This window comes from Dermacentor albipictus, chromosome 3 (assembly GCF_038994185.2).
Source record: "Dermacentor albipictus isolate Rhodes 1998 colony chromosome 3, USDA_Dalb.pri_finalv2, whole genome shotgun sequence".
Lineage (NCBI taxonomy): Eukaryota > Metazoa > Arthropoda > Arachnida > Ixodida > Ixodidae > Dermacentor > Dermacentor albipictus.
In genome coordinates, this window is record NC_091823.1 from 158571674 (window position 1) to 158823850 (window position 252177).

A 252177-nucleotide genomic window follows, 5' to 3' on the forward strand; every position below is an offset into this window, starting at 1 on the left:
ATTATATTAGGTTATAGCGGCTATGTACAGCTGGCGTCTGCGTTTCCTTCGGGTCTTGTAGCGTCCCCTTGTTGTGCTCGATGGTGGGTGGCTGGCATGGCTGCCGAAATTAAATAAACATGTATGGATTTATCATCCTTCCCCCGTCTGTCTGATCGGCCTCTTAACAAAAGAGGACGCACCGAAGAAAAGTTGCTATTTTCTTGTCAACCTAAGCAAACGTTCCCACGATTTCACGTTATTCATAGTGAAAATCCTGAAAAGACAGTTAGAATGATATCGCCGTTCACGGTTGCGAAATGTCTCACTGACTCAGTTGGCCCAGGCTACAAAGTCACAAAAATGGCTAGCGGTGACCTCCTGCTTGAGGTCCGTGATAAACAACAGCATGACAAGCTCCCAAATCTGGTCTCCTTCGGTAATGTAAACGTAACAGTGACTCCACATCGATCCATGAATACAAGCAAAGGAGTGATTTCCGACGACGACCTGTTGTATCTTAGCGAGGAAGAACTTCTAGAAGGTTGGAAGGAACAGAACGTCACCACAGTAAAGAGAATTATAATCAAACGGGAAAACAAAGAAATTCCAACTAAACATCTGATCGTTACCTTTGCGTCCAGTGTGCTGCCGGAAACATTAGAAACAGGCTATACTAAAGTTCGAGTCCGACCATACATCCCAAACCCTCGGAGATGTTTCAAGTGCCAGAGGTATGGCCACGGCTCACAAAGTTGCCGGGGCCGACAAACTTGCGCAAAGTGCGGTGTCCAGGATCACCTTTCAGATAATTGTAATGGCGCACTCCACTGTCCCAACTGTGGCGGCGGACATGCAGCTTTCTCTAGGGCTTGCCCTACATGGCAGAAAGAAAAAGAAATAATTACCCTCAAAGTAAAAGAGAACATTTCCTTCCAGGAAGCGCGAAAGCGCATTTCCTTTCTTCATACCGCAGGGTATGCTGCTGCGGCGCGTAAGGGGGCAACGCCGCAACAGACTCCGGCTTTGGCCCGGACCACAAAGAATGTGGCCGCGGCAGAGCCACCAGCCCCCCAGGCGACAGCAGCCGGCTCTGCTGCGCCATCTCTGAAGGAGGGTCCATCGACCTCTGGGTTGGTGGCCTCCAAGGCCCTGCTTTTCGAGGCAAGGCCTAAGGTGAAAACACCCCGCTTGTGTGAGCGGAAGTCCAGCGGCTCCCAAGAGTCGATGGACACAACCCCGAGCCAGAAGGCGCATCCAGCGCCTCGGGAGCGGCGCGAGTCTCGCGACCGCTCCAAAAAAGACAAAACCCGTACCATAATCATGGGGCCTGAAACGGCTCCGTGAGTCATTTCTCTTACTTGACTCCTCTTGACACACAGCACATAAACACAAACAATATGGATACACAAATATTACACTGGAACGTGAGAGGTCTGATCCACAACCTCGATGATATAAAAGAACTCTTACACAAATACAATCCAAAGGTGCTGTGTGTTCAGGAAACACATCTTAAACCTACTCAAACAAACTTTCTTAGGCAATACGCTATTTTCCGGAAGGACCGAGATGATGCTGTTGCATCGTCCGGCGGCGTGTCAATAGTAGTAGACAGAGGCGTTGCTTGTCGGCAACTGCAACTCCGAACTCCCCTTGAGGCAGTTGCTATCCAAGCAGTACTATTCAATAAACTAGTTACTATCACGTCCGTATACATCCCCCCAAGTTATCAACTCTCTAGCACAACATTTCAAAGCTTTATTGATGAGCTGCCTCACCCTTACATAGTCGTCGGCGATCTAAACGCGCATAGCCCACTTTGGGGCGACTCTCGCTGTGATGCGAGAGGACGGCTTATAGAAAACATCCTATTCACTTCAAGTTCCTGCTTGCTTAACAAGAAAAAGCCAACATTTTACAGCTCTACACACAAAACATTTTCTTCGATAGATCTAAGCATAGCGTCTAGTACACTTGTGCCATATCTGGAGTGGGATGTCATTAATAACCCTTATGGAAGTGATCACTTCCCCATCGTTCTATACCTTAAAAAACAAAGTGAGTGTCATGCACATCTTCCTCGATGGAAAGTTGACTCAGCCGACTGGAGAAAGTTTCGCGAAATAACACAGCTGCCATGGAATGATATCTCTGAACTTAGCTTAGACGACGCAGTAGCATACATAACCGCGTTTATTATTGAGGCTGCATCAGTATGCATTCCCCAAACAAATGGGTCGCCCTCGAAACGACGTATTCCATGGTGGAATGAGGAGTGTAGGGAAGCCAGGAAAAAGCAAAACAAGGCTTGGAACCTCCTCCGTAACTCCCCAACCACAGAGAATCTGATTAATTTCAAGGCGATCAAGTCGCAAGGTAGAAGAACGCGCCGCCGCGCTAAACGCGAAAGTTGGAAAAACTACATAAGCAGCATCAATTCATACACAGACGAACGAAAAGCCTGGAACAGGGTGAACAAAATAAAAGGCCGCGAAACTCATCCCTTACCTTTATTAAATACACAAGGAGACACTCTTGAGGATCAGGCAAATTGTCTAGGTTCACATTTTGAGCACATTTCCAGTACATATCATTACACAGATACATTTCTAAAATACCAGCGACTGGCAGAACAGAAGAATTTCGGTCGGAACAGCTCATCCAATGAAGTATACAATCGTCCATTTGGAATGGCTGAGTTCCAGGCCTCACTGAACTGTTGGAACAAGTCCGCCCCAGGAAGTGACAGAATAATGTATGAGATGATCAGACACCTACACCCTGAAACACAAGAAACACTACTGTCACTCTTCAATTCTATGTTCTCCGCAGGCTACATTCCGTTTGCCTGGAAAGAAGCAATCGTAATCCCCATTCTCAAAGAGGGCAAGGACCCTTCTTCACCCAACAGTTATAGACCTATAGCTCTCACTAGTTGTCTATGCAAATTATTTGAGAAGATGATTAACCGTCGCCTCATCCATTTTCTTGAAAGCCACAATATAATTGATCCCTTACAGTGCGGTTTATGGGAGGGTAGATCCACAACAGATCACCTTGTTCGCATCGAGACAATTATCCGTGATGCCTTTGTCCATAAACAGTTTTTTCTGTCAGTATTTTTAGATATGGAAAAGGCATACGATACAACCTGGAGCTTTGGAATCCTCCGTGACCTGTATGAAATGGGAGTTCGAGGCAACTTGTTGAACGTGATTCAGAGTTACCTCTCCAATCGCACGTTCCGTGTTAGATTGGGTAACGTTCTGTCTCGCCCATTTATACAAGCGGCCGGTGTTCCACAAGGTGGTGTGCTGAGCTGCACTCTTTTTATTGTCAAAATGAACTCGATCCAGACTGTCATACCACGTACTATGTTTTATTCTGTATATGTGGATGACATCCAGATAGGTTTCAAATCATGCAATCTAAGTATGTGCGAGCGACAAGTACAGCTTTGCATAAATAAACTGTCTAAGTGGGCTGACGAAAATGGTTTTAAGCTAAACCCTCAAAAAAGTACGTGCGTTCTGTTCTCCAACAAGAGAGGCATACTGGTGGACCCCGCAATAGATCTGAATGGAGAACGGCTATGTGTGAGCCATGAACATAAATTTCTAGGTATCCTTTTAGACAGCAAGCTAACTTTTGTACCACACCTAAAGTATCTTAAGGCAAAGTGCCTCAAGGCTATGAATCTGCTGAAGCTGTTGTCACGTACATCTTGAGGAAGCGACAGGAGATGCCTTTTAAAGATGTACAAAAGTCTAATATTAACACGGCTTGACTACGGAGCAATAGTCTATAATTCTGCTGGATCTAGCGCTCTGAAAATGCTAGATCCTATTCACCACTTAGGCATCCGCCTTGCAACAGGCGCCTTTAGGACAAGCCCTGTGCAAAGCCTCTACGTCGAATCGAACGAATGGTCATTGCACTACGAAAGGACATACTTAACTTTCTCCTACGCCCTGAAAGTTAACTCAGATGTTAAACATCCTTGTCATTCTGCTATATGCGACTTGTCCACTGCTAGGCTATTTCATAACCGCCCAGCCACTAGGCCTCCTCTGTCCCTCCGGTTGGAAGCACTCTCAGACAAAACAAGGGTTCCTCTTTTAGAGAATGTCTTAATGGCCCCCACTCGGCTTCCACCGCCTTGGGAGTGGGAAACTATCAAATGCGACATCTCTTTCTTAGAAATATCGAAAAAAGCACCTGAAGCTCACATACAATCATATTTTCTTGAACTTAAAGAAAAGTATTCCTCTGACGAATATTACACAGATGCTTCGAAGTCTCCTGCTGGTGTTGCTTACGCAGCTCTCGGACCCTCATTTTCAACCTCTGGGCCACTAAACCCGCACACCAGTATCTTCACGGCAGAAGCATACGCTATACTTTCAGCTATTCAACACATAAGGCGTAGAAATGTCGCAAAGGCTGTCGTCTTTACAGACTCATTAAGTGTCGTGAGAGCGCTAACTACCTTACGAAAGCATAAGAATCCCGTTCTGAATGAGCTGTATAGCTTGCTGTGCTCCGCATATAAGTGCAACCAAGTGATTATACTATGCTGGGTACCTTGCCATAAAGGTATAAAAGGGAACGTAGCTGCTGACGAAAACGCTACGTCAGTGAGTTTTAGCGATACAGATGGAAATATCCCCATTCCTATCACAGACCTAAAGCCCTTTCTGCGCCGTAAATTAAGAAATCATTGGCAAGCAGAGTGGGATACACAAACATTGAATAAGTTACATGTTATAAAACCAAGATTGCAGAATTGGATAAGTGACAAAACAGCACGGTACAAAGAAGTACTTCTTTGCCGATTAAGAATAGGACACACTTACAGTACTCACTCCTACCTCTTGACTGGCGGGGATCGTCCTACTTGTAGTAGGTGTGGCGATAGCCTGACAGTCCTCCATGTTCTTATCCAGTGCCCTGCAATAGAAACAGAGAGGAAAAAGTATTTCCCTTCTGCATATCGGGAAAATATACCACTTCACCCTGCATTTTTTCTTAGTGAGGAACCGTTTTTTAAACTGCAAACAGTTTTAGATTTTTTAGCTGAAACCAACATTCTGAAAATAATTTGGCCAGGAAATTTTAACACGTGATTACCAGCCCTTGCATTCGAGGGCCGTCTTGATGATTTAATGTAACTGTTGTCTCGTTTTCGTATGTTTTTTATCAAAGCACAACTGCCATCGTTCACGTCCATAATTAATCAGTGTCATTATTTTACTAGCTATATATCGACGTCATCTACAGCGAAAGTTTTTAGGCCCTTATACAGCCATGTCACACCTACCATAATAAATTCACTGTCCACCCCATTCAGAATAAATCCTTTAAATTACCATTTGTCATGGCGCTCTTTGGCCATAACTGGCCCTTGCGCCATTAAAAACCACATATCATCATCATCTTTCAGCTGATGGCATCCGGTGGAGCATCGTACGGCAACGACTGCTGCTTACCTGGTGCCGCAGCTTTGAATGAGTGCAGAAGAAGCCCGGAACGAGCATTTATATAGAGCAAAATAAACATTTCATCATTTCAGAAGACGTCTTTCGTTTTCTTTATGAAATTGCACCTGACAGATTCGGTACAGTCTTGTAAAGGTCAATCGCAATCATTTCTACTTAATAACGAAACGATTCCACGCCAAGGCCACGCGAGGTTCAGCAGAAGCGAAAAAAAAAATGAATGCCGTGCCGAGCAGCGGAGCCAGCGCGGCGGGTACCAACTGGTGTTCGAAACGCGCGCGCCCAAAACCGAAACCGGAAGAAGTCAACAACATCCGCTTGGGGTGCTACAGTCAATTCGGCCGCTGGGCTCTATGGGAGTGTCCGCTCTTGTTGAAATGTCTTTCTCTATGATTTCACTTCTGTTCTGGTTCTTACATTTCAAAGGGAGAAAATAAAAAATAAAAATGAAGCTAAAGTATTGCAGTTTACGGCGGGTCTTGTCGCACAGATCGCCGAAACCACAAGTGCTGTCGGCGAGAACAGCGCGTGATGCAGTTTGCACCGTCATCGCCCGCGCCGCGCGGGTGAATCTACCTTGCGATGACGGTGCAAACTGCACCACGCGCTGTTCTCGCCAACAGCACTTGTAGTTTCGGCGATCTATGCGACAAGACTCACCGTAAACTGCAATATTTTACCTTCATTTTTTTTCTCCCTTTGAAATGTAAGAACCAGAACAGAGGTGAAATTATCTCACTAGAGGGGGATCGCGCAGTGCGGCCAAACCGGATGTGCGCGCCTGTCAATGGTGATGACTGGACGGCGCACACTATATCTTCACTCATGCTTGGGCCACGCGCTGCGCTGTTCAACTTTCATTTGATGCCGATAGTACATGCGCCTTCTGATGTCCTTGGGTCTGAGCGCTCACCTGTTGTCTTTAAGCACCCGGAACAACTTTGCTGGGCTTTTTTGAGGTATTTGTGCACCACTGCACGATGCACGAGCGGTACGAGTCGTGAAACGGGTGAACCATCGCGGAGCACAAGCACACAGCTACCGAGGACCATGAAACTGACGGAACAACCCACGCCGGTCAACGTACAGCAGCGCACGCTTCGCGATAACAGCAGATAACGAAGCATGAAACGTCATGCAGCGGCCTGAGCTGGCGCCGGGCCGGCGGGGCCGCACGGCGTGCGCGCGGGGAGAGTCGAAGGTGAGGGAGTTGCGAGGGAGTAACGAGGGAGTGCGACTGGAGAGGATGTGGGGGGAAGGGCTCGGCCACCTGGATCGGCGCGCGTGCGCGCGTCGATCTACGTGGCCATGCAACGGAAACAGATATCCGGGTTCGCCCAATACAGAGATGGCGCCAATTACCTCTGCCACCGAAGCCGGGGAGTTCCCCCCCCCCCCTGGTATTGCTGCGGAGCGCGCGCGTCCGAGCAACCCCGTTGCGCGCAGCGCGGCGTGGTTTCGTGGGAAATGTAAACAGGAGCGGAGAGCTGGCCATAAGAGAGGAGAGCTGGCCCGATATGATAGTGGAGCAACGTCGTGAGCAACGCCAACTTCCGGCTTCCCTTAGCTTCGCAAAGAATGGCGTCAGGGCCCCTCCGCAGTTTCCTTCCTCCATGATCTCGGCTATTAATGAGCCGAGTTGAAAAAATTTTGCGCCAGAACGCTCCCTAGAGGACACGCAACAACTTCCGGCGTATAGCCAAAATTTGCTATCGGGCCTAGTGGGGGACCCTTTAAACAATAAACAAAAGAACGGGTCATTCTTTATGGGCCTGTAGCCGCTAAAGCAGCATCTACCTAACCTCCCTCCCACCCGGATGGAGGCGCGTGGTACGGAGGTTCGATGGATGCCGCTAACATAACCTCCGCTCCCTTTGCAGGGAGCGCTCCGTGTCGGGCTTTGTGGTAAACTTGATGAAATGAGCGCTACGAAGACGCGAACGAAAGAACACATGTACGACAGACATGTGTTCTTTCGTCCGCGTCTTCGTAGCGCTCATTTCATCAAGTATGCATAACCAACTCACCCACATCAAGCTTCTGCTACTTTATGGTCAAGCACACGAAAAACGAACACGTGCCGCATAAGTCAAAGAGGAAATTATATGCAGGGTTGTGCTGCCGTTGTGAGCGTGGGGATGAATGCGGAATAGTAGCGGTGGCAGAGCGATCCCAGGTGGCACATACTGTGAAGATCACTTTCCGATATATACCACACCCTCGAAAACAGTAGGTACGCCACTGCTCTGCAAGCAGCTGGTGGACAAGGCCAGACCCCCATTTTTAGGTCTTTAAGCGACTTTCTGTACTCTAGTGATCATGGTCGGAACGCCAGGCGCCATATTCACGGGTTTTGAAAAGTGGTGGGGGGGGGGGCAAATGGCCTGCTCCACCCAGTTCTTAAAGTGTGCGAAAACGACCGATACTGTTTTTGCCGCCATCGTTGCACTCCGATTGTCACGTGTATTGCTGTGCGCAAGTTCGCCCAATAAAGCATTAGGTTCGTGCAGTGGTGTAGCTAGGTCGTCTGGCACCCGGGGCCCATAGGTCTACTGTCATCACGCCCCCCCCCCCTCATGTAGTCGAGGAAGACGAGGATATCGACAATTTCCGGGTTTCAGCACCAGTACAGCCGTCTTGGATACCGCGCACGTTCCCCGGGTCCCCCTCTCCTTCGCTTTCTTTCCCAGAGATCGCGAATGCAGCAAATATACACGCCGTTTTTCCTGCTCCAAATAACACGGCGTGCTGCACTGATAACGTGTGATAAGCCTATGTGCACATCTGTCAGACTGTAAGGCTTGGCAGCCAATACAAATGCCGCATCGTGGAAAATATGACTCACGTACAAGTAACAAAAATATCTTTATAATATATAAAGTTTTAATTACCAGTTGTAGCGACAATAGTGCATTTGAAAAATTGAAGCCCGACATTCATATCTTGCCCAGCAACAACTTCACAAAAATCGTCGTAGGTACTATGGCACGCAGTATTTTGTCTGTGGGCAGTGTTAAGAACGGCCAGCTGCAGTGCAAGTCCTGCCAACCAGTTGCGACCGCGGGCGTCATCTTTTCCTGGAGCGCCGCCGCCAGCCTCTAACCACAGCGTGACTAAGTCGACTTTGTGTCGGGAACAATATGCGCGTCCTCCACTCTCCGTCGCTTCAGCTAGGATGCGTTTGACGAAGCAGGCTTTGTGCTGAAACCGCCACCATTACGCTCTAGCCTCGTCGCCGTTGTGACTGAATGAGTTCGGTGGGCCAGCTATTGTTACCGAAGCCACCAACGCAGACCTGATCTGCTATGGGTGGGGGAGTTGCCGCGGGAACGTCGTCGGAGACCTGTTCCCACGCGCCGACCAAGACGCAAGACAATGGCTGGACAACGATGTGTGTGTGTGTGTGTGTGTGTGTGTGTGTGTGTGTGTGTGTGTGTGTGTGTGTGTGTGTGTGTGTGTGTGTGTGTGTGTGTGTGTGTGTGTGTGTGTGTGTGTGTGTGTGTGTGTGTGTGTGTGTGTGTGTGTGTGTGTGTGTGTGTGTGTGTGTGTGTGTGTGTGTGTGTTTAAACCGTCCCGCGGAGAGGCGGCGTGTTTACGATGACTGGACGAACGTTTCCGCCACCTTGGAATTGGGGGAGGACCGAGTGTTTATAAACGGCTGTTGTGCGGATGCTTGATACATTTTCTTAAGCAGTCATGTTAGACTAAGACACTCTCTCAAGCAGTCGTGTTAGAATGACGTACTTTCTCTCGCAGTCATGCTAGACTGATGAATTGCATGTAAATACTGTAAATAAACCCTTATTCCTCATTCTGGATGAGAAGCAGTCCTTCCCTTCATCAGCGTCCTCAGCGTGGTTAAGTTGGACGGCGGCATGGGCCAGCTACCTTCTAATTCATGCCGGACTCCAACCTTGACAACGGATCACGAGCGATAGGATTGAGTCCCCAATCCTAACAGCAGCCCTGAACGAAAACGAAAATTAAATTGTTTTTCAGTGACGCTGATCTCCCCACCCTATTAGAAAACGTTACCTGCCTCCCGGCTGCGCGGGCGTCAATGCTATGACAATTACGAGTTCTCTTCATTCTGATCATTAAAGCCTTTATTTTTCATTTGCTGCTATACGGACAAACGTGATTATCCGAGCTGCGGCACCATCGGAAGATTGGGAACAGAACAGAGCACGCTTCGCGTCGATTCTTGGCGTCACCATAAAAAAAAAAAGAAAAGGCCGCGATGAAGCCCGTGCCAGCGAAAGTTTGCACTACAGTTGGTTTGCACTCGCAATGGAGAGGATTAAGAGATCAACGTCACTGGTCCACTATTTCATATTTCTTTCGCTGCTGCCATATACTGGGCGCAGCCCGCAGTTCCGAAGTACTGTAGGTTGCAGCACCCAAAACGATTTTGTTTAAGAAGCTTTTGTTGAGTTAATAATATGACTTTGAGTCCTGAATTCTTTAATTGAAGTGCTTCCTCTATAAGTACTAATTACGGGATTATTAAGGATATGCTTATTACTTATCTGCCATATTTTTCGCGCTACCGAGTTCCTAGTAGTCACAAGAAGACAACTTCATAGAATCTCGATCGGGGAATATCTTTACAAAATTCACCTTTTCGATAAATAAAATTCTGTGCAGCTGATACAAACACTGTACTTGTGACATGAAGTCACACAACAACAGTTTTCTGAAACTTTCGAAGGTAAGAAGGAAAGCGTGAAACATAACGGCAGCCTTCGCAGCGGCTTCTCGGAGCGAGCAGGAGAGGGGAAAAGCGAGCCGGACATCGCGGCGGGCCCGCGACTACAGCCTGTCGAGTCATACGCCGCCAAACTCTTCGGCCGAACAGAGTCTGAAGACGATCCAGAAAATCCCATTCGCGACTTTTGATGGCCCCACTTATGCAACGTCGCTCTCAACGAACGCTTTGCCGTAAACGCGAGCGCCGAGCGCGCTGGTTGAACGCCATCTTGCCGCTGTCTTTGTTCGTCTTCGCTGCGCGTTCTGAACGGAAGAGTGACCCAAGAGCCCCAACGACTCACAACGCCTCACTGTATGTTTAGCGACTCCTGCTCCCAGCATGAATGCACAGCAGGAGCGCACCCCACATGAAACGTTCCGCTAACGAGAGTAGTTTAGCGACCATTTCGCGAATTAAATTTTTCAGCCCGCAAATTCGTGCAATTATTTCGTGGGGTGTTGATAGAACTGCAGCCGACAATTCTGCGGCGCAGCGCAGCCCATCGGGTGCATGAGCTCGGGCTACAGGATACCGGAACATTCTTTGCAATTTGCGCCCAGTCAAGCCGGCGGAAAGAGGGGTGTCTTCAGGCGTATATGACACCCCCCCCCCCCTCCACTGGCCCCTTGCACCCGGGGCCCACGGCCCCCCGGCACCCCCTGTTGCTGCGCCACTGTGTCGTGAATGACAATTTTGCTTCTATCTGGTTCTTCACCGCCACTGCAGCGCGACAATATCTATTGGCATTCGTTTTAGAGTAAACCCAGAGTGCTAGGGACAATTAACGATGCTATAATTGCCGTGCTCTAGTACTTGTGGTCTCATTCCATGATTATGGAGTGGACAGCAGTTCATGAAACGTGACGTTCGAGCAAAAAAAAAAGAAAAAAATCTGAAACAAACAAACGTCCATGCTCTGTTAAAGCGGTGCAGAAGAGTGAAAAAGGTTAAATAAAAGCACGATGCAGGGTAACAGGTGTCACACTTGTAGCCAAAAAAGTGCGAAAGGCAAAAAAGGAAAAGTATTCTTAAAGATCACGGAAAAGTATTCTTAAAGACCATCATGGGTGTCGCATTAGCTGGAACGCATCTTTCATAATAGGATAACTGCCGTTAATACCTATTGGTGGTGGACACACACCCGGGAAGTCGTCGTAGTCGGGGTTCATCACGCCGAACACCTCTTCTTCGAAATCTTGGTCAAGTGCCACCAAAGTGCACGTGGAATCATATCATCACCAGAACTTAATATTAGAAGTTGGATCACATGACATGACTTCAGTAGAGTGGGGTGTTTTTTAAATGAACAATCACGTACATTTCTCAGTGTCTACATCGAGCATTTTATGTTTACGCAAACCATGATATGCCACCCACGCAGTGTTCGTTGCGTCGAAACGGTAAAAAAAAAGAAAAGCGAAAAGAAAAGGAAAAAAATACATTATAGGCGCCTCCCCGAACGGTTGGCAAAATAAAGGAAAAACCCACCAAAAGAATCTGATGAAAACGGATCATTTGTTGAAGACAACTGAAAATTCGAAATTCAACTGTATATGTGACAAAAGGCGGCCTTGCGTAAGCAAGATAGAGCAAAGAATCCACATAACACCCAATTGCTCAAGAAAACGTTGCAACGTTTTATACAAGCGTTGCAGTTGGGAAACTGCCTGCAGCCTTAGCGCTGTAATGCATCAATGAGGGTATAATTGGAACACCGCCTGCACAGTGGGAAAACTCCGATTATTCCCGACTGGGGGTGGGCACACACCGGGGAAGTCGTCGTACTCGGGGTTCATCACGCCGAACACCTCTTCTTCGTATTCCGAGTCCAGTGCCTGCACATTGTAGTACACGTCCTCTCCATCATTGTAAGCGATGGCATCCTCGCCTTTGCAGGCAAAATGATAATTTGGACGAAAATTCCCACTGTCGGCAAAAATGGTGGTCTGGTTCCACGAGGAGTCGAGGATGTCGCACACTTCTGGCAGCGACAGGATGCCCGCCATCTTGGTGAGTGGTCCCGGGGGCCCATATCCGAGTGGATCGATGTCGTACGGCTTGCTGCTGCTTCCGTTCTCGCACTTAGCCGGGTCGATCTTGTACGTTAGTGCCACAAATGGATACAAGTGGCAAAAGGCGGGGCGGTCTGTTTGGTTAAGCTTTTGCGAGTAGACTCTGAATTCCCGAACGGTGTACGTCGTCGCCTTTTGGTTCTTGAGGTTACGCGGGTACTCGTGGTAAAACACGATGGTGTGGTAAGCGCGCCTGTGCGCCAGCTTGCTCGTGTTGTACGATGCCCGTCCGTAGGAACCGTATGGAAAGACAAAGCCGAACGTGCGGTTATTGTGCCGCAAGAAAACATCGTTGGTGTCATTGTAAAGCTCTGCCAGACTGCGGTTAAGCGAGTCGGGCGCGTTGTTCCACCACATGCGGATGGCGTCGTAGTTGTTGGCTTTCATCCAGGCGAGCGCGTTGTTTTGGAACGTGGCCTTCTCGTTGTTGGCGTTGTTCAGCAGCCTGAGAAACACCGAGTCCGGGCCGCGAACAGCGAGCCACACCTTAAGGAAAGGGTTTTCCGCCTTGAAGTTGGCCATGCGGCGCACGGCGTCCCTCGGCGGAAGGTCCACGTCCGGCAGCTCAGGTTGCAGCTGCATGTTGTGGTCGAGAGTGTAGCAGCAGTACATGGCGTAGTGGCAGAACATGTACGGGAAGTACGCGATTCCGTACGTGCGACGGTGACTGCGAAAGCCCTGCTTGTCCGCCCAGAAGGGACACAGGTACTTGTGCAGATGGGTCCAGACTGGTAGCGCATAGTCTTGGCTGTAGTGCCAGCTGTCCTCTGTCGTTGTGCTTGGCGTTGGCTTGGTCGTTGTAGGAGTAGTAGTGTACGGACCTGTCGTGCTCCCGCTCGACGCCGTGGCAGAATACGGCGTCGCCGGTGGCGACGATTTTCCGCTGCTGCCGTTCAGATTGGGGTATTTAAAGACGGCTGGTTCGGTCATGCCAGTTCCTTCACTCTCTTCAGAAGCACTGCTGAAGATTCCGTTTATTGACAGCAGCAGCAGTATAAGTAGAATAAGGAGGAAGCAGCACAGTGCCACAATGATGGTAGGGTGGTTGTCATCCTCACTCTGGTTCGCGTCTGTGCTCACCTCGGACAAGGGGCTCACCTCGGACCAGGGGCTCACCTCCGACCAGGGGCTCACCTCGGACCAGGGGCTCACCTCGTACCAGGTGCTCACCTCACTCATCTCGCCCGCCTCCATAGCTACAGTGTTGCCGACACGAATCAAGAGCTAAACGGCCTCTAGAAGTGGCTGCCCGAGGCGCGCCAAGGAGAACCTGACCTGATCGTCCGGGGGCACTTGCAGATTGGTAGCTTCTAGCGAAGCGAAAGAGCGCAATCCACTACGGCGGGTATGCGCGTAGTCGGGCGCTCGCAAGGGGGCAAGAGCGCGGTAGAACAGTTGCATTTTCAAGGAAGGATGGTAACTAAGTATGACGATACTTTGTACAATACTTTGTATCTTGCTTACGCACTGCCGCCATTTGTCACATATACAGTTGAATTTCGAATTTTCAATTGTCTTCAACAAATGATCCGTTTTCATCAGATTGTTTTGGTGGGTTTTTCCTTTATTTTGCCAACCGTTCCGGGAGGCGCCTATAATATATTTTTTTCCTTTTCTTTTCGCTTTTCTTTTTTTTCGTGGTTTTTTCATATCATGGTTTGCGTAAACATAAAATGCTCGATGTAGGCACTGAGAAATGTACGTGATTTTTTATTTAAATAACACCCCACTCTGCTGAAGTCATGTCATGTGACCCAACTTCTAATATTAAGTTCTGATTGTGATATGAATCCACGTGCACTTTGGTGGCACTTGACCAAAATTTCGAAGAAGAGGTGTTCGGCGTGATGAACCCCGACTACGACGACTTCCCGGGTGTGTGTCCACCACCAATAGGTATTAACGGCAGTTATCCTATTATGAAAGATGCGTTCCAGCTAATGCGACACCCATGATGGTCTTTAAGAATACTTTGCCGTGATCTTTAAGAATACTTTTCCTTTTTTGCCTTTCGCACTTTTTTGGCTACAAGTGTGACACCTGTTACACTGCATCGAGCTTTTATTTATCCTTTTTCACTCTTCTGCACCGCTTTAACACAGCATGGGCGTTTGTTTGTTTCAGATTTTTTTCCTTTTTTTTTTGCTCGGACGTCACGTTTCATGAACTGCTGTCCACTCCATAATCATGGAATGAGACCACAAGTACTAGAGCACGGCAATTATAGCATCGTTAATTGTCCCTAGCACTCTGGGTTTACTCTAAAACGAATGCCAATAGATATTGTCGCGCTGCAGTGGCGGTGAAGAACCAGACAGAAGCAAAATCGTCATTCACGAACCTAATGCTTTATTGTGCGAACTTGCGCACAGAAATACAAGTGACAATCGGAGTGCAACGATGGCGGCAAAAACAGCATCGGTCGTTGAAATCTCATCTACTGGTATAACGCGCCAAATATTATAGCGCCAGCATTGGTAGTGTCAAAGCAGAAAAATCAATGTGTGTGTGAGAGAGAGAACTACGTGAAGCCTGTCTGCGGTGTGTGAAGTCGGTCACCTTTTTGGAGAGGTGATAGAGGAGCTTACAAGAGCGTACCAATGGGAGAGGTTAGGAGATCATGGGGCGGTCGAGAAGGCACTGAGAACTGGGAAGGAGAAAGAGTGCAGCACACCTGCGTATTCACTCTAAGAAACGTTTACACCCTTTGGAGTGCCCCTTCTGCCACACAGCGTTAATCGTCATCTGCCTTGATGCGTTTCCTTTCTTTAGCTCCGCGAGCCCGGTACTTTCCAGTAACGAACGGCATGCGCGTTGTCAGCATGATAGCATTCCCGACAGGAAAGCAGCGGGCGTGGCATTTTAAAGAAAGGAAACGCATCAAGGCAGATGACGATTATCGTTGTGTGGCAGAAGCGGCACTCCAAAGGGTGTAAACCTTTCTATAGAGTGTGGGCGCTCGAAAGAGGAAACGTCACAGCTAGGTATCTCTCCCTCCTTCCAGCTCTCTTTCCTACTCGAGAAAGGGAGAGGGCGGCGGTGCTGCAGCGCCATCGCCTTGTACTTTCGAGGCACCCTAGTCACGCAACACTTACGTAAACTTAGAGAAGGGAAACGGTACCTTCACCAGTGCAACGTAAATAAGAGCAGCGGCGGCGTTGTGAACTAAAGGATACGACCGAGAGAAGGCGCTGGCAAAATCAAAACTAGTATCATCATCATTACGTTGTCGCGCAGAGAGTGTACCGCGGGTCTCCTTGCTGTCTTTCCGGGAATCTTGGGGTCTCCTTGACGCGGGGGGCAAACCTTTGTACACAAATAACCGCGACGGCGCCGCGGGCAGTGCTGGCGCGCGGCCGCCGCCACCGCCGCGCCTGACGTCACACGTGCACATGTCGCGTCGTCTTCCCACGCTCGGCTGTCAAAAGCTGATTAGTTATGGTCAGAGTGCTTTTGTGTACAGAGTGTTGACGCGACCATTTTTTGGGCCCCTTGAACTCTGACGCTTATTGGATGATGTCGGCTTGCCTGATTGGTCGGAGTAACGAAATAACCCATTGGTGGAGAAAAGTGTCTCTTGTATGCTGTGTAAACTTATTTAAGGAATAGTTCGAGTAGTTTTTGAGTGTGAGCAAGTAGACAGCAGCAGACGGCGCAACTTCACCACGGGAGACCAGGCCGGTCAGGCAGGCCGACGACGACGGGTATGACATCGTTCAGTTTGTAGATTTTTGCACAGCTTAAACTTACGGCAGATGCCAAGTGAATCAACCTAGTTGTTCAAATGCTACTCTCGTCGTCGTACATGCGGTTTTGGACTTGCCCCTACCAGAGCTCATCCCCATTCATCTTCGTCTCCCGGGTGAACTGATGCGTCTGATATCTAAAGGCTGCGTCACTTCGCTACAACGTAGTGAGCAATATGGCCGCTGCGGTAGCCGCTGGTGGGGCTGGTCGCGCTGCTCGCTCGCTGCTCTTGGGCGTTCTGTTACCGCTTTCGGTGCGGTAATCATGTATACGTTACTCTAACATGACCACAGATGTCTGACCACATCACCATGACCACAGATGTCACCAGATGACCGAGAGGCATAGGCGTATCTACAGGGGGAGGGGGGGGGCGGCTACGTGCCCCCCCCCACACACTTTCAGGACTGGGCGGGAGCAGGCCATTTGTCCCCCCCCCCCACCAATTTTGAAAGCCGGGAATACGGCGCCTGTAGATCCGACCAAGACCACTAGAGTCTACAGAAAGTCGCTCAAAGCCCCAATAATGGGGGTCTGGCCTCTCCACCAGCTGCACGCGGAGCAGTGGGGTAAGAACTGTTTTTCGAGGGGGTGAGTGGCAAGTCATCTCTCTCTCTCTCTTTCTCTCTGTATGTATATATATATATATATACTGTGGGGATCGCACGCGCATCCCGATATCTCCGGAGCGGCCGCGCGGTTATCACGCGATAATCACGTGCTCGCTCGCGGAGGGTAGCGGGGAGAGGGCACCTTCGCCGCTCCCGCTGCTCTTCGCACCTGGCCGCGACGCTGCAGCCAAGGCACCCCGTTCCCTCCTTTCCCTTTCTTGGAACCGGGAAGACTCCCTCTCCGCCGCTCGGGGCGAAGCGCTGTTCCCCCGATGGACCGTTGTCTTTCGGCTGACGAGCTTGCGACTGGCCGCATCTCAATTCAGCCGCTGAGACCGCCGCACGCCGTCCCCCTGTTGCGCCTGGCCTTAGCGAGCGACTCACCGCCCCAGGGCCCGAGCGCGGATCCACTTTGGGTGAGCTGAACTCTTATCAGCCTCTTTTGTGGTTCCCACATTGTGCGGTTTGTTTCAGCCCAGACGTGCGGAATGCTCCGCCGCTGTGGTTTTGTTTTGTGTTGTATTTGTATGTGTTGTGGCTGTTGTTGTCTGTTGGAATATTTGTACTCTAAGGCGAATAAACACCTTAGGTCGAGACTCACCCTGTCCCCCCTGGCCTGAACCCGCCGTGGTCGCAACTTACTGCGAACCGCGGGTTAGGGGTCACAGCTCTGACTGCTAGGGCTGATGCGAAAGTGCTAGCGAGCGACTGCCGCTCCATCGGCGCTGTGCGATCCAGAGAAGGGTCAGGTGCGCACGCGCAAGCCTGAGTAATAACCCTATATTTGGCGCCCAACGTGGGGCCAGAGGTGTGACAGGTTGAGTCTGTTTGTGTGAGTGACTGCCACTACACGAACGAACCATGGCAGCATACGGGGCTGACTTACAGCCGTTGTATACGCTGTCGCAGGTTGCTACCAACAGGCAACAATTCGAAGCAGCGGTAACTGCTACCGCTCAGTCATGCCCTGCGGCGAACATTAGCCCTGGGAACTTGATAAGCTTCGAAGAGGGTAGCGCTACACACGAGGCGCTCTCTCCGGCAGGATGTACCCTTGAAGGCACATTACGCCGAACCCTTCGCCAGAGCTTGCGGAGAGCATGGAGCCACTGCGGCACACTTGCTCAACGCGTTCTGCTCCTGTGCCAGGCATTACTGGCCAGAGCGAGCCTCAACAGGCACTGTTGCACGATGCGATGTGCTTGATTGAGAGGTTGCTGTTGCTGGTTACTGACCGCTGCCAACCCCTACATCTGGTTGGCAGCGGTGAGATCGCCTGCGAATGCATCAGCTGGTGGCAGCGCTACGGATCAACCTTCGTCGAGAGAGATCCTAAGGAACCGGGAAGAGCGAAGAAGAGAGAGCCTTCGTCGAAAGAGGTCCGAAGAAACTGGGAGTAGCGAAGAAGAGCGAGCCTTCGACCCAGGGAGTCCGGAGGAACCGGGAACAGCGGACAAATGAACCGGATGGCAGGGTGCTGCAACTGTAAGTGAGCGCGTGGTTTTTTCCTTTTGATTCGCCAGACTCAAATGCTGTGTGTTCATTTTGATAGTTCTGAGAATCGGGAGTTTGTTGCATTTTGTGTTTGCACAAATTAAGGAAAACAGTTCTAGCCACCTGTCGGGGCAGCTGCCATGGATCTTAGAAGGTTGGCGTGGTTAGACTTGTTGGTGTGCGACGATTTGGGAGTTGAGGCGGACGAACGGATGGAAACGCCAGCTATCATAAAGGCGATTAACGATAGTGGCAATGATGGCAAAAGCATTGAGCTTGCTTGGGAGGTGATACAGGAGCCACGGGAGCGTGAGTGTCGTGAACGTTTGCGGGAGCGTCGTGAACTTAGGAGTGAGCGTAGCGTCAAGAACGCGAGAATGAACGGAAGCATGAGCTTCAAGAACTTGCTCTTAGGTGTGAGCGTCACGAACGTGAGAATGAACGCGAACGTGAGCGTGAGCAAAAGTATGAGAGAGAGAAGGCAGCACTGATCAAAGAGATACAGTATTGTGATCAGTTATTGGCACAGAGACAACGGCTGTCTGAGAATTCTGCAGGTAGTACAGAGCGAAAGAATGAGGAAGCATCTAGCAGATTTTCGCCAAAAGCCGACATAAAGAGTAGTGCCTGTGAGATTGGCTGCAGATTCATAGGAAAAGGGAAAGGCTAGCTGCTAACGATGCCTTAGTGGCAACAGAGGCCGTTAAAGGCCGCAGTGAGAGCGACGAGGTGCTGTGCCAACAGATGACTGTGGAGACAGCTAGGCCAGCTGCGAACAAATGGGCACAGTTACCGCGCGTGTGCGTCGCTGGTAAGGTTAGCGAGGTTGCTAGCGAAGAAAAGGGTACTGCTGACCCGACAGAAGCGAGCACCCATGCAGCGCCAGATCTGCGTGCAGAAGCGAAGTGCGAGCTGAGCGATGCAGTTGAGGGTAATTCTCAGGATTTCGAGCTGCGTAGCTCAAGAGAATACAATATCTAGATATCTAGAATATCTAGATGGCCTAGATAGGGATGATTCAGTTGTTAATCATTCGGACTGTGCGCGTGAGACAGCGATCGATACCGACGGGCTGTGTGCCGATGCACAGCGTGAGCTGGGCAATGCAGTAGAGGGCAGTTCACTAGAGTGCGAGTTGTCTAACTCGAATAAAGCCTGCTGCATTGTGCCAGAGTCGGTTGGGCTGTCCGCCAGTCGAGGCAAAGTGAGAGTAGATTGAAATGTAAATCACTCAGACTGTGCGGGTAAGAGACCGATCCGGGCCGACGAAATGTGTACCGGCCAGCACGAGGCACGAGGCGACATGAAAACGAGTGCAAAGAGAAAGCGCCGTAAAAAGAAGCGCGGTAAAGACCGAAAGTCGGTAACTAATGTAGCACCGCCAAAGATGGCGAGAACCCCAAATGGGCAGGGCGCGAGGAGAAGAAAGGTGCGGTCGTCACTGACGCATCCTAAACGTTCGAGCCACAGGTGAAAGGGGGACCGCGAAGCATGTTCTGCACGGACGCGGACAAAGGGCACGGGGCAGTTAATCTCCTCGTCGTTCCGCAGTTCTTTTCACAGCTCAGCGTGCCGTTCGAAGAAACGCAAGGTGGCAGGACGAGACCAGGTGGGGAGTAGCGACGCGGTCGATCAAGTTGGTGAGGAAAGCGGGGCGCCAGGGCGCAAATTGGCAGGAGACCGTAACGTCTTGGGGGAGCTGATAGTGAATCAGCCCTTTTGTTGTTTCTCGGCAGCCAGAGTAGCTTTGAAACCGCGACCACCTCGGGTTCGACTCAAAGTATGAGTCAGACGTAAGCGTTTGGAAAGGGAGGCCAAGAGCCCTTCCGTAGAAATGGAGTGTTTTGTTTTGAGCATCGGAAAGTTTTCGCGAATTGAGACTGGGATTTCTTTCAATGTGTAAGGTTTGAGCTTTGTGTTTTCGTTTGAGAAGCTCCGAGATTTGAAAGATGAGGTTTGTGTAAACATGTAGTCTCGCGAGTGTTGGTTAATGAGTAAATAGGCTTTCTTTTTTTGTGTGTGAGTAACCTGAAGGTCAAGGTTATCGTTGAGAGGCCTATCGTAACGCGCGTGTGTGTTATTTTAACCTTCTTTCTTTTTAAGTGTTTTTGAATTTTGTGAGGTTAAGCGCGTAGTTTTCAGTGAGTGCATGATTTGCACTGGGAAGCGTTCTTAGTTCCATTAGCGCATGTCCTGTGTGGACGGAAGGAAGCAGATTTATGAATGGGTTGCTCGTGTGTGTTGAGGGCAGCCGTATTCTGACTTCTCTGATAAGTATGCGTGGAACGAGTTATTAGAAGACGCATTATTTTAAGAGTTCTGCGGTGTGTGTAAATCCCGCAAGTTTAATTGTTCGTTTATGTCACGTGTCCTGTAGGACTTTCAGGGAAGAAACGTGAGTAAGCGTAAATGAAAAGTTTGCCTACGACACAAGTACGCGTTCTGTTTAGTGACCACAAGGATAGTGCGCTTGTGATTACGTACTTGTGAGGTTGACCAGATTGTTCAGTGGCACCAATACGTGAGATAAGCACGCCACTGCGGTAGGGTTGGAAACATGCTGTTCGTGTAATAAAGCCACTTAGGGTATGTTCGGCTGTTTTCATTTGTTGTTTGCAACGTCAACGACCCTTTTGTTTTGCAGCAGCAATAGTACTCTGGTCTTGTCGGCATTCGGGGAGAAATGGATAGCGGTTTGGAAAGGTGGTTGGAACTGTTTAGTCAAAATTGGGGAAATAAAAGATCAGGGTTCATTTTGACTCAGTAATAGCCTGGCGAGTCAGGGGCGAAGAGCCTGCGCTTGCACGTGGTGCAGCGCTGTGTTGTTTTGTTTGTTTGACGTCTGTTCTCCAGGGCCCAGGATCCCGCAGTTCGTCATTCGAGGCTCGACCCCAGTACCCTGCAGCTTCTATCAGCGTTCCTCATGGCCAGCGAATTGAGTTCACCGGCCATTCAGAACAACCGGGGCGAGGACGAGCTGTTAGATATGGAGCTGTTTCCTGCGCCTACTTCGAGTTCCCCCGGACTACATCGAATCGCAGCACATTCCAGAGGAGCGCACGAGCCAACAAGTTTGTAAGCCGCCGGTAGCTATTCTCTGCTTGACTCTTCCAGAAAGCTAGGGGATAGCACGGCATTGTTGGAAGTAAAGTGGGTGCCAAACCAAGACGGCGGTAATGCGCCGTGACAGCCGGACGGCTGTGACGTACCGAGAAGGCCTGGCAGCGTCGCACCGGTAGCCTTTGAAGAAGGCATTTGCTACCGCTGCGGGGCCGTAGCACCGGGAGCAGGTGGGCCCTCGGACAATGGAGCATGAGCAACCCCCCCCCTTCTCCTCCTTTGAAGAAGCGCATTACAAGTCTGCGAGGCAAGACCGCAGAGAGCCGCCGGGTGTGACAACGCGATACGGGCGCCAACCATTGGCTGAAAATGGCGTCATCTGAGCGGACTCTCCCATTGTTTGAACATGACGCGACTTCCAGTCCTCGAAGGGTTTAAAAGAAGCATTCCAGAGAGACCAGAGCATTCCCGGATTCACCTCTCTCGAACTTCTTGCCGCGGGCCGCAGCGTCCGAGTTGCTGCCGGCCCGTAATGACTGTACGACTGTTACTTGACTCTCACCTCTCTGTGTATAATGTAAAATAAATACTCGCAAGTTTTGTTTTTCATCCCGGAGTCCGTCCCCAACCCCTACAACAGGCAGGAAAAGAAGGCGCATTTGCAGCAGGATGAAGTAACCAGTAAATGGGAAATATACCGAGCGAAAACTCTAGGCTTCAAATACGGGTGCAAGCAAAGATAAAAGGTGAAAGTGAACGTTGGTTGTCAGAAATACGTGAAAAAAAAAGAAGGCCGCACCTAGAATAGTTTGGAACCACATAAAATTATTAGGCAGGAAGTCAACAATACAACATGTCCTAGACAAACATGGAAACAAGCTGAAAGGGGAAGCGGCATTAAATTACGTCCGAAAAATAATAGCCGCATCTTTCCAAAGCTATGAAGAGGTTGCACTTGAAAATAGAAAGAGCGCATGAAAGAGAACCAGATGGAAAAGGAGCTGGTGCTGACATTCTTCAACTGGAAGGAAGCCGAAAATTCCTAAACGACGAAGTTCCCGTTAGGCTGATTAATGAACCAGGACCAAAAAGCAAACAAGCTCTGTTGAAAGCAATAGAAAAAAGTCTAAATGATAGACGAATACCCGACAGTTGGAAACAAACTAGTATGAATTTAAGTTACAAAGGCAAGGGTAGAAGATACAATTCACTCGTATAGACCGTTTATTTATTTATTTATTTATTTATTTATTTATTTATTTATTTATTTATTTATTTATTCAGTTACCTCACAGGATCCCGAAGGAGTATCGCGTGAGGGGAGGATACAGGGAATTAGCGAAAAGAAAGGACTACTAAGAAATTATACATTGTTAGCGAGTAAACATGAAAGAACAAATATCTAACAATATAGATAACGCAATAAATGAAACAATACGACTGTGTTAAGTAGCAAAAGAAAAATGGAGTGCCAAGAAATTATACAAATGGTAGCGGGCGAAGATGAAAGAACAAGTCTCTAACAATCTTAACGTAATACCAAACAAACATTCAAACAAAACAAACACAAGAACTATACAGCTTCGCTTAAAGTATTTACTTAGGTGCGCAGTATGGTTTAGTTGTGATGAATTATGGAAACGATATGCATAAGCGTGCTTTGAAAGATACAGGGTCAAGAATGTCCACTATGTCGTTTGGTAGGTCATTGCAATGCTGAATGACACGCGGTAACGCGGAAGAACTGAAAGCATTGGTTCGTCCAAAGAAACGCTGGAAGCTGAGATGATTATGCAGGCGCCGAGATGTACGAGATGGACGAGTGAGCGGCAGAGTGGACGGGCGCGTGCTCTGGACTATTTTGTGAAATAGACAAAGCAGTGACATGGTTCTTCGTGAATCAAAATATGAGAGGGATAAAGATGACCTATTTCTAGTCACGCTAGAGTCGCGTTGATAATCTCTGGCAATGAAGCGGGCGGCACGGTTTTGGACTGACTCGAGAGTCGCCATTAGGTAAGCTTGATGAAGTGACCAGATAGGGGCTGCGAATTCCAGTTGTGACCTTACGAATGTCTAATAGGCGATTTGTCTGGTTAGGGCAGGAGCATCGCGAATGTTACGTTCAAGATAACCGAGCGGACGTGAGGCTTTGGCAGTTATTTTTTCGATGTGCGCCGACCATGACAGGTTGGGTGTAAGCAGAATGCCGAGCTACTTGTATGAATTGGTGAGTGTGACGTGGTTCTTATCCAGTGAGTAATCGAAAGCGGAAAATGTCTTTTTGCGGGTGAATGTTATTAGTTTGCATTTATCAGTGTTTAGGGTCATTTCCCAAGAAGAGCACCAGTTAGTGATACGGTCAAGATCTCGTTGGAGAGCGACGTGATCGAAAGGTGAGCAGGTTTGACGATAGATCACACAGACATCTGCAGGCAAGCGAATGGATGACGTTATTTCGGATGGCAGGTCGTTAATATAGATAAGAAAAGTAATGGTCTTTATAGGCTTCCTTGTGGTACACCAGATGTTACATCGCTGATACTGGAAATAAGGTTATCGACGACGGTGATTTGCTTACGGAATGACAAGAAATTTCTTATCCAAGATTGTTAGGGAATCTAGGTTTAAGCATGAAAGTTTAGCTATGAGACCTCAATGAGCAACGCAGTCGAAAGCCTTAGCGAAGTCTATGGAAACTGTCTGTGGGCCCGTATCCATAATTAAAAAATATCCGTTGTCAGTTCGAATGGTTGCGTTTCACATAATAGCCCTTTTCTAAAACCATGCTGATGTTTAAAGAAGAACTTGCTAGTTTCCAAGTGATTTGCTACGTTTTAAAAGATTATGTGTTCTATTAACTTACCGGGAACGTAGTGCTATTGGGCGGTAATTGTTAACAGCGCTTTTATCACCAAACTTTAAAAAAGAGATAACTTTACAGACCGTCCAGTCATACGGAACTTCCCCTGTTGAGAGGGAGTGTTGAAACAAGCAAGAAAGGACTGTGCTAGAGGGTACTGCTGTATATCTTAGGATTTTTGAGTTTATAGCGTCCATGCAGGAAGAAGTTGACATCTTGAGGTTGTTGATCAGCTCAGCAACACCAGTGGTTAGTATATTGATGGGGGCCATGTATTGATAATCGAGTTCTGTGGGTGTTGGTATTTTCGAATGGTCCCCCTTTGTAAATACGGCCGTAAAGTAATTGTTACAGATAGATGCTGAAAGCTTTCGTGCAGTCGGCAAGCCAGAAGTATCAAGTATTTGGGAAATTTCGGAATCTTTAACGGGAGAGATCGTTCTCCAAAATTGTTTGGGGTTGTTTTGAAGCAGTGATTGCAGGTCGCAAGAGAAAAACTTTTGCTTAGCTTGACGCAGGGCATTCCAGTAGGCTACATCACAAGACATGTTTGCTCCAAGATACAGGCATGTCCACACCGCAGTCCTGTAAAGACGCTGCTTTTTTGTATTTTTTTAGAGTACGAAGAGCTTTACTGAACCATGGTTTCGATGAGTTAACGCGAAATGAAACCTTTGGTGTATGCGCATGTGCTAATTCCATTAACCTTTCTTTGTACAGCCATCCATTCTCGTTCACTGTCCGCTCATAAAAAGTTGCTAAGGATGACGACGCGAAGTTTTCCAAACTATTGTTAATAGCGCTGACGTTTGCTCTTTCGTAATCAAATATTTCTTTCGTGTTCAGGTGACGTGAGCATGAAGGTATATGAACTGTGAAGTGTAATAACCGGTGGTCACTGAACCCATCCACAAAAGTGATAGTGGTAACCGCCTCGGGCGCGGACGATGGAACAAGATCCAAAATGTTATTGATACTAGTTGGTTTGCCTGTTAATTGCACAAGTGAAAAATCAAGTGTTAGTTGAACGAACTCTCAAGATGCACGTGATTGGTCTCGCAAGTTTTGCCAGACAATGTCTGGAAAGTTAAAGTCACCAAGAAGAAAAATGTCAGCTTTCTTATATCTGGGTGCAATAGAGGTAATGTTTTCATGTAATTCGGAAATGAAATTGTAGGAGCTATCGGGTGGTCTGTAGCATACACCATACATTGCATTCGATTGGGGAAATAATACGCAGAGCCACAGAATTTCGAGACTCGAAGGAATCGGCACAAGAAATGACGTGATATGTTTTATGCGAAGCATACTAGCCGCACAACCACTCTCTTCCTTTCTGCGCCGCGCACGGCCACGTAGCTACCACTGAGGGTATGAGCCATTGTTCATTGCTGCGCGTCTCATATGTAGGTCTATTCTCTTTTAAGTTTGCTATGTTTGTTATTAAGTTGCTTCTATTATGCGAAGCATACTAGCCGCACAACGACGCGGCCGCGTAGCTACCATATGACGTCATAACAGCTGCAAAAGCGGAGGCTCAACTCGTGCGCTCCCTTGCGGCCGCGTAGCTACATAGCCGGGTCTCAGCTCGTGGGCTCGCCTGCATGAGTTGTTTCTTCGTCTAGCCGAACCAAATATAGCCAGGCAACAGCAGTTCACCAGGCTAAACAGCGGTTCAACAACTAAAATAAAGGCTAGTATGCTTCACATCCTGCGCTTAACCTTAGCTAAGCCACAGCCATTTTTGTTATGGCGAGCAATACCCCACAACCTCTTCTGTCGTCCGTATCTCTGCGATAGATAAGGTCAACATTAGAATCGGGTAGCACTTCGCCATCCGTAATTTCAGAGCTGAGCCAAGTTTCCGTAAGTGCCAGTATGTCGCATCCACAGTCATCTAAGTATGACGAAATTTCATCGCGCTTCTTGGCTTCACGGTGCTCTAGGCCCTACCGGGCGCACCGCATTCACTTGGCGTTAGCGGCCCGCTCGTCTTCGTCCATTTCGGCCCGCCGTCGCCGCACGTGTTCCCGTTGTTGCTGCCGCCGACGATCGAGACGGGCACGCTGTCCTTCGTCCGTGAGGAAAGAGCTACTCGATGGGCCCGACAGCCATTAGCGCTTCTGTTCTCTTCTTCGGAGCGAACGATACGCGTCCTGCCCATAGCGCGGCTAAAGTGCAGCTGATAACGTCGCTAGGGAAGTGTCTGCGTCACGAGAGAATCACGTACGGGAGAACAACACAGGGCAAGCGCCAACTTCATCTATCTTTATTCACTGGAAAATCGGCAGATATAAGGAAAATCACAGACTTCCGCTCAAGGACATCCACAATTCATCACCTGGCGAACTGTTCAACATAAGACATTTCGCTTCTAAAGACGGTCACAAAAGTACCGCTAACACAGTTGTTGTTCCGCTCTTCTTTATATGGAATGCTTCCAAAACTTCACGTGCCTTTGTATTTCTGCTTGTGCCAAGAATCTTTATCTCTCGGAACCGTGCTTCACACTTCTTGCAGTGGAGGCATTGTTTTCGTGGCGAATGTTCTGCCGCCCGGTCAGACACAGTGCAAGTTGCGCAATGTTGCGAAAGATGAGCACCTCCTTCTTCTTTCGGTGACCGCACATGTTCAGCTGCGCGGTCACCGCGTGGGTCTGTATGTACGTAGGATGGCCCACGACGTGAAAAAGGTGGCAAACAGACGTGGCGTTCCAGCCGTGTTTTCCATTACTCGGAAACAAGCACAGCTCTGCGCCGGCGTCGCGAGCGAGGGTACGAGGAGCAAAAAGCATGGCAAGCAGTTTGTAGACTGCTGCAACGGTGTGGTATATGGAATACCATTGACCTGCGGGAAAACCGATGTGGCCCAAACGGGTGGATGCGTGAATGACCGCGCAGCTGAACATATGCGGTCGCTGAAAGAAGGAGGCGCGCAGCTTTCGCCACATCGCACAACGCCAACAATGCATGAAGGAGACTGAGGCCATCGACGGGATTTCTCCGAGGTTGTGACAAGAGGAGGAGGCCAAGGTCGTGAAGTGCCTGCACATGTAAGCCGAGAGTAGAGAAGGGAGTCAGAATTCCCGTTCAAGGTCCCTACCGAAAAAACACCTCCTCGGAACACGGGCGATGCAAGCCGTGTCTACCACCGTAGGTATTGTCAGGATTAGCGCTTGCCGCAAGATCTGCCCCGAACACTTATTCTTGCGGCGCACTGTGCAATCACCGCGACAACGCCATAAAGGACTGCCACCTCAAACTGCCAGCCGACGATATTAGACGCCGTCTCCCTGGCAAGGACTGCTTTTTTTTTTTAATATGGCAGAGAGGAACACGTCGAACGAAAGTGCCGCAACGCTGTGGGACTCAAGTGCGAACACTGCTCGAGACATCGCGTTTCAGCACTTTTCTCCATGTCGAAACGAAACGGCGGTAGCCCGTCTCCCGAGAACAGTTACACACAAGTCAAGCATCAGACTACGAAAAGTGACAATGCATGAAACACAAGTGCTCCGTACCATCAATGCGACGTGGACACCTGTACTGGTGCAGACGGCATCAGTGCAGTAACTCCGCGTTTGTGCAATTGGTGCTTCAGGTCGGCAGCCAGAGAACGTTCATTCGATGCGACCTGTCAACAACGTTCGGCCTGCCATCCCTCGGGGCACAAGACCTCTCTCTGCCGACACTTGGCGCTTCTAAGTATTCCCGCCTCTACAGTTGTCCAAGCTTCTGGTTCAACCTCCCCAGTCCTTTTCACTCCCGCGACATCCAGTTAGAAGAGTTGGAGTTGCCTGAAGTCTGCCCCACGAATAATCTAGCGATCGGGCAAGATCTCTTCGCACCCTTGCGTGAAGGCAAGGTGCTTGTCATGTGAGCACTAAGCACTGATCGACCGAGATCGACAATCCGTGTTCTGATTGTCCGACTACTATTGGCGTTTCGTGACTGGAAGGACAGAACGCCTAAGCAGCGACCTCCATGGCTCGCTGAAGAGAACCGAAGAGAACGCCATGTTAATTAGTCACAGCGGTTCTATCAATTAAGGAATAAACGTCCTTGCTATAAGTAAACTGCACCCGACTGACGTCAGTCTCTGTATTCAATACTTTCGGTGTTGTGCGCGTGATTCGAAGTGACGTCAAAATTGATCATAATTCACTACCCTGGCATTACCTGCACGTCACGTTGAAGCATTTATGGTTTCATTCCGTGATGATCTGACAGACCATTAAAACATAAGAAGTCACAAACAGAAATATGGCTCTCAGCAGTCTTTCAAGTCATATTTGCACATAAGTAATCCAGTTCATCGTTGAAGCCACTCGCTTTCGCTACACATTTTAGCCCTAACGCTACAAAATCTTATTTGAGATATTTCTGCATCATAAACGAGAAGAAATCATGACGCAATTAATCGTCGGTAACGGTATGATCGTATGTTTGATAATTAAGCAAATTTGCCAACAGGCATTAAACGTTGTCCTAATTTTATAGTACTATGTCTATTGTACTATGTCTATGTAGTGACCGCGGATCCGGATCATGAGACTGAAATGTACAGAATAATAAGAATGGGCTGGGGTGCGTATGGCAGGCGTTCTAAGATCATGTACAGTAGGTTGGCATTATCCCTGAGGAGAAAGGTGTATCACAGCTACGTCTTACCAGTACTCACTTACGGGGCAGATACCTGGAGGCTTACAAAAAGGGTTTTACTTAAATTGAGCATGACGCGACGAGCTATGGAAAGAAGAATGATAGGTGTAACGTTAGGGGATAAGAAAAGAGCAAATTGGGTGAGGGAATAAACACGAGTTAATGAAATCCTAGTTGAAATCAAGAAAAAGAAATGGGCATGGCCAGCACATGTAATGAAGAGGGAAGATAACCGATGGTCATTAAGGGTTATGGACGGGATTCCAAGGGAAGGGAATCCTAGCATGGGCGGGAGAAAGTTAGGCGGGCGGATGAGATTAAGAAGTTTGCAAAGACAACATGGCCACAATTAGTACATGACCAGGGTAGTTGGAGAAGTATGGGAGAGGCCTTTGCCCTGCAGTGGCGTAACCAGGCTGATGATGATGATGATGATGATGATGATGATGATGATGATGTCTAAGACAACGCGCTCTTCTTGAACAGCAAGCCTTTACGGCATTTATACGCGGTGTGCATGCCACACGTTACGACAAAAAACTGTTTTCTACTTCAGATTTGCACAAGGTATCGTCATCCTTACTTACCATCCTTACTTGAATATGCAACTGTTCTACCGCGCCCTTGCCCCTTGCGAGCGCCCGACTACGCGAATACCCGCCGTTCCACCCGGTGTCGACGGCAGCAGAAGAGCAGAGCAGAGCAGGAAGAGCACATCGGCACAAGGCTAGGTCGTTCAGAGAAAGCAGCGGCAGCCCCGGTGTGCCCAAGCTGGAACTTACTTGATGGTTTGGCTGAGTTTTGGGTGGATTTGACCTAGTTATCTTCCTTATCTTATTTTTGTAGGACTTTTCCGTGATTGAAACAACACTGATGTCTAAAAACTCTCCTGGGCAAGGGCCCAGCCCTTGGTCAGCCTCCCTTTCCCCTGATGATTTGCCTTTGCAATCTTTCTTCCGCAGCAGTGTTAGCAGCATCCCTGTCGCGCTGGTGCCCTCGAACGGTGGATTCATCCGACTGAACAACCCACAAGCTGTTCAGGCCGAGCTCCAGGCCATGACGCGTCATTTCTAGATGATAAGCGATGTCCGACAATTTGGAAGAGGTGCGAGAGTCTGTAGGTCATCAGATTCGACCTGTGTCGCAGACCTCCTAAAGTGTAAGACTTTCACATCTGTCCCGGTGAGTGCGTTTATTCCTCCTCATCTAGCATGCACTAAAGGCATTGTCCGGGGCGTAGACTCTCGATTGAGCCCAACTGAGACTCTGGAGAAACTGTCTGATGCTGGCGTCATAGCTGTATACCGGTGTAACCGACTGGTAAATGGAGAAAAAGTTGCCACAGAATCAGTCATTGCTACGTTTGCTGGCATGTCCTGCCCTTCTGAACTGAAAGTGTGGCCACTTATTTTTAGAGTGGAACCTCTCGCTTCCCGTCCACTTCAGTGTCGGAACTGTTGGCGTTTTGGCCATAGTGCAGGAGGCTGCAAATCAAATGGACGCTGTCGCGCCTGTAGTGCCGATCATTCTCCCAATGAGTGCAAAGCTGCAGCCGAAACTTGCTGCCTATGTGGAGGAAACCATGCGGCTGACTATGCAAACTGCTCGGCTAGAACTAACGAAATACAGGTACTCGAAGTAATTGACAGGTGACGATGTTCGCGGCGAGAAGCTATTGCAGTCGTCAAGGAAAGAGCCTTTCGATACGCTGGCGTCACTGCGAGGCAATCTACTTTACAGGAAGACAACTTGTCGAAACTCATTGAATCGGCCGTAGAAAAAGCAATGACGAAGGCTATGCAACATATTGTCACAAGTGTTACCGACTGTCTTTCCCAAGTGTTTACTGCGCAGATGACACAGCTATTGCAAACAGCTGCAACACCAATCAGCAAATAGATTGCTTGTGCTGCAGAACAGGTAGCCAGTTCAGTCCTAGTGCCGAGTGCCACATCGGACCCAACATTTCTAGAATCCGATCCTTGTTCTTCGCGTCAGTCAGACTCGCAGGTCGACATGGAAACAGGTCATGATACCAGGCCGCAAAAACGAACTGGGTCTCCAGTAACTGCTTCTTGTCCATATACCAAAAACAAAAAGGGTAATCCAATTTCTCATTCTGGCATCCAAGAAAGTTCATTGCGATGGTAGTCGCTGAAGTAACTATATCAATTAGATCATCACCATAGCTTCTTTAAAAGTGCTACAGTGGAACTGTCGTTCCCTGTTTTCTGCTTCAACAGACTTACATTGCTTAACAACTCATCTTAATCCTGACGTCATAATCTTACAAGAAACCTGGCTTAATCCTGAGAAAAATTTTCATTTTAAAGATTTTCGATCTTTTCGACTAGATCGCCTTTCACAAGGAGGTGGCTTAATGATTTTGTTGTCATCTAAATTCTGTCATAAGGCGAAAATAGCTTTCAAGTTAATGTCTCTGGAATCTGAAATTTTGGCAGTGCACCTTAGCATCCCAGGCTACCGTATATTTTCTATTATAAATGCTTATTTCCCTACGGGCGCACACAGTACATACCAATTGGATAGTGCGCTTACCAGCTGCAAAAATGAAGTCATTCTTACTGGTGACTTCAACTCGCATCACGTTTCTTGGGGTTACAAAACAGATTCAGGTGGGACACGTCTGTGGAACTGGACCATAGATAAAAACCTTTCATGCCTTAATATCAGTGGACCTACATTCGTCCGCGGACAATCTCGCTCAGTGTTAGATTTGACGTTTTCTAGCACAAGTGTCACTGTGACATCTTGGACAACGATTGATTTCTGTACAAACAGTGATCATCTCCCGGTATACTTTGAAGTTGCATGCCCTTTAATATCAGTTGAACGACGAGGCAGAATCTTTGTGAATTGAAAAAAATTTAAAGACTGCTTGCGGTCCACCATTGCGTCACTAAGTAATACTAATGACGAAGAAATTGGCTTGAATATTTGTTCAGCATTGCAGACGTCCCGACAAAAGTCTGAATTTGTAATTGAGACAGCTAAGCGTTCCTCATCTAGTCCCTGGTAGAACAGCGAGTGCACACGAGTTTATAGAAGAAGGAAAGCTGCTTCGAAAAAACTTCTACATAATCAGAGCCCACAAAATTGGAAAGATTATCAATTTATTTCGGCAACCTTCAAACGTACTATTAAACATGCAAAAGATGAGTACGATAAAAACCATTTTGATTATGTATCTAAATCCAAAAACAAACGTGCTTTATTTAATTACCTTCGTTTTAGAAACAAACTCCCAATGAGCATTAATGTAGACTCAATCGTCTATACCTCACAGGAAATGCAGGAGTCCTTAGAACTACTGGCTAAAGGACTGGAGAGTCGGTTCCCAACGCGCCTCCAAACTTCTGCTTTTTCTCCTGCATTCTCGGGCTACAAGGAGATATCCTATTCGGAAGTAGCAAAGGTTATGCTACAATTGCCAACTACAGCGCCTGGCCCGGACGGCATAACAAATGCAATGTTAAAGATTTTCTTTCAAGAAGCTCCACGTGAGCTTCTGAAGTTGCTAAACTACTCTGTTAGTAACGCATGGATTCCACAAGATTGGAAGATCGCCAAAATTATTCCGTTACTTAAAAAACAAGGGGCAGGGTATACTATCGACAACATCAGACCAATTGCGTTGACATCAAACATAGTGAAACTTATTGAAAGAGTGCTTCTCGGACATATATTAGAGTTTATTGACGACAATCGATTGTTGAGTCCGTGTCAAATTGAATTTCGATCTGGCTATTCAATATGGCATGCGCATGTAGACCTTGAAAGTCGCATTAACATCGCCAGACAGAAAAAACAATATGCGGCTCTAGTTACCTTAGATATATGTAAAGCCTATGACAGCATTGAACATACAATTTTAATGAATCGGTTACAGAGCCATTGCTTTCCAGGCTATTCATGGTTGCATGAATTTTTAAAAGACAGGGAGTTCTATTGCTTTCGAAGCGGCTATTCTTCCAGTAAATATAAGCAAACAAGAGCTGTGCCTCAGGGATCGGTACTTTCACCAGTATTATTTATTATTTTACTGAGCGGAATCCCCGTTCAACCAGCTGTCAGTAGATACGTTTATGCTGATGACATTGCCTTTTTTGGTATGGCTAGCGACATATACTCTCTTTACGAAATACTGCAGTCGTATCTCAGGGAACTGGAAGGTTGGCTGGATAGCTTACACTTAAACCTGAATGCTAATAAGTGTGCTATCCTTGTTTTTCCTGTTAAAGACCCAGTATACATATCGCTTAACTATCATCTCGAACATATCCCACAAGTAGAGTCACTAAAATACCTTGGCGTTATTTACAACGGAAATCTTAACTGGCGGCCGCATATTGAATATATTGCGACAAAAGGAGCTCGTTCAATGGGCATTTTGCGCAAGTTGAGCAACCGGAGAACAGGTATGCGAAGAAAATCCCTCCTGATGGTATATAAGATGTATGTTCGTCTGGTGTTTGAATTTGGATGCGTTCTATTCTCCGGTGTTCCAGCATACAAGCTTCGGCCGCTAGTTTTGTTGGAACGAGAGGCGCTACGTCTGTGCTTAGGCCTCCCAAAATACGTTTCGAATGCCGCATTATACCTGGAGGCAAGAATCCCACCCATAATATGCCGATTTCGCCTTCTGACAGTTCAGACTTTCCTAAGGCTATATGAATCCCCATTAAACCGCCTTCGAATTATTTTCCTCTCTGATCCAGAATTATTTTTTCCTATTCATTGGCCCAGGTTTCATAGACCGCAGATTATATTTGTGCAAACATTACTTGAACCGCTAAATGTGCAAATTCGCGAGGTGCTTCATGATAATACGCATTCAAATTACCCAGAGATCAGGTTCGATGACATTTTCCCAAACCTCGAGAAACTACTCCCTTACGGCATCTTAAACGCCATGTTGCAAGACCACCTAAGCAGCCTAGAAACAAACGTTATCATTGCAACAGATGCCTCACAGTGCGAGGAAAAAGCCGGCATTGGAATATTTTGTCCTGCACTCGACTGGTCTTTTTCTTTAAGGTTGCCTGATTTTGTGCCTATTTTTCTGGCCGAGTTGTTAGCAGTAATCCTAGCTTTACGTAAATTAGACCCAATTATTACAACGGCTGCCATTCTGACTGACTCCCTTTCAGTATGCTATTACCTTACCGCAACTAATGAGTCACTCATGCTAAAACTATTCCACTTACTAGTTCCAGCCCATGTGCAATGTGTTCATTTGATTTGGGTGCCAGGGCATAAAGGTTTGTTTTTTAATGAAACTGCTGATTCACTGGCAAATGCATCATTATCCGGTCCTGTTCTTCCTATTCTACCAGTGACAGCACAGATCACGGCGGCAAGATTTCGGATGCGATCAATAAGACTAGCTTTATCAAACCCACATTTGACTGCTTCTCCAGAGTATAGACCAGAACACGCTAGTCTCGCACCCAGACTAACCGAACGCATACTCTCGCACCCGGGTTGCCCGGTCGACCGGCGCCATTTTGTACTGGGCTGCCAAAGTGTATTCGCCGGCGACCAGTAGACATGGCAAGCGCCAGCTCTAGGGCTCCAAAGTGCGGAAATGTGCCCGTTCACACGGATCCAAAGTAGAAGAAGTCATCTGGGCATCATTGCGTCGTGTTTGGATGCCAAAACAACCAGCGGAAAAGGAGCAGGTCGCTTAGCGCTGTTTGCGAAGAGCACAACACACGTAGGGAATCGTGCCGGTGCGGTGTTTTCAGCCTGCGCCGATTTCCATCCGCAACGAAGAATGCCAAGCTGCGCCACCGGTGGATAGCTGCAGTGAATAGGAAGAACTACCACCCCAGTGAAAATGCACGAGTGAGTATTCGATCTGTGTATATTTTGGTGCCACGTTCATCTTTGCGCCCTACGAACGTAATACGTGTAACACGCAGGTTTGCTCCGAGCACTTTCTGGGCAACAAGCCTACAGAGCAGAATCCCGCGCCGGTGCTTCGCATTGGCTATAACAAAAAGGCAAGCCTTTTCGTGTTTTTATTCAGGCAGAGCTCCCGACGGTTAAGCGGAACAGTTGAGTTTGCGGTTAGCGATGCTTGCAGCTGGTGCACGGAATGACCATTAAGCGTGAACGACAAGTTGTAGGCCTTGCTGGTGAGCGTTATTGCTAATGAAAGTAAACTGAAGTCTGCTCGTCACGTAGCATGCGTCCACAAAAACGTAAACGACGACTATTCGTCGCCGAAGGTGTTCTTGCAGCGCACCTACCTTTACGAGCTGGTGTTGCAGGTGTCATTCGTAACGAATTCATTTGAACCTCCTGAGCTTTAAACTGCGTGCGGGCTGTTATGCGGAGCAAAGCGCAAAATATTTCCGTTCATATGGCGAGGAAAATAAGGTGCTTAATTATTCTTGTATTTTGTAACAAAATTTTGATCGTTCTCACTAGTTTTTTTTTTTACTGTTTTCTTTTCTAAGGGAGCGCCAACAATCCGATGGCCTCGCACAAGCGAAACAGGTCTGGTACCAGGTAGCTGCAGTTGGTGGGGCTAATTTCTTGGAATGCAGGTACGGTTGTTGTCTTGTACCAAAGGGGTCCTGATGATGCAGCTTTAAGTAGGGATGGTAATTTTACGTGCCCTGTCATGGTTTGTGCAACTGTACAACACCTGCATCTGTCATGCTCGCCCTGTTATACGGGCTCTGAATGCACATGTAGTTGAACATTATAACTACTGTAGTACCTCATTTTCCAATGAGTGCAGGTTTAGCATCATATGCTGCTTGTTCGAGTGCTGTAGGCTTTTGTTCTGAATGTTGTATACTTAAGTGGTTGCAGGATACAATTGGCCTGGTGTATTTTCTATTTCATTTTGAGAGGACTTTATATCTTCGCAACAGTGATGGCATGGGAAAGAACTACAGCCCTTCTTACTATAACATCTATTTTGTTTTCAATGTGCAGGCGTCTGCTAACCAGGCAGTCAAACGACCTCGCCAGTTGGTTGCCAAACGCGGCCAACCCAGTAGAGACCATGACAAACAAGACCAAACTGAAAGTGCAGATGACAGTGTTCTGCGTGCTTTCATAATATATTGCACGAACACAGTGCTGTAAATTCCTTCACAGGTTACGTGCCAAAAAGCTCACACGTATTCTAGCATATAGCGCGCGGTTTGTACAAACGTAATAGCGTACCTACCCGATGTATTCGCTTCTGCAGTCTGCACAGCATGCAGTGTGGCCATTGCGGACTTGCATGAGGTCTTGAAGTTTGATTGAATCCAGACAGCGAAAATGACAGGTTAGAAAAAACGCGAAACACGCCTTCCGCCCAGCTAAAAAGCCCAAGTTTCGCTTTCGCGCCGGGTCGCATCTCCCAGCGTGGCAGCCCAGGCCTGCTATTTCGCGGCGCTTAGGATAGATGGCGCGACCGGCGCTCATCAATATGGCGGCGCCCTTTGAATTCACGGTGTTCTGGTGTATAAGCACCTGGCATTTCCTTGGCACAGCGAATCCTGTGACACAAAGATGCTTGAGGTATGCCTCACCAAATTACGCTGCCGCATACCCTCGCTGAATTTCTATTTACACAGGTCGGGTTTGGTTCCCTCCCCCCTCTGCTCTTTTTGTAATGAGGAAGAGACGATACACCACTTTCTTCTATCTTGTCGCCGCTTTACTGCGGTTAGAAAAAGTGGTTGGAAATACCTTTTCGAAGAATTGGCCTGGACTTGACAGAACCTGGAATTCTTTCGTTCGGAGCGTCCACTTTGGGATTCAGCCTCAGGGATGCATGCTTCGCTGTCCGAACATTTCTTACGGAATCTAAACGAATGCCCTGCTAAATTCTTTTCTTTTTATTTTTACTTTTAAACTAATTATTACTCATTCAATATGACCTTCCTGATATTATTTAACAGGTAATTCTGCGCTATTCAATGCTATTTCAATAGCTATTAGGAAACTTATGCTCCATAATAATTTCGACTAATTCACCCATTTCTTGGCCAATCCCCCATCGTGGGTAGGCGCCACACGCATCACAGGCTACAACAACAACAACAGCCCGCCGTAGTGGATTGCGCTCTTTCGCTTCGCTAGAAGCTACCAGATTAATCTGCAAGTGCCCCCAGTCGATAACGTCAGGTTCTCCTTGACGCGCTTCGGGCAGCCACTTCTCGTGGCCGTTTAGCTCTTGATTCGTGTCGGCAACACTGTAGCTATGGAGGCGAGCCAGAGGAGTGAGGTGAGCACCTGGTCCGAGGTGAGCCCCTTGTCCGAGGTGAGCACAGACGCGAACCAGAGTGAGGATGACGACCGCCCTATCATCATTGTGGCACTGTGCTGCTTCCTCCTTATTCTACTTATCCTGCTGCTGCTGTCAATAAACGGAATCTTCAGCAGTGCTTTTGAAGAGAGTGAAGGAACTGGCAAGACCGAACCAGCCGTCTACGTGAATCAGCGCGGCGGTGGCGGCGGAAAATCGTCGCCACCGGCGACGCCGAGTCCTGCCACGGCGACGAGCGGGAGCACGACCAGTCCGCAGACCACTACTCCGGCAACGACCAAGCCAACGCCAACCACAACGACAGAGGACAGCTGGCTCTACAGCCAGGACTATACGCTACCAATCTGGACCCATCTGCACAAGTACCTGTGTCCCTTCTGGGCGGACAAACAGGGCTTTCGCAGTCACCGTCGCACGTACGGAATCGCCTTCTTCCCGTACATGTTCTGCCACTACGCCATGTACTGCTGCTACACTCTCGACGACAACATGCAGCTGCAACCGGAGCTACCTGACGTGGACCTTCCGCCGAGGGACGCCGTGCGCCGCATGGCCAACTTCAAGGCGGAAAACCCTCACCTGCAGGTGTGGCTCGTTGTTCGCGGCCCGGACTCGGCGTTTCTCAGGCTGCTGAACAACGCCAACAACGAAAAGGCCACGTTCCAAAACAACGCGCTCGCCTGGATGAAAGCAAACAACTACGACGCCATCCGCATGTGGTGGAACAACGCGCCCGACTCGCTTAACCACAGTCTGGCAGAGCTCTACAATGACACCAACGATGTTTTCTTGCGGCACAATAACCGCACGTTTGCTTTGTTTTTCCATACGGTTCCTACGAACGGGCATCGTACAACACGAGCAAGCTGGCGCACAGGCGCGCTTACCACACCATCGTGTTTTACCACGAGTACCCGCGTAACCTCAAGAACCAAAAGGCGACGACGTACACCGTTCGGGAATTCAGAGTCTACTCGCAAAAGCTTAACCAAACAGACCGCCCCGCCTTTTGCCACTTGTATCCATTTGTGGCACTAACGTACAAGATCGACCCGGCTAAGTGCGAGAACGGAAGCAGCAGCAAGCCGTACGACATCGATCCACTCGGATATGGGCCCCCGGGACCACTCACCAAGATGGCGGGCATCCTGTCGCTGCCAGAAGTGTGCGACATCCTCGACTCCTCGTGGAACCAGACCACCATTTTTGCCGACAGTGGGAATTTTCGTCCAAATTATCATTTTGCCTGCAAAGGCGAGGATGCCATCGCTTACAATGATGGAGAGGACGTGTACTACAATGTGCAGGCACTGGACTCGGAATACGAAGAAGAGGTGTTCGGCGTGATGAACCCCGAGTACGACGACTTCCCCGGTGTGTGCCCACCCCCAGTCGGGAATAATCGGAGTTTTCCCACTGTGCAGGCGGTGTTCCAATTATACCCTCATTGATGCATTACAGCGCTAAGGCTGCAGGCAGTTTCCCAACTGCAACGCTTGTATAAAACGTTGCAACGTTTTCTTGAGCAATTGGGTGTTATGTGGATTCTTTGCTCTATCTTGCTTACGCAAGGCCGCCTTTTGTCACATATACAGTTGAATTTCGAATTTTCAGTTGTCTTCAACAAATGATCCGTTTTCATCAGATTCTTTTGGTGGGTTTTTCCTTTATTTTGCCAACCGTTCGGGGAGGCGCCTATAATGTATTTTTTTTCCTTTTCTTTTCGCTTTTCTTTTTTTTACCGTTTCGACGCAACGAACACTGCGTGGGTGGCATATTGTCACGTGGTGGTGACGTTAAGAACACAGTAGCAAGACTGTGATAGACAAAACTAACTTGTATTGGGCGAACCTGTGCCCACAAAACAGGCTACACTTATAGCACAACGATAGCGGCGAACACGGTCGGCGATCGTCGAAAATCTGATCAGCGGGTCAAGCGCGTCTGCTTTTATAGATCAGTCGTCGAATGTTCCAGATTAACTGATGGGACCCGCGTGTCTTCCACAAAGTTCTACACCATTCGTGTCACGCGATGAAATCTGATAACACAAGGTTCGGCGACAACAGACACGCGGATAGAAGCGTCGATAACTTTCCAGAAACGTCGGATACATGCAGGCGCGTCCCTCGCTCTGCGATTACAGTTGTTAAGCGGCGAAACGTGGTTGCGCGATAAAGATAAGTACACGTGTCATTACCCCCCTCTTAAAAAGCATCGACCCGATGCTGCAAACAAACGAAAGTAACAAAGAAAAGCACTCGTAGCAAAGAAAACAACAAACTAAGGAAGTTCATCAGCGTCCGTAAAATGGTTTAAGGCGCACCACGTGGACCACTTCAGATCGTGCGCGGCGCCGCTGTGAGTGCGAAATGCCGTCTGGCACGACCTCATAGTCTAGTGCGCCAATACGTCGGATGACCTTGTAGGGTCCGAAATAGCGTCGCAGCAGCTTCTCACTGAGTCCTCGCCGGCGTATCGGGGTCCATACCCAAACACGGTCGCCGGGCTGGTACTCGACGAAGCGTCTTCGGAGGTTGTAATGTCGGCTGTCGGTACGCTGCTGGGTCTTGATCCGTAGGCGGGCGAGCTGTCGGGCTTCTTCGGCGCGCTGGAGATAGCTAGCGACGTCAACATTCTCTTCGTCAGTGATGTGGGGCAGCATGGCGTCGAGCGTCGTCGTCGGGTTCCTGCCGTAAACCAGCTTAAACGGCGTGATCTGTGTTGTTTCTTGCACCGCCGTGTTGTAAGCAAATGTTACGTACGGCAGGACGGCATCCCAGGTCTTGTGTTCGACGTCGACGTACATCGCTAGCATGTCGGCGAGGGTCTTATTCAGCCGCTCCGTAAGGCCATTCGTCTGCGGGTGGTAGGCCGTGGTCCTCCTGTGCCTTGTCTGACTGTATTTCAGAATGGCTTGGGTGAGCTCCGCTGTAAAGGCCGTTCCTCTGTCGGTGATGAGGACTTCTGGGGCGCCATGTCGAAGCAGGATGTTTTCGACAAAAAATTTCGCCACTTCGGCTGCGCTTCCTTTTGGCAGTGCTTTAGTTTCAGCGAAGCGGGTGAGGTAGTCTGTCGCCACGACGATCCACTTATTTCCGGTTGTTGACGTCGGAAAGGGTCCCAGCAAGTCCATCCCTATCTGCTGGAATGGTCGGCAAGGAGGGTCGATTGGCTGTAGTAATCCGGCTGGCCTTGTCGGCGGTGTCTTACGTCGCTGACAGTCTCGGCATGTTCTGACATAACGGGCGACGTCGGCGGTCAGGCGCGGCCAATAATACTTTTCTTGTATCCTCGATAGTGTCCGGGAAAATCCGAGGTGTCCAGCGGTCGGATCGTCATGTAGGGCATGCAATACTTCTGGACGAAGTCCTGACGGGACAACAAGAAGGTAACTGGCGCGGACTGGCGAGAAGTTCTTCTTCACGAGTAGACTGTCTTGAAGCGTGAAGGAAGATAATCCGCGCTTAAATGCCCTGGGGACAACGTCGGTGTGCCCTTCCAAATAATCGACGAGGCCTTTAAGTTCCGGGTCCGCTCGTTGTTGTTCGGCGAAGTCTTCCGCGCTTATTATTCCAAGGAAGGCGTCGTCATCCTCGTCATCTAGCGGCGGCGGGTCAATGGGGGCGCGGGATAGGCAATCGGCGTCTGAGTGTTTTCGTCCGGACTTGTATGTTACGGTGATGTCGTATTCTTGTAGTCTGAGGCTCCACCGTGCCAGCCGTCCTGAGGGATCCTTTATACTTGCTAGCCAACACAAAGCGTGATGGTCACTGACGACTTTGAATGGCCTGCCATAAAGATAAGGGCGAAATTTAGCTGTAGCCCAAACGATGGCGAGGCATTCCTTTTCCGTCGTAGAATAGTTGCCTTCCGCTTTTGACAGTGACCGGCTAGCGTAAGATATCACCTGTTCAACTCCGTTTTTCTTCTGGACTAGAACGGCACCGAGGCCTAGGCTACTGGCGTCAGTATGGATTTCTGTATCGGCGTACTCGTCGAAGTGCGCAAGTACCGGCGGCGACTGCATCCGTCGTTTGAGTTCTTCAAATGCGTCGGCCTGCGGCGTTTCCCACTTGAACGCGACATCACATTTGGTTAGACGTGTCAACGGCTCGGCGATGCGTGAAAAGTCCTTGACAAAGCGCCTGTAGTAGGCACACATGCCAAGGAATCTACGCACTGCCTTCTTGTCGGTGGGCTGCGGGAACTTTGCGATGGCAGCTGTTTTCTGCGGGTCGGGGCGTACTCCGGTTTTACTGATGACGTGGCCTAGGAACAGAAGCTCGTCGTAAGCGAAGCGGCATTTTTCTGGCTTCAGAGTGAGCCCTGCTGACTTGATGGCGTCTAGTACTGTCGCAAGCCGCCTCAGGTGATCGTCGAAATTTCCGGCGAAGACGACGACGTCATCCAAGTAAACGAGACAGGTCTGCCACTTCAATCCTGCTAACACGGTGTCCATGACGCGCTGGAACGTTGCAGGCGCCGAGCACAGTCCGAATGGCATAACCTTGAACTCGTAGAGGCCGTCTGGGGTGATGAAGGCCGTCTTTTCGCGATCTCTTTCGTCGACTTCTATTTGCCAATACCCAGACTTGAGGTCCATCGATGAGAAGTATTTAGCATTGCAGAGCCGATCCAATGCGTCGTCTATCCGTGGAAGGGGGTATACGTCCTTCTTCGTGATCTTGTTCAGACGACGATAATCGACGCAGAAACGTAGGGTTCCATCCTTTTTCTTCACCAGGACAACAGGGGATGCCCACGGGCTTTTCGACGGCTGGATGATGTCGTCGCGCAGCATTTCGTCGACTTGTTCTCTTATAGCTTCGCGTTCTCGCGGCGAAACTCGGTAAGGGCTTTGGCGGAGTGGTCGAGCGTACTCCTCGGTGATTATGCGATGCTTGGCGACTGGTGTTTGTCGAATCCTCGATGTCGTCGAAAAGCAGTCTTTGTATCGTCGGAGCAGACTTCTGAGCTGCTGTTGCTTAATCACTGGGAGACTTGGATTAATGTCGTAGTCTGGTTCGGGAACCGTGGTCGTCGGGGTAGATGTGGCGGAATCCGAGAGGACAAACGCATTACTGGTTTCCACAATTTCCTCGATGTACGCGATCGTCGTGCCCTTGTTGATGTGCTTGAACTCCGGGCTGAAGTTTGTCAGCAACACTTCAGTTTTCCCTCCATGCAGTCGAGCGATCCCTCTTGCGACGCAAATTTCACGGTCTAGCAGGAGGCGTTGGTCGCCTTCGATGACACCTTCTACGTCAGCGGGTATTTCGGTGCCGACCGAAATAACAATGCTGGAGCGGGGCGGGATGCTCACTTGGTCTTCGAGCACACTCAAGGCGTGGTGACTACGAGGGCTCTCCGGCGGTATCGCTTTATCTTCCGACAGCGTTATTGACTTCGACTTCAGGTCGATGACTGCGCCGTATTGGTTCAGGAAGTCCATACCGAGAATGACGTCTCGAGAACACTGTTGGAGGATAACGAAGTTGGCAGGGTAAGTCCGGTCATGAATGGTTATCCTTGCCGTGCAGATTCCAGTCGGCGTAATCAGGTGTCCTCCAGCGGTGCGAATTTGAGGGCCTTCCCATGCAGTCTTAACCTTCTTCAACTGGGCGGCGATGTGTCCACTCATGACGGAGTAATCAGCCCCTGTGTCCACTAAGGCGGTAACAGCGTGGCCGTCGAGAAGCACGTCGAGGTCGGTGGTTCTTTGTCTGGCGTTACAGTTAGGTCTCGGCGTCGGATCACGGCTGCGTCGTGTTGAACTGAAGCTGGAACGTCGCGTCGTCAAGCCGTCTTTCGTCGGTGCAGTCTTGGCTTCCTGACTTCGTCGGAACGGCGGCGTCTCGTCATTAGGTCGTCGAGATGGTTTCTTCGTCGCATTCGTCGGCGGCGGAGGATCTTCGTCAGTTCGACGAACAGCAACCGCACCTCCATCGGTTGCTGCTTTTAGTTTTCCGGATATGGGCTCGCAGAGCGGCCCCGGGCTGGGCCGGTGTATGGTCGGCGCTGCGGCGACAGGTAGCGGCCTGGTGACGGCGAACGGGACGGCCGTCGAGGGCTCCACTGAGTAGCGGCGAGGTAATCGGCGATGTCACGTGGGCGCTCGCCAAGCTGTGGACACGGCGCGTTGACGGCGAAACCTCGCAGTCCCATCTCCCGGTACGGACATCGTCGGTAGACGTGACCCGCTTCTCCGCAGTGGTAGCAGAGCGGGCGGTGGTCAGGAGCACGCCAGATGTCCGTCTTCCTCGCGTAGGTGCGCTGGGGGACGGGTGGTCGTGCTGGCGGCGGCGGCGGCGGACGACGAAACTGCCGCGTGACAGGGCCCTGGCGCGGTCGCGGAGGGGGTCCTTGACAGCGTGCGACGGCGGCGTAGGTCATCGCTTGCGGCTCACGCTGCGGCGATTCAGGGGCTACTCCAAGTTGCTGTTGGAGTTCCTCACGCACGGCGTCGGCAATCGAAGCCACTTGAGGCTGTGATGATGGCAACAGCTTTTGTAGCTCCTCCCGCACGACAGCTCGGATAGTCTCGCGTAGGTCGTCGGCCGCCAGTGACTGAACTCCGGCGTAGTTTGTCGAGGTCGTGCGGCGGTCGAATTGCCGGTTTCGCATCTCGAGTGTCTTCTCGATGCTGGTGGCCTCGAGAAGAAACTCGTCGACGGTCTTCGGTGGGCTTCGTACCATTCCGGCAAAAAGTTCCTCCTTCACACCACGCATCAGCAGGCGGACTTTCTTCTCCTCAGGCATTTCAGGGTCGGCGTGGCGGAAGAGACGCCTCATTTCTTCCGTGTAGATCGCAGTCGTCTCATTAGGTAGCTGCACCCGGGTTTCCACTAGCGCTTGGGCTCGTTCTCGGCGTACGACGCTTGCGAATGTCTGCAGGAAGCCGCTTCGGAAAAGTTCCCAGGTCGTTAGGGTGGCTTCTCGGTTCTCGAACCACGTCCTGGCCGCGTCTTCCAATGCGAAGAAGACATATCGCAGTTTGTCGTCGCTGTTCCAGTTGTTAAACGTAGCGACTCTCTCGTAGGTCTCAAGCCAGCCTTCCGGGTCCTCGAAAGTTGAACCACGGAACGTCGGAGGCTCCCTGGGCTGCTGTAGCACGATGGGCGATGCCGGGGCTGCCATTGGGGTGGACTTGGTGGCGATCTTTCTGGTCGTCTCAGGCAAAAGTCCGTGGTCCGGGGCAGTTGTTGAAGACGGCGGCTTGCTCGATGGTCCGGGACTGCGTTGGTGTTGTCTTTGCGTTCCGGGCTTGGATCACGGCTTGTCGGGGGCGTCCGGTACATGGACCAAAAGCACCTCCACCAGATGTCACGTGGTGGTGACGTTAAGAACACAGTAGCAAGACTGTGATAGACAAAACTAACTTGTATTGGGCGAACCTGTGCCCACAAAACAGGCTACACTTATAGCACAACGATAGCGGCGAACACGGTCGGCGATCGTCGAAAATCTGATCAGCGGGTCAAGCGCGTCTGCTTTTATAGATCAGTCGTCGAATGTTCCAGATTAACTGATGGGACCCGCGTGTCTTCCACAAAGTTCTACACCATTCGTGTCACGCGATGAAATCTGATAACACAAGGTTCGGCGACAACAGACACGCGGATAGAAGCGTCGATAACTTTCCAGAAACGTCGGATACATGCAGGCGCGTCCCTCGCTCTGCGATTACAGTTGTTAAGCGGCGAAACGTGGTTGCGCGATAAAGATAAGTACACGTGTCAATATCATGGTTTGCGTAAACATAAAATGCTCGATGTAGACACTGAGAAATGTACGTGATTGTTTATTTAAATAACACCCCACTCTGCTGAAGTCATGTCATGTGATCCAACTTCTAATATTAAGTTCTGGTGATGATATGATTCCACGTGCACTTTGGTGGCACTTGACCAAGATTTCGAAGAAGAGGTGTTCGGCGTGATGAACCCCGAGTACGACGACTTCCCGGGTGTGTGTCCACCACCAATAGGTATTAACGGCAGTTATCCTATTATTATGAAAGATGCGTTCCAGCTGATGCGACATCCATGATGCTCTTTAAAAACCTTTTCCGTGATCTTTAAGAATACTTTTCCTTTTTTGCCTTTCGCACTTTTTTGGCTACAAGTGTGACACCTGTGACACTGCATCGTGCTTTTATTTATCCTTTTTCACTCTTCTGCACCGCTTTAACAGAGCATGGACGTTTGTTTCAGTTTTTTTTCTTGTTTTTTGCTCGGACGTCACTTTCCATGAACTGCTGTGCCCTCAATAATCATCGAATGAAAGCACAAGTACTAGAGCACGGTAATTAACTATAGCACCGTTAATTGTCCCTATCACTCTGGGTTTACTCTAAAACGAATGCCAATAGATATTGTCCCGCTGTAGTGGCGGTGAAGAACCAGACAGAAGCAAAATCGTCATTCACGAACCTAATGCTTGATTGGGCGAACTTGCGCACAGAAATACACGTGACAATCGGAGTGCAACGATGGCGGCAAAAACAGCATCGGTCGTCGAAATCTCATCTACGGGTATAACGCGCCAATTATTATAGCGCCAGCATTGGGAGTGTCAAAGCAGAACAATCAATGTGTGTGTGAGAGAGAGAACTACGTGAAGCCTGTCTGCGGTGTGTGAAGTCGGTCACCTTTTTGGAGAGGTGATAGAGGAGCTTACAAGAGCGTACCAATGGGAGAGGTTAGGAGATCATGGGGCGGTCGAGAAGGCACTCAGAACAGGGAAGGAGAAAGAGTGCAGCACACCTGCGTATGCACTCTAAGAAAAGTTTACACCCTTTGCAGTGCCCCTTCTGCCACACAACGATAATCGTCATCTGCCTTTAACCCTGCGAGCCCGGCACTTTCCAGTATCGAACGGCATGCGCGTTATCAGCATGATAGCATTCCCAACAGGAAAGTAGCGGGCGCAGCGTTTTCAAGAAAAGAAACGCATCAAGGCAGATGACGATTATCTTTGTGTGGCAGAAGGGGCACTCCAAAGGGTGTAAACCTTTCTATAGAGTGTGGGTGCTCGAAAGAGGAAAAGTCACAGCTCTGTATCTCTCCCTCCTTCCAGCTCTCTTTCCTACTCGAGTAAGGGAGAGGGCGGCGGTGCTGCAGCGCCATCGCCTCTACTTTCGAGGCATCCTAGTCACGCAACACTTACATAAAACCTAGAGAAGGGAAACGGTACCTTCACCAGTGCAAGGGAAATAAGAGTAGCGGCGGCGTTGGGAACTCAAGTATACGACCGAGAGAATGCGTGGGCAAAATCAAAGCTAATATCATCATCATTAGGCAGTGAGGAATATGGCCGCTGCGGTAGCGGCTGGTGGGGCTGGTCGCGCTGCTCGCTCGCTGGTCTTGGGCGTTCTGTTACCGCTGTCGGTGCGGTAATCATATATACGTTACTCTAACATCACTACAGATGTCTTTATTATATCGCCAGGTGACCGAGAGGCATAGGCGCATCTACAGGGCGGCAGGGTGTGGGGGAGCAGGCCATTTGCCACCCCCCCACCACTTTTCAAAAGTCGTGAATATGGCGCCTGGAGTTCCGACCATGATCACTAGAGTACAGAAAGTCGCTTAAAGCCCTAATAATGGGGGTCTGGCCTTGTCCACCAGCTGCTTGCAGAGCAGTGGCGTACCTACTGTTTTTCGAGGGAGTGGTATATATCGGAAAGTGATCTTCACAGTATGTGCCACCTGGGATCGCTCTGCCACCGCTACTATTCCGCATTTATCCCCACGCTCACAACGGCAGCACAACCCTACATATAATTTCCTCTTTGACTTATGCGGCACGTGTTAGTTTTTCGTGTGCTTTACCACAAAGCCCGACACGGAGCGCTCCTTGCAAAGGGAGCGGAGGTTATGTTAGCGGCATCTACCTAACCTCCGTACCACGCGCCTCCATCCGGGTGGGAGGGAGGTTAGGTAGATGCTGCTTTAGCGGCTACAGGCCCATAAAGAATGACCCGTTCTTTTGTTTATTGTGTTAAAGGGTCCCCCACCAGGCCCGATAGCAAATTTTGGCTATACGCTGGAAGTTGTTACGTGTCCTCTAGGGAGCGTTCAGGCGCAAAATTTTTTCAAATCGGCTCATTAATAGCCGAGATCATGGAGGAAGGAAACTGCGGAGGGGCCCTGACGCCATTCTTTGCGAAGCTAAGGGAAGCCGGAAGTTGGCGTTGCTCACGACATTGCTCCACTATCATATCGGGCCAGCTCTCCTCTCTTATGGCCAGCTCTCCGCTCCTGTTTACATTTCCCACGAAACCACGCCGCGCTGCGCGCAACGGGGTTGCTCGGACGCGCGCGCTCCACAGCAATACCAGTGGGCGGAAACTCAAAAATTGGCCCAAAAATTGGCCCAAAATACAAAAATTGGCCCGAGCATCTGCTTCTACGCAATGCACGGTTGCTTGACTACCACGTGATGACGCTCTGCCAATAGAAGCGCTAGCGACGTCATAAACCGACGCGCAACTCTGCTACCTGTGGTAGCATATACAGTAACTCTAGGTGGCAGAGGTAATTGGCACCATCTCTGTATTGGGCGAACCCGAAAATCTGTTTCCGTTGCATGGCCTCGTAGATCGACGCGCGCACGCGCGCCGATCCAGGTGGCCGAGCCCTTCCCTCTCCATCCTCTCCAATCGCACTCCCTCGTTACTCCCTCGCAACTCCCTCACCTTCGACTGTCTCCGCGCGCACGCCGTGCGGCCGCGCCGGCCCGGCGGCAGCTCAGCCCGCCGCATGACGTTTCATGCTTCGTTATCTGCTGTTATCGCGAAGCGTGCGCTGCTGTGCGTTGACCGGCGTGGGTTGTTTCGTCAGTTTCGTGGTCCTCGGTACCTGTGTGCTTGTGCTCCGCGATGGTTCACCCGTTTCACGACTCGTACCGCTCGTGCATCGTGCAGTGGTGCACAAATACCTGAAAAACAAGCCCAGCAAAGTTGTTCCGGGTGCTTAAAGACAACAGGTGAGCGCTCAGACCCAAGGACATCAGAAGGCGCATGTACAGGCTCGTCCACTGGTGAACACGGCTGACTGTGGCCCTGTGGCCGCGTTGGCCGCGCTCCGCGGGGCGCCATTGCGTCCGGCGCGGCGGCGCATCGAAGCGAAGCGGCGCAGGCGCACACGGACCTCGAGGAGGAGCTTCGCGTCGTCTGCTGGATGGATGTTATGAGCGTCCCCTTTGGTGCGTGGCGGTGGGTTGCGCCACCAAGCTCTTGCTACTATACTGCCTAATATTCTACCTAGGTTAAACAATGAAAAAAGGCACATAAAAAACACTATGAACTACCGCGCCCAAATTTTCTTATCCCCTATTGCGAAATGTGCTTTTGTACGTCTCCGTCTTTTGTCGTTTCCCTACTTTTCTTCCACCAATCCTCCAGTCGCCTCTTACTAATGTCTATTGCGGACATGTTTGCTTTACCACTGCTGCCTCTGAACCCAAAGGCTTCAAGGAGGCCAGTGGTGCCTAAATCGACCGCTGGGTAGACGTCTTCACATTCTAATAAGACATGCTCCGTAGTTTCCCTAGCTTTACCACAGCAAGCACATGCTTCTTCTTCCTTCTTATATCTCGCTTTATAGGTACGTGTTCTAAGGCATCCTGATCTCGCTTCGAAAAGTAATGAGCTTCCCTTTGAGTTATCATAAATGGTTCCTTTCCTGATTTCGTTTTTTTCCTCCTAAGTAGTTACTCATGGCAGGTTTCTTTTCCATTGCCGCCACCCATGAGATTAATTCAGCTTCTCTGACTTTCCGCTTGACCTTTGTTGTTGTGTTGTCCACCCTACAGGCCGCATACTTGCTGGTAAGCTTCCTAGTTCTTTTCCTCCACTGTGAATCAATGTTTTTCCTGTACAGATACCTGAACACTCTCCCAGCCCATTTACTTTCTTCCATATTCCTAGCCGTTCTTCATATTCAATTTTACTGCGAGCTTCCCTCACTTCAAAACTAGTCCAGCCCATATCACCCTGCACAGCTTCATTTGTAGTCTTCCCGTGAGCGCCCAATGCGAGACGACCCACTGACCGTTGGTTCCCGTCGAGTCCTGATTGTACCCCTGATTTATAGCAAACAACTGCATTTCCAAAAGCAAGTCCTGGAACCATTACACCTTTCCACATACCTCGGAGGACCTCGTACCTATTGTATCCCCATAGCGCTCTGTGCTTCATTATGGCTGCATTTCTCTTCCCCTTTACTGTTATGGTTTTTTCCTGTGTTTCCATATATCCATTGCCTTCGTTTATCCATATACCAAGGCATTTATATTCTGTTACCCGAGGTATTTCTTGGCCCTGTATCTCCACTGTTCACTCTGTTCACTGTTTTCATTGAATACCATAACACCTGATTTTCTAACACTAATCTTCAAACCTAAATCGTTGCCTTCCTGTCCACAGATATTAGCCAGACGTTGCAAATCACTTTGCTTGTTAGCTAGCAACACAATGTCGTCCGCATAAAATAAACCTGGGAGCTGCTGCTCTATTACTGTACCCGCCTGTTTGTATGAGAGATTAAACCCGATATTACTTCCTTCTAGCGCCCTCTCCATCCTCACCATGTACATCATAAACAACAGTGGGGATAAAGGGCACCCCTGCCTCAGCCCTTGTTGATATTAACTTTCTCCTCGTTCCTCGATCCCTTCCCATTCAGCGCAAACGGTATTTTCTAGGTAAATCTCTCTCAAAAGCTGTATACAATCGTTACCTAAGCCTTCCCCTTCCAGGATATCCCACAACATGTTGTCACGAAATGTTGTTACAGGAGCCTACGTTGTCGTAGGCTCCTGTAATGTCTAAAAAGGCCACATACAACGGCCTTCTTTCTGCTTTTGATATTTCAATACACTGAGTAAGAACAAACAAGTTGTCATCCAAACGCCTACCTATTCTGAAGCCATTCTGAAGCTCTCCCAAAATGCCATTATTCTCTGTCCATGTTTGAAGCTTTAATTTGATTGCCTGCATTGCTAGCCTGAATATTACCGATGTAATGGTCAACGGTCCATACGAGTGAATTCTGTCTTTCTCCCCCTTTCCTTTATAAATCAAATTCATTCTACTTTGTCGCCAACTGTCTGGTATTCGTCTATCTTTTAAAGTTCTTTCCACTGCTTTCACCAGAGGTTCCTTACTTTTTGGTCCTAGTTCATTTATCAGCCTAATGGGAACCTCGTCTAGCGCTGTGGCTGTACGCTTAGGAATTTTCCTTTCCGCTTTCTTCCAGTTTAAATTTGTTAGCACCAGCTGCTTTTCCCCTTGGGTCTCTTTCATGCTCTTTTTTTCAACAAGTATAACCTCGTCATTGCCTTGGAAAGATTCGGCTGTTGCTTTTCGGATGTAGTTTATTGCCGCTTCTCCTTCGAGTCTGTTTTCATCTTCGTCTAGGATATGTTGTTGTATTGTTGTTGACTTCCTGACTAATAATTTTATGTGGTTCCATAATATTCTAGGTGCGGCCTTCTGTTTCTCACGTATTTCTGACAACCAACGTTCACTTTCACCTTTTAACTTTGCTTGCACCAATATTTGAACCATATACTTTTTCTACCGGTATATTTCCCATTTACTAGTTACTTCATCCTGTGGCAACTGCGCCTTCTTTGCCTGCCTGTGCTCTCGAGATGCTTTCTGTCGTTCGGCAATCGCTTCTCGTATCTCCTTGTTCCACCAGCTTTTCGGATTCTTTTTTCCTTTCCAACGAACATGTTGGTTCTCTTTCCGTATTTCTATCTTTATTACACTTATAAGCTCACCACATTCCCACTCTTTACTTGGCCATTTGCCAAGTTCTTCCTCAACTCTAGCGACTATATTTGCTATTTGTTCAGTGTTCAAATTTGGACTGGCCATTTTGCTCTCCTTGCTCACTTTCCCAACTACATATCCCATTTTCAATATGATGCGTTTATGGTCACTCCCTATGCTGTTAAGCCCTTCCTCATCGATGACCATTTCTCTCAACTTATCATGAATTCCTTCTGTCATCAGGCAGTAATCAATGGTCGATTGCCGGTTTCCCACTTCCCACGTGATCTGTCCTTCACACTTAGGCGCTGTATTCACGATCACAATGTTATTTTGCCCACAAAGGTCCAGCATTGACTTCCCGTCATTGTCGGTATAGCCATCTAAATCCTGTATGTGGGCATTCATGTCACCTAATAGGACAATTTCAGCACCACTCCCGAATCCCTTAATATCAGCGCTTATGCATTCCACTAACTCTTTATTCTTCTCCGTGCAATTTTTTTCCGGTCCACAAATACGTAACGACCAGCCAAGTTTCTTTCCCACTCATTGTACCTGATAACCAAAGATGCTCTTGACATTATGAATTTACTCTTTTCCATTTGGCTCCCTGATGGATGAGCATTCCGACTTCCCCTCCCTTTCTTTCCGACCTAGTTCTGTTGCACCCTTCCGAAACATAATTGTCAATACCTGGTGGCTCTTCTGAGTCTCTAAGGTGCGTATCTGTAACCGCATACACCCCTATTTGTTCTTTGTGTAACTGCTCCACAATCTCTGCCCACTTTTCCTTTCTTCTGCCGCCCTGCATGTTTATGTAACCTATTGCATGGCGAGCACTTTTTCTTGTTTTCCTCCTTTTTCTATTATCGACGGCGATGCTCATCTGATGTTCGCCTAGGGGACCTTCTTCATTACTATCTACTCTGACCTCCTGAGCGCCCGCGGGCCCCTAAAAAAGCAACAGCGCGACCACCAAGTCGCCAGCCCACTTCTCGTGCTAACCTGTAATTGAAGTGGATCCCGTCTCGTTTAAAACCACCGCAACTTCTCACTTCCCTGTTTACTTCGACAACCTCGAAGCCTTTCTCTCGGCTCATTTTCCATATTGCCTCATTAGCAGCCACGGCGGCTCTTTCTACGTGGCTCGGCCTCCGAAACGAGGCGCGTGGCACGCCGCTGCCTGCGAACGCTCATCATCCGCCTATGTTTCTTTTTTTTTTTTTCACGGCACGACGGCGTGTGCACCCTGCCCTAGCAGAGTAGCCGCGAAACGTATTGGAAGGGCCGTGCGCGCGGTCTAATCTCGGAGGCAAGTCCCCTGTAAAAAAAAAAAATGATAATAAAGGGGAAGCGCATGGACGTGCAACATGCTGCAAACACTTGTGCTTTCTACCGCGTTGAAACTCCGCCGGTAGCCTATATACATTGGTGCGGTGCCGATAAGATGCATAATGTACGACTGCAACTCCACGTTTAAAGCAGAAAGCGGCCAGGGCTTCGTCTGGACTGTGCCGTGAACGCCGCCTTCATTTCTGCTATTCCAGCTCACTTCCGTGGCCCTCTGCCTCTGCGATCCTTCACAGCTGACTTATGGGCACAACTCACACTCAGTAGCTCGTCCATTGGTGCCCTAACTGCCACTCCCACAAGGCAGGGAAGTATGTAGTGGCCGATGCTGGGCGGTGGCTCAATATGAAGACGAAGAAGTACGGTGGTGCAGAATGAGCATCGCAAAGATGCAGTAAAACTCATTCAACGCCTATTCTCCATTCTGGTCGTAGCCAAGTCCTCGCCCCGGCATAGCTACAGAGCTGTCCCATCATCGGGGACAAGCATACCAGACCGCTCTGAATGGCATCACACGACGACCAAGTAGCACCACAAGAAAGAAAAATTAACATTTTGCTTGCCTTCGCTAAGGAGGCAGGCATCCTTCCCTTTATCTGATTTCCCCCTCTCCCTTCTAGGCCGCAAGCGCTCACTTCAAACTAGAGGTGTCAATAACAACCACCTTAGGCAAAGCATGCTGCACACCTTGTTTCACTATTAGACTTGTGGGCAGCATCACAATTCCATCCCCCTAACTGTTAAACATTTTTTGCCATTGCCATAAGTGACACATACTTCTGATTAATTGTATGTTAAACAGGCAAGGAGTTTACACAAATTTGTACTATTCAAATGAACCTACTGCGAAATGCTGCCTCTCCGCAAAATTGTGCACAAACATGCCAGCAGTTTAGCCAGAAATGTTGTATACACCTAGCACTCCTACATTTGCTATTAAAGAACAGTTACTCGCATCTTTGTGCATTTTGCTCATAGTATGTATATTATTAAAAAGGTGTAAAGTTGAGCTTGTTGGTACTGATTCAGGGCAGAAAAACAGTGTGAGAATAACAGGACTGCACTTGTCCGGTCTTTTCTTTCTTTTCTCATTATTCTTACACTGTGTTTTCTGTATCTATACCATTTAAATATAGTTAAGGACACTGCACAGGGCAATAATTTTTCTTGTTAACAGTTTTAATTATGAATGGCATTTGTACAAGACAGTGAAATTGTATGATGAGGATGAACATGTTGCACATATTGTGAGACATTCCAATTTAGCAATCATCCCTAGAAACTAGTGATGGCCCAGCAACCGTAAATAGACAAAAAGGAGATCTAAATATGATTAAAATCACTGTGCTTTCAGTGAAGGAACACACTGCAACTGAGATTTCCTCATTATGAAATTGTCATGGTTTAGCAAAGTACTCCCCATCACAACCATAATCAATGACATGCTTAGATGGGTTGCTACATCCGATAGTATAATCAGTACCTGAGGGCTTCCTGCCATATAACGTAGAGGTACATCCTCGAGGATCATCCATAGGGTAAGCTCGGGCTCCCATTTATTTGACGCTTCTGATACAAAGATGCCAGTGCTTTCCTGGCTTTGTCGTCTGTTTTAATGCTGCCATGTGACTGTGTGAAGTCGTCCATATGGTGCTGCACTGACTGAATACTCCTTGGTAAGCACCTTAGTTCATTGTTCTAAAACCTTGCAACAGCTGGAATTCATGCTACGAGTTTAACCTGCATAAGGGCCTATGATCGATGGAAATACGCAGTGGCTCGTCATTTTAGGGCAGCCCTTGTAAACCGTTGTTGAGCAGGAACATTTAGGTTGCCCTCCTTTCAGTTTTCAGAAAACACTACTTATACTCGCCCACAAGTTTATGCAGCAATGAAGGGAAAGCTACCGAGGCAAAGCATGCACAAGAGAGCGTGCTCTTGAAAAGAGTCCCACATTTACATCCGAGTTAGTTTAAGCTGAAGAGAAAATATATACAGCTCATTAACAACAGCAAAATAAGACAAGATACACCACCGAATGCTGAAGTTAATTTTGCGTCTTTTCTCTTCCACATATGGACAATTGCAAAACCGTCGCATACGAGAGCTGCATAGATTCCCAGCGTCTGTTTCTAGAAAACAAAAATGCTGCCAGACTACGTGCCGCGGGAACACATGTGCAGAAGCTCCGCCCCCATAGATTTCCCTTCATTGCCACAGAGAGTTGTACATCAGTACAGTAACCATTTTCAAATGCGATGCATAGGAATGTGTGCAGCATGCTGAAGAAATGCACTCATTGCTCTATGTCATAATGGGGAACTTGTACGATTCCATAGTTGCATTAAGTTTTCCACTAATACGAAGCTCAGCCCACACTTGCAAACTACATCACAAACAGCATTGTACATGGCAGCACTTTCGCAGAGCAAAATAATAGCTTGCAGCATGCCAAGTGGCTCACAACTATGCCCACTGTTTACACAAGAGGCAACAATTCAGCTTCGAGACATGCCAATAAGTTGCAGACATTTCTCCTCAAATGTGCACTCATTATCATGCATTATCATCTACCTCACCCATCACCATTATTTTCCCTTCCTATTGAGAGGCAGCTGGTGCTCGGAAACTTGTCATCACAAGTACCTGAATGAACCTGATCAGCTGTGAAGACGCTGCTGTAACTACTGCTGTGCCCTGTGAAAGCAACCTGGTTGTCCGTCTCTTCTTTGATAATTACATTCACATAGCCGCCGTTCCCTTCAAAACTCTATTGAATGACTACCTCTTGACTGACAGCATTAATGGTAGGAGCAGCCTCTGAATAAGCCAACCTGATTTCCTGCTTCTTTAATAAATTAGAACTGCATAGCCGATGGTCCCTGCAAAACCATCTCAATTGGTTGCCTCTTTGCCATAAGGGTTAGTATCCCATACATCCTCTAACAAATCGTGGTTTAATGTCACTACATTCACAATTGTGTTTGCATAATCAGTGTTCTCTACCAAACCATCTTGAATGGCTGCTTCCTCACTAAAAGCCCTCATGTCCAGTGCATCCTCCGAGAAACCAGCCTGGTTGACTTTCATAACTGCGTTTGCATTGCTGGTGTTCTCTGTGAAACCATCTTGAATAGTTGACTCTTCACTAAAATCATGTCTGGAGCATCCTTTGAGAAATCAACTTGGCTGCCTACCTCTTCTTTGATGATTATGTTTGCATAGTCAGTGTTCCCTGCAAGACCATCTTGGCTGGTTACTTCTTTACTAAAAGCATCGACGTCCATTAGATCCTTTGAGAAACCAACCTGGCTGCCCGCCTTTTCAAAAGCAATGACATTTCTGGCATCCCCCCAACATCCAGCCTTATCTTGTGTATCTTCTTTGACAACAATGCTACTAAAGCTGGTGCTCACTACAAAATCAACCAGATGATGTGTCTCTTCTGTGACAATATTATCAGCTCTTCCGAAGTCTTCTGCAAAGTCGGCTTGATTACCTGCCTCTTCTTTGACACTGATGTTTGAAAAAATTCTGTTCTCTCCACAGCAATTACGTGTCTCTTGCGTGACAGTGTTGTTGGAATCACTTAAATATTCTGCAAAATTAACACACTCATCGCTTACTTTTTTGAAAATGCTGCTGGCATCATTGCTGCAGCTTGCGAAATCAACCTCTTCTTTGATCAAGATGCTACAGCATTTGGTGCTTTTCACAGCATCAGCCAGATAGTTTGCATCTTCCTCAAGGATCCTTTTAGCACTACTGGTGTTTGCTGCAGACACACCTTCACTATCTGACTTTTCTGCAGCAACACTCCTCTTCCGCACCACTGATGGCACTGGCTCATGGCACAGAGCTTCCAGCCTCACTCGTTTGGCTCTGTTATTGTTACTGCAAGGCGAAACATTGTGAGACATACGTTTCTTTTCTGCACCGCAATTACGTGCCTCTTGCGTGACAATCTTGTCGGCACCGCTGACATTTTCTGCAAAATTCTGAGAAGGAGCAGGAAAAATGCAGGGCACAGCATCTGGAAGCAATGCAGGTTTCTTTAGATGACCTAAAAGCACTTCACCTCCGAGCTCGCCAAAAAACTTATTACGTACCATCATGTGGCTTGCAAAATGTTTTTCGCACACGTAATCTCTTGATGTCAGCGGCCGCTGCGTTCCGGGAATTGCCTCAGCCCACTCTTGAAAGCGCCGTGGATCTCTCGGCACGCTGAAGATTGTTACTTTTTCTTTGCAATACCTATAGTTGTAGCTACTATTGCAGTTGGGAACAAAACACACGCGCATCTTGAGAAGCACAAGTGATGAGTCTGGCACGTCGAGTGCGAGTGTTGTTAGAGGTGAGGTTTCAGGTTACAACGGCACGCCGTGGTCAAGTCATCGCGGACATAGCAACACTTCCTTTCTCAAAGCTTCAACAACGGCCAGATGCTGCATTGAAGTTGCACTCTGCGTACCTACACTTCACCGAGACACGCCAGGACGGCAGCAAAAGATTACAACACCTTCGGATTCGCACAGAACTAGTGTCGAAATGGGTTGTTTCCTGGCGGGTTCGCTTCTGAGGCTCACGGACGCGGCACGGCTTGATTAATGACGCACACAAGTACCTGCATCACGGCTTAGTAGCCAGTCACACTGGTGAATACGTTCGCTGGAAATGGAACGAATCTGCGATTCCCACCGTTTGGTACGCTAACGGAAGCTTAAATCTGCACGGTCGGCGTCGCATATCCGGGCAGCACAGTTGTCGCTCGCTGTCGTGAGATCAAAACTGCGCCAAAATCTTGTTTGCTGCCTGCAACTTGCGCTCCTGAAATCCCCGCTGACGCAACCTAACGCCGTCGAAGCTCAAGAGCACGGGCACGACTTCCGCAGCGTCCTCGATACGAAATCCTCGCTCATCGTGCGCGAGCGCGAGTGTGGTCATGTGTGGTGGCGGCAGCATAGACATAGAGGCAGACTAGATGGCAGCAGCCCACCGGTGAGCGCTGTGGGGCCAAATCCAGTTGCTGCGTTATTTGCAAAATGGTAATGTTTGTTCGGTAACTACTTGGTACAGTCACAGAATAAAGAAACAACTGTACAGTACCAATGCATTGACAGTACAGACCAGCAAGGGGGAATGCGCTATTTCCAGCTCACCTATCATCATCGACAGCATGCATTTTATTCATGATTTTATCGTTATTATTTTTGCGCGGGCTTTATGATTGCGTCACTATTGTGCTTCGCAGCTGGGCCGGTATTTTGTAGCGATGCCTTTTCCGATTCTATGCTTTTTCACGCTTTTCGCGCTTGGCCAGTGGTCAGAGCGACGGTCTGCCCGCGTTATCAACGGGATCGGACGGCCGTGTGTAGTGGATGATAATTAAGAATAGCATAGAATAAGCCAAAAGGCATCGCTACAAAATAGCGGCCCTGGCTGTAGCGTTCGCGAGCAGTGGCGCATCCAGAGTCCTTTTTCTTTTTTTTTCTTCTTCGGGGCAGCGGCATGCACATGGCCGAGGCAGGGAGGGTGAGGGGGGGGGGGGGGAAGGGTGCTGCGCAGGCTGCATGCTAGCACTGCTAACACCGAAATTTCGAAGCGGGCACGTCCCCCGCCCCCTTTGGCTACGCGTCACTTTTCCCAGCCGTTTTTTGTCAAGCTATAACCTAGATGCCATAACTGCCGTGCATGAAATTACGCGGTTTATTGATTATGGTCAGGCAAGCAACCACACAGCTCATTTTGTTTTATTTCCCCGGTAAGGTATATTACATAATAACGTGATGAGTATGAAGCAAAGTACAATGACTATAATGTGAATGGCTGAAATACAATCATGGATATAAATAAATATTATTAATATAATAATAATATTAGTAATATTAAATTCTTATAAATTATAATATAGTAATCGTAGTATTGTTAAACCTTAATATTGTTATTGAATAATAATATTAACGTATAGTCCAGTGTCTGCAAAGTTCCCTATAATATAATTAAAAACATGATATAACCATTTTTTTACATAGTATGCTCAACACAAAGCAAGCCAGTCGGTTCTAATAACGAACCTCGACTGGAAGCTCCCTGGAACTTCTAAAATATTACTTTAAAATTATAGCAGAAAGGTCAGCTGGTGCAGTTAAGTTCATGCATATGTGCAGCAGATGAATGTGTTCAGCCGGTATTTCTCTTACGCTGTGCCGCGATTAGAGCTGATCGCGATCAGCTCGAATCCAAATGACCAGCGACAAAGGGCCCAAAGCGTGCACATCAGTGCGTGACAGGAGCACTAGACTGATCCCGCAGGGCCCCTCTCCACACAGTCCTAATACATCGATCAACCTAACCTCCAATTTATCCAATGCTATATTTCCTCCGCCCCCTTCTCCTCTGGAAGTCAACAAATATTCACAAACTATACACAAGTCCTTTGCGGCTGTCAGTAATGAAAAAAGGAAATGGATATGATTTGCATCTTTCACTTTTGAGACACTTAGTGGTATTCCTGTCCGTTTATTCTGTTAGTGCTCATGTCAAGTTGGTAAGCTGCATTTCACTAGGATACGAGTTTATACAGTTATACTAGAGTCATATGAATAGCAAAATTTCTTAATTGAATACGAATATTTTGAAAAATTATCTTTGAATATTAAAAATATTTGAAAATTAGTCAAGAAGGAACAGGCCAACTTAGATGCAGTAAGGGTAAAACATACGAGTTCGGGCTGGTGCTCACAAACAAATATGCAGCTTTAGAACAGAAAGATGAAGATAACATAGAAGTAATGAGTGAACCTGTAACTAGGCTGACTTCGGAAGCAGCAATTGAAGTTGGAGGTAAGGTACCAAGGCAATTAGTAGGTAAGCTCTCCCAAATGACAAACGACCTAATAAAGAGACAACAAAGCATGAATGTGTCTAGCTCAAGAGATCAGATAGAATGCACTGAACTGTCAAAGCTAATCAACAAGAACAAAGTTAGGGATACTCAAAATTATAATGTGAAAAAATTTTACTAAGCAGTAAAATATGGTCACAGCATGAAATCAGTGAGAAGAAAATTTGCCATAGGACAAGGCAAGATGTATGCAGTGAAAGATAAGCAGGGTGATGTCATCAGCAATTTGAATGACATAGTAAAAGCAGCAGAAGAATTCCGTGCTGGCCTGTGCAGTACCCACAGCATCCACGCTACCTTCATTGGAAGTATTGATGAACAGGATACAGAAGCTCCTTATACAACTAGCAATGAAGTTAGAATGACCTTGCGAGACGTATCCCAGAGAAAAGCAGGAGGAGAAGATAGAATAACAGTTGATTTAATCAAAGATAAAAGATATATTATGCTTGAAAAGCTTGCAGCCCATTATAAGCAATGCCTCATGACTTCAAGTGTACCAGTGAGCGGGAAGAATGCCAACATTATACTAATCCATAAGAAAGGAGACGTTAAAGAATTGAAGAATTATAGGCCCGTTAACTTGCTTTCAGGGCAACGCTGGACTTTAGTCAACCAAGGGAACAGGCAGGTTTCAGGAAGGGATACTCTACAATGGATCACATCCATGTCATCAATCAGGTAATCGAGAAATCTGCAGAGTACAATCAGCCTCTGTATATGAATTTCATACATTACAAAAAGGCATTTGATTCAGTAGAGATACCAGCAGTCATAGAGGCATTATGTAATCAAGGATTACAGACTGCTTACGTAAATATCCTCGAAAATATCTACAGAGATTACACAGCTACCTTAATTCTCCACAATAAAAGTGAAGATACCTATAAAGAAAGGGGTTATGCAAGGAAAGACACTCTCTCGAATGCTATTCACTGCATGCTTGGAAGAAATATTCAAGCTATCAAACTGGGAAGGCTTAGGAGTAAGGATCGACGGCGAATACCTCAGCAACCTTTGGTTTGCCGATGACGTTCTTCTATTCAGCAACACTGCAGATGAGTTACAACAAATGATTGAGGACCTCAACAAAGAGAGTGTAAGACTGGGGTTGACGACTAATACGCAGAAGACAAAAATAATTATCAATAGCCTGGCAAGAAAACAAGAATTCACAATCGCCGGTCAGCCTCTAGAGCCTGTACAGGAGTATGTTTATCTAGGTCAATTACTCACAGGCGACCCTGAACATGAGAAGGAAATTTACAGAAGAATAAGAATGGGTTGGAATGCATATGGTAGGCATTACGACATCCTGACTGGGAGCTTACCACTGTCATTTAAAAGTGTAAAATCATTGCATCCTACCAGTCCTAACATATGGGACAGTAACTTGAGGTCAACAAATAAACTCGAGAACAAGTTAAGGACCGTGCAAAGAGTGATGGAATGAACAATGCTAGTCGTAACATTAAGAGATAGAAAGAGTGTGATGTGGATCAGAGAGCAAAGGGTGATAGCCAATATTCTAGTTGACACTAGGAGAAGAAAATGGAGCTGGGCAGGCCACGTAATGCGTAGTGTAGATAACTGGTGGACCACTAGAGTTACAGAATGGGTGCCAAGGGAAGGTAATTAAGCCAGTTGAGGACGGCAGAAAATTAGGTGGGGAGATGAAATTGGGAAATTTACAGGAGTAAGTTGGAATCAGCTAGCGCAAGACACGGGTAATTGGAGATCGCTGGGAGAGGCCTTCGACCTGCAGTGGAAATAAAGATAGGCTGATGATGCTGATGATGATGATAGTTTAATATTGTATAAGTACCAAATATTTTCTTATTTCTAAATAAAATGAAATACTAATTTTGAGTGAGTGTGATTGATGAAAAAGGCTTCTTTACATTATTTGATGCAGGCATGTACACAACTGGACTCCTAGTCCTAACCTGCACAGAGGGTTAGTACACCATAAAGAGCTACCACTATAGTTATCTTGTGCACCATGATACACAATGACATTATATGACGAATAAAAAAATTTGGAGGTCACTTAAGCTTCGCCTTTAAGTGTGGAACATGACAGCATTCAAAGATCCCTGGCTGCTTAATTCTCACGCTTCCTAGTTACTGCAGCTTATGTAAGTGTAATGTTCATCGGGAAATGCTGGTGACGAATGCTATGCACGAAGGCAAGCTTTCCGGTAGAAACGCAGCCTCTTGCAAGGGCCGCAGATGCGCGGAGGCGAGCACTATCTGGATGTTGTTGCAAGGAACTGCGTGCGCCGCTCTATGAATGATAGAAGCATTGGAACATGGGTTTGTGTCCGAGTTTCCGCGTAACAGCAGTGTTTTTGTTTCGTGTTAAAACTTTCCAGCATTCGCACACCCCTAAATTGTACATGATGGTGCATTAGTCCTTTCTTCACAACTATATGACAGCATCTATCATCAAAACAACATGGCACTCGAAAAATCGAATACACCAGTCCTTGCAAAAAAAAAAGGGGGGGGGGGGGGGGTAGCCCGCAACATTTTTGGGGGCTACTGCAAAAGCACTAGAGGAAACACATTGGGGATCCAGATGGGGGGTGGGGGGGGGGGGGCGCTACACTGTGAAACTACTACGATTCACTTTTGTTTCCTAATGTAGTTTCCCAAAAGTAGTTTCCCATTGTGCTGGGCCCATGCTTCTTCTTGCGAGGCGTATTTTCACAGTCGACCATGTGGCTTCGCAGGCACTGCTGAGGTAGATGCTCCTGGATCCATTTTGCAACATGCAATGGAGACAAGCCAACGTGCGCGTCCTTTCATATACAAGCAGTGAGCTCTCTCCCGTGACATCACAAACCGCCAGGCGCGCCGCGCCAACTAGGCACTCCTTCGTAGCTCACCAATAACAACTGCTGGTGGAGGTAACGCTCCTGGCACTCGCTGCAAGTCTTCCTCAGGGTGGCGTGGGTTCAAATCTGCCAATGGGCAAGCGCATTCCATATCTTCTTTTCAAATCTTAGTTTATCACACCCTCCATACATTATGACCTTTTTTCTATGCTCTACACTGATCTCATACATGCTGTACTTACATTTTAGCATTCCTACCCTTAAACGTACCACTCCCGCTGGACACTGGCGAAATGCCCACTGAGCCAAGCAGTGCTTTGTGGCACTTCAGGCAGATATGGATGGTTTATGCTGCGCTTGGACATTTTTTGTTTGGGGCCTCTTACCTGCTTTAACTATGTTTCAGCTACAGGGTGTTTGCTCTGCAGTTCAGGAAATTCTTATGGAGTCCAATCAAATGCACTATTGCATCATTTTCTTTTTTTTCTGTGCTCTTCAATTATTTATTTTTCCTACAATTATTGCTTTCATTTTAACATTTAATCACACCTTTCAACTGCATATACTATATAGCAGTCTCAAAAGCTTCTTTGTGGTTGAAACTTGTAATTATCCACCTATTTCACAGCCCATAGCGGGCACGAACTACGATTTGGATGGGCAACAATGACGACTCCTGGAATGATGTTCAAAACACATTCGTGTGGCACAGCATGCAAAACAACTATTGCTAGGTACAAGGAACAGTGCCCTGGCAGCTACAAAGCGTCTCTTGCTTGTAGGAAATTCATAAGGCTATATATATATATCCAGAACATGATGCCAATGGTGAGAAGTCACCTTGGGCGATTCCAATTAAAAATGAATACAATAGGGAAGCTTCAGAAGTCCTCTCACTTAGTTGTCGCTTATCAATGTTCTAATTTATTCGTTTATGGCTGCGACATTAATCTTGGGTCCTAGTACTGACCTCAATTTTGCCTGTTCTGTTCGCTCTCACTTACCTCCCAATATGCAGCCTCCTCTTCGCAACCTGTTTTTGCCTCTTCCAAGCAACTTGTGCTTGGCCAACATCTCTAAGCGGCTTGGCTAGCATTTCCGGCATACCATTAAAGCGTGTATCTCTCTCGTCCGTTTTCCTGGACAGTCAGGAATCCTCCTTAACAAGTCTGCCAATTCTCATAGCATCACTGCCCTTGGAGCTGTTCTAAACACGTCTTTAATGCGATCACCATTCCTGGGATATTTCACCCACTTTCCGGTATGTACCTACGTCTGAATTTAGCCATTTCCTCTTCGCGTCAACTTGAGTCACTGGGTATGTATTCAATGGACCTCTTTCCCGCCAGCTTCGCTAGCTGGGTAATTGCCACTGCGTATGTGCTGCTGTTTATATTAATCATGCCATAAAAATCTTGCCAATTACACACCCATAATAAGATATAGATTGCTGATCTCATCACCATCACCAACCATCTTTCCTTTATTGCGACAAAGCCTCTATGAACACTCGAGGCTTGTTCACACTGTTGCCGCCGCTGTGCCAAGCCAGGTGTGACGGTGCACATGTAGTCCGACCATCAAGCATTGGAGCTCACACAATTCGTTGTAGGTGCCAGGGTGAGCCAGGCGGAGGCGAGCCGATAAGCTGATGCCTCGACGTACACCCAATGTCGGAGGTGACACGATTTGCAGAGTGTTGGAGTTGCGGAACAGGGACATGGTAAAGGTGAGTGGAAGACAGCACATTTACTTTAGGAGGAACCCATGCACTCCCTACCGTACCAGCTTTGCGACTATGGTCACTGAGCAAGCTCAGTATCTGTGTGTCCTTGGATGTGCGACACCAAGCTTATTTGCACAGTTAGTGAACGTTTACTCAAACTTGCACTCCTCATAAAACTACGAGCATTTCTTCAAGGAATATTCTCTAAACCTTGTGTTGCTGTCAGCGCTCCGAGCTTCACGAAACACTACATTTTTCATTTCTCCCTTTAACATAACTGCAAGTCATCTAAGGATTTGCGAATGGGCCATAGGAATTGATTTTATAACAGTTATACCTTGAACCAATAAAACAAATTCACCTCAATAAGTTCTATAAGGCCAGTGCGTCGCACTCCTTGCACACAATGACTTAACTGTCATTTTATGCCTGTACTTATTACAGTTATTGGTTTTATAATTCTGGGAGGTATCGCATCACATCCTGCATGGCCATCAGCTTCATCGGTATGTGCCATGGATTTTAGGCACAATGACAACAGAAAATTCTGGTCACGTACATCCGAACTGGGTGACAACTAGTGGAATACAGTGAAACCTTGCTACTGCAAACACCACATTAATGAACTTTCTTAACCAACATTTCAGAAACCCCTGCCGACTTCTTATAGTTTCAATGTAATGTATTTCAGGACTACGAACTTGAGAATACGAAGCTTTTCCAAATAATGCTCATTATTCAGTTTCCTTGTCATGTTAATGCCTCAGTACTATGAACTAATATTGCAAAATCTGGGGATTCTTAGATTACCGTGTGTCCTTCATGGCAGCCCAAAAAGAAGAAAAAAAATGTCAGGGAGGGGGGGGGGGGTTGTACAAGTTTCCTGGACAAGTAGCAATACTTGCAGAATGCAAGTATTGCTACTTGCAGAATGCAAGTAGCAATACTTGCATTCTGCAAGTATTGCAGTAGACTACACTACTGATACGTAGTGTAGTCTACGATTCAGTCAAGTACCAGAAATGAGAAGCTCTTCGACGACACGAAGGCCTGGTGGGGAGCAAGAGTGCCCCCAAGTTTTGTGCATGCGCTCGTCCCATCTTTATCTGTGTGTGGAATTTTTAGCGTTGATTCCCTCTCAGCACTTATGGTTAACACAACCCAGAATGAGGTAGAGGCGTACCACGAGTGGGGCCACAATGTTCTGTGCATGCGAGAGGGGATCGCTCCCATGGACACCCCCAATTTAGGACACCCCCCCCCCTTTAGTACTGCCACCAACCCTCACCTTGTTTTCACTTTTAAGCTCTCCCTTTCATCCTCGCTAGTGTTTCGGAGCCCACCTCCTGAAACTTTCTGTTCCGTGGGAAAGTGGGAAAAGGGGGGGGGTCCGAAAATTTGGGGGAGGGTTTAAACCCACAAATCCCTCCACCTGGATGCGCCAATAATGGCAAGTGAAAAGCTTGCATTCTTTCTGGGTTTTCAAACAGCCATCAATGCCAAAGGTGCTTCAGCAATACATGTGACCACCAAAGACTTCAGGAAAATGAACTTTATGCAGGGTGCCTTCTGGAAACAACTTTGACTTTTGTGTCTCAAATGACTCATAGCATGTGAGCAGAAGGCAAGACAAAAGAGCCAGAAACACTTCTGAAAAAAAAAAAAGGCATTTTATTACAAAGCAAAGATTGATTTGTAAATCTCACTCAGACGAGCATGTGGGTGGTATGTATGCTTCGAGCAGACAGAATTACAAAGTGAATGAGTGGCACAGCGTACTTCCCGTTTCATACTTAGCAGGCAATGCTGCTGAAGCTACGCATGCAGTGCATGTCAATGAAATCTCGCTCTGCACAGTTTTATAGTGCAGATGTTATTGGTCTGCTGACCCTTCCTATGGAAAAATTACTTCATATTAGAATTTGTCGACATGAGGTTACATCAAATCGCATATTATTTGTGCATGTTTGTGCTTCCAGAATGCAACATACTATGTTTTGGGCGTTCATGTCATCAGTGCGCTGTGGCCGCTCGTCACATAAACGTATCGCTCCACTCATCTGGTGGTAAATACGTTCACATTTGTGAAAGCCTTCCACATAATACTTAGGCCTATTTCTTTACACAAACGTCAGTCTTGATACGACATTGGATGACACAACATACACCTACATATTGGGCGCACTACTTTTAGGTAGACCAAGCATATAAGTCTCTTTAGCATTCACAACATTGCCTGCTACATATGAAAGGGAGTACAGTAGATCACCAGGCTTTGCAAGAGGAGAAAAAAATGGAGTGGGAAAGGAAGGAGAGAAAGAATACAGTCAATAGAAAGAAAGAAAATAAGAACATTGTAAACGGTATTTAACAGAAATGACACAGTGGTCCTGTTGGTGGTGGTAATATATTGCACAAGAAATTAGTGAACTAAGCACTTCAGTCAATGCAGCAAATGGTCCTCTCAAAATGAAAAAAAAAAGAAGAAAGGAAGGAACTAAAAAAGAAAGAACAGAAAAGCTGAACAGACAGAAGTAAACGAGCAGTCCCTTCAATTAGCAGATACCATGGAACCTTCCTTGTTCAAGCACAGTTCAAGGGTGACCACTGCATGTGAGCTGAAAGGCACATCTGCTGGAAGTGTGTTCGAGTGAATAAGGAACTGTACGTCTTCTTCGCCGAGTCATTCACCAGGGAGGCACAGTGCAGAAGCATCAAACACACTCAAAGCCAGTACTGAGCACACCAAACAACAAAAGTGCAAAGCAGAAGGCAACACATGAAAGCACCGCAAAAGCCTTAAGCATGTGCTTCTTCGCTGTCACCTCTTCCAGTTCAACAAGAAATACTCTTCCAGTTCAGTTGTTCAAGAGCTTATTTAAAGACAATAATGGTAGAAATACGAGGTACTTTGGTGCAACCACTTTCCTTTTGTCTGCCTTTGTTCACTTTGCGATGTGTGCGGCAGTTGTTTGTCACGGCGGATTTTCGTGCTAAGATGCAAGTAGTGCAATGTCTTGCTTGTACGCAGTATTTTTTTGCCAAATTTTGTAAGGCACTGCAATGCAAAGTGGTCGAAGGCAGTAACCCTTGTTCAAGATACTCCCTCATTATATTCCTCACAAATGTGCTTGGCTTGATGGCTTCCAGAGGTGCTGTACTACATCAGACCATATACCCTTTCAATGTTGACCACCAATTACATATAATGATCCCACATTGCAAGCAGATGAGCAGGCATTACACCAGGGCAAGCATCAGACACTAAAGTAAGAATGTGTCAAGAACAGTCAAGCTCAAAACCAGCCTCACTGATCACCACTCTAAAAACACCTGCCTTGCCTATGCTCACGCAGAACACATATGCGGGTGATTCATTTGCAAGAGCTTCGTCTGCTCTGTTTGTGGCTTCATTTCCTTTGCAGCTTACGAACATGCCCCAACTTCCATATTCGCTGGCTTCTATCTAACCAGACATTGGGAAGAGTTACTTTAAAGAAAAAGAAAAAATTACTAGTGCAGCTCCTGCCACCGTTGTCCAGCCTTTTTAAATTTGACAGTACAGTTTTGCTGCAATTAAGAGGCATTCATATAATTTCAAACCCAGATTTATAATGTGGATGCTACAAGCCAGAAAGCCTGAGCACTTTCTAGCTACGATTTGGGTTTCACGATCACACAGTGGTACAGTTCACTGGGAATTTCCCGCACAGAGGCAGAACACATGTCCCTTGCTTTTGAAATGTATTGAATGCACAAACAGCAATTCTTCACGGTACATTGAAAGTGCTGAACAGCTGAAAGGGACAGCTTTTGCAGTCAGTTCTAAAGGTCCAATTGAAGAGATGTTCCGATGTGAGAAGGCAGGATGAAAAGAAAGAACAAAAGATAAAAGAGCTTGAGAGTAATGGACAGAGAGAGAGAAAAAAAAAAGAAACATTAATTAAGGGGGCAGAGATTAGCTCCTCTTGGCTTTCGGACTGGCAAGGTGGCGAGAACGAAGCTCCTTCTTAGCGTTCTGGTCCACCTCGGGAAGCTCGTTAACGTCCTCGTCCGCAGCTCGCTTGGTGGCTGCAAAACAATGCAAGCACGAATGAGACCGGCATAAAAAGACTTCCGCCAAATTAATGACCTTTTTTCCTCAGCTATGAAACACATGTCGCATCGCAATGTGTCTGATCTGCATAATATATACTCGGTGAATAAAACTAGCATACCAGTCTGACGATATGCTGAGCTGCCACGCGAGTACAGGAAGGCTTGTTACATGCACGTCAGACAGGCAAATGGAGTGTCACATTGAGCAAGTCCACTTCCCCGTTAGCGACACTTGCAGGCTGCCACACAAAGGTTCAGCGACACTCGCTGCAGAATGCTATTGCTGGCAAGAGCGTTAGTTTAACTTACTTCGCCGCATTGAAGTGTGTAGCCTCGATAGCAGTGCTTCAAAAACTAAAAAAATTTCAATGCATTGTCAGGGCTAATTCTGAAACCAATCTACCTCCCGCCCCTAATTTCAAATGTCATGTGTCTCTGTGCCAACATGCAATGAACACTGTCGAAACTTCACCACTTTCAGGACTTCACTTCAAAATGCACATTGTGTCACTTGGGCATTGAGAGCAATGCCTGTCGCGTTGTGGCTCATGATGATCGTTCATGTTGTTACCTAAGGTAACAAGTATATAACATGTCGGCTGATTTATCCATTGACACTCCCATCAATTAAAAATTACACTTTCTTTTCCCATGAAGTAGCACGCTGCCAAAATGACACTCACTCAGAAGTGACTAAATGTGCCCATCTGACTGGGGCGTTGGGCAGCTGGAGGCACTTTGCGAGTACGAATATTGTGGCATTGACAGTCATGCCCTGAGCAAAAGTTGCCCCTCAAACACATACAGACCAACAGCCACCTTTTCTGGGTGCAAGGTGCTTCTCCACACACCTTTCTGAATGAGCTGTGTGAAGAGAAAACTGCTACATTGTAAACATGCTTGCAGTATGCTGAGTGTTCCAAGCTAACACTAAGGGTCAGCTCAATTCCATTCCTCCTTGGTGTCTTCCTCATGCTCTTGGACATCGTCATTTACCTCCTGGTATCAACAGTGCAAAACATAGATGGAACGGGGACATGAGACGAGAAGCCGACACTACGAGCGCTGACTTTCAACGTTTCAACACGTTTTCACAACACAACAAAACATTGTTGAAAGTCGGGGTTCGTGCTTTCATCTTCTCATCTCGTGTCCCCATCTACGTATTGCGCTGTTAACACCAGGATGGAAAACCAACAAGCCCAAGCTGCTATTCTAGCGAAAGCAATTTACCTCATGTCATTAGCCACCTCAACTCTTACACCCCAGGCATCCTAGCTAGCAATACAACTTCCTTATTCTTCAAGTGTGCAGCATGTCCACCATGCACCGCTTGCAAATGTCACAACGGGCTTCACAATTCTGGGCTTCCCCGCATCCAATACACTCAAGCATTGCACACAAGATAGTGTGCTCTTATGTGCTAGTTGCACGTTGAAAATAATACTGGCCTTTCATACTACACCACAACCTCAAGAATTTTTTCAAACAGGGCTGACTCAGAATTAACCAAACACCGTTGGAAGTAAAACTACAGTGCACTTGACGAGTTCGCACAAGGCCACTGCATTGAACGCACTTGCAAGTACTGCCTCAAGGTCACTACAGAAAATGGGACGTATGCAGTGACAAGCATGGGCATGCAGTCCACAGATCGGGCTGATACAGTTTAACAGCACCTGTCATGTGCAGTAAACACTATCACACTGGACATAGTCAGTACTAGCAATGTTCACTAGCACTCATCTTCTGTGATTCCAAACAATGAACCATCAGCTGTACCCTTTAAATGTCCCCTCTCCCCCACCCACCCCCAGAAAGAGTTGTTTTCAAGCAATGACTTTTAAATATTCAAGGCCTTTCAAGCACTTTAAATTGTTACATTGAAGTAAATCTACATACCTATGCAGATAGTATAGTGCTCGTGAGGCGCTTATGCCAAAATATATGTTTCCCTATTAAGATGTGAACTACCTGTCCTATAAAAGTGATGATAAAAAGTTTCCAAACGGTTCAGCTTCAACACTGAATATCACAGCTTCAGCACTGAATATCAGCAAGAATGCTCACTATGACATTGAGCCACTCCTCCAAAGTTAACGGCCTTATTGACAGCCAAGTATTCCAAAGCAAGACACAGGTTGAAAGCTCTGGAATAAATTTGACCAGCTGTGGTTCACTGACGTCCACTAAACTCTTGATCTACAACTGCACGCTTATCTGAGCACAATGAACACAAAGGGGTGGGGGGGGGGGAAAGCAGACTGGGCAACCAGGCCTGCTGCACAAAGTCTATGCAGGAATGATTATGCCACACAAAGAACGTGGCCCAGGGGATTCAGTGGTCGGAGGACACAGTACCGATATCGTCTGCCAAAAGTTGCAAGCATGTCAGCTTTGAAGGGGTGAATAAATGGCATTCTACGACGTTCATATGACCTCTTTCCTTCTTTTACTTCCTGCATAGAGGGCCAATATTCATATGGCACTGAAAGCAAGCCACACTGCATTGAGAAGTACGATGCAAAATTCACTAAATCACAACGACTGTCTATGAGAACCATACAAAAAAAGGGGATGTCCCATTTCCACAGCTTTCTCGCTCCTGTCTATGTCTGGGTTGATGAGGTTCTGTTGAGTAGTCAGTTATTCAGTATTGTAATGAGCCACAAACTATAAGCGCATCACATTGTAACAAACATGGTCAAAAAGTCAGTGGTGCTTCCCAGAGATTTTACAAATACGCTGTGTTGTTTTGTGAAAAATACATTGTGTTTTTCTGGTATTTATTGTTACCACTCCCCTCTGCAACACCCTGTAGGCCGTGAAGGTATTCAAATAAATAAATAAACTTCTGGCTTTATTTTTGCATATAGCTAGGTGCTGAAGAGCACAAAGTGCAGTACTCGTGCGAGGCCTGAACACAAAGCGGCTAGTGGAGGAGCTAATAAGTTTAATAATGACGTTGGTCATCCCACGACCAGATGCATTCACCCACAATAACCAGAGCCACATGCATCAAAGCCTATAGTACAAGTGCGCCCAGTGGGCTGCCACCGCAAGCCTGCCCCGTGAAACTGGCCACCCGGTCAGAGTTAGTAGCAGCAGAGCAGATGACGAATTAGGGTGCACTAGTACAAAGAAAAGTGCCAGACACGAGAGACGAGACGAGACCAGAGTTTTGCTGTGCAGACGAAAAACCATGTAGCTTACCTCCGTAACATCAACTGCGTTTCGAGAATTCTAGACAATTTGGACAATTGTTCTGTAACGAAACCAAAGAAAGATAATGCAATTGACATGTAATAGAAGCAGCCAATTTGCCCAAACCTGCTGTGTAAATTGAGCAGCAGCATTAGACATACTGACAGTTGGGATGGTTGCAGTAAAAGAAAACATACTTATTGCACTGCCTAGTTCAGATGATGCATTTGAGCCAAAAATGTGCCAATGATTATTCCGGGCTCAATGTGCAAACTCATGCACTCTCTATACAATTCTAGAAGAAAGATGAAATAAAGAAATGAAAACCTGCATTGTTCCTTCCCTTGCATAGAGATTGTGGCAAGCGAATGTGCAAAAGCAAAAGTTGCCGGAACTGTATGTGCTGATGCAAACACCATTAAAATGTGACCTAGTTAAGTGAAGAAGAAACAGAACGCATGCATGCATTCGCACAGTAAACATAAACTTGCCATTGCTTTGCTGCGCAACCTGCATGTGCCTCAGCCATTCAAAATCTTTCTACATGCCTTGTCTTGATTCGCACTGCTGGTTGCAATTAACAAGCACAGTCTCAGCAGCAGCAAGTAGTGCTCATCATTCCATGCTTCCATAAAGAAAGGACAGCCTCAATTACTGCCACAGTAAAATCTTAATTCAACCTTAATTAATTCTGACAAATTTGACTTACACTGTAGTCCTGGCAAGAATATGGGTTAATTAATGGCATCAAACTGTAGTTAATTCTGACATATTTGGCCGCGCACTAACCAATTTGGGTTACAAGGCTCTTGAGTGCCAAGTGCTGCAAGGAAGCAAAGTGACCACCAGTGTCCAAACAAATCGAAGCTACACTGGCACTATAATCATCAGCAGGAATCGTCCGGCAATGGTAGGGACATTTCTCAGTTCTTATATTGGTCCTCATCCCACCACTAGGGGGCTTTCTGAAAAGCTGCTATCTTGATACACGGGCTACGATAAGTTACTGACGTCACACACGAAACCGAACACAAGTCCCGCTAGGTCTTTTGAACTGTTGTCCCGTGATGTTGGCCCCATTTCGTGGCTCAAGGTTTACTACCTTTCCTCTGATGCAGATAGACGGCGCCTCTGCCACCGGGGGGGACTGTGTTACATGACACTTATTAAGACTGGATGAAGACGACGATATGCTTTATGTTTATGTGGACTGGCTTCCATCTTGGCCAGTGTTTGTGACACTCGTAAATATACTGCGTAAATAGTTTCTATTTCCATGTAACAATTGCTGCCGGGCACAAGCTGTTTACTTATCCTGCGACGACACTGCATTGGCCGGGTGCATCTTTAACTGCATTGTCACCATCCCTGATCACATTGACGGCAAGCATTGATTTATCTGCAACGATTGCAGCGCGTCTTTTTTTTTTCCTTTTTTGTTTTTTGTGATTCAGTGCAAGTCAAGTGCATCAAACCTGCTGGATACACCACTACAGACGATCTGTTGTCAACCAGGTCACTGGGCAAAAAATATTCGGGTTGTACGTGCTGATAAGTCTGACAAGTCCGATGAAGATAGCTATTGCGCTGTTACCACGCTGCAAAGGAAGATGTGAGGCAGTTTCCACTGACAGTGCTTATCACTCCCTAGATAAAAACAATGTCGCCTTCTGCACCGAGTTTTCACAAAATAGAAATGAACGTCACAGATTTCTTCAGTGAATAAAGGCACGGTGATTTGCTTATCATTTCCTTGAGATACTCGATAAATCGAGGTTTGGTTAATTAAGATATCTTCTTCCAGTCCAGTGAAACGCGAATGAACAAGGTTTGACTGTATTTGCAAGCAGCAGAATGTGGTGCCACAAAGATGCAATCGTGCTGCTATCAGCCTTAGAACAGAGAAGAAAGACATACGTCGTGTCACATATGGCAAATTGAGTCTAAAGCATAAACATTATTCAATATGTTCCTACCCCACCTTACTTTCAAGTCTCCCGACAAATATGATATTTTAACCACATCCCGCTATCACTCCATAAAAATAAATTTCATCAAGAGCTTTTTGACACACTGCCAAACATCATAGAATTCTTCTACAAGCAACACCCTGCACTGTAGAAATTGAAGACTGCTATATTACTATCGGTGAGAGTTGCCAATCTTTGCCACTTTGTGGACTGTCTAAAAAAAAAAATGAAACTTCGATGGATGCTATTGTCGAAATCGGCTGTCCTCCAATGCCTTTTGCATTTCCCTAAATCAAATGGCTGGCCTGTCTGCCCAATGATAAGGGGGGGGGGGTCTCTTTTTTCTTTTTTTGTAGTGACAGCAGCAGTGAAGGCTTAGAAAATTGTGCGCAGCTGCATGATTTTGCGCTCCAACAGCTGTGCTGCTTTAACGATGCCTCCAACTTTGACACATTCCCTGTAGTGTGTATGGCTCCGATTTTCATGTCCCAGTAATATCCATACCTGTCAAGTTCCAGACATCCTCAATTGACAAACAGTTAAAGTGGGAGGGTATAATAACAGCAGAAGCAAGCAAAAACAAATTAAGAAAGCAACAAGCAATGACATTCTTCAATTGAACGACTTGATTGTTTTTAGCACTCAATTTTATTAATTTTTAGATGATTTTTTGTGATTAGCACTTTTTTAATATGAGCGCGAAGGCTTATAAATTTGCAATGCAATGGTTGTCAAACAAGAGCTGTGGAAAGACTCAGGTGAGTATTTGACTGACACCAATTCGTATTTCCATATAGTGGCCTATTACTATACACAGGGAAGCGCATTCCTCAAATAATTTTTGTAAAGGATGCAATTAACTAAAGAAATGCCTTAGCATCATTTGAATTTTAGGAGATTGAAGTGAAATGTGCTACTGAGCAAAAAAAAAAAAAAACAATGATGGGGAGGATGCGCACATGACACAAGTGCGATCTTCACACAAATGACAAGACATGGCCTACAAAAAAAGGAAATATAGAAAACACTATGCGGCATCTTAATATGAAGGTTCTTGCATTTCTGAAGCATCAGCTGGCGCTACATCATGGAACACCTTCGCTGGGTGGAAAGAGACTGTGGCAGCTCCTTCGCATCGAACAAGTTCGCATGCGCTGTGGTCTCTTTCGCCATCAAGCACACAACTACAGATAGGTGAACCACTTGCGGAGCAGTGGGCCCTTCAAGCAGGTCAACCGTATGCACATGGATATTGGGGTGTCATATGTCAACTTGTTGCACGCTAACTGGAACTGCTTTGTAGTCAATGCCATTCTCACTATAAACACTGCCACACAAGAGACGACGTGGATGACACCTTTCTCACTTGTCCACAGGCGTGCACCATTTTTATCCTTTCATTCTTCTCTCGAGCTGTTGGAGTACCGTGCCACGGACACTTCAGAAATGATCGCATGCTGCAGGCTCGAAACCCGGCAATGCTTAAAAGTGTCCGTACCCGGAACCAGCCAATACGAGGCAGTGAAGGTACATCGAGACCTTGCTACCAACCAAAAGACTTCGTCTGCAAACAGTTCGCTCCGCTAGTCTGGCTACAAGGCTATTCCCTCAATTTCGTAGATGTTACCAGGTTGTGCAGTGCCTAGGCCTGGTCACGGACTGCCTAGAAAGCCTAAAAGAGCCTGGACAGATGGAAAATCGTCAAGTCTTTCCAGAACGTGTCTCTGACCTCCAACACTACATCTTTTGCACTAGGTTTTTACGACATCGTCAGACCTAGGTGGATGCGCTGTTAGGCTTCTGGGATTGAATGAGCCACCTTGAAACTCATGTGGGGAAACATCAATGTTCGTGCACACTTGCTGCTCTACCATTCATGCTATTTCCAGTACCTGCCAACCACCCTCCCTCTCCCTTCTGAGTGGTAACAATGGCTCCAGTCTTTGCATGGGATGATGTAGCCTGGTGATTAAACACTCAGTTATTTGTTCACGGCATCCTCGATGCTCTCAATCACAGCAGCGCATTGTTAGGTGCCAATCTGCATTTTTTTTTTGCACCTTCTCGTCACAGACACTTACTGACACAAGGCTCGGTCAGCCCAACACAAACATGACGATATCCCCTTCAGCCACCGTGCACACTTTTATGTATGCAACTCGCTTTTGCCCTTTCTGTTGCGGAGACAAGGAAAGACACTAAACGACAGGTAAGTTGAAACCACTGTACACTGTGCAAGGCCCGATTTTCCTTCAGCGTGGAGACTATTGCTGCACGCAACCACTTGTATGAAAGAATTAGACCTGACACACCCCACAGTAAATCGAGACTCAATGGCTTCAATTCTCAGTAGACTGTATGCAAAGCATCACCCTAACACCTTGACTTTCTCTCCACAGAGTCCACATTGCCTCGGCATTGAGGTAATGTGGTCACATTTATAAACAGCACTGGGCATTTTTTTTTTTTATAGTGCTCTGATTAACTGTCCACGATTTCCTCTACTCAGCAACTACACTGCACCCGCTAGACTGACGTTCACCAGGCCCTATCACGAGTTGAATACAGTAGAACCTTGTTTACACGTTTTGGAAAAAAACGCGAGAAAATACGTACTAACCGGGAAAACATATGATCTGAAGTAACTAAAAAAATTTGACAGACTCAACCATTGTTGACATCTATGTAATGCGAAGCATCACGCTGATCGTTGCGACACAAGACGCCGACATGCATTGAGCTGGTGGTGGTCCGACGGCGCAAGACACATTTTGTCCTTTTCTTATCGCATGGTGTTTTAAGAGGGTGATGGGAAATCCAAACAAAATCCGACGAGTGGGCGACATCGGTTGCCGCCGAAGTAAAATGTGATGCCCACATGGTGCTGCCTGCAGCGGCAAACGGTGGCACATTTGGATTATCGCCGACTAAAAGCATGCAGTACGCTACCAATGGCACTACACACTGTAAAACAGATACGTGAAGATGCTTATCGCAATAGCTTTGGTGGCGATAGCTGTGAATGAGGCGTGTGACAATCTGGGCAGAGATTTGCTGGTACTGGAATAAGGAACTGCGTGCCTTGTCGTTTTCACGTGAGACAGGCGGCTATATACTGTTCTCGATTGCGCACGCCTCGCGTCTTTTCTTGTTCGCATGGGATCTAGCGCCCATGCAGTGTGCAACAGAGAATGGCGGCATGTTTCGGTTATCACCTATGCTTGCGCTACGCTTCTTACAGCACCTCGCACTGTGAAACAGACAGGTGAAGATGCTTATCGCAATAGAATAGGTGCTCATATCTGTGAATGCTATGTGCGACGAGCCCAGAGAAGATTTGTTGGTACTGAAATGAGAAACTGAGTGCGCGCTGGCGTTTTCACATGAGACGGGCAGGTGAGTATTGCAGTGAAGCTGCCATGGCGGGCAACCTTAAACTGCTCTTGATCACGCGCACCTTGCGCATTTTCTTGTTCACACGGGAACTAGCGGTCGGGAAACGTATCATACGATCACAGTTGGCAACGTACTGAACGTTACCAGGGTTGTATGAACCGGTAAAAATTTAGCGTAACCCTATTTGGTCATTTTTTGTGTTCTCGATTGCGAACGCAGGTGCCAGGAAAACGTACTTACAGTCGAACCCCGCTACAACGAACGCCGCTTCAACGAAATATTTCCAATTCCCCGTCAGCTAGCCATAGAAGTCAATGCAAAAAAAGTTCCCGCCACAACTAACAATTTTTCTGGCTTGTTTTCGCTTCAACAAAATTTTCGCTCGGTTGAGCTAGGCTTTAAAATTTGTTTTGCAATAAAATAAACATAACCCCAATCATCTGCAATTTTTCTGACATCCACGCCGCTTAGGTTCACCGAAAACGAGCGCCCACTGCACCGTCGCCGATAAACAAACTCATGGACGGGCGCCATTGTTTGGTGGTGATGACAATGGGGCTAGCCGCCTTGCGACAAGGCGCAGGCCCACTTTGCCAAACTGGAGCCACAGCCAATCCGTATCCATCCTAGGTCATGCGATTGCTGGCGCAATGCGGCGACACAGATTTTCGTTTGTGCTTGTGCACGCGGCCAGCATGGCGACAAAGCGAAAGTTTCTTTCCTTGGAGGTAAAGGCACGAATCATCAGCGAGGCTTCAAGCGGCAGAAAGAAAGGAGACATTGCAGCAGAGTTCGGCATCGCAAACAGCACGCCGTCGACAATTTTGAAGTCGAAGGACGCAACCACCAGTGCTCTTTCTGCGAGGGCGTCCACCAAACGAAAGTTGACTGAAGCTGCACACGAGGATCTTTAAAAGGCGTTGTTTACATGGTTCCTCGACATGCGTGCCAGGAAAATGCCAATCAGCGGAAGCGTTCTACAGCAAAATGCACTTAACTATGCTTGCATGCTCGGCATCGACAATTTTAAGGCAAGCACAGGTTGGCTGACACGCTTCAAGACCCGACACTACATCGTTGCGAAAATGTTGTGCGGCAAACAAGATGCATCGGCCCCCCGCCTCGTGCACTGGATGTAATAACGCTTTTGACGTCATTCGTGATTTCATTAACTTTGTGACGTCTTTCGTAATTTCAATAATTTCTGTGACGCATGCATCATGCGATTATCGAGGTCCAGCATGGGGATTATCAAGGTCCAGCATCCAGCCGCTCTCCCTACCATGACTATGCTGCCTCGGGCGACCCTTTGACACTTCCCTGCAAAAAAATGATCCTGCCCCACCCACAGCACTTGCTCAGACAGCCAATCAGAGGCTCTCGTGCCCTCGTTGTGCAAGACTCGCGACCAAGTGCCCACAACGCCCAATCCATATGCACGGCTGTGTTCAAGTGGTTCATCCGAAATAGCTTCAGATGTGCCGGCCTCCGCGCACACGGTGATGACTGCAAATTCTGTTGAATGCAACGAAGCCACTGCTGGTGTTGCCGAGGTTTGGACCGAGCTGTCAGAATTTACGGAAGCCATTGATGAATCGACGGTCGACGAGTTTATGAGTACAGGTAATGGTGTCGCGACCACGGGAGAGCCCGAAAACGAAGACTACATTGCCGACATCGTACCGAGCACAAATGAAAGTAGGCACAATGAGGAAAGCAACGACGGTCCTTTGCCCACGTCCTCCGAGGTGATTAGTGCGCTCGCACTAGTTCGGTGCTTCTGCGCGAATGCGGAAGGTTGCGGCCTCAGCTGCTCCAACACCTTAGACAATGTGGAGAAGTGCGTGTGTCGCAGGTAGCGAAATTGCCCAAGCAGAAGGAAATACAGGACTATTTCATGGGAAACTAAGCTAGTTTCATCAATAAAGTGATATTATAAATGGTACGTGCTTTTACAACATTCAATTCTTTAGCAGGCTTATATCGAATTATGCCCTATATCGAACTGATAGGTGTTTTTTTACGAGTTCGACTGCATATTGTTAACCACTGATTTTGCATCGTACTTTGTTTCCGTCTTCGCAATCTTTGTATCCAAACTCCCCACGATAGCACTTTCGGGCTGCAGTGTGTTGAAATATACAAATACTATGTTGCTATAATTTGTCACTGAAGGGTATACACGTAAGCACTTTTTGCATTAACATCAGTTTGAAATCTAGCACTTTATCTCCGTGTCAAGTTTGCGCTAGTACTTGCAACCATGAGACAATGCAGTCAACAATGAAGGTAAGGGCTCACATTCATCCTTCTTGGCAGCCTTGCGGTCCTTGCGGCCGACGGCCTTCTTCTTGGCAGCTGGGCCCGAGCTCTGCTGGGCCTCGGCACGTTCCCTCCGCAGTTGCAGGTGGAAGTTCACAAAGTTCCACATCATCCACGCCTGAAGAAGGCACACGGCCACCGTGCAGTTCACCCTGAAACAATGCATACGATAGTGACAGTGGGGTTTTGACAATGTTTCATAAGCACATCACATTCATAGGAGCGCAATTCACAGAGGACAGACACTCTCTGCCTCTACCAAGCAAAAGCGTTCACTAAAATTGCACTGCAAAAATATGTTTCCAAATATCTTGTGCTTGTGTATTTTTCTTTCTTGGTTTATACAGCTGTTTTGTAGCGCTCACTTCATGCCAGAAATATGCACGCATCGCTTTTACAGTGAAATCCCAATAATTCGAAGTCTATTAATTCAAACTGCTCTGTTGGTTGAGGTAAAGCCCTATATACAGTAAAACCTCGTTAATTTGAAGTCAGTTAATTCGAAATCCCGGATAATTAGAAGGTTTTCGGCGGTCCCGTATTTTTTCAATGTTAATTTGACCGGATAATTCGAACCAGCGGCATAAGCCAACCCGGTTAATTGGAAGATTTGGGGTGCTATGTGGCAATTTCCGATCCCCATTTCACTGCAAACCCGACGAAACGACAACCATTCGGAGCCGCGAGGCGACACCACATAGCAATCACGATTATATATAAACAAAGTGCCCAATCAGTAGTACTGCTAGCACAAGAATCAGTCCACAGTGCGTCCCGCGCACAACCGAAACGCGTGCCTGCAGAGGAGAAGACATGCTTCACTGCAACGCAGCGGGCATACCGTTTTTTTTTGTCACGTGCTCTCGTCCGCCACTCTGCACGCTCTTAACAGTCACAGTGGTTGTAGCGTCAGCGCATGTCCCGTTCCACTGCCACTGGCTGCCGTTCGCCCATTCTCTCTCCATGCCTGCGGCGACGTGTGTGTGCGCAACGCTGGTCTGCACCGTTTCTTTGTGTGCGGTGGTTAGAGGTATTGCAGCTAGCGTGGTGTTTCTTTTTTTTTTTTCTGAACTGTGCAGAAGTGCCAGTGAGCGAAGATGCCAACGTATAAGACTTTAACACTGCAGCAGAAGTTCTTTCTGCTTGATCCAAGAAGAACACGTGTTCCAAGACTGGGTTGGCTGAAAGGCACAGCATGCCCCTTTCGGCACTGTCCACAATATTGAAGATCAAGCCGAAGGTACTGGAGGCTCATAGCAAGATATATTCTTTGAAGCGGTCGCGAGTACAGGCTCCCACGTACCAAGCTGTGGAATCAGATTTACTTCGCTGGCTGAAGAAAGCAAACGCAGCCCACCTTACTGTCAATGGAACGACTTAGCTCTACAACTTGGGCACGAAGAGTTCAAGCGTAGCAATGGATGGTTCAGCTGCTTTAGGAGCGTGATAATATGACCTTCGTAGCTGTCCGTGGCGAGAGCAGCAGCGCAAACGAGAGTGTCGTCGATGACTGGGAGAAACACACATCGGCTCCGTTGCTTAGCGAGTGTAGTGCAGACGATGTGTACAACCTTTACGAGACAGCCCTTTTTTGCAAGATGCTGCCCACAAGAACATTCGCAGCAAAGGACACCACGGTCAAGGGTCGAAAGCACGGCAAGGAAAGAATTACCATTCTGTTCGGTGCAAACATGTGTGGTAAACACAAGCTGCTGCTACTTGTAGTTGGAAAGAGTGGGAAGCCTCGCTGCTTTAAAAATGCACGGCTGCCGCCAAGGGATGAGGTTGTCTACCGGCACAACAAGAAAGCCTGGGTCACAGGCGCAATATTTGAAGATTACGTTTGGCAGCTTGACTGCAAGTTCGCGGCCACAGGCAGGAATCTGCTCTTCGTTGTTGATAATTGCCCGGCACATGGTGACATCCCGCACCTGAAAGCTATCAGGATCGTATTTCTTCCTTCGAACACCACGTCGATCTCGTAGCCAATGGACCAAGGTGTCATTCACCACATGGGGAAGATTTACTGCCACCACCTGCTCAAGTGCATGCTCCTTTGCTACAACGGCAAGGAATCCACTTTGATCATGTGGTTTTTTGAACATGCCGACATCTCAAAGGAAAGCACCGTTGGTGCTGATGCTGACTATTCATGTGTACTTGATGAAGAAGGAGCCAAGTATTGCGACAGCATCAATACACTCTGCGCGGAGGATAGTCGCAACGATTGCATTTATGAGACTGACATAATGTGCAGCTTCTGCCACTGTCGGGTTGGAATCGCCTGCGCTGTCGCTTTCCGTGACGTCCTCATCACTGTCACTAGTCAACACTAGGGCAACAACAGACGCAACGATGGCGAAAAGTCGAACCTCGTAACCGACATCTCTTCGCAGTCGCAGCAGCGCTGCTGAGCAAGTTCTTTGCACTCGAAATGCCACACACTGTAGTCAACAGTAGATCCCCGTCGCGTGCCAGCACCGACTTCTTCGTGTCACATTCGATAGCACGAACGATGTCTAATTTTTCTTCTATGCTATCTATGCTTCTATGCTATCACCTGATGAGCTTGGTGTTGAAGTTGCCCGTAACCAGGCCAATGGGCAGGGCAGCATTCTCTTGCTGGGCCAGGCCGTACCAGAAAGTGAGCACAGACAGCGTGATGGACGCCAGCCGCACCAGCACGAACAGCACATTCCACACTGCGTACCTGCAGCAACACACATGGGCACATGCACGTGTTGAGGACAGCAACAATGAGTGGTTTCACAGGTTCAAACAACCCAATGCAATAAGAACTCGAAGTGTGGCAGACAACCATTTGTAAAAGCCTGCTGCCTGCATCGGAATGTAGCCACCGTGGTTGGGGATCAAACCCACAACCTTGCACTCGGGAACCATGCCGCTGCCACCGTGACATCCCTATGGACCTCTTGTTTTCCATCAAGGACAATCTACGGATAAGTCTTCAAAGAGGGTAGCAAAGTTAGCATCACCGCACACTATCTGCACCCGCCGTGGTTGCTCAGTGGCTATGGTGTTAGGCTGCTGAGCACGAGGTCACGGGATCGAATCCCAGCCACGGCGGCCACATTTCGATGGGGGCGAAATGCGAAAACAGCGGTGTACTTAGATTTAGGTGCACGTTAAAGAACCCCAGGTGGTCGAAATTTCCGGAGTCCTCCACTACGGCGTGCCTCATAATCAGAAAGTGGTTTTGGCACAAAAAACCCTATAATAAAATTTTTTTTTAACACTACCTGCTTCGTATTGATTAACGGCGATTTAACATCCCAAAGCAACACCAGTGGGAGGAGTCATAGCTGGGATATCTGCATTAATTTTGACCATGCATATTTTACAGTGCACCTACATCTCAGTACACAGGCGTTCTTGCAACCCACTGACATCGAGGGGCTGCTGTGATAGCCACGAACTCAACTTGCAATCGCCTCCCCCCCCAAAAAAGTATGCACCCCTTTGGGCTTATCTTGCACTCGAACAATAATCATCATCTACTATCTTGCACGTTTTTCCTTTCCTTATTGTGGCGCACCCAGAATGTCCAGGTCATGAACGGCATGTGCACTATCTGCATGGCATACCATTCTTGACGGGAAAGTAGCGAGTGCAGATTTTTCAAGAAAGGGAATTCAAACAAGACAGATGGCAATTATTACTTCGGGACAAGATATGCTCCAACAGGGAGCAGGAAGCCTTAGTCACTGAGCCAGTGCACGAAGACCAACTGAGCTTGCTTGAAGCTGATTGGTTGAATACATGCCAGATACGCAATCCTTTCTAGAACCTTGACTGGCCTTGAGTGATGGTCTGCCAATGGCTTGAGAACAGCACAAACTGAACACTTTGTCTAGACTAGCACTAGTGATGGGCACTTACTTTCGAGCTAAGCTTGTTTGAGAGCACAGCCATAGTAGCGTATAGGCATGCAGTCAGAAGGTATTTAAAACATATTTTGCACTTTCTGTTTTGACCGCACAAACTCTACATTGGTGAAAACTCATCAGTTAATTGTTCCTCATGTCACACTAAAACTGTAACGAGAAATCAACAATGAAGCGGGTAAGTATAAGAAGTCAATCAAATATGGTACAATCAATTGGCCATGATGAAAAAATTTACTGGAGCCCAGTCAAGTTGAGTTTTTAACATAATTCACTTGGCAGACTGCATATGCAGCACTTCATTATTTTTTATATCTTTGGCTGCATAGATGGGACAGTTTGTACATTGACCTGGAATCAAGTAAACACAACATCTGAAATGAGCCTAACTTCTGCCAAACCTGTGATGAGTCGTCTTGTGTCATTTTATTGCGACAGAAATTATACTTACACTCCAAGTTCATTTCTGCCATCGGTGTTGCCATGAGGTTTCACATAAAGTCCAAGGGAAGGGCGATAAAATTGTCGCCTCGCACCGTATGCTGTATGTGCGAGGGTGAGCTGGTGTTTGCGCACGAAAGGGAGGAAAGCGGGGAGGAAGTGCGCCGTCTTCCGTCACACACAAGGCTCCAAAAGGGAGGGGGGGAGGGCTGTATCTTGAAAGCCATCTGCGACGAGGACACAGTCCAACGCACACTGTGTTTCACGGCTGCAAGACATACTGTGACGGCTGCGAGACGAACTGATTTTCGTGCTGCGAGACACAGCATGAAGGTCAGTTTGCTCGCTGCTGCTGCTGCCGTGCTTCCTCACTCTAGTGTTCTGAATGCGAGTTTCCGCAGTCATCGAGTGAGATGTGTTCATGTCTCCTCGTGCACGTGTGACACTATGCTTGTTAATTTAGTTAGTATGCCTATGTTTACAAGTTTATACGGCTAATGAAGCTGCTATCCTTTCTTCGTACAGCCGTCCACTAATTTGCTATTGCAATTGATGCTTCACCTTTTGGGCAAAGCTGCAACATTTTTCAACCACTCTGCAGAATTTGCTGTGTCCGTGACACACAGTACATTAAGAAATGTAATTTATGCACTAGCTGTTTAATTCAAGCAGAGTGGCATGCTTGTTATTGATAAACAACACCTTCTTGATGAAACCATCTGTGTGCCGAGCTCATTTTTGTTCCTAAACAGCTACCAAGATCTTCTGTTCTCAAGCAAGGCGAGTTGGCATGGGAAATGCGTGAAGTTCCCCAGCAATACTGGAATTCAAGAACTCCCAGTGACTTTTTACAGAGCTAGCACTGGAAAAGATACACATGCGGTTGTTAGCAGACTTCTCAGCGAAGAGCGTGCTGAGAAATCAGGCTGGTTGGCCGAGTGTCGAGACAATAGCATGCTTCTCTTGAGAGAACCACAGCTGCCGTGGCTGTACCTATCTGCTGCCAAGCAAGTGGTTGTGGTGGCAGCCATGTTCTGATGGGAACAGAATGTAAAAACACTAGGTCCCTAGAAGTTTGCATGTAATACAGAGATCCCAGCACCTACTACAGCAGCCCTCATAGACCTCAGTACAACTGCGGTTTGCAAAACTCTATCAATTATCATTACTTTTCCAGACACACATGACCAAATACTCACCCGTAGTCAGCGGCCTTAGTGCGCTCGGCAAAGAGCAGCAGCCGGGAGGCATGGAACACCGTCTCCACCAGGTAGTGCATCACCGAAAGGCACAGCGCTATCCTCGAGAAGCTGCATCGTGGAAGAATGCGTCATCAACACCACAAGTGCACGGAGCAGATCATATGACAATTTTGGCTCATACACTATGTCTATTAGATCAAGAGAATTAGACTAGGGGTCACATGCTGCATAGTGAAATGTTTGCATAGTTACACTTGTTTTGGCAGTTACAATCTGAACTCCCATTGAGGGGAGCATTCTTGCTTAGTCAAAACAGAGGAAGCAGCAGCACTTAAACTCACTTGAGAACGTAGGACACGAGGAAGAAGATGAGCGGAAGGGTGGCTGTGGTAATGCGTGCAGACATCTCATCCTGCACACATAGAAAGAAAGGTGACACGAGTCAGGGAACCCTTGCCTTCTTTTTTTTCAACAGTGTAAAATGTGCAAAGATGCACCGGACAAAAATAATAGTGCAACAACAAAATGAGTCAGTGCTGTTGGGGCATGCATCTTTTTCAGTTTTGCTAAACACGTAGTACATTCAGTGATCTAGATTTCAGAAGTTGTTGCAGGGCTGACTGCTTTGACCTAACAAATGCTCACACAAGGGCATGAGAATGAAGGTGACATGACACAAAATGGTGTGCGTCACACGCATCCCCTGTTAATGTGTCCTTATCGTCACATGCTAACACTTTTAATTCATTCATGCATTTTTATTTAACAATTCTGGTACATTTCTAGCACAATATGCGAGGGGCACAGACCAAGAACCACAAAAGACTCGAGGGGGTCTGCAACTGATAATTGCACTTTAAGAAGCAGAACGAGATGTACATACAATGGTGAAACTATGCATGCAAAATACAATACCATACCTATTAACATGTGAACTTTACAATTCATTAAGTCCTGTGGTAGGCAAGTAGGGGGGAAGGGAGGAGAGATAGCACAGATTTTTTTTTTAAAGCTCGCTCCGAGTGCACGTCCTTTAGACATACACACACAATCGAGCAGGAGGAGTTATAGACGCAGCACACTGAGAACCAGCAAACTAGGAAATGCGAATAACTGACAACCAATAGACTGTTTCTAGCTCGGAGAGACTTTTCCAGCTCCTAAGCTGTAGCCAATCGTATCTGCGTCAGGAACGTTTTTTTTGTATAAATTTGCTCGAAGCAAGTATCCCTCTTGCATCCTTTCACCATCAAAACACTTCCAAAGAGAGGGTATGCAGAGACTGATGTGTGATACATTCCCACAAACAAAATAGTGTTTTTCGTAACATTTTACCCAACATTGTTAAAATAGGCCCCAATGCATAAACTTTACGAAAAATTCGGAAAAGTTGACAGGCATGCCATACTAACAGTCTAGAAACTGATACTACAAAGAAATACCACAAAGTACCATTTTAAATTAAGCAAACAAAATTAAGACAAGTCTCTGAAGATCACCACCTGCCAACTCCTAAGACTGACGCACTCTGCAGAATTTTTCTATCGGCATACTGGCAGGTGCATCAACAGCAGAGCGCAGTGGAAGTAGCCTTTTCTATCCTCAATACTCAAATGTCAGGAGTCTACCACAAAGCCATCAGTGTTCACCTTCTTGGTCTTCTGGAAGTACAGCTCAGGGTAGCAGTGCAGCCAGTAAGCCAGCTGGATGATGAAGTAGAACTTGAACATGAACCTGCACACAGAGGAACAAGCTAGACCAACGCTCCAGGGCATGATCCTGCTGGCAATACACATGTCAACACATTTCTATGGCTTTGCAACCGAAACTACAGAAGTGAAGCTCTCATATGAGGCCTCTGCTGGCTGTAGTTAATACAGTCAAACCCACTTATAACAACATTCAAGTGCCACGAAGATTCCATTGTTATAACCGATAATCATTATACATGGGTTGCATGAAAAAATTAAAACATAAAAATGGCAACGCCGATGTGAGAAAACTATAATGGCGGGGATGCCAGTGCCCCTCCCCAGCACCCTCCTCCATCAGGCTTGTGATTGTGTTCACTTGTTTAACTGCTTCCTGGGCGCTCCGATCGCGTGTAGCAAGCCGCGGCTGTCGGCGTTAAAGAATGGCACTGCTATAACAACTGCAAGGAGGTGTAATGGGTGGCAAGCAATATGCAAGCACCGCCCAGTCATCACTTTGGTGGCCCCAAAAGGATCCTTTTAAAAATTGTGAGAAGGCTGCCACGGCAGCCTGTCAGCTTGAGAAATCCAGAAGAAACGCTGAGGAGAGATCAGCACAAGCATCTCACCACGTACTTCTCACTGGAAAGCTTATGTCTGTCAGCCTTGCACACTTTAAGCGAAGCTTGCCGACATCCTTCTCCAATGCATACAGGTGCTCCAAGTAGTGCAGCGGAAGGTTCCTTGCGAAAACAAAGCCCTGGAGGGACTGAATCATCTGCCGGGCCTCCTGTGAGGACAATGCTGATGCAGCCTGCCCTACCACCTCATCGCTGCTTTCGTCGCCGTCGCTATCTGATGCAAGCACGTTCGTGACGATCACCTCATCGGTTAGAAGCACTTAGTTTCCAAATCTATAGCCATGCACTTTCTTTTCACCGGCAACATCGTGCATTGCCGATGATAAGCAGCCGGATCAGCCATCTTTCGTTTCGGCGGCGAGTCAAGCGAGGCTGAGAAATCACGTGGCCAGGAACAATTTCGACGCAACTAACAAAGATGAACACGAGCGATTAGGCTGCGTGAGGAACCAGTGAGCAACATGCGAGCAGCGCTGTTGGCGTGGTCTGTTCATGTTTCAAGGGTGGGGCGGCGTAGAGCTATGGGTGCCGCCCATTTCTGTTCGGACGGGTGGAAGGCGACGGGAGAGAGCTGCGCGGAGATGGCTGAAACATGAGCGCGTGGCGGCTGTTGGAGCAGCGGCCGATCGTGCAACGGCTCGAATTTCTCGTTTTCCTTTTTTCTTTTCAAGGATTTTACATTTCACTACCTTTTGGTTCGGACACCCAGCAGCCAGACTTCATCGTTATAACCGGTAATGCGGCATCGGGGCATTGTAGTAAGCGGGTTATTTCACCATGTAAAACATACAAAAGTTGACGGTGCAGTAGCTTCTCATTGTCATCAGCAATATATTGTTAAAACTGGTATCATAAGTGGGTTTAACTGCAGTACTGCTGCTGCCTTAAAGGGCCCCTCACCATGTCTGGCCATCTTGACCTGACAAGCGCAGAGCATACAATGTACGATGCCCCAGTGTCTGCAAAGCATTACATAGTTACGCACCGCAGAAAGATATGAAATTTCAAACCGAATGCCATTTGCCCTTCTCCTCGCAGCCACCGTGCTCCAAGCCGGAGGGTGACGTACACGTGCTAGTGCGCCTAAGTACACGTGTTTGTGCTGCGACGTCACTTGTTGTGACACACGACTTCGAGATTTATTCAAGGCAACATCTGTTATTTGTGTAATATGTTGCTTGAATAGACGAATTAACGCTTAGAGAAATAATAAAACATCCAAACCGAATGTCTCCATGTTTTTATTTTACTTCGCGCCGCAACAAGAGAGATGTACTTCCATTTCGTCTGCTTGTTCCCACGTCACGCAGTCGCATGCACAGACACCAAAACTATGTCTTTTTCTACCGCGTTCTAGCACAGGATCATGCTATGTGATCCATTTGTGTCTGCCTCAGTATTTGTGTAGTACAGACTTACACCACTAGTCGGGTGTCCTCAGGCAAACCGCGCAAAATCGAGCGCTGCACAAAACGAGACAATCACAACAGCTCACGCAAGGTGCTACCAGCGAGGAGAAGAGAAAAAAAAAAGCATGGAGAAAAAAAATTGAAGGCGGGGCTCGTGACGTATGCATCACGCGATCCTCGAGGTACGGTACGGGAGAACGCAGGAAAGGAATTTCGCTTGCGGAGGCTACACAGGGAAAGTGGAGGATGTGTCTCGCTTGGCAGAGGAACTCACCTCCTGAAATCATGGGTTCGCGACACTGAAATATTTCTATCTCGGCGAATAATGAACCAACTTGAAAATTTTTGGCAACAGAACCCTCCCTAGAGAATACGTAACAACTTCCAGCGTATAACCGAAGTTTGCTGTGTGGCCTTGTGAGGGGCCCTTAATGCAACAAACAGAGCTGTATTTTATTGTATATGCCTACACATTCTAAGCTGCATGATGCATTCACAACTGGAGTCATATTCTCGAATGATCACTTAACCCTGGCATGACAAAGTGTCTCGCACACTACCTCACTGGAGTGAAGGGCCGTACTGCCCTCCGAGAATGGTCAACTCAGCGTACGATTCACCCGCAGATGCTAACTGGCATCACCAACCCCTAGTGCCCAGAAGTGTACCCCTGTCAACACTTACGACATCTCGTTGTGGGGGTAGCCCTCCCATAGCTTGTTGATGCTGGGCAGGTACCCTTCCTGCAAGAAGAAATGTGATAGTTGTTGCCACAATTACAGAAGATGTAAAAAATAAATGGCAGCATCCCAAGCAATTTGGTGACTCGGTAAAATACAAAGCCTGACCCCACTTTAGCTCTAACTGTACGGACAGGGATGCCCAGCTCCTCACTATCTTTCGCAGTGTTTTGTTATTGTGTATGGCAGACTAGCAAAACATTGGCACTGAACCTTTATGCAAAACGGCAATCTGGGTGAGTTGGCAGGTTAACATCTTCAAAATCAAACATTGTGACACAGATGACAAACAAAGGCTAGGAGAATGCAGCGCCCATCTTATCTGAGCCTCTGTCTGTTTCAAGCTGTTTAATTCCATACATGGGCAGCGTGCATTTTTAAGCAGGCCTCTGCGCATAACATGCTACAACTTAGTTAAATTGTCAATTTTATGGCTAAGACTTATTAAGGTTATTTTCATCATAATAGATATGCAGATATCTACAGCAGTGTTAGATGCATAAGCAGGCCTCATGCTCAATGACTGTACAGGAACTTAACTTTTGTGTTGCTAAACATAGAAAAATAATAATGTTAAAGGAAGATGTTACGTATTTATAGTATGACCATAGGCTAACAACAGCAGGAAAGATATGGTAACAATGCTAAAAAAAGTTTCTTTATTTTCCGTTTACTTTTAGGCAGTGATACCAGGGGCTAAAAGATTATTTTTAATCAATAACTGCAAAATAACACTTTTTATGTCTCACTACACTTAAAGGGACACTAAAGGCAAATACTAAGTCAAGCTAAAGAGAGATTAGGGCTCGAGAATCTCTACGGCATCAATATTATCGCTAACAGAGCCTTAATAATTGAGAAATTCAGCTAAATGCAGGCCATGATTAGAGACTCCCCCAGGACATTCAAGCACTTGTCCGATGACGAAAGCAATCTTCAGTTAAATTCGGTCAGTAGTACTGATCTGCTAGTTGCAATAAACATCCTTACGTTGTATTCAAGATGAAATAAAATGCTGCTTGTCCATTTCTATTTCATTTTTAGAAAAAAGGAACTCATTGAAATTGCTGTCGACAACGACGCAGGCAGTCAAACAGTTTCATCTGCACTCGACTCTGCGCCGCCCACGCTTTCGCGTTTCATTAGTTTCATTATCACGTAGTGCTGTGCTGGTTTTGCTGGCTTGCGAAACTCGCACTAACTTCCCTGTGCCGGCGAACCCACTTCCCTGTGTCGGCTCGGTACCGCAGTGTGTTGGGCGCCATTTTGTTCACCGATGGCAAGCAGCAAAGGGTGGTGATGGTGTGTACAGCATTACCACTCCCCCGGTTGGGTGGCGGGAGATCTGAATTTATAATAAGGCATTCGGATTCTTCAGACGCAATTTTCTTATAAACTAAGTCTTCTCTTGGCACGAAACAAGTGTTGCGAGGTTTCTGGGATGGTATTAAAACAGTCCATGTCGACTTAGTATTTGCCTTTAGTGTCCCTTTAACACATTGAAGACTGAGTACAATACATAAGACACTTCTCCCATTCAATAGTAAAGCACTGTGTTGTGCATACATGGTATACCAGGCTCACACAATTTACATTTATCTTATACTATAGCTTTGTGTAATATACAATATAATTCATTGTATTCCTATAGGCTAATTGCTTCATTCCAAAAGCATTATATTGATACCAGTGCTTCACTCGCACAAACTGAGGAAAAGAGTAGATTCTCTGATAGAGAGAAATTCAAGTTATCTCTTCTCATATGTTATATGAAATAACTGTAGAGCTATTATCCTTAGGTTTTGATAAATTTTGACAATTTCAATATTGTTTTTTATCATAATTTAATCGAACGGTACCGAACGGAAGGAAAAAAAATTTTTCTTGCACACTTTTCGCAGAGCAGCATTTTCCTTTTTCTTAAGGTGCACAATTTCTATGGTTTTGTGCACCTTGTTCTGACATATTGCACTATTTTGCAAATGCTTACTAGTGCAAAATATATTTAATTCCCATTGCCATGTTTAGGCTCTTGTATATGCATGTAAACTGCTGCAGCCGGCATATTTTGAACGTACCCTATTTGACCTTTGACGCCATGCTGTTGTACTTGTGCTCTTGACGCAGTGACACACTGATACTATGAAATTTGGCTATTGTGAATGGCATGAACAGTGCAGACAACTGTACAAGAAAGACAGAAAGTCAGCATATGTGCTCCAATTTCCTTTTTTTTCTTTTTCGTCCTGTTTCTCTGTGCTGTTCACCATGGTACTGACAGAGTCTGAACTTACGTTACCACAATTTCTAGTCCTAGCTACTCCACTTCCTCGGGAAGAAAATAAACTCAACTATTCTTTCGCGGAAGAGTGGATGAGACATGCCTTGCGGATAATCTCGGCACCCCAGAGGAAAGAGGCAAGGCAGAAGATCAGCAGCTGACCCGACTCGTTGAATTTGCTGTGCTTCATCTTGGACAGGTGCATCTTGCGGTTCAGTTTCTGCACACAGTGGAAGAAAACGGACATTAAAATGTTCGATCGTACAGAAAGAAGGCAAATGCGTGTGTGCAAAATAGTTTATGTGCCATATCCACAAATAAATAAATAAACAAATTTTTCACTGTGCTTTCCACAGTAACCTTAAACCTACAGTACAAGCCAAGACATTCACAACTGATCTCCATATCCCCAAATTTGCTAGTGGTGTGTTAAAAACATGTTTCGCAGCGAACGGGCCATTGCGTAAAGTGTGTTTACATCCTAACCCCACCTCCCAGTCAAAGCTCTCAACAGTTTCTTTGGCTTCCAGTGCATATGTCTATACAATGTATGAAAAAATTACCAAGGCAAAATGTTGAGTGAAAGAAGTGCAGTAGACAGACATAGAGAAAACCCCCAAAGTGAAGTCATAATTGTCGGGCTAGTTAACACTGTTTTTTCGTGCATTTCTTTTTTTGTACACAAATGAAGAAGAAGAGCTTCTTGTTCAACTAGTTGGTTTTGGACGTACACAGATGAGGCAGCTCTGTGACCAACAAAGTACTCGTCAATAATGACATAACGAACGACTATAGAGTAAGTACTGAAAACGAGCCAACCAAGGCTTAAACTTAGAACAACTAAGTGCAATACAATGGAAAGCATAGGAGAAGTAAACCGTGCTTTTTAATTGAAATCTAGGAACAAGAAAAAAAAAAAAGGGGACGGAAGGATGACTTACCGCAGGTGCAAGCCGAATCCACATCTCTTCAACATTTCAATTAAAAAAAAAAAGTTGACTTCCCCTATGCCTTTCATGGTTTCTTCATCTCATGGCTTCAAGTGACTGTGACTAACAAAAGATTCTGCCCCTTGGTTCCCACTACTGCTATTCTTAAACGCAAATTCAAGCAAACTTAAAGCCAAGCTTGTCTACAAAGCTAACACTCGCATAAAGCGACATTATTAATGATGCATGCACAACCATCAAATACGAAAAATGTCAATGCAACAAGAGCAATGAGGGAGAAGAAAGGGGGGATGAAATGCTTACGGTGTGCTTCTTGATGTACTGAATGGAAATAAAGATGATGTGCGTAGTTATGAGGCATTGACAGATGGACACAAAACTGAGAGTGCAATTCGCACCAGCATGACACATCTGACACTCGTTGATTGCAAGGTTTGAGCGAGATATTCTAAAGAAATTATCAAGTCAGGGCTTGTCTTTAAAAGCTAGCCTTTAGGTAAAGCAACAAGAATAATGAGACAAGCAAAGCTTTTTATCGTAAGAAACTAGTTGTAGTATTCGGCACAAGACAAGGCGGTGCAACATAAGAAGTGAACAGTAAGTTTGCTTCCTGTGTAGCCACTATGCCCTCTGTCTCTCACTGCATTGAATAAGATTTTCTGCGCTGACTATGTTTGAAAAACCACACGTTCTAGGACCTGTTTCAGGCAATCGTAGCATTAGTACTATCCATATTGGTGTGTCACTGATGAGCTTCAGTGATGCTTTGTGCTTAATAAATAAACTGTTCAACGTAGATGCTAGAAAAAAAATGGCCCAAGTTTTACAAAATTGTGCAGCATCAACAAGTTCAACCTTAGTGAACAATTGCACAGTTCAGGTGCACCATGACAGGAAACAGCCGTTTTTGTTTTCAAGAGGCTGGAGTGACTGTGAACTTACACTGCATGTTAAAGAAGATCTGTGCAACTTTCAGCAGATGTAAAAGGGTATCGTCTGGCTATCTTCGCTCTCGAGATGATACATTTTCTGGGCTGGCTAGTACACAACAACGTGTGGGTAACAGCCCAACCACAAGACACAATATGTTGCCTTGCTCGGTGCCATCATTGCAATGTTCAACTATGTGCTGCTGCTTCGGCTTGTCGCTGGTCACGCTGACATAGTGTGACAATGGGTGTACTGCAGAAAAGAAGGCCTTAACCTGTTAAGGGGGCCTCCGCAACAGCTTTCATGCGGGGAACATGTGCAGTGGCATCCTTGGCACCAAATGTCAAAGAGCAGCCAACAAAGCAACCTGCGTCGGCATCCTCAACTGGGCTTTGAAACATAATTATGAATGATTATAAAATAAAAGTCACCTTGTGTAGACTTCACTCCAATGGACATGTTTTTTACAGGGTTTGTTTCGACCAGTAATCTGAAATTTTGCTTTGCTACATCGCACTTCGGCTGCTTCCCTTGGTGGTCAGCTAGTTTGTATGGTGCAGGCGGTGAAAACTGGAAGTGTGGCCCAGCCATGCATCCTGCATGGGAGGACAAAAGCGGCTGTATTACCGGGGAGTTGGACACGAGTCATCACTGGCGAAAGCCAGCAAGAGGCTCCTAGTGCTTCCGACAAAGAGTATGAGAAGCGGCTGATACCAATTCGCTGTCTTTGATGTATCAGCTGCCCAGATTAGCACACATCTGAGAAGCTATTTTTGAGGCACAGATAGAAAATGGACCAGTTCAAGGCCGTAAAGAGCAATAAAAGCTGTTCATAGTAGATGGACTGAATGTAAAAAAAAAATAATAAATAAAGAATACCAGAACCTGGTACACATTCACAGGTCAGGTTCAAAGTTACTAGTGAGAAAAATTATTGTGTGAAAGCCAGTGAGGTGTTTTTTCTCGATAACCATAGCATCCAGACTTCCACGCCGGAACATCCACGATGGAACAAACCTCACCACTTTCCGTGCTTCAATCCACCACACTCAAAGACAAGTTTTCGTGGCGATGAAGGAAACACCATCGGGGCAGGGTTTCTGCACATCTATTACTGCACCAGTGGTACAGCAGATTTTGGCAGTGCTTTCCATATCTGTTCCTCAGAAGAGCAAACACTGAACCTTGGTCACAGTGATGATTTTGCATTTGCCAAAACCTGAACGAGCAAAGTGAATAAAAAAAAAAGATTTCAATTCAACACTGAGTGGCCTATATTATGTTTTATTTTAATGCTATCAGTGTAGTAAGTAAGATGTTAAATTTCTCTGTTTCACTGATTAAGCAAATGCACAAGAAGGAGACTGTGGGACCATCTGCACGAGCGCTGTCATGCATGCCCTTTGCCTTCTGTGCACTGCCACAGAAAGCTGTCTGCAAGTGTAGTGTGCAGATGTGTCAAGAAACAGTCTCCGCAATCAGAACTGAAACCGGAATGCAGGCCACCACATCCGCACCCTTCTCAGGGCAGCGTGCGCGCAAGAATAGAACTCACGTCGAGCAGGTACTCCTGGATGATGGCATGCATGACGATGGCAATGAGGAAGTAGAAGAAGGTCAGGCATATGTCCTTGGCACCGTACGTGTAGTTCACGATCCCTTGCGTTTCCATGCCTGGGCAAGAAAACACGCACATGACAACCTTGTGTATCTGTGCATGTATTACACCTTTTGTATTTTCCCACTTGTGACACCCTCGGGCCTTGAAGGTATTGATCTCAATACGCAAATAGTGTTTTATTGAAGTTGGCTGCGAGTAAACATGTCTTGTATTATTTGGGCCCGTTCTATGCAGCATTCATAAAACGACCGAATGGGCACAAACTTGTAAACGTTGCAAAAAAATCAGGAGAGTTGGCACGAACGATGTCCAAGACTCAACATGGCACATGGAACAAGACAACCTCAGTTACTTTTGCACCAGCAAACCCGACACAGCTAACTTGTCTTCACCTTTTATCTCTAAATGTTCCAGTGTGTTTAAGACAATATGCCAACTTTGTTTACTACATTTGTTTATTTATTTAAAGATACCTTACCAGCCCCTAGAAGCATTCTGTAAGGGGGGAGAGTACACTCAAAGATTATAATATACAATAATTAGAATACATATGCGAATACACATACAAAAAGTACAGTGTAAGAAATGCGCTAACATACAGTAATGTGGTGTTAAAATTGTGCAATGAACAAACCAAATTCTTTTGAACGCGAGAGGTCACTGAACAAGAAAGTTGCACAAAGTAAAATATAATCAATAGAATTAAAGAATGAGCGGGACATATTGGGCTATAACAAAACAGTATAAGGGATAGTAGCACAATGATAACAGGAAAGGCAAGAAAAAGTACCGTATTTACTCGCATAATGATCGCACTTTTTTGTCAGAAAAAATTGACGCAAATTCAGGGGTGCGATCATTACGCGAGTTAAATTTCCCGCAAATAAAAATTTTTTTTTTTCGTCCCGCGTTTGCTGCGGGATGCGAGTGCGGGACACCAAAACAAAAATGGCGGCCGGCGTAGCAAGCCGAACGCACCGAACGCGATGTTTTTTTTTTTTTTTTCTTCTCGTGAGTACATTACGTGCATTGAAACAGTTTCTTCCGTGTCAGTGATGAATAATATCGTTAATATCGGCAAGTTTGCGGCAATAACGTAGCCATCTCCACTTTGAGGGGACAGAAACAGATGGGCGCGCTTAGCTGCCAGTGAAGAAACGCATGGCCGGCGTGCTGCGGAAACTGCGGCATCTGTTTTCACTACTACTCTACACGGCACGTTTCCGCTAAGGGTGGGCGAATATCTTAGCTGTGTTACAAGCGTCGGCGTATGAATAGGGTACACTTTTAACGTATCAGTGTAAACGTGGCTACTATCATTGCCGCGCGCGATTTGTTGCGTGCTCACGAGTGCAGATGAAAAGAATCGAAAGGCGCCTTTTTTGCTTTTGTTGACTTCAACCATTATAAAGCCTACCCATAATAAAGGCAAGTTTGGTTGTACCTCTTTTTGCCATGGAAGTGCGGAAAGTGATGAAAGTAATGAAATGAGGCATCTACTTAAGCATGTTTGGTGCGTGCAGACGAGTCGTTCCCGTAGCATTCGACAGATGGTAAGCGCGATCATTATCAGCTAGACTTGGCACACGACATATAGCTGCGGCAAGTTCAGGGTGCGATCATTACACAGGAAATAAAAAAAATCGAATTTTGACGACAAAATTCAGGGGTGCGATCATTACGCGAGTGCGATCATTATGCGAGTAAATACGGTAACACGTTAGGTCATGTTGAGTTTGAAAAATGCGTTGTTAGAAGATGCCAGAAATTCTCCCGGTCAGTCTCATAAGCGATAGTGTTAGGAAGATTGTTCCAAAGGCGAATGGCTCTTGGAAGAGCGGAGTAGTTAAATGAATTAGTCTTTCCGTAGATGCACATGAAATTGAATTTTTCAAAAACCGGTGTGACCTGTAATGAGGAGTTTGAAGAGGAAGAACTGATGGCACTGTATTACGGACATAGTATTTATGAAATAATGATAGCAGGGCTCTATCACGACGATCATGCAAGGGCTGTAGCGAGAGGTCGAGTTTAATTTGTGTTATGCTTTTGTTATAGTCATAACAACGCGAAATAAAATGCGAGGCCCTATTTGAATAGATTTGAGTTTTTCGATCAAGTATTTCTTATGGGGAGACCAGACGGATGCGGCGTATTCAAGCTGAGGTCGAACAAATGTTAAATACGCTGGTTTATGAATGTCTATAGTAGAATTATGCATCTTGCACCTTATGTACCCTAATGATCTCGAAGCACTAGTGCATATGTATGCAATGTGATTTGACCACGAAAGAGACAAAGTTAGGCTAACACCACGATACGTATATATATTCAGTAGCATGCAAAATGTTGATGTTATTGATATTATATGTAGTGAAGAAGAATGCCCGGCGCTGCAGCCACATCGCCAGTCGTCCGGGAGGCTCGAGATTGCCTGAGCTGTTCTGGTTGAGACACGCTGCCTGCTGCTCTCTTGCGCTGTATTGATATTAGATTCTGGTGGAGGTGCTGCGATTTTCCCCCAACCTGGAATTATGCACGCGAACCCTGCCGTCCGTCATGCCTGATGACCCCAGCCCAATATCCCCACCGGTTCCTCTTCACTACAGATAAATAAATGTAGATTTAGTATGCTTGTGGCTAAAAGAAATAATTTTACATTTAGAAATGTTAAGCTTCATTAGCCAAGTGTTACACTAAAGAGAAATAAGTTCTAGATCTTTTGGGGGGATTGTATGATCATCGGCACACTTCATGGCACCATAAAGAATGCACTCGACTGTAAAAATGCGCACGTGCAAGGAAATGTTATTGGGTAAGTCATTAATGTATATTAGAAATAGTAATAACCCAAGAACGCTGCCTTGTGGTACACCTCAAGTAACGTGTGAATGAGGAGAGGAAATATTATTAACTACTGTGAATTGCTGACGATTAGAAAGGAAATTGCAAATCTATGTTAGTGTAAGAGAATGTAATTTAAGAGCAGATAATTTCAAAATCAAACGGCAATGTGCTACGAGGTCAAACGCTTTTGAACAGTCTGAAAAATTTGTTGGTGACTGTAGACATTTGATGAAATTATACATTCTAGCATTTTGCAGCATATAGATGTTAATGATACTAGACAGTAGTTTTCTGGTGTGTGTTTATTACCCGACTTAAATATGGGTATGACCTTTGCTATCTTCCAGTCTGAGAGCAGCACGGCAGTCTCTAAAGACTGCCCGAAGATCTGAGACAGAATATTACTGGATGCTATGACGGTGTTTTTCAGAATTTTAGAATTAATGTCGTCAATGCCACACGATGTGGTTAGGTTGAGGTTACTTATCAGGCATGCAAATTTACTTTTTATGCGTTGCATCTTGCAATCACTCAGTTCAGCCCTTGGGCGCGGCCGGGCAGCCACCATTGAGGGTATGAGCCATTGTTCATTGCTGCGCGTCTCACATGTGGGTCTATTCTCTTTTAAGTTTGCTATGTTTGTTATTAAGTTGCTTCCATTTTTATGCGTTGCATATTGCAATTACTCAGTTCAGCCCTTGGGCGCGGCCGGGCAGCCACCATTGACCTTTAGCGCAACCACGTGACGTGACGTCACGACAGCCGGAGGAAGGCCCCAACTCGCGCAATATGCAACGCATTCTTGGCTTAACCAAGCTAAGCCTGGCCATTTTTTTATATCAACTGCCTCTTGATCTTGCAAAGTTGCAACCATTCTACTTACCTTTATTTTTTTGCCTCACTATTTCTGTCCCATTATACGGTGACAATTTCTTTAATTTCAATAATAAAAGAAAAACAGTAATGCATTGCACAATGTTCACAACAGTCTCAGCTGAAGGCTTCATCTATACACCTGACAGCTCAGAAAATCTGGGACCAGTGTTACCTCATTACCAGATCATATGCTACTTCTGGCAAGTTTTAGGCTTGTCAAGCACCCAGAATTCTTTTAGTGGATAGTGGATTCTCAGCAGACTGAGCGACACAATGGGTTTAATGGCCCAAATAAACACAGGTGACATTTGGACACTATGAAACGTGGCATAGTAGGGGGCTCCTGATTCACTTTGGTTCGTCATTCGAAGCTTGGTACGCGCGTTTAATATTTGTATGTTTCTTATATTCTGCAGTTTTTCTCGACTATTCAAAGTCTAACCTACTTGTGTAGCATTGTTTCCATCTCAGACGTTGAGATGGCAGCAATATATGAGGTTTTGACAGGAGCATGCCACGGGGCCACTGGCAGAACTGCAGCACCGCCATACAAGTGCATGAGGCCGACACGTGGTGCTCTTCCAAACGAACAGCTGGAGACCCTATACTCTGTTCCATACGTAGCAGGCAACATTGCAGAAGCTACGCAAGTACTGCAGTCACAGAAGTATCACTCAGCGTATTTTGCAGTGCAGTTGTTTTTGATCTGCGATGCTGCCTATCTGGAATAACTACTTACTATTATATTACAATAGAAGACTTCCCAACTTGGGTTAGGTGGCACTATGGACGCTGCCAAGCAGAACCGCTTGCGAGAGCAAATGAAGAAGTCGGCAGGCAGAATGGTCATGCAGGTGTGTTTTGTACAAGAGTACCAGCTGCGAGATTGTGTCTCCCGTGAATCCGTCTGCACCAGCCTGCCATTCAGTGCCACAACAGTCAATCAGCTGGCGCTCGCATGTAACTGGGGTCCACTATTAAAGGGCACAGTGGGGCTCATAGCCTCCTCCAGGTGCCACCGCTGAGTGCTGGCAGGAGCGGCAGCCTCGTGCAAATGCAGCGAGTGGCATAATGTGGTGCATTATCAGTGCATGCTAAAAGTGAAAATGAAGAAAGAGGCAACGGATTCATCAAGGGCAAAAAAAAGACCCCAAAGAAACTTTTAAAATAAGTTACCTCACAAGCACTAAAAATGATGATTTCACCATTGCATTGTGGAACACGACGACTGTGACATCCCCAAGGTGTCTAAACCCATGGTCAATTGATACCCCTGCCACACAGGTACTTTGGGGCACTGTGAAGTCCCATTCGGATCGGGTGTTTCTACATGGCCACTTCCAACCATGATTTTGCACGATCCGGATAGAGTAGACCAGATCATAGGCCATAATCTACACCGTGATGCTGACTGAGCACAACCAACTCGATCTGGATTGTTGGACCATGCAGCGGTTACCATTCTTGATTATGACCATGATCAAAAGCACCTGTGCTGCACTGGTACCAAAGAACAACCAAGAGTTAAAGCGACCGAAACAGCCGTTTCCATCCTCACACAACACAACTCGCAGACTCAAGACTTTGTGGTCAGCATTCTTTTTAGAAATAGGCTACCTAATTGTACGCCAGTGCTACTCAACCTTTGAACCATAGCAAAACAATAGCCACGTAAGGAGTAATTTTGCAAAGATTGCAAGCATTACGAGCGCCTCACATTGCCAATGACCTGGTACATGATGACACTGCTCTCCTCCAGGGGGAATTAGTGGTGCTGGTGTCTGGTGGCAAAACTTGAGGTTGGGAGCCCTATTACAACTTGCGGACATAAGATTATGTCAAATCCCGTATTACTGGGGCACTTAGGGGCTTCCAGTATGATGTACTATGTTACGGTCCCAAACGCAAGCAGTGTACTGTGCCCATCGGTCACAGAAATGGGTTACTCTGGTCGTTCGGTGCTCAATAGGTTCAGATCTACAATGCTTCCTTTGTAATAATTGTCACACTTTGCAACATAAAGGCACAAGCCTTTATCTTGAAATGAATGGCTGACACCAATTTCTATCACATGAGATACGCTATTTCTTGATTGCAAATGCAAGCAGTGAGTGGTCACCATAACCTTTGTAGCCTTGCCTGCAATGTGTGAAACAAAGTACCACAGAAAGAAAAAAAGCCTTTCAAATACTTTAGAATGAAGATTAGCACAATTACACACGCTGCTGCATGATTAAATTGTGATCACACCAAAAGTGCTTCCAACAGTCATGGATTATAGAACAGGTAGAGATGCTGCAGCAAAGTCATCATTGATCAAGTCAAATATAATTAAGTCACTGGTCATAAAAGAAAAATTACTAAACAGTCATAACATCAGGAAGTTGACAGCACAGTGCAAGTAATCATCAGTGCAAGCTGTTCCTGCTTATGATGTTAATATTCTAATTTCAGATATGCTGTTGGCATGTGTGAAATGCCACCTGTCACACACTTTTGCTTCAGCGCAAACACCTGTGAAGCCTGCGGGCTCTGTGCAGCTCTGCCTTTAGCTTGACATAAGCTTTGTAGTTGTATAGATTAAGCACTTCGCTAACCAGACGCAGAGTTGTCCAGTATACATACAGACACAGAGACATAGTATATATATATATATATATATATATATATATATATATATATATACATAAATGTTTTTTTTTTTTTAAGTAAACGTAATGTTGTACTACGAAGCTGCCGAGTGCGGTGTCCACGGCTTGAATCTTCTCGATAACAAGTCGACGAGAGAGTTGCGCGATCGATGAGGAAGGGAGAGGGTAACGCAAGTTAACAAAACATACACGTGTTCAGCGCTGGCCGGCGCCGATCAAATGCGTCTGGCGAAGCTCGGTGTTACCGCGAAGTAAAGTCAATGCAAACAACGTCGATGGAAATGGAAACATGTACGCAAGTTTCACGCATCGTGAGCGGAAAGAAAGGATTCACTACTCACCGTCGGTTGTGTTGTGATGCACGGCGATGAAAACCGAAGCATATGGTGCGGTGACCTGCAAGGGGGGCGCAAATTAAGCTCGTCAGCCGAGGGCAGCGCAGTTCGCGCATCAATCGAAAGAAGCGCATCGCCGAGGCGCTTACGAAATTTGCAGAACGCCATGCGAGCGACGGGCTCTTCGGAACCTAAGGGACGAGTGTGAGCAAAGCTAAAACCGGACCGCTGCGCACGGTCAGTGAATTGAGGCCATGTAACTAATCGAGCCTCCGCATTGCCAAGGAAGGCAAAAGTTAACGGAACTACGTCGCTCGAAAGCCGCACCGAAAGTGAAACTCGGCGCCACAGAACACGGCCAAGTTAGCCGCACATCGGGATGGGAAACTCTTCAAACATGACGCTCGCTCACACATATCTAAGCTCGATTGACGTTGCTATAAACTACGATGTGCCGGATTGGAGTCAAGTTAAAGCGTTGCCGACCTCAATTTTACACTGCTCAAATGCTTAGTAAAATGTTCCGCAGTTGTCTTCGAAGCGGGAACAGTGGAATGACGGCAAAGAAAACGAGACTGTATTTGATCAGAGAAGAGCCGGCCGCTATAGAGGTGGTGGTGGCGGCTGCAACGAAACACTGTTTCGACAAAACGACTCACTTGGAACAGGAGTCCCATGACAAAAAGCATGGCCACGCAGGACACAATGTCGGCATGGTTTTGGATGACGAACTCGTGGCTGAAAATCGGAGGGTTTTTGGATCCCGTTCGACGTTTGAGCGCCATCGCTGCGGTCCCCTGGCCGACGTCGCCAAGACGAGATGCGGAAAGGAAACCGTAAACAGCGACCGGCCGAAAGCACTGCCAACCGGAAGCCACGTGGAAGGGGACCGCAGTAAAGTCAAGAGTGTAGGGCCGCAGTTAATAATAATTGCTGAAATGAATCTCCATTTGTTTATAGAAAGATTAGCGATAAGTAATTTTTTTAATATGCGGTCGATAGTGAAGTTTTTTTTTTTTCGTTCCTCGTTTGATTACTCCATTGGCAGGCCAGCGTTATTGTGGTTCGTGGCCACGCCGTTGTCGATAAATGGAGCTGGTGTGCGTGATGTATTCGAAGCCTTTTCTCAAACGCGCGAGGCAACAGGATTGAGACCCCACGTTCGAACCCAGGAGTCCCTCGAAAGGACTGGGCCCCAATAAAGAGAAAATTTGAGATCACGGTGTACGAGTGCAAGCAGAAAAGTGCTGAGACAGACACAAACAGCGCCCTCACGGGTTTGGCGCAACAAGAGTCGCTGCCTATGCGCTCGTAACTAGGAACAAGCCCCTCTTGCATGGCTGGAGTTTTTCACGGCAAACAACATGGGCGTCGCGCCCGACCGACGGAAGCACGCCAACGGGAGGAACCGTAGGATGTGAACGACGAGACGCCACCAAGGTGAGTGCCTTTGTTACCTCGGCACCTTCTCGCGGATCCGCTATCTGCGTGTTTTCGTAGGCGCTGCCGATTCGATGGCCTGTGTTTACAAACGTGCTTGATTAGGCCTAGCGCCTCTTTCGGCGCCCGCGGTTTACACCTCTGCCGAAGGCGCACGGTTCCGATGCGCGCATTGAGCGCACTCGGTCTGGCCAGTCTATCCGCTGCCCCCGTGCCCGTTCAACAGTTGTCCTTCGTCGTGGGCCTCGGCAGCAGGTCGACGAGCTCGTTTCTTGCCGTCGGAGCACGACCGATGCGCTCACCGCCGCGAACTCGCGGCTCTGGTGGCTCTGGTGCGGCAAGCGATGAGGAAGGTGGTGCATTGGCGGCCGCCGATTTCAAAGCCACATCTTATCTCGAGCGAGATTTTTTTTTTTTTTTGCCTCGCGTGAATGATCGGTTTCGTCGGATCGCTGGGAACACCCCTCTTTGCCCTAGCCCGCGCGTTGCTCTGCACGCGCCAGTACTACTACCGCCTTGCATTAGCCAGCACCGGTTATCCCACTTCGGTTTCTCTTTTGCCGACAACCCCGTTGCGCGCTTTGATCCTATTAGTTTTGACCTTCAGAACGTCATAGACGCGCGATCGACGCTGTTTCCCTGCTGTCGAGCGACTCTCAGTTGCTGTCTGCTCGACGCCCATCGTGAGACGCGGTTTCCGCGCGCGGTCTGCTGTTGTTCGATAAGCAAAAATATTTTGAAGAGAGTGCCGCCGAGCCTTGAGTAGCTTTTGTGCATCGCGCTGTAAATAAGTAGACGCCCCGGCATCTGCAGATTTTATGGCGGGTTCACGTTGCATAACAGTTCCTCGAACTTTTCTAAGAACTGCCTACGTTCGATGAATCGCGACCATCAGATTCAAGCGCGCGCAAAGTGTTCAGCAGATTACCCCCCCTCCCCCCGGGCAGGGTTGCGCTTCTAGAATTTTGTAGCGAAGCGTCTGTGAGTTCAGTGTTGTCTATAGATATTGAGTACTTTCTCGGTCATCCTCAACTTCCATCATAACGACCTGTTTGTGTGGAATGAATGAGACCCGCTGCACGTGGTCCAAATTCTCTAATTTGGGTCTGGACAGCTGTGTACTGTTGAATGAAAGGCGCGAGATGTGCGCGTTAATGTACCCAGTCATTGTAATGCGGCGATTACATTGCATTGCTGTTTTTGCCGTGGTATTTGCCTGCGCCCGTTGAATAAGTTGCCTCTGAAATACCTTTATCTCGAATACAGGTGATGGTTGTTCTAGCAGCACGGCGAGAAATGATTTAAATGCAAAAGGCAGACAAGGACAAAGGCAGAAACTGACGTTTATCATTAGGTGCACCAAATGACACGCAAGGTTGTAAAATAGCAAAGAAAAAAAAATCAAGCGAATAAATGGACTTGCATTTGGGCAGTCACTTCACATGCATGCTGTTTTTCACTAACAAATATTTTTCTTGTACAGCTATGTCTGACTGGACCCGCCGTGGTTGCTCAGTGGCTATGGTGTTAGGCTGCTGACCACGAGGTCGCGGGATCGAATCCCGGCCACAGCGGCCGCATTTCGATGGGGGCGAAATGCGAAAACACCCGTGTACTTGGATTTAGGTGCACGTTAAAGAACCCCAGGTGGTCTAAATGTCCGGAGTCCTCCACTACGGCGTGCCTCATAACCAGAAAGTGGTTTTGGCACGTAAAACCCCATAATTTAATTTTTTATGTCTGACTGGCCCACTACAATGAATTACCAACTAGGTCTACTAGCCAGCTTCTAAGGATAGTTAGGTTGATGTAAGGAAACATTATGCCATAGTACAGGAATGTAGCACGCATTTGCTTTTTTTTTTCTTCTGATAATTGTAATGATTTGTGACAATTTGCTCATCATTGTTAATCCCTTTGGTTGAATATGTTACTCAATTGAACAGCCTTGGGTGCTCTGCCACACACAAATAACAATCTTTAGGTACATATATTTCTACAATGGAATAAGTTTCTTAGCAAAAGTGATACAATAGCTTGCTTCTAAAGCACCTAAAAGATTTAGGTGCCGGTACAACCTATATATGTTGACATGCTGTTTGTGTTTCCTCCAAAGTAGATGTTAGGCCATCCACATGACTGCACCAGATTGCTCCAAAGGGACCCATTAAGCATACCTATCCACATTTATGTATTCATTGAAAAATACCAGAATTTTAGTGCTTGCTTACGATTGTCATAATGACGCTGATACTTAATACTTCATATCTTTGTCCAGTTCATATCAAAACTGATTTCAGCATAATATGAATGTTTGTATCGGTAGAATGTTCATATCGTTCCTACAAAACATTTAGAATTTTTTCATTTAGAACAGTCAGTCATTGTCACGGGTAACAAAACTTTTATTTTTCACAAAATTTGAGTATTTCTTTTATGTTTTCACTTTGTCTATATAGTGCTCCAAGTTCTAAGGTCGGCACGTCTGTATTAGGTGCCCTTGAAAAGCAAATGTCACACTTGCAGATAAATTTCTCCCGATCTTGTTTTGAACCAGGTGCCAACGCCTTTCCAGGGTGGTTGCTTTACCTTCTGAGCCTTGACAGCCATTTTCCCCCAAGCACGTGAGCAGCTCAAGGCTCAGTTAATCGACAACTAGGAGAACAGGAAGCTTGGAATAAGTATACATGTTCGAATAGGTTCTGTAAAAGAAAATTCCAGAAACCTGCCAGGGTAGCCCCAGTGCCTGTGGCATTGAGCTGTTCAAGGTCACAAGTTGCGTCCCGTTCGTAGCTGCCACATTCCGACGGGGACGGAATGCAAGAACACTTGTGAGCAGTGTATCGGGTGCACCATAAAGAACTACAGGTGGTTAAAAATTAATCCCGAGTCCACCACTAAGGTGTGCCTCATGATCGGATTGTAATTTTGGCCCGTACCAGCCCAAAATTTATTTCTTTTTATTTCAGGAGGTAAGCGAGGTTTTCTGTAAGGAAAAAAATTGCCATCCACCTTGCATTGTATCTGCAAGTACACTGCTGCAGCTGTACTTGCAGATACAATGCGGGGACAGGCTTGCAAGTTTTGCAGTGGACACTCGCAGTTGGGTCTGTTCTGCACAGTCACTCGGTCGCATTCACCGAAGTATGCATACGCAAGATGCACGTTTTACCTGTTCTGAACGCACATGTTGTCTTGTGTATCTTTTATCTACAGTTGGGTGAATATCGACTTTCTTGAATCCGAATAGTAAATATCGAATCGAATATCATATAGCCAAGCGCAGACACATACATTTAAAGCAGGAACATATTTTTAGGTATAATTAAGTAGCATGCTTGACCTGACTGCTGAAAAGAAGACGGCTCAGTATCACAGACAATTACGATCTAATTGTCGCTGAAGAAACTGCCCAAATAGCCTCTCAACATCGTTAGAGCCAGGTGGCAAGCAATCCTGCCAGGGATATATAGCTGCTGAATAAATGGTTGCAACTAAATTAATTGTTACTAAAAAAAAATAAGGAAAAGCTGCTGAAGGACTTATGCACAACTATCACATGTATAAGGACTTGTTGCAAGAAAAATATCACTGGTTGTAATGTAAAAGATGAAACTACTACATGACTAGACTGCCAAATACACTGTATTGTTGATTGCATGCAAAGATCACGTGCTCTAATGTACACAAGCATCCACTGTGAAACAAAAAAGAAAAAGCTTAATTGCCAATTTTGTCATTGAACCGCTTCAAAAACTTTTGTCATTGTTTGACTTCTGGTAATTTCCAATAAATTGTTTTGCAGACAGAGAACAGTAACCAGACTTTTACAGTCGGTTGTTGCAAAATATGCTGGTTTCGATATTCAGATAGTTCATTTTCAAATACAAATAGTATTTCTATTTATATTAGAAACTTCGGATATTCGCCCATCGCTACTTTTATCCACTCCTCTGCTGTAACTTTATTTGTCTGTCATTCCCTCTTTGGGTCACCATTTAATGCAGGCAAGATGAAAACATGCTTGACTGCAAATTTCTTCTTGCCTTCATCGACTTCTATCTCGATCATCAGGCCTTGCACTTCGCAGCAGACAGCTCTGCTATTACTTGTACCTGTACTGTCAGCATACCTACCATCTTTTAAAATTTTATGATAAAATGCCCGATATCTAGGGGTTGCTTACAATTGTTGTATCTATGCCAATAATATAACTTTTTTTTTTTTTCAACGTAGGGGTGAAACTGATCTCAACAAAATGCAAATACAGCCGTCGGCAGATTTCTGAGAGCCTGCACCCATATCCACAAAATTTTATTTTGCTAGAATTGTTCATAAGAGTGAATCCCAGCCAATCCTGATGCTGGTCTGTTATTAATGAAAGCAGTGAGCCATTGTCAAAGAGCACTTATGAATGAGGAGCTTTGTGAATTCGGCCACTGATTTTTTCGGACCTTCTCAATTATGGGGACCTACTTGCCACCACTAAAACGGCAGCTGAAATTTTGGCCACCATTGAATAAATAGTTAATAAATACACTCCCTGAGCATTTCTGTTTTTTCTGTGATGCAGGTATTTTTTGCTGCAAATATACCACAGTGTGTGCCTTTTCACTGTGTTCCTAGAGAACAAAGTCGGCTAATTAAAAAAAAAATAATGGTGTACATCTTGAGTAATAAAACAGTTCTTTTTTGGTAATTTTCACCAAATTTTAGTTTCTGTTGGCTTTGGTGGTAGTATTTATTTCATATTGAGGTTGGCAGGTCTGTACTAGTATTGACCTGCCACCAAGGCTGTGTCAGCCACCGCTGTAGGGGCACATGCATGATAACGCTATGCTTATAGTGCCAGCTGGAATGAACCTTGGATCTAGTATTGAAATCGGTTCTGCTGGGCAAATTATTATTTTTTTTTACCCACTTTGATAGCAGTAATGGGCACCAGCGCCATGATTTTTTAGTGGTGCTTACCGCTCAATTCTGTGCCACTCTTCGTCATCCACTGTTCACAGCTAGCTGGTCCCATTGGTAATGTAGGCAGAGCATCACTCTGACCACTGACGAAGCACGAAAAGGAATAGCATCAGAAAATCATTGCTACGAAATCACGGCCCAGAATTCTGAGGGAACAAAAATAAATCTGAAATCACGATAATGAAGCAGTAAAGCTCAATCAAGGCTCTTGCATTCTTTATTCTTTACTGCAAAAGTTCATGCTCCAGTCTTCTCACTTGTAGAAGCCAGTAGCTTTACTGATTACACGAGTAACTTGCCTTTGGACGGTGAATGTAGGTCTTGTAGTCAGCTGCCTCAAATAGTAAGTGGTGTCTTATGCACTGAATGAATGCACACTAGTCCAGCTTTCACTTTGGCCATGATGAGAAAATGTGTACCTAATTCTCACTGCTACTTGGTGTTGTATAAAAGAAGGAAAAAGTGCATACACTCCTTTTCTCCTTTCCATTAGTGACCTTTAAAGCAGTTGCTTTTAAAAGTGGCATCATAGCCAGAAGATCTGATGTGTGTGCACTTTTTTTCTTTCGTTACCCATTGCGGTGGCTCAAGAGGCTTTGCTGCAGAGCACAACATCATGGGCAGGATTTCAGGCTGCGTCACATGGAGCCTAGGATTCCAAAAACAGTGATGATGGGGTAGCCCTGCTTGGGTGAATTGTCACATGCTTATGAGCAGAGAGGTGCCGGCAAACGGAACTGTGTTTTCTAGTCTCCTCTGTGAGTCACAATCATGGACTCTGGACTCAGGCACTTTGCCCTTGTTTGTGCAGAACTTTGGCCGGTTGACGCTTCCATTTCTTTAAGCCTTGGCTATGGAAATTAGTAACACACATATGCATTCGAGGTTGTTCTAGTCAACTGACTTCAACAGTGTCAAGCAGAGTGGTTCACATTGCATTCTTGCAACCATTAGAAAATAAAATAAAAGGGTGCACTGTGAAGCAGCTCGCACAGATTCAAAAGGGGGGCGTGCGGCCAGTGCAGCATTGTTATTGCAAGTGCCTTTGCATTGTGCTATTCTGAACACAAAGCTGAGGCTCGTGTAGCTTTAATGTAAACAATCTATTTCCAAAACAGGTTTTGTGCTTCCATCAATACCACACTTGTAATTTCAGTAGGTAGGGAGCCCAGAAAACGAGAGAGCAAAGGCCCTCTGTGGCAACAAAGAGTGCACAACTTGTGGGGCTTATGTCGGGAGTTGTCGCTTTTTGCACATGCAACCACTCTGGGCCATCATTTACAATCATCGCAGCTTTGTCCTTTCCAAGTTATGTCATGCTCTGTGACAGTGCTGGTTCTTGTCTTATATGAAACCTTCAAGACAAAGGTTTTATGCAAGGATTTCTCTGGCCCTAAATCTCGAAAATAATGTGTGAATGTAAGCAGTAAGAAAAGTCATGCTGTCTCCTGTAGTAAATTTGGAGTGGTTTATTAGCTTCCATTTTGTGAACAGTGCAAAAAATGTGCACAAGTGCATTATTTGTTTGCTCGTTCGTGACTTGCACTGTTCATAAAATGGAAGGCTGGCCAGCTAATTAGCTGACATTGATGACAAACTGTCATCCTGGGTCACCCGCTTGTTGCGACACCAATGTTCCGGTTTTAGCGGATACACGCACATGTGATCTAGATGCTAGGGATACAGCATCCATTTCTTTTGCAAGAGGATCTTTGCAAAAGAAATGGAAACGGCAAAGCAGGATGTCTATGAAACGCAGAGAGCATACATTGCTTCACCCTTTCCCCTGCAGAGTGAAAATATAAATTTTAAGAATGCAGGCATGTTTGAAACGAGGGTAGACAGGCAGTAGTGTAATAGAGGTGGGTGTTAAACCTGCAAAATTTACGTTATTGGCTGTTAATACAACAGCCCTAATCTTGTGAATTTCCTTTAGCACTAACCTGATATAGTACCTGAAAGTGGCACAGGTGTCGTTCATGAAGAGGACTTTTTGCAATTTGAGCATTCAGCAGTGTGATAAAAGCATCATTGTTGAGTGGTACCACATTACCACCACCTATGGTTACATGTCATATCCTGCTTTACATATGCAGCCGTACTGCATTTGGCACACATTTTTTAACTGGTGACATAAAAAGGTGATGTAATCACTTGTAGCGCTTTGGGTGACTTAGGACTTCGTACTTTAATCAGTAAGGAAGGCAGTCATTGAAAAGAGGAAAGTATGCAGACAAAGGTAAACATTGTCATCTAAGGACAGCAGAATTCTATACTGAACTGTACAGTACCAAGCGCGGTTGCCAGGTCCTGAAAGTGTTATGTAGCCAGGAAATCTCAAAAAGTAGCCAGTTCACTGCAGATGCTCAAAAACAGCAGCTGAAAAAAATCTCCGAACTGTAGCCTTGGGCAGTTGCATGAGTAAAACGTTGCCGGTGCCGAGTATGAAACTGATTCTTCAGAACTGCTTTGTTTAGTGCCCCTTTATTCATTGAAAAATGTGCCTTGGGACAATCTTCATGCCCTCTTTAGCTGGACTGACAAAATCCATTCAACATGGAACACCTTCTGGTTCCTTCCATGGAACGTCTCCTTTCATTGTTGATCGGTCAGAAAACTACATGGTGAAAACATAAATATTACAGGATAAATATAGGCTGCTGGTGCCTGTGGTCCCTAATGAAATTGAGTGAAGACACATGATACACATTGATGTGTAGCTAGAAAAAATAATTTCCCAAGGGATAAGAAACGTGACTCCTGAGCAGGTTCCAACTGAAAGAAGCGCTTGTACCTAATTGTTAAGAACAGTACTTCCGTTCTGAAATAGGATGCTTATGATTATACTGTAAGCAACACCCACAAAGAAGCTAAAACATTCGCCAAAAAATGCATTTCAAGAGCAATGATTACTCGCAGTTTTTATAAATGATCCTAATATGTTTTCGTGCCTTATTAATCCATCCAAAGATAATTTAGTCGCTTTAGCTTATTCCCGTATATCAGCGATACCCGACAATGTATGTCCCTGCGTCCTGAACTCTGTATTCTGCAGCAACCCTGACCCTGTGCTTCCAGCTTTTGAGTGTCACAATTATCCAGCTATAGATTTTAGAAAACAAAATGTGACTGGATAGAAATGTGAATAAAGGTCTAAGTATCTCATCAAGCTCTGGTGCTGATTTGGCCAACATAAAATTTTTGAAAGAAAGGCACTGTTGCTTATTCAGCTCTGATAACTGCAAAGATATTCCAGCAAGCTTTGGACATCCATCAACTCCCTGCAGACTGGAAAATCTGGAAGGTGATCCCACTTCACAACTATGGCAGCAAAAGCTCGCTTTTCACCTACCATCTCTGTCACTAGCATTCCTTGCAAGGTACTCGAACATACATTGTTTTCACAATTAGTAAAGCATTTAGATTGTAATTTATTCTTTGCACGAGCGCAGCACAGTTTCCAAATAAGTTTGTCCTGTGAAACCAAACTTCTTTCACCCTCAGCCTTCATCTTATTCTTGACAAACGTTTATGTGCTGACTGTGTTTTCTTAAACCGTTCCAAAGCATTTGAGAAAATCTTTCATAATTTGCTTCTTTTTAATTAAGCTTAGTAAACTGAATCTTGATCCTAGCCTGTTTGCATGGCATGAGCACTTTCTTCTTTAATGAGTCACACTTTGTTGCATCAAATAACCACATCTCTCTGTGTAGCCCTGTTGAATCTGGTGTTCCCAAAGGATCCAGTTTAGGCCCCAATTTTTTTAATTTACTTTAATGATTTACCTAGCATAATTAGTTTGAACATTTACCTTTTTGCTGACAACTGTGTTATCCTTCACAACATTTCTGACAATGCTGATACTAACATCCTGCAAGACTATATTAACGCTGTCTCTAACTTTCGTGACATATGGTTAGTGCAACTTAATCCATCTAAGTGCAGGGTTGGGACTTGCATGTGTGCTCCGGCAGTGGCCGCGAACAGCAAGCGGATTTGTTCTCCTGAAAAATTCACCTATGATTACAATACTCCCTAATGCGGAATTTGAGTGCAGCCCTATCTGTGTTTTCATTTTGCGGTATATTGACTAGCGCTGACACTCTGTCTCGTCCGGCACGTTGCAAACAGAGCAAAGTGTGGTGCGACTGCCTCGCTAATCGTTGCGTGTGGGCGCAACTCACAGCAGCCGCTGCAGACAGATCACGCTTTCGCCATGCCCTCCTCCTCTGCTTTCCTTCTTGCACTCTCCCCGTAGGGTTCTTTTGCCTTTCTTTCTTTTTTTCCTGCCCCCCCCCCCCCCTCGTCCGCACTCCATGTTCACGCCTTCATCCTTTCGCTGTACTCGTTCTCTTGGTTATGAGGACTGCGAGGAACAATGCCGGCGCTCACCGCAGGAACGGCCGCCTAAGAGCTGCACACTTTAAAGAGTGTGCAGCTGTTCACTTTCCTCACACCACTTGACGGCGCCTCCCGTGCAGTTTCTCGTAATTTTTGCACTTATAACACTGGACTTTTAGGTAATTCCGACAAGTGGCTGGCGTGTGCGTGGCTGATCCCGGCTATCGTCGCTGCTCTCGGAATGATCGGGGCAACTGCATTTAGAGTGTACTAGAATCGATGACGGTTGAGTGGGCTGAGCAGCGCAGCGCTTCCTAGCTGAGACACAAAACAAGTAAAAGTAGGCTGAGGTCGCTGCAAGCGAAGTAGGTATTAGGGAGGCGTGTGGCTGCAGCGAGTTCAGTGGGCAGGCGTCTCTGTTCCCGGGCCGGTATTACGTAAAACTATTCCAGTCTGTTTTTCTACCCATATGGGCAAGGCCCGAGCCGTTTTGACCTATTATGAAGGGCTAGTGGCGTACTTGGACTAAAAACTGATAGAGATAATTTTAAATTATACCAGCCCAGGGTCATTTGCGGCTCTCTGGGTATGCGGTGACATATGATGACCTAGAAATTATGTTACCACGTTGATTGGACAGCAGAACTTGAATATTTTTCGCGGTCATCAGAAGCATTAGCGGTGGAATATATAATTCAATCGTAATGCCATCAATGTTTTCGGCTTTACAGGAAAGCATGTGCTCTGATGACGCTCCCACCCACCCTTACGTATTCTAGTAAGCTATATCTACAAAGCGTGCTACCACCCCGTGTTCTGATTGGCTTGCAGCAATGCAAAACCATTTCTATTATGTAGAAATAGCTTTCAATAAACCACAGTAATTCGTAACTCTGGCTTCACCGAACAGTCTGTTGGTGAAGCGAATTTCCAGGCACTTCACCCACACTGTCGAGACATTAGAGAAAGGTTTATTTATAAAAAACATTCGCGCTACTTTTTGAAATTTTGGACTCGCTATTGCAGAATGCATTTTTCTTTAAGGCAAAAGCCTTAGATGGCTGATGAGTCGAAAATTTGACTGTCTGGCATTATGGCGCTAAATTCAGTGGCACTAAAATTGGGGCCGAACCCTCTACCTTTGTGTGAGTCAAACCCACATCCTTTCGTGTTAATTAAGGCACCGCTAAATAAGGCAGTATTACCAAATTTGCATGCAGTAGGTGGTCTCAGTATTTGGGTAATATTCTTCAGAATTCAGCTGAAGACAGTTGCAGCTCGGAGCTTGTGTTGGTTTATACTGTGTTCCGCCATGGTTTCAAAGTGCTGTGCCATATTCCACCAAAATTTAGGCTGGCCTGCTTCAAAATTAAATTTCATCTGTTCTAAATTTGTCCAAAATGAAATTTAGTCGGCTTCAAGCTGCTCCAAAATGCAATTTTGTCTGCTCCAGACTGCTCCAAAATGCAATTTTACATGCTCCAAATGACTGAGCAGTACCACCTCTGTAAGTGCAAAAATATGCATGTAACTCACAGAAAACTACTACCTCCAGCTTATTGCCTAAATGATGCTACCTTGGAAGTCATAACTTCTTACAAGTGCATAGGTGTCCATATAACCTCAACACTTTCCTGGTCTTTACACATTGATAACACAAGCAACAACCGCATTCTAGGTTATAGTCACCGAAACTTCTCTTGTGCTCCTTCATCATTAAAGCTAATTTTATACCAGACAAAAATTACCAAGAAAATTAAATACGATTCATCCACCTGGGATCTGCATTCTGAAGCCCTGGTTTAGTCACTTGAACAAGCTCAAAATAGTGCCCCACATTTTATTTTTAGCAATTATAGTCGTACGGTAAGTGTAATTTTATGAAAAATTCCTTGAAACTTCCTCCACTTTCTGCCCATCATTAAGTGCTTTCATCTTGCTCTGTTTCACAATTTATACTTCCAGAATTCCTACCTGTGTAAAAACCTTATATCATCTTCGACATACGTTAGACATTGATCATTGCCATAAGGTAGTAATTTTGCAGTGCCTCACTAGAGCCTGTCATGAGTGTTTCATTCCCAGGACTCTTCAAGAATGGAACTGTTATGTCCACGGTAGCTGTAATAAAAAGCATTTGTGCCAAGGAACAGAGTTTATTTCGGAGAGACTTTTGCACAGCGCTTATTGTTTTCAGTGTGGTTATTGCAATTGAAGACAACACAATATTTCATATGGCCACAGCCGACATCATCGCTTCAGTCTTCACTTTGGCTATTGCAGTTCATCAAAGTCTTCTTAAAGAATCGCCTGGTTACTGTGAAAGTGGGCAATCATGTTGTACTACCACAGTTCATCCAATGCAGTATATCCCAGGTAGCTATTCTCTTGCCCACATTAGTTAATGTAGCCATGAAAGACTTGCCTAGCCAAAAAGCACCGTGACAATGATTTTTGTATGCCATGATAAAAAAGAAAATGTGCTTTACATATCCTGATTGAGGATGATAGTGGCTTCATAAGGATATAAATGTACCATAGTGATGCATAAACGACACTGTAAATGTGATTACGCTGCTTCCTTGCTGGTTAGGATTAAGACTGGAGACTAAGGTAATAAATGATACGGTGAAAGGACTTTACTTTTTCAAATTATTTTGAAATCACTTATAGTAAGAAACATAGCTTTTTTTGATAAAAATATAGTAGGGTGAAAAGGTATATGTTATGTGAAATTTCATTTTAATAGCAACCTTAATCATCTCTTGCTGCCTTATTTTATTGCTCCTTTGTTTGTTCTTTACTCACTTCCCTCTGTAACACTCTTGGTGTTGAGGGTACAATAAAAGAAAATTTTGAAAAGTAGTCTCTTTGGAAAGTTAAGTGAAGGCAGAGGAGTACATTGGCAAATGACTAGAAAGAGAGCTCCAGCTTAGAACATGCGTAATTCATCAGTACTCAACAGTTCATGTTTACTTTAAACAACCATTTACTTGTTTGTAAATGTTTGCTTAAGCCAGTGTTTCTCAATCTTTTCAAACACATGACTACTTTTTTTTAGTTTAAACCTACCATGACCAGGTTTATAAGCCTTCTGAAAGTTTACTTTATTCAATAACCTGGATACATTTACATTTTAATTTAATTAGAAGACATTAGCCACAGCATAGCTACCAAAGCTACTTGTTAATGTTTTCTAACAAGGATTGATTTGATCGTGTATTTTAATGAGAAGGATGTAGTTTTAGCCCTTGAGGCCTGGACTTCAAATACGATAACATTTTTTTGACTACCTCCCAGGAAGAATTTCGTCATCTGGCACTGATAAACAAAGCAGTGCAATGAGGCATTGACGTCATTGGTGAATCTGATAAGTCAACCCTCCATGACCCCCCCCCCAAAAAAAAAAAGGAGAGAGAAGGCTTATGACCTTCAGTTTCAGAAACACTGGCACATGCACTTGTACAAGATAGTCACTACTGTACTTTCAAATAGAATCAAAGCATTCTTGACATGAATCAACAAAAAAAAACAGGCTGGCTTTAAAAATTTATATTTAATTATGGATCACATTCTAATTGAGAAGTCTGTAGAGCATAACTTCTCTGTGTGGCTTTCTTAGATTACATAAAGATGTTTGATTCAGTAGAGATACTAACAGTCATGGAGGCATTGGGTACTTAAGCACAAAATAGTGGAAGCATACGTAAATATCTTGGCAGTTATCTATAAAGATTCCACAGCTATCATAATTATTATTTTTTTAAATGGAAAGATTCTGATAAGAAGGGGATGAAGCAATAGGGCACAGTCTCTTTAGTGCTAATCACTGCGTGCTTAGAAGAAGCATTCCAGCTCTTTGACTGGGAAGAATTATGTGTGGGAATAAACAGGAAACATCTGAACAACCTTCGGTTTTAAGGTGATATTGTCCTGTTAAGCAACACCAGAGATGACTTGCAACAAATGACAGAAGGCTAGAAATGCTACTATAAGACAGCAAGAATCTGTGACTGGTATTTGGCCACTAGATGCTGTGCGACAGTATATTCCTGTGGGCCACAGGGACCCCAGATCATGAGAAGGAAACTTCCTGAAGAATAAAAATGGGTTGGAGGCACTCGCACATTGATTGGCAGCATATTGTTTGTTGCTGGCAAGAACAGTTCACAATCATTGCATTCTGCTGTTACTAGCCTACCGGCTCGAAACTTGCAGGCAGATAGATAGGTAGATATATACATAAATAGCCCCTGGAAAGTTCGGAAAGTGCCTAAAGAATCTCGATGCATTAAAGTGAACATGTTACATGATGACTGTACACGATGGCGGTCTTTCTATACTTTCCTTCTGGTCATGAAACTTCCTTGAAAGTTTCATATAGGGACAAAAGGCAGCACCAGAGGCAGTAGTGTAAGTAGAAGCTGAACAATCTGCCATGCCAGATGGCCGGGCCATGCGATCATGCTTAAATTACATGTGGCACCATTGTATGATTGGTGTGGCCTCCCCTAGTAGCTTTCCTCGCACTGTTTCAGTCGGCTGTTTCTATTTGCACTTTGTTTAGTTAGTTAATACTTGTGCCAGATGGGCGAGGTTAATGCCATTAAAAGTGTAAGGCCTTAAGTTTCCATTATATTTCAGTCGCTGCTGCACGCACATGCTTAATGACATTAAACATTGCAATGGCGATAGCTGCAGTGAAGTGGTTAAGTTTGCTTGCCAACCGTAATGCAATAAAGAACAGTTATCTAGGAAGCAAATGTTTAAGAAACAGTGTGACAAACATTAATAGGCATATTTTATGTAGTTTACTTCAGGAATGTCAGTGTTGCACTTAACAGTAAACTGTTTGGAGCCAAAGCTAGCTCAACGGCCTATCCATAGCGTACCCAAAGCAATAAAATTGGAAAAATGGCGCTCACAGCTTCAAAGCTTTCAAGCAGTGATCCTCAAGAACTTGACCATGTGCTCCAGTTCATTTTGGCTTATGTGCTTCTTCGAGCCAAACAGCTTCGAGAAATTCGAAGGCTTCAGTATGAGGCCAGCAAGGCAAGGAGGGGCCGCCGTGCAATCAAACAGCTTCGCCTGGCTATCGCTCTCACGATTAGTAGTCATGTGTAACGGCAAGATTGCCGACAAGGTTCTGACTGGTGTTGTATAAGTCGCGGGTCGCTTTTTTCATCGCGACAATAGACTGGATTTTTTACAAGCACTGCTCTAGGAGAGCACGTGCAACCGGCAAATGAGGTCTCAGGAGAGCACCTGGGGTTGTAATAACGCAGGCTGCGCAGGATCTCCATGGCACCCAAGCGGTAGCGGGGGGATCAAAGCTGGAAGCAGGGCGCGGAGGCCGAAGTGTGCCAGGGGCATACAAGATCGGCTCTCCGCCATCGCGGACAGCTATGGTAATTCTATAAAAGGGTCACGCATAATCGCTCAGAAGCCAATTTCTAACAATGGAGCATTCCCAAGTGTAGCTTTTTAATTATGAATTAAGCCACTGTTACATCTGCAGGTAAACCTGGAAATGAAACAAGGCACTGTAGTTGTTTCAAAATTGTTCCTGTTTCAATTCTTTAACACTGTACATAAACAGGGTGGCGAATAGCACATTGCGCTGACAATATTTACATCCATACACTATGGGCACTATATGAAGTGCTTCCTTAGCGTGTCGCAGGAGTTTGTGACCAGATCAACAATATTCAAAGACACTTGCACAACTCTGACAATTTTCTCAATCACAAGAATGATGTTATCTTGATTGTATAGGCAGGATGTTCCAGCATTGCCGAATATTGTTTTGCAGCCAAGGTTGTTAAAAAGTTTTGGCAGTGCCTTATTACGGTACAATGAGTGCGGTATACAGTACGGTATTACTGTTCTGTATTAACCTACCACGATGACTGAAGACGTTTTAGCTTCGTGTGCCACTCTATGTGTATGGTAATGTGATAATGATGATAGTGGCAAACATTGTGGCTTTTTAGAATACAATAACTGTGATCTGAGCACGAAATATTCATTTTAGCGAATGCTAGAAAGCTTTAGCTTGTCTATACACACATTATTCTTTACGGAAGTGCCCGGTTACGGCAAACATAGACGCCAGTCAAAAGGCTGGTAGGGACCCCTTGTGACACTTCATCCTACTACGAAAACTCAAATGCAGGAGTCGCCTATCCCTTCTCTGATATGTTTCTTCATACATAGTCTGGAGGTAGTTCTTCCACAATATAGACTTGGGTGGCATGCTGTAGTTGCAGTATTTCTGTAGGAATTGCTCCAGCTCAGGATTTTCAATTCAACCACACAGTTGGCAGAACACGGTATTGCCATCTGAAGTACAAGTAGTATGGTAACTCCAGTGTCCACTGCCAAATTAACACACTCTTGTGTATCTTCTGTTTCGGCAGGGCTGAGAAGCGCAGAGCAGATTGCCAGACTGCTATACGATCATAAGAACAATAACGTAGACTGGGCCTACACATTGTGGTCGAATCAGGCAGAATTAAGAACAATCAATGTTGCCAGGTAACATTAGAGTCTTAAACTGCACCAGAAAGAAAGGGAAACTGTAGGCTAAATATTGTTTTAGAGAGGCTGATGCTCAAAATGCGCATATGCTCTAATGCCAATAATAGACACATATGAGCATTATAACAACAGTGCCAAACGTTTTTTTAACACTAAATTTATGCTCATATAATTACAATGGTTGATATCAAGCGAGGAACAAAATATACATTTGCCTAAAATGTGGTCTCTACTCATCACTTGGTTTGCGAGCGCACACAAGTACTGCCTTAGGTAAGCAAAAAATGGCTCTGCTCAAATTATACAATCAATGATCCTGGAATAACACTATCTCACTGTGTCCTTAAGGTAAATGGTATTACAAAAGATGTCCAGGCCGCTTCCTTGTTTACCGAGTTTAAGCTTGTGTGGCTGCTTAGAATTTTGATGCACATTCTAGTTGCCGCACAAAAGCAACAACTAGCATCCCTTACGATACAAATTTCTGCAAGTGTCGATGGACAGAATGAACAGGAAACTACCCGGATAGCCACATGAACTTTTGAAACACACCAAATGTCTTTCTGCCACAGCAACATTGGTGATGTATGTTCCAGCGCGTGCCATTCAGTGTTCAAAACAGAAATAAAAGAATGGAGAAGAGTTGGCTGAATGTTTGAGTAAAGCTCTCGTCTTATGCCCGACCTTCCAACCCATTTCCTTCTGCTGCCTAGGCCTAATAGTTGATGTGAGTATTTATGGGAGCATAGCAAAGTAAGTGGCTTGAAATTTGTGCCTGCAAAGTTTGGAAAATTACTCATCATAGGGATTCCGAACACAGCCTTGCTGTTCACTATGTGCTTTTTACTTCCTTTTGTTTGCTTTATGCTTGTTTGGTCAATTCCAATATCCACCATGTTCCCCCCTGCCTTGTTGGCATCACCGAAAATTATGAATGAATAAATAAAGGGTAATCAACAGGATCTTCCTAAGTCTACAAACTAGTTCATGGTGTCGGTCCAGCCTGCATCTACCTGTTATGTTACTTGTCTCTACAGAGATGGTTACTGCTGAGCACAAGGGTTTGGGTTCGACTCCTGTCCACATTGTGATGGGTGTGGAATATAAAAATGCTCGTGTACTTAGATGTAGGTGCATATAGTCGAAATGAAGGCACTTTTTACATGTCTCATATGCAGTGTATCGGTTTTGGAGCTTGAACCCCACAATCTTATGTGGATTTTTTGCAGTAAGGGTGTAGAATGGGTTAGGTATTTATGAGAAAGCTTTCGCTTGGAGCTGACTTGCTTATCCAAATACATGTAAAACGCAGGAATTCTTTTATGGACAACCCCTTGACAAATTTGAATGAAATTTGTTGTGTTTGTGAGTGAAAGTGAAAATTCAAGTAACTGTAGGAAGCAGAATTTTGATTTAGGACCTGGAATTTTTGACAGAATTTACCAAAATTCAGTTTACAAAAATATAAGCCCCAACTTTACGAATCCGTAAGTCTGCAATGAAAACAGATATCATAATTCTGTAAAGTGCACATGCTAGGGAAGTTAAAGTCGGGAAATTTGATATAATAATTCACAGCTTACGTGAATTTATTACAATGTTTATAAGGTTTCCAAATTCCCACTCACATAATAACCATATTTTTCAGAGTGGTGTATAATACATCAATTTTCACCTCTTTAGATGCATTATTATTTGCAGTTTACGGTATTGCCATATCATTTTTCATTGCTGAGTTAGTCGTAAACTTAATGGTATAATTTTTTTTTAAATCTTGCAATTGCCAACAATTTTCGTTATAGAATTAAAAGCCTAAATAAAGAAATCTGTTTCATCAAAATTTCTGCAGTGGTTGCCGGGATAAATGATTTCTTTGTTCTCGTGTATTTAGATAAGAGCCTCTGAGCTAAAGCTTCCTCTTTAAGGGCAGTGCCTGCAAATCTTTACAACAACAAGCTTTTTTACACGCCTTTCTTGAGCAGAGCCGTTGGCAATTGCGTGCTGCTGCTGCCACGCATTGGCGCCCTTGCCTTCCTTTTCATCTACCCTACTGCATGCTACGTTGTTCTCCCCTTGCCATGCTGTTGTTATTGGCATGGCCTCGAAGATCAGTCGATAGCAGTGTCAATTGGGCCGTAGCACTATCGCAGTGGTACCGTTGTCCACGACCAGGTGTCCGCCATGAGAGTTTTGTGTTTAGTTCTGCTAAGAGGATTACACGGTTATAATGTATAAACAAATGGAGCCATCTATGATAAGTGATGTGGAAATTCCTAGAAATTGAAGAAAAAGGCACTTTCTTGCAGAAAAATTTCTTGCCTTCCTACCGCCCACTTCTGCTTAGGGTTCATACACCTTAAAATCATGGAATACCCTTGAATTAGTAAAGAGAGGTTCAAGGATTCTAAACTCCTTGAAAACTGGGGTTGGGGGTTAGTTTGGAACATTCAAAGTAGCAAACTCCACGTGGAGGCTGTGCCATGGACGCCGTCTGACTGGAAATGATCCTAGATATTTTCTTTTTAGAGTGTTGCTACACAATTGCTATGTGGTGTGCCCATATTCACCCATGTCAGGCTTGTTTAAATCGCTGTTGCCGTCAAGGAGCTGGACGAAGTCAGATCAAGCGACGCAGCCGATCAACCATTTTGTTCTTTTGCCAGTTGGTTCACGTCCCAGCCACCATGGTTCCATCATAGAGCCGTAGCCTTTAGAAATGCCTGGCGAAAAGTAAGTCAGCACACGAACCGTCGCATATCAAGCATTATTATTTTCCTCGGGCAGCAAAAGACTGGAACAACCTTTCCTACCATGTTGCCGCCACCATTTGCCATGTAGAATTTTTGGAAAGTGTTTCTAATTGTATTTAATTGTGGCCACCTGTTTCTACATTTGCACATGCTAACCACCCCGTATGTTACGCCCCGAAAAGTAATAAGGTGAGGTAAAGACATTTGACTTTGACACAGCAGGAAGGCGAACGACATCCCTGCAGTGGTAAAATCAGCTTAGAAGAACAACCTGAACAGCTTGAAGCGTACATTCAACTCGGCAGCTTCTTCGCTGCAGCTAAGAAGGAAAGGATTTTGCTATTTTTCAATGTATGCATACAATTAAGGTTTGTTTCCCTCTCTTTGAATTTTGGCCTTTGGCATCTTTGAAATCATTGAATCGTCCTTGAACATGTAGTGAAATGTTCTGTGCGAATCCTGTATTCTCACCTGGGATGTCCGCAACGGCGTTGCTTAGCAACCAAGCAGGTTTACTTGCTAGTTCAATAAGTGTTGAAGGGTTTCTTTAGAATGGCTTGGGAGCCACTCAGTGCTCATATAGTGATGCTTGCCTGGATGAGTCTACTTCATTTTTCTGAAAAGGTAATGAGCCTTCTTCTAGTTTTTATGCGAAGCATATTACGAGAGCTCAACCCAGCTCCTCAGGCGCGGCGGTGTCGCCTTGAAACCACGTGACACCGTGACGTCACGACAGAGGAGAAGTGGCTTTGGCTCAACTCTTGCAAGACGGGCTGGGTGGGAATCGAACCAGGGTCTCCGGAGTGTGGGACGGAGACGCTACCACTGAGCCACGAGTACGATGCTTCAAAGCGGTACAAAAGCGCCTCTAGTGAATGCGGTGTTGCCTTAGAAACGAGCTGTTTCTAAGGCGTGCGTCTCTTGCTCAGGCGCACATTTCGTTGCCGCGCCGAACGCTGCTTTGCTCGACGCTCACCGCGTCCAATGCGGGGCGCGTAGTCGTAGCCCATTGTCTTACACCCCTTGGCGGGTCGACGGGAACGCTGTCACGTTCCACTCTTGAAGGTGAAGCAGTAATGCATGAGTTGTTTCTTCGTCTAGCCGAACCAAATATAGCGAAGCAACAGCAGTTCACCAGGCTAAACAGTGGTTCAACAACTAAAATAAAGGCTAGTATGCATCGCATCCTGGGCTTAACCTTACCTAAGCCACAGCCATTTTTTTTTTCCCATCCATTTGAACCTCAAAATAATGAACATGGATTTAACAAAGTAAACTTAAAATTTGGGTGGCCATGCTTTATTTTAGTAAGTATTGCAATAATGAAATTAAAAATGCAAGATCCAAGACTATCGGTTACAGCGAAGCGAATATTATTTGTTCTCATACAGGTCAAAATATATTCTGGTATCAAAAAAATAAATACTCAGCAAGAGCAGCGTGACTTTAGCAAGAGCAACCTGATATGGTGAATTCTGGACACGCATGTGCTTTTTGACCAACGGCATAGTGTGGCTGGCCCACAGCTAGCCAAGTTAACATGCTTGTTTCACATGGTTAAGTGTTCATGACTCAAAATGCATTTGTAATTTAGCATTGTTGATGTGCGATGTAGTGACATGGCAAGATATTGACAGGTCATCAAATTGAACAGGAGTCGTGGCCTTCCAAAAGCAGCACACTTTTTTTTTCTCCCTCGTAGACCTAAATACTGAGAACACTTGCAATGAATATAGGATATCATGAATGTGCTTTGGTGTCCGACACAACCTCATTGTAGTGATGTTTATAGCCAAATTGAACAACAATGACATTAGGTGGCGAGTTTTAGGCATTGGTCAACAAGGCTTTCTTGTGTCGCACTCATTGTGGAAGCCAATGTGGCAAGCGTGGCAGATTAGTGTCAGAGTCAGCCATGGGATATTTGATGCTTGGCCTTTTGCTGCACTCCTGTGCTCCGTTCAGTTCTCAATTTATCTGCAATTTCTTGCTGCTGTGTATGATTACTTGCAAGCCATTGGCAGTGGTGATACAGATCTGTGCTGGCGAGGGATCCCTCGTGAAGCATGCAGCAATGTGTTGATCTTGCAGGCGGGCCCAGCGGCAGCGGCAGCATGTCCTCTCAGGAGCAGCCGCTGCTCAAGCTGGACTCTGTGCTGTCGGCCGAGCAGATGCGTGCCCTCCTGCAGGAGGCCACTGTACCCCAGAATGAGAAGCTCGACTTTGATGTGCTCGGTACGACACCTCTCTTGCCCTAGGGCTGTGCCCAATTTAGTGGAACAGTCCAGACTCCCGACTTTGTCCCAGTCGGGATGGCTAAAGTGTCTCCTGACTTTTCTTTTTTTGCTGCTATCAATCAACCAGATTTTCTTTTCACACGCCTTGCAGCTCGGTTGCATATTCTTTGCTTTGGTCCTTTGTTTCGTGGTGAGCAACATAAAGGTGGTGTCCTTTTTGTTGTGACTCTAGTTGTGTTGTTGACCGTAACAGTTTGCAGTAACTCTTTATCTTTAATGATAGCTGTGCTGTCCAGACAAACGCTGCACCTTTTTTGATGCAAATAGTAATGTGGTAGGAGCCGCCAGTCTGCATGTGCTCTCCTCCTTCTCTGTCCTAATTTAATCTGCTAGAGAATTGGCAACCCTGCTTTGCCCCCTTCTTTCATAAGTTCATTAAGTGCTGCATGTTACTTTATGCGCACTCAGTTATACGGTATCACCCTTTTGTGTTTTGTAGTATCCTAGCACCAGAAAGAAGGCTAATGAATGAGAACACCCGCACATAAGTTCGTGTCCCTATCCAGTTACTCAGCTATGCCCTATTTATTCAGCGGAGTAATGTTCCACCTCATATTGCCTCCAAAGATGGTCGAACGTCATTATATATATAATTTGCTGGTCTCCAATAAGTACGTTGTTGTATGTGGCTGTCACTTGACAAAATAAAATGTGTGAACTTTGGTTGACACGCTATTGTATTCTGTGCTTTTCCCTTCGTACATATATACTTTAGTACTAACTGTTGCATAGAACTTGATGAATGTGTGTTGTTTCCCTTTCGTTTTTAGCATATGTTACAAATTCTTATCAGTGAGCTACTTTATATGGCCTTGCTAACTTCCGTGTGCCGCTATTGCAGCCGCCTGCTAGCTTTGCCTCTCTGTGATCAGCAGTGCTGAAATCGGCAAAGGTGTTTGGCAGCCACAAAATGGCGAATGTTCCTCTCACCACTTTCCCAATTAAATGATGCAGAAACTTCTCATTGGTATTATTGATCAATGGCACATACAGTAATGTAAAAGATAGCTCGCAAGCATATTTGGTTACCGATGGCACCTTGCCTGTTTCCTTGCCGCTTGCCGATCATTATAGTGCGAGTACAAAGATCGACGGCAAGCCATCTTTGTTTCCCCACGACTGCAGCCACACCTTTGCAGTGTCTGTGTCAACAGACTGTGCTTGCTCTGTGATGCTTTAACCATTATTGACGGTGCAGGAAATGTCGGCGGGCCAGAAGACGGAAGCCACTCTCTGGCGGCCATGGACGACAGCTTCCACGATTTGGAGAACTTGGTGAGCGCAGGCACAAATTATTGTTATTAGAATAGAATGTAAATCTTCTGTCAGTGAGTTTTCCGCTACAGTAAAGCCTCGTTGATTTGGATTTCATAGGACCGAAAAAAATGTCCAAATGTTGAATTATTGAGGGTATCAAGAAAACAATAAACAAATGCTTACTATGTCAACACGCTCTTATTCACTGAATTGATAAGCAAATCCTGTTTCTGTTATGCACAAAAGCAGGGCAGAAGCTGCAATTCTCATTATCTTGTGACTGATAGGCTCTCGCAGCGATGAAGGTCTCACGAATTCCTTCAAATCCTGTAACCTTGCAGGGTGCACGAGACAAGTACAGCAGTGCTTGAACAAAGTGGCCAAGTGGGCAGACAAAAACGGATTTTAAGTCAACCTCCCACAAAAGTTCTTGTGTTCTTTTTACAAGAAAGAGAGACCTGGTTCCAGATCCTGGAACTGTGTGGACAGCAAATACCTGTCAAAAAAGCACAAATTTCTAGGTGTAATACTTGACTCTAAGCTTACTTTCATCTCACACATAAAATATTTAAAAACTAAATGTCTAAAAACAATGAACTTGGTGAAAATGCTATCTCACACAGCATGGGGTAGCAACAGGAAGTGTATAATGAATATTTACAAGAGCCTTATTCAATCACAGCTAGACTATGATGCCGTAGTATACAACTCTGCCGCCCCGAGCGCACTAAAGATGCTGGATCCCATCTACCATCTGGACATCCACCTGACCACAGGCGCCTTCAAAACGGGCCCCATTGAAAGCTTATATGTAGAATCGAATGAGTGGTCACTCCATCTGCAGAGATCATACATCAGCTTCACATATTTCCTTAAAGTGCACTCTAGTCTTGAACATACGTGTTCTAAAACCATTAGCGATTCGACATGCACTGCACTTTTCCATAATCGACCCTCTGTGAGACAGCCTTTTTCACTGCATGTGAGGGAGCTTATCGTGGAAATGAATGTCCCACTCTTCGAACATCGCTTAATGCCTCCAGCAAAGCAGCTACCACCATGGGAATGGCAGATGATTGAATGCGATGTATATTTTGTAAGACTTACAAAATATGCACCAGAGCTTGAAATTCGGATGCATTTCCATGAACTCCAATCGAAGTACTCTTGTTCTGAATTCTACACCGATGCATCAAAATTGCATGTTGGGGTGTCTTACGCGGCTGTTGGCTTCTCTTTCTCTAAATCAGGTGTATTGACCCCCATACAAATATCTTTACTGCAGAAGCCTATGCAGTACTGTCTGCGGTCAAACACATAAAGAAATTAAGACTAGAAAAAACAATTATATTCACGGACTCGTTAAGTGTCGTAAAAGCACTGATGTCTTTAAGAAAACACAAAAATCCTGTTCTTTATTCAGCTTTACTCGTACTTGTGCAATACGTATTTATTCATCTCGTAGACATCCAATAATATGCTGGGTTCCTGGCAATAGATGCATCGAGGGTAATGTGCTGGCAGACCAAAGGGTCACATCAATTACACTGCAAGCTATCAATGCTACCACTGCTATGCCTACCACAGATCTGAAGCCTTTTTTTGCGAACGAAACTGCGAATCCATTAGCAACACTTGTGGGACAACGATACAAATAATAAGCTCCACTTGATTAAGCCAAGGTTAGGTTTCTTGCCCTCCATTACAAAATCATGAAGAACTGCTGTCCTATTCTCCAGGCTCAGAATAGGACACACATATGGTGCTCACAATTTTCTATTGACTGGCAATGAGCCTCCAACCTGTGGTAGGTGTGGTGAAAGGCTCACCATCCTCCACATCCTTGTGGAGTGCTGGGAAGCCAAAAGAGAAAGAAGAAAACACTTTCCTCTAGCATACCGCTATTGTCTCCCTCTCCATCCTGCTATGTTTCTCGGTAAAAAACCCCTTTTCACCACCAAAGCTGTCCTAGGTTTCTTGAACGATGTGGTCTTGCATGTTAATAGCCCAATACTATCGTAGCGCATCCTCTCTCCAGAGGATGCTGTTATGATAGTAGTCCTTGTTGTGGTGTTCACCCGCGACGCTCACGGCGCGCCGGACGACCACCACCGCAGGTTCGAGCACTCCGAACCGCCACGCGTGCAGGGCACCGCGAGTCCGCGCCTACTCCGGCCCGATCCGTGTGCCGACGCGCAGCTGCGCGCGTACGCGCCCCGCCGGCCTTAGGGGAAGGCGAGACCGCGCGCGCGCAGCAAGGGAGACCCTAGACAAAGCTCTCGAGGAACAACAAAGAACATTTATTAAGGTTGGATTTAATACAAACACACGTTTAACATCACGTCCGAATATTAATCTAATTAGACAAAACATGGCCGAATGGTCGCCGGTGGCCGCTAGAATGGCGCACCGCGACAGAGAGAGAAACAAAGAACAAAGAACCCGAGCAGTAAGAATTTGCCTATCCTTCGGTCAGCGCCTGCCATCGTGCGCCCCACAGCAGAGAAAAGGGGAAATAGAGAGAAACGACAGACGAACAGACAGGGCACGATCGGCAGACGCTGCCTCAGGACATCGAGACGACGGAAGAGTGCGCGCACGCCCGCCGAGGCCGGGACCCCGACGAGCCGAAGTAACCATCGGCCGGCGGCGGACAAAGGGGGCCGCCGCCGGCAGAGAGGAACATGTACGCACCTTCCGACGCCCCGATGTGGTCTCCCTGCGCGCCCGTCTTGCGCGCCCTTCCCCGGAGTGCACGCAAGCAGGGCCCGAATCCCGCCAAAATGTCGGCCAATGGGGAAAGCCTGTTGACCTTCCCGTGGGCGGGATGACAGCAGAGTGACAGTGTTTTATGACCCGCTGCCACCCCGTCCAGGCAAGGAGGAGAGGGACACGGAGCCCCCGGCAACACAACGCAACGGCTTTACACCACCACCACGAGAACCGGAAACCCCCACATTGTGTAGCACGTGCCATCAGGTCCTTGCGCTTCAAGGGCTCTGTTACGGCAGTAGTGCTTTTTGGAATTTTTAGCCTGTGACCAATTTTAGCACATCGAAATTATTTCGCAATGTATCTTTCGCATCCTTGACATGCTTCATAGTCATTGTCATAGTTTTATTACATGTATCTGTTGTGCACTTTACAGCGACCGTCTTTTAGGCCCGTTTACAGCCCTGTCACATCCATTGGTCGTAATTTGTAGCTTCACATTGAACACATTGACATTGGCCTGGCACTTCTTGGTCATACTTGACCCTTGCACCACAAAATGCTATACAGTCAACCACTGAATTTTCGGACGGCCAAATTTTCGGACATGCCTGATATTTCAGACGTCTTCGCGGCACTGCCACGAGCCCCATAGTATCAATGTATAAGGACATCTGAAGTTTCGGACGCTCGAACCCCCCGCCGTCCAATTTTCCGGACTTTTTGACGCGACAAAAGGTCCTTTGGCTCCTCGCGCAGCGCCCTTGCGCAGGAAATCGACTTGCAGCCGAAGCATATCACCACTTTGAACAACTAGCCAAATCTAGCCATCACACACCGATGTGGTTTGGCCACGCTGGCTCTGTTTATCGCCGCACTTCCGCTTCCGCCTCCGGCGGAGTTTCCGGAGCGCTGCCATTTCATTTGTTTGCGTAGGCCACGTTTTGGCTAACGTGGTGTTTAGTTGTGCGGTTGTGTCAAGTGTGCTCTGAGACGCTAGGCCTAGGTGCTTCGACGCTCGTCTGCGAACTCCCTTGTTCGCAACTTGAGGATTTCGCTTGCCTTCGATGGCCCCCGCTCCATCTTCGTCGTCCTCGCCGATGACATCGAAGTGCGGAAAGCAGTACCGTCGGTTAACGATGAAGAAAGCCGCCATTATTAATCAAGTCATGAGCAGCCCATCGCAGGCCGATGTGAGCAAGGAGTTCGGCAAGGAGTCAGGTTGTGGGGGATTCAGAAGACTCCGATGTTGAAAATGTGGAGCCAATGCCTGTGCCGCCTACAAGCGCCGAGTTGACGCGAGCACTGTTGACTCTTTCATTGGTGTACAGTGCTGACATGACCCTTGCTCAGATCGAGGTGAATATGATCGCATGCAACCGGAACGCCGTCCAAACAACAATCAACAAGTTCTTCAAGCCACTGCAGCAATAAAACCGACTGCCCGACGATGCACATGTACATAATAAACCGGCAGTCGGCTGCATACAGAGTTTTTGAATGCGTTTTTTTTATAGCCACTTCACAGATGCTTTGGCAGGGTTTCGGAAACCTGCTACTTCGCCCTTTACCTCTAGATCCGAGGAAAAAATTTAAAAAAAGTGCGTTTTTGGCATGCATTAATTTTTTCGGACTGCCTGAATTTTCGGACGTTTTTACGTTCCCTAGAGGGTCTGAAAAATCGGTCGTTGACTGTATTCATCATCATCATAGGAACTTCCTTAGCTGTGCAGCCGCAGCGCATGCCTTCACCTGCAACATGCTTTTCACTACCACACACACATCCTGATTATTATTCTGTGAGTGGGCTGGTCACCAACAGATTGTCCGTATATCATAATATCTCCAGTGCTGTTCATCCTCAACAGTCTTGCGCCGAGTCAAAACGAAACAACAATTTATCGCAACCGCTGCGGACAAAACTACGGCCACTATGGACGCGATTATAGACAGTGACCTTGTAGTTCTGAAGCCAAGCGGCCGACGCGCACGCAGTATCAAAGACGAAACTGCCATTTGCTGCAACAACTGCAGACGAAACTGCGGTCGCTGTCAACACAATAATATATGGTGACTCCGCACTTATGAAGGAAGGTATGAGGTACATGTACGCTGTTAGCGAAACTCCCATAGAAGCACATACGTCCTGCAGTTGTGGCTTATAGAGGCACGGCAGTGCCATCTATATTTCCTGGGGCCAACTCCTTGGTGGAAAAAAAAAAAATCAACGTTCGAGGCTTGTTGCCCCCAGTCGTCTACTCCGCCAGCTCACGTCACGTCGCATTAGCTGAACAGCACAAATGAAGCATAAGTAATTCAAAATATTCGCCACATCATCGTATCACAATCCACCACATTTACTGGCCCATCTGTATTTACAGCCTTACTTATACAGTCGATCGTCGATATATCGAACAGTGCCGTAATTGCAAAAAGGAACCGGGGATTGTTCGGAGCGCGCATTCGGTTGCCTAGGCCGCACCAACTTCGTCAGCCGGGAGCGCGCAGTTGATTGCACCGCACGCAATTAGCTTATGTTGAATTCCAATGGCGGAGTCGGAGCAAGTTTTTCTGCTCGTTTCGGAGCAAGTTTGTTCCAATGACAGAGTGAGGGCGCGAGTAAGGTGTTCCAATGAGAGAGTCGGAGTGGATTCAGAGCGGGAGTCACTCCGTGAAGCAGAAAAAGATGCTCCACCAAAATCGGCGGAGTGGACCAGAACTGCGTGACGTATTTCCTTTACCACGTTTGCCTGCTGGAGGCGCTACCGGTCACGACTCGCGAGGAAGCAAAACCTGCTGCACGCTTGGCGAGATACCCATTTCGCGCTTTTAAAAAAAACACGGGTGAATGGCGCTGAAGAGACAAGTGACCGGTGTGGCGGTGCCGGGAGCAAACAGTGGAAGGAAAAGACCACACAATGCATCCTGGGTAACTCGGCGATAGTTCCGCTTCCGCCTTGCTCCGGCGGCGCAGGTTGTGTTCCACTTGCGGACTTGGAGGCGTTGCTCTACGCCAAAGTCGAGTGCTCGCTCGCGGAGTCCGTCGGCTGCTCCGACTCCGCCATTGGAATTCAGCATTAGGCAACGCCTCCTCTAACTATAGGAGGCGTTAGCCTAGGCCGCACCAACTTCGTCAGCCGCACGAAGTCTGCGCAGTCTAAGCCAATCGCGCACGGTGCAACCAAACGCACACTCCGAACAGTGTTCCCCGATCGTGCGCCAATCGCGGCACAGTAAATACTCACTTCAAGCTTCACACAAGGTATCTATTTATTTGGCTGAAAGTACTGCAGCAGTGTAGCCTGCTTCTTATTGGCAGCCGCGTGCTTAAACACCGAGTCCTCAGCATAGTCTAAATGATCCACAAGCAGTAGGCTGGTGCCTTCTATTGCACAGCAGTAGTGGCCTAGAAGGGCCCAAGCAGCTATACACCAGAACACCGTAAATTCAAAGGGCGCCGCCATATTGATGAGCGCCGGTCGCGCCATCTATCCCAAGCGCCGCGAAGTAGCAGGCCTGGGCTGCCACGCTGGGAGATGCGACCCGGCGCGAAAGCGAAACTTGGGCTTTTTAGCTGGGCGGAAGGCGTGTTTCGCGTTTTTTCTAACTTGTCATTTTCGCTGTCTGGATTCAATCAAACTTCAAGACCTCATGCAAGTCCGCAATGGCCACACTGAGTGCTGTGCAGACTGCAGAAGCGAATACATCGGGTAGGTACGCTATTACGTTTGTACAAACCGCGCGCTATATGCTAGAACACGTGAGAGCTTTTTGGCACGTAACCTGTGAAGGAATTTACAGCACTGTGTTGGTGCCATATATTATTAAAGCACGCAGAACACTGTCATCTGCACTTTCAGTTTGGTCTTGTTTGTCATGGTCTCTACTGGGTTGGCCGCGTTTGGCAACCAACTGGCGAGGTCGTTTGACTGCCTGGTTAGCAGACGCCTGCCCTTCACCACTTGCACATTGAAAACAAAATAGATGTTATAGTAAGAAGGGCTGTAGTTCTTTCCCATGCCATCACTGTTGCGAAGATATAAAGTCCTCTCAAAATGAAATAGAAAATACACCAGGCCAATTGTATCGTGCAACCACTTAAGAGTACAACATTCAGAACAAAAGCCTACAGCACTCGAACAAGCAGCATATGATGCTAAACCTGCACTCATTGGAAAATGAGGTATGTTCGACTACATGTGCAGTCAAAGCCCGTATAACAGGGCGAGCATGACTGATGCAGGTGTTGTACAGTTGCACAAACCATGACAGGGCACGTAAAATTACCATCCCTACGTAAAGCTGCATCATCAGGACCCCTTTGGTACAAGACAACAACCGCACCTGCATTCCAAGAAATTAGCCCCACCGACTGCAGCTACCTGGTACCAGACCTGTTTCGCTTGTGCGAGGCCATCGGATTGTTGGCGCTCCCTTAGAAAAGAAAACATTAAAAAAAACTAGTGAGAACGATCAAAATTTTGTAACAAAATACAAGAATAATTAAGCACCTTATTTTCCTCGCCATATGAACGGAAATATTTTGCGCTTTGCCCCGCATAACAGCCCGCACGCAGTTTAGAGCTCAGGAGGCTCAAATAAATTCGTTACGAATGACACCTGCAACACCAGCTCGTAAAGGTAGGTGCGCCGCAAGAACACCTTCGGCGACGAATAGTCGTCGTTTACGTTTTTGTGGACGCATGCTACGTGACGAGCAAACTTCGGTTTACTTTCATTAGCAATAACGCTCACCAGCAAGGCCTACAACTTGTCGTTCACGCTTAATGGTCATTCCGTGCACCAGCTGCAAGTATCGCTAACCACAAACTCAACTGTTCCGCTTAACCGTCGGGAGCTCTGCCTGAATGAAAACACGAAAAGGCTTGCCTTTTTGTTATAGCCAAGGCGAAGCACCGGCGTGGGATTCTGCTCTGTAGGCTTGTTGCCCAGAAAGTGTTCGGAGCAAACCTGCGTGTTACACGTATTACGTTCGTAGGGCGCAAAGTTGAACGTGGCACCAAAATATACACAGATCGAATACTCACTCGTGCATCTTCACTGGGTTGGTAGTTCTTCCTATTCACTGCAGCTATCCACCGGTGGCGCAGCTTGGCATTCTTCGTTGCGGATGGAAATCGGCGCAGGCTGAAAACACCGCACCGGCACGATTCCCTACGTGTGTTGTGCTCTTCGCGAACAGCGCTAAGCAACCTGCTCCTTTTCCGCTGGTTGTTTTGGCATCCAAACACGACGCAATGATGCCCAGATGACTTCTTCTACTTTGGATCCGTGTGAACGGGCACATTTCCGCACTTTGGAGCCCTAGAGCTGGCGCTTGCCATGTCTACTGGTCGCCGGCGAACACACTTTGGCAGCCCAGTACAAGATCGCGCCGGTCGACCGGGCAACCCGGGTGCGAGAGTATGCGTTCGGTTAGTCTGGGTGCGAGACTAGCGTGTTCTGGTCTATAGCCTCAGTTGAAGTCCTGAGTGGGGCAACATCAGTGCTTGCAGGATCAAGCTCGGCAGCATCTTCATTTGGCCACTACTTCTGCTGCGATCTCCACGTCCATCAGTCGAAGCATTTTGAAACACTGTCAATAACGAAGTATTAAGTGGCATCTGTCAAGGTCAAGGTCATTTGTCTATGAGTGAGCCCGGTGAGCTCGCGCTGTTGCACGTCATTGTAGGTGCAAACAGCCAATTCTCACGGGGTGCGGCAGGTGCATAGCGCGGCACCGAGGTGCACTCAGTGTGGCAAATGCAATGCATCATTAACGTTGTCAAACTAGCCAAAGCCGCCACATGCGTACACCACTACGTTCAAATGGCGCCTTCGGTGCAAACGATGTGTGCACCTATAGTGCGCCACAGTCGGAAACACCCATCACACCACCGCTATCTTCAAGTTGTGTTGTGGGGAAAGTTCACCACCGGTCAACAGAGCTCACCTGGTCTGGGGTGGGAGAGTTCGATATATCCATTTTACGTACGACCCCGTTCAAAATGAAAAATTAAAAATGAATGTGATTTTCCAGGTGATATAGAAATTGTTTGATATACGCAATATTTCTATATATCTGTGTTCAGTATATCGAGGTTTGATTTGGCAGGCATTGTACCGGTAGGCCTTGAGAGCTTAGCATGAATTCAGAGCAATGGATTCACCCAGATTTCAAAATAAGTACCACACGCATTTGTCCTTACTACCAACACACATCTCTTATTTCGGTGTGAAGATAAAATCAGCACTACATTGAAATAATTTACAAGAACCACACCTACAGCTTCTCACTAGCATAGCAGGCGTGCTGCTGTAGCTTTCCTCTGGTCCTGAAGACATAGCTAAACCGTATTATTTAGTGAAAATGCAGTTAAAAAATAAGCTAATGAGTAAAAATAAGAAGTGAGTAGGCATCGCACAAGAAGCCCTTTGAAATGATGTTTCACGTGCCGGATGACTCCAACGCCGAGCAGTTGTAGGTGTGTCATATTCGGGGGAAAAAACGCAACCTTTATGTTTTCAAGTGTTGTTTGCTTCGTGTAGAGTGGCATACTGATCAGCAATCTGTACAATCTTCCTGTTCTTACTTGACATCCTTCAGTCGAGGAGTGAGAGAAACTTTTCAAACAGGGCCGACAATTCTCCTGCTTATAACATTGGGGCTTCTGATACTTGCACACTACAGTGAACTGAAGTTTCCCTGATCTGTTGGCGTTGCAGCAGAACAAATCAGTGATTCTCTCTTTGCTTTTGTGCCAGCCCCGACGCACTTGACCTTTAAGGCAGTGGCTCTTCCTAGGCTGGAGGTTAAAAAGCCTGCCTCACTGCGGGATGCGTAGTCACCACGTATGGTGACTACGCATCCCGCAGTGTACAGTGACTATGCATCCCGCAATGAGTAACGGCAATGTAGTTGCAATCCAATCGCTCACGACTTACTGGTCAGCATTTTCTTTTGCTTTGCTACTGAAGCTTTTGTAAGCAAGACCATGTCTTGCTTTGAAGCAGTGGAGCCAGCTGCTGGAATCCTGAAACCCATCAAGGTCCACAGAGAGCGCAATCTTGTCGTTTTTCTCTCGGGGAATCTTTGCTGCCAATGTTCGTGCCGGCCGCACTTCCAACCATGTTAACAGAGCTGCCTCCAGCTTGATGTGGTGGGCTGTCTTTGCCTCTTTCACGTCAGTGCTGAAGCAGAGCGCATGCTTCGTTATTTCATCACAATGTCCAGTGATCGTGCACAATGTCAACAATGTGACGTTCAGCTCTTTTGCCAAGTCCATGCATGTTCTTTTTAGATTGTACACCTTCCGCAAAATGTCCAACTTCTCTTTAAAGCAGGGGGCTTTCTGCTTGCGAGACATCTTTATTTGCTAGTGGCCACTTGCTGAAACAGCACAGCTATCGCAAGGCACAGCACATGGATGCGAACACAAAGAACAAAAGAAAAGAACACCACGTCTGGCATAGCCTGTCCCACCACCTAAGTCCGCAGAGCCTGCGCCATCTTTACTCGCAAAACAAAGGTGCAGCTCGATGGCGAGGCTGGCAACCCGCACAACCGTTTAGCCAGACTGACGACTGCAGGCGCAGCTGTCCGCACTGCCGTTGCCTCCCCATGGAGCTGGTGGAGCGTCTTCGCACCCGTGTGGTTGGCTGTGTTTGTTTGCAACAAATTCCACGGAACAAAAAGCACTTCGCTACATCTGAACACGTTGTACACTAATGGAACTTGGCCGGAGCCAACAAAAATTTGTACTACCCCGAAATGCATACACACTGTGCTGTATTTACTCCCATAATGAACGCACTCGCGTAATAAATGCTGCCCCCACTTTTCCAGTCAAGAAGTCTGTCTTTTTTTTTTCCGCTTAATGATCACACCCTGAACTTGCTGCTGTGAAGTAGGAGACACGCGGTGCTATTTGGCATATGATATGGTGTTCGGCGGGTGCGATTGTGTCTGGCGCCTTGTCAGACGTCAAATCGTGTCGTGTCTCCTATTTTTATTGCGATAGCAGTTATATGGATGCTCCAGGCGCATTTTTGCAATCATTGCCATTGCGCGCCGCATGGTGTAGGTGTGAGTGAAAGTACACAAGGGAAGCCGACAGCCACGGCTCCATCTCGCGCACCGTCTTAGTCGCGCAAAAGGCCGTGAGGGTAGGGAAGCGACGGATGGCGGCGTTGTACTCTAGCAGCAACTGCGTATTGCCCCGGGCCCAAGGGGCACCGACGATCGTGGCTCAATCTCCTGCATACCAGGGAGGAAAGCAGGAAGGAAACACTCCGTCTTCCATTGTGCACATGGCACTGGGCGAAGGGGAGGGGGGCGTGCAGCATTTTACTCGGGCAGAAACTGCGAATTGTGTGGCTGCAGCACGCCCTGTCTTTAATGCAATCGACGTCTGGGGCTGAGTTGATGGCGCCTTGTACCTTTGTGCATGCTGTGTTCTCACCATTCAGTTTGCATTGAAGCGAATCTTTCCAAGTTTATAAAGCCGATAATACTACCATCCTTACTTCATGTAGATGTCTACACATTTGCTATCGCAATGGATGGTTCGCATTTTGGGCGAAACTGGCTATTTTAGAGGTGGCCATGGGAAAAAAAGTCACTGAAAATTTTACGCTGCATAGTGATTGCACCCCCCAACTTTGCACATATTTTTTGGGAAAAAAAGTGCGTTCATTATGCGAGTAAGTGCGGTAATGGTATCAGCAAGATTCTACTGTATAGAATTTACTGAACTGCCTTACTAACGCTTCGTTGCAAATAGCTTTCATTTCTGTTGGCACTGCAATGCTACACTTTTTTTTATCTACTGATGACCTTACGGAAAACACTGATACCTTTTTTTCGTACAGCTCAGCAGCTCCACCGAGTTACTGTACAAAATAAATATAATGTATTTTAATGTAAACATTTGGCTGTGCAAATAGGCATGAACTGGTTCGACTTCGTTGGAAGTGTTATTTATTTATGATTATTATTTTTTTTCCTTTCAAGTTGAACTTGAACTGAACCAAAATGAAAAAGGTTTCGGTTCTACACTCTTATGTTTTCTGCATGGTCATGCCTTGCACTTGGTCAAACCTTGAGGTTGCCCCTGTGGACCATGCAGGTGCTGGACCAGAGTTCGACATCGGGGGCCCTGTTTGCGGAGACGTCCGAGGCAGACGTGGAGGCACTGCTCAAGGCCACCCTGGGTGCCGAGGACCTGCTCAGCCCCATCGACCTGGTGTTCCTCGACCACTGCTACTGCACGCCCCTCGTGGGTCAGCTGGTCTCCGAGCCCGCAGTCAGTGCCACACCCAGTCGGGAAGGCCCCGTGGCCGAGCAGCCCATTGCGAAGCAGGAAGCCGGCCACGAACACGGCTCGTGAGTGTCTGCACTTGGGGTTCCCGTCAAAAATGCAGTGTGGTGGTCCGATAGTGAATACATACTTACCGATTCTGCCGATTTTTTTCGTAAAGTTTATGAATGTAAGCTCGTCCAACAATTATATGGTTTGTATACAGAGTCCTTTAGTACGGCATAAACCACTTACAACACAAGTTTCTGGAGTCTCAAATGTCCACGCTGTAAGTAGTACCGCACTATAACCAAAGTACATTTTTCAAAGACTGTGCCCGTTCAAAACATGTAGACCAAGCAGCCACATGTGTCCGGGAATCAAAGCATACGACTGGGATGTGCCCTCACTTTCATTGGCGAGGTGGTTCCTCCACTTTACAAGGGCCTTACAGCCAGTGCAAAGCATTTCATTGATGCTACCTTAAAGGTCCCCAAACCACCTCCAATATTTTTTAAACATTTAAAGTAAACATGCACATCGAGTTGCCGTCACAACAACGATGCCAAACGCTGCGGCGCTATGTACTGTGAGCACGCCGTGAAATCAAAAAACACTCTCGAGCTCCTCTCCGGGCCTTTCCGTTATCCCCAGTGCTCGTCGTGACGTCACCAGGAGCAGACGCTGTCGATTGGTCATACAAGAACCTACGACTTGCAGGGACGCACGCTCCCTGCTCTTCCTCGTCGTGTCGCTCCCTTGTGCGCACTCGCAAATCGGTAACTACGGCCCACAATGCTAGTGCCCAATTTTTTCGTTCCGACACGGTCGTGCTTAGGGGTCTGACTAGCTGCATGAACAGAGTCCGACAGTGTTTTGCGATGGCTAGAAGGCATCCGTAGGGGTGCTTGGCTGCAAGAGCGTCATCTGGAAAAACGAAATGACATGACACCGGCTTCCTCACGATGACGCCCTGCGCAATGACTGGCTTGGGCGCATTGGAGGTACGGCAAAATCAAAATGCAACAGCAATTTACTTTTTTGTGGGTGCCACTTTGGTGCCGCACGCGCGCATGTATTGATGATGCGATTAGCGCAGAAGGGGCTAACAGCCAGTGGGTGAAAACAGCAGAACGTACCAACCCATGTCGTTGCCGCAATCCGGGGAAAAGTGGCGATGGCAGCTGTTCATCTCCAGCACAGGTGCCTTCGGCTTGGCTCATCATAGTACACATTCATTATATTGGCGAGCCTTTCTAGACATGCGCCCAACACAGGGCCCACAGCAGCACACTTTGCACAAGCACGGGCCAGCAGGGCAGCAACAGTGGGTAGCCAAGAAGCGCGGAGTCGTGGTAACCGGAAGTGGACAGTATTCTGAAAAGCGCGTTGGTGGGGACGTATGTCAGATGCCATTTGGGGGAGTGCTCGGCGAGGAGGAGAGACCAGCCGACAAATGTAGTGTAGCGAAGTTAAGAGCAAAACAAGCGAGGGCCGCATTTCCATCATCAAATGCATGTAACTCTGCTCTTACCGCACAGTCTCGAAAAATTCTCGCGGCTACATACCGTGTCTACAGTCGAACACGGCTATATCGAACTCGCAAATAAACGCCTATCAGTTCGATATACAGCATAATTCAATATAGACCTGCTAAAGATTTGGATGTCATAAAATCACATACCATTTATAAAATCACTTTATCGATGACCCTAGCTTAGTTTCCCATGAAATAGTCCTGTATTTCCTTCTGCTTGGGCAATTTCGCTGCCTGCGTTGCACGCACTTCTCCACGTTGTACAGTGAAACCTCGTTAAACCGTAGTCGGCCGGAGCTCGGAAAAAGTACGTACTAAACGGTAGTACTGTTTAAGCGAAATAGCATGACATCGCCCACTTACCTGTCGAAAACGGAACTCAGAGAGAGTGCGATGAAAGGGGAAAAAACATGTAGTATTTATTCACTTTGCGGGACGTGTTATTTTCGTTTGATGCCGCGGCGGCCTAGCACGACGACAGCGGCCTCAAACTTACTGAAGCTGTGTGCCAGCTTCTCAGCCAGCCCCCCTCCTCTCGGCAAATACTCGCACGGCAGATTCCTCGTTGGCGTTACGTATTCTCCGTGCACGCGCGCAGTAGTGCTGCATAAGTCCCGGGGCGCCTTTTTCATTGCCGGGTGCCGGAGTTCGGAAAACTTCTCGTTTGGAATAGTTACGTTATCGCGCCCCTGTTCTCCTTGCGACGATCGCATTCATGAGGCCGACGTAACGCGTAGCATCTGCCACTGTCGCTAGTTGACACTTCGGCAACAACAGCGGCAACGATGGTGAAAAGTCGAACCTCGTAGCCGACATCTTTTCGCTGTCGCAGCAGCACTGCCGAGCAACTTCGCATTCCAAATGCCACACACTGTAGTCAACAGTAGATCCGTGTCGCGGGCCAGCGCCGACTTCTTCGTGTCACGTTCGGTAGCACGGACGATGTCTAATTTTTCTTCTATGCTGAGCACCCGGCGTCTTTTTTATCCTAGCTTCGGCATGACGCGAGTCCTCGCTTGCACGACGCCACAACGCTCCCTGGCACGGCGTCCATGCGGCGTCGAATTGATGTTGATGTTGATGCGGCTTCACGTGCAAACGCACAGGGCGCTTGGAGGCCGTTGTACCGATCTCTGAGGCTTGTTGTTCTGCTGGGCCGCCCGATGGAGACGACGCACCGCCGTGTTCGCGCGACGAAAAGTGGAAACGCTACGTTTTAACCGATGCATACGCAATAAGCTGGTACGGTTTATGCGGATACAAAATACATTATGTTCAATGGCCGCTGAGTCGGGGAATTGACTTTACTACTTTTAAACCGAAACTACTGTTTAAGCGGGTACGGTTTAACGAGGTTTTACTGTATAAGGAGTCGGGAGCAGCTGAGGCCGCAACCTTTCGCATTCGCGCAGAAGCAGCAGACTAGTGCGAGTGCACCAATCACCTCGGAGGATGTGGGCAAAGGACCGTCGTTGCTTTCCTCATTGTGCCCACTTTCACTTGTGCTAGGTACAATGTCGGCAATGTAGTCTTCGTTTTTGGGCTCTCCCGTGGTTGCGACACCATCATCTGCACTCACAAACTCGTCGACCGTCGATTCATCAACGGCTTCCGGAAATTCTGACCGCTCGGTCCAAATTTCGGCAGCGCCAGCAGCAGCTTTGTCACATTCATCAGAATTTGCAGTCATCACCGCGCACGCGGAGGCCGGCACATCTGAAATAATTTCGGATGAACCACTTGAACACGGCCGTGCATATGGATTGGGCGTCGTGGTCACCGGGTCGCGAGTCTTGCATGATGAGGGCACAAGAGCCTCTGATTGGCTGTCTGAGCAAGCGCTGTAGGTGGGTCAGGATCATTTTTTTGCAGAGAGATGTCAACGGCTCGCTTGAGGCAGCGCGGTCATGGTAGGGAGAGTGGCTGGATGCTGGACCTTGATAATCCCCATGCTGGACCTCGATAATCGCATGACGCATACGTCACGGTCCCCGCCTTCATTTCTTTTTCTCGTCGCTTTTTTTTTTTAATCCTGCGCTACACATTTCTGCTAAGGGTGTTGCGTGTGAGCTGTTGTCTCGTTCGTGCAGCGCACGATTTTGCCCGCTGTGCACAAGGAAACATGACTAGTGGTATAATTCAGTGCTACACGAATAGTGAGGCAGAACAAGTGGATCGCAAAGCATGATCACGCGCTGGAGCACAGTAGAAAATGGCATAGTTTCGGTACCTACACACGTGACCACACGACCGTGGGAACAAGCACATGAAGCGGAAGGACATCTTTCTTGCTTTGGTGCAAAGTAAAGTAAAAAACACGCAGACATTCGGTTTTTGTGTTTTATGATTTCTCTAAACTTCAATTTGTCAATTCAAGCAACAGATCACACAAATAACAGATGGTGCCTTGAATAATTTTCCAAGTCACGTGTCACCATGAGCGATGTCACACTGCGGACTCGGGTACGTAGGCGCAGGGACGCGACTACTATGTCAACCTCCGGCTTGGAGCGCGGCGGCTGTGAGGAGAAGGAAAAATGGTGTTCGGTTTGAAGTTAGACATCTTTCCACGGCACATGGCGACGCAATACTTTGCAGACTCAATCCTTATCACATAATGTATGCTCTGCGCTTGTCAGCTCAAAATGGCCAGACCTGGTGAGGGGCCGGCCCACCCTACAGGCTAAAGCTAATTAATTGTCAATACAGCTGTTTCATTGATGAGAAATAATTTTTCAAACTTTAAAGGTAAGAATTAGCTTTGAGTAATTAGCTTACTTGTCAAATAATTACAATTGCGTCAGGATTATGAAAAAAAGAAAAGCTTTGGCCTGTAGTTCAGTTGTTGCTGAAAAGAATGATACCAAGTTTGTTTAAATCTGTTCATGGAAACTTCCTCAAAACTTCCGTAAGGCAGAGGCACTTCACAAAAATAACAAAGCTGAGAAAATCGTGTTCAATGTTTTGAGAACATTTGCATTTTATCTGTTGAGCCTGTAAGGAAAAGAAAGGCCTTAGAATGAAGCTCTATTCTTGCTGAACAAAATAAAACCAGATTTATTAAAATTGGTTCAGTCAGCCATGACCAAAACATGCGTACTGCAAAGGCACGTGACAAAAAAAAAAGTGAGTCACTTCACGGTGTTCAGCCACTTTACAGCAGTCCTGGGCAGTAGTCCTGGCTCACATTGGGCTTGTGTCTCTTGGCCATTCTCCTCTTGAGCTTTTTGCTCTCTGTGTGCCCTTTGTTGGCCTTGCAGAGCCTCCTCTTGTCCTTCACAAGGCTCCTTCGGAAGAGGCAGCTCGCAGGACTGTAGCCAAGCTGCCCTGCAATCGCTCGCTGGTTGAAACGTGAAACTGCTTCTGCAACAGCCCTTTCCACAGCAAGCAGAGACTCCCGTATGTTTTTGGAGCTTTGACGCCAGATAACAGAGTGCAGGCACTCAATTGCATTTTGGATCATCGCATTTTGGGTCATCCAATCATCACAACGGTGCAAGAGGACACGGTCACCCAGCCTTGCAAGACTGGCTCCAGAGCATTACTGACAGAGGCTAGCAGTGGACTTTTGTGTGTGTGTGTGTGGGGGGGGGTTCATGGCTGGCCAGTGCATGGTTATAAAAGCACCATGAACAGGAACCTTCTGGACAGTGACTGTGGTGTGGGGCATCATCTGTGGACGTCATATGGAACAGTGTGGCATTCACTGCCTTCTGCATGGCCGGGACGTCATGCTTGTGGCTCCTCGGAGCATAATATGCTGCGATCTTCTTGACCTTGTCTTGAGTGAACCTTCCCATCCCACCAAGAGGCTACCCTTGCGCTTTCTTTTTCTCCTCCAAGGTGTGAACAGCAGTCCCCATCCTCTTGTGAACATGGTTGAGGCAGTCTTCTTCCTCCATGTCAATATATCCATAGACACCTTCTTTCAAAGCATAGAGCGTGCAGCTGTCGCCATCTGAAAGGATGGTTGTATAGCGCAGCCCATTCTTTTCTATAGAGCTCCTGGACAGAATCGGGGCTGCCTCAACTTCCATCCGTCCGGCATTGCAGTCTATATTTTTTTAGGCACTTGTGGTTGACTGCCCAGTCACCATAGCTGTCATCGCTTGGGTCAGGCGCACTCTGGCAGCCACGGCAGTACCTAGACAACACAACATGCTCTAGCACCAGGCCCGTGTACAGTTCAATGATGCACCCAACAGCCATGTTGGAATTGTGTCCACGAGTCTTCTACGTGCCATCAAAAATGATGTCAACGTTCCCAACCAGAATGAGGAAGTCCTTGTAGAGGGTCTTTACCACCTCTACACATGCCATTTCTGTGGCTGCAGCAGCTGCTTGGCAAGTTACCACCATAGTGTCCATATGTCCCCTGAAGGTTTTACGATGAATGCCACCATGGGAGGGGTTCAGGGTGGCACTGAAGTCCGCAAGCGCAGTCACTCCCTTTCCAATGCTCTGGATACCTTCCGCGGCCTTTATGTTTACCTCAAAGGACGTGATCGTGGATGGGCCGTCGACTCGTGGTGATGAAAAGTGGCGCTCGGCGAAGTCACAACCAGAGCTCCAGCTTTACTGCCAGGTCGTACTGGCTCTTGTTGCACTTAGAGAACTGTACTGTCCCGCACTGGATACCTGTAGCAGTAGCAAAATATTTTTTCAACACTTTCATGCCGACGATGACAGACTCCATGCCGGGATCGTTGTCGTCGTCACTTGCCACAACGTCTAGCAGGTTGAACTTCGCGAAGTCGGCGAAATCTCTGCCAAGAAAGATTGCATGTTTTGCACCTTCTACACATTCTGCACACTCCTCCTCGGTGTAAAACACAGTGTTTATGGGCTCAGCGCATGAGCTTGCTCCAGCAGTATCAAGCGGCGGCAAGCGAGCATGTGATGGCACCGAAGTCGACGCTGTTGAGCATGGCACAGCCGTACCGACCACAGAAGAAACAGCTGGCAGCGGTGCCACTGAAGTTACGATTTTCACTGACGTGATGTTCTTGTTCCAAGCGCTTCTCTTTTTGCTGCACGCTTTCCACAAGCTTACTTTCAAATGGGCAATGCGGGCCATAGAAGCATGTAACACAAAACAAATTCTGCAACGCGGGTGGAGCGACCAAGAACTAATGCGGGTAAACTCATGGCAACAAAAAGAGCTCGCAAACGCAAAGGGAAACGCACATCTAGCAGACACTTCAAACTACAGTGGAATCTCGATGATACGAATCGAAATACGAAGGTTGGTTTTAACTGACTAGTTAACTGACTCTCAATGACTCAGTTAACTCAATGACTCAGTTAACTAGTCTGCCATATTATTGGAGCAGTCAGACTACATCCACTGCTTTTACTGCCAGAATGTTGATGACCTTCTGCGACATTGCGCTTGCAGGCCATTGGACGAGGCCGATGGGGACGATGCAGGTGCGGTGTCTCCGGGATCGCCCCAGCTGCCGCTTCGGCGGTCGCAGCGCCAGATCGAGCGCATCGACCGCGAGCGCCTAGAGCGCATCAAGGCCGAGAACGCCGAGCAGAAGCGCCGCGAGCAGGAGGAGATGGCGGGCCGGCACACTCCAGTGCTGGGGGCGGAGTCTCCGCAGGCCCCGCCCCCAGTTCCCACCACCCTCAGCTCACCGCTCCTCTCGCCAACGTCAGCAGCGGCAACACCAACACCACCACACATAGCGTCTCCTCTTCAGCCTCAGCCACAACAGCAGCAGCATCATCAACCACAGCATCAACCGCCTGGTGAGTATGTCGTCATCAGCAGCAGTAGATGATAAGAGCGTCCTTAGAAGATGGCACCTGCACAGTTTTATTTGAAGCAGTGCTGTGTACATTCATGGCAACAGTCGTGCACGCACAACACACTTCTCTTCTGCGCTTAAACAGCCACTGAGCCTGGCGGGCCAATGAAGATTATGCCTGAGGGGGCGTCACATGCTTGTTACAGTTGCTTGTTGCACATGTCAGATAGTCTTTTGCTGCTGTTTCATTAAAATTTTATCACATACATGGCCACGCAGCAGTTTGGCGGGCCACAGAGTCGTAGTCATTACATGTTTAATGTTGTGTGCACCATAGGCCATATAGTGCAGTAAAGGGCAATACTCAATATAGTGAAGTAATGGATATAAAGAAGTAATTTCAACTTCCCCGTTCAATTGGTTATACCGGGGTTCAAGTGTACCAGCACCGGAACGAAAAGTCCGTACATTCACATAAGCGATTAGGGAGCTAAGGCTGTTGCATGTTCTAGGCATTTGTCAAGGTTGTGCTTGCCTAGTTTAACAAAAGCTACTTGCTGGCAAAATTTCATTCATATCTAGTACTACTTGCACAGCTTTTCAGTGCACTATCACTACGATATGAGTTATTAGTGTGGCTGACGTCCACACACTGTAATATTTAAGAAAGCTTGCACGTTGAAAAAACGTCTTTGTTTAGGCTTTTTCTGAATTACTCTCAAATCTTGTTTAAGCAAGCAGTGAAAAAATCGCAAACTAGTTTAGTATAGCTTATATGTTTTGTGTAAGATTACACCAGAAAATTACCATGTTTACTCGCATAAGGCCTGCCCTTGTGTAAGACCTGTGCCTTAGTTTGGAGAATGAAAATTGCGAAGTCTACAGTATTCTCTAATATGCTGTTTCCAGAGCCTCCGCTGACTTTGCCCACCACTCCCAAGGAGAAAGCATCTCCCGTAGCAACAACCGTGCAGCCGCACTTGGCAAGGAAAGGCAAGGTTCGCAACAGCGAATCCACCTCTTCAACAGAGGACGTTCCAGAGTACGGCACCCCACCCGGTGCCAGCCCGACCCGGGCACGCAAGAAGCGGCCCCGTGAGGATCTCGAGCACGCTGATGTGGCCAAGCCAAAGAAAGGCTCTGCACCCCGCAAAAGTGGGGCGGGATCGAAGGGTCGCCGGGACGGTCCCACCCCAAAGAAGGTGCCATCTCGAGTGGAGGAGCCTCCGACCACCCCAACCAAGGAAGAGCACCACCCACCGGCCAGGCGCAAGAGTGACGATGGAGAGGCCAAGAAGCGAAAGCATCTGCCTGAGGTGAGCCCTTTCTCACTGCATGCAGAGAGGAGCGCACATCACGGAGGGAGACTAGGCCACCTTAGTTTCTTTTTTTTTTTTTTTTCTGCGGTCAAACTTGCAGACTCACAAAAACAAAGACAACACGTGGGATAACAACAAAAACGAGTGAACCTCCACAAGTGTGCAGAAAAGGAAGCGGCCAAGAAACTGCAATTGGCTTAGAGCGAGCATTGCGAGGAAGACCAGAATCATTTCTTACAGGTGGGGTTCCCGGCCACAGCATGGTAGAGCTACAATGAGCTAGATAGTACAGCTGTGCAGGCGGCAGCCGGGCTAAGCCACTCTTTTTATGGGGGAGGCTACCCTGGAAACCAAACTTTTTTTATTTTTTAAGATATCCAGATGAAACTTTCAGGGTACGTTGTGGAGTTCTCACACCCATGCTCTTGGGACAAAGGAACGACAACACAGCAGTGCAAACAATCACAAGGGCATTTATTGCACCTTTCATAGATCAATGCCTGCTAGCCGAGTTGCTATCCACAAAACACGCCGGTGGGCGCGCAACAAATCTAGAAGTTTGACTCACCGCGACTGGATAACGAGCGAATATGTTCGCCCCATGCTGGATCTCAACGCCTGGTCGTTCGCACGTACGGTCACGTGAACGGTGGCATGTTCGAAGGAGGCCACGCGAGACAGTCTCGCAGAAGCATGGATCGGTGCGCGTGCGGGACGGCCGCGCTGTTCGCCGATCCGCCGGGAAAGAGCAATAGCTTTCTCCCTTTCGCTGGAGGCAGCGTTAGCAGCACAACACTCGCGCCATCTCTCGTACTGCGCCTCAACCAGTCCGACTGCTGGGGCATCACGCAGGCCACGCGACGAAGCCAGATTGCAGGAAAAGGGAGCTATGCGGTAAAAACATATCAGGGGAAGCGCGAGTGTCGCGCATTGTTAGATATGGAGCTGGTTCCTGCGATTACTTCGAGTTCCCCAGACCACATCGGATTGCAGCACAGCTAATTGAGGAATGCAAAAGCAGGAAAGCGCATTCCAGAGAAGCGGCCGAGCAAACAAGTTTGAGGCAACAAGTTTACGTGCCAACAAGTTTGTGCGCCGCCGGGGTTAGCAGGTGGGCATCCGACAATGAAGCAGGTGCACGAGCGCCCCCCCGCTCCTTCTCCAGCCTACAAGTGGATTGCCAGTCTGCGTGGCAAGACCGCAGAGAGCCCCGACAGGTGTGCCACGCGACACGGGCGCCTACCATTGGCTGCAAGTGGCGTCATCGGAGTGGACTCTCCCATTGGTCAAACATGACGTGACTTGCAGTGCTCGAAGGGCTTATAAGAAGCCTTCCAGAGAGACCTGAGCGTTCTGGGATATGCCCTGATTCCCTGTTTCACCTCTCTCGAACTTCTTGCCGCGGGCCGCAGCGTCCGAGTTGCTGCCGGCCCGTAATGAGTGTACAACTGTTACATGACTCTCACCTCCCTGTATAGAATGTAAAATAAATCCCTCCCAAGTTTGGGCTTTCATCCGCGAAGTCCGTCCCCCAACCCCTACATCTGGTTGGCAGCGGTAGGATCGCCTCCAAATGCATCAGCTGGTGGCAGCGCTACGAATCAACCTTCGTCGAGAGAGATCGTAAAGAACCGGGAAGAGCGAAGAAGAGAGAGCCTTCGTCGAAAGAGGTCCGAAGAGACTGGGAGTATCGAAGAAGGAGCGAGCCTTCGACCCAGGGAGTCCGGAAGGAACCGGGAACAGCGGACAAATGAACCGGATGGCAGAGTGCTGCAACCGTAAGTGAGCGCGTGGTTTTTTTCCTTATGATTCGCCAGACTCAAAGGTTGTGTGTTCAATTTTGATAGTTCTGGGAATCGGGAATTTGTTGCATTGTGTGTTTGCACAAATTAATTAAGGAAAACAGTTTTAACCACCTGTCGGGGCAGCTGCCATGGATCTTAGAAGGTTGACGAGGTTAGACTTGTTGTTGGTGTGCGACGATTTGGGAGTTGAGGCGGACGAACGGATGGAAACGCCAGCTATCATAAAGGCGATTAATGATAGTGGCAATGATGACAAAAGCATTGAGCTTGCTTGGGAAGTGATACAGGAGCCACGGGAGCGTGTGCGTCGTGTACGTTTGCGAGAGCGTCGTGAGCTTAGGAGTGAGCGTCAGCGTGAAGAACGCGAGAATGAACGGAAGCAGGAGCTTCAAGAACTTACTCTTAGGTGTCAGCGTCACGAACGTGAGAAGGCACGCGAACGTGAGAATCAACGTAAGCTTGAGCGAGAGGAAAAGTATGAGAGAGAGAAGGCAGCACTGATCAAAGAGATACAGTATTGTGATCAGTTATTGGCACAGAGACAACGGCTGTCTGAGAATTCTGTAGGTAGTACAGAGCGAAAGAATGAGGCAGCATCGAGCGGATTTTCGCCAGAAGCCGACAAAAAGAGTAGTGCCTGTGAGATTGGCTGCCGATTCATAAGTGAAGGGAAAAGGCTAGCTGCTAACGATGCCTTAGTGGCAATAGAGGCCGTTAAAGGCCAGAGTGAGAGCGACGAGGTGCTGTGCCAACAGATGACTGTAGAGACAGCTAGGCCAGCTGCGAACAAATTGGCACAGTTACCGAGCGTGTGCGTCGCTAGTAATGTTAGCGAGGTTGCTAGCGAGGAAAAGGGTACGGTTGACGCGCCGGACGCGAGCACCCATGTCAGGCCAGATCTGCGTGCAGAAGTGAAGTGCGAGCTGGACGATGCAGTTGAGAATAGTTCTCGGGGTGGCGAGCTCCGTAGCTCACGAGAGAACAACTGCATTGTTCAGGGATCGGTGCGGCTCTCCGCCAGTCTAGGTAGCCTAGAGAGGGATGATTCAGTTATTAATCATTCGGACTGTGCGCGTGAGACAGCGATCGATACCGACGGGCTGTGTGCCGAGGCACAGCGTGCGCTGGGCAATGTAGCAGAGGGCAGTTCGCGAGAGTGCGAGTTGTCTTACTCGAGTAAAGCCTGCTGCATTGTGCCAGAGTCGGTTGAGCTGTCCGCCAGTCGAGGCAGAGAGAGAGTAGATTTAAATGTAAATCACTCAGACTGTGCGGGTAAGAGACCGATCCGGGCCGACGAAATGTGTACCGGCCAGCACGAGGCACGAGAAGGCGACATGAAAGCGAGTGCGAAGAGAAAGCGCCGTAAAAAGAAGAGCAGTAAAAACCGAAAGTCGGTAACTAATGAGGCGCCGCCAAAGATGGCGAGAAACCCAAATGGGCAGGGCGCGAGGAAAAAGGTGCGGTCGTCAAGGACGATGTTGACGCATCCAGAATGGTCGAGCCACCGGTCAAAGGGGGACCGCGAAGAATGTTCTGCACGGACGCGGACAAAGGGCACGAGGCTGCTAAGCTCCTCGTCGTTCCGTAGTTCTTCTCATAGCTCAGCGTGCAGTTCGAAGAAACGCAAGGTGGCAGGACGAGACCAGGTGGGGAGTGGCGACGCGGTCAATCGAGTTCGTGTTGAAAGCGGGGCGCGGGGACGCAAATTGGCAGTAGACCGTAACGTCTTGGGGGAGCTGATAGTGAATCAGCCCTTTTGTTGTCTCTCGGCAGCCAGAGTAGCTTTCAGACCACGTCCACCCCGGGTTAGACTCAAAGTATGAGTCAGACGTAAGCGTTTGCAAAGGGAGGCCAGGAGCGCTTCCGTAGAAATGAAGTGTTTTTTATTTTTGAGCATCGGAAAATTTCGCGATTTGAGACTAGCGTTTCTTTCAACGTGTAAGGTATGAGCTTTGTTTATGTTTTGGTTTGAGAAAGCTCCGAGATTTGAAAGATGCGTTTTATGTAAACATGTAGTCTCGCGAGATGCTCATTAATAAGTAGATAGGTTTTTTGTGTGTGTGTGAGTAACCTAAAGGTCAAGGTTATCGTTGAGAGCCCTATCGTAACGCGCGTGTGTGTTATTTAACCTTCTTTCTTTTTAAGCGTTTTTGAATTTTGTAAGGTTAAGCGCGTAGATTTTCAGTGAGTGCATGATTTGCACGGAGAAGCGTTCTTAGTTCCATTAGCGCGTGTCCTGTGTGGACGGAAGGAAGCAGACTTTATGACTGGGTTGCTAGTGTGTGTGGAAGGCAGCCGTATTCTGACTTCTTTAGTGAGCGTGCGTGGAAAGAGTTAGTAGAAGACGCATTATTTTAAGGGTTCTGCGGAGTGTGTAAGTCCCGCAAGTTTAATTGTTCGTTTATGTCACGTGTCCTGTAGGACTTTCAGGAAAGAAACGTGAGTAAGCGTAAGTGAAAAGTTTGCCTACAATGCAAGTACGCGTTTTGTTTAGTGACCACAAGGCTAGTGCGCTTGTGATTACGTACTTGTGAGGTTGACCAGATTGTTCAGTGGCACCATTACGTGCGATAAGTACGCCACTGCGATAGATTGGAAACATGCTGTTCGTGTGGTTAGGCCACTTAAGTTATGTTCGGCTGTTTTCATTTGTTGTTTGCATCGTCAACGACCCTTTTGTTTTGCAACAACAATAGTACTCTGGTCTTGTCGGCAATCGAGGAGAAATGGATAGCTGTTTGGAAGGGTGGTTGGAACTGTTTTGTCGAAATTGGGGAAATAAAAGATCAGGGTTGATTTTGACTCAGTAATAGTCTGGCGAGTCAGGGGTGAAGAGCCTGCGCTTACGCGTGGTGCAGCGCTGTGCTGTTTTGTTTGTTTGACGTTTGTTCTCCAGGGCCCAGGATCCCGAGGGTTGTCAAACGAGGCTCGACCCCAGTACCCTGCAGCTCCTTTCAGCGTTCCTCATGGCCAGCGAATTGAGTTCACCGGCCATTCAGAACAACCGGGGCGAGGACGAGCTGTTAGATATGGAGCTGGTTCCTGCGATTACTTCGAGTTCCCCAGACCACATCGGATTGCAGCACAGCTAATTGAGGAATGCAAAAGCAGGAAAGCGCATTCCAGAGAAGCGGCCGAGCAAACAAGTTTGAGGCAACAAGTTTACGTGCCAACAAGTTTGTGCGCCGCCGGGGTTAGCAGGTGGGCATCCGACAATGAAGCAGGTGCACGAGCGCCCCCCCGCTCCTTCTCCAGCCTACAAGTGGATTGCCAGTCTGCGTGGCAAGACCGCAGAGAGCCCCGACAGGTGTGCCACGCGACACGGGCGCCTACCATTGGCTGCAAGTGGCGTCATCGGAGTGGACTCTCCCATTGGTCAAACATGACGTGACTTGCAGTGCTCGAAGGGCTTATAAGAAGCCTTCCAGAGAGACCTGAGCGTTCTGGGATATGCCCTGATTCCCTGTTTCACCTCTCTCGAACTTCTTGCCGCGGGCCGCAGCGTCCGAGTTGCTGCTGGCCCGTAATGACAGTACGCCTGTTACTTGACGCTCACGTCCTCCTTGTACATAAGGTAGAATAAACCCTCCCAAGTTTTGGGTTTCCATCTCGAAGTCCGGTCCTCCAACCCCTACAGCATCCCCACATCCCCCCAACCTTAAATCACTACATATTCTGGCGAAACATGTCACACGGTCCAACATCAATGCGTGCTCCGTGAAGGAGGTAGTACATGCAACAGTGGCCGCTCTGAGGAAATGTCCACACGCTGTCCATAACATGCGAGCAGACATTGTCCTTGGCGTACACCGCTGGCGTCCACTGGTCAAGCAGCATCTCTGCAGACTCGACGGCACGATTCCAGGCCAGGACTCCGGAAACGGCCACGCAGTAGTCCGCACGAGCAAGCGTCGCTCACACTCTGCTGGCGAGAGCCGCAGTAGCAGTCAGTGACCGCCGGCTCTTTTCTCCGCGGCCGAGGGTTGCGAGCTCGATACGGACGGCCGGCGAAGTCGCTGCGCCGAACTCGCCACAGCACCATTTCGATCGTAGTCCGGGGCAGCAGCGCAGACGATGTGCAGGTGACGGCAAACCAGGGGTGACTCCAATGACGCTGCATACACTCAACATACTCGGCAAACCCTACAAGAGTGCAAAGGAGAGGAATTCTGCATGCGCATCGCCCACGTGGTACAATGGTTAACTGGGCTAGCAAAAGATAGTGCGGCTACTCAGATGCTAAGTTCACGTCAACGAAGCTCGCTTCCTTGAGTCGAACGAGTAATTTTGATTCGTGCGAGGCTAACTAGAATGAGGGAAGCAAAGTGCAACACCTCAACGCCACGGTCCACCAGGTTGTGTCCCTCCACGTGCGACAGGCAGCTCCGTAAAGCCCTAGGCCTAATGCGTCGCTACCCTGACAACAACTGGCATCCAAAAACAACACCCAAAATGGGCGCAAAACAGGCAGCCGCGAGGATACGTCAGCTCTGTGAGGTGGTCCTACTTCGCTCGGTGCACACAGCATCCGAGTTGACGGCGCCCACCATCCCAGATGGTGTCGGAGCGCCCGGTGACAGGCCGCAATACCAGTCAGCCCGTAGCGGCACCCGTGGCCTGCGGCCACCCGGCTCCCAGAGCCGCGACTTCATCCGAGTGAAAGGAATAGAAGAAGCTATTTACGTAAGAAATTCGGACCACCCACGAGGCTTCCGTACTCACTCGCTTCAGGCTTGGCAATGCTCCCCAGGCGCTAAGCCTCGCTCTCCCAGGATGCAGACCACGTGGCTCTCGTACCGACGAATGCCATTAAAAAAAACACTTGTGAAAAGGCTTAGCATGTTGACATGTTCAAACACACTACAGCCACCGTCACCTCGCTCAAGAAAGCGCACCGCCAATGCTAGCGATCAAAATCCGCGCTAGCCCTATGCTTCGGTTCAAACAAAGGTCTCGAACGAAGCAAAACTGTTAAATCTATCGTCCGATGCCCCAAGAGGTCGACGTTGGGCGCCAGATGTGGAGTTCTCACACCCATGCTCTTGGGACAAAGGAACGACAACACAGCAGCGCAAACAATCACAAGGGCATTTATTGCACCTTTCATATATCAATGCCTGCTAGCCGAGTTGCTATCCACAAGACATGCCGGTGGGCGCGCGACAAATCTAGAAGTCCAACTCAACGCCTGGAGCAAGGCGATTCAGCAAGGCAATGTATGGGTCTGGCGCTTTCTTCAGTAGTCTTTTGAGAGTCCCTACCATGCGCTCAGCTTCCCCATTAGCTTGTGGGTAACGAGGGCTCGTTGTGACATGCTTGAAGCCGTATTTTCTTGCAAAATCAATGAAAGCAAATGAGACGAACTGTGGTCCGTTATCTGATATTACCGTTTTCGGTATCCCATGCCTGGCGAAAATGCTTTTCAGGTGCTGAATGACCACCTGTGACGATGTTCCTTGATCCAGTAGGGCCAGCTCAGCATACCTGGAATGGTAGTCAACAACAACAAGATAGACAGCTCCTTTCATCTCAAGCAAATCCATTCCGATTTTCTCCCATGGAAGCTCCGTTGTTTCAGATGGGATCATCGGTTCGGAAAATTGGGTGTGCTCTGCAGCACAAATTTGGCAGTTGGCTACGGTTGTTGCAATTTCCTGGCTAATTCTCGGCCACCAGACTGATTCCTTGGCGTTTGCGCGGCAGCGGGCAATACCTTGATGCCCTTCGTGGATTCTCTGAAGCATTTCTTTCCGCATAGATCTTGCGATTACTAGTCTGGCGTCCTTTAGAAGCAACTACTTGCAAACCGTGATGTTGCCACGATGCGCCCAGAATGGTTTGAGAACTTGCAGTAGCCGATCCTTTGTGGGCCAATCTTGCATGCAAGCTTCAAGCAACGATGCGCACTCGGGATCCGTTGCCTGTTCTGAGCGTATGCAGTCGAGCATGTCATCTGAGAGCTCATATCGAACGACTCCATCCACGTGAGCCGAGACGTCAGCTTCAGACAATTCCCCGATAGACAGTCCCGTGTTCATCCCTCTGGCTCGAGAAAGAGTGTCCGCTGTAGCGATGGTTTTACCCGGGACGTGTGTGAGCGTGAACGAGTACCGCATAAGACACATTCTGAACCTTTGGATTCTTGGTGGAAGAGAATCGAAAGGATCGCGACCCAGTAGCGGAAGGAGGGGCTTGTGGTCTGTCTCAAATAAAAACGTGAGGCCTCTCAGAAATTCGTCGAAGCGTTCTGCTGCCCAGGTCAAAGCCACTGCTTCCTTCTCGATTTGTGAATACCTCTGCTCTGTTTTTGTGAGTGATCTGGAGGCATATGCTACTGGACGTCTTTCGCCAGATGGCTGATCCTGGAGTAGTACAGCGCCAAGTCCTTGTGAAGACGCGTCCGCCGAAACGATTGTCGAGTACATGGGGTTGTACCTTGCCAGGCATCTGTTAGAGCTGAGAGTAGTCTTGATCTTCTCAAAAGCTTCCTCTTGTTGACTTCCCCAACACCAGTCGCCGTCTTTGTTGAGGAGGCTGCGTAAAGGCGCAGATATAGACGCAGCATCAGGAAGAAACCTTGCAAGGTGGTTCATCATGCCTAATAAGGAACGAACCTCAGCGACGTTTTGGGGTCGAGGCAACTCCTTGATTGCTCTGATCTTCTCAGGATCTGGGCGCACACCATTGGCGTCAAAGATCATGCCCAGAAATGCTACTTGCTCAACAGCGAAACAATATTTTTTCTTGTTAAGGGTTACTCCTGTTTGTTCCAGTCGGTCGAGCACGTTACGAAGGCGGTTGTCATGTTCCACTTTGTTCTTGCCGTACACCAGAATGTCGTCCATGTAGTTCAATACGTCGTCTAGGCCTTCGACAACATCGGAAGGCGTCATCGGAGCACATCGGCGCATCGGAGCACATCGGAAGGCATCAAATCTTAGGCCTGCTGGCACCCGCTTGCCGGCATTCCCTAGTGCAGTCTGCACGGGCACTGTCGGCACCATTAGACACTTGACGCTATATTTCCGTGTGCCGCGTTGCATCACCGCAACCTCGACACAGTACACAAAACAAACATCACCACGCCATCACGCCGATACCAGTTGCACAAATGAAAAACGTGGCCTACTCGCAGCGTCGTGCTTGAAGAAAGAAACAAATCAGCTGCTGGATTGTCTTGACATGGCTTACTAAGCTGAGACCAGAACTGCTATAGCCACGAACCAGGCAAAAGCGATGATGATGAGCGGGGATTTGCAGTAGCGCCACTTCGTGGGGCAGCAAGGAGGCTCCGTTCAAAACAAAAATGGCGTTCGGCGAGTCGAACCATGCACCGGTCAGAGTCTGTGCACGGTGCTCTCGATCGAGTTGGCTCAAGGAGTCTCCGAAAAAGCAGACAAGAGGTTGCAAAGTGCCCGAATTTTCGGAGTCCGAAAAATCAGTCGGCGACTGTATTCTGTAAGAGTCCACCTAGTGGACTGTCCATTTTGCCCGCTCGTCTCCTCCTCTCCCGTACAGCTGCATCTAATCAACAGCCGCCGAAATAGACCGTCCACTACGTGGTCTCTTACAGAATACACCCTCCCCCTCCCCCCCCCCCTGGTGTAGAGAAAACATAAACAGCTTGTTAGCAACAGTTAAAAAAAACACACACCACTGAATGTAAATGTTCCCTTCCGCATCTGGGCAAACGTGAAACCATCGCATGTGGAAGCTACGTCGATTCATAGGCTGTCCCGAGCAACCAAAAGCACTGTCAAATGCCGGCGGACTACTTGATGCGGCAACACATGTGCAGAAGCTCCACCCCCGTAGCTTTCCCTTCGTAGCCACAGGAAGTTGTCCGCGAGTGCAGGGACAAATGGAGCAAAGCATTTCCTCCGCCATAATACCCAGGCGCAGTCCCCAGATTTCTCTCTCTCAACTCACACATGCGCATAAGTGTCAGCCAAAGACGGCACCCTGCAGGGGCACCTTAGGCAATCAGGGTGTTGGTGCTTGGCACCACCACAGACCTCAAGCCCCCTTACCGATGCTGTAATTCATACTGTGGCTACAGGTTGTAAGGTGAAGGGTTGGAAACCGCATACGGTGGCGGTCGGGATCTTGGCCAAGCCCCAGCTGACGGGCTCTCGCCTGACTGTCAGGCTGGAGGCTCCGGGACCCTGCTGAGAACATGAGGGTGAACCTCGGCCAACGTATCTGGAACCTTCGGTCCATACATGAGGTATGGCATTCGTAGTCCCAAAGAAAAATGATAGGTCTCTGAAAGACCGGGTAGAGTGGTGTCTGGTGTCTACAGGCTGCCAGTACAGCTTCGCTGATCTGGCCTTGCCTCTGGTCCCCCATGAGCAGCCACTGGCTGCTCAAAAGGCCATCGCTTTCGAAGCAAGGCCTCCAAAGCCAATGAAGGTGCCCCAAGCGGTTGTGTTGCAGAATCTGTTGCGGCCTCTCCTGTCCCTGTGGTGCGCTTCCCTATGTATACTGTGCCACCAAAGAATGCGGCGCCTTCAGGCAACCAGCGTGAACGAGTGCCTTCAGCATCCTTGGTTTCTATTGAAGCAATGGACACAACACCCAGTACACCGGGGACGTCTGCCTCGAAACATCCTGCTTTGCCCACTCGTAGAGGAAAAGCAGCTCACCAGCGAGTCACTGCCCCTGTGAAAAGCACGTGACTAAATATGTCTTCCAGTTCCTTCTTTCAAGCTATGCAAAAGCGAAATGTACATCTTCCGTCACCTACTCAACGTCTCAGCTTAACAAAAAGCAACAGTGAGGTTGCTAGCACAAAGTAAGGTTGCCTGAAAAAAAAAAGGCTTTTATTGTGCACTGGAACTGTTGGGAGCTGTTAAGGACTAACACATAACTTAGGCAACGTAAGAGGTTTAAATCGGTTCTCTCCTTTAGCCCTATGCCTTCAGGAGATAAATTTGGGCTCCAAAAACACGAACCTTCTGAAACAATGCAAGGTTGTTTTCAGAGACCCTGACACCACTGGTCGTCTTTGGGGTGACGTTGCACTTATTATGCATTGCTGTACTACAGTACAAGAAATCCAGCTAACCACGTCTTTCAAAGCAGTTGCAGTTAGTGCAGTGTCATTTAAAACCTTAAACTCAGCCTCCTGTACGTCCCTTCTTATACACGGGTATCTGTTAAAGACCTGGAAAAACTTGTTGGAACAACTTCCGGAACGTTTTATATAGGTAGGCGATTTTACCGCGCCAACAGACTAGAGGGCAAACTATAGAAAATTTTATTCTAACAAATAACGTCTGCATTCTCAATACAAACAACCCAACGTACTGCGCACCAAGCACGGGAAAAGTTAGTTGGCTTGATTTAGCTCTGTGTTCTCCAGATCTTTACGTCCACCTAGCTTGAGAAGTACATGACAGTCCATACGAAAGTGATCATCCGCCATGCTTTATACATCTTGCACAACCAACTCCAGCACCTTCTGCAGTGGAAGCTACGTCTAGCAAACTGGACATTATATATGACACATGCTGCATTAGAAAAACAATACGACGAAAGTCTTAACGTAGAGGAAATTAAGGAAAGATTTGCTGTCTTCTTCAAGCGGCATCTACGTCAATACCCCAAACATTAAGGTTAGCATGAGAAAATATAAAACCGTTGGTGGTGTAAGAGTTGAGGAGGACGTAGGGATGAAAAACTGGAGGTTTATTTACATTATTTACAGTGAGAAGACCAAGACATTAACAGTCATAGAGTCATTACGGGACGGCAGCAACTCGGACGCTGCGGCCCATGGCAAGAAGCTCGAAAGAGATGAATCAAGGAATGCTCTAGGAATGCTCTCGGTCTCTGGCTTTTAAGCCCTTTGGTGTCTCGAAGACACATCACGTTCGGCCAATCCGCGAGCCCGCTCAGGTGACGTCATTTTCGGCCAATGGTAGGTGCTCGTGCGACTGTGTCACACCAGGCGGAGAGGGTCGCTCCTTGGTCCCAAATTGTCCGAGTGCTTACTTCTCTCTGCGGTCTTGCTGACTTGCAAGCGCCATCACAAATTGGCGGAAGGGGGCGACGCTGCCAGGGTTTCACGGTGCATTACAGCCGCCTTGCTTCGGGACCCACTTTACCTGGAACAGTGCCAGGCTCTCGCTTCACTTTCGGGAAGAGTCAAGCAGTGAATAGCTCCACCTGCGGCACACGAGGTGGGGGACGCCAACTCGTTTGCACGTGCCGCGCCTCAGGAATGTGGTATACGTGCTTCTGCGCTCCTTAATTAGCTGTGGCGCGATTCGATGTGGTCTGATGAACTCGAAGGAGGCTCAGGAAAAGGTCTCCCGTATCTAACAGTGGGCAGACGAATGCCATACAACGAAAAAGAAGCAAAACAAACCTTGGGGCACTTTCAGGAGGTACCTGATGTACACGGACCTAGTAAACTTCAAGCAAACGTAAGCTCAAGGACGTTACAGCCATAGAAAAGCAGGAAAAAAACAACTTGGGACAACTTTGTGTGTTCTATAAACACTTCGACACCAACCAAAAAAATTTGGGAGGGTCTGCGGAAAATGAATGGTGATTACATAGCCTATACCATCCCTCTGCTAACCCTTCCTAGTATTCATACGACCCTCCAAGATCAAGCGTACATTTTAGGAGAACATTTTGCCCAAGTGTCAAGGTCATCGAACTATAATGCCAATTTCCTATATTAAACTGAAGTTACCTACAAAAGGAGGCATGAAGGAAGACTGTAACAGCCTATTTAATATAAACGAACTGTGGAGCATGCTCTGTATGTACAAGCAAACAGCACCAGGTCTAGGTAACATTAATTACAAATGCTTCAACACTTATCTGAAGCCGCAGCAAATGCTTTAAGCAGGAGACGCACGATACAACTCAGGGTACGTTCGATTCACCTGCACCACTTGAACCAGTTCACGAGGTGCTGCACCCTGCCATTCGTTTCAGCGGTGCAGCAATCACGCCCGCAGAACCACGACGTTCGTTTCAAAAGGTGCAGGAAAGGTGCAGGGCTGGTTCATGATTTTGCTGCACCCGCTTCACTGTCGGTGCAGACTTGGTGCAGGCATACAGGTGCGAAGCAGCGACGCAGCAGACGACGCAGCACACGGGCGCGAGCCCCGTAAGAAGCCCGCTTACACACGTGTGATGTGTCTACGCAACTGTAGTGTGTATTTACGCCCCAGAAACCGATCATACCTGTAGTTCAGGACCTCTCAAACTTACACACTCCGTGCACATTAGTCTGACGTAGCATAACGTCTACACCGCGTCTGCACCTTTGCATTTGTTTCGAGTGTTTCGCTGGGCCTGCACCTCCGGAATCGAGCTGCACAGTTTCTGAACTTCTCGTGAACCGCCGTGAACTGGTTCACAGTGGTGCAGGCGAATCGAACACACCCTCAGCATCCGACCCGACTTGCAGCGCTGCATCACCATGCATCTTTCACCCGTTGCGGGTGAAAGATGCGTGGTGCACAATCCCGTTTGCTATGGTCAACAAAGCCTTTAAAAAGTGCAGGGTTTCGACTGCCATCGACAGCATCGAGGACGAAATGCTTTGGTCTGTTAATAACGATAAAAAGTTATCTGATAGCAACGACGAGTAATATCTATTGCACCACATGACTTGTACCGGCACAGTGAAAATCTTGGCGGCAAGGTGCACCGCTTCCATTTGCATTTTTATTCATCACAACTTTAATGTATTGGGAATAAATTTGTTTTTTCCAAATGAGAGAAAATGGTATTTCTATATGAAAGCACGAGGTGCACTGTATTGTACTCGCCCTTTTTTATTTATTTATTTCCTTGTCGCTGTAAATGGGTGTGCATTACAGTCGAGGCCGCGTTAGAATCGAGTAAATGCGGTATGTCCGTCAGCCTTGCATGCTTTACTCGAAGCTTGTCGACATCCTTCAATGCATCCAGTTGCTCGACGTAGTGCAGCGGAAGGTTCCTCGCGAAAACGAAGCCCAGGAGGGTCTGAATCATCTGCCGGGCCTCCTGTGGGGACAACGTTGAGGCAGCCTGCCCTAGCACGTCATCGCTGTGGTCGTCGCCGTCACTATCTGATGCAAGCACGTTTGCAACAATCGCATCATCGGTTAGGAGCACTTAGTTTCCAAGTCTATAGCTGTGCGCTTTCTTTTCACCGACAGCGTCATGCATTGCCAATGATCAGCGGGCGATTCAGCCATCTTCCATTTCGGCGGCAAGTCAAACGAGGCTGAGAGACCGAGTAACCAGGAACGATTTCAACGCAACCAACAAAGACGAAAGGGAGCGATTAAGCTGTTTGCGGAACTGCGCTGACCTGCGAGCAACTGAGCAACATACAAGTAAACTGCGAGCAGCACAGCTGACGCGGCCCATTTGTGTTTCATAGGGCGGGGCGGCGTAAAGCTATGGGCGCAGCCCATTCGTGTTCGGAGGGGTGGAAGGGCAACGGAAGAGAACCACGCTGAGATGGCTGAAAAATGAGCATGCTGTGGCTGTTGGAGCAGCGGCCTATCGTGCAGTGGCTCGAATTTCTTGCTTTCTTTTTTTCTTTTCAAGGATTTCGCATTTCACTGCCTTTTGGCTCGGACACCCAGCAGCCAGACTTCGTTATAACCGATAATGCAGCATCGGGGCATTGTAGTAAGCAGGTTATTTCACCATGGGAAAACATACAAAAGTTGACGGTGAAGTAGCTTCTCATTGTTAAAACCGGTATCGTTATAAGTGGGTTAGACTGTAATCTACCAGTAAGAAAGGAACACAAATTTCTAGGTTTAGTTTTTGATAAGTCACTAAGTTTCATCCCACATATAAATTCATTTAAAGCAAAAGCAAATAAGGCACTCAACATACTAAAGATCATATCTCTAAAAAAGCTGGGGCTCAAGCAGAACATACATCCTACACTTATATACTTATACATATCATTAGTTTGCAGCATTCTTGACTATGGTTCAGTTGTGTACAGATCAGCAAAGCCATCATATCTTCGAAGACTAGATCCCGTACATAACCTTGCTCTCCAACTTGCCACGGAAGCATATAGAACATCTCCAGTATGTAGAAACTAACGAACCATCTCTAAACAACATTGTTTGCTTTTGGGAACACATGCGCTGAAAATTTGCACATTACCTTCACACCGCTGTTTTAACATAGTTCGCAATGCCAAGCAAGGAACCTTCACACCAACAGACCGTCTACTTTAAAGCTGCTTTGCCTCGGACTTGAAGAAATATGTCATAAATTAAGTAACCCACACGAGTATTTGTATGTCTTTAAAAGACCCCAAGCATTGCTTCCATTGAATAACCTTCACGCTATCCGTGATTTCACATTAACAAACTTCAAGAAAAGTGAAATGCTCCGGGAGCACTTTATCCGAGAGTTTTACACTGTGCAAGAAAAATACTGGGGCTTCCCAGAGTTTTACACAGGTAGATACAAAACACACGAAGACGTAGGCTGCGGAGTTATTAGAGTAGGGCGAGAAAAAAGGGTACATTTACCAAATCGCGCTTTAATCTTCACTGCTGAAATTTTCGCCTTGTACGTAGCAGTCAACAAAGCAATAGAAAATTACGGCCATAAAATAGTTATCTACAGCGACTCTTTGTGCACACCTCAATCTTTAGCATCCAAAAAGTACAGGTTACCAATTTTAGGAGACTTACTGAAAACTATTGCAGAAGTGAGCAATAATGAAATTGTCTGCTGGGTTGCAAGCCATGTCAGGATAAGCGGAAATGAAAAGCCAGATAAGTGTGCAGCTAAGGCAAGAAATAATCCCATCGAACACTTAGAGATGCCGTCAACCGACTGCATGGCGGAATTTTGAGCGCTGAATAAGCAATGGCAAATAAGGTGGTTTGGAAATATAAATAACAAGCTCCATGTTATAAAACCAACGCTTCATGAATGGAAATCTTGCAGACACCAAGAACACTTCATAGAAGTAGTTTTGTGCCGACTTTGGATTGCCCATACACACCTGGCCCACAGCTTCCTTCTACGTAAAGAACAACAACCAACTTGTGAGAACTGTGGAGAAATTTTAAGTGTAAATCGTTTTCTGATCTTTTGTCCGATACGAGAGCAGGAACAAAAACAGATTTTTCATTGTTATATGGAAAAAGCTAGACATTTCACCCTGCCCTGCTAATTGGGGTACAACTAAAAGATTTTATCAGATTTCTAAAATCTACACAAATACTACATAAATATTAAGACCCCTTTGCCCTAATGCTTCGCTGGGAATGTTTAAACACCTTTAATGACCTCTGAATTAGGTGTAAACCGACACTTTGTGTTTGGCACAAGATAGCCTTAATCACTTTTGCACCAAAAAGCCCGATGCAACAACAACAACGGTGGCACACCTGTCCCTGTCTGTGCCCCTGACAAAGCAAAAATATGCGGGACCACCATGCTGTTTTCATGCTTTTGTTTCTCCCACTGAATGAATCAAGTCTTTCTTCCCTCGCTGAGCTAGTTAGATTTGCTTAGATTCTCATAGAGGTGCCGTTCACAGCACTTAGCTCCTGTGCAGACTTCACTGCTAGCACAGTGGGCCTTGTTGTAGTGAAATCACCACTGCCAGTACAGTGTGAAAAGGCTGTGGTTCTGTTTACATTTGATTGGCCAACGCTGCACATGCAGCATTAAACTGTGCCCCCGTTCTTCCCCAGCAGCCAGTGTCGCCATTTGGCAAGGTGGTCAAGGTGGTGCGGACCGCGCCCGAGCCCAAGAAGAGGCCCCGGCGCGAGAGCTTCACCGATGAGCCCGCACTCTTCAGCCAGCCAGACGTACTGCATAAGGAGCACGAGCCACAAGCAGCGGCCGTACCTGCGCCATCCGCTGCTGCACCAGTGACAACAGCCGGAGCCACGGCACCCGTGGCAACGACTCCGACGACACCCAAGCCTGCTTTCCTCAGTAACGAGTCGGTGTACGACTCGGTGGAGGCACACGTGGCACGCCTCGCTGGCGGGGTGGAGCACAGTCTCTTGCCGACCACCGTGCCGACACCTGTTGCAGCTGTGCCAGCCACTCCAGTGACGAATGCACCCGCAGCACAACCTGCGGGGGCAATCGTGTCTCAGCACAAGCCTACGACTGCTGCCAAGCATGGTGAGAACTGCAGCCTTTCTCTTCTCGGCAGTCCTCTCGTTTGTGATTTCTGGGAGGAAAGTGGGGAACTGCAGAGTGGAGAGACATAGGAAACAGGGATACATTGTTGGAAACAACTTCCAGCGTTCCTGGCTAAGTTGTCTTCAATAGCAGGGGGTTAGTCTTCACAAAGCTTCCGATAACTGCAATCCGGTGTCACAGGCGCCGACTACAGGGGGGCTCCGTGGCCCTAGCAGCCCCCCCCCCCCCTCTCTGGTGTTTTCAAGTGCCATTGCTCTGGACCCTTTCTGCACTATCTTCATAATCAGCCCACGGTTTTCGCGCGCGCACACGCACACACACGCACACACACATGAAAAAGGCACGGAAGCCTAGCCATAAATTAGGGGCCTATTTCACTGTCCGACTACAATTCATGTTAAACAAATGTTTTCTGTTGTTGGGCCTGCGGGGCAGTAGGGTGTTTGATTTTTACAACGAAGTGGCCTGTGTAGCTAAGGATTCTGTAAGTCCTGCCCACTTCATTATAAAGGCGCTTGATTGTATAATGGGAACCAAATCTGCTCATTTAAGTGAAGATGCCTGTAAATACTGATTGTGCAGAAGCAATTGCATTCAGTTCAACTGTTGTGATCATGCTTATCATTGTTGCTACCGCTGAGTATTTGGTGCCCTAATGTGTTTTCATGTAACAGTAGCACCATCACTTCTCCATTCATGTTCTTTTGTCCCACATTTTCTCTGTCGCTGCTCCCAATGGCTTGTGCTTTTCATGGGCATGAAAGTGAAAGAATTCGAATCATATGCACTCTGAAATTGGATATTGCTTAGATTCTCTCTGTTTGAGCTTTGGAATTGCAGAAGTTGCTCCTGCCATGATGTCTTCTGCTCCAAAAAGGTTTTTTTTTTTTTCTTGTTTCTTTGCAAGCCTTTGTAAGGTTCACCTCTGTAGCTGAGGATGTTTGCAGGACACATTCATTGCTAAAATCAATTGCACAAGATGGTTGGAAAGACTGCTCTATGTCTATTATCTTGAGCTGTGTCATGTTGCCAGTTCACCAAAGATTCACCTGCACCAGGTCCTGCAATTAATGGGATCTAGTGAAATCTCGATATAATAAAATTCAGGGAACCACACCAAATTGTTTGTTATACTGAAAGGTCGTTATAGAGAAAGCCCCAAAATTAACCATTTTACCCATCAACCCACTATAGTTCATCAGTTGTCACCGTATGAGCTATCCACAAAAACATCGTTGTCAGTTCTAGGCTCGTGCTGTTGCTATTATTCATAGATTCCGCTGCCGCGCACCACCGCTGTACAGTATATAGAGTGGCATGCGCAAGAGAGATGCTGGCACCAAGGAAACAACTGAAAAAGGAAGCTCCATGCCGCCTATAAAGCGTAATATGTCTTCTTCTCCCCCCCCCCCCCCCCCCCTTTTTTTTTAAACATTTATTGCCGTTTACACTGCAACTGTCTAGCTCAAGGCGGACACCATAACTATTCCAAAGTGCAAGCATGTGCAAACAACACCGTCAGGAAAGTACAATCGTGCCACATGCCCGCGAGCACAGAGGTTGCGTATCTCCGCCCACGTAACTGGTACATCCACAGAAAGAAGCGCGACAGAAAGAAGGACAAAAGAAGGAAGATGCTCGCCTCCGTGGCAAGACGACACTTGTCTGGGCGGAGCATGCGCTCACAAAACGTGATGCATCCTCACCTCCACAACAAATAAATTATTTTTTAAAAAGCCTACCGGTGTTTTTTCCTCCGGCTCTGTCTCAGGTTTTCCAAACTCGTGGCGCTGCAGCGTCCACTTTCTGCACCTTGTCTCCTCGCCTACGGTTCCAGCTGCCATAAAGAATATACGGAAATCTAAGAATACCCAGATTTTTTAATGTTCGCTCGTAGTACTGAGGCATTAACATGACACATAAACTGAATAACTATCATTATTGTGAAAAGTTTGGCATTCTGAAGTTCTCAGTACTGAAATAATTTTACATTGAAACTATGCTCAGTCCGCAGGGGATTTCTAAAAAGGTTGTTAATCGGAAAAGTATGTTAATCTGGTGTTTGTAGTAGCGAGGTTTGACTTTACATAACTTTTACTTTACCTTTTACCCTGTTTCATATTGTTATGCCCCTTGACGAATTCATCTGTTTCAGGACCTGCAGAAGCCAAGTCAATGCCAAAGAAGCCAACACCTACAAAGCCGGCTGCCGCAAAACAGGGCCACCCGGGCCAACCGGACCATAAGAAACCGGCGCTGGCCGTAGCCGTCAAGTCGGCACCGCCACCACCGAGTCCCGCTAAAGTGAAGCATGCCGGACAGCCTGCGGCACCTTCGCCAAAGACGCCCAAGATTGCCAAGGCGAGCCCCAAGACACCCCAGGGGAAGACGCCGGGGTCGGCAAAGAAGGCGGAGCCTCACAAGCAGCCAAAGAAGATGCGGCCCGAGCCGCCCACTACACCAGTTGCAGCAGTAACAGCACCAGTGACTGCCACCCCGCCTGCCGTGGTTGTGGCAGAACGGCCAAAGAGGCAGAGCAAGGAAAAGTTTAAGCGAGCCATGATGCGCAAGCGAGGTGGGTTGGGGCCGCTCTTTTCTCTGTGTGCAAAGGGGAGCATTGCTAATGCCAAGCACTTGGCCGCCATTACTCCTTGGACAACGCCGAGAGTCATATTTATTCGGGAAATGCTCCGGGGTCACATGCTTCTTGCTGCAGTGCCTTGAATGATAAGAAACGAGGTCACTTTCCCTTATGGCCGTAACTCAAAACAAATGCTGATTCTGAAATGTGCAAGCGCTTGTGTGAGCACGTGGCAGCCACCGCAGAGCAAACTGAAAAATCAGTTTTGGCGGAAGCTCTTCCAGAGCAACACTAGGTGGCGCTTTAATCCTTAATTGCATGAATTATGAAAAAGTTATTTTTAAAAATTATTTTTCCACCTTTCATTATAAATTTAATGAACAAGAACAGATACTAAAATTTTCAGATTTGTGAAGACTGTAATATTGAAGATGAAAATGGCCGAGCGATCTTGCTGCCATGGGCAAAAAACAAAGCCTCACTGACTGTGTGCTTGTTAGTGCAAAACAAGTGCTTTCTGCATTCAGGCATAAATGAACGTTGCACTTCCTCCATCTTACTCATGACTTTTCGTGCAAGATGGCCGCTTACACCTTTGCAACTTCTAATGTAATTCTGGCCAATGGCCGACTTATTCAGAACGGACTTTTTGGGGTGGCATTGCAGCAACTGGTGCCTGCGCTCTTTTGGCTTGAATCTGGGATTGGGTATATTGGGAAGCAACCTTCCTGGTTTCTTGTTGGGTAGGCACTTCTTGTGAGAGGTCAGGCAGTCTGCACTTTCTGTTTTGAATTGAGGCTGCATGGTGAAGTTGTGCTGCATAATCTCGGAGACGGCGCATTGTTTGCCTTTGTCTTGCGGGCCACTGAACAGATGACAGCGCATTGGCCATTTTCTCGCTCAAATTCATACTGTGCCAAATATGGCACGCATCAATTTCCAGTGCTCTATCCTAGTTGTGGAGGTATTAATGGGCTCAAATTGATGAGACCATAGAACATGCCAAAATAATTTTTCCACAATTCTGCAGTAAAAATTTAGCAAGGAAAAAAAAAGCAATTGCTCTCGTTTGCCCATCCGACTTTGTGTGCTGTGTGCTAGTGGAAGCGCACTAGTGGAAGCACACAGCGGAGGAGCCAAGGGGGCAAATCCCCGCCAAAAATTTGAGTGTCTCAACAGCGAGAGGGCTTGTCACAGCACGCCACTGCTATCTCGGAGGCCACGTGCTGAAGATGCAGCTACGTGCAGCTGTCCTGTGTAGAGCAGCAGTGCAAAGATGAAATGGATTTTTCTGTCCTTTTGAGATTGCATACGTACATATTCTTCATTTATTTAACTCAAAATTAGCAATAATATTATTACTGAGAATGTTCTCTCAATCACATAATCATCCAATAGCTGTTGGTGGGCTTCGCTGCTTGCGGTAATGACATTGTGAAGGGATCGTAAATTCCCTGATTACAGCAGGTTTTCTTACTGTGTTAAAGAGGCGTTTCAGGGCCCCTCTGGGGCTCGTGTAAACGTTTTTTTTTTTAACTACCATAATGGCTCCATTTGTATGTTGTGTATATGCTTTATGACATGGTTAGAACATAGAAATATGTCTGCAGATAGTGTGGAAATGACAAGTCAACAAAAGCAATGATTGTATGATGGTTATTGCCATTATGTTGTAAGGTGGCCTTTTGTCATAAGCCTGCAAGTGAGTGTTGCTCGTGACGAGCTGAGGTCGTCAAGATCTCTTAGGGAGTTAAGTAGAAGAATGTCACTGGGGGCATGTTTCACGTATTGCTGGCAAAATAAGATTGTTGCATGCAACTGTTATTCTGTGCACATGTCTGTCACCTTGGCAACTTGCCCTCTTTGCAGAGATGGGTCGTCGGGTGGATGACGAAGACGTGGAGGACAGCTCGGAGGAGGTGCACGACTCGGACTGGTCTTCGGAAGATGACCCAGAGCGGCTGTGGTGCATCTGCCGCAAGCCGCACAACGACAAGTGCGTGCTTGGCATCTTGACTCGTTGTAGCGCATTCTCATTCGGGGCTGCAGTTGCCTTTTCAGTTTGCAGGGGAGCACGAGTCCACATCAGTTACGTGGTTGCGGGAGGTACCTTTTCTTTCCCCAAACGTGCACCAAAAATGCGATGGCAGCGTCATTTGTATCACAGATTCACTGTGCTGCAAGAAAATCCTGGTGGCCATTCAGCCACGGCAGATAAATCTTGACTTTGGAAAATGTGTGTTCTGAATTTGCTGAGAGCTGGTGTTACGTGCATGGCCGATATGTGCTGCAGTACCTGGTGCTATCCCAGGATGGTTTTCCATCACGTTGGAGCAGTGCCCCCACACCTGTTTTCTTGAATGGGTCACTGTGTCTGCATGAATATAATGGTTATGCTCCCACTAAAGCAAGTACAGGAATCTTTATGACCCAGGAAATTGGTAAAGGTACTACAACATGTACGAATGAAGTGTTATGCAGCCACATCAATGGGTTTGGTTAAGGTCCTTTTAATGCAATGTGATGGGCAGTCTCTTCATGTCTCTTCATAGCTTGTGGGAGAGAGTGTATCGTAGTAATGGGTTGTCCATCCCTCCGTGCTAAAACGTGCTGCCACGGATGTGGCCAGGTCCAGGAGAAGACCTGGCACTACAAGAAGATTTGATCCAGGCTGAATATCTGCCAGTGCAGCTGCCGGTACAGACCGAGGCCATGGGCACATGTCATTTCATCACTTCAAAATCCATATATCACACTTGTTGCAGAGCTTGTAGTGGTCTTTGAAGGCCTTGAATATCAAAATGCCATTTTCAAAGCCTTGAATTCTGTTTTCAGACGAGTTTAGCTGATTTTCATTAGATGGTTGCATACAAGGTTTGCGCGAGCTACCAGCTTACCGATGGTGTCTTTGTGCGCCGCACAATTAGGGGGCACTAAGCCACGTCGTGTTCGTCTGTGGAATGTGGAATAAATCGGCAGTCTTACATCGTGCAAGCACAGCTGTAGTGGCTTTGTGGTAGGGAGCCATCTTTTTGTTTGTGATAGTTTGTCAACCCTGTTTCTGTATTTGAGGTCACCTTTGCACTACCATGTGCCCATTACCCCTTGTCAAGGATCCTTACGATTGGAAACTCAGTTTGTGTGCACCAGCTGCCTGTTTCCCCAACAATGCCCATGCACAGTTCAGGCCATGCTAAGTTGCATGAGCAGAGCTTCAGCATAAATTTCCTTCCATTGATGCATTGGTTTTGCCCAAGAGTGTAGCGATCTAGGTCCTAAGTTTGCTGCATAGGATGCTCAAGAATTGGCGTGTGAAGGAGAATCTTGCACTGTATTTGGAGCATGATTTAAAAAATTTTTTCTGGCTGACAGTTCTCGGAGAAAAAAAGGAAGTCAATATATTCATGCAGGAACAGTGCTTTTTCACAACACAGTGTCAACATGCCCAGTATTTTGATTTTTCTTAAACACCAAATGCCTTGTGAGGAATAGTGCCTAGTTACAACTGTCAGCAGTAATCCCAAAAGGTAGCAGTGCACATTCTTGCCTAATAATCTACGTGGGAAAGCAAGGTAAGGACGTAGGTACCCATGAGCAAAGCTCTGAAATTCAGTTCTGCCAACAGCTCGTCACAATAACGTGCAAAAATAAAGGCTGCGGTCTTGCCGTGTAGACTGACGTAAGTGTCTCACAGTTGTCCTGTTTCAACTGTTGCATGGCTTTCAAGCACTGCCTGTGTTGCGTATTTTCTGTTCACTCATTATGCTTGTTCTCTTTCTTTTACTTGCTACTTCTGCTGCTACCGTATTTACTCAATTTTGAGCACCCCCACTCTTTTTTTTTTTTTTTTTCGGCACTTGAAGTATGGTGATATGCATATGGGCCTAGGCAGTGTTAGCCATGCTCATTTGCCATGACGATTGTTGCATGACAGCACTTTGGGGCATGTAGGATGAGCATTGCATGTTTTACAGCATTGAGATGGCATGCGGCCTTTCCTGTCCGCGCTTTTCTTTATTGCTACTTCATTCAAGCAGTCAGAGTAGTTGAACATCATTAACATTCCTTTAAAAATCCATAAGACGAGTGAGAAAATGACTACTGGCAACCGTCGGCCTTCCAGCATTGTGTTCATGATTGCAGAACACAGAAACGGAAAACGTTCTGTTTTCTGCCACCCACTCACCCTCCCAATTTTTTCTTTTATTAAGTTCTTTGTAAATATATTTCTGGAATAAGCAACTTGTCACAGTGAATGTATTGAGCCTAGCACCTGCATTGATAGGCTGCCAGTTGGTTGAAGTTGCGGACACATCTGCTCATCTCTTGCTGAAACGGCACTGAGGAACTAAATGAATAGTGTTGCTGGCATTGACACATTTTAGTAGATAATCCCTTTGTAACATATCTTATGTGGTCCTAGCGTCCATCACTAGTCACTGTCATAATTTCAATACAGATATATTTCGTGCACTTAACAGCAAATATTTTTAGGCCTCTATACAGCCACGTTACATCTCCCCTTTCTGTTATCGACCTCACCATTGACTACTACATAACATTTCTTGACGCTTTTTGGCCATCCCTCGCCCTTACACTGAAAAAAAAAAAGAAACAAACGCACACATATATCATCATCATCATCAGAACCAAATGCAACAAACATGGGCGGGCCATGGTTCGGGCAAAGAGAAAGCAAAAGTATTAATGTGGCCTATGAACGTTGGCACAGCTGTGCCCAATGCTACTGACACTTCTATTTATGTTCCTTGTGTGTGTTTGTGTCTGTAGCAGATACATGCAGGTTTCGCTCGTCTTGGCCGAGTCCTGTCCATGAGACAGCACGTGTATCTACTGCATTACTAAAATGTTCCGGCCACAAGGGTTCATACTTCTGGCACTTACTAGAGCCACATTTTTCAATATGTTGTGGAACACCAATCTAAAAATAAGGGAGGGCTTCTCACGAACAGAATGTTATGCTTCGTCAATTAAGGCTAACCAACAAACTTTTGATTTATCACTTCAGGAATCGCACTTCAGCAATAGCCGAACGGCCACCTTTACCATTAGGCGAGGCGTAGTAAGTCGGAAGAATTGCAAAAAAACAGATGGTATGGCAATGCCCCCCCTCCCAAACTCGTGACATAGATTGTGACGTCTACTCGGGCACAGCCGTTTGCTTGCGGGTAGTGGGGGAATAGTTTCCATTCTAAAGGAACCACAAACGTGACATAAATTTCAAGAACTTTTCTCAAGGTGTAAAGGGCCAATCAGAAAAATTATTGATGTCACAGCTGGGCACTGGCACTATGGTCATGATGCAAAATTTAAAAAGAAATTTTCTCAATTAATAATCGAGGCTTTTTTGCCAAATGAATGGAAATAGGATTTTAAAAGATACTAGGCAGTCTGTGCTGATTAAATGTTTCCCTTTGCTGTCCCTCCAACAGTACAGGCTTCAAAATGATGTTTGTTCCGAGCATTGAGTCTATTTCTGGGACACTTGGCAGCAGCTTGTCGGAAATGCTTGACTTGGGTGTTCCTGAATGCCTGCTACGCCTCATTCACCACCGAGTGGTTAATCAGTGGTAGCCAATCAGTTTTGTGCGATTATGTACAGGAGAAAGCACTGTCAGGATAGTGCACAGCTAGTAGCAACGTTTACACCAAGCCTTTTCTTATTTTTCTCTTACTTTTTGCTTTCTTTTTTTGTACCCATACAATGCTTCAGGCACATAGTCTACAACTGCACACGCAAAGGTAGTGCTTCAGAATCCAGAGCACTAGGGAAGGAAACAATGCTTCAAGTGGTGTTTCATCCACCCTTGGACATTTCTGATTAAACCTGTTCTTCAGTTTTGGTTAAGATGTTCAATTTTTGGTAGAAAAATGAACTTCTGCGGGGTTACTGGTGGGGCAGGTATGTTGTTATGTACCAGGTTCGACCCGTTATTCGTTTAAAGAGTAATAATTTCCATTATATTTTGTGAAACAGCTGCAAATACTTTTTGAACAGTGCATGGGAAGTAGCTCTGTCTTTTAAGTTTTGGCCTAGGCTACCGTAGGTCAGCATACTCGCTCACAAGTAGACTCACTCATGATTTCTCCATACCGATTTTGCAGGTGTAGGGTGTGAGGGGATGTGCATAGGAACAGGAGTAAGTACTAGTTAACAGCGCCAGTAGGAGTGCGGGTTACCGTCGGCGAGTGTGATTGGACAGGGGTATGTATGCGCGGGAGTGTTGGTGAGCATGAACGTAGGGACAGGAGTGAGTGCCGACGAGTGGGAGTACATAGCCCACGAGGAGCTTGAGTGAGTGCGCAGCCTACAGAAATATTGTTCAGTGAGCATCCGTTTGCTGTGCCCACTTGTGTAGATTACATATTTGTGGATGCAGTAAAGGTATACTGCTCTATGGATTCAATGATGATGAAAATAGGAGTTTGAGCGAAGCTTTCAACAGCCAGCCAGCACTGCTCGGTGCTTGAAAGGGGCCTTATGATGAGATCGTACTTGTTTCAGGAGAATTTTAGGTTTGGAAATGAGTATTCTTTTGAATACAGCACATCTATTTTCCCATCGGCATCCTTGCAGGAGAAACTTGACCTAACTCCACATGCACACATGATTGCTCCGTCATTCACATATCCTCTATCTGCAGTGTGAAAATGTCAGCTGCACTAGATTCTCTTGAATAGGCCAAACAATGGGACATGTTAGAATGTTCAGTTAGTTCCTACAACAAAGTGTAACAGGCATTATAGCAGACTAGCATTGTCTCCATGAAAACTAAATTGAATGCACAAGAGCAGAGTGGTCTGTCTTGGAGCCAGCCTTACACTGCTGTCCTGTTTGCTTTGGGGAGCAGTTTGTCTTGTCTTTTTCTGAGGTCAGACGATGTCATCCTTTACCGCAACTAAGAAACCAGCATGTCAGGGGGTTAGTAGGAAGTGGCATCTTGATGCGTCATTGTTGCATTCATGCAAGCATCCTTGAGAAGATTATTTGTCATTACAGCTTGTTAACAAAAGCAGCATAAGATGCGTGTAAGTAAACCAATGCACCTACAATGTACAAAATCCATGGGAAGGCTGTATTTGTATTACGAGTGGCTGGATATACTGGAAGCATTTCTCAAATTCTTATTTCTCTTAAAATTCAGCATAAACATTGTAGTTATAACCATTTCCTGTCAACAAGATCTAAAAAGTGGCACCACTGGCCTTGTTTTCATTTAACTTCCTTTTTTTTTCAATTACACATTGCAGACAGAGAAGTAGATGTATGTAGGTATTTATACGTAAATTGCTTATGTCTGTGTCAAGCTAAGTTTTGTGCTTGGACCAAGATACATACCAAAAGACCAAATGCTGCTTCTGTCACAGTGCTTTTGCTCGGTACTGCACAGTGCCATGCCCGTCGCCACGGCTAAAGAGGCCCGTGCACATCATTTCTCCAATGCTGGCTGCATACAGTTTGTGTTGATCAAGCCGGAGACCCTTCACGCGATAGCGAGGCTGGAATGCAGGAGGCGGGCCCATGGAGGGTGCTTACAATCGAATAAATACGGTACGCGGGTGGTGGGAACACTGCTGTCTGACCTACGTGCACTAACAAATGCAGGCTACTCCAGCAAGCACGGTGCAAATCTAAAGAGCGTCCATCTCGAGGGTAAGCGTGCCATTCTGGAGCCGCTCTGGTGTGCGTGTGTGTGTGTGTCGGCTGCATGATTTGTTGGTTCTTCGGTAATGGGCAGCCCAAGTTCAGGTTGAAGGACTGTGCAAATGTTACAAGGGTACATGCAGGTTGAGCGTGTATTGCAAAGCGTGCATCTCGTTGTATTAGCTACAATTGTCGGTGCCCTATGCAGCTATCAAGCGAAGCCATTTGTTGTCGCAGCTGCTTGAGAACCCTATTGCCCAAGCCTGTCGTAACTTGGTGGCTATTCTACATCAACAGAAACTCGCACCATGTAGGCCGGAATCTGTCTGCGAGAAAGCATTACAAGGCAGTGGTAACAATGTTGTCTCCTTTGGTTTTTCTGTTATTCTCTGCCTCTATGTGAACGCCTCCTGATATTCACTATCTGTCCTGTTGAAGAACCTGTGGCTCGAACAGAAGACGGCCATAATTTTGAAATGGGGCTGCAGAGGAACCCCAGTGATGTGCCACTGTCCGTGTCACTTGAAGTGTCTCTGTTGGATTATCGAAATCTAAAAACAAAAAGGAATGCAAAGCACCAAAGCAAATAAAATAAGCGCTTGCTTTTCTTTTCTGCTGCGCCCTTGAAAGTCTATTCTTAATCAATTGCTCTCGGGGATAGCAGAGATAATTGCCATATAGCTACTACTCTCCGCCACCTGCTAGCTTCGTGCACGATAGCTAAGCTATGTTGAGGGAATATGTGGCACAGCTTTAGCTTGCACATGCAAAGCTAGCAGATTGAGTGGTAACGGTGTGCTTTCACTTCTGCATGATGCATTGCTCAGCTTAACTCACTGGAGCGTTGCTGTGAATGCACTGAAAAGGCAACACAGCACAAAAAAGCAGTTGCTAAAGGGCACAGCTCCTGCATACCTAGCGTGTACTAAGGCTCAGCTGCTGTATTGTGTTGTGTGCTGCTGTTGCTATGGTATCATACTTGTAGGCCATGCCGGTGCAAAGAGTGTTGCGAGTCTTACTTTCGTGTAAAAGGTTGGTCTGTTAAAATTGGGTAAATACGGTACACCGCCACATTGCTCATTTGTCAGTATCATCATCCAGGGCCCGAGAGGCTTTGACAAAAGATCTTATATATTGCACTGACTGGAACTTGGAAAAAAAAGTATATTGTCACAAAATTTATATCAGCCGTGATTGCATTTTGTATGTATAAAATTCCAAACTGCATCTGTAAGCAGAGTGGTAATCACCGGTCATGTGCTTGCCCACCCAAGATAGAAAACCGGGCATCAAGCACGGCTAAATGCTTTCACAGGGATGCCATGGCCCGTGAAAACTTCCAAGCTGCAAGCTGGCAGTTTTCCGTTTTGGTAGGGGCATTGCGCTAGGTTGCCAGATTAAAGTGACTGTCATGCTAGTCCTTGTGCATTTGCTAGTCCCTGTGGAATAGCCCTACTGCTGCTGCTTCACAAACAAAAGTCGTGACTGTCAATATATGGCAACGCAAGATTGGCCCACATGCCCATTTCAAAAGTTATTAGTTTTTCAGGTGCTCACATGATGCAGCTGCAATAGCTGTGGCTTTGATTATTTAAGCAGTGATGGGGCTGAAGCTCTGGCAGTCATGTTTTACGTAAGACACCCTTCTTTTCAACCACTGATACTTTGAAAGGGTACCTTAAGCGAGGAGGAATATTACATGCAAGTGGGCATTGCAAATACAATTGCTTTTGCTTCTCTGTGTTGCCATTATCTTTTTTTTTTTTCAATTTGCCTCTTGTTAATTGGCCTCGGGGTTATAATGACTCTGCCCATTGTACACTAGGGGTATCGTGCTCCACTGTTTAGTGAAGCTGCACTTCTGTTGCCTTTACCAGGGCAGTAACCGTTGAAACGAGATGCGTACACTAGAGACAAGAAGTACACAGGACGATTGCTGGACAATCCCGCAAGTTTCCTTCCTGTCTTCAGCACTCTGGCTTCAGAATTCAGTCTACGAAAGCTATCATAGACCAAAGAGTGCGGCAACCTCTTATACCTCTGCCTCACAGGCACTCGGAAGTCTTTTGAACAAAAAGATTTCTCCCGAAAAAGAGTTTCGCCCGCAGACACACAACGGGGAGTGATCTCTTTCAGAAGCGGTGTTTTCTGGAAGCAGAGTTCGTCAATCTCTTTTACAGCTGAAAAGGAGTAGCCTCAAAACCAGTGGACGCTAGTAATTATCATATATTAAAGAAAATAAGCAAATGCATATTTTTCTTTTGCCTAGGCTCATCATAAGAAATTATTTTATGTTTCATTTTGCAGAAGGTGTAGTAAGCCCATTAATGCTCATTCTCTTGTGTGCTTTTGTACTCCCTTGAACACTTGAATTCTTGAACACTAGTGCCACACTTTCGATAGCTTGTCCAGAAGGGAACACTACAAAAAGATTGTCAGTGCTGCGTGTCTGTTATACAGCACCTTTTCATTAAAAAGTCTCACCTTGGTAAAAGACCACTTGCATAAAAGAGTGTTTATGTGCTCGTGTGACGGAGGTATTAATGCAAGAAGCTGTCGGGCCATTGTAGGAGGGTGTGCCACATCCCATACTCAAAGTGCTGGGAACAGGTGAGAAATTTGAGCAACGTGTGTACTTCTCTCTTGCAGTTGGATCTTTTGTTCATATTTTGCCCTTAGTTCATCGCATACCAACTCGTCCCAGCATGTAGCTTTGTCGTGAATGCAAGCTTAACTTCGAGACCCTGCTTTGCACAGATGTCACATGGATGCCAGTGTCTAACCTCATCCTCAGTGCAGAATGTTTGCTATGACATCTGTCAGTAGTTCCTCTTACTTTGGCCAGGGAATTGAGTTAATTGAAGGAAAAAATTAAGTCCTGCCAACAAGGCCGTGCTGAAAGGTTGCAAGAGCCTAGCGGCTGTGGTTCGGGTGACCGTCATAGACTACCATATCTGTACACATATTTTGTGGGCAATTGCCTATGCCTAATGTCGGAGCAGGTACGTGATAACTTAAGGAAAACTAATGCTGCACTAGATAGAACATCATGTGCAGTAATGGCAACAATGTGAAGAATGACGTTTTTTTGTTTAGCCCATTTTCACTGCTTGTGTCTGATGCAACCAAACAAGAGAGTGACGATCAGCCCTGTGAGAGCCAGAAGCCACCAGTCTATACGTGAAACAAAATTCCACACATTTTCTTGGCCTACCGTATCGCAATTTACATCAAGAAAGGCGGCAACAATTTTCTATGGCTACCAATATAGATGTAGGCCCAACCATCACAGTAGCTACAACAAAACCAGAACCATAACACCGAAACCACTTACATGTTTATGACAGTGCAACAGAAGACAAAAGAGAAAAATGTGCCGCTGAGATTTCAGGTATTATAAAAATAAAGTGGTTTCTTGGTTATTATTCGGGGGGGGGGGGGGGGGGGGGGGTATTTGTGAACTAAACGTAACAGCGCAAACATATAAAACGAGCCACAAAAAGAAAGACACGACACACACTGGCCATCCTGACTGGGCCAAGTTGGGGCTCGACATTTACTTGGAAGTCGGGACTGTTCTGCAAAATTTGGGACAGTTTGCAACCCTAGACCACTCGCTCTGCCAAATACAAAAAAAAAAAAAGGCTACATTTCCTCCGGTTTTTTGGGGCTCTTTCGCATGCGATTGCAGTTTAGGTTTTGTACCTTAGTCGGTGGCAACCCATACAGTGGGCATGTCGGTGATTCTTAGGGCCACCACGTGCCTTGCATGAGTCAAAATATGACAGTCAAATTTTCTTGTTTGTTAACTATCAGGTAGCACTTGAAAGAGGTTCTTTTCAATAAAAATGCCAGATGAGTGTTTGTGCTCGTGTTGACTGCCTTGTCCTCTAGTCCACATGTTGTGCTCATGTCATCTATGCCTTCTTTCGTCACGTGTGTGTGTGTCTCGCAGTATCAACCTGTACTAATTTAAACAACTTTCTATTATTCTGCTGCTTACTTTGCGGGCTCCAATTGGCTCTCAGAATTTTTTTACTTAAATTACTTGGTTAAATTTTCCCTTAGTCTCGTCTCGGTGTAGCATCATCGGTTGGCTTCAGTGTTCGTCAATAGATTCTCTGGCTAATTTTGAGTTCACTTGTAGCAGTGTGCCATCTAGGGAAGTTATTTTCCCCCTGAACAGATTGGTGAGTACGATATGGTATGGTCGGCAAGTGCAACGTAGCACTAAACAAACCTCCTTGACACTGGCAACATGGGCGAAAGAAGAAAGCAAACCATGGCATAAAGCTGGCGTAGGTGTTGAAATACGTTTGCCCGTCTAGTCCAGTGTTAAGCTCGGCTCAAAAAAAAGCAACTTTACAATAAATTTGGCAATTAAGTGTTAAAAGAACACTTTCAAGTGTGTGAAGTCGATCATGTTGACAAAAAAACCTAAATATCCAGCAGAAATTGTTTCTGTTCGAATGTTTATGCTGTGCACCTTTTTGAAAGATTCTGTTAGTGCAAGAAGATATAGTGTAGAAGTATAACTGAAGAGGGCGCTTGTGGAAAACATCGTGAAGAATTGGCTCGCATGTCAGTTTTGGAAGCATACTTGCTCTTTTTTATCATTTAGTCCTAAGAGCGTAATTGCATCATCATCACCACCATGCATGGCCACACCTTTTTAAGCCTTGTGTCTGCATGTTCAGAAGCGTGACAATTTGCACTTTAAACAGACTTATTGGTCATAAAAAATAGCAGGCTTAATTTGGTCGCTTTTTGTGGTAATTAAGTACAAAAATAAAAGCTTGTTGCTTGGCTTTGTTATGGCAGTCCTGTATGTCTTGTCAGATAACTGGCTGGGACATAAGTAACTTGCAGATATCTCCTATTGCATGGCTTAAATGGCACATGCTACTGTTTTAGTATTCCTACCCATTGCCTACTAATTGTTCAAGTACCGAGAACTGTTGGCCTCGAGTGGAGATCTTGGGGCTTAGCACTGAATATTTTACCAGCTTTATTTTGGCACTGGTACCTGTTCTATCTAAAAATAAAGTTGTCTTTCTCCACCATGTTTATAATTTTGGGTGTTGCCCTAAAAGAGCTGGCTTACTTATATTGAACAGCATCTCTAACCCCTTAACTGCCGATGACGAGCTACCTCATTGTGAACTTTCCACAATTTTTGCATGTCTGTGTATTTCCAATTTCTGGTAATGTTGCCAAATAAAGAATACACAGTGACTTTTTCTATTTGTTTCAGCAAGACCAGTAGAAATATAGTAGGCATTCCTGGTATCACATTTTTTAAAAATAGGTGTGGCAGGGAATACGCAGGTCTAAAAAAAATCCACACTTTAAAGTTTTTTTGTTGAAGTTTGTCATGACAGCTAAGGTGTTAATACAGCTTATCTGGTGCAGGATTTGTTCTCGCTTTTATTAAAACCAAATGGCAACATGTATGCGAAGGCAAGGTGCACAGGCACTTCTGGGCCTTAATTAAGCAAATTCAAGCAGTTCAAATAGAGCACCTAAAGACTCTACCTACTGAAACAAATCTTTTAACTAACTGCACAAACTTTGTTGCCACCTTGTTGCCACCTTGAAGCTTCCTGTAAACATTAGGGGTCTATATCTTTGACATGGCTATGTACCTTCAACTTTTAGTTAACCCATCTGCGGTCTGTTCCAGTTGCTGCCCTTTAGAGGAGACTGCTTAAGACAAAAAGCGGCAGGAAGATTTTGATGTTGGTTGTTGCGACGACGTGCAGGTTCATGATAGAGTGCGACCGGTGCAAGGACTGGTTTCACGGGACGTGCGTGGGCGTGACACGACAGCAGGGACGGCTGCTCGAGAAGGAGAACAAGGAGTGGGTCTGCCCCAAGTGCTCCAAGGGTGAGTTGGGATGGTCGCCACTGCTGCCATCTTGCCTGCAGAATGGGTCCAGGGAAAGAGATCGTAAACAGCCCCATGAAGCACGTGGGAGTATTGCTGGCAAATCTGATTCTGCAAAGTTGGATACACTTCATTTGCATCAGCGCATTCATGCCCGCTTAAACACACGTGCACGCATAAATACTCTCCCTCGCCCAAACACACAAATGTACACATGCACGCACACAGCACTCTTTGGTGGTGTTCAGTACGCACGGCAGCAACATGTTGAAGACGGCAGGTGTCCGCAGGTAGCTCACAGCAAGCGTCATTACTGCACGCGTGCACACAAGAAGCAAGACAGCAACTGGACACACATGGTATGCTATGAGTGATAAGGAATGAAGCACTCTCATGTTGAGCCTTTTAATGGAAATCGCACTCCATTTAACTTCTATTTCCAGCAGCGCATTGTATACACGTTTTGCTCATTTGTGCATAGGTGACGGGCACAGCAGTGAATTTAGCTCCCTGCTTGCACGTGCACGATTGCTTCTCACAGCAGCTGCCAAGGAGCATAATTTAGTCCTTAAGAGCTGTAGTAAATCGAGATTGCAGAGCAAAAGTTGAAATGCTGGCACGACAGGCATGTATATGGATGGATTTCATTGGTTCATTTGGAACTTTTTTGCTGTGGTGGTGAGGAAGCATGCCTGTTAGGTATATGAGATGTACAGTCAACGTTTGATTTTTCAGACTACTTAGGGGCTGCTAAGGCATCTGAAAATTTCGGCAGGTAAAGGAAAAATGGATGCATGTCCTTTAGGCTCAAATCGCCACAGGCATGTCTGAAATAACTCTGAAGGCCTACCAGAACACTGATTAGGCATATCGGCGCTTTATTGTGACAGAAGACAGCAGGTGCATGCATGTATAATTAAAGGGATACAGAATAAAAAATTTGTCACCAAAATTTTTGGATCCAATGATGGCTATCGCACCGAGATTAACCAGAACAACACTTTCTCTCAGCAGAAATGAGCAAAAAGTAATTATTTTAAGCAATATTTCTCAAATCTCCGCACCCAGCGGCCTCCTCTGAAGGCTTCGGCAGAATCGGATATCGTGTCACACTTACCTGCCTCACTGCTTCCCGCCTATTGTGAGTGATCGCCCACACTTAGCACGTAAAAAGGCCAACGTTGTTGCGACACATTTGCTTTGTTGTTTGACCGTCCAATTCGTACCGCTTCCTCGTGTGAACTGTTTAAGAATCTCGCCTTTCATCTCGTGGTATTGTGGTTTGATGTGAGGAGCAGTCATGTCAACACTAGAATGCCAAGAGGCTGCTGCACTCGAGGGTACCGAAATAGTATTGTCGGGCGAGACTCGCCGTACCACTCTTTTCTGAAAGATGAGAAGCTGCGCAGAATGTGAACATGGATGCTGTCAAGCTCCTGTTTTCTTTGCTCCGGCCACTTTGAGAACAGCGATTACGAGACAAGCCCGGCATTGATAAGGAGCCTCAGGGTGTCATTGAAAAGTGTCATGTGACCGCGCAAACGACAACGGACGAGGAAAGAAACACACAGGACAGGCGCGGAACTTCAACTGTCCCTGTCCTGTGCGTTTCTTTCCTCGTCCGTTTTCGTTTGCGCGCTTATATGATGCATTCCAATAACGACTACCAACTAGCCCGCCTCTCCCTGTTAAATATGTCATTGAAAAGGCAGCTCCTCAAGCCTGACGGTGTGCCATCTGTTTTCTCGAGGAAGCGCAAGCAACAAGGTGCAGAGGCGCATTTGAAGAGAGAAGGCAAGATGGCGTTTGTGGTTTTGTATACCTTTTTGCATGCACATGATGAAAACAGCAGGCAGCTTTAGTCTTTTCTCGCATGCCTCTTGTGAATGCTTCTCCCGTAAACCATTGGCATGTCCACGCTGGGGTTTTGTGTAGAGGTGTCGTTCGGCAGAAATTTGTTGATTATACGACGTTCTGAGCCAAAAAAAAAAAAAAAGATATTGCCTACATGATACTGGTGATGTCACCTCGCTCCTGCCAAGGGAAGGAGCGCCCTGCTGCGATGAAACAATGGGGTAGCGGGCGTGTTAGCTAGTGCAGAAGAAATGTGCTGAGCTGAGGTATATGTTACCTGCTGGCCACTTATGTTTCTTGTAGCTGTCAGTTCTGCGGGCTGTGCATAAAAGCTTTGTTACTCTGTGTTTAGATTATTGATCAACTTCTTGGTTGCTGGTCCAGGCTCCCTTAGCACCGCAGAGGGGGATCGCTGCGGTGGGTCATCATTGTTGCTAGATGAAGTGGACAGATCGTGGGCATATGTCTTTATTTATTGTGTGTTGTCAGCGACAAGCCGCTCATCGAAGTCATAATCTCCGTTCATGCCATCACTCTCACTAGAACTTAGCATTGTGCACGGTGCAACACGGGGAAACCAAAACTGCGCGCAGCCAGTCAATTCGCCCGTCACTGCTGAAGGTAGATGTGACGTCAGATCCGCCGGCTTGTTGTCGGGAGCATGTTGCGTGTGGCCCAGTGGCCGCTCACGGAGCGGCAAAAAATAAGGCCATCCATTCAAAAATAACTCGTGTGTTGACCATATACAAGAGCAATCGTGTCTTTGGAATGCAATTGTGGTGCTGTGTCAATATTCTTGGATTTTTATTCTGTATCTCAACAATACATACTGTGTCCCGTGACTGCGGCCACATTTCACTATATATATATATATATATATATATATATATATAAAACATGGGCTTCACCACTTAACACCACTATTGCGGCGAAGCTCACTTTTGAGAACCGGCATTATTCAATCCTTAACCCTTGTCGTACTTTGTACACTTTTGAGCCATCCACAAGGATGACAGGTGGAGTCGGCGCCTTTGCCAACAGCGACAAATTCTTTCAATTAAAAACATGGCATAAAGCAGCAGGAAGCTTGGTAGCGAACGTCGATGCAGCTAGGCCTAGCTTTGCCTCAGTGGCTACAGCTGCCAGCGGATTGGAGTGCGAGAGTGGTGATTCTACTCTGCGAGATAATGAAAATGGTAGTGGTGGTGGTCTCATTTAATGCCGTTTCAAACTTGAAGTTGCAGCAAGAAGGCCAGGAAATTGGACAGCGAAGCGTTTCAGTGTCCAAAATTTCGGATACCCTTATGCATTGACACTATAGTGTTTGTGACGGTATCGTCAAGGCATCCAAATTATGAGGCATGTTCAAAAAAATCTGTAGACTTTGTTGTCTTCTTATAGATTGAAATTCACTCTCTTATAATGCACCACAGAAACATGACCTGACATAGTTGTATATCGGCTGGTTGGTTTGCCACGAAACTATTTAATAAAAGTGGTTTTGCTGTTTTAAATTTTAATCACTTCAATGAAAGTGAAGCACTCTGATGCCTGCATGCCCAGGCAAGACTTTGCTTGGGGTAAGCACTACTGGCGGTAAGCACTACTGATCTCGGCTTCTTTCTTTGGTAAAACACAGGTGAGAACCGTGCGACTATGGCTGTTGCAACCAAGAAGGAACTGCACCGGCAGTCGTCGTCAGAGGACAAGGTCCACCACACCAAGAGTCCCCACGCAAAAGCAGGCCACCCCAAGCCCCCCAATCAGCCCACCCACCAGCCCACCCACCAGCCCACCCATCAGCCCACCCATCAGCCGAAGCCTGCAGAGGAACATGGAACACCTGCAGCCCCAGCCATCAAGCCCGTGAGTTGGCAGAAGGATCTTAGTGCTGGCGTTGATTACATGAATAGAGTGAATGGAATGCTCTAATCTTGATCACTTGTGCGCTCAGCCATGCCAAAAGAATAGGTGGACAGCTCGTAAATAAGCTCTAAATGATAATCTTATAAGAGTGTCTAGGCTGTTTAATATGTGGCCTCATGGATGCACTGCATCAAGATTGTACTGTTTACAGGGGTGTGTGAAGACTCGAATATTACCGAGTCAAATAATGAACGTTTGAATAATTCCATTCGCGAATCGAATATCTGCTATTAGATTTTTCGAATATTCGATATGTTCTATATGTTCCGTGGTACAGTGCCACAGGTCGCGTGCACTATGGAGCCCATCACGCTCAGTGCAGCACAAGCGAGTGTTTCACGTCTTTTTCTGGCACAATAAAAGCAGCGAGCATGCTGCAGATGGGCCGTACCGGCTGACATGATGGCGGGCTTTGTCACGCAAGCACTCTACGTCGGCCCGATGCCAGATCGCACGAACGACGCCCAAATGCTGCAGCTTGCAGAATGGCTCTGCGTCGGCCATGGCCGCCTCTGTCGGCACAGGGTTCTTCACCGGCTACATGTGGAATGGTGATCGAGTCGCATGATGCATGGTCCTTTTGTATGTTGCACAGGCGTTAACCTTACAGTAACCCACCTGGCCCAAAATTGGGATAGCCCTTCTGTATTTAGGAGAAAAAGTGGAAAGCTAAACTTTCTCTGCAATAAATAAAAGGTTGCTGCAAAACACAGGTACAGTGTTATACTGAGAACCTCACTGGTATTCAGTACAACGGGACGTCACTAATTCATTAATTTCAGATGTGAAAAAAGAATATGCTCTTGATTCTATTCAACAGAAATTCTATTGATTAAAAAGATATTTTTGAGACCTTCACATAGAACTGAGCTGTAATCGGTGCTGGCATACTAGCTTGGTGTTACCTTTAGTAAGAGTAGACCATACTATATATTTTAATTTTCTATGTACACAGGTTACTTATAGCTTGCTACATTCTTATGCAATGCTACGAGACTCCCCGAGCATGTGCAGCACCATGTTTTCTTGCCCAAAACTTGTAAGCATCAAAATTTGTGAAAATTTTTTCTAATGTTCAGCATTTGGCTTTTCTTTCTTCATTCGATTAGATATTCGATTCGAAAGCTACTTATTTGGTGTTCGCACACCCTTAATTCTTTATACCATATTTTCGCCTACATTACAATAGACCCTGTTATCACCTACACCACTGCCATTACTGTACAGTGATGATTATACGGTGTTCACCACTGATGCTGCTTCTGAGCTGTTGCTGTCTTTGTAATGCAGGCCGCACCTGCACCCAAACCGGTAGTACGGGAATGCCTGGTGTGCAAGCGCAAGGCCGAGTGCATTGGCCTGTACTGTGGCCGTGACTGCATCGCGAAGTATGTGCACGATGCCAGCCAGACCATCAAGGTGAGTGGGCAGTGCCGCTCGTGTCTGCTCTTGTATCAACCTGTGTTCTTTCTAATGGGTAGCGGTGGCAGTAAACGGGCAGGTGTGAGAATTTCGTGCCAATTGCGCCATTCTGACACTCAAGCAAATTGCGCCAAAAGCAGGAAAATGACCAAGATTTCACCACACTGTGCCACATCAGCAGCTTTGGTTTAGCATAAGGTCGCCGGCACGGTGCAGGCTGTTGTGCCGTTTGTCTCGGATCACGTGCAACAGTAACTGTCGTATCTGGCCGCCAGTGGGCTCAAACACATGTGCCCAATTAGCCTCCTGAATAAAACTAAAGGTAGCGACATTCCTTCAGCTTGGGGCCTGAGCCACGAGTGAGGGCAGGCGAAGACATCTGGCACTTGACCATGCCTCCCCGAGACACATGGCTGTGCAGGCGCTGGTTCGGCAGAAATGTGTGTGAACATACTTTTGTTTTCTTTTTGTTTTGACTCGTGCCAGCGCCATCACAGCTGCTCTTGGTCACAGTGTGGAACTCCACAATGGCGGTGATCGCAGATCCTGATATTGCATCAATCTCATTGCTGCATAGTGTGATTGCCGCGATTAGTAATTGCAAACTGGAAGGGTGAGAGGCGAAGGAAGGTGCATGCCTAAAGGAGTCAAGAAAAAGGCATCTTGGTTGTGGCTGCGCATGGCTGTAGCCGCGGAGGAGTGCATATGCAACCACGCACCCTACTTTAGAGGTAATCTGCCTCATGTGCTAAGATTGGGCATGTCGAGATGGCGTGGCACCATGCAAGCTGTCTTACTGCACGTTTACAGGGTGTCTACCAAATGGGAAAACCGGGAATTCCCAGGGAATTTGAACAGTCTGGAAATACTCGGGGAAAACTCGGAATTTGTGCTTCTATCAGGGAAAATTAGCTGTAATTTTATTGAAAGGGAACGAAAGTTGTGTTAATGCTGGCTCCAGGAACAGACGAATCGCAACTAATCGTTGTTGACGCCATGTCATTCGCACAAGGTATTGCCAGACTAGTTAACGACCGATTTTCCAGAAGCTGGATAATTCGCGCGGCATCGCGGCACCACCACGTACTCCATAGAGTCAATGTATATGGCCCTGACTGCAGGTCTGAAATGGCATTCATCAAAGTGACCACCACCGCCTTTTCGATTGTCTCGCAGCCTCGAACCTGTGCTCTCGCACGCCGATCCGCTGGCAGCTGTAGCCACCACCGCACAACGTTAGGCCTAGCTGCTTCTACGTTCACTAGCTTCTTGCCGTGCAGTGCCATGTTTTTCATTGAAATAATTCGTCGCTGTCAGCAGCAGCACCGACTCCGCCTTTGTAATCCTCGTGATTGGCTTCGAAGCTCGCAAATCGCAGCGCGTTGCGCAATGCCAATCTCCGAAAGTTAGCTTCGCCTCAATAGAAAAATGTTACGCGGTGAAGCATAACAAGCGTAGGAAGGGGCAATTGTCAGGGGACACAGTATGTATTTGTTGATCATACACGCATGCATCCCTGTCTCCTGTCACAGTACGAGCACCGATATGCCTAATACGTGTACTGGCAGGCCTTGAGAGCTTTTTCGGACGTGCCTGTGGAAATTTGAGCCCTTAACTCATTTATTACCGTGAGAAAATGGTAGTTTTCATAACTCTCCAAAAAAAGATATTTACCACTACAAATAATATTCCAGTACACATTGCAGTGTAGCATGTTATGCATAATGAAATTCTCTTTTCAAAAACATATGTTGCCAAACTAAATATTTTGTAGGTTAAACATAAAAATTCTAGAAAGCACCATTTTTGCTGCCAGTTGATAAAAACAATAAAGAAACGATATCTGCTAAAACATTAACATCAAGGGAAATTCCGATTATACATTTCAAAGATAAATAACCGAGGAATAGTGTCTAAAAAAATAAATGCTCAGTACAACGCCATTCTTCGGATACAAAAAAAAAAACTAAGACCAGTTCATTGCTCATGGCATGCGGTGAAGCAGTTCCTGGATTTTGTGAAGCATTGGCGCACTCTGCATTTTCCCCATAAAATGTCTGGTATTTCTTCGTCCTTGTGGTCCTCGTAACACATTCTGCAGTTCTGTCTTTTCGGCATCTTCCGAGGATGGTCCGATGAGAAGTCCTGGGAACGTACTTCACCAGTTCGTCTAGAGTCATGCACCTCTTTCAGGACCAATCGCTCGATCAGGAAAGTACTGAAACGTGAAAGCGTGGGCAGCGCACAGTCAAGTGAAAGCGAAACCTTTCGACCGCCCGCATCGTTGTCAACAGTCATTTCAATTAGTTATTTTTTCTAAACAATAAATGGAACTGGACAGGTAGCATCTTATTTCATCTTATAATACAATACGACGATGTTTTTTGCAATGATTGCTTGAGTACTAGTGTAAGAATTTAACTGAAAAGTGCTTTCGTCATCGGGCAACTGCTTGAATGTCTCGGGGAGTCTCTAATCATGTCGTGCATTTAGCTCGATTTTTCATTTATTAAGGCTCTCTTCGCGATAATATTGACGCCTTAGAGATTCTCAAGCACTAATTTATCACATTAGCGTGACTTAGTATCTTTCTTCAGTGTCCCTTTAACACAAAAGTAACGTCAAGGAGGCCTTAGGGCTGCACTTCAACACTTCTTTAATGCTCCAAAATACAAGGTTTTGTTATTGTTACACCACTGAATTATAATATTGCTATAAATTAAAGCTTGCATGATCCAGACTGCTTCAATAATGATATGTATATACTACAGACTGCTCCAAATTCAGGATTTGTCTGCCTCAATTTGCTCCAGAAAGAAATTTTATCTGCTTCAAAAATTGCAACAACGTGACTGCGTATTCCCACCCTCTGAACGTGGAAAAAAACTTGCAGGCAGCCAAGCTCGATGGTGAGCGGCGACTCATGTTTACGGAGCGCAGCTCCGGCAAGCTGGTTGCTGGCGTCCAGACACCCACGCCGGAGAACCTCACCAACTGGCTGGTGCGCAATCCAACGTTTGAGCTGGCTGTTGCACGCACACCGGGGCGTCCGCACTCAACCAAGCAGCCGTCTTCCAAGCCGGCGCAAGCCAAGCAACCACACACCAAGCCGGCGAAGCAGCCGGCAGCCGCTCCGGCACAGTTGGCTGTGCCCTCGGGAGTGAACACCACGTCGGCGGTACCCGCACCTAGCGGCACGGCGACCAACAGCGCACCGGCTGAAAGCACGGGCAGCGCAGAAGCTGCAACAGGTGAACGCTGAACATGTATCGTCGTAATTTGTGCGTGCACGCGTCGTGAGAAACCGGCAGTCTTGGGGCGTCGTAATTTGTGCGTGCGCGCGTCGTGAGAAACCGGCAGTCTTGGGGCGCAGAAGTTTGATCAGAGTATGGTGGAATCTCATTGATACGATGTTCGTGAGAACCAGAAAATAAAATGTATGATCCGAAAATCATATTATACAAACAGGCTCCTAAAGGTAAGAAAATAGATGCACTCGGTGACAAACTCAATAGCAAAGGATCAAGTGGCTTCAAGTGACACTGCTTCGCGTAACACGTTACGCAGAGCAGCATGACCCGATGCCAGACAAACTGCAGCGAGCACTCTTTTATTCAGCATGTTGAACTAGCTCGTCAGTTTGTGCTGAACTTCCTTCTTTTCATTGCCCATAAAATGTTCTTCCTGAAGCTAGGAAAAGGAGCCACCATTTGCTCACTCAACTGAGCAGCGGTGCGTCGCATGCATTTTTCCGCCAGTGTGGCTGAAGTCCAACACATTGTTTGCGGGTCGCTGGAGTGTTATTTAGGCTAGTACACTGGAATACAGTGGAATCTCGATGATACGAATCTCATGGGGTCACGAAAAATATTCGTATTAGCCGAAATTCGTATCATCAAAACAATTAAAACTAGCTAAATCAAAGAGTCAGAGGTGAACTCACTCAGACACACGTATGTAAAAAGCATTTATTTCTTGGAGGAAAAGTCTCCGATGTCCTTCTGCTTCTTTTTCTTTGTGAGGTCAATTAGCAGACTTTGTTCAAATCCATAAAAACGCGTGCACGTGTCGTCGCTGATTTCATCCGTGGCCATAGCACGCCTCAGAACTTCGAGCGCATGCAGCGTTTCAGCCGCCGGTGGTGGTCCTTCGCCGTCACCCACGTCAAAGACAAGAACGCAGCTAGAAGCACAGCATCCACTCCGTCCGATGGCACGCGGAAAAGGAGGAAAAGCAACAAAAGTGCTACCACTTCAAACTCTCCGCGCTGTCCGGCGCCACATCCGCGCCTCCGCACCAAAAGAGAGAGGGAGAAATCGCGTAACTGCGCGCTGTTCTCTTTCACTGCTGTCGGTGGGGCTCGCGGTCGCGTCCGTCCGTGCGCTGGAATGGTGCCAACTGTGGCCTCTTCGCGCAGCGGCACAACCTCCTCCCCTCCTTAGCAACCGGCGTGCCGGTCGGGGGCGCAGCTGCGCATAGCAACTGTGACGTCACACAGTAGCGGTAGAATAAGCGCGCGGGCGTCGGCGGTGGCAGCTGCACCGGTGCTCCTTCGTCAGACGTCTCGTTGCAGTCAAGTGAGGCCCGTAGCTCCGAAGCGGCCCAGTGATTGTGCGCAAAGCGGTTCTAGAAGCGGCAGCGGACGCTGGATTCTCCCAACATCAAATGCCAGAAGAACAAAGAGCGAATGCGCGTGCGACGAATGAACATGTCACCAGATGCGAAAGCAAGGGAGGCAGAACGGAAACGCCAACATCGACTGATTAGATCACGGGTACTAAAGGCAGGAAAGCAGAACGTAAGCGGCAGCAGCGACAGGCGATATCGCCGAACACCAAAGCGAATGAATTGGAGCGCAGACGGCAGCAGCGACTGGCCATTTCACTGAGCAGTAAAGCCAGGGAAGCGGAGCGCAGACGGCAGCAGCGTCTGGCCTTCGCCAAGCACACTTTCAAATTTCCAAAGTGTCTTCGGTAATATTCGTGTCAACCGATGCGGGTCGAAAATTTATTTGTAACAACCGTTCTCTAGCACGTTGGAAAGTAATGGGGCTCGACCGGGACCACAGAAAAATTCGTATCATCCAGAAATTCGTATTAGCCGTGATCGTATCATCAAGATTCCACTGTATAAAGCTATGTGTTTTATAAATACTAGTAAAAGCCCACTTCTGCAGTTATATTATCCCGTGTCAGGCAAGAACACAATGACACTAGCCAAATGAAAATACGTTGCTCCTATGGGAAGTTGGCCAGGAACAAAAAGATGTTATCCCGAAAAATGTATCACGCAGAATCGCGTCAACGAAATTCTACTTTACATTGTCTCCCAGGTTGCAAGCAATGTTAGCAGAAGGTACTTTACTGACACGATAAGTTCTTCTGTGGAACTTGCTGCAGCTGCATGGCAGTGTATCAATTTGTGTTGCTGTGAGGACTAAACCTTCCCCCCTGTTTCTTAGCTCATCGGAGCAGCATTTTTCTGCAGAGATTCTGCGTGTCTTCACTGTTTCACAGTGTAGTAAAGCCCACTTGCAGTCAAACCTCCATGTAGCCAAATTCAATATATAAAATGATGTACAAAATGCTTCACGGCACTGTGAATTCTCACTTGAAGCATGAAACAAACAATTTATGGCTTTGAGTTAAAGAACTGCAGCAGCATAGCTTGCTCCTTATTGCTCCTTACTGCCTACCTAACCACGGCCTCCCCTACATAATCCAAATGATCCGCGAGCGCCAGACCAGTGCCTTCTATAGCACCGCAGTAGCAGCATACAACGGCCATGGCAGCCACTTTGTCACGCCGCTCGCTAGTAACCTCGGCAACGATCTCCGCGTCCGTCAACTTGGCTGCGGTTCCAGTGGTGTCGCCATGGCTGACGAAGTCCCGCAGCATGCCGAAAGCGTCAGCGACTATCGGCTTCTCTGCATTCTCGATGCTCTGACTAACGTCCAGTTTCGCGGCAGATGTCAGTGACGTTTACTCCTTCACGTCTTTAGCCACCGCAACACCGCACACACCACGGATTACACGGAACGCACCACGATAACCACGACTGGCCTGCCTAGCAGCACCCCTGTGGAGGAGTCAGTGCATCAAATGTGCTGCACTGTCAAACGAGCCAAGCTGCGCCTTTGAGGACCGCTACGTTCAAACAGCGCTTCTGGCGTGATAGATGCGAGTGTGTAGCCTAGTGCCACTGTCGGAAACACTGTGGCACTGCCATTTTCAATGTTTGTTGCGGGAGCGCCTGCAGCCTGTCACCAGGGCACACACAGTGAAATAATACTGATACACGAGTCTACTGCGCCGACGCCGGAGGGGTGGAAGGAAGACCAAGAGGCATGCTCGAAGCTGTTTATGCATAAGGCGATGCGACAAAGTCGATCCGGGTCCATACAAGGTGTGCGGCACAAATGCGAGTGTGCTGATGGTGTGTGGCACACAGCCTCGGGTGAGGCGTCTTGTGTTTTAAAGATTTTGTATTCTTTTTTCTTTCGACGCACACACCCAGTTGTTATAACTGATAACACAGCGTGGGAGCATTGTAGTAAGCGGTGCACCGAGTGCGCATTGTTATATTTGGTATAATGCTTAAGCCGATATTATTATAAGTGGGCTCGACTGTATATCCTTTTTTTCCTGATTCCTTATTAACCTTGGCATTGCTTTTGTGCGCTGCTACATGTATACAGAGGTGAAGAAACCGGAGGCAGCCCAGCCGTCCCCCGAACCAGTCCGCCTGAATGTTCGCAAGGTGCTAAGGGATGCACTGTTCAATAGGCAAGTACTGGGCATTCTCATTGCACGAAGCAACCATTTCTTTCTCTCTGTCCCCTGAATCGAAGTGATAGCAACTTTCTAACACCCAAACGACTGCTCGTGCTCGTGTTCATAGTTTCCCGTGTCGCAGGAATGCTCAACTTTTTCTGGCAGGCGCCTGAAGGTAGCACACAGAAGGCCCAGGTGGGGTTGTCAATTAATTGACAACTCTCGAGTTGTCAATTAATTCATTCTTGCCGGACATGGGTTTAGGCAATTTGTTAGAGCAACTGCTCCAGAGAAGCAGCAACACAGTGTTTGGCGCCCGTACCAAAAAGAATGTGCTTCAACTGTAGAGCTTCCTTTTCGAGGAATCGGTATGGGTTTCCTTTGGTGCTGCGCACACTTTCCTCAACAAAAATTTCTCCACCTCGCGGATTTCTGCAACACTGTGCAGTAGGGGGGCATTTTCATATACAAATTGCATTCAAAACCTCAAGACGCGGAGGGGTACCCTTTCTTAATACTGGGGCCACGTTGCAGCTTTGCCGTCATAAGATTTCTGTGCCTCGTTCAGGTGCAAGGAGGCCTCGGACCTGTCATTGTCGGTGGACGAGGTGCGTCGCATGGCGCTGCGCATTGAGGAGGAGCTGTTCAAGGTGTTCCGGGACACGGGCACGCGCTACAAGTCCAAGTACCGCAGCCTGGTGTTCAACATCAAGGACAGCCGCAATCAGGGCCTCTTCCGCAAGATCCTCCGGGGCAAGATCGCGCCCGACCGACTGGTGCGCATGACTCCCGAGGAGCTCGCCTCCAAGGAGCTGGCCCGCTGGCGGGAGCAGGAGAACAAGCACGTGCGTGGGCCGCCTCTTCCTCTGCTTCGCGTCGGCTTCTTCTTTTTTCTTTTTTTCCAACAGTAGCTGGTTGTTCATTGGGGCATTCTCTTCAATTGTTGCAGACTGTTGACGGGGCCCGAGTGTAAGTTTAAATAGGCCCTGCAGCGCACCCTCTGAGCACGACAAGTAAACCTGATTAGTTGCTAGATAATACAGTTGCCTTTTGTTGATCAGACCCATAAGGGACTGGCAAAATTTATGTACCGTATGTACTCGTGTAATGGTCGCACCCACGTAAAAGCCGCATCCAAAATTTTGCAAGAAAAATAAAAAACTCCAAAATATATTTAAAAATTACCCGTACTGCACCCTTGATTTTTACGAATGTTGGCAGTGCTATTTGTTGTGTGATGCAAAAATTCCAAAGCTTTTTTTCTTCTTTTTTTCTTTTTTTCTTTTCTTTAAATTGATGACGAAATAAGGCAGCCGCCAATTCTTTAAGAATATCGCATGAACGCTGACCATATAGCACATCAGGGCCTTGCATGGAATAGCCTAGAAGACCATATGCTGCGACTAGCATGAGCTTGAAGCTTATGAGCCTATCTTTGTGCATTATTATATATACATGCCGACGCAGTGCTCACGCCATATTATTGAAGGATTGGGCGGCTGTACATATTTAACTTGTTTACCGAATGAAAAGCTTTAACAGATAAGGTGTACAACGAAGCCAAGGACAGCTTGAGGGAATGGACTGTTTATAGAAATGCAGAATTAACCGTGAATTAGAGATAAATCTGCATCTTTCTTTGTCTTTTTATATACTAATAATATAATAATAAGATGGAACAGCGAGCTGAAGAAGAATGCTTGCATCTTAGTGTAATACATATTGAGTGCAATGTTCCACAAAGTACATGCTTTCCTCTTTGCATCAGAGCAATGGGTTACTTCTCCAAATCACCATTTCCTTCCTCTAAACAGCACATTTTTCTGCTCCAAAAGCATATATTTCTGCTCCGAACTGCGATATTTCCTGCTCCGAAATGTGCTCCAAAATACCAAGTGACTGGAGCCATTGCACGCCCAATTTTATAAATAAAAAAAAAAATGCATGACTCTGCTTATGGCAATCGGAAAGAAGGCGAAACCTACAGAGGTTACCTGTGCAAAATGGAAATTAATTGACACTTTAACGTCTATCGTTGTCGATCTCGGATAGATCTGTACCGCAGTCTGTGGACCACATGTAGCTAGTGTCGCCAACCATTCCAAATTTAGCGAGGCAGTCCCGACTTTTGAGCAAATGTCCCAAGTCCCAACTTGACCCAGACGGGATAGCCAAATGTCCCAGCTTCTGCTTTTTTTCTACTGATTAATATAGTCAATATTATAAACTAGACTTTCTTCTTATAATGCCTTACAGCTCATTTGCATATACTTCTCTTTTTGCATTGATACACTGATTGTCGCACACATAAAATAAAGATGGTTTTGTTTTTATTGCGGTTTTATTTCTATTCTAGGCCCTTACCGTTCACAATGCCTTTATCTATATTGGTAGCCATATTAGCTGGGCAACTATTGCACCATTCTTGTCTTACATTGTGGCATGGTAAGATTGAATAAATTTGTGCAACGTGGCATGTAAGCACTGGTAGCTCCTTGCACTGACAGGGTCTTGTCTTGTGTATGAAAAAAAATTTGGTGCATGAAGAATGTCGGTGTTTTTTGATGGTGTCTGGAAACACCAAAAATGTTGGGAACACGGGAACATATGTACACTTACAAAATAGACGACTTTATAAAAATTTGTTTTCTCATTTCGCCCCCATAAACTAAGACCTTCTTTTATTTCATGGCAAATTACTGGGAAGACATGCGCTACAGAATTTGAGAAAATTGCACTTCTTTAACTGTGTGGTCTTCAAAATCGGGAAGGAAATCACGATTCGGGAGGTGCTGCCGCACGGCTGATAGCATGAACACAGCTTTCCATTGACGCACCATGACTGACACCATGACACCAGCTTTCATGACGCAGTGCCACCATCTTGGTATTGCTCTAAACAAGGGAGATTAGAGATTCAGATAACTGCAGCGCTGTTATTTTTCATGCAGAAAAAATTTAACAAAAGTGAGTTCAAAAAGGGAAACCTAGAAAACTAAGAAAAAAAGCTTGTTTCACTCACATTTTGGCAACAGTGAGCTGCGCACTTTGCATGTTAAGAGAAAGGACATTTCAACATCTGCCTGCTTATCTCAAGTTTGTTTTGTTGCTGTGTCCTAGCTGCTGCCTGATGGTGATAATGAGGTGATTTGTGCAAGATAAGGGAAGGTTTTCTTTGCGGCAGCAGAGAAGAGAAGAGGGCTTGGAATATAGCGATAAGGCTACCCATGGAAACCAATACCTCCAAGCTTGCTGACCCAACAAGACTGGGTTGCATGTGATTGCTGGTTCCTGATAAAGTTATGAGGTGTTTGAAGGTGGCCCACAAGTTTCGTGAGACTGCAGAAAGTTTTTTTTCTTTGAGCGGAGAGAGAGAGAGAGAGAGAAAACATTTATTTTTCATCAGTTTGGGCGACTTCCTCGCAGGGTGGAGCCCTTAGTTCAGGGCCCCATTGGCTCGCGCCACTCCGCGTGCCCGCCGGATCAGCCGTCGCTGCTCTTGCGGGTCTGAACTGGTCAGCGCAGTCTCCCAGGAGGAAGGGGAACGTGAAGGAATGGGGGAGTAGCCCGGAGGGTGTGGGCACTCCCAGGTGCAATGATATACTGTGGGTTTTGCTCCACAATAGGGACAGTATGAGGGATAGTGTGTGGGGTGGAAGAGGTGAAGATAAAAGAGGCAGGGAAATGAATTAGTTTGAAGCTGTCGCCACGCGACGGCATCTTCTCGATAAAGGGAATTATGTGGTGGAGGGAAGTGTCTCCTGGTGTCTCTGTAATATTGTAGAGTTTCAGTGTAGTTCATTGGTTCTGTCGGTGCGTCGTCTGGGTTGGACAGCTCTTCCAATGGCGCCCGGTTAGCGAGCTCTCGGGCTACCGCATTAGCGCGTTCATTACCATGGAGAGAGGCGTGCCCAGGTGTCCAGACGATACGCACCCTGTGTAACGCTGTGGGGTGTAATGACGTAAGGATGCGGTGTGTGTAGGGTGTCACCTTCCCTTGTGCCAAAGTCCTGCAGGCGGTCTGAGAATCAGTGACCACTGTGATAGGTCCATCCGGCGCCGGCATGGTTGAAGCGTGTACGATGGCTAGGGCAATAGCAGCCTCTTCTGCCGTGCCACTGTCCACAGTGTTGAGTGTGGCCGAAGCTCTCAGAATGTCTGCACTATCTAGTACGACCAGACATAGGTTCTACAAAGTTTTCTACTTTGAACCTATAAAATATGGGTGCGCATTTAATTCTGAACTGTAAAAAGTCCGCGCAAATACAGTCAAGTTTCGTTAATTTGATCTTGACGGGACTGACGAAACTGGTTTATTTATCCGGTTGGTCAAGTTAAACAAGTGGTGTTAAAAAAACATGATGAAACACGCTGTTAAATGACAGTGTTTGCCTTTAATGTTAGCTTCCCCACTATACAACTGTATTATGCGGTGAAGCATACCAAGCAGGCAGGGGAAAGTTGCCTCAATTGTGGACACAGCACAGGACATGGCCTCTTTTCATTCTTGGCACAATTCACTCCTATAAATTCAGGGATGGAAGTGTCACGCCAATTGTGCCATCCTGCGCCATAGGACTAACTTTGAATGAAGGCGGTAAATTTAGCGAAATGTTTGTGTTCAGTGACAATCACACAGCCATGTGTTGGCTAGGGTGTAGCCCTAGAAGCCAAGCTAAAGCAATCCATTTGAGCATCACCCTCCTTGGAGTGTGGATGTGTTTGGTAGCACATTGAAACTTGGCTGCAGGCAATGGAAAATCCTTTGTGCTGTACAATGCACTATGAATGTCTTACATAAAGTTCACGGGCTTTTTCTTCATAGCCATTCAGTCCATAGAGTAGCAGTGGTGCGAAAACTGAACAAGAAGGGTGGCTCTTTCAAACAAGACCAAGATGGCTGCAATTGGAAACTTAGAACAGGGACTGCGTGTCACAGCAAGAGGCCCTTTTTTGCATGTTCATCAGTAAAAACACAGCTCACTGATGTGATATAAAACACCATTACAACTAAAATAGTGGTGCAAGATGTGTGAAAATTTCTCAGATAATGCATCAGGCACTGTAATATGCAAAAATAATGTCATCACAAAAGTGACTTTCATTCCCCCCCCCTTTTTTTTTCTAAGGCCTGTGTCCCTCCTTAAAATATATTTCGCACATTGCGGGGATCGAGGTGCCTTCCCGCATCTCGTCCCCCAGCTCACATGTCGTGCTTAGCTGGATCTCCAGGAATTGCCACCGTAACGGCAACATGGTGGACTCGGCTACCGCACCGAAGCTAATTTCCCGCGCAAACAGTGCTTCTCCCTCCCAGGGTCCAATCACTGCCTGAGCAGTGATTCGGAGAATATGCGAACAGCAGAAATTGCGTTAGCGGCAATGATATTCATGGCGCAACTTGTTCAGTCCAAAAATTTTAAGAAACCATTATTTAGCATTCAAAATATTGGGTGCAGTTGTTAGGGACTTTATGGGACAGCCCTAATAATCGAGCTTGTGCAAAATATTGGTCAGCGACGCTGATCGGAACGCCACTGAACACTTCTTTTACTTTTCTTTTCATAAATGTTAGCTGTTTTTTTTTTCTTCCCTCTCGCCAACAAAGTAACTTTGCATTTATTCTATGGTACTCTGCTATTCCAACTGAATCTCACCAAGAAATAATAAATAAATGAGGGCATTGTGCAAACGGTGTTCACTTGTTAATTGGTGTTGTTCATGGTTGTCACAGTCAGTATTTCTTGGTCACTGTGCACGAATATGTATAATTAGCTAACTTTATAAACTCACCTAATCGATGAAATGTCAACGAAAAAGCTGTGAGGATGTTGAAACATGAGTGGATAACTGGATTTAAAACAACCTAGTTTTTGCATTATCCAATACCCTTATCCAATAAGTGAGGTAATTATTGTTTGCTAATTAAATATTAGTTGCTAGTGCACAACGAAAAAAGAATGCTTGTTGACTAGCATTAACAAAAGCCTATCGATGTACAATTGCTGCTGTTCATGTGAATCCTTTGGTTATTATCATTTTTTTTTCTTGGCCACATTTAGTTAGCACGTCCAGTATGTAACTTAAAGTGAAGCTGAAACACTTTTTGAAAAAAATTAGTTCTCTGCGGCATTCTACAGTTTTGAGTCCCCTGAACACAATTATCAGGTTCATAAAGGGCGGAAAGAAACGCAAGCGGCTGTTTTTTCATGAAATCGCGCACCAGCGCCTCAGGGCATCGCGCGAATGCCGCTGTTGCCCGTTATTGGTCGGGGCTGCTGTGACGTCATTCGCGGCAGTCGCCGGTCGGCGCCGCCGTTTCAGAGCATAGCACGCTGTTCTGTTCTGGCTTCATAGCTGAGTTGTAAGCATTATGGAACGTTCTCGCTGTCCCATACAGCTTGTATTTTCGCCGTACATGTTCAAACCGACAGCCGATACGGAAAACGGTGGCGGCAATGACGGCAACGACGATGTTGAGTGTGCCAACAGTGAGAGCAATGTGTGCACCTTCTCGCGCGTTGGAAATCTTAGCTCGTACGTATGTTGTTCTTTTTTTTTTTTTTTCATGTAGCTGCACGTTCCAATGACTGGAGAAAAAACGCGCTAAAGTGTCACTGGGAACATGCTGCTGGAAGAGTGCAGAAGCACTAACTTCTCATTAGATTGTAAACACGGGTGCAATTCCACGATGTCAAGCACCTTGCCGCTGCTTGTCTAAAGTCCTGTGGTTCTTTTAGTGTTGATACACGATCGCGAACATAAGTGCCGCATTTCAAAGCGCGCACATGCAGTGCTATGAGGTACAGTGATGGAAGTTGCTTATCATACACATCTAGAGATGTCCAGAGGTATTATATGTGCAATATTCATACTATGGTTCGATGACTTTGCGATTATGGCTCAATCAAGAATCGGTATGCAAGCTCCATGCTAGTGTTGACATAAAGATATTAGGCAGTTTTAGCACCGCCGTGTGGTAAACACGATAACTGCAGCCGTACGTCGAATGTCACTAGGCAAGCCTATACTCCATTTCATACCTCAGGTGCAACGCTGTGGAAGCTGCGCGTGTTTCCTTCTATGCTTCGCAGCGTGCCAGTGGCGTTTGCTCGCGTGAGCATGCTCGTGAAGCTGCCGCGACAGGCTGCAATTAAAAAATGCCGAAAAGAAAATTGATTTAAAAAAAGGTGTCAGCAGCCGTATGAGTACACGGATTGTTTCTATGGGTAAATTCTTTTTTTTTCATTCATATTCATATATTTCATATTCATTTCATTCATATTTTTTCATTTCATTCATTTCTCATTCATTTCATTCTTTTTTTTTCATTTCATATATGAAAATTTTCTCAAAAATCAGGTCAAGAAACACCGAACTTTTTCTAAGTGCGAACGCAGCTACTGCAAGAAGTATCTCAAGCCTCCACAGCGTTGCACCTGATGTATGAAACGAAGTGTAGCAACGCTAGCAACAACGCGTTTCCGCTTTTGTCGTAAGGCTATCCGGCTATCGCGGAAATGGTTTGAGCACGGCACAGTTGATTTCGTCGGCACGAACTTATCTCTCCTCACCGCATGGACCCACTGTGCTGCAAGCTTCTTGTCCTTCGGGAACCTGTAAAACACCACGTCGTCTCGCCCGCCTGTGTTCGCGCAGCCGAATGCTGCACAGAACGAGGGCATGTTGGGCGCCTTCGGCTGTAGGCACTCACGCAGCACAGAAGGAAAGAACAGTTTACGAAAATTGCATAAGAAAACAAACGTGAGCGGCGGCGGCGGCAGATCTCTTGTAGCATCGTTCAGTAAAGCGCAGGACGGAAAGAGGCATGGCAGCACCCCGGTCCGGCAGCTCGGTCCCCGCGAATGACGTCACTCTCACCGGTTCTCTCCTTTGGCAACCAACTCACCCGGCGCTCCGGGAAGCGATGGGGGCATGCCCACGGGGTTGATTTAGAAAGCGATTTCCGTCCCTTATATTAACAAAACGAAGAAAAAAATTTCGGAACCATAAATTATTAGGTCTGTCCTCCCAATCCCAGCAATTCATGGAAATTGAAAACCGTTTCAGCTTCCCGTTAATACAGGTTTCTGAGGATGCATATGGGTTTCCTTTGTCGAATGTGTGACATTTTTTTTTCCTTTAGTGAACTTTCCTCCATGTTTCGAGCTTCCGCAAAACTGATTGCCCATAACGTGACAGTGTCCTGCAAAGTCAAATAGAGAGCATTTTTTATTGAATTGTCTATATTTCACTCATGTTGAGCCTTACCTAACGTGCTCCCAGATGTGTATTCTCTGCTCGCAAACGAACGATTCCTGCTCCAAAACTGCTCCAGTGTGCCAAATTTGCTGCTTCCAGAGCTCCTCCAAAACTCCCTTGGCTGCTTCCATCCCTGTAGCTTGCCTGTGCTTCTCCACATAATAAAGCAGTATGGCAGCGCAGCTGACCAGCCAAGTTCAAATTATCTGGCGAAGGCCAATTTTTAGATCAAAATAATGGTGGTTGGGCTCCTATATATGAATGGGCACCGGCCGGGACCTTTGGTCGAGACCGAATTAATGAAAGCCTACTATACTGCCTAATGAATCGGCAGTGTGTTTCTGCATATTTTTGTGCCTCTGTTTAATTCAACCCGTTGGTTAATTAAACTAATTTTGTTGTGCCCGTCCGGATCAAATTAAAGGCAGTCGGTTGTATAGGCTAGCCAAGACATTGACATTGCCTTTATAGACTACCCGTCTTTATTAAATGACAGTGCATGATTAAATGCCAAAATAAGTCACTGATAGTGTGAACATGAAAAGCAGGTGTGAGATCAATGCATTTAAATTAAGGCGTATTGAAGTATGCATATTACTGTCCAATCTTGTAAGTTTGTAGGATGATCATGATACTGGTGGTACATTCATATCTCATGGTTTCACAAATCTTAGATGTGCCCAATATTCTGACCTACAAATTTCTTATATTCACTTTGCTCCTAACACAGAATAAAATTAAACATACGCTTGCTATTTTGAAGTAATTTGGTGTTTAAAGTTCTTACTACTGAAGCACTTCTACTTTGAAATAATTTGCTTCTGGCTAGGAAATCCTTTTTTTTTTTTTATCTGCACTAATCTGAGACATGTTATGATGCGAAGTTTCTAAGAAGCAGATTCCGCCGTATTTTCTTTCAGTGTAGTGGCTCCATTACCAGTTGTCCTAAAGCGCATGATTGTAATCCAACTTCAGTTACCTTCTCTGAGAGTGATCTGTTGTTTTGCTCTGCAGACCATCGAGATGATCAAGAAAGAGCAGATGGAGGCAGCTCAGAATGTGTCGTCGCACGCGCTTCTCAAGAAGACGCACAAGGGAGAAGTGGAGATTGACGACGACAACCTCCGACTGCTGGAGGTGAGTGGTGTCACCACCAATGGCATCGTGGCCGTCGCCATCTCGCGTTCTACAAGTGTAGGAGTGTGGACGAGTTGGCAGTGCATAATCTGGTGTACGAGAACGGTTCTTGGCCTCGAAGTGCTGCAGGTCTCCCCTGTCGTCCTTTGTGGCTTCTTGCGTACTGCCTACACTGAATCTCATTGTCGAACGTGGAAATATATGCTATGTTAACAAGTTTTTCAACTCCGTCTCGTACCTGCTGCTGAGCACGGTTTGATTCCCCGACAAGGTCGCCGCATTTTGATCGTGGGGCCATATGCAAAAATGGTTGTGCATTTAGGCTTGGGTGCGTGTCAACCAACTGCAGACGGTCAAAATTAATTTGGGGCCTACCACTGCAGCGTCCTTCGTGACCCATTGTGCAGTTCCGGCACATTGAGGCATTGTTTGAACGAAAGCTGTGATTGTCGTACGGTAATCTTTTTAACCGTCGGTTCAAGTAAGGAGCACAGTCCTTTATTTTCGGCTGGATGGCAGCATTGGGTGCAGCCGAGTATGATCAACCAGTGATCGTGTCGTGCACGAGTTATGCCTGTAGCCTCATCTGGCGTCTCTTACATTTGAGACTGCCCGTAAGCCCATTTGTCCCATGTCTGCACCCCTGTGTGTGTATATATATATATATATATATATATATATATATATATATATATATATATAATATGCTCCATTACCTTAATTTGAACGTCGCCTCTGCAGGGGGGAGTCATCTGTAGCTTCATGGTCGTCAGTGATCACCGTGCGTCACTATACCACCCCATATACAGCCAACAGACTATGAAGCCAAGGAACGCATTGAGGAAATTAGCTGTGGTTGAAATTGGAAGGTAGAAAGTAAAAAGGAAACGGGAAAAATGAAAGTAGACAGCTTGTCGTCGGTGGAAGACAAACTCCGCATTACGCACGTGTTGCACCGCCAATTATGCTACGGCGATGGCTACCAGTTCATCCACCAACTTGAGTACAGTATTTATGTTTAGTAGAACTAGCCCCAGGAGTGTTAGCCAGCGCCATGCAGAGCCATGGCGGGCGGACGTGGAACGCCCTTTTTGCCGCCCTTTAGTATCTCTAGCGTGGCTCGCGAGCCACTAGCAAAGACAACTGTTCTGTTCTTGGCCGAGCCGCCGCTCTGCTTGACGGCCATAGTCGCAACATCCTACAGTGCCTATTCTGCTACTCGTAACCATTTCGAGCTGGAATCTTTAATGCAGTGACCTTCCCAGCAGTTCGAACCTTGCGGGACTGCAAAATTTGGTTGAATTATCTGAAAGGTCACATAAACAAACAGCAGCAAAACGAACTAACTCAAATCTTTTTCCTTGCCTTAACTAATCTGTAATGTCCTCCTGTTTCTTTCTCTGAAGCATAACTCAATCAATCATCATGAGACAAAAGGAACTGACATATTTTAACACTTACCCAATGTAACACGACATAAAACAAACGACAGCAGATTGCTTCGTGAGCATGCAGAGCTTCAGCCTCAAAAACTGAAAAATATATTTATATAAAAGAGCTTCACATCTAGGGGAACAGAAGCGTTGCCTGCTGCGTTTAGTGTTTTCGAGATTATTATTGCCCATGCACCTAAGGGGGCACAGGCGCGGCTAGGTGGGAATTGAACTAACTGAAGTGGCATGCTTTCGAGTTCGAACTAAATGAGTTTTCCTTCCATAGCAGTGCATGGTTTATTGTCGAGATTTTTCAGTGCACTTGAATTAGGTGAAAAGTCGTATTAACCAAGGCTGAATTAATGGGAGTCGACTGTAAGAGTTTGTTCTTACAGAATTGTCATTTTTAAAAGGGGCCCTCCTTGCTGTGTACTTGATGAAGGCAGGGAATATTTCATGTGTTAAAGGCATCTTCTCGGGAATCTTCACATGGCACTCTTTGGCCTTAGATGCCCTTGCGCCAATAAACTTTAATCATCATCATCATTGGGAATCTTTACTAACAAAAAGTTCTCAAATGTGCGTCGTATGAAGAGAGTTGTCTCCAGTTTAGTGCTTTTGGGTGCCACACCGTCATTGCCTTTTCCTTCTTTTCATCTTGCAATTACAGTCAACAACCAATAATTTGGACATGCTTGATTATTCAGAAAGACCCGCTGCACGGCCACTAGCCCCATAGACCTAACGTTTAACGACTACTGAAATTTTGGACACCGTAAAGCGCCTCCTGCGATAATTCAGACTCAGACTACACAAGTGTGTTTTAATATGGCCACCAAGTCGAGCAAAATGGCAATATTTTCCTTTTGAGACGTCGCCGGTACGATTGTCGGCCATACCGCTGTTGCTTCATAAAATCCAAAGGGTGGAATCCTAGTCAATTTAGAAAATGAGAATTCGGTGCATGCGTTGAGTGTACTTTCGTCCATCTGTAGCGACAGCACGACAATGGTTGAGATACAAGCCGTGATTTTGTAGTGATGCTTTCTGCTCAATTCTGTGCCATCGTCCACTGTTCATTGGAGGCTGATCTTGCTGATAACGCATGCGGGGGGTCTCTCTGTTCACTGATGAAGCGCAAAGAGGACTAGCACAAAAGGGCATTGCTAGAAAATTGCAGCTGCAAAGTGTCCCTGCCAAGGGGGAGTGTATGTGTGTGCAGCAACACGCGTCGACAAACTTGAGCTGTACATTTTGGGTGATCGGCGTTGAAAGGTGCACTTTCATTTTCGTGTGACCAGCACCAAACACGTTGACAGGCGGCAGTGTTTGCACGCTGATGAGATAGCACGCTAGGCACTGTGCCAAGGATGCCGTCGCTCCTATGCGCCGAAGTGTCTTGCGTTACAGTCGCGCAAAATGGAAGGTATCTCGAAAAGTGACAATTCGAGAATACCAAGAATATGGCACTTTTTTTTAGCCATTTATAAATTACAATAAAGGAACTCATTTTTGGGCAAATCTGTCATTTTGGACTCTCAATAATTCGGACATTTCGACGGTCGAGGCCGAATTGTCGGTCAACGACTGTACACTGAAAGCTATGCTTCTTGCCATGCTGTGCTGTGGTGCTCGCCATGCTCCACCTAACATTGCACTTGAACCGTGCCTTCTGATCTGGAAGGTCATTAATGTAGGTTTATGGTCTAGATATGTCACACTAGGGAGTGTTGAATATCCAAAATTTTGAATAACAAATCTGCAGTTACCTATTCAGTTTGTTCTTTGAATTGAATGGTCAGCATTGATAAATAGGAATATTTTTAAAATAGTTTTTGTCAAGCATAAATCCTAAAGAGCACACAATCAGCAATAAAACTGGAGCAAATGTGCAATATATTTCATTCCAGCAGCCATAGCAGACATAAAGAGCAAGAAGTTATGCAGTGGAGTACATTGCTCAGGGAGCTAGATGCTTCCTCCCGAAATGCAATGCTTGCAATCTCTGAATAGTCCTGGGTGTGCCTATGTGAACTGCTCAATATTTCTGTGTGCTACATTAGGATAATGCCTAATGAACATTGCTTCATAACTTGCAGGGATATGATAGGTGCTAACATTGTGAATAACATTGTGAATATGGCTGTTTTTTTATTCTAAATGTGTTCTACATTCAGTTTGATTCGTTTCTGACATTACTTGATTGTATTTCATTGGATCTCAAAACTTACTGTTTGCACACCTTTATATCACAACCGTGCCATATTATCATTGAAGTCTCGGAATGATTGCACGATTCTTGTCACGTGTGGGAACAGCAGTGGTACGAGCCATCACGTGTTCTGCTGGGTTCGTTGACACAGTCCGTGCTTACCGTTTCAGAAAGCCGACGAGAAAGCAGCGGCCGAGCACCCCGAGCCGCCAGCTGCACGAGTGCCCAGCGTCGGCAGCACGACGGCAACCGTCGAGACGGCCGAGAAGTCGGGCAGGGACACGACGGATGCGCACCGGTCACACCTCTTTGATCTCAACTGCAAGATCTGCACGGGGAAGGCAAGATGCTGCCTTTGGTTTAATTTTGTGTTCTCGCACCCTTCGTGGCATGGGTACTTCCTGAACCAGATTGGAAGGCACTGAACTCTGCGGTTGTAATGTTCTCTAGCTAAGCACAAGGCCGCAGGTTTGGTATCTGCGTCTTGGCTGCATTCTAAAGGAGGTGGTGCAGCAACGCCTCCATACCGCACTTTGGGAGCGCATTGATGAACCTTGACAAATCAGATTTGCTGAAATCTGCTATGTGCACGAAGTTACATGAAAGAGGAAACTGTTAAGGGAAAATTGTTTTGTGAAAGGTAAAGGAAAACCTGTATTGGTTTACATTGTAGCTTTGTGCTACTCTCAGGTACACAATCTTCCACGCTTGGCAAATATGAAATATTTTTGAAGTATTTGGAACGAACCAATATAAATTTGAAAGCACCTACAACGAACAATTTTCGTTTCGATGAGCAAGTCACATTTCCAGGCTTGAAAAGGCTCAAAATGGCCAAGACAAGCGAAAGGTGAAGAATTTGGTTACAGAAAGAAACCTACCAAGTGTAGGTTAAGGGGGGATGAGGGTCTTGAAAACTTTTTTTTTATTTCTTAACCTATCTTCCTGAAAATTGGCATGCAGATATATCTTTGAATGCTGATCCCAAATATATATTCAGATTTTATATATCTCATCTAGAAATGAAGATATTGCAAAATAATTTATCCCACATAGGTCTTTTCTTACGGGCCATTATGATAATTTCTTAATTAAAAAAACTAGTTTCAAAGAATAGCTGTCATTCCCAAGGGCCCACTGCACATCCTAAAGCTAAAGAAATTTTTAAAAAGTGATCATATAGGTCATGAATGAATAACGAAGTAGGAAGAAAAAAACAATGCAGGAGTAATTAGCTTACATATCACCTAATTGCCAGTCTATTGGGTTTAATGAAAAACGGAAAGCTTTAGGATGTAGTTGAGGATTTACTGAAAAAAATGATACCTAATTCAATAAAATCAGTTGATGCAAACATTATGAAAAGTTCTGTAAGACAAAGGCATTTGATCGAAAAAGCAAAGCTGAGAAAATTGCATTCAAAGTTTTGCTTACTCTGCCACTTTTGTTTACCTATCACATGGAAAAATTTAATGCTTTAGCATGCAGCCCAGTCATTACTGAACACAATAACACCAAACTCACACAAATGTGTTCATGTAAAGATTGTGAAAACCTCTGTATTGCATTGGCACTTGGCAAAAAAAAAAAAAAAAAAGCTCAGAAAGTCGTTTTCACTTGCTGCGCCGACGTTCATAAGCTCGAACTTGCGGGAAGTCGCGAACTTCTTCGCGAATGAAGTTTTAATGTTGTTTGCGTACTTTTCACGCCCCGCGCACTCCGCGCAAAACACCGTGTCGAAGCGTTGAGCACGCAAGCTCGGTTCAGCCGCGTTCGGCGGCACCGAAGCGGCGTGCGGAAACGCCGAAGTCGACGTTAGGCTTAGGTCAGCCGGCTCGGCCGCTTCCGACGGCACGGAATCCGAAGCGACTTGCAGCGTCTCAAAAGTTAGCATTTTCGACGGGCTTAGTCCAGGCGCATCCACCGGCACTGCAGAGACTTGCGGTAACACCGAAGTTGACACCGATCGGCACTGTCCAGCCGCGTCCACCGGCGAAGCTGTTGTTGGCGAGCTCAGTCCAGCCGCATCCACCAAGGGCACAGCAGCTTGCGGCATCACCTAAGCTGTAGTCATCGACGATGTAGCGCTCTTATTCCATGCGGGCCTCTTTTTGCTGACTGCTTTTCGCGTGCTTGCTTTCAAGCGCGCGTCTCGCGTCATCGTGACACGCGGAACAAAGACACCAGGCACGCAAAAGCAAGAAATTCGTGGTTAAAAGAAGCGACTCAATGGCCAAAATATCTACAAGAAGGATAAAGAAAAAGGCAGAACGAAAAATACTAGGAAACAAAGAGGAATCCGAAAAATGACGTGCGCGCCGGCGAAAGCAGACGACGCGAAGGAGTCGAACAACGCGGCCGCGGGGCCGCGGCAGGCGAAGCATGCGTCACGGCCAATCAGAGGGCTGCGCCTCGGGGAGGCGCCCGTTTCACCCAATCAGCGGCTGTCTCGCAACGATTTCGCGCTTGAGAATGGGTGCCTGGGGTGCCGATCGCTCCGCTGCACGAGGGTCTACAGCGTGCTGAGGGGCGCCAGAATGGAGAGCGGGAAACCAGCTTTCAAACGAGACCAAGATGGCGCCGATCGGTTCGCGTCGCGCGGAGCTACGGCTGCTTGAAAATGAGGCAAACCTTCGCGCTTGGCGTTCAATTTCGGCTCACCGACGTTCCTAAATTGCCGTTTTTTTTATACTTCGAGTAGGAATTCAGCCATAATATTTTGTATAGGCATAGTTGGGACATTAAAGACTTCAAAAACGCAATTTTTGAAAATTGCCATTTTTGACCATTTTTCGCGATTTCAAGACCCGCGTCCCCCCTTAATGATGACCACGGTGCAAAGCGCAGTGGCTGATGCACTCTAACAAAGCAAATTGATGACACAGTTGGCACATCGAAGAATCGTGCTATAATGACGTACCGTATTTACCCCTGAATCTAATGCGCACCCAACTTTTGTGGGTTTTGAGTAGTAAGAGCGACCTGAATGTAACACACTTCTGATTGATAAAATAAAGTGTAGCATGCCCCCAATATTCGTGATCAGAAAAAAAAAAACTAGATGTGTAGAATTTCATTCGCAGCAGAGAGATTTTTTCAATGAGCTTTCATAATGAGAGCGGCGCATTCTTGTCGCCATTTGTGATTAATTGGCCACAGATGCCAAGCACATGAGTGGTAGCCTCGAGTGATCATTTTTAGAGATACACTACTGTCACTCTCACGAGTTTTTATGTGACTCTGCATTGAACTTGTCAAAGTATATGCGGCCAACAGCGTTCCTGGCAGTGTGTGCAGATAGCGAGCTTGTGTAACACAACCAGAAATATTGGATGACCACATACAGTAGACTCTCGTTAATACGAAGTTCACGGGGACCGCAAAAAACTTTGAATTAAACGAACTTCCAATTAAGCACGAAACACAAGAACAGCACTTTATCGGTAGCGAAATCCAGTATTTTCTCTAAGAAAAATAGTCGGTCATCTTCTTGCCGAATCACGCTGCTGAAAGCAAGTTCTGCAGGCTGTAGATGTGGCGGAATGCTTCTTCCGCGATACCTTCAGCGGCAAAGAAGCGCTCCGCAATAGCAAGGCCTGCAGCTGCATCGGCAGCATAGGTTGCAGCTCGTCTTCGACATCATCGTCGCTTTCTTGGGTCAGTTCCTGGGGCTGAATAATCTCCACAACCTCGTTATCCGTTAGTGCACTGCACGTTTCGTGCGCCTTGTCTACGGCGACGTAATCTTCAAAATTGACGTCCCCGAGAGCATCACCAAAATCAGTGCCGTCAAGCTCGCTTGTTGACGCTTCCTCCGATGAAATTGCAGAGACATCCTCCGAAGAAGCTGTCACAAAACCGCAAGCCCTGAAGAAGTTTGTGATTGTTTCTTCCCTCCCGCTGCGCATGCTGCGGGAGGCCTGCAAGCCTAACCTCGCACAATCTCGCCACTGCCAGTATGCAGGGCTGCGTGCACCTATGGCCTTCCGCGATCGGCTCTGGCCACGCGCGGCAGCCGCTTCGCCTCCCACCGGAGCTGATCGCAGAGGCTACGGCAGCCGTAGCAATGAATAATCGCGCCACACTAAGAAGGGCGGCGTTGCGGACGGATGCGGTGGCGATGTCACCAACGCGGAGCTGTTGCAGCGCTTGAAAAAATTGCACATTCGACCAAAGAATGACGGTCACCTCGAGGATCCCGGCTTAAGATTAACTTCCAATTAAACTATATTACTGGATGAGGACTTCGAATTATTGAGTGATTTCTTCGATAGGACTACATGCAAAATTGACGGGACCAGCGCTTCACTTCTAATTAACTGAAAATTCCAATTAAGCGGCTTCGTATTATCGGGAGTCGACTGTACACCAACACATCCAGTGCCAAGTCGTGCAAAATCTCGCGAAAGTGATCGACAGAGCAAACCACTCCACATCATAGACAAGAATAAAAGGAACCCACAGCGTGGCCCACACAAACATCTCAAAAATGTCCTCTGTTGCGATCTTGTAACGGTGACGTGTCTGACGGCTCAGATGGTAGGCTATTGCCAACGCTGCGAACACTGTTTTGGTTTCGTATCCAATTGTAGCGCGCAGGCAGTTCTCGGACCCATTTTCTTGGAAAAACAGTGTACAGTCGCCGACCGTTTATTCAGACCTCACGGGGACTGCGGAAATGTCCGAATGAACAGGTGTCCGGAAAAGCAGATTAAGAAAAAAAAATGAAATCCTTTATTTCCACGCACTTATTCGGGCTCGACAGTAGGCTTGAAGAAATCGTGAATGTGCCGTTGCCCGCTGTTCCGTTTACGCGCAATCAGATAAGCCTGAATCTCGAAGAGGGTCGTACGGTCACTATAGGCGGCTGAAAGCACAGTCACTGCTTGTACACGCTCTGCATGCGACGGCAGCGTAGCACATGGTGCGTCATCTTCCGACTCAGAGTCATTGTCTGGCGGTGCAGCAGAAATCTGACAAATGATCTTGCCATCGTCGAGTTCTGCGCATGTCAATACAGCAGTGTCAGCACCTGTGAAACTGTCAAATGAGACGGTGTCCGGAATCGCAATGCAACCACAGCGCAGGTCTCGGCAGAACATTTTCCGCGTCAGTAGGGAGCACATCGGAAGGCAACAAATCTTAGGCCTCCCGGCATCCGCCTGCTCCCCAGCGCAGTCTGCACGGGCACTGTCGGCGCCATTAGAGACTTGACGCGATGTTTCCGTATGCCGCGTTGGATCACCGAAACCTCGACACAGCACACAAAGCAAACACCACCGTGTCGACACCAGTCGCGCAAATGAAAAACACGGCTTGCTCGCAGCGTCGTGCGCGAAGAAACAAATCAGCTACTGGACTGTCTTGACATGGCTTACTAAGCTGAAACCGGAACTGCTGCAGAGCCACTCTATCGAACCAGGCAGAAATGATGATGATGATGAGCGGGGATTTCCAGTAGCGCCACTTCGTGGGGCAGCATGGAGACTCTGTTCAAAACAAAAGTGGTGTTCAGCAAGTCGAACCATGCACCGGTCAGAGTCGGTGCATGGTGCTCTCGACCGAGTTGGCTCAAGGAGTGTCCGAAAAGTCAGACGAGAGGTTGCAAGGTGTCCGAACTTTCGGCAGTTGTTATATATTGTGGTCTATGGGGAGAATGGCAGTGCCACAAAGCTGACTGAATAGTAATCAGGTATGTCCGAATTTTTGGAGTCCGGAAAATCAGTCAGCGACTGTACATTAGATTCGGGTAAATATGGTAATTTTCTAAGCAGGCTTCCTCCGATCCTTCTTTCCGACCTTGACAGTGCTGCTCCGATTGCCTGTTCCCGCCTCTGAGCACATCTCAGTCTCCAAGCATTTTCAGTGATAACTAGGGGTAGGCGAATCTAATATTGCGTACTAATTATTCATATTCATGTTTGAAGGTTAACTATTCGGTATTTTCAAATCATCAGAACTAACCAAATATTTCGCAGTAACTGACTGGTAAAGTCAAGTCACTGTTCTCTGTCTGCTTAACAAAGCATCGCAAATTATCGGAAGTGAGACAGCAACAAAGCTGTTTGAAGCAATGCAGAAACCAAATGGCTAATTCATGCTTCGCTTTCGCTTTTGCACCAGAAGCCTACATGACAGCTGTGGAGTTCTCACCCGTGCTCTTGGGACAAAGGAACGACAATGCAGTAGTGCAAACAATCACAAGGGCATTTATTGCACCTTTCATAGACTAATGCCTGCTAGCCAAGTTGCTATCCCCAAAACATGCCGATAGGCACGCAACAAATCGTGGAAGTCCGACTCACCGTGAGTGAATACGTTTGCCCCATGCTGGACATCAACGCCTGGTCGTTCGCGCGTACGGTGGCGCGAACGGTGGCACATTCGAAGGAGCCCTCGCGAGACGATATTGCAGAAGCATAGATCGGCGCACGTGCGGAACACCCACACAGCTTGCCGAACCCAAACCAAAGAGGAAGCGCCTTCTCCTTTCCGCGCCCAAGTAACCCCGCTGTGAGGCGGCGTTAGCAGCGCAACACTCGCGCCATCTATTGTACTGCGCTTCAACCACACCGACCATCGCGAGCCCCAGGCCACGCGGCGAAGCCGGATTGCAGGAGACGGGAGTTATGCAGGAAAACAACGTATCAGGGGCCACGTGAGAGTTGCGCATCCCACACAGCTTGTGATTTTTCCTTGTAGTTTTGTCATTTAGTGTTTTTGACGGCATGGTCATGTACAGGGTACACACAGGTCCTCGAAATCTTTGAACACCCTTGAAATTGAAAATTGAGTTTGAAGGCCTTGAAAGCTCTGAAATTTCTTTTCCCCTCTTGAAAACCCTTGAATTCTTATGTTCTTCAAGGGGTCCGATTATGTGGCCCACTTTTCATGGTGACTCACTGTGGTCCCAGCAGACTGCACTACAAGAGTGCTGTAGCTTACCGCATTCCGTGACCAGCACCACAATTCGCACTATAATGTCGAACTGTGCCTGCGCCAGATTTTCTTTCTCCTGCGCTTAATAAAAGGCAGTGGTAAAATGCTACCTGCTGCCGCACCCTCTGTCTAAAATGCGCAGGCACCATTCAACTTCATGGAACAGTTGCCGACCAATAATTTGAACTCCATGGGGGCCACTACCAAAACGTCCAAGTAATCAGCAGCCCAAAACACCGTATTCACCAAAAAATAAGGGGCATTATTTGACAAGTGGCCAAAAAGAGGGCATGCCGTATTCTCTTATCGTCACATTCGAAGATACCTTCAATTTTGTGCAACTAGTGCACCTGCGTTTACGAGTGACAGCATTCTTGACACAGTGCCAAGCACGCTATCTTATCACAGTGCCGAAATGCTGCCGCCCGTCGATAGTCCGATGCTAGTCACGTGGAAAGTGAAAGTGAATATGTCTCAAGTTTTTCAACACTTTCTATATGCACGTACGCTTGCCTTTGGGCTAGAAAGTCCGTGGCTGCAATTTTCTAGCGGTGCCTTTTATGCAATTCCTTTGCACGCTTTTTGTGCTTCGTCAGTGGTCAGAGTGGTGCTCCACCCACCACGTTATTAACGGGATTACGCTGGCCAGGAACGGTGGTTGATAAGAGCAGAACGGAAGTAGCAGGCAAATCGGGCAAATTGCAAATGCAACCTTTACGACTTAAGTGGCTTGGCTTGTGCTGTGGTTTCGGCACGATAAGTCATTAGTAGATTGACTATGATTTGCTAGTTTCGATTTCGAAAAGTCGATGACCATGCCAGCAATGTATCAAAAGGAAAATATTGCTATTTCCGCTTGACTTGGTGGTTGTATTAGAAATGCTCATACAGTTAGGCTGAATTGTTGCACGACGCACTGGCATGTTACATTACGGTCAGTCTCGTACATTAAGTCTATGGGATCAGTGGCGGTGCTGCGTAGCTGTCCAAATTGTGCCCGGATTGTTGGTCGGCAACTATTGGATCGTGGTACACGCGTTTAGCTTGATAGGACTCATGCTCAGCAAACAAAACGGTTCCCTTCCCATTTTGACGTTGCATTCTTCGCCGTCTTGTCCCATCTTTCGTTTCGCTTCTCCTTGTGTCGCTCATTGGGTTGCTTTCGGCCAGACTGGCACGACGTGCGTCCACAGTGTGATGTGATTCATTGACCACCTTGACTTCTGGCTGGCTTTCACTTCCGGCTGGCCCAAAAATGTTGCCTGCCACAATGGGGCCAGCAGCTTCTTTCTTGATATATATATATATATATATACAGTCGCTGACCGATTTTCGGGACTCCAAAAATTCGGACATGCCCGATAATTCGGTCAGCTTCGCAGCACCGCCATTCTCCCCATAGACCATAATGTATAACAACTGCCGACAGTTCGGACACCTTGCAACCTCTCGTCTGACTTTTCGGACACTCCTTGAGCCAACTCGGTCGAGAGCACCATGCACCGACTCTGACCGGTGCATGGTTCGACTTGCTGAACACCACTTTTGTTTTGAACAGAGTCTCCATGCTGCCCCACGAAGTGGCGCTACTGGAAATCCCCGCTCATCATCATCATCATTTCTGCCTGGTTCGATACAGTGGCTCTGCAGCAGTTCCGGTTTCAGCTTAGTAAGCCATGTCAAGACAATCCAGCAGCTGAATTGTTTCTTCGCGCAGGACGCTGCGAGCAGGCTGCGTTTTTCGTTTGCGCGACTGGTGTCGGCACGGTGGTGTTTGCTTTGTGTGCTGTGTCAAGGTTTCGGTGATCCAACGCGGCATACGGAAACATCTCGTCAAGTCTCTAATGGCGGCGACAGTGCCCGCGCAGACTGCGCTGCGGAATGCCGGCAAGCGGGTGCCAGGAGGCCTAAGATTTGTCGCCTTTCGATGTGCTCCCTACCGAGGCGGAAAATGTTCTGCCGAGACTTGCGCATTGGTTGCATTGCGATTCCGGACACAGTCTCATTGACAGTTTCACAGGTGCTGACAATGCTGTACTGACATGCGCAGAACTCGACGACGGCGAGATAATTCGTCAGGTTTCTGCTGCGCCACCGGACGATGACCGAGTCAGAAGTTGACGCACCATGTGCTACGCTGCCGTCGCATGCAGAGCGTGTACAAGCAGTGACTGTGCTTTCAGCCGCCTATGGTGACCGTATGACCCTCTCCGAAATTCAGGCTTATCTGATTGCGCGTAAACTGAACAGCGTGATACGGCGCATTCACGGTTTCTTCAAGCCTACTGCCGAGCCCGAATAAGTGCGTGGAAATAAAGGATTTCATTTTTTTTTCTTAATCTGCTTTTTCGGACACCTGTTTATTCGGACATTTCCGCAGTCCTCGTGAGGTCCGAATAAACGGTCGGCGACTGTATAAGATGTACCAACTCTGCCTTCGCCTTGGTTTATATCCCCTGGCAGCCAATTAAAGAAGGTACAGCCCTCAACAGCATGAGCATCAGCTCCTGGCTGCATTGTGTACATCCGATCCGGGTGTCGTAATGTGTTCCCCCCACCCTCGCGTATTGGCTATGGTGTTGCAGTGCGCATGGATAGTGGGTGATCTGCACGGCCATTTCCTCTGTGCATACAGGCGGCATGCCTGGGAGAAAGTAGTGGTGCTGCAGTAAAAACTTTACATGTGTGCACTGCTGTGGTATTCTTAAAAGTTTCTTTAAAGGTCCCTGAAAAGTTGTTGAATTTTTTTCTTGTAAACCTGTAAAAGCCCTGACGTAGCAGTTTTATCTTTTATGCTACAACTAGATATTTCTTTTCAATGGCCCTTTTACACGTGTCTACAGCACCAGCAGACCCGCCATGGTTGTTCAGTGGCTATGGTGTTGGGCTGCTGAGCACAAGGTCGCGGGATCGAATCCCGGCCATGGCGGCCGCGTTTCGATGGGGGCGAAATGCAAAAACACCCGTGTACTTAGATTTAGGTGCACATTAAAGAACCCCAGGTGGTCGAAATTTCCGGAGTCCTCCACTACGGCGTGCGTGCCTCATAATCAGAAAGTGGTTTTGGCACGTAAAACCCCATAATTTCATTTTAATTTTTACAGCACCAGCAGCTTTTTTTTCCCCACAATTTCTGATCTCTTCTTTTTTTTATCCTATCTCTTTTTTTTCTTCTTTTTTAAGCTTTGGAAAGCTACTCGGTACGACAGACATCCATTCTTTAAAAATTTGTTTGAAACCAGCCTCCAAAGATGTTCAGAGGCTATTCGTGCAGTTATTTAATGGCAATTTGTGATCTTGTATTTATAACTCATCCCTTCCACCTGATGGCTGTTCTTCTTGCACTGATCAGGGCAGGCTTAGTATTCCTGCTGTTAGTACTATATGCATATGCGTTTCACCATTTGATATTCAATACTCACTATTCACATTCGATTTGTATTTGAAAATTTATTCACCCACCTCTAGTAATAAACCACAATGCCAAGTGCTTGAATGAACTGTGCGTCTGTTTAAAATTGTGCTTTATTCTGTACTTGTTTTTTGATGCCACTGTTTGTTTTGTCTTCTTGTCACAGGTTGCCCCACCCCCTGATGATAGGCAAACTCCTTCACCACCACCACCGTCACGACGGTAAGAACAGCAGTTTAGTCCCTCTGTTTTTGAGAATCACCTCTTTCTTTACTCTTTAATTATTGAGCCACAACGTAATAATTTTTTTAAATCGAGACAATGTATTGGGTCATCACTTGCACCTTTTTCTGCTGAGTCCAAGTTTATTGCTTTGATGCTCATTTACTGTGGCTACACTCCCGATAGGAGCAGCATACGAAAACAGCTAAGCACCATAATAGCCTCTGTGTGGTAATGATGACTATGAAAACCGCATTACAGGGCCAGTATAAACAAAGTGCAGCTTTGGGATTCAACACCACGTCAGTTATTGACATAAACGAAATGCAATGCATTGTCCAAGATCAGGCCTGGGACAAATTATTTGGCAAATAATTTAGGTGTCTGTGTGGACGGCACTTTCACAGATTAATGAAACCATTGTTTAGCAATTGTTTACTATAGTTTTCTGAGTACTGCGGAACCCTGTTGATGCATTTTTCAAGGAACTGTGGGAAAAAGAAACATAACAGTCAAGAAGGCCCCAAATGGCAACAGCAACGTCATAAACAGCTCTGCATGCACTATAATCAAGGAAAATGTTCCCTGACCATGTCTGCTTTCCACTCTTAATATGCTTCACCGCATAACACGGCTATACTGCGGAAAAGCTTACATTAGGAAGCCAGCAAAAACTATAATCATGCCGTGACATGCTCATCGGGACTGACGATTGCGTGCTTCCAGCATTTCACACTCTGCATTTGACTCTGCACCGCTAAATTTAAGGGACTGGCACATTTAAATGGAACGTGAAATAAGATAACACTACGGAATGGCGACATATCAATAAGGAATGTAATATGTAGGAATAATAGGCATTAGATCAGGACCATGAAAACGCTACTTAGCAGCCAGGAAAACGCAACAGTGAAGAACATGTCGATAGAGTTCCACTGTATAAACCTTAGCCGTCTGTGTTCGTGGCATCATAGTAGCCTTCATTTCACAAACTGCAGTAAAACCTAATTAACTGGACTTCACGGGACTGAAAGAAGTGGCTGAATGAACTGAATGTCGAATTATCAAGGGTATCAAGGGAAAAATAAACAAATGCTTGCTACATCAACAAGCTTTTACTTACTGAATAAATTGGCAAATTTTGTTTCTGTTTTGCACAAAAGCAGTGCAGAGGCTGCAATTCTCATCATCTCATGACGGATTAGCACTTGTCGGCGGGTGTGATGCCAGCATGTGGGTCGCAGTATAATCGCTTTTCATCCTCAACAGCTTCCGTTGCATTTGTAACTTTGCTCATGCATTGCACCGAGTCAAAACGGAACTACAGATTGCTGCAACCACTGCAGAGAAAATTGTGATTGCTATCAACACAATCATGGATGGGAACCACTGAGGGCCAACTCAGTGCCAACGTGCATTGAATCAAAACGGAACTACATTTCGCCACACCCGCTGCAGACGGATTCGCGGTCACTATTGACATGATCATGGACAGTGACCACTCAGTTATGAAAGCGTGCAGCGAATGCGGTGTCATGCGCTACAGTAAACACACAAAAAAAGATATAAAGGCCATAAGGCACAAGTCCGCACAATGCATTCCTGTCTTTCACCGTACGGTTGTCACTGATGACTATAGAGACACGAACTCCAGCTGGTCCATTTTGGTCGGACATTAGCTCCGCATTTGCTTCGTAGATTTGCGGTGCTCCAGGCTTGCCGTGCTTCGAGAGTTATCCGAATTAACCAGTGTGTAGATAAACATGTCCAAATTAGTAAGTTTGATGCCGTTAGATAATGTGTATGCTTTCCAGAACCAAATATGGATTATTCAGTTTTCTGAATGAACGAGGGTTGAATTCGCAAGGTTTTACCGTATGTGTGGTGCCATTTGCGGCCACTATTTCCATTGGTTGAACGTTAATGAGTATGTTGAATTTGGACCATGATGGCACGAATGAGCGCCCGAAACTAGTGCTCATGTGTTTCAAAAGCTCGGTACTCCCGAGCTTTCACTTTCTTTTTCTTTCCCCAGAAAGCTTCTTTAAATCAAAGTTCAGTATCATTTGCCGGCCGTTTGTTGACTCCCTTGCTTTGAAATGCAGTTCATCGACAGCGAGTGTGCCTGCACAACCCAGCGGTAGCCTTCCAACGCTGGCAGACGAGCTGTCGTCATCATCTTCATCATCGACGTCCCCTCCGCCTCCGCCGCCTGCACGCGGCAGGGGTGGCACGCCCCCACCTTCTGCAGAGCACAGCAAGGGGCTACGGAGGTCACGCGAGGACTCTTCTGACCTCGAGCCAAGTTCCACTGTTTCGCTCGGGTATGTGGCACCAGGAGGGGGCCTTCTACCACTGGGGCAGATGGCGCGTGCACACAACCGTTAGGTGTCGGACAAGTTTTCAGGGACATGGCTGCAGCTCTTGCATGATGAATGGCTGTTATGCATTTATATAATTTTATCTTCTAATTATGCCTTTAAGGGTGGACATGGGTTGTGGAGGTTATTTCCTGCATCTTATGGCCAAATCTGATGAAGATAAACAAGCTTACTTAGTTGTTCGTGCTGATTTCAAATTTGCAATAATTTTTCTTGTAGGTTCAATTAGTTCAGGAGGCTGGCAGTGCTGCCACTCTATTGTTTCTGGAGACAATGGAAAAAAAGCTGCTCAGCAGAAAGTGAATATTATTGCATGGCTAGATACTATAATGTGCAATAACTGGAATGCTGCAAAAAGTTTTCAAATTAAATTCTAATTAGCCATTCTGCAGGTGATCAAAATTCTTTCCTTGACCTAAGGCTGCCACACCGAAAGAAAATTAATAAAATTGAAATATACATACGCACAAATTTGAAATTCTGCTCTCTGCACTTTGTAATATGCAGATTAGGCTTTCTGCTAAAGAAAGAATTAGTGCCCCAGCACTTCTAGATCATGAGATATCACTCCGACAGTCTAGTGAAGTGACCCAAAAACATGTTTTGAGAAAACATGCAAAACCCTATTTTATCAGGAAGTTATCACCATCATGACTCGGTGACTTTTCACATAAAATGGACTTAAGTGGGCAACAATTTGGCTAATTTGTCCAAATAGAAATGTTGCCGGTTTGCCCAAAAGGCAAAAGATCAATTGCAATAGCAAATTATTAGACAAATATACAAAGTAAGGAAAGCGGTTTGATTGACCATATAAACTTGTAAACATTCGCTTACTAACTAAATTAACGGCCATAGCGTCAGGTGCAGCACCGCAGATTACTTTCAAGATGTAGCCCGCACGGCCGGTGTAAAATGGTCTCCCTGCTTTTCTCCCTCGCACCCGCAATCAAGCCATCGTCCTTCTTGGCTTCTGCTCAGATGCTTTCCCTCGCACCTTCAGCGGACAGCGTGCAGTTGCGGTCTCACTGCACTTGGTCTTTATGTAGAACTTCACAGTGGCAGCAGGGGAAGTTTGCCTGGAATATCCATACGATTTAATTTTAAATATTTTGCCAGCACTGGAAATGTGCAAGAGGAGCCTTGGGTATCACTCGTGTGGTCCTTGCAGATCCCCCGACTCCAGCAAGGGTGGCAGCAAGCAGCCCCAGCCGAGCTCGGTGTGGAAGGGCTTCATCAGCATGCAGGAGGTGTCCAAATTTGTCACGGCTGCCTACAAGGTCTCCGGCCCCACCGATTTCCTCTCACAGGTGAGCACCCTGAATGTCTCCAGGGGGCACGGGGAGTGAGATTTCTGGTTTGTCTGTGTTCTGGTGCACCAGTGACGAAGGTTTTAGTATGTCAAACCCATGTGCAGCAAAATGATAATTATGTGGATGTGCAGGGTGTACGAAGTATTTGATGGTACGGTTGGTGACTAAAGGTAGATGTAACGTGGCTCTATAGAGGCCTAAAAACAGTCGCAGTAAAGTTCTTAAGACATGGAGGTCCATAACAAAATAATAACAATGGCAAGTGATGCGTGCTACGATCACAAAAGATAAGTTAATGAGGGGTAATTTGCTAAAATGTGTCCAGAGTTTCTTATCACCGATGTTATAATCTAGGAAGGAAGGAGAGGGCAATGGTGTGACCCATGTATACAACATTGTAAACATAAATCGTAAATCTGAAGTTGGATTCGTCGTACAATACTTCTCTTGGAAGTTCTGCTTTGTGTAATAAAACTAGTGGAGAACTAGATTTGCTGTGGTATGGTTGGTAGCAGTGGTGGTGGTTGCAGTTTTTTTCTTTTCTCCCTATAGCTCAGGAGTGTGTTTAGGAGTGCAGAAGCCCAGCCCTACTAGTTCACTCTTGCAGAAGGCGTAGTTATGCAGTGCCTAAGTACCGTATTTACACGATTGTAAATTGACCCCTTTCTTAAAATTTGAAAGTACTATGAAGTTGGGGGGGATCGACTTACAATCGAAACCAAAACATGGCCCCGCCAAAAAAAGCGATACCAACGAGAGCTACAACGTAGTTACAATTTTATGTTTGCTCTATGGCCCTACCCGTATCTTTTTGCTATCCCGCGTGTTTGTTCGCTTTTCGGAAGAGTTTTTCAACATTTTTGAGTCTTACAGTGCATGCAACACTCATAGGGGGTGTCGATAGTTGATGGAAGCGCCGCTGTTCCCATTTGCGGCGGCACCCCCAGAACGGCGGCACCCCCAGAACTGCGGCACTTGCGGGGAGTATCAGTAGTTCATGGAAGAGTATTTCTCCGTTTAAAGGCATTGGTATTGGTTTGACCAACTTTTTGACGCGTTCCACTTGACTGCCGGCTATGTGCTACTTCTATGCTTCCCCAGTCGTCATGAGTACTGCAGGCCCACTAATCGTTCGGCACTCGTTCACAGCAGCGTTCAAGAGGGCTCCCATCCTTTACGCCGAAGAAACAAATCACTGCACAACGGGCCGCAATTTCGATGTTTCTAAATGGGTGGTGCGAGAGTGGCGACTGTAGCGAAGCGAAATTTTCACCCTCTGACGGCAAGTGACCATTTTTCCACGTGCCGAAGTCTGGATGCTTTCCAGAGCTGTAGGCTAAGCTTGCGGCGTACGTCGCTGAAATGCGTGATCGGTCCCTGCCATTGAAGTGCGACGTGGTCATGAAACAAGTCCGGACCTTCACCTTAATTTTAAGGTTCTGCTCCGCCGTGAGTACGAGTGGCTGGCGGCAGAAGACAGCGAAATTATGCCAACCGGACCTGTCAAAATAGCCTCCGTGATGGCTGCGTGTGGTTGGGTGCATTTGGCGTGGGCTGCTGTTCTGCAAGATGTCCTGGTGCGGTCGTTTGCCAAATTTGAAATTTCGCTGGACCACGACGCGCTGTGGGACTGCAGCAACGATGACGATGGCAGCACTAGTGAAGACGAGTAGTCCAGTGACGCTACTAATAAATTCAGGGTGTCTACCAACCGGGAAAACCGGGAATTCTCAGGGATTTTTAGTAGTCTGGAAAAACTCAGGGAAAACTCAGGGAATTTGTGCCTCCATCAGGGAAAATTAGCTGTAATTTTATTGAAAGGGTCGGAAGTCGCGGTAATGCTGGCTCAAGTAACAGACAGGAATTATAGCGAATCGTCATTGACGCCCTGTCGTCGGCTGGAGGAGTTGCCAGTGTAGAGTCAACGGCCGACTTTTCGGATTCCCGATAATCTGGACGGCTTCGCGGCACCACCACGTACCCCATAGAGTCAATGTATCAGAACGTCTGAAATTTCGGACGCAAGAACTCTTTGGCGTCCGATTTTTCGGACGTTCTGCATGACCGCAGGTCCGAAACGGCATTAATCAAAGCCACCACCGCTGCCATTTTGATTACCTCGCCGCCTCGAACCGGCACTATCGCACGCAGATCCGCTGGCAGCCATAGCCACCACGGCTGCAACGCTACGCCTAGCTGCTTTGACGTTCGCTATTAAGCTGCTTGCCGTTCTTCATTTCTCCGCTGTCGGCAATAATTTTGGCTTCGAAGCTCGGAAAGCACGACGCATTCCATAATGCTGGTTCCTGAAAGTTAGTTTTGTCTCAGTACAGTTGTGTGACGCGATGAAGCATTAGCAAAAGTATTGCGGTGAAGCTTAACAAGCGTAGGAAGGGGCAATTGTCACGGGACACAGTATGTATTCCTTAATTTTACACGCATGCACCCGCCCTCTCCTGTCACAGTAGGAGCCCCGCTATGCCTAATAAGTGTGCTGACAGGCATTCAGAGCTTTTCCAGACGTGCCTGTGTCGATTTGAGCCCTTAAGAGCAGTAAAAGACATGCATTTATTTTTTCGGACTGCCTGACTTTTCGGAAGTTTTCGCGGCCCCTAGGGGGTCCGAAAAATTAGACGTTGACTGTAAACTGACCAAGAGTATGCTTCAAATGGTCCGTAGTGCGAACGCGCGACAGAAGGAGCATGAGAACAGAAAGGACCAACGCATTGAGGAATGAACGGGGAATGAAGTATGCGAGTGCTTCTTTGAAGGAGCCCGAGCTCAAAAGCACTCTTGGCTGACGCCGAGATGCACGTGTCCCTCATACAAACCAAAATAAACTCTTTAAAGCAGTGAAACACAACACTGAGGCGTCGTGCGCGGGCTGTATGTCAGGACAGTTGAGGTTGACATACGTGCTGTTGAGAGAGACTCAATTGTGACAAAATTCAGGCCTCATACCACTGAGCTTGCTATCAGTTGGTATAAGTAGCTCATATTCGAAAATATTTGCTTCTGTATGCATCTCCTTTTTATTTGTATTTGAGAATGTCTGACTCGATTTGCAATTTCTTTCGAAGACATTTTATTTGCTGTGCATTTTACTAACCCCTCCCTTCTATTCTTTTTTTTTTTTTGAATAACATAAACACTACTCTTTAGTATTCAAATTACCCGCCGTGGTTGCTCAGTGGCTATGGTGTTCGGCTGCTGAGCACGAGGTCGTGGGATCGAATCCCGGCCACGGCGGCCGCATTTCGATGGGGACGAAATGCGAAAACACCCGTGTACTTAGAACCCCAGGCGGTCGAAATTTCCGGAGTCCCCCACTACGGCGTGCCTCATAATCAGGAAGTGGTTTTGGCACGTAAAACCCCATAATTTAATTAATTTTTTAGTATTCAAATTGGATTAAGTCGGTTCTTTTAAAGAAAAATTTATTATGCTTACGAAAGAGTCAGAGTATCGGGCGATATGGTTCCAGCCAGCTTGTCATAAAACATAGTTCTGCATCACTCAGGGAATTTCGCAAGAGCACTCAGAGAAAACCTGAGGGAAATGTCAACTTGGTAGAAACCCTGAAATTTTCGTTATCGAATGCGCCCTCGGGCTCTGTCCCTCTCTCTCTCTCTCTCTCTTTTTCCCTTCGGTCAAGCGATATGGGAGGGTCGACCTACATTCGAGTCGACTTACAATCATGTAAATATGGTACTTGCGACGGCGCTGAGATTTTGTAGTACAGTGGAACCGCGCTGATATGTTCCTCACTGGTGTGTTTTTCCGGCTGCTAAGTCACATTTTTGCAGTCCCGTTTTAAGTCCTATTGACTTTCATGTAGTATTTGTTTGTTTGTTTATTTAAACATACCTTACAGGCCCCTAGGGAAAACGTGGGGAAGGCAGAAGATGGAAATTCAAGATGATGAGCAAAACGAGAACAAGGTGAAGGCCGGAGGGGAGCACCTTGTTCTCGTTTTGCTCATCGTCGTACAGGACCCTAGAAGCATTGTATAAGGTGGAGAGTACAATCAAAGATTATAACATGCTATAATTAGAATGCATGTGTCAACACATACACACAAGATACAAAGTGAGGAATGCGCTAATATGCAGTAATAGAGTGTTACAATATGTACAAGGAACAAACAGAATGCCTTTGAACACGACAGCTCATTCATCAATCATTATGTTCCCACTTGATACGTCGCCATTCTGTAATGATCCCGCATGTTACTTTGCCTGTGAACATGCCTGTCACATAAATCTAGTGGTGCAGAAGGAAATTTGCAGTTTTACGTTGCTGCAAAGACAACATTGTATACATTGAGACAAGTGACCAGTGCGTTGCAACAGCCAGTCAATATGCTGAAACAAACAACCAGTACATCACAAGTAATCAACACGTTCCAACAAGGGATGTAAGTTGCACAAATCAGGTGCTGCACAATCATGTCTGGAGAAAACATGCACAGAGCAGTTGGTGAAGCACCCAGAGAATTATGCATTGGTTAAAACACAGGGAACCACACATACTGGGGCCCACAAGGGTCCTGTACGAGTGTCATAATTGCCAGTTCTCTTTAGTCAGCTTTGCTGCAATAGAGCTGGGTTATGCGGTGAAGCATACCAAGTGTGGAAACAAGCCTCTGTCACGAAACATCCTACTACAGTAAAACCTCATTAATTCAATTTATTGCCTAATTCGATCCCGGCCATACGTCCTGACCAGTGTCCATGCATATCTATGCATCCATACTTTTCTTATTTTGATCCTAAAAATTGCCTTCACCAGATATTTCAAACGTGACCAGTCAGCATGCACGTACCTGGCTCTTATGGTGGCCCCAATAGAGACCCCTTTAGTGGCAGCCTCTGTCACGGCAGAGTATAGGTACAATGAATGCATTGAACACATATGATCTCCCGTCAGAAATGCTCACTTTCGACCTTCCCTGGGGACATTTTACCCAATTCTAATGTGCGCCTACTCTTCTTCATTTTTTTTTTTTTCAGGAAATTATGTTGAAAATTGCTTGCATGGTGCCTGGCAATTTTCAGTGTCAGGAAAAGGAACCAAACTGCCTTTACTGCGTTTATATGTTTTCCCGCAGAACACAGACGTGTTGCGGCAAAGCTGACTAGGCAACTAGCTGCCGTGGTGCAACACATATTGTATTAGACCCTTGCCCATTTTTCTTGTTGAAAAATTGGGTGCGAGTTACACTTCTACTGTGTTTAGAAGTGTTGATGTCAATTCGTTTTTCTGCTTTGGACACATAAAAAGTGGGCACATGTTTGATTCAGGGTCTTGTTAGAATTGGAAAAATACTGCCAAATGAATCAGCTGTGTATTTTCCCGTTTTTTTTTCGACATCCTGTTTAATTTCCCCTCTGGGTCAAATGATTGGAAGTAGACTGTACGTGTTCCTTAATTAAACACGCATGCACGTGCCTTCCCTGGTTGCAGTACTAGCGCCTTAACAACTGCACTGATAGCCATGCAGAGCCGTTTGTGACATTGCTGTGGCCATTTGTGGCCTTCCTCAGTGTTACATTTTCCGAGCCGTTACGGTCTTTTTCTGCATTCCCTTGAAAAGCATATCAACGGCATTCTACCGTGTATTGTGTTTTGCTTGCATTCACAAACATTTTTTGCATAGGCCCACTTGGCAGGTTCATTTCTATTTTTCTTTATTTCCATCAATTTCTGCTCGCTTCCACCATGTCTACAGCAGTCAAGGTGTCTAAAAGCGTGCCCAGTTCCAGCCTTGAAATAACAAGGCCTGGGGTGCAGGCTTACAGTTTTTAGCGATTCCCACAACTAACTATTTAGCCATAATGTCATGTTTAGAAAGAGCAGTCATTGACAAGTCCTGTTGTTGTCCTTGCTGGAAGAAGCCAGTTGTATTAGTTCTTAAAAGGTGTAGGTTGTAGTGATTGCGCGTTCCTGTTGGAGACACAGTGGAATGGTACATCGATTTACAAACTTTGACAAACGTAAAATGCATATTTATGTTTGTGCAAGTTTGCTAAGAAATTTGATGGTAATGGTACCGAGACTGGCTACTTCTTGTGCACTCTTGAGTGCATTTAGCTCTGGCATTGCACGAGATGTGTGACTTGCCGTCTGACTCTGTTTGATGCCTGGGGGGCCTGACAAGCAGGATATCCCGGATACAATACAAGTCTGCGGCCGCATCATACCTGACCAGGTGTGGGACTACCTGAGCAAGATCAAGCAGTCTGGCAACAAGGTGGGTCGTTCTCCCTCTGCCTCACTGCTGCTGTGGAAGAAGAAAAATAGCCTTCGCACGTTTATGTCAATCTCAGTGACTGATACACAAAGATAGCACAGAGTGAGTTCTCACACTCTCACTAGGGGCTTGTTTGTTAGCTGTCCATCTCGATGTTCTCACCGAAGCCCTGGTCGTACAGCCGCATTGGGGCTTGCACGCCGGCTGTGTTGCTGGTTGCTTTTTACCAGCGCAGCCATACGCACTCCTAGCTGATCTTCAGCATGGAGCCAGTGCAATATACGTGAAAAACAAAAATTATGACTTACTGACTAAAATAACCACATAAAGGAGGTCTCGTATATTTGTGTGAAGTGTGCGCTAGGTAACTTTGGTTTATAATCATTGGTAGTTATGTTTCAAAGCCGAAATTTGTAACTTTGATGCAGGTTGAATTGCTGAATAATACCAAGCATGTCACCGCACAAAAACTGCTGCAAAACGCAAAGGGTTACCTTGTATGCTGCATCAAGCTATCCTGTGCAGATTTCCCACTTTGCACTTCATACCAAGCAGAGTCCAGAGCAACCGCAGTCGAAAACGCACAACACTGCAATTGAGACCATTGAAAACTTCAAGTAAAGCAACATTTTGATAAAGCAATTGTGTTATAGCCTGGACTCGCTGTATATTGAATTAGTATGTGCCACGTCGAGCTTGCAGGTGCTTTTTCCAATTTCAATGTAAATGTGTTCATACATTCGTCCCACCAGTGCATACTGAAAAAGAATGCAGTAATACGTTGGACAGGGATGGAAGCAAACCGTCGGAACCACGTGCAGAAGGGGGTCCAACACGTAACGGCACAGTGTAAACACGCGTGCCTGCATGTGCGTGCCTTTATTTTCTGGACGTGGCTGGCCCATTGTGGACGCAAGGTGCACCAACTTGTACATGCAGCATTGCAGTGAAAGATTACTTCTTGCCCTACTTCTGTCTTGGTGTGAGATGGCCTGCTGAATATGCTTCCTAGTGTTGTCACACCCTCCACTGCTCTTACCGGCACAGAGTGGGCGTCCAACAAGAGCTGGTGCCCCACGGTGTAGTTTGCACCCGAGATGACACGGCGCCGCGTGTGCGCAGGAGCTGCTGGTGGTGCGCTTCCAGCCTGCGAACGACGAGGAACGGCGGCCCTACCGGGAGCTCTACACGTACCTGAACTCACGCAAGCGGTGCGGCGTGGTGGGTAACCTGTCGCGCATGCTCAAGGACTTCTACATCCTGCCGCTGCCTTCACACAGCCCCGTGCCCACCGTGCTCATGCCTTTCGACGGGCCTGGTCAGTCTGCTCACCCGATCGGGGTCTTGTCCTGTTAACTGTTGTCCTGTTGTTTCAGTTTAGCAACATAACTGGTGCTGAGCTCTGATGGTGGAATGGGGCACTTAAGGGGACACTAAAGGTTACCAGAAAGTCAAGTTAAAGTGAAAAGGCAATGCTCTAGAACGTCTTAAGGGGTCAATATAATCGCAAACAGAGCTTTAGTAACCGAGAAATTGAGGTAAATGCATGACACGATTTGAGACCCCCCAGTGACATTCCGGTACTAGCCTGATGACGAAAGCACTCCTAATCATAATTTATGTCACTAGTACTCAACTATTCGTATTAAAAAGATAATTTCATTAGATTATAAGACGGAATAAAATGCTACTTGTCTACTTCTATTCGATTCTAAGAAAAAAACATTTTGACGTTACCCTGGAATAGTATGGGTGATCGAAAGGTTTCGTTTTCGCTCGACTTTGCGCCGCCCGCGCTTTGGAGTTTCAGTTGTTTCTTTATCGCGTCGTGCTGCGGTGGTCCTGCTGGCTCGTGAAACTTGCATTTGGAACAAGCAGCAAGAATGCCACGTCCATGTGATGTCGTGAGATGCGCGAACGGTCCGCGGAACTTGGCCAAGGGCAGTTGCAGCGGCGAGTCCAATGTTAGTTATCACTGTGTGCCAACGACTGAACCTCTCCATTCGAAGTGGTTAAGTGCTGTACCTCTGCCACAGCGCGCTGGCAAAGAGCCAAGAAATCACGTAGTGTGCTCGCTGCACTTTCCTCCAGAGGATTAAGAGTTCAACGCCGACTTAATGAAGTTACGTGAAGGGCCTTTCAAAGCAGGCCATCGTCGTAGTAGTTCGCAACGATGCCGGCAGCGCGAGCCCTCAACAGCAGGTCACGTTTATCAGTGCTTAAATTGATGAACTCGAGCCCAGCATCGCGAGCTAATGTGTCGTTGTCAGGGTCATGCATTGCAACGAGCGTCGAAGTTGGCGTCATAAAATAAAGAACCAGCTTATCGCCGTGCGCTTTCCCTTCTGCTAGCCACCATAGTTCAGCTTTCGCGCTACTGTCGGCTCTGTCTTGGCTCTGTTTCTCGCCGCGCGTTGGTGTTTTGTGCAGAAAAGTCGTAGCGCCGTCTGCGGGAGGCGTTTTACTCACCGACGGCGCAACGTCACTATGAGACCATGACGTCAATACTCCTGGATCAGAGGGCGGGTGATTTGAACTGCGCTAGAGGTACGCTTCAGAACGCATTTTATCTTAAAATAAGTCTCTTCTTCGCACGAAACAAGCGTTTCGAGGCTTCTGGAATTGTATTTCAACAGCCCACGTTGAGTTAATATTAACCTTTAGTTGCCCTTTGAGAAAAAGGAAGCTGGGCTTCCATGTCACATGGGGGGATGTGACTTTGAAAGTGAACTTCCTTATTTCTTCATAGATTTCGATGAAAAGTGGCACAAATGTTTAGAATGTCTCCCTGATGCTTCATTAAAAGTTTCAGTGTGATACTTTGAGAACATTTTATTTAATTTTATTCAGAAGAATTTTTCTCCCTCGAACATTCTGGAGGGCCTGGAGAGCTTAAAAAATGCAATGGGAGGCTCATTGAGTATTGACTGCATAGCTAAATGTGGGCTGAAGGTCATGACAGTCCGGCCTTTTCTTTTCTTTCTTTTTTTGCAATTTTTTTTTAACACAAATTTTTGGAGTGTCATTTTTTATGTTACATTCACATCAAGCATACTTTTGGGGTGGGCGAATAGCGACACCATAAATTTATAAAAAGTCAAGATAAAGAAGTGAGACTGTCACAACCTGCACTGCAGCCCAAGGAACCCGACAAAAGAAAAGTCGGAAATAGGCTAAACTGGAAGAAATCAGCTCCATGAACTGAGCAAAAAGGCAAAAAAACGGATTTGAGAAAACAGCTCTTGAAGTTTCACCTTCTCTTCAGTTCTCTAAAAGGCACCAAATTTATAGTCTTTGGGGTCTTTTGTGATGTGAGGCTTCTTGGACATTAAAATATCGGCTTAAGAAGTGAACAACTTGGCAAAGGTCAAAGGTCTTTGAGGCCTACTGAGGAATTGCTTTGGATGGATTCATTGGCACCAGACGCAGGATGAGTTTGGACCAGTGGCGCCTTCGTGATGGCGCAGCGAAGGTAATGGCATGTGCCAACCGGGTCGGGCGCAGCAGGCACTGCTGCCAGCTACGTCGATTTAGGATGTTGCATCATTTTTTCCATTTTGCATTACTGAAATACCACGTAAAACCAAATCTGCTCAAACGTGTTGCGTTTTTGAGTGCACAAACAGTTACTGAAGCATGACTGAAGCTGGTTAGGCTATTCACTTCAATCGTTTTTCATCCTGGCATCGCATTTTTCAGGTGAAAAGACTGTATATATTTGGTCTGTAGGCAACAGCACGGGCCGTGCTCCGCAATTGAAATGTGATACTCGAAGCACATGGTCACCGGCACTTTTTGCACCAACTGTAAGAACTGGGGATGCCGAACTGATGCATCGTGGTGTACAGTGAAAGTAAGAACCTTTGGGATGCATTGTGACTGCATTTGGTCCCACGGCAATCATCTAGCACTCATCTGTGGTGCGGAAAAAAAGAGAAAAAAGAAAGCGGTGGCGGCCGGGCACTTTGAGTATTGTGCTTCAATCGCTGAGCACTGTACGTACGCTTCCGACGCTACTTTGCTGTGGAATAGTTGTTCTAACATTAATAAAAGAGCCGTTCATATTCAAGAGCTCCGTGTCCCATGTGAATTGCCTGCCTTCGCCTCCACAGATGTAATGGCTCCAGAACTTCGGCACCAAAGGCAAACTCTTTGATTTGTAGTTGTCAGTTTGCTGTCTTATCAGTGTATCAGCCTTTCCTTTATAGGGTGTATTTTCCTTCTTCTCGCTTCCCAACTCTAGTTCCGCGTGGTACATGACTGTTTGCTGGGCAGTGACGGAGAACGCAAATGCAGGGACGGGTTCACACTCGCCACCACCGACGGCTCCCGTTGTGCTAAGCTGTGTGAAATGGACCATGACTGAATATTGGGCTAGCTTATATGACATTAGAAATGGCGACGCATTGCAAAGATAAAAAGAATTACAGCGGACAGCGAACTAGAACTTACTGGCACATGTGCGATTGGCGAAGCAGAACAAGAAACAGCAAAAGTGAGATGTAAATCTTGTTTTTTTGTTCATGATTTTTGTGTTCTTCGCCTTTTTACATGATTAAATTAGATGTGCGACAATGATAACGTGCACAACAAAATAACATCTGGAATATAACTTTTGGAGTTCACCGTCTTACCTTGCCGCGGTGAGCTCTGTTCACATGGTGCATTTGCATCACAATTTGCGCTCGTTTTCTGCTTTATGTATACCAGATGCCGTGATGCCTCACCCAAGTGAGGACCTTTCTCAAAAGCTGAGGGGTTCTCCTCCGTGCTCTTGGGACAAAGGAACGACAACACAGTAGTGCAAACAATCACAAGAGCATTTATTGCACCTTTCATAGATCAAAGCCTGCTAGCCGAGTTGCTATCCACAAAACATGCCGATGGGCGCGCAACAAATCTAGAAGTCCGACTCACCGCGACCGGATAGCGAGCGAATATGTTCGCCCCATGCTGGATCCCAACACCTGGTCATTCGCGTGTACGGTCATGGAACGGTGGCGCGTTCGAAGGCAGCCACGTGAGGCGGTCTCGCAGAAGCATGGGTCGGCGCGCGCGCGGGACGTCCTCGCTGTTCGCTGATCCGCTGGGAAAGAGCAAGCGCCTTGTCTCACTGCGCCTCAACCACTCCGAGCGGCGCGGGTGCCAGGCCACGCCGCGAAGCCGGATTACAGGAGACGCGTCATGCGGGAAAAACAGATTCGAGCGAGAGTCGCACATCCCCACAAAGCAGACACATGAAAATGCGTTTTCCGGTATGGCAGCCCTTAAGACCCGCAGTGCGAAAGCACTCGAAGCACTGAGCGCCTTCGTCCCGTTGTCTGCTTCACATGCTGATGCTCTGACAGCTGCCGTTCACCAGCGCATCGCTGCTGCCTTACAGTGGCCACCCGGTGCCTAGTGGCTCGTGCTATTGCATACTTTGCTGTGAAGCTTTGATTGGCCAAACCGAGGGTAACAGAAAGAACAGAAACGTCACTCTCATGGTGGTGGGTGTGCACATTGGTTCAACAGCAAACCAGGGGAACGTTTGGGCAAGCCACATGCCCTGGAATCCCATGTGGATGACCAGTTAGCAGCTGTCACAGAGATGGCAAAAGCTGTTTTCTCAAGACTGTGTTTATTGCTCCCTGTCTTGACTGTAGCAATGGTACACATTGTAGGAATGACTTCAGATATCTTCATTTATCTTTTGTTGGTGTAATCCTTGAGCCACACTAGGTGTGATGACATCCTTAACTGTGTGTGTGTGTTATCATCATTATTATTATTATTATTATTATTATTATTATTATTATTATTATTATTATTATTATTATTATTATTTCGTGTAACAGAAATGCCCCACATAGGCAGCAATGTCTCTCACGCAAGTGTTCAAGGAGCCCATAATAAAGAAACTAACATAGGACATTTTTTGTTTAACGTTAGCATAATAGCAGGGTTAACGGAAATACCATTACCATTCAACAAACGAAATTTGCGGGGAGGTTTAGTGTAGCGTTGTTACGTCCCAAGAAGGCTATTCACATGCGATTTAAATTTCGCATTCATGGTGTGCGTAATTGATTTTATATATTCGCCAAGCTTTTCATGTGCGTGCAAAAAGTGCTAGAAGAAGCACAATGACACCCTGGAGCAGATTGTATATGTACTTTCCATGCCTGGCGATCCGCGACAAAATCGGTACAAGCCTGCCATCCATGACTTTGGAATGTCCGATCTTCAAGACTGTGTGCTATCATGCCCAATTCTTGACCTCAGCGATAGGTGGCGCTTCCATCCCAGAAGTTTCTCTTGTTAGGCCTCAAAACGTTCGAAATGAGAAGTGATCTCAAAAACTTCGCTAAGCTATCCATAATACACTGTTGTCAAAGCGGCCTGAAACTTAACTAAAGCCGCTCTGCACACTCATTTGCTACAAACGAAGTAAATTTTGCAACAGCGACACCAAATTCAGTTCAAAGCTGGCTGCCGGCACTGCTGTCATGTTGCTACGCTATTTACGTAAGCCACACAAAGCAGGTAACGTTAAACCTGAAAAGTAGCATGTGTACCCTGTCGGATTCTCACACCCATGCTCTTGGGACAAAGGAACGACAACACAGTAGTGCAAACAATCACAAAGGCATTTATTGCGCCTTTCATTGATCAATGCCTGCTAGCCAAGTTGCTATCTACAAAACATGCCGATGGGCGCACGACAAATCTAGAAGTCTGACTCACCGTGGCCGGATAGTGAGCGAATATGTTCGCCCCATGCTGGATCCCAACGCCTGGTCATTCGCTTGTACGGTCACGCGAACGGTGGCGCGTTCGAAGGAGGCCACGCGAGACAGTCTGGCAGAAGCATGGATCGGTGCACGCCCGGGACGTCCGCGCTGTTCGCCGATCCACCGCCAAAGAGAGCCCCTTATCTTTGCCGCACCCCCAACTAACCCTGCCGTGAGGCGGCGCTAGCAGCGCAACACTCGCGCCACCTCTCGCACTGCGCCTCAACCACTCCGACCGCCGCGGGCGCCAGGCCACGCGGCGAAGCCGCACTGCAGAAGACAGGAGCTATGCAGGAAAACAATATATCAGGGACCGCGTGAGAGTCACGCATCCCCACAACGCTGAACAGTATAGCTCGTTTAGCGTTCTGTGCATGTGCATTTCGAGACCACTGTTGCGCTTAACATGCTAAACTAAAACTGTCTCTTGACAAGTTCGGCCATCTAATATTGAAAAAACTGCAACTAGAAGCACGCTGACAGACATGCTCACCATCTGCTATAGTGGTATGAATTCTGATGACAATTACACGAGTCAGTGGCAGAGAAAGGGTTAAATTTTGCGCTGAATTTTAAAGAAGCTTATCTTGGTCGATGCATGCGTTCCTTCTCTTAATAGGAGAAAATTCATCTTATTCATTCCCAGCAGGATGCAAAAAGGTCAATTCAAACAAGAAAGAGCTTAGAGAAACTGATGTTCTCACCTTGGCCGTTGTGTCGACCTTTCTTCACAGGTTTGCAGTCCGGTCGGCCACACATGCTTTTGGGCATCATAGTGCGACACAAGAACCGCCTCAGGCCGCCCTCTGGCAAATCCAGGCAAGTGCACAGCAGTGACCACTCGTTCGCTGTTTGTGAGCAGCTGGGGCCGTCTGCTTTTGACCACACACTGCCCTCCTTCCTTGGACTCATAGGCGTTAAGATTGGGGCTTGTCAGCAAAGTTTTGTAAACGGCTTGGGCATTGAGAGCAAACAGTTGTGGCGCTTAGTTCTCATGGGAGTGATTGTGCCTGAAATCTGTTACATGATTGTTATGCTTATGTGTGCCAGAAAAAAAAAACTGCTGAAAAGTCAAAGACCGTGCATCCCTTTTCTCACAGGAGCCGCACTTCTTAACTGCAGAGATAACGTTGAGCCCTTCTATCAATTAAACAGTGCAAACTTCGGCAAAGGAGAAGCTGGGGGATGCATTTTCAGTAATAGCCTGCTTTGGCTCATGCTGTCCAGTGCACCATCATTGGTGTTCTCAGATAAAGAACTGCACTTCCTTTGTGTGAATGATAGCTACAGTGACAAGCTTGTCAAGCTTCATGTTTCTACTGTCCTCTGCTGCAAGGCTGCGGGATCTACACTTGTGCATTCTCTTTAGCAGTGTTCATGTGGAGCTGCTTGCTCCCAAGGTATTTGACCAGGGCTGACAGATTTGGCGCATCTGCTGTGCAGGTTGTCGTGGTCCGATCGCTCGGAGGCTGTGTCGCTGACACCTCCGCTGGCAGAGACCTCTGTGGGTGCCCACTCGGATGACGAGGAGCCTTACGAACCCTCGTACACGCCACCTTTGGAGAAACGGCCAAGGCAAGCCCGGCTTCAACAGACATCGTCCACATCGTCTGTTGCAGAGGAAAGGACGCCGTTGGCAGATGACGAGGATGTGCCCTACGACCCCGAGGAGAATGAGGTAGGTGCAAGTGCCAGCTTAGTTAACGCAACACATGGTTAAGACCCAACCTGTCTGTAAGGGTGCGAGAAGTTCTCAGCAGTGCCCATATTTCCAGGTTTTGGAGTGTCTTCTATGATCTGTGTATCTTCTGTGCAAATTTATAAGGCGGTACGAATATTTTAAATCTTAAATACAAATGGAATCAAAGTAAATTGCGGAAGAATGTTTCAACACTTCATTAGATTTTAAATAAGTGCTTCTAATACATATGATGCAAAAGTAATTGATAACGCATTTTATTTAGGTAAAAAATATAGTCCCTCTCGATTGTGACTCATTATTTTGCATGAAAGCTATGAAAGTATTCACAAAACAAGCGAAATGATAATTTGCTTGTTTTGAAGTCGGTCCTTATTTAGCACCTCAGCTTCAGCATAGCATTTCAGTTCTCTTACTTATTCTGTGCCATAAACAAGAAGAAAGGGGGTTAACTGAGGGGCCCGATTTTTGTTAGTCATATCATGAGAAGCCAACAAACACTGACCCAAAAAGATCACATTCTCTTGACGCCTGCGGCAACAAGGACGTCCTCCGGTTCCACGTCCAAGGTTCCACGTCCGCCGCCAAGGTCTGTGTGTGGTGGCACTGGCTAACACTCCCAGGGTTCTACCAGTACACATAAATACCCAAGAAAGTGGATGGGGAAACAGCGCCGCGGTAGCTCAATTGTGTGGGGTCTGATGTGGGGTTCTCCTCCCGTACTCTTGGGACAAAGGAACGACAACACAGTAGTGCAAACAATCACAAGGGCATTTATTGCACCTTTCATACAACAATGCCTGCTAGCCGAGTTGCTATCCACAAAACATGCCGATGGGCGCGCGACAAGTCTAGAAGTCCGACTCGCCGCGTCCTCGCGAGCGAATATGTTCACTCCATGCTAGATCCCAACGCCTGGTCGTTCGCGTGTATAGTCACGCGAATCGTGGCGCGTTCGAAGGCGGCCACGCGAGGCGGTCTCGCAGAAGCATCGATCGCCACGCGCACGCGGGAGACGTCTCCCGCCGTGCGCCGACCCGCCGGGAAAGAGGGTCGCTGCACGTGCGGCACGGCACGTCCGTCCCGCTGGCTGTCTCGAACCCAAAGAGAGCAAGCGCCTTCCTTTCGGCACCCAAGTAACCTCGCGGCGTTAGCAGCGCAACACTCGCGCCATCTCTCGCACTGCGCTTCAACCACATCAACCGCGCGGGCGTCACGCAGGCCACGCGGCGAAGCGTGAGTACAGGAGACTTGCTATGCGGGAAAAACATCGGGGGAGGCGCGAGGGTCGCGCATCCTTACATCCCCCCAACCTTAAATCACTTCTTATTCCGGCGAAACATGTCACTCGGTCTAACATCAATGCGTGCTTCGCGAACAAGGTAGCACATGCAACAGAGGCCGCGCCGAAGAATTGTCCACACGCCGTCCATAGCCTGCGAGCCGACATTGTCCCTGGGTACACCGCTGGCATCCGCCGGTCAGAGCAGCAGCTTCGTAGACTCGACGGCACGATTCCAGGCCAGGTCTCCGGAGACGACGACGCAGTAGTCGGTACGAGCAAGCGTCGCTCGCGCCGACGCGCCCTGCTGGCTGAGCCGCCGTAGCTGTCGGTGACCGCCGGCTCTTTTGTCTGCCGCCGAGGGTTGTGAGCTGGATGCAGGAGGCCGCCGAAGTCACTGCGCCGAACTGGCCACAGCATCACCATCGCCCGGGGTGGCTCGATCGTAGTCCGGGGCAGCAGCGCAGGCGATGTGCAGGTGACAGCAAGCCAGGGGTGACTCCGCTCATCTGCGTACACTCAACACACTCGGCAAACACTAAGGTAGTGCAAGGGAGAGGAATTCTGCATGCGCATCGCCCACGTGGTACAATGTTCAACTCGGCTAGCAAAAGATCGGGCAGCTACTCAGATGCTAAGTTCACGTGAACGAAGCTCGCTTCCTTGAGTCGAACGAGTAATTTCAATTCGTGCGAGGCTAACTAGAATGAGGTAAGCAAAGTGCAACACCTCAACGCCACGGTCCACCAGGTTGTGTCCCTCCACGTGCGACAGGCAGCTTCGTAAAGCCTTAGGCCTAAAGCGTCGCTACCCTGAAAACAACCGGCATCCAAAAAAAACAACACCCAAGATGGGCGCAAAACCGGCAGCCGCGAGGAGACGTCAGCTCTGTGAGGTGGTCCTACTCCGCTCGGTGCACACAGCATCCGAGTTGACGGTGCCCACCGTCCCGGACGGTGTCGGAATGCCCGGTGCCAGGCCGCAATACCAGTCAGCCCGTAGTGGCACCCGTGGCCCGCAGCCACTCGGCTACCAGAGCCGCGACTTCATCAAAGTCAAAGAGATAGAAGCTATTTACATAAGAAATTCGGACCACCCACGAGGCTTCCGTACTCACTCGCTTCAGGCTTGCCACTGCTCCGCGAGCGCTCAGCCTCGCTCTCCCAGGATGCAGACCACGTGGCTTTCGTACTGACGAATGTCATTAAAAAAAAAAACTTGCGAAAAGGCTTAGCATGTTGACATGTTCAAACACACTACAGCCACCATCACCTCGCTCAAGAAAGCACGCCGGCGACGCTAGCGATCAAAATTCACGCTAGGCCTACGCTTCGGTTCAAACAAAGGTCTCGAACGAAGCAAAACTGTTAAAAATATCGTCCGATGCCCCAACAGGCCCACGTTGGGCGCCAGATGTGGGGTTCTCCTCCCGTACTCTTGGGACAAAGGAACGACAACACAGTAGTGCAAACAATCACAAGGGCATTTATTGCACCTTTCATGCAACAATGCCTGCTAGCCGAGTTGCTATCCACAAAACATGCCGATGGGCGCGCGACAAATCTAGAAGTCCGACTCACCGCGTCCTCGTGAGCGAATATGTTCGCTCCATGCTGGATCCCAACGCCTGGTCGTTCGCGTGTATAGTCACGCGAATCGTGGCGTGTTCGAAGGCGGCCATGCGAGGCGGTCTCGCAGAAGCATCGGTCGCTGCGCACATGCGGGAGACGTCTCCCGCCGTGCGCCGACCCGCCGGGAAAGAGGGTCGCTGCACGTGCGGCACGGCACGTCCGTCCCGCTGGCTGTCTCGAACCCAAAGAGAGCAAGCGCCTTCCTTTCGGCGCCCAAGTAACCTCGCGGCGTTACCAGCGCAACACTCGCGCCATCTCTCGCACTGCGCTTCAACCACATCAACCGCGCGGGCGTCACGCAGGCCACGCGGCGAAGCGCGAGTACAGGAGACATGCTATGCGGGCAAAACATCGGGGGAGGCGCGAGGGTCGCGCATCCCCACAATTGGTAGAGCATCGCACGCGAAATGCGAAGGTTGTGGGTTCGGTTCCCACCTGCGGCAAGTTGTTTTTTCATCCACTTTAATTTCCATTAATTTATCGTTTCTTCATTCCATTTTTTAAGCACAAGTAATTTCCCCTTTGTTGTCCTTGGTGTCAGTGTTTGTTGGCTTCTCATGATTCTGTGCCATGGCATTCAGTGAATGGCTTTGTTGAACAGCTGAACTCCCGTCTTATAAACGTATAAAGCCAGACACATCAGACATGCACCCTCCAACATGCACTAGGTGTGGAAATAGACTTACAGTCCTTCATGTTCTCATTCAGTGCCCATTACTAGAAAAGGAGAGAAAAAAGTTCTTCCCTTCCTTATACCGTCATAATACCTTTGCACCCAGTCTTCTTTTTAGGCAATGACCCTCTATTTAATTTTAAATCAGTACTCAAGTTCTTAGAAGACACGAATACCATAGAAATCATTTGGCCAGGCTATTTGTAGCACAGCCTCTGCTTAGAGGCTGTAGCTGCAATGAAATCACTTACAGAGCATATGCCTCAGCGCCCTTGCACTGAAGGGCTCTGCAGAGGCACTGGTGCTGCTATAAATTAACATGTTTTAGTATCTAATCCTTCACAACGTGCTTTTACAACCATAGGACTCACTTTCCATAGACATTATTTTAATAGATACATATTTTACACCATTTGCAGCGAATATTCTAGGCCAATATACAGCCGCTCGATTAGCGCCATATTCATCGATACTCATTGCCATTCATCGCCAAATGTAATGGCACTCTTTGGCCATTTCTGGCCCTTGTGTCAAGAAACAATATCCATCAATCAAGCGAGACAGACAGCGAACATGGCCTCTTTATGTGAGAAGTCATCCTGGAGATGTGCTCAGCACCTGTGACTACGATGCCTCCGCACTCAGTCTGCAATCAAAGAAGGTTGAGTTCGTGGTTAAAGCACAGTTGCTCGGATGCGTCTCCAGAGAAGGCAGCAACCATGTGACACTGATGCTACGTTGGTCACTAACTTAAACATCATTGAGAGAGTCATGTGTGACTTTGTATTACACTTTAGTTTGAATATTTAGTTTGAATTCACTAAACCCTTTCAAAACATGCACCTCACTCAATGTAACTACCAGAAAAGGCGGGTCACCTGTTGCTCTTGAAAATGAAGAGTTGAAGAGGCAGTTCATGCGCATTTAAAAAAAAAACAGTGGGGAGCAATCGTGAGTAGATCAGCAGGCAATGCTACAAGAAGTGGTTTATAGAAAGCTGGTGCCCTCAGGGAAATTTTATTATCATGGTCAATGCACTTTACCACTCCGTGAAACTTGAAGATGAGCCATGAATGCTTTCCCTAAAAAAAAAGGAATTAATGACTGGCTCTTATTTAAACAATACTGCCTCCAGCCAACTTTGTAACCGCATGTGTACATTGTCTTCACTCCCTAGCTGATGACACGGCCACAGATCAACAAGCTATGAGAGGTTACCATGTGGTAGAGCGCTCGTACTCTTACCTATAATCGGGGCCAGCCTAGATTCGAGTAAATATGGTATGTTTTTTCATTTCGCGATATATTGGCTGTCGCGGACAATCTGTCTCTGTGCGCCACGTTGTAAACGGAGCGAACTGTGGTGCGACTGCCTTGCTAATCGGGAGAGCACGAGGGGAAGCGTGTGGGTGATGCGTGGGTGCGATTCACTGCAGCCGCCGGAGACAGCCGTCCGCTCATGCAGCACTTTGTTTCCATACAGATAACCTGTGCTACTCTGGCGCCATATCATAGCCACGATCGCCGCAAAGCCCCTCATGCGCGGCACTGCACTTCTCATGCTTTTGCCATACCCTTCTCCTCCGCTTTCCTCCTAGTGCTCTCTTTGCTCTCACCACTTTTTTATCCCCCGCTCCGCTCCACATTTGCTGAGTTACGAGGTAGGATCCTGACGCCGATGCTCACCACAGCAACGGGCGCCTAAGTGCTGCGCTCCGCAACTGTAAATTTAAATTGTTCAGGGCGCACTGGCACTTGCCAGTATATTTTCTAGGGTTTCGAGGTAACACGGGCATCGTATGCACCGTCTGCTGCAGGTGGGCATTGCAGGCACCACACCGCCTTCTGCAGAGCCTCCTCCGCCACCTCCACCGAGGGTGTCGGGACAGGCCGTGAGCGAGCTGATCGAGCGCATCTCTGCAGGCGCCAACCCAGCTGCCGTCACGACATCCGTGCTTGCCTCACTGGCCTCCAATGCCAACCTGGAACACCAAAAGCGTCTGCTTGTGGAGCTCACTCAAGAGGTGAGCCTTGGTTCCAAGGGCAACAGAATTGCACACATGGGATGCAGCTGCCCTACAGAGGACGATGTGCCATGCACTGTTTCTTGGGGCTCTCTAATAGCAGGGCCCAGGCAGTGACGAGGTGGCGTAAAAGTTTAAAAAACGGCATGTTTAATTACAGTTACATAAAGAAGTGGTCACCTCTTGTTTGTGAACAAAAGGTGAAGGCTCTCTGGTGGCAAAGTGTGACACTTCAATACCTCCTCCATTTAAAGGAGCGTACTCCCGATAACACATTTGCCCAAGACAGGGAAGCAACCTTTGGCCTAAGCGTGTGCAATTGTCGTGTCCAAGCATGATGCACTTTCACAGACAAGCCGGCCCCATCACGTGTCGAATGTTGCTCACGTTGCCACACTGCGTGAGAAAGGAGGAGGTTTTGCACAGAGCACACTTGTGTGTATGTTTTCGTTTTCCATTCGAAATATCCTTGTTGAAGAATGTGAACGACAATTGAAGAACTTTGCGACAATTTTTCGCCACGTGACTTGAACATTCCTTGTAGAGGCTGAGCCGTAACACTAGCAAGGGCAGCAAAGTACCTCCGCTTTTCACGCCTTTGTGATGAAGGTTACATGGCTCAATTCGGGGCAGGAATGAAAGAAGCCCTGCTCTCCAGAAACGGTGCTTATAGCTGATGTTAGTCATTGGCCATTTATCATCATCGGTGTGTCATTTCATTTATGGCCCACCTCTTTCATTTCTTGGCTAACACCACAAGACTGGTGACCAGATAATGAACCCAGATCAGTGCACCAAGCCTGAGAGGTATCCGCCATTTGAAGATTGCGTAATGTTTCTTTGGTAGCCCTAAATCTGCCAACATTCGTAGAGTCCTAAAAGTGTAAAGTCCATACAACTAAGTCTATTCTCAGTTGCTACCCCACATCTGCATGTCAAGTTTTGTACCTCTACCAATTGCCAAGAATTGCATAGAAAGCTGTAATTGCAGTGTTCCTGCTATGAAGGCCTGCTCTGAAGGTCGGTATGTGCTCTGAAGGTTGCTGGGGCTGAATTTACAATAGAGACGGTTAGTCAGAGCTGCTTCTCTCTCTCTCTCTTTTTTATGTGTGTGTGCACAGGCACATATGTAAATTCAACTTTTCTTATATTGTGATCATTATTTTCTGCAGTTTTCTTATGTATTAAAATTTGCAGAGCTAAGTGTGCTAGGATGAAGTTGCCAAACCACCTTGATTTAATTGCAACAGTGCTTTTTCAAAGTTTTTTAGTACCATTGCAAGTAGTCTGCAAATAATAAGCATGGGCTTCTTTTCCTCAACTGTATAGGTTACGTTTTAGCTTAGCCAGCTTGTCAAGGTGTCCGAGTTTACATGTGTAGTGTGATGTGCTCACTTGTATCTTTGATGTCTGTTTCCCACTTTCAAAGTACTGAACACAAACAAAGATACCATTCCAGTTAAGACTTTGCTTTTGCCACTGTCATTACATGTCATTGTTGCCATGTCATGTATTCATGTCTTCCCAAGTCCATAATGGTCACATGCTTCTTCTGTGGTACAGGTGGAAGAGCAGAAGCGGCAGATTGAGCTTCAGCGCTTGCAGGCCATCCAGCTGTCGATGGGCAAGTCATCGTCATCCCCTCCTCCGCGACCTCCCACCCCGAGCCAAGCGCAGACTGCCGAGGCTTCGGGCATCCCCTTCTTGGACAGTTCGCTGCCGACAGACACGGGCCTGTCTTTTCTTAGTGGCACCGGAACGTCGTCAGGCGGCTGCAGCCTGCCGTCAAGCCTGCAGGAGTTGCTCAACAAGGTGAAGGCACCAGCACCACAACAGACGCCGTCCGGTACCGCTTCCAGTGTCAGCGACGTCCTGGGCACGCTGCTGTCTTCCTCCGGGCCTCTGGGCACCTCGGCTGCCACCGCGATTGGGTCGCCTCAACATGCGCAGAGCCCGCTAGGCGCCAAGAAAACACTCACTGAGGACCCCATTGTGCGTCACTTTGCGGGTGATGCAACGCCCGAGTCCGATACCGAAGGTGCCGGTGCCACGCCACCACCTCCAGGCATCGGAGATTCGCCACTGCCCGGTACTGCAAGCGTGCTGACGGCGGCAGCTGGAGCTGCAGCGTCAGTGTCGCGGTCCCCAGGCACACCCACCAAGGACGAGCTGGTTGTTGAAGATGCCTCCCGGCCTCAGGACCCACGAAGGCGAAAGACTGCGTCATCTGCATTGCAGTCGGCCAGTGCATCAAGCCCTGCCGCCGCCATGTCACCACTTGTAACAGTATCTTCGTCAGCTAGTGCAACAACAAGCAGCCAGCTGGGTGCAAAGTCTGCCAGCGAACTGATGGAGATGGCACGCAAGCAGCTTGAGGAGATGGAGGTGCCACCCCCGCCCAGTGCCATTGTGCAACAGCCACAACTGCAGCAGCCTGTCGCGGCACCGGCAGCACCTCCTCCACCACCCGTTTATGGTGCCCCACCCCCCACAGGCATGCCACCTGCAGGAATGCCACCTGCTGGTATGCCACCTGCTGGTATGCCACCGGCAGGCATGCCCCCGCCACACCCGGCTGCTGGGATGGCACCACCAGCAAACTTGGTGCCACCACCCGGAGGCATGTACGGCCCGCCACCGCCGCCCCCCGTGGACCCCTCTGCATATGGGGCACCCCCCGGCATGCTGCCGCCTGGCGTGGTGCCGCCGGGCTATCCACCACCTCCCCCCCAGTGGAACGCTCCCGCTGACCCCTATTGGAAGGGCCCACCGCCTCCACCGCAGGCCGGCTGGAATGGTGGCGGGCGTAGTGGCGAGTACCGGCAGCGAGGGGGTCCCCCCGGTGGTGGCTGGAGAGGCGGTGGCCGCAGAAACCAGTGGGAACACTAAGCCCAGTGCTCGGCCGGCAGAAACCCCCAGGACCGTGAGGTCGTGCCTCGAAGGAAAGCAGTGCGAGATTGCGGGAAGGCTTCCGTACCTGCCTCGTCAGGCACACTGCGGCAACCGTAGTGCCCTGCAATGCAGCCCTCATCAGTCACCGCACTAGGACTATGGAACTGTCTGGAATGTTGAACTTTCACAGATTGTACAGCCTTTCTGTAGGCCCAGCACCCGGTTCACCTTGCAGCGTTGTGCAGATTGCAGCATTGCCTTTGGCTGTGCAAGGTCTTTCATCGGTCTCCTCGGACGGATGGCAAGACAGAGCTCGCCTCACTGGCATTGTCGGCGTAGCACCTATCTGCAGGACACTGAATGTGTGACGATGATAGTTTGCCCACCACAGAGGAACACTTGATCAGTGCTGTCACATAGTACATCCTCTCCAGCAGATGACTGGATCACCAGTGCATTGAAGAGCATTGTTTTTTGTTTTGTTTTTCCTGATGTCTGTTCTATGAGCTTGTTGCCCCCCCCTCCCCTTTTTTTCAATTTCCCTGGAGATATTGTTTGTGTAGATAAGTAATGTGGCTCATTTGGTTGGTGTTTTCTTGTGTGGATGCTCATTGGGCTGCTGGGACGAACAACATTGGGCGACGTGTTGCACGCAGTGTCCAAAACCAGAAAACAAAAAGAAAAGTGGCACCACTTCCATCATTTTTTTTTTTTTATTCCTCCAGATGTACAGACACAAAAAGAACTCTGCAGTTGTTTCTCACGAGAAGTGTACGTAACCATTTCAGAATTGACGCCGAGCTATAGGTGTCGCCACGTGCTGGTGCTAGCAGGCCGCGTGGCTTATTATGCGCCTCTGTAAGGGATGCCTTGGATGACACCGCAGAGAAGTGCAACATCTTTCTACACAGCTTCATATTTGGAAAACTGCTCGAGCCGTCATTATCACCTCACCTGCCATGCTCGTCTGTGCACCACCGACAACCATCATGCGCCTTGTACATAACTCGCTTCTTTCAATTCCATCTTCCCTTTCAACCCCATTTTGCTGCCTCATGATTTTTAATGTAACTATGACATTGTCACTTTCAGTACCAGATTTTAAACATCAGAACAAAATAAAAGAGAATAAGCGTTGAAACACATTGGAAGATGACATAGCAAACTGCTTGCCGAGTCTTCTTTAGTGGATTGTGCCCTATGGCACTGGTCCATGCAAGGGGTAGCTTACAAAAAATGTGATAAGGTGAATTACTCCAGAAGCTAAGTAAATATACAATTAGCTGCCCCTGCTTTGTCCTTCATGTTCATAAAAAATGAACATGTACTGAATTCGAGGATATAGTAAATCAGTTTATGCAATCAGTTAGGCAAATTGTAAGCATGGACAAGCTTTTGTTGCTGGTAGCAAAAATGTGCCAGTGTTTCTTTTATTTTTTTCCTTAACTTTGGCAGCAAAAAAGATGGCAATGTGACAGGAGTAGCTGCTGTGATTCACAGTTTTCCTACTTGTAACTAAGGCAAGTATTGCATTGTGCTTCCTATTTTAAGCAGATAGCTGTTTAAACAGAGTCTGTAGACTTCAATGTTGTTCTCATTGCTTTGTGATAGGCCTCGAAATGCGCACTCAAAAACGTGCACAGCCTTCAAGAAGTCGAGGTTTAATGCAAGCAGCAAGATTAATTGTGAAATGAGCTCTTGCATTTTCGGTAGTGCAATTTAGGGAAGTTTCAAAAGTGACAGTCTATCCTCAGCAGAAGTATGTGGGATAAAAAGCTGGTTGCTGTCGTGGTAAGTCGACATTCGAAGCCGTTTTTTTTTCTTTTCAGCGTGTCCCATCGCATGCAGCAGATTCAGCAGCAGCACCGGTATAGAAATATATGCCCTTGTACGCCAGAGGTTGGTAAAATACTTGCTTTCTTCTTGAACCAAGCCTTAGCCTAGTCACTCGCGCTGTAGTTGGAATAATTCTTTAACTTCTGATATTTTCATAACAGGAAAAAGGTAAGGGGAGGGAAGAAGGCTTCCAGAACTAATGAAGTTCAAAAGACTAAAATTGAGCTGCAACAACATTTTATTGCACTTGCCACGGAATGCGTCCAGTAAGTTCATCTGAGCAAACCATTTTTTATCTTTTTTTCCTTCACCTACTAGCATAACTAATGAAGAACCCTGCCTTGAAAAGCAGTTGTTTGGTGGGGTTAAAAGGCATTGCAGGGCAAAGATGATGTGCTGGGTGGCACAAACTCGCCTTAATGAGCCTGCCACCATAAAATATGCCTGTACAAAAGCAAATTGGACTGCACCACCTGATAACAGCAGATGTTTCTGCACTCGCACCCCATCTGATGACACTGCTTTTTGATGGACATTGTGCAATGATGGGGCGGGAATTGTATTTTTCTTTACCTCCTTCGGAGTGTGTGTGGGCTGACCAGCTCTGAAAGGTCTGTAGCATCATTGTGATCTGTTGGCTGCAATTTTTCTCCGAATGGGGAGCTGTTGTGCTTGTGTAGCAAAGTGCTGAGCATTCAGAATAAAGACTGGCTTGTAGCTGTGGCCAGGCAGCAATTTTTTTTTTTTCTCGGTCATCGAGATGCATATTTGCGTAAGCACACTAGTTGTCTTTTGTGATACCGAGCATAGTCTCTCCTACTAAAACTACTTGAGGGAAGTCTGGAGCAGCAGTCCATCTGCCATGGGTTTGATGGTTAGTACATGCCCCAATCATCATGGTTGTAGTTCTAAATTTTCTTGTGGCTTTGTCGACTATAATTTATCTGCATTAATTGACTTAAATTTCTAAGCACGGAAGTCAATAAGACTCTGCACATGTGTTTAACCATCACAAGTCGTTGCGTTTGTAACACAATATATTATTGAAAACGATAGATTCGCAAAGCCATTTGAAGCCATAAGAAGCTTAGGCAAATAACCTTCATTTATTTCCATCAACGTGATGGGGGAGGTAAGGGAAAAAAAGCTGTAACAGACAGCTTGACTAGTTCCCGCCCCCCCAAAGAAAAAAAAAACATTCCATAAAGGCAGACAGTTCAGCTATCGACAGCAAAAAACATTTTTTGATTGTACAAAAATAATACGTAGAACTACAAGCATCTTTGTGGCGTATAAATATGCACATTCCCAAACATGTGAACATGTAACTGTAGTAATGACATTATGTTTACAGGACACTGTTGGAAGACATATGTAAACAGCGTACACACAACAACGGCTTATTAACATCTGCATAATGGTATATCATGAAACATTCGTCACTACATTTCACAATGAAAAAAGAAAGTTCAGGAAGCACGTCAGAAGACAAAAAGAAATTTGATATGCATACCAATTATACATACGAGAACAATGTTCAGGGAAATACAACTGAGGCAGAAAAGAACAATTTTAATTGCTGTTTTGATGTATGTTCTATTTGTATAGCGTGTCTGTGACAAAAATTTAATAATTCTGGCAGCTTTCTGTTCATCATTTGCTGTCCATAGGTAGTTCGACACGTTTCTACGTTCCAAAGTTCCCTACTACGTGTATCGTATAAAGGAGCTTTCTTAGACATCAATGTGTTGTACCCATCAATCCCACGCTGGGTGAACTGCCATGTTTGAAGCTGCCGTAAACACTAGTGTCAGAGTTCCCCCAACGATTCATGGTCCCAAACAAACTCTGAGCTAACACAAAAGACAAAGAATGAAGTACACAAAACAACTGCTGGCTAGCCTCCAATCCAACTGGCCCAATTTACAGTTCCAATTTCCTGTAGTAATCTTGAAAAGAACAATAGTACCAGGCACTAGTATCTGCACTTAGCAATTGGTTCCAAGTGTTCAATGATTGAGCACTGCATTTCTTATTACACACAGGGCACCTGTTCGTTTACGCTGGGCTACATGCCAGCACACCTTGACCGTGGCACAGTATTCTGCTATACACTTTCCATGCACCTACCCATCTGATTGAACATCACTCCTTAGCACGAACACGCCCAGTGGTCACTGGGAAGCTGCTGCATTCGCATGCGTCCAGCTCGTACATGAAGGTGACTAGCCCACCATGGAGCAGGTTAGTTGTGGTCGCACCAACTATATGACACGTGGATGCTGCTGCAACTATTATTCAATGCAAATGGGAAATGATATAAATGTCCAATTGGCAGCATGCCCCAGCCAATAAGGCACTGCTGCTCAATTTCGAAGCACTTTCCGAACAGCAATTCCGAACAGCAAGTGCAATGTGCACAGTCGATGCAGGCTTGACACACCCACCAACATGAGCAAGGAATCTGGGACCTTGGAATGTGTTCAAAGGCACTTTAGCAGCCTCGTCAAGGTACTAAATGTTATAAGGTGTTATAAGTGCTTTTTCTGGACATATTTTATTTCCTCACCCAAAGTAGTAAAGACAAGCGTGCTCCAAGTCGCCCATGTTGTAACAACAAACAACGTTTTCGAGTGGTAAGGGCTTGTTTACGAGGACTGACTGGTGCTGTTCGACAGCATAACTTGTGATGTACATCTTGCCTCAGTAATTCTGTATATTAATTATTTGCTAGTGCTGCCTAGTCTTGTGGCCAATTCTACTAGTGCACTGTCTGCAACAAAAATGGTCAATGACATGTACTGTTACAAAACTGCAGCATTTACACATCCAAAACCGAAAAGACAGCACAGAGAAGGCAAGTTGTCAACTCCTTAAAAGTGGACAACGCCCGAGTGCAAAGTTGAGCTGGTTTTCCTGTCATGATTGAACGAATAAACTTTATTTCAAAGACCAAGCTGTAGATGCCCAAAGGTGAGTGGCGATCCTATTGCAGGTAGTCGTAACCCTGTGCTGATAGCCTGGCCCTATTTTCACCAGTCATATATAGCTGGTCGTCATGTCTTGAGCTTGTCAGCTGGGCAGATGCTGTTCTGTTGACACTTGGATAAGCATCCGTGGGTTTTTTCTGCATTCCCAGACCATGTGGTAAAGTGTTTGGTGTATTGCGAAATTGGCAGTCTTGTAAATGTTGAGGGGTACATTGCCCTCATCGTACATGAGTGAAAGAAAAATTAATCCAGTGCAAGAGACAATTAAGAAATAAATGAGTGGTGTGCTACATCAAAAAACATAAAACAGCCGAAGCCTGCATCAAGAATGTAAAGGAAATTTGGAGCTCAAGGCTTAGCTAACTCAAGCTACATCTGCTTTTTGCTTCACACGAGCACTTTGCGAGTCGCGTGACCAGCATAGTCAATGGCACACCAACGGGGTTTGGGGTTGTAGCCCTCATTCCCGAAGGCAGATCAATGGGCCAGAATATTGGGAGGCAAGATGTTCCACCTTGTAGACCCACAACCTGCACTGCCCTTATTATATGGCTACTTTATTTTTACGAGCAGTTTGAGCTGTGGACCACTACAATGGCTTTTCCCAAGCCAGAACTGTTGCAGAACCAGAGTATCCATATAACCATACAGGTGAAACCTTAGTGTTTGCTGTATATGATATTTATAGGGGTGTGCGTACTTTTCAAATATCGAATATTATGTTTTTAATATTCGTATTGATCAATTTGAAAAAAAAAATTCGAGAATGTACGAATATTCTAATCAAATCGAATATATTGCTGGCTGTGTGGGAGTAAACACAGTTCTTAGCATTTGTTTCAATCTAATCTGAGAATATTGGGCGATTTTGTGCTGAATTTTGGGATGATTTCGTGCTGCTAGCAAAATTTTGCTTGTAAAGCACACTTAGCCACTGAACGTCTAAACTTTGCAGAAAGGCCAGACTCTCAGTCGTCACGGTACTGGTTTGCGGACAGCGAGGGCGGACATTTTTCGTTTTAATGCGAGAGCTTTACTGACCTAGTCGAGCCGAGTTTCGCCGCAGCCGGCAATTTGACCTCATTTGACTGCAGCTGCGCCGTAGCCGTGGCAACACGTGACTCGCCGCGCCGAGCTCCGCGACCGGCTTCGCGCATGCGCTATCCGCAGCTGGGCTGCCGCCTGACCACGTGACTCGCCGCGCGGATTGCCATTGCCTGGCTGAGAGGAGCGTCACAGAACATGCGCTTGCCTAGTCAGTGCGAGCTTGGCCATGGATGAGAGCGAGGCTGGGCCGGCTTTTCTGAGCGTTTCGCAGAAGCGGGAGGCTTTGAGCCGTCGTCGCCAAGCGGCGTCTGACAACTCCGCGGATTAAAACCCCTTAAACTTCGTAAAGTAGCGACACTCTCATCCTCCACCTTCACTCCTCCTCATTTCTCCTCTCTTTGACGTTCCCTCATCGACGGCCGTGGCGCCACCGACACTGCTCGAGCGTAGCACCCAAGTAACCACGGATATCCGTGGGACGTCCACCATAAGTCCCAACGTCCATCCATCCGGATATCCAACACGGACGTCCGTGGGACGTACATGAAAAGTCCATATCCTGTTTGGATGTTCGAAGGACATCCCACCGGGATGTCCATGGGACATCCCATTTTGAACGTCCGCTGGCTGTCCATAAATAGGCATGCCCAGGATATACACTAGTGAGTTATATATAAACTAGCATAAATATATTGCCGGAAATTTTAGTTTGTTCATATTATATCTGTTTATTTTTGTTCTCTATCGGACACAGTTCATTCTTTTTTTCAAAGCAAAATAAATATATTTCCAACTTGATATAAATTCTGCCCACTTTAACATCGCAGTATTAAAATACGATTTTTTTTCTATCGGTGGGTCATACAAACAATTTGTAGTTTGCTTTAAAAAAATGCTTGTGGATGACTAGCAGAATATATAAGCGCCCATTTGAAGCCACTTATTCGACCTAGCGCCAAGCACTCAAGTTACCCCTCATTATGAAAAGTTCCTGATCATAGAGTTTTGGTCCTGACCTCCTAACATGTAGGTTCAGGTTTATCATTGGAACAGGAAGTAAAACACGTTGTTGGGCTAGTTGGTGCATTGTATTAAGAAAAAAACCAGCAAAAAAAAAAAAAGACGGACACAGGAAACATACACAAGACAGGCCTCTTCCAGCCTCTTTCCTGTCTTCTCGTATGTTTCCTGTGTGCGCCTGTTTTTGGCTGGTTTCTTAAAACAGGAAGTTGTCTGCAGTGTTCAATTGTGCATACAATAATATCATTATAGGTAACAAAAACAAATCTCAAAGGCTACGCTTTTGGTGGCTGCATGCGTTGAAAGCGATTACGAAAGCTATAATGCGTCAGAGCCGCCATGCATTGACAGTAATCTCAAAGGCTATGTTATTCTGGCGCCGACAGCTTTAGCAGAAACTGAAAAAACTCGAAAATCAGATACCGAATATTCCCAGAATAAGTAAATATTTAACTGTGTAATAATAGAATATTTTAAAAACCTATTTATGTTTGCGTAGATGCACGTGGAAGTGTTAGAACCTTGGCAAAGCAGAACGCTGCAGTCATCCAATCCAATCCAAGCTCTAGCCATCGTCGCCACGCCATTTTTTCATTCTGCGATCGTTTTAGGGCAGCGGAGCAGCGTTTGTCACCTTCCGTGCCTGCCGAAGTCTCCTACTCAGCTACCAAGGTATGACAGCTACATCGATTTCTTTTTTAATTCGTTTGGGTATTGAAATGTGTTTTCTTCACAGGTGCCAGGATGCCTAGACTGCGGGAGAAGCCGCACGCGCGAAAAAAGAGCGTCGCTGGAAACAAAGACGATATTCGAGGACTTCGGATCTCGCACCGGCAGCCAGCAGTCAACAGCTCGAGAATTCGCAAGTCTAGAACTGTGCAGTGGCGCGTATACCCCGCACGCATGCATTAACATGTGCGGTCGGGCTGTCCCTGCAAACATTTGTACGCCTTGTGATGTTGGTCGCTGCACCGAGGCGACATCGGAAGTTCAGGACGGTGGTTGTGACACTACGCTCACTAAGGACAATGTGCCTTGTTTCCCTGATGGATATACTCTACGTGACGCTTCGGATGGTTCACTTCGCTGTGAGAACGGAACAGGATCCCTTAGGAGAGGTGTACGCACAAGTCAATGCGGGTTTTCTGGTAAGCAGGACCCCGGAGTCTACATTTTTCTTTAGCTACCGCGGACTCTTCATTGGCGCCCTTTTGATTCTCCTGGCAAAGAGCTTCTCCTGGCTAATGCGCTCATGATCAGAGCTGTAGCCGTCAGTAGCAGCAAGATCGCCTGCTGATCTCTACGAAAAATAAAAAGCTCATTTTAAAAAAGTGAAGAATATATTAGTTGTTTTTATCTACAAGTTTGTTTAATATCGTGAGAATATGGTCACTACGGCCACGGCGGGGACATTGTAAACGAGAGTACGCATTCGATGGCCAAGTGAGTTTTAATAATTGTAAGAACGCACTACGCCACGAGAAAGAGCTATTGTTTAAAGAAAGTGAAGAATATATTGATTGTTCTTCACTAATAGTTCGTTTAGCTACGTCAGAATGTGGAGGCATTGGGAACGAGAGTACGCATTTGACGGCAAGTTGACTTACGAGAACGCACTACGTCGCGAATAACATTTAAGCTGCAATACCATTAAGCATGTCCGTGTGGCACCCCGCGAATGACATTAAAGTTTAAGGCATTAGCCAGTTAATGTCATTTTTTGTGCCCGTGTCGCAGAGTGCTAGTGAAGTGATGTAGTCAAGATTAATTCCTTCATGTCATTTCTGTTGCTTTCGCTGCTTAATAATGCTAATTGATGTATTTTTGCTCTTTCTTTTTATTCCATGCTGCAAACACAAATGTCAAAGCAGGGTGGGCAATAAGTATTTTTTGTTCTGCTGTTCTCTACCTTGTGTTGTGCTATTGAAATTGCAAGTTTTCTTCTTTATCCGTGTATTTATTTGTTCTTTGAACAGTACGCATATATCTGCTTATTGGTCTTTTTATGTATATGTATAAGGTGACAATAAACGTTTAATTGTATTTGGAAGTTGGTGTAAGTTCATTTCTCGTTTATTTAAAACAAGAATGCATTCAAGCATTAGACCAATGTAATATATGTATATATAATGGTCCGGTGCTTGAATGTGTCCCGGCCACTACTGTCGCTTCAAGGCATGTGTATATCTGGAATATCCCCGGGAAGACACACACACACACACACACACACACACACACACACACACACACACACACACACACACACACACACACACACACACACACATATATATATATATATATATATATATATATATATATATATATATATCCTGAACGTCCCCTGAATGTCCATGCTGGATGTCCGCGTCGGACGTACTACGGATGCCAAAGCGATTACCTTTGGATTCCCCAGGGACGTCCCTCGGACGTACGTCGGACATTCATGGATATCCCACGGACATCCCGAATATCCAGAAAGGACGTCCGTCGGACGTCGCCCGGATATCCGTGGTTACTTGGGCAACGGCGCTATGGTGGCTATAACGGCGCCAACATGCGCTCCTCGCCACTCCGTAGACGCTCCTCGAGCAAAAATGGCGCTGAAGCAAGGCGCGAGGGCCCACGTGATGCTATTAGGCCAATAGCGACGCGGCCTCGGCCAGAGCGCGCGAGGAGGAAGCGGCATTCTTCAAAGCGTGGAACTACTTTACGAAGTTTAAGAGGTTTTACCGCGGATATCGTCCGGCGAGCTGCTTCACTGGAGAGGGCCCGGAAGGCAACAGGCGTCGCACTGTCGAGATCAATGTAGCGACCGCGTTCGCGGCCCGCCCGATTGTGCTTCGACGCTACGCATGTTCGCGGCGTCTCTTTGCATGTGGCAAGTACCACGTGCGCTTTCCCTGTGGCACAACAGGCGTCGCACCGTCGAACGATGCGTGTCGAGCCACAGACCTAGGCACAGCCGTCATACCTGGATTAACGATGATTGTATACCTAAGTATAATAATTACAGCTGAATCAAAGCTTAACCAAGTGGAGCCAAGCCTTAGCCTGGCTAAACGAAGCTTTCGTTTCGCATATCCAGGGTTAGCTGAGCTAATTAAGTCGCAGACTTTTTTTTTTTAACAGGGAACGCTCCCCATTATTGTGTCCGCGTGTAGAAAAAAATCCCGAAAATAATGCAATGCCGGGCCGACTCGCGGCGGAGGTGACGCAGGCGCTAAGCATTCCCCATACATGGGCCAATCCTGAAGCTGGTGCAATAACGAGCCAACCCGTGGTGGAAGTGAAGCAGGCGTTAAATTTCATTTCATTTATTTTCACCTCAAAGGCCCAGAGGCATTACATAAGGGCCGGAGGGCTTTAATCCTTGTGACCATGCTAGAACAATGTACAGAGCAGTAAAGAAACAACAATAAACAAAAAACAAGCTAACAATTGTGAAAAAAGGGGAGCATTATTTTGGAATAAGGGTGGGTAGGATCGGTAATTAAGCAAAGCAGTTATTTAACATTTCCCAGAACAATTTACGGTCAGTGCATGAGATGATATCTTCTGGGAGACTGTTCCAATGGGTTATTGCGTCAGGGAAGAATGAAGTGTTCATGACAGATGACCCAGTGATAATGTGTGCTATGGGACGACTGTCTGTACGTAAGGGTGGATTTAACAGGGAATGCCTGGAGTGTGGATGGTAATAAAAGGTGTGAAGCAAACAGAGACGAGAGATGATCCAGCGGGAAGCAAGTGATGGTAGTTTAAGTATACGTTTTAGTGCGGTTATGCTGGTTTCACGAGAGTAATTGGAAGTTATAAACCGAGCAGTGCGGTTTTGTATTGCTTCTATGCCATAGGTAAATTATGATTGGGAAGGGTGTGCCAGATGACGCATATTCTAACTGAGGACGTGACTGTTAGATATGCTAGCTTTCTTATTTCTGGTGATGCAGTTTTCAGGTTACGTTTTAAATGTTGAAGGGTATGTGAAGAACGGATTGTGTCAACATGAGTTGACCATGACAGTGTCGATGTCATGTGAATGCCGAGGTAGTTGTAAGACGGGGCATGATTGATAGGAGCGTAGGTGTGACTGGTTAAGCTGTGGTTGAGGGTGAATGACAGAGCTTTGCATTTAGTAAGGTTAAACGACATGAACCATTTCTCGCACCATACTATGAAGGAATCGAAATCCTGTTGTAGTGCGGTGATGTCATTCGAGCCCTTGATAGTGGAATTTAGGACACAGTCATCTGTGAAAAGACGTTATTTATTCTTAATTTTAGTAGGCAAGTCA

At 46.8% G+C, this 252177-nt stretch overlaps 2 protein-coding genes and 2 long non-coding RNA genes across 11 annotated transcripts; 2 read left to right on the forward strand and 2 right to left on the reverse strand.

The window, feature by feature from the left end:
* Positions 1-53337: 53337 nt before the first annotated feature.
* On the reverse strand, positions 53338-57299 carry LOC135908677 (uncharacterized). The gene is made up of 2 exons (XR_010566387.1): positions 56286-57299; positions 53338-56209 (listed from the first exon to the last, which is right to left on the reverse strand). It is a non-coding gene; the product is annotated as an uncharacterized lncRNA (long non-coding RNA).
* Positions 57300-65300: 8001 nt separating this feature from the next.
* Positions 65301-102079, reverse strand: TRAM (translocating chain-associated membrane protein 1). Of its 5 annotated transcripts, XR_010566388.1 has the most exons (13): positions 101816-102079; positions 101163-101217; positions 94382-94500; positions 92200-92217; positions 91050-91166; positions 88610-88668; positions 85834-85918; positions 84526-84596; positions 84182-84292; positions 81197-81346; positions 78616-78788; positions 70958-71009; positions 65301-67717 (listed from the first exon to the last, which is right to left on the reverse strand). XR_010566388.1 is itself a non-coding variant. In XM_065440527.1 (12 exons), exons 1-12 carry the CDS (start codon positions 101939-101941, stop codon positions 67605-67607), a joined length of 1197 nt encoding a protein of 398 aa, XP_065296599.1. In that variant the 5' UTR covers positions 101942-102079; the 3' UTR covers positions 65301-67604. The 5 variants fall into 5 exon arrangements, 4 of the variants coding, with proteins under 4 accessions (XP_065296599.1, XP_065296600.1, XP_065296601.1 ...); XM_065440527.1 differs by lacking the exon at positions 70958-71009; XM_065440528.1 differs by lacking the exon at positions 70958-71009 and having other exon boundaries at positions 88610-88664; positions 91046-91166.
* Positions 102080-102210: 131 nt separating this feature from the next.
* On the forward strand, positions 102211-243546 carry pps (protein partner of snf). Of its 4 annotated transcripts, none has more exons than XM_065440522.1 (27): positions 102211-102596; positions 123293-123436; positions 124697-124773; positions 136596-136852; positions 143702-144057; positions 144966-145372; positions 161877-162318; positions 164495-164914; positions 166790-166916; positions 172548-172595; positions 178349-178473; positions 181967-182193; positions 183544-183672; positions 186569-186926; positions 190374-190461; positions 191018-191294; positions 199726-199848; positions 203664-203834; positions 214011-214066; positions 216172-216390; positions 217619-217757; positions 223921-224013; positions 225136-225331; positions 231521-231605; positions 232230-232464; positions 237889-238095; positions 239659-243546. In XM_065440522.1, the coding sequence occupies exons 2-27, from the start codon at positions 123316-123318 to the stop codon at positions 240982-240984; spliced, it is 6309 nt and encodes a 2102-aa protein (XP_065296594.1). In that variant the 5' UTR covers positions 102211-102596; positions 123293-123315; the 3' UTR covers positions 240985-243546. The 4 variants fall into 4 exon arrangements, with proteins under 4 accessions (XP_065296594.1, XP_065296597.1, XP_065296596.1 ...); XM_065440525.1 differs by having other exon boundaries at positions 223924-224013; XM_065440524.2 differs by having other exon boundaries at positions 102214-102596; positions 161880-162318.
* A 4712-nt stretch (positions 243547-248258) lies between these two features.
* On the forward strand, positions 248259-249930 carry LOC135908693 (uncharacterized). The gene is made up of 2 exons (XR_010566390.2): positions 248259-248552; positions 248617-249930. It is a non-coding gene; the product is annotated as an uncharacterized lncRNA (long non-coding RNA).
* The last annotated feature ends 2247 nt before the right edge of the window (positions 249931-252177 follow it).

Coding starts and splice junctions, on each gene's coding strand:
- TRAM (XM_065440527.1), bottom strand. CDS start 101,941: ATGGCGCTCAAACGTCGAACGGGATCCAAAAACCCTCCGATTTTCAGC. Junction 101,218..101,815: donor TCATGGGACTCCTGTTCCAA/GTGAGTCGTTTT, acceptor CCCCCCTTGCAG/GTCACCGCACCATATGCTTC. Junction 84,293..84,525: donor CTCGTGTCCTACGTTCTCAA/GTGAGTTTAAGT, acceptor TCCACGATGCAG/CTTCTCGAGGATAGCGCTGT.
- pps (XM_065440522.1), top strand. CDS start 123,316: ATGTCCTCTCAGGAGCAGCCGCTGCTCAAGCTGGACTCTGTGCTGTCG. Junction 144,058..144,965: donor ACCACAGCATCAACCGCCTG/GTGAGTATGTCG, acceptor TGCTGTTTCCAG/AGCCTCCGCTGACTTTGCCC. Junction 162,319..164,494: donor TACGACTGCTGCCAAGCATG/GTGAGAACTGCA, acceptor CATCTGTTTCAG/GACCTGCAGAAGCCAAGTCA.